The 216,523-nt window shown below is 35.5% G+C and overlaps 8 protein-coding genes across 11 annotated transcripts; 2 read left to right on the top strand and 6 right to left on the bottom strand.

Annotated features, from left to right (window-relative positions):
- Positions 1-9,798: 9,798 nt before the first annotated feature.
- Positions 9,799-89,756, bottom strand: LOC123564525 (uncharacterized). 2 transcript variants are annotated; one of them, XM_045358176.2, is made up of 3 exons: positions 89,626-89,756; positions 35,855-36,058; positions 9,799-23,675 (listed from the first exon to the last, which is right to left on the bottom strand). In XM_045358176.2, exons 2-3 carry the CDS (start codon positions 36,006-36,008, stop codon positions 22,576-22,578), a joined length of 1,254 nt encoding a protein of 417 aa, XP_045214111.1. In that variant the 5' UTR covers positions 36,009-36,058; positions 89,626-89,756; the 3' UTR covers positions 9,799-22,575. The 2 variants fall into 2 exon arrangements, with proteins under 2 accessions (XP_045214111.1, XP_045214112.1); XM_045358177.2 differs by lacking the exon at positions 89,626-89,756 and adding an exon at positions 50,855-51,001.
- LOC128549721 (uncharacterized) lies at positions 36,023-43,475 on the bottom strand. The gene is made up of 2 exons (XM_053527127.1): positions 42,693-43,475; positions 36,023-36,058 (listed from the first exon to the last, which is right to left on the bottom strand). The coding sequence occupies exons 1-2, from the start codon at positions 43,473-43,475 to the stop codon at positions 36,023-36,025; spliced, it is 819 nt and encodes a 272-aa protein (XP_053383102.1).
- Positions 65,915-66,913, top strand: LOC123566281 (ATP-dependent DNA helicase RecQ-like). The gene is made up of 2 exons (XM_045360230.2): positions 65,915-66,384; positions 66,847-66,913. Exons 1-2 carry the CDS (start codon positions 65,915-65,917, stop codon positions 66,911-66,913), a joined length of 537 nt encoding a protein of 178 aa, XP_045216165.2.
- On the bottom strand, positions 67,947-72,943 carry LOC123560778 (uncharacterized). The gene is made up of 5 exons (XM_053537153.1): positions 72,034-72,943; positions 70,490-71,506; positions 70,181-70,265; positions 69,716-69,891; positions 67,947-69,372 (listed from the first exon to the last, which is right to left on the bottom strand). The coding sequence occupies exons 1-5, from the start codon at positions 72,442-72,444 to the stop codon at positions 68,245-68,247; spliced, it is 2,817 nt and encodes a 938-aa protein (XP_053393128.1). The 5' UTR covers positions 72,445-72,943; the 3' UTR covers positions 67,947-68,244.
- Positions 76,466-77,980, bottom strand: LOC128549717 (uncharacterized). Its single transcript, XM_053527114.1, has one exon. It carries the CDS (start codon positions 77,978-77,980, stop codon positions 76,466-76,468), a length of 1,515 nt encoding a protein of 504 aa, XP_053383089.1.
- Positions 89,757-89,872: 116 nt separating the features above from the next.
- LOC123564526 (5-demethoxyubiquinone hydroxylase, mitochondrial-like) lies at positions 89,873-128,107 on the top strand. 2 transcript variants are annotated; one of them, XM_045358178.2, is made up of 7 exons: positions 89,873-90,012; positions 101,299-101,520; positions 104,592-104,706; positions 107,009-107,093; positions 113,949-114,003; positions 119,404-119,472; positions 127,738-128,107. In XM_045358178.2, the coding sequence occupies exons 2-7, from the start codon at positions 101,302-101,304 to the stop codon at positions 127,813-127,815; spliced, it is 621 nt and encodes a 206-aa protein (XP_045214113.1). In that variant the 5' UTR covers positions 89,873-90,012; positions 101,299-101,301; the 3' UTR covers positions 127,816-128,107. The 2 variants fall into 2 exon arrangements, with proteins under 2 accessions (XP_045214113.1, XP_045214114.1); XM_045358179.2 differs by having other exon boundaries at positions 89,894-90,012; positions 101,302-101,520.
- A 2,042-nt stretch (positions 128,108-130,149) lies between these two features.
- Positions 130,150-136,305, bottom strand: LOC123564524 (sarcoplasmic calcium-binding protein-like). Its single transcript, XM_045358175.2, has 3 exons — positions 136,183-136,305; positions 131,270-131,379; positions 130,150-130,843 (listed from the first exon to the last, which is right to left on the bottom strand). The coding sequence occupies exons 2-3, from the start codon at positions 131,368-131,370 to the stop codon at positions 130,396-130,398; spliced, it is 549 nt and encodes a 182-aa protein (XP_045214110.2). The 5' UTR covers positions 131,371-131,379; positions 136,183-136,305; the 3' UTR covers positions 130,150-130,395.
- Positions 136,306-152,991: 16,686 nt separating this feature from the next.
- LOC123564523 (ethanolamine-phosphate cytidylyltransferase-like) lies at positions 152,992-212,128 on the bottom strand. Of its 2 annotated transcripts, XM_045358173.2 has the most exons (15): positions 211,991-212,128; positions 201,266-201,308; positions 198,745-198,790; positions 197,290-197,375; positions 195,514-195,589; positions 194,776-194,842; positions 194,019-194,066; positions 193,222-193,300; positions 180,622-180,687; positions 165,910-166,048; positions 163,346-163,422; positions 161,529-161,606; positions 159,286-159,417; positions 158,572-158,660; positions 152,992-158,066 (listed from the first exon to the last, which is right to left on the bottom strand). In XM_045358173.2, the coding sequence occupies exons 1-15, from the start codon at positions 212,077-212,079 to the stop codon at positions 157,967-157,969; spliced, it is 1,215 nt and encodes a 404-aa protein (XP_045214108.2). In that variant the 5' UTR covers positions 212,080-212,128; the 3' UTR covers positions 152,992-157,966. The 2 variants fall into 2 exon arrangements, with proteins under 2 accessions (XP_045214108.2, XP_045214109.2); XM_045358174.2 differs by lacking the exon at positions 180,622-180,687 and having other exon boundaries at positions 211,991-212,119.
- Between the last annotated feature and the right edge of the window lie 4,395 nt (positions 212,129-216,523).

Here is a 216,523-nt window from a genome sequence, read left to right as displayed (position 1 = left end):
ATTTTTTGCAAATCAACAAATTTTGTTTCCATGAAGCTTGGAGGGAGGCACGGCTGCCACTGCCATTCACTTACTCAGTACTACTTATCATTATACAATTATATCAAGATTTTTTGTCTACGAAAACTTATATAAAATGGCATTGTTCCTGACTTAGAGCAAGTCATTAATCAATTTTTATATAGAATAAGAAGTGATTCTATAGATTAGTATACTAATGAAGTTACTGTATCAATTTGATATTTTTTTAATTTACGATTTTGAAATTTAGAAACAAATTATAAGCATTACTTTTAGTTTACGAAAACAAATGGAAAATAATGCAAAGTTGTTCTCAGGGGTTTTGTATCAGAGTATGTAAAATAAACTGTTAAACTGACTACTGGTATTTTCCGGAACAACATGTATAAGTTTGTTTTAGACAAAGCTGACGTGCAAATCGTAATAAATTTTAAGTTCAGGAAAAGTTGTCTAGCAAATTGGACTGTAGGAACAATTTACGGCGATTTTCAGTTTAGCTGTCAGTTTTAAATTATACAAAATTAGATTACATTTCCTGTCTTGACTGAAAACTTTCATCCATCTACTTATATTTGGAAACCTACCAGACAGCAACCTTTATATTTTAAATTAAAATATGATTTTACTGTTGTAATAGGTGAAACAGTATTTTAATTCTGTTTACTCCTATAGAATGCAAACTGAGTTGACAAATCTTTTGCACAAGCCAGCATGTCTAATTTTAGTTCTGAATTATGAGTACATGTAAAAGATACGGATATTACAGGATGTGTATATTTGAAGCCTACTTGATTTATCAATTGAATGATAGTGAAACTGATTTAGATATCAATTCCACCAATATCTCTCTCTCTCTGTGTGTGTGTCTCTCTCTCTCTCTCTCTTACAAAAATATAAAAACTTCAGTATAATAATGTTTGTTAGTGCTAATACTATCAGTAAAGGATGATTATCCTTAAACAATGACACTTATGAACTAACTCAGTCAAACCGAGTCTGCTATTATTTTTACTTGCTTGCGTTCTTTGCTTCCAAAGTATCTTCTTATAATTCCTACAGATTTTGTTTGAAAGCAGGTGCTACGAAAGTTATACATCCTAATAAAACATGAATTGTTTACAAAATAATGTGAAAATTACCCACTGTGACATTAGTTCGAGATAAACAAACTTACGCCGTGTCGTGACAGAGAGATAAATATTTAACAATAATATGCTATCAGTCCGTGCAATATAACCATTATGCTTCAGATACAATCTGATACAAATTTTACGTCGTGTCTGCTATAATTATTTATGTACAACATGTTCTATTATTTTATAATAACAGATAAGTCTGTGCAAAATACTACCAATGAACTTTAACATTTGCAGTGAATAAAGATAACCTGCAAATAAAGACCAACTTTTGACTCTCCAAAATGTTGTCTATATAGATAGGTTTGAAAGTAATTTCATCATCTCATGCTGTGGCGAACCAGCATCACGTTTTGGATAGGATATATGTTTTTGCGAGATGGATTGTCTAGTAATTCGATTGCTTTTCCTGTATCGTATTTCCATATGAGCTTTTTTTCATTTCTGCATACCAACTTAAATTGCGCTTTCTGACGTTTTCACATTTAATTATCTTCCTGCTAGTCTCTTTTCAGTGCTATTTTCATTCATTCTACCGATGTTACCAAACATACATAGGGCACGAAAATGAAATTTAGCTTCAATCAGGAGATGTATGGTGTGGGATCAGCTGTGTTCTGGGGTATTGACAAGGCCTGCTTCATTGTTTGCTTTTGAAATAACTCAAGTTGTTGAATGTTTTTATTGTTTGGGATGATCACTTCCAGTCTATATAGTAATATTGGCAGTAGATACACCTTTAAGATATGCAGTGATGTTTTTGGTCTAATCCTGTCTCTCAATGAAGACTAGCTGACAGTAAACTGTATAAAGTCCTTAGTGCTCTCTTTAAATTTTCATCAACTTTGATTGTCATAGTGGCGTTTATCTTTGTCGCTCTTTGTATACCAAGATGTATACCTTCTTCTTTGAGATTTGGTTTGTCATTAATGTTGTATTGAGTTTCAGTATTATTTTTTTGTTTTTTGTTCAGTTACCATACGTGTGACTGGTTGTATTTCATGTCTTTGTTTTTGGCTGTAGTCATATGCCATGTTTACAAGAATTTGCATTTCATTTGTTTTTGTACAGACTGAAGTCACATCGTCCGCATATGCAGTTGTCTACATTTAAAGTCACCAATTTGCATGCCTAGATTTGGGCATTCTTTCCTGCGAAGACATTCCGCATATACCTTTTATAGATCTGCACTCAATATTCCTCCCTTACGGATCCCTTGTTCTATATCGAAGGTTTGGGATACGTTGTTTCCCCATTCCGTTGATGTTTTAGCGTTGGTGTGTAAACTATCTATCAGGGACCAGTGTTTATTATTCAATCCAATGTGATAAAGTCTTCTCATTAGGTTTTTATGGTTCACCGCGCCGAATGCTGCTTTTGCGCATGTACTACAAGAATCATCAAGTCTTTTTCATCTTTACAATTCTCTGGTACATTCCTCAACAAACAGTGCTGCGTTTAATGGAGATGCTATGCTTAGTAACGGCCGTAAATCTTCTTTGTATTTTACTTTGTGTTTGTGTGTTTTATACATTTGGTTTGATCCTTTCTTTCAAAATACTGTCTGTAACTTTACAAATTTCTGGAAGTACTATTATCCTTATATAATATTTTGATTCATTTTTGATCCTTTTCATAAAAAAATAAAACAGGTGATAAAGCCCTATTTTCAGGTTATCATGCATGCAGGAACAAAACATCATATTAATGAGCTATTGTAGTAAGGTCAAAATCTGTTTACCTCCGTAATAAATTTGTTCAATCATTATTCCGTACACGTCTGTGCAGATTTTCCTTTGTTCATTGATTTAATGACTTTTTTCAATTTTGTGAATAGTTACGGGTGGGCATTCATTATTAAACAGCATGTTCTTAATGTGTTGTACTTCTTCTTGAACTATTGAGTGATATTCATTGTCATATTCTGGATCTTCTTATATGCATGCAAGGTTTTCAAAATGTTTCCTGAAGCCATCCAGGATTATATCACTTTCCGAGTATATTTCGTCTTCAATTTCAGTTCAGTGATTTTTCGATTAATTTTTCAGTAACTTATAAATATTTAGTATCTCGTTACATACATACAGTTTTATATATAATTATTTCATGGTCACGTTATAAACTCATACAATCTTTAAGTAAAGAAAAAAAGAAAAGGAACATATAGCAAATTGTATTCACATTTTGTGAATGGAGAATAGACGTTCACACATTTAACAGATGTTGTTATGACTGAACGGTATGATATCATACGTTGTACATATTTTACAAGTTATACAGTACAATGTGACACCCTGACAAACTTTGTACAAATATATTATACATGCATTAAGAGTACCCATTAAAGTGAATTGCACTAAGGATGAATCAAACATAAATAACAATATTGGTCGAAATGCATAATTGACATATGAATTGAGTAAAATCTAAAACGAACCGTATGTACCACCATATACAGAGGTGCCAAGCCGCCAGGAGAGGGTCGCTTTCCGACCATCTTCATGACTGTATATCCTGTGTTGCGTAGTGAGCAACACATGAGTGTCCCCTACCCCACGGCGGTGTCCACCGCAGGTGTAGGTTAGAGATGTTTTTCTTTGTTTACTTACAAGCTTGTGAAACAAATCAGTGTCGTGTTGTTGCGCAGCAATTATTTCTTCTTTCGCGTATTGTGATATTTTGCCTGTGCAGTTCTAATATGGCGACGCAGGTTCTTCTTTGCAATTTTTCTTTCACTGACCGTTGGATTATCGGAATAATTTGGGTTTCCTTTACCTTACCATTCCTTATTGATGTCTTCAACTAGTTTTAACGATTGTGATATGTCCTTGAGCTTTAGTTTTGCATTAATTTGCTGCGTTTTCAAGCATTTCAAAATTTTGTTCTACACTATCTTCCCAGTGTCATATTCTTGTTCATTAAACATTTCCATGACTTTCAGTTTATGAAACATGCAGACTACTCTAAAGACCCCATTCTAATAGATTTAACAGATGACTTTTTAAGAATGCCACAGAACAATTTTGATGAAGATCAATTAAGCGCTCCATAAGAAGCTGTGTTGAGTTAATTCTATCTTAAGATCTAGTAACTCCCAAAAGTTGTTTAACCTTTAGCCTGCTGGTGGCAAGTGGCTCTGCCTTAGCGACCAGTGCAGACCATGGTCCGCCTGCAGGGATGTGCAGGCTGATCATGGTCTACATAGTTCGCTATTCAATCAGAAAATTTTCAGTGAACACCCCTTTGAATAATAAGTGGTACTGCCCACCCAAATTGAATGTTGGACCAGTCCATTTTAGAAATTTAGCAGGGTAAAAGTTAAGTCTTTTTTATATTTTTAGCTCTAGTGGACCCTAAAAGAGGTCAAGTGCCCCCATTTTTTTAATAACCTTGAGAGAGGACCTTATTACGATGCTACAGACGAAGTTTGTTGAAGATCCACGAGCGGTTCATAATGTCATATAAAAGTTCACTATTTTAGCACTAGTGCACCATAAAAGTGGTCAACTGCCCTCAATAGTTCAGTGGTACTGTGTCCACCTTTAGTGCTGGACGTCGGGGTTTTGATCCCTAGCTGCGTTATACCAAAGACGTACAAAATGGTACTGGTAGCTCCCCTGCATGACATTCAGTATTTAAAGGGTTGTTCCAGAGGTAAGTATCTGGTACTGAATATCAAGTTTGTCGTACAAAAGCTTTGAAGTTCATGTTGTATGTTGTCTATATACGACATTAAATAAAGCTTACCTTCAACTTCAGCAATCCATGAAAAAAACAATTTAAAGATATTTCTATTTTTATCACTTGTGGCCCCTAAAAGGGGCCAAGCGCACCCAATGAAGGACAATTGGGAGAGGATCTTATTATAATGCTACAAGTTTGATGAAGATCCATCAAGCAGTTTATGAGTTGTATGAATGTTTTCCAAGTCTCAACAAGAGCTGTCGGAGGGCAGCAACGATCGACTATTCAACTGCCTTGTCGAAAAAGGGGCATAATATAGTAAACAAGAGCTGTCCGTAAGACAGCCAAGCTCGACTATTCGAAATATTGTCCCAGAAGCAGGAAAATATTACCCAAAAAGGTTGAATATCAAAAGAGTTTTAAGTTCAAAAGTGAGCATAATTTGACCAAAATGCATATCAGTTATGGGACTTGCTGCTGTCAACTAGTTTTATAACCCCGAAGGCACATGTGAAGTTTCAATTCAATATCTGCATTAGTTTTGGAGATGGAAACTCGCATGTAAAACTTTAACCAGAATTTTCAAAGTCCAAAAGGGGGCATAATTTGCTCAAAATACATGCCAGAGTTATGGGACTTGACCCAGTGAGGTTGGTAATTGATCTAGAAAAAGAAAAAAAAAAGTTTCAAATCTATAATTATGCCTTTTAGTAATTGCTGTATGTACTTGCACGCAAAACTTTAACCAGGATTTTCTAAGTCCAAAAAGGGGAATAATTTTCTGAAAATACATGTAACAGTTATATGGACTTGATCCAGTGAGGTTAGTAATTGATCTAGAAAAAGAAAAAATAAGTTTCAAATCTATATGCCTTTTAGTAATTGCTGTATGTACTTGCACGCAAAACTTTAACCAGAATTTTCTAAGTCCAAAAGAGGGCATAATTTGGCCAAAATGAAGGTCAGAGTTATGGGACTTGCTTCTATCAACTAGTTTTATAACCCCGAAGACACATGTGAAGTTTCAAATCAATATCTGCATTAGTTTTGGAGATAGTAACTTGCATGTAAAACTTTAACCAAAATTTTCTAAGTCCAAAAGGGGGCATAATTTGCTCAAAATACATGGGACTTGACCCAGTGAGGTTGGTAATTGATCTAGAAAAAGAAAAAATAAGTTTAAAATCTATATGCCTTTTAGAAATAGCTGTATGTACTTGCACGCAAAACTTTAACCAGAATTTTCTAAGTCCAAAAGAGGGCATAATTTGGCCAAAATGAAGGTCAGAGTTATGGGACTTGCTGCTATCAACTAGTTTTATAATCCCGAAGACACATGTGAAGTTTCAAATCAATATCTGCATTAGTTTTGGAAATAGTAACTTGCATGTAAAACTTTAACCAAAATTTTCTAAGTCCAGAAGGGGGCATAATTTGCTCAAAATACATGTCAGAGTTATGGGACTTGACCCAGAGAGGTTGGTAATTGACCTAGAAAAAGAAAAAATAAGTTTCAAAGCTATATGCCTTTAATTGATGTCTGTATGTACTTGCATGCAAAAACTTAACCAAGGTGTGACGCCGACGCCAGGGTGAGTAGAATAGCTAGACTATTCTTCGAAAAGTCGAGCTAAAAAGCAAAATAGGGTTATGGAACCTGCATAGTGCTTATCAGCTCATGACAGTGGACAAGTGTGTGAAGTTTCAATCCATTCCCATTAGTGGGTACTGAGATACCAGCTTACATATAAGAATTTAACCCAAAACTCTTAAGCTGAAAAAGGGGCATAATTTTGTAAAATGCGAAGTTGAGTTAATGACCCTTTGCACTGCATGTCATATCATGACAGTGAACAAGTATGTGAAGTTTCCGTCCTTTCACATTAGTGGATACTGAGATACCAGCTTACATACAAAAACTTAACCAAAAACTTCTATGTTGAAAAAGGGGCATAATTTTGTAAAAAAGCAAAATAAAGTTATGGGACCTGCTTTGTGCATGTCAGATCATGACAGTGAACAAGTGTGTGAAGTTTCAATCCATTCCAATTGGTGAGTACTAAGATACCAGCTTACATACAAAACCTTAACCAAACAATTCTAAGTCGAAAAAGGGGCATAATTTTGTAAAAAAAAGCAAAATAGAGTTATGGAACCTGTGCAATGTAAGTCAGTTTATCACAGTAAATAAGTGTGTGAAGTTTCAATCCATTCCCACAAGTGGTTACTGAGATACCAGCTTACATACAAAAGCTTAACCAAAAATTTCTAAGTCAAAAAAGGGGCATAATTTTGTAAAAAAGCAAAACAGAGTTATGGAACCTGTGCAATGTAAGTCAGTTAATCACAGTGAATAAGTGTGTGAAGTTTCAATCCATTCCCACAAGTGATTGCTGAGATACCAGCATACATACAAAAACTTAACCAAACGGGACGCGGACGCCGACGCCGACGCATGGGCGAGTCCAATAGCTCTACTATTCTATGAATAGTCGAGCTTAAAAGGGACCAAGCGCCCCATTTTCAACAAATTTGGGAGATGACCTTTTGGTGATCCCACAGACCAAGTTTGATGATGATCAATCAAGCAGTTCATTAGAAGTTGTTTGAAGCTTTTTTTTCTATTTTTAGCTCATGTGGTCCATAAAACTGGCCAATTACTCCTACTTGAAGAATCCTGGGAGAGAGAACTTTATAACGATGCTACCTAACAGGCTTGATGGAGATCCATCAAGCAGTTCATGAGAAGTTGTTTATATGGTTTTCTATATTAAAGTCTAGCAGACACTAAAAGATGCCAAGCACTAATTTAGAGAGGACCTTGCAAGGATGCTAAGTTTGGTGTAGTTTTGACCAGTAGTTTTCAGAAAAGATGTTTAAATAAATTGTGGACAACGGACGGTGGACGCCGGACCATCCACTTATACTAATAGCTCACCCTGAAACTTCCGTTCAGGTGAGCTAAAAATTAAGATTGCTTCTCTTCATATTTTAGAATGGTTCTAAATAATGAAACATATTGGCATCTGTGATTCTCTAAATAATGTTTTCCTAAACTCCTTTGACAGCACAAACATCTTTGCAAGCGTATTACGCCCCAATAGTCAACTCGTTTTTTGTAAAAATTTAAGAATGTTTATAACTGGAAATAGACATGGATACCCCACATAAAAGAAGTTTAACCATTAACAGGTTGTTGCAAATGCTCAAATCTGATTATTAACAGTCCATTCAGAATCAATTAGCAATTAAATTTAAACATCATGGATAGCTTGTTAAATCAAAGGCCTGAATGGCCTGAGTCGGCTAATGATTGATGTACTGACAGAATAGTCTACCAGTTTCAGTTTGTTTTTAGTTTTTTTCTTAAAATTTCATAACACAGCTCGATATTTACCCGAAATATTATATCCGGATACGATTACACTTTTCTCCAGTTTGAACAATATATTTTACAAATTGTGATGATACGAAGACATTTAGCAGCAATTGGCAGTATCTGACATTGAAGTTTACGGTTAAATTACCTCTTATTTAAATCTTTTCATTAAAAAGTTGTTTCGTTTCGCCAAACATAGACGATCTACTTTCGATTTCAAAAACTACAAGAAAATACAATTTAATGTTTCGCCGATTTGTTTATTTCTCGAAAAATAAGAATTAAAATCATTTTTAATATCAGTAGTAACTAAACAAACCAGTAACAGCTTCTTCTTCCGATAATTTATCCGTTTACTGACTGCAAAATTCAACCCACGCAAAGTTTATAGAAATCATACGATGCGTGTTTACATTCAATGTGGGAGAATTAAGGCTGATCGGCTATGTTACCTAACGCATCCAGACGATTCAGATTTTGTTTTTAAAAAAGCATTGTGTGCGTTTCTGTAATTTTATATACGTTTTTATACGCTTTGAAATTATTAGACATGCGTATTTGCATTATTTCTATACGTAATTTACGCTAATACGCATCTTATCTGGAGCCCTGCTGGAACTATTTTTTGTCTTTCGCTGGATGTTACCCAAGCTTTGTAAGCCTGCGCAATTCTTAAAATGCACATTTATGCTTAATGAGTTACATTCGAGAATTGCACAATTACAAGTCATAAATATGACAGATTACATCGTATATTGGTCATAGCAAAGGGAATTGACACAACTTAACTTCATTCATGCAGTGAACTGTTTGAAATTCGAGAAATCTAATGGAACTACATCCCTTCACATGTGATTCGGTCCATTTAGAGAATCGTTGGATAGCAAGGACTCGTCAAAAGGCTTTCAGCCTTTAGCCGACTCAAAAAATGGAACAAATTGGAAGATGCCTTGTTTTTGTTGGATTTAACGTCACGCCGACACAATTATTGATCATAAGGCGACTTTCCAGAGTTTGATGGTGGAGGAAGACCCCAGGTGCCCCTCCGTGCTACATTTCTTCAAGGGCCGGCACGTGGGTATAGAACCACTGACCTTCCATAAGCCAGCTGGATGGCCATTTATTTATTTGGGTTTTACTGCGCACCAACACAGTATAGGTTATATGGCGCCAAACACGACTACAAATTTTAGTTTCACATCTCATTTACATCGAAATAAAAACATGAGGTATGGAATCAAAATTTGCATACCTGCTGGAATCACAGAGTTACAGCAAAACCAAGTGTTAAGACCCTATTAATCGCCTCTTACGATCATGCAAAGGTAAGGCAGTGGTTCCAATTCTTTTCATACATAGATCATCCCTGAACCACATGGGGCAGCTAGATAGCCAGCTCATATGACTAGTTCAAAGCCCCCAGCAAGGCTTGAACCCACATCGGTGAGAGGCGAGTGAGTCAAAGTCGGCGAACTTAACAACACGGCCACGGAGGTCCCGTGATTAGAATATGTACTAACAAGGCAAGAGATACAATTATAACACTAAAGGCACTAGGCCAAAGAAATAAGACATATGTATCGATAATATCCATGTTTATTTTAGCAAAATATTGCAGCACATGTAATGACTAAATGTAGGATATCTATCCCTTGACAAGTACATATGAATATTGCAGAAAAACAACATTCAATCTTCCCCATGCATTACCTAAAATATATAGATATGTATCACATATGTGAAACAATTAAACTCAATCAAGTACAGACACATAAACTGAATTACTTCCACTATCACTACTATGAACATACTAATATTTTGTGCTATCAATTAAATGTTCTAAATTATATTCCAGTAACTGTGTCTCTCAGTAAATAAAATGTATTTTCCTATAAACAGTTGGTTCTTAAATATCAAGGGTGCATGACCTTTTCCGTGAGACTAAATGTGCGATATCTGATATCGTTCACAAAAACTAAACAAAATGGCCTTGTTCCAAAAACAATCCTTAAAAATTGGCAATCATTTTGTTTTATAAAATGACTTTCAATGACAGCTAAAACTCTTTTCCTGAGGGTGAAGGTCACTACTACAGAATGTTTCCTTGAATTTAAGGCCATCTTTAAATTAAATCAGGAACCATGTTTTTATCAAAGGGCATTTAAACTGAAACTAAAAATGAAGGTATTTACATGGTTGTTATGTCTATTTATTGTAAAGATCCATAGTGAAAAATACATTAAATGGTTTTCTTAAATTTATTGAAAGGAATTTTGTAGTAAGCTACTGCAAAAAGTAAATATAAGGGCTGAATGTTATTTACTGTTTGTTTAAACAGGTACAAAGTACTTAGGCATTTCTGGCAAATCATCTAAGAAATGCAAGCCATGATTTATGGATTTGCCAGGGAAAATACATTTTAACTGCACAAGAACCAATATCCAATCCTTGAGTAACACAATTAAGTAATAATGTTCATAGAACGGAACAAACAATATCTTTATTTCGTTTTTATACCCTAGTGTTAAAATGTGGTATATTACATTATTCTTACAATAACTCATAAAAATGACAATGAAATTTACTACGCATGGAAGCAAAAAGCTGGAAGCCAAAAATGGTATCTGATCAATACAAGATGTAAACTACAAAACCTATGTTTCTACAAATCTAGATTCATCACATTCAAAGATTTTATATAAAGTGAAAATGATTGTCATAAATATATGAAGCATCTGCTTCTCATATATCTGTTTCAGTTTTATAAAAATACAATGCATCTGACAGAATTCATTCATTAAATATTTATCAATAATTGCTTTGCTTTCATTTTAATATAAAAGCAGATCCCCACAGATGGATGACATCTCTAAATACTTTGCTTTGTAATGAGCTAAATCAAACATGATAAAGATATCATTGTTATTTCATCTAATGACATTAACATTGAGGTGTTAGTCATTTCAAACCTATCTTTAAACAGAACTTATCTTTTAAAGAGAACATGCTGGGAAAACATTACGTTTCCTTCTCCATCAACCACCAGACATAGTTCTTTGTAATGCTTTGCTAAGATTATAGGCATATATCTATGAAAACAATAAACTGTCAACAGTTACTGATTGGAAACCATTTTCTGGCTGAGGATCTGACCATTAAACCTCTGACCCTGAAAGTGACAGGGTAAATTTATACTGGCCCTAAAAGTGACAGGATAATTTTGCTGACCCTAAAAGTAAAAAGATTATTTCATCAGCCCTAAAAGTGACAGGATAATTTCAATGGTTCTGAAATGACAAGGTACTTTCACTGACACTAAGTGTGACGGGGTAATTTCACTGATGCTAAAAGTGACAGGGTTATTTCCCTGATGTTAAAAGTGACAGGGTAATTTCACTGACCCCTAAACTGAAACAGTAATTTCACTGACTCTAAAAGTGACAGGGTAATTTCACTGACCCTTGAAGTGACAGGGTAATTTCACTGACCTTTAAAGTGACAGGGTAATTTCACTGACCCTTACAGTAAAAGGGTAATTTCAATGACTTAAAAACGACAAGGTTATTTCACTGACCCTTAAAGTAACATGGTAATTTCACTGACCTTTAAAGTGACAGGCTAATTTCACCGACACTTAAAGTGACAGTGTAATTTCACCAACCCTAAAAGTGACAGGATAATTTCTCTGACCATGAAGTAACAGGAAAATTTCACTAACCCTAAAAGGGACAAGTAAATTTCACTAACCCTTAAAGTGACGGTAATTTTACTTACCCTAAATGTGAAAGATTAAATTCACTGACCCCAAGAAGTGACAGGGTAATTTAAATGAGACCAAAAATACCAGTCTATAAACAATGAAGTCTGGGCCCCACAAATTTCCAAAATCAAAATAATTATCATTCTACAAACCACCCAACAAACTGGCATATTTAAGGTCTGTTTGTATATGCTCCTTAAATCAGGATGTGCATCATACTAAAACATTAGTACGTAAGTATAATGACTTTTTCAAATTTATTTGACTGAAATGACATATACATGAATTCTAAGAAAAACATTTGTACGGCCTTATCTATGGCTAAATGTATATGGGATATATAAATCAAAAGGCACATTAATGATTCTGAAGTACCACTGTAAATTACCTCGATGTTAATATTGAAACAAGCCTTTAAATCACTAAAATGCCCTGCTGAGCTGTAATTTAACTTGAAAATGTTTATATTATTCAAATAATGATCTGATTTGCAGAATTTCTAAGAGAAGACATTAATAACAATTCTAAAATTTACATAAATAGTAGCTCAGTAGTTAGATACAAACATTTAAAGAAAGAAAATGCATTACATTATAGATGGAACATTTCTGCTTAACTTTGTAATAAATACTACTTATCAATACTACAATGTTTTGTGAGGGTAATTGTAGTTTTGACCCTTCACACTATATATTGGTATGAGAAAAAGGCATAAACAAATGCATGATGTGATTGATGGCACAGTATTACAATGAAAAACATGAAAACATGATGTGAAGACAGATGATATCAATATCACACTTTTTGTATTGTGTTTCAACATTTTTGCACTGTGTTACAGCAATATTGCCCCCTTGACTTGATGGGGAAGGTTTGATACTAACATTGAACTATTGTACCTTCTTAATATCAACCTCAGTTCAACAGGGCTATGGCACATTAACACAGTGGCAAAATATGGTGCAGAAGTGTGATATTAACATCACATTATAATTGTACTTTTATAAATTCAACCTTAGGCCAAAAAGACAATAATGCGATGATAATACAATGTGGAAGTCATCCTTTCCAATCTCAGTGCAAAGGGGTAAAACAATGATGGCCCTTAATGGAACACCATAATGATTCAATGTTAAAACATGAAACCAATATATTTTAGCATCTCCATGCTTTATAAAGAATCACTGTTGATAAAGAGTTTTCATATTTATCTTTATTATTTTGTAGTCAAGTTTCAGCACAATTTCTGCTTAATCTGCGAAACAAATTCAACAGAAAACCTAAGAATTTTATCGATGAATTTTGAATTCTTATGAAGAATATTGATAAAATGAAGTCAATGATGAAAAAAGATGAAACTCAGCACTAAATGATCGACTATAAACTCTTACAGCACTCAGAAAAAAGCACAGTCTTCAGCACAAACTGACAAAAACCTTCATAACAAAGTCTAGCACCATACAATTATCATTCAACAAACAAATACAGATATCATCCAATTTTCTGAGACAGGTTTACCACTGTATCAGAGGCGGGTGCCGTCTGGTACAGTGCATACAACACACTAGCTGGTGGTATGGTGTAAAAACAATAAACTGACTGGTGTGACAGTGTGAAACCAATACATTTACCAGTGGTACAGTATAAAAGTAAAACACTAGACTGTAGTGCAGTGTAAAAGCAATACACAAACCGGTGGGGCAGTGTAAAAGCAATACACTAACCGGTGGAGCAGTGTAAAAGCAATACATTAACTGGTGGTGCAGTGTAAGGCCATACACTAACCTGCATAGCAGTGTAAAGGTCGAGCAATACACTAGCCAGCTGTGCATTGTAAAAGAAAAACATTAGACCATGGTGTAGTGCAAAAGCAATACACTAACAGCTGGTGCCGTGTAAACGCAATACACCAGTGGTACATTTACAGAAAATTTAACTGCTTAACAATTCTAAAAGATTTGATCTTTGTCTTAAAATTTTTCTAAAACATTACCACATAAAACAATTACACTATTAGCATCCTAATAACTTCTTTTTTTCTTGTAAGTCAACAAATTTTATTTCCCTAGAACCTGAACAGAGATACACATGATGCTATCTGTCTAAATCAGATACACTTATCATTACACAAGATCAGTATTTTTGTCTACAAAAAAAATCATATAAAAATAACATGCTTCCTGACTTAGAGCAAAATATCAAACCTCATAAATCGTTATCATTTTTTAAGAGTAAGAAATCATGTATAGGTAAACTACTTCTATATATTTCAAATATTTACTGAATAACTACTGCAGTATACAGCTTTAAACTATATAGGTATTCCTTTGAATCTAGAAATCAATGAATCACATTGCATTTGTATCAAATTATAACTACTTCCAACTAAAAGCTAAATTTTGAAAAGTTTGAAAATCTTGAGGCCTGACCAAAAATTTAATGTTTGGTTTACTCAGAAAAACAAAGACAGGTATCTGCAAACTCATGTTTAGGAGTTTAAAAATGAATCATAAGTGCTCTTGTAAGTAAACTGAAAGTTTGTATCGGAAACAGTCTAAACTTAAATCAGAAGAATTGTAGTTAGAGAAAATCTGAAATTACAGTAGTTTTGGAATTAGCTGTCAGTTTTAAAGTACCCACAATTAGATTATCATACCTGACTTGACTTTTATTCCTGATATCACAAGTAAACTTATTAAATACTCATCTATTTGTTTAAATTAGGAAACTTAATAGACAGTAATGTTAACTTTATGGTCTTTACACTAATACAATGTTAGCTAACAGCATTGTAACACACTGTGAAGAAGAGAAAAAAAAGAGTTCACAAATTGCCAAGTTTTAATTTAGCCTACCTAAGCATTATGAATACAGGGGAAACATGCAGGTAAAAGATATAAAATTCTTTTATGATTTCTTGGGTATGTCTAATGACTGAAAATGTGTATTATACAGTGTATTTGATTTAACTGTAGAATGCTTAGAAAGTGAAACTGTAGCAAACCAAATCCATCAACATTTAAAAGTCAGAAACTTTTTAAGTGCAGAATTTCCTTTTTTTCTCTTTCACTGTTAAATTAGCATAGACTGGAATGAAACGTTGCATTAATATGCATTCTTCAGAAAATTCAACAAAATTAATTTTGATCAGTATGAATATGTAAAAAGCCAAGATAAGATAAGTGGAACATCTGCTGTTTTCAAGTCTGGGTTTCTGACTTAAATCAATCGGTGATGAATATGGATCTAGGCTGGCTAACAATTCTATGTATATTTCAGTTTTATCAAAACCAGTCTATTCTTTCCAATCATTTCTCTCTTTCAGTCCTACATCATATAAAGCACAAATTCGGTCTTATAATATAGCGATAGGTGATAAAAATCCTAGAACAATGAACTGTGATGAAAGGCGCTACATATGTTATTTACCTCCTTGTTAAACATGAATTTTTAATGTGATAATGTCAAAGTTTCCCACTGAGAAAGACAATGTATTTTTCTAATGAACACTGTCTGTCAGCATTAATAAATGAATGTGATAGTACAGTTACAGCATATCACTTTATTCACACAAATGCAGGACTAAATTTAATGAATGAATTTCATTAAACACAGATAAAATTAACTGAACACCACTGACCATTGAATATAAACCCAAACTGGTACAAAATAATTCCTTTCAAGGTTATTAAACCCAAGACACTTTTATAATCCAATTTAACCTTTGATATCTTTAATATCTTTAATAAATATATATTCAAGTTGGCAAATTCTAGGTTATTCAACCCATGACATTTTTATAATCCAATTCAACCCCTGATACTTTTATAGTTAATTACACAAAATCTTTTTAATATTATTAAGTCTCTTCAAACGTACCACAAGTCTTATAGACCTGCCAACCGGGTTCGTCAGTAATCATGGGGTGCTTACATATAGGTATGGGATACTTGAACAATATAATTTCCCCAGTCTTAAAAAAAAATCTACACAAAACAGGAGCTGTTTGTAAAATACAAATGCTCCCCATGTTGACTGGTTATGTAATTTTCAGTCTTAAGTATGCTGTGGCCTTCATCTTTGACCAAACTGATCCAAGAAACAATAGGGATCAACTAGATGCCCATGGGCAACATGTCTAGCCTACCCTTTGACCCCTGTGACTTTGACCTTTGAGATCTGTCTCATTGCGTTAAACATTCATGCCAAATATAAACAAGATTCCTCAATGCATGACAAAGTTATGGGCCGGACAAGAACTGACATGACCTTTGACCTCCAGCTGTGGCCCTGACCTTTGAGATAGGAACCTGGGGTTTGCGCAGGACACTCTGTCTCACTGGGGTTAACATTCAGGCCAAATACAAACAAGAGTTCTAAATGCATGTCAAAGTTATGGGCCGGAAAAGATCTGAAATGACCTTTGAGCTCCACCTGTGACCTTGACCTTTGAGTTAGGAACCTGGGGTTTGCATATGACACTCCACCTCACTGAGGTTAAAATTCATGCCAAATATAAACAAGATTGCTCCATGCATGTCAAAGTTATAGTCTGTACAACTAAATCCAGACAGATGGACACACGCACATACACCGAACCGCCATTTGGACAACTATGTCTTCGCATCCGCAAGCCGGATCGACAAAAATAGGCTCCATTCCCAGACCACAGACAATCACCTGATGCAATTGGACAGATGTAGATAAAAGCTTTGATAAGAAGCCAAACAGTCTACAGGGAGAACCACCAAGAGATGAACAAGACAAGTTATCCCCTCTTCTCAGATGGAGGGCTTTGTAACAGAATTTGGGTCTGAATCATGTGAGCTAAACAATGTATGAATGATTATTACATTTTTGGCATTCTTGTAAGCATGGGCAGGTACCTGGATAAAATTAAAACCCCTGGCCTTCTGTATGCCAATTAAATCTATTTCGTTGAAACAGGTGGCAATATATCGATGACAGAATGACAAACTTAAAAACTTTTCTTGAAAAGCAAACAGTTACTTTCTCAACTTGATACAGACAAATTTTGAATGGTGACCAATAAAACATGATCACTTTTTAAGATACACATTTTATGCTAAATTGTTAGTATATAGGAGCATCCTAAAACAAGAGCTGTCCTGTATTACTTTGATTTCGATAAGTGCACTAAATGGCAATATATGAGCCAATTTCAAAGTCCAAAAAGGGCCATAATTCAGATTCAAAATAGTTATGTACTCTTGCCTACAGATGGAAATCATAATGATAAACAAGTGTTCAAAGTTTAAAAGCCATATGTCAAATAGTTTTGACAAAATATGGACTTGTATGAAAACAGAGCCAATTTCAAAGTCCAAAAAGGGCCATAATTCAGCCAAAATAGATGACAGAGTTGTGTTCTCTTTCCTACAGATAGAGACTATTATACTAAACAAGTAATAAAAGTTTCAAAGCCATATGTCAAACACTTTACAAAAAATATGAACTGGTACGAAAAACTTAACCAAGATTTCTAAGTCAAAAGGGGCCATAATTCAGCCAAAATCCTTGATGAAGTTATGTGCTCTTGCCTATAACTGAACATGGTGATGGTAAACAGGTGTTGAAAGTTTCAAAGCTTTATCTCAAAAGACTTTGTCAAAATATGAACTGGTACGAAACATTAACCCAGATTTCTAAGTCAAAAAGGGCCATAATTCAGCCAAAATCCTTGATGGAGTTATGTGCTCTTGCCTATAACTGGATATGGTGATGGTAAACAAGTGTTGAAAGTTTCAAAGCTTTATCTCAAAAGACTGTCAAAATATGAACTGGTACGAAACATTAACCCAGATTTCTAAGTCAAAAAGGGCCATAATTCAGCCAAAATCCTTGATGGAGTTATGTGCTCTTGCCTATAACTGGATATGGTGATGGTAAACAAGTGTTGAAAGTTTCAAAGCTTTATCTCAAAAGACTGTCTAAATATGAACTGGTACGAAAAACTTAACCATGATTTCTAAGTCAAAAGGGGCCATAATTCAGCCAAAATCCTTGATGGAGTTATGTGCTCTTGCCTATAACTGGCCATGATGATGGTAAACAAGTGTTGAAAGTTTCAAAGCTTTATCTCAAAAGACTTTGTCAAAATGTGGACTGGTACGAAAAAACTTAACCCAAGGTGTGACGCCGACGCCGTGGTGAGTAGGATAGCTCTACTTATTCTTCGAATAGTTGAGCTAAAAATCACTTCAGCTTTAAGCAAGGTACAACTGAAAATATATATTACATCTAGTAGTTAAGTGAATTATGTAGTTACAACAACAATAACAAATATATAAACATGTTTACAACAACAACTTACCACTGTTATAACAGACGGTATGACTAGAAAACAACTAATGTATGTAGCCAGCTACATGTATGACATCTAAGATACAATATGTGCTATAACATTCTTAACAATGCAAAATATTTAACAATTTATAAACCATATCTCCTCAAAAATAGTGGAGCACAACCTCAACATTACTGGTACAGATGCTGCAGGAAATCCCCAATCTGAGCTCATTCATTTAGCAAATCAAATCTGATCAAATATTATTCATTGTAGGAATAATACTGTGATAAATCACACATTGTTTGTTTGTTTGTTTGTTCTGGGTTTAATGCCATTTTTCAACAGTATTTCAGTTATGGTGGGCATTTAAAAACATAACCAGGGTTCCTGGATTCTGTACCGGCACAAACCTGTTCTCTGCAAGTAACTGCCAACTTCCCCACATGAATCAGAGGTGGAGGATGAATGATATCAGACACAATGTCTTTTATCAAATGGTCAGGGAGAACATACGCCCCACCTGGGGATCGAACTCACGACCCAGCCATCCATAGATCTGCACTCTCCCTAATGAGCTAAGCGAGTGGGCTTAACATTATAAACTGGTTTATGGAAAAGATGTTACTACGCTTTAGCTAACTTCAGAATAGAATGTTGATATCCATGTCTATTAAAATGTACATAGTTTTTATGATGAAAACATATGACCCCTCCATTTCATAATTTCAAACATATTAAAATCTCATATTTTTATCACCTATTAAAACATTGGCTATACACCATAAAAATTACAATAACTGCCTTAGCCTTTATTAGTCAAGATTGTGGTAAGCAATTATCAGAGGCACAGATTTTGCCACCTTTACAAATGATCAGCTAGTATTTATATCAAAACTGGAGTAACTGGGGAACATGAAAACCATCTAAAAGAACAACTGTAGAGGGAGAGGTATTGACATTCTGTGTCAGTTATGTGGAGTAAGACAGGAAAAAAACAACAGTTTATTCAAATTCATCTAACAAATTGTTGTCTACAGAACAAGTAGGTTTAACTTCAAATCATAGGCTGGTATATGAAAAAGGGTCACAATATTATGAATATAGCTGGCTGACTTTAGAAAAAAAATAATTTCACATCCGTTTTTTCCATTAAAATCCAAGATGGGAAGTTATTACAGTGAGTGTTAATTACTTGGAATATTTACAGAAATCTAGTATAATTTCAATTTCTAAAGAATGGTAAATACTAAAACTACATAGCTCTTGTCAGACTATATCGTAGACTTTCTTATACGGAATATACAGTAATAAGTAATCAACTGTACTGCTTTATTGGAAACTTGCAAAACTATCATACAATATTTGAGAATAAAGAAGCTTACATGGTTTGTTTTGATATATGTCTTTTGATTGATCAATAGCAAAATTTAATTTAATGATGCAGTAAAACAAGGCTTAACCCTTATCACCCTGGACACAATTGATTCTGCCTTTGTGACCAGTGTAGATCATGATCAGCCTGCAAATCCATGCAGTCTGATCATGATCTGCACTGTTCACCATTCAGTCAGTATATTTTTGTAAAGCACCCCTTTTAACAGTTAATGGTAATGTCCAAATTGAAAGATGGACAAGTTCGTTATAGAAATTAAGCAGGATAAGGGTTAATTATCACTAATTTATATGATTACCTCAATATTTCCTAAATTATACCCACATCATCTTCTACTGTCCTGTCAGCAATATCATATATCATGGTACCCTTTAACAAGAGACTGTCACATTAATTAAAACCACCCAACTGTGTTAGCATACTGGTGTACACCATTCAGTATATAAAATATGTAACAGTACGCTTGTCTCTGAACTGTCAAAACTTTTGTCATCTGCAAGTAGTTTTAGTACTGACTGGCATCTTTCAATAAGTGTGCTATTATAAGACTTAAGAAATAATTTTTTCTGTCAGTTACTTTAGTCTAGCAAATTTTTGTTGAACTACAGACTTGTCAGTAGCATAAACTATGGAGCAGACATGAAATTCAAACTCATAAGTATCACATTTCCTACTAATATTTTTCTGTTTTCAAACAATGTATAGGACTAGATTTATTACTGGTAGACACAAATATTAAAAAGAATGTTAACTTTTATGGACTATATACAATTAATGATCCTTATACATAAAATAATCAAATTTTGTTTTGGAAACAATTTTGGTAAGGCAAACAAAAATTTGAAAATTCAGCCAAGGCTTTTGCAAAAAAATGTAAAAACAAGATATTTGTAAAACAAATATGCCACTAATGATGGATTGTCAAAGGTCTACAGGCAACCATCCTATGAAGACTGACAGGTAAAGAGTTCTTCGAATATTGAGCAGAAACTGTTATCTTTCTAAAGGTCCCTTCAACCTTGATTTCTGACCTACTGATCCAGAAAACAGTAGTAGTAATCTACTGACAACAAGCAATCACCCTATAGTAGTTGGATGAATATAGGCCGAAGCATTTTTTAATTGTTGTGCAGACCCTGTTTTTCAGTCCCATGTTCACTGTGACCTTCACCTTTGACCTACCAACCCCTAAGTAAAATGGATAATCTACCGACCACAGGAAATCATCCTATGAAGTTTAAGTACTGTAGGCCACAGTCTTCTTTAGTAAGTGAGCAGAAACCATTCTCAATTTCAAGGTCACTGTTTCCTTGACCTTTGACCTACTGACCCTCCCTGAACATTAGAATTCATTTACTGAACATAGGCAACCATTCTATGAACTTTGAAAACTATAGACAAGAGTTTTCTGCTGTTATTGAGCAGAAACTGTTTTCAGTCTCAAGGCCACCGTGACCTTGACATTTAACCTACTTACCCACACTAGGACTGCAGACCAAACTGTTCTTTAGTTAATGAGCAGACACTATTTTAGGTCTAAAGGTCACTGTTAACTTGATCTATAACCTACCAACCCCAAAAACTAAAGTGGTCATCTACTGACCACAGACAATCATCCTGTGAAGTCTGATCAATTAGAGGTCAAGCATTCACTAGTTACTGATTGGAAACCAAATAGGCTACCAATGGAAAGACAAATCAACACAGCAAAACAATACACCCTCTCTTTTTTCTAAAGGGATGCAAAATATATATGTTGAATATCCTTAACAAGAAAATAACAAAGAAGTAATTTTGATAGATCCAGCCATTTTTATGATGCATGTAATTTGACTGTAACTATTTACTTTAACTATAAAGTTAAAGCTAAATAAAAACAAGAGCACCGCCTTGCGGGTGCTGACGCTCATCTGATTTTTTTTGTGTAATAGAAATATCGTCCTACCCATGATTTTCTAAGTCTAAAAAGGGCCATCATTCTTGCAAAAAGCAGGATAGAGTTATGTTTCTTGATGTACAGTGTCCACTTATGATGGTGAAAAACTGTTGCAAGTTTTAAAGCAACAGCTTTGATAGTTTATGAGAAAAGTTGAAAAATCAGATGAGCTAAAAATGATATTATCTAATTTTTGTAACATAAACCCTTAAATGCCAATACTATCTTTTCTCACAAACCTTGAAAATAAATGCGTTCGCTTCATTATAATTTCTTTTCGGATAATATCATACAGTATTCAAATATTGCCTATTAATGTATATGCATTTTACAACAATGAAGTTTATCATTTTATAACATAGGAATTCCAAGTGTGTTTCAAATACAACATCATAGAGCTGAGCGTGTCTAAGCTGACATCTGTATCAAGCAGCCACTTGCCTTTGGCAGCCAGTCAACTATCTTCCCATCTATTTTCAAATTATCTTAGGAAGCAACCTGCCTTAAACAGCTAGGCTGTGTCACACCCTTGGCTGGCTGCTTATATAGGTTGACTGTACTAAAATTCATTAACAGTAATAAAAACATAACAAAGGATGCATTATCATTTAATGCAAACAGCAGTGAAAAAACTGGGTCATCTTGTTTGTTTAGTCTGACAAGTAAAAGCTCATTAACAATATAATTCAAAAACATATTCAGTTTGGAAAAATAATTTTGTCCACTTAACAGCATGGATTTCATACCAGCACCAGTTGAGCATCTATAACTAACAAATCCTCCACATAGGTGGAAAATAATTGACTTGATGTAAATGTCTTCAGTCAACTTAAGGAGGAGCAAGCCTTGCCCAATGGATACAATGTTTTGACAATCGGAGGCTCTTCCCATCAAGCTAGCCTTACTGGCTAAATACAAGTACCATCTACTATTCATTCTTTAAATTATGAACTGGGCTATTCATATTCAGGGTGGAACTTCAGGAACTGTATCATCCTGTTGGGAAGTGGAAGCTGATGGAGCATTTCTGGCGGAAACTGTTGCAGGATTCGAACTCGACATCTGCTCTGCAAACTCATCGTGTTTGGCAGTTTATAAATCTGTACATGATCCAATGTATCTTCCATATCATTTAAAACAATCGCCATACGACTTCCACAGTGTGAGAATGTTGGCATGTAGTTGACTGGACACAGATGAAGACTGCAAGTGTACCGATGATACTGAATACAGTGTATTGTATCCGTGGTATCAGCGTTGAACACATAAATACTCACGTCTATCGGATTTGTCCTCCTTGACTTACGTTCACGACAATGACACCCACCTGTAACCATTACTGCAAAGATGAGAAACCCATCCTTTGAGTACAGAATGTCCTTTAATTCAGGATTTTGACTAGGTCTCATATCATCAAGTCTGGGGTTTGAGGCTATTACCTCCCAGGTTTTAACTCGTACAATACTAAGGCTATTATCACTTCCCTGTTGGAAGCTAGTCGCCGCAAGCCGGGTCCAATTGAACCTTGGGTCAAAGGCAAACGCTGTATCGAGATATGGCAGTGTATACTCACTAAGCATTGTCTTGCTCTTGAGATCATATAACCGTAAGATAAACACATTGGTGGCTCCAGCTTGTAGCTGGGGAACTTTGATAAGGCAAACAGAACAATCAGGACTTATCTTGCCCCGCAGAACTTCATTGTTAAAACTGGCAAACTGGTTTCCGAACACACCGAGAAACTTGTCTTGAGACAGATCAACTATTCCAAACTGGGTGGTCATATTGCGAATTAAATGAAGAATCACGGTGTTTCCTTGGAAACATAAAACACTTTTCACTTGAAAGTTCTGAATACATGACATCTGAGCTGGAACAACCTTGTACTCGAAATGCTCAGCCATTTTTGTGAATTTTCGCCGCCGCCGAAAACGGAATATTCTAGAAGGCTTGGGTATGTTAATGATGCTTTGCCTACTTGTACAGAATGCTGGGCTACAGTCTTTGAACACAACATTGTTACAGCACATCACTGTTTCACTGAATCCAGCTGCCTCTGAAATACATGTAAATACCATGTAAGTTCTGTGCAAAAAAAAAAAAAGAACTTATTTAACATGTAACTAACTACATAAATTAAGACCACTTACAAATGTCAGTAGCATCTGATACATGTGATATTAACGTTTCTGATTTCCCCTTGGTCTTCCGATGCAGCAGCTGCTACTGATGTTTGTGAGTGGTCTTAATTTACGTATTTAGTTATACTTGTTAGTAATGGCTAGTAAATATGACCCATGCTCAGCAGGCAACCATATTTTAGTTGATGTTTTCATACTGTTTTGTTGTGCCATATTTTTAACTACCTGGGGCTCTCGTTTCCTGATAGATACTTAACGGGCTAGAGACTTGCGGTTGGTCTCATTCTGTAACTAAATGCATACATGAACTAGAGCTGCCTTTGAGAAAAGCTCATGTCTCCCACAACTGCCTAATCATCTGAATAGTTACTTATCTGTGTCAACCATGCACCAATGTCTTAAGAGTGTGGATACTGGCACCTGTGTACAGAGTGATTTTCAGTAATTCAAGGGCCATAATTCTGAAGTGCCTGGGTCGATTTGGCTAGTTATTGAACTTGGCTGAGGACTTATTGGCGAACACATTTTGTTCAAGTCTGGTGAAGATCAGATGAGAAATGTTCGACTTGGAGTGCGGACAAGATCTGTGACAGACAGACAACACACACGGACACACACACAGACAGGAGTAAATCAATATGTCTCCTGACATAAATAGTGGTAGATACTTCGTGTAATTGTCTGGCAAATTTGTTTCACCACTGAATGGGAAGTGAACCCATTGCTCGTAGGCTTGAACCTCTGGTTTATAGTGTTTATCATTTGAAAGGGGCTCATATTTTCACTATATATTTTTGATTTTGGATTTAGGATGAAAACAGGGGGTTTTATCTGTCTGGTCATGTTTTTTTCATTCCAGGTCCAATACTCATGCCTGTGGTAATGTGTATGTGTGTCTAGAGGAAATGTACTAAAAGGCAGTCAATTAGAGGCCCTGTACTTGAACATCAGCTATTTGTATCTGCTTGACTAAGGACCTTTGATTGAACATTAGTCAAAACTGGTGGGCACATGTCTGATTTTGTTTTGTTTTGGGTTTAACGCCGTTTTTCAACAGTATTTCAGTCATGTAACGGCGGGCAGTTAACCTAACCAGTGTTCCTGGGTTCTGTACCAGTACAAACCTGTTCTCCGCAAGTAACTGCCAACTTCCCCACATGAATTATCAGAGGTGGAGGACTAATGATTTCAGACACAATGTCGTTTATCAAATAGTCACGGAGAACATACGCCCCGCCCGGGCACATGTCTGAATACCAGTGTATCTGAAGTGGCCGTATGACTGGAGGACCTGTAAATGAATACCAGTCAAGTGTTTCTGTGCGATGGAAGGACCTGTAATTGAATACCAGTCAAGTGTATCTGTATGACTGGAGGACCTGTAACTGAATACCAGTCAAGTGTTTCTGTGTGACTGGACCTGTAATTGAATACCAGTCAAGTGTATCTGTATGACTGGAGGACCTTTAACTGAATACCAGTCAAGTATATCTGTGTGACTGGAGGACATGTAACTGAATACCAGTGAAGTGTTTCTGGAGGACCTTTAACTGAATACAAGTCAAGTGTATCTGTGTGACTGGAGGACCTTTAACTGAATACAAGTCAAGTGTATCTGTGTGACTGGAGGACCTGTAACTGAATACAAGTCAAGTGTATCTGTGTGACTGGAGGACCTCTAACTGAATACCAGTCAAGTGTATCTGTGTGACTGGAGGACCTGTAACTGAATACCAGTGAGTCATGTGTTTCTGTGTGACTGGAGGACATGTAACTGAATACAAGTCAAGTGTATCTGTGTGACTGGAGGACCTTTAACTGAATACAAATCAAGTGTATCTGTGACTGGAGGACCTGTAATTGAATACCAGTCAAGTGTATCTGTGTGACTGGAGGACCTGTAACTGAATACCAGTGAGTCAAGTGTTTCTGTGTGACTGGACCTGTAACAGAATATCAGTCAAGTGTATCTGTGTGACTGGAGGACCTGTAATTGAATATAAGTCAACTGTATCTGTGTGACTGGAGAACCTGTAACTGAATATAAGTCAACTGTATCTGTGTGACTGGAGAACCTGTTATTGAATACAGGTCAAGTGCGTCTGTGTGACTTGTGACCTTTATATATTGGAATACTAGTCAAGTGTATCTATGTAAAATTCACATTCCATAGTAATTTTCAAGATCTCAGCAGGTATATAGGCATTTTTGATTATAGTAGAATCACTGGTATAGACAGGTAATTATTTATTTTCATAATGCTGATAATATCTTACAAGCTGAATTGCAGGTATAAATAAAACTTTACATGCCCCACAGCATGCATCTATAGAATATTATCTTCATATCAAATGTACTAGTCAATTATCAGTCAATAGTTGGGATTGTCTTGATTATTGTACTTTAGTTTATATTTTAAGATCTCGCCATTGTTTTGGGTTTAAATTTACTTAATCAGTATAAGATGTGGGTTGGTGGAGGGGACAGACAGACTTTTTAATATTACATACTGTATGACTGACTAGCAGGACATACACTTCTTATACAGAACAAGAGGACCTTGAAGGCCCTGTATCGCTCACCTGACTTACTGACCTAAAGATCATTAAGATCAACATTCTGACCAAGTTTCATTAAGATATGGTCATAAATGTAGCCTCTAAAGTGTTAGCTAACTTTTCCTTTGATCTGAGATGGTGACCTAGTTTTTGCCTCCACATGACCCAGATTCAAATCTGAACTAAAGATCATCAAGATTAACATTCTGATTAAGTTTCATGAAGATACAGTCATAAATGTGGCCTCTAGAGTGTTAACAAGCTTTTCCTTTGATTTGTCCTAGTGACCTAGTTTTTAAACCCACCTGACCCAGATTTAATATAGATCATCAAGATTAACATTCTGACCAAGTTTCATTAAGATACGGTCATAAATGTGGCCACTACAGTGTTAACAAGCTTTCCCTTTGATTTGACCTGGTGACCTAGTTTTTGACCCCAGATGACCCAATATTAAACTCTTCCAAGATTTTATTGAGGGTAACATTCTGACCAAGTTTCATTAAGATTGGGTCAAAATTGTGACCTCTAGAATGTTAACAAGCTTTTCCTTTGATTTAACCTGGTGACCTAGTTTTTGACCCCACCTGACCCAGATTTGAACTTGACCTATAGATCATCAAGATTAACATTCTGACCAAGTTTCATTAAGATATGATCATAAATGTGGCCTCTAGAGTGTTAATTTTCCTTTGATTTGACCTAGTGACCTAGTTTTTGACCCTACATGACCCAGATTCAAACTGGACATTGAGGTCATCAAGATTAACATTCTGACCAAGTTTCATGAAGATACAGTCATAAATATAACCACTACAGTGTTAACAAGCTTTTCGTTTGATTTGACCTGGTGACCAAGTTTTTGATCCCAGATGACCTAATATCAAATTCATCCAAGATTTTATTGAGGATAACATTCTGTCCTAGTTTCATTAAGATTGGGCCAAAATTGTGACCTCTAGAGTGTTAACAAGCTTTTCCTTTGATTTGACCTGGTGACCTAGTTTTTGACCCCATATGACCCAATATCAAACACGTCCAAGATTTTATTGAGGGTAACATTCTGACCAAGCTTCATTAAGATTGGGCCAAAATTGTGACCTCTAGAGTGTTAACAAGCTTTTCATTTGATATGACCTGGTGACCTAGTTTTTGACCCCAGATGACCCAATACCAAACTCGTCCAAGATTTTATTGAGGGTAACATTCTGACCAAGTTTCATTAAGATTGGGCCTAAATTGTGACCTCTAGAGTGTTAACAAGCTTTTCCTTTGATTTGACCTGGTGACCTAGTTTTTGACCCCAGATGACCCAATATCGAACTCGTCTAAGATTTTATTGAGGGTAACCTTCTGACCAAGCTTCATTAAGATTGGGCCAAAATTGTGACCTCTAGAGTGTTAACAAGCTTTTCATTTGATATGACCTGGTGACCCAGTTTTTGACCCCAGATGACCCAATATTGAACTCGTCCAAGATTTTATTGAGGGTAACATTCTGATCAAGTTTCATTAAGATTGGACCAAAATTGTGACCTCTAGAGTGTTAACAAGCTTTTCCTTTGATTTGACCTGGTGACCTAGTTTTTGACCCCAGATGACCCAATATCGAACTTGTCCAAGATTTTATTAAGGGTAACATTCTGACCAAGTTCCATTAAGACTGGGCCAAAATTGTGACCTCTAGTGTTAACAGTCGAATTGTTGATGACGGACGACGGACACAGGGCAATCACAAAAGCTCACCTTTGAGCACTTTGGGCTCAGGTGAGCTCAAAATGACAATGTTGCGGGTTTGGGGAAACAAATGTTCATACACAGAATTAAACTCTTCAGAAATCGAGAATCACTATTACCATGATTGCTGTTGCAAATGAACTTATATGAGGAGGTTCAAAACATTCTGATACAGACATCATAACTTCCATACTATTTGACACATAAATTTGACATTTATTTTACATTATATGCAAAAACTGAAAACAATTATTGCCATTTAAATAGACATTTCATTTGCAAGTTAAAACTTTTTGCATTTTGTATGTACAGACAGGAAGCTTAACCCGTTTGGCACTGTACAGTACATCTTTCTTTAAACAAGAGCAATTAATAACCTGTTTATTTTACCAGTACATTTATTTTACATTACTTCCACATTTGAAATAACACAATGATAAGGTCTAAATTAAAATTAAGTTTGTTTGACCTTTACCGACCCAGTATATTTACAGTGGGTAGGTAGGTAGGTAAATAATTTTATTATATTTTAGTTTTTTTAAATGATTGTTGTCTCAGTAATAAAGTCTATTTATTAATACCTATTGCTTGTAGATAATCTCTGAAGATGCTCTGTTAAATGTATGCTTGTAATAAACCCCTAGCCCTATTCATGCACACACAATATGGGCACAGACTTAATTTGCACATAAGGCAAAGTTCACCAAGTCTTTAAGTATCTTTCATGTCTATACTTTTTCTTTATATATATATCAAAAGTGTTTTCACTACATGTGCCCTTAAAAGTACAAAACAATATAGTCGTGAAAATACGCGATATTTGGCGTCTAAACACACTATTGAATTACAGCTTATTTTCAACAAGTGTTTGATGCTTAATTCAACAGATAATAACTTTTTATTAGTTTTAGAAGGCTTTTACAACGGTTATAGCAGTATGCAAGCAAAAGTAATGATTTTTGTAGCTTCAAGCTACTTGCACGTATTGGTCATGTTACTAAAAACAGAAACAAGATTGGGTTTCCCCGACATCAGACATTTATTATATCCATTATGCCACTGTCCTGGCAAAAGAAGTATAAGAGTTTTATAGCTCTTTGTTCTGGCATAACAAAATTAAAATATTAAAACTATCTAGACTGTAATATTTCAACACATTTAGGTTCTTGTCAAATTCTTGAAATTCGAAAACTGAGATTTTCTCACTTCGAACAAATGCATTTCAAAACGATCTCTGATTAAAGACATTTTGAAATCAACAATTAAGTCAGTTTATAATATATTTTCACAGATAATTAAATTTCCCACCACTCGCCTGTCAATTGCCGTAATACTGTCACTGTTATGAAAGCAGTATTATGTACAAGCAAATTTCAAATATAACACATAGTAGACAAATATTATTCTCATTTACACTACGTTTCCTTTGTAATCAATCATCTTTGTTCTTCTTAAATTTCCTTTTCACAGCAGACATTTTTTTTTCCACTGTATTTTTGTAATCTCCACCACCTAGTTGCTCTCCATAATAACTGCATCGATAGTATTAATAATCACAGTCTAGCCCCTACCGTATTTTCCAAAAGTGTTAGGACTAGTTATTTTCACTTTCTCAAGACTTATTTCCCGAAAAATGATTATTTTGTAAAATGTCCCAAGAATATGGACACAATAATCATAATCCATCCTATGTTGAAAGCGAAATAAAAAGCGTAAACGATTATCGGTAATTATTCTGTTGATAAACTTAGTCATTGTCCTTATTTTCATCATCAATAAACACATCCCTCAAAGAGCTAAAAGAAGTGTGTCGATATCATGGCATCTGAAGTGGAGATCAAAGCGGTATAGTTGCCCGAGATTGTCATGGAATTACGTCATGTTTACGCGCCATATGACACATCACTGTTTTATCGTACCGCCTCGGCTCTTTAAATTAATCAATAAAAAGCGGATTCAATATCCTGTATAAACTGACAGGTAAATGTGTCAAACGATAATTGTGGATATCCTACCTCTGTGAGCTATTTTGCCACACTTATATAAATCTGTTTGCCAAAAGTCGTTTTACGCCATGTATTTTAATTGCTGACGCTTTTTCATTTTTTAAGTTTTTTTATTCGGTTTTTTTTTTTTGTACTTTCTGGTCAAAAGTCTGAACTGTATGCCCATAGAGTTTATCATTTATTTACTCTTAGAAAGAAATAAGTAATTAAGATCGCACTGTTTGAAATTTTACAAAGAACTAAATTTAAATTTGACCGTTTTTATAGAATTTTGCCTACATTCTTGTCGATATCTTATTAAAATCGTTACAGAATTCAAACTATATTAGTTCTTAAGCGGTGCTAAAAATATTGATGCAATAATAACAAAAAATGAATGCACTACGCGCATTTTTTGTGTATGTGTAAACAAAAGTAACGTCGAGCGATGGAAATTAGATATTACGATAGGTCGCACGTGCTCGTGGAATGGAAAATTACCGGCATGACGTTTTGGTATCTTTACGTTTCGCGGGTAAATTAGATACAAGATTTTTAAAATTATGTCCTTTTGTCAGATTGCCTTCCGGTTATAAGCGGTTTGATTGTCGTCTGCATCCTATGGCCTTAGGCAACGTTATCGGCATAGTTGACACGTTTTCGGAATACACGAGATAATAAACAGTCCGCTTTATCGATTTTCTACTAGCTGACTGCGGGTTACTTTCTCACTTGCTGTTATTATTTATATATGCATTTATTAAAAAAAATAATCGCCAGTTTCAAGCACCAAAATAAGTTTTTCCCTCTGATAAGAAAATAAATTTTTTTTTTTTTCTCTGGAATGCAATAAAATTATTTGAGTCGGGGCAATTTTATCGGGTCGGTAGGTAAAGGTCAAACAAACTTAATTTTATTTTAAGCCTAACATTATATATACAAATTTAAAAAGATTTGATTTTTAAAACTATATAGCTATGTACAGGGGTTAGGCTGTACGGTGGTATGCTGTGTGGAATGTTGGACTGTAACAAAAATGGCCTTATTTTAAACCAAAAGTACAAGTGCTTATGGATTTTTTGACTGGTGAGAGGGTCTTTGCTTTTCATTTCACAAATATATGTGCCAGTGCTGTGGCACAAAGTCTATTCTTGAGCAACATAATGCCTTTAATTTTGACATCATTTTGCCCCTTTTCCTTGTAAATATAACACTTTTTGTTATGCTATAGTAGTTCTGTTCTTCATGTAGATATGCCTATTCACCAAAACAGATGGTTTTACTTAATATGCACGTGACGGACGAACGGACAGTGCAAAAACAATATGTCTGCCCCCACTATGGAGGAAGACATAAATATATGCAAACCGCCGGTGTTTAGTAAATGAGCACGCTTCATTTAGTCTTTCTTTCAATATTCAGTTTTGTAATAAAACCACTGGAAGACCCCACAAATTTGTTATAGGTCTGTCTGGTGCTGAAAATTATTTGCCTGGCATTTTATTTCTCCACATTATTAAAGTGGCATTATGCACATCTTACTGCACATAGTGTGTTGGATTTTTACTTGAAAAATGCATATAATTGCACTTTAAGCCCTCAAATTTATAATCTAAATAATAAAATGTAGTAATATTTTAGTATAAGTAGAAACATTTGTTGAATATTTGATGTAAATTAAGTAAAAACCCATTTTTGTGCAAGATTTATTTCTACTTGGATCCTTTACTTTCCAGTCTTTCCTACCATGTTTTGTAAATGTTACTGAGATTCGAAAAATCATTTTCATATGTTTTGTTGTGTTTTTATGTGTATGATATGATAAAAACAGATTTTTGTGATTCAGGTTCAAATCTGATAAATGTTCATGGATTCATTTCTTGGCCCATATTTTCAGAATTTCCAAGTGTATCAGTACTGTAGCCATATAAACTTACCATATTTAAAAAGATACAAACATGAAAATATGTTACAATGTATTTGTAAGTCACAGAATAATTAATCTTCTTTTTCTGACTGAAATTTGACACCCTTTATAGTTTGGACAGGAAAAGATAAAAATTCTTTCAGATAAATATATTCATCCTTGTAATATTCTACTTATATAAATTATTATGTGCATTTTAAAGAGGATGAAATTTTATCAGTTTCAACAGTATTCCATGATATTAAATGGTTACATTTATCATATCTATTTTTGTATGGTAAAGATCAATAGAGCACAATTATATACCAATCCTGCAGAAACAATACAATAAAACAGTCAGATTCTTGATAGAGAAAACAATTCTTGATTTTCCTGCTAACTTATGAAATGTGTGTCTGTGTTTTATCTATTTTTATAAACAGGTGGCTATAACTGGAACTAGAGCTATCACTAATGGTGATTCATATCCAGACTAAAAGGCATGTTGTAAGTCATTTGTCAGTACTTCAAGTTCTCATTTTTCTCTACAAGGAATGATGTCACAAGCTTTCTGAAAATCCTGATAGAATAAAATATAGCCAAAAAGGGGCCAATTGCCAAATGAATCTGACATGAAATTCCAGACAATATGTGCATGTCAAGTGGATGACAAGTTCCATTTAAACTGGATGGAAATTGTCGGAGTGAAGTACACAAGCTACAGAGGTAGTTGTTATATGGTTTAGGCCAAAAAAGGGGCATAACTCAAAAAATAATAATCAGATAAAACCTCTTAAAACTGGATGAAAACTGTAATACCGTTAAAACTCGAATATATCATGCTAGCATGTATATGACGCACCCCCAATCTTGTATCAAAATCTTGGGGAAAATGCTTACATTGGAATATATCACGCACCGAAAAATCAGTCGAAAACATTGTTTACAAAGTTGAAATCGGCCATTAGCAGCATGCGTAAAAACAATTTCTCGTGAAAATCACAATTGCTGCATAATCGGTTACAGACAACAGTGACAATAACTGACAGACAAATTCTTTCTAAACAAGTGAATGAAGTATTGCCATGCAATACAAAGTCCCCTACTGGAAGGCACCTAATTTTTTCTACTGCAGTATAACATAATGAACTGATATCTGTCAATGATGTATAAACAATATTGTACTACATATACAATATGTTATAACATTATAACAACACACTTGGATTAAAATGTGCATATATAAAAACCCACAGTTGTTTTCATATTGAATTTTTTGGCTGATTATAAAAATGTTATCATGTAAGTTATTTATAGTAACAACAAAGGGAAATTAATCTTTAAAAAAAAAAAAAAAAAAAAAAAAAATTAATAATATAAGTCCACAAGAAACTCTTTACCAGGTAGAGATAGGTCAAAATACACCTAAAAATTGGATGTAACATGCATGCTGTACCACAGAAAAGTGGTCTCGATTTTTCTCTACTGCCAGTAATAAAAAAGTTACAATAAAATCTATTTATAGTAACAACAAAGGGATGTAATTCTAAAAACAAGGGTGCCTCATGGTGGTGAACATTTGGTCCAAGTTACATCAAAATCCCTCCATGCATGAAGAAGAAATGTTCCATACAAAGTCATTCTTGAATTTGACCTTTGACTTCTAAATATGACCTTGACCTTAGACCTAGGGACCTGGTTCTTGCGCATGACATGTTGTCTCATCCAGGGGAATATTTGTTGCCAACTGATATCTAAATCCTGCTTTGCATGACAAAGTTATAGACCGGACAGGAAAAAAATCCTCTTGACCTTTGATCTCAAAGTGTGACCTTGACCTTTAAGCTAGGGTACTGGGTGTTGCGCATGACATGTCGTCTCATCATGGGAAACATTTGTGCCAAGTAATATTAAAATCCCTTCATGGATGGCAGAGTTATGGACGGGACAGGAAAAAAACTCTGTTGACCTTTGACCCCCAATTGTGACCTTGACCTTTGAGCTAGGGGTCCGGGATTTGCGCATGACACGTCGTCTCATCATGGGGAACACTTGAGCTAAGTAATATTAAAATCCCTTAATGAATGTCAGAGTTATGGACCGGACACGAAACAGACCCTGTTCATGCTATGTTAACATTTGACTGCTAAGTGTGACCTTGACCTTTGAGCTAGGGGTCTGAAAGTTGTGCATGACATATCGTCTTATTATGAGGTACATTTGTGCCAAGTAATATCAAAATCCCTTCATAGATGGGAGAGTTATGGACCGGACAGGAAAAAAACCTTGTTGACCTTTGACCTCCAATTGTGACCTTGACCTTTAAGCTAGGGGTCCAGGTTTTGCGCATGACACGTCGTCTCCTCATGGGGAACATTTGTGCCAAGTAATATTAAAATCTCTTCATGGATGGGAGAGTTATGGACCGGACAGAAAAAAAGCCCTGTTGACCTTTGACCTCCAATTGTGACCTTGACCTTTGAGCTAGGGGTCCGGGATTTGCGCACGACACATCATCTCATCATGGGGAACATTTGTGCCAAGTAATACTAAAATCCCTTCAAGGATGGGAGAGTTGTGGACCGGACAGGAAAAAAGCCCTGTTGACCTTTGACCTCCTATTGTGGCCTTGACCTTTGAGCTAGGGGTCTGGGTTTTGCGCATGACACGTCGTCTCATCATGGGGAACATTTGTGCCAAGTAATATTAAAATCCCTTCATGGATGACAGAGTTATGGACCGGACACGAAATTGCGGACGGACGGAATGACGGAATGACGGAAAGACGGAATGACGGAATGACGGAAAAGAGCATTCCTATAGTCCCCAAAACTGGTTTTCAACCAGTAGGGGACTAATAATCTGAGAACTTTCTCAAGCTGTCTACACCTTAGCACTTTAACAGACGTGCGAACAAATATCTCATAATTATGGGCACATCAAACCAGAAAATCGCGGCTAATTAGCGTGTTTGTTTAACAATGTACGAGCTGCTATATTGATCAGTAATAATTTGCTGGAAATAAAGAAATAACAAACGATCTGTTTTAATTGCAATTTATTTGAGCATCCTTGAAAGATAATGATTTTAACGATCAAACACCAACAATCCAGAACCGCGAAATTTTGTATTTTGCCTAATTATTAAACTAACACATTATCAGGTGCTCTGGATATGTACGATACTTATTAATTAAATTTACAAATACAAAAAATCTAAACTCACAAATAAAATCAACTTTACCGTATATCATCAGAGGTTCTGTTCCGTACGTGTTCTGAGACCCGCCCAATAAAACGCAATAAAAAGAGGAGGTTAAAAAAGCACGGCCCAAAATGTAAACACATGACAGTTGACAAAATTGTCCGATTTTCGCTGATATTTTCGGGTTTTCAAGCTTGAAAAAAATGTTTGAAGCTCTACCTTGGTATATATTACGCATCCCTATAAGAAAATGAAAAAATCGTAAAAAAACTGCATCATATATTCAAGTTTTTAAGGTAGTTGAGTACACAAGGAACAAAGGTAATTCTGGACGTACATGAAAGTCCCAAAATCATGTGCATGTCCACTTCATGATAATGATATGTACCAAGTTTCATTCCAATGTATGTAGCAGTTGAGTACACAGGAAAGTGTGATGGATAGACTGATGGACAGACAATTGAAACACTATATACCTCCTGAATCTTTGAGACTGGGGGCATAATCATTTCAATCACAGAAAAAGGGAGATAAGAGAATATTAAATATACATTTATGGCTCTTGTGCTCTTTACTTCCTCTCTTGCAATACAGTTGCAGGAATATAAAACAAAAATATTCCAATATAGCCCCCAACTGATCTGGATGAGACACAACAATGACCTAATATGCAACATGTAGACAAACTTAATACTTGACCTACCTCCATGACCAAGTTTCCATTGCTCTAATGAACACTGGTGTAGTAGTGCCCAGGCTCTGGCTAACTGGGCCTGTCTGTTCATGTTGCTAACAACAGATGAAGGGCCCATCAGCCCGTAACAAGGGGCACCAACCTTACTCTCCTCAGCCCCCATCACTGGCACCAGTGTCAGGGTCTGTCTCTAACTCCTTCCATCTTCATATCCTGAAAGGGCAAACATCATATCATTAAATAGCAATAATAAAGGCACTCCTACATATACAGTCTTCATATCTTGAAAATAAATTATTATATCCTGAAACAGAAATAATATATATCAAAAATCAGCAATCATATCATTGCAGTTGTCATATCCTGAAGCATCAATATTTATATCCTGAAACAGCAACACAATAACACCCCTTGGTAACAATAATCATATCCTTAAACAGCAATAATCAAATCCAGAACCAGAAATATCAGATCATGAAACAGCACTAATCCCATTCGGAACCAGCAATACCATATCCTGAAACAGCAATCATCATGTGCAAAATCCAATTATCATATCTTCCACTATACAATAAAGATAAGCCTGGGTTAGTATCACATTGGCCAGGTCCATAAACTTGGATATTCACCTCATCAGCATGCAATAGTGTTTAATATATCATAATGAGTGACAGCTAAGTTGAACAGCACAAACTTATCCTTACTGTGGTGAATATTTCTCTCCATATTAAATTTCCATGCAGATTGTTTCAAGTGAATTTAATGTAAATGCTGATAATAAACCATTATTATGCAGTATATAAGTATGTGTAACTACATAAAGGACAGCAGTAAAGACAATTTTCATACATATATTGTATGTTTATTCACAAATATATACAGAAGATTTATTTTGTTGTATGAACTCAATTTGTATAGTACTATGTATATTGAATAGTATATGAGCCGGGCCATGAGAAAACCAACATAGTGGCTTTGCAACCAGCATTGATCCAGACCAGCCTGAGCATCCACAAAGTCTGGTCAGGATCCATGCTGTTCGCTAACGGTTTCTCAATTGCAATAGGCTTTGAAAGCGAACAGCATGGATCCTGACCAGACTGCGCAGATGCGCAGGCTGGTCTTGGTCCATGCTGGTCGCAAAGCCACTATGTTGGTTTTCTCACGGCGCGGCTCATATAAAAGTCAGTACTTGGCCACCCAAGCGCTACATGGAATTTAACTTGAATTTCTGAAATTAATAATAATTAATTGAATTTAATTAAAATTAATTCAAGCGTTGTGTTCTTATTCATTAGGTTTAAGGAGATCGCAGCATAAGGTTTTGGGGAAATAAAATTTCAATAAAAATGAATAACTAAGTGTCATTAAAAGCTAGTCACTGATGAATGTATATACACTGAAAAACCTGTAATTACTATTTTAATCCCTTAATCTAGGTGGTTCTCTACATGGCTGACAGGCATGCCATCTGTTTCTATGCAGTACATAGATAAATCAGTCAAAAATTTCATTATGTACGCATCAGTAAATATAACTGTATATACAGTGAAACACTGCTAACTTGAGCATCAACGGACCAAGTACCGAGGTTCATTTGAGCCATTCACATGATCCTGCTCCTTAAAAAATTTCCTTAACAGTTTTTGTATGAAATTACCTTGGCTGGGTTAAGCATCAATAACCCAATCTCTCAAGCATGACACCCTGGGTCCCAGTAAATTAATTTATTGATTTTACTGGCAAACTAAGACTGTTATTCAGAGTCAAAATTGTTCGCACATTTGATGGTAAGTTAATTCACTAAAATAAATTGTTCACACTCAGGCCCGGATCCAGGTCCCAGCCGAGGGGGCAAGTGCCCACCCCAATTGGCCGAGAAGTGACTTATACTCATCAAAGATGCACCTCAAAATTTAGACCTAGAAATGTACCAGAGGCCACCATTTCATACCTGTATTTCAAAATTTTCCAGGGGGAGATCCCCCTGACCCCCCCCCCCCCCACCCCCCTCCAATCAAGAGGGGAGTATCGTACCCCTCCAATACCTCAAAATTTAGATCTAAAATGCACCAGAGGCCACCATTTTATGTCTGTATTTCAAAAAAATCCAGGGAAGTCAACCTGATCCAACCCTGACCCCTGAACCCCTACTTAAAATCGGCAATGGGGCCCCCTCTAAAACCTTGCACCTCGGCATTAATGTCTTCTTTCAAGGCTGGTGCCCACCCAGTCAAAAATTTCTAGATCCGGCTCGACACTTTATGAAAATCACAAGATATTCTCTCTGATTAAGCCATTGTTTGTTTGCTTCACATAATATGAGCTCATAATGAGACTATTTATTGATGTACGGTTAAAGAAAATGTATTTTTTGTTGAATTAAAGAAACTCTTAAAGAGTTATAAAATTGAGGTAAAAAATAATGCCATCTTTACTAATTTTGGAAAAAATATGCGAGTTAGAATAGGTCTTAAGACCAAGCGTTGAAAGTTCTTTAATCAAAACTTGTTTGGAATAAATTAGAAACATTCATAATTACTGATTACAGTAGAAAACCAAGACAATAATTATAAGGAGATGTTTATAATACATTAAAATTGTATCGTGATATAGTAGTCTTAACTTGACCGCGATGGTTGACCTTAGGCAGATTATTCATATCGGTTGTTTCATTGTAGAAATATGGGGTGCTTAGTGTAGCTGTAAATTCTAAATTTATGAGTGCAAAGAGCTGAAGCGTTTACGTACATCCCTTTTCTATAATAAGTTGTATCTAATTATGTATTATAATACAAAGGTCAACCATCGGGGTCAAGTTGCGTCCACTATATATCAAAGTTCCTTCCTATTGCAATGTGTATGATAAGAAACATCTGAACTTAAATTTCCAATGATAGTAGGCCTACATGCATGTTTTGGATGGTAAAACAGTCCTGAAACTCTGTTTAACTGCAGTATTTTTTTCAATCCTTTGTGACATGGAGCAATCAGTATTTCACTGTATGTGTCATCATATATTTTGATTAGAATAAAGGTTGAATAAATTATAAATGTTGAATAAATTATAATTAACATATTACAAGTAGGTAAGTCAAGTGTTAAAGCATCATATTGCAATATCTGATACAAAAAAGCTGATACATTTCAATAATTAGAGTGAAGAAAATATAAAGGTATCAAGTACATTAAGGACTGATTGAAATTCCGAACTGAATTCAACAAGCAGTATCAAAATTAGGGCTGGGACGGATCCGAATCGATTACTAGGTGAAACCGATTTCAATTTTGCAGAACCGCTAATCGCTCTCAAACAATAAACATCCTACTATCTCAATAAAATTTATATTAATGCATGTATACACTTCTTTGACCAGCATGTAGGTTCGCAGTATATTTCCGCTAAGAAAACATCAACATCATCAATAGATTTGCTTGTCGTGATAATTATTTTAAATAAAATACATCAAAATATGACTTATCAACACATTGCATGCGAACGTTAAAGTCCGTAAGTTCCTGATGAAGTATCTTGATACGGTCGTCAGGAAAGAAACAAGAGCTGTCGGATGACAGCGCGCTCAACTATTCGAAGAATTGATTGAAGAATGGGGTCAAAATATTTCCATAGATTTTCAGACAAAAGAAAAAAATGGATTAAACAAAAAATGTTCCACTATTTGTGGATTTCGATTAGTCTTGCACTAAATGGCAATGTGTGACCACAGGGCTTTTTCTGGGGGGGTTGGGAAAAAGGCCCCTGGTCAGATTGGGAATTTTTAACGCGGTAAATTGTCACTTGAGAATGGAAAATATATCTACAAATCAAGTGATTTTTTAACATATTATTATCAAGTTTTACTGGAAAACATTCAAATCAATTACAAATATAAAGTGTCCCCTTGTGAAATTTTGAGAATTTATTTTTTTAGGATAATTGTTTTCTAATATTGCCAAAAAAATACAGTAACTCTTCATTTATCATCTTTAAAAATTTTGTTTACAGTTTGTTTTCACCACAATTATAACTGAATTTTCCAAAAAGTAGAGTGGCAGTAGGTGTATGTTTGAGTGAAAAAAAAACTGGGTCGCGGAAATACGAGACATTTGATTTAAATGGTATGAGAACTATTAAACTGTCAAAATGTTTTGGGTACTTTATTCAATTAATATTGATCTTTTCATATATTTTGAGAGTTTTTTGCATACAAATCATACATTTATTAAGCAAAATCTTCTATTTAATTTTTGCCTAGACTGCAGACGTTGTGTTACTATAAATAGAAACAAGTTGGTTTTTCCAACATTTTGTTTGATTTCCTTGGCAAACAAAACTTACTATGCAAGAATGATCTTTGAACAACAAAAAATAATTGATTTCAGTTGGGAATTCTTTCTTTGGATTGGGAATTTTTAGCTCCCGATTGGGAAAAATGGAATATATTTGGCATTGGGAATGGGGCTGCATGAATATCAGATCCGTCGGACAGGTTGAAAAAGCCCTGGACCATGATGGCAAATATGTTAAGTTATATGTTAGGCAAAATATGGACTTGTATGAAAAATTTAACTAATTTCCAAGTCCAAAAAGGGCCATAATTCAGTCAAAATAGTTGACAGAGTTATGTACTCTTGCCTACAGATGGAAATCATGTTGATAAACTAGTGTTAAAAGTTTCAAAGCCACAGTTCAAAATAGTTTTGACAAAACGCTGACTTGTAACAAAACTGAACAAATTTCAAAGTCCAAAAAGGGTCATAATTCAGCCAAAATAGTTGTCAGAGTTATGTACTCTTGCCTACAGATGGAAATCATAACGATAAACAAGTATTTAAAGTTTAAAAGCCATATGTCAAATAGTCTTGACCAAACATGGACATATACGAAAACAGAACCAATTTCCAAGTTCAAAAAGGGCCATAATTCTGCCAACGAAGATGACAGAGCTATGTACTCTTGCCTATTGATAGAGACTATTATACTGAACAAGTTATAAAAGTTTCAAAGCCATATGTCAAACACTTTACACAAAATATATACTGGTACGAAAACCTTAACCAAGATTTCTAAGTCAAAAGGGGCCATAATTCAGCCAAAATGCTTGATGGAGTTAGGTACTCTTGCCTACAACTGGACATGGCGATGGTAAACAAGTGTTGAAAGTTTCAAAGCTTTATCTCAAAAGACTTTGTCAAAATATGAACTGGTACAAAAAACTTAACCAAGATTTCTTAGACAAAAGGGGCCATAATTCAGTCAAAATGCTTGACAGAGTTATGTACTCTTGCCTATAACTGGATATGGTGATGGTAAACAAGTGTTGAAAATTTCAAAACTTTATCTCAAAAGACTTTGTCAAAATGTGGACTGGTACGAAAAACTTAACCAAGGTGTGACGCCAACACCGACGCCGTGGTGAGTAGGATAGCTCTACTTATTCTTCGAATAGTCGAGCTAAAAAGCATTTTCAATATGGCAGCCGATTAACCGGTTCGATTCAATTTCATACAAATGATTAACTGGTTTTAAATTTTTAAAATCTGACCAAATTTCATGAAGACCAATTGAAAAATACAGTCTCTATCGCATCCACAATTTTTTTTTATTTGATTTGACCTAGTGAACAATTTTTTTTTACCTCAGATGACCCATATTCAAACTCGACCTAGTTTTCATCAAGGCAATTATTCCAAAATAATTCCATGAAGATCAATTGAAAAATACAGCCTCTATTGCATACAAAAAGTTTTTCTTTTATTTGACCTAGTGACCTAGTTACTGACCCCAGATGGCCCACATTCAAACTTGACCTAGATTTTATAAAAGCAATCATTCTGACCAAATTTCATGAAGATCATTAAAAAATACAGCTTCTATCGCATACACAAGGTTTTTCTTTGATTTGACCTAGTGACTTAGTTTTTGACCCCAGATGACCCATATTCGAACTTTATCTAGATTACATAAAGGCAATCATTCTGACCAAAATTCATGAAGATCAATTCAAAAATACAGCCTGTATCGCATACACAAGGTTTTTCTTTGATTTGACCTAGTGACCTACTTTTTCACCCCAGATGACCCATATTCAAAATCGACCTCGATTTCATCAAGGCAATCATTCTGACCAAATTTCATGAAAATCAATTGAAAAATACAGTCGCATACACAAGATTTTTCAATAATTTGACCTAGTGACCTACTTTTTGACCTCAGATGACCCATATTCAAACGCTACCTAGATTTCATCAAGGCAATCATTCCGACCTAGTTTTTGACCCCAGATCACCCATATTCGAACTTTATCTAGATAACATAAAGGCAATCATTCTTACCAAATTTCATGAAGATCAATTGAAAAGTACAGTCTTTATCATATACACAAGGTTTTTCTTTGATTTGACCTAGTGACCTAGTTTTTGAACCCAGATGACCCAATTTCGACCTTGGCCTAGATTTCATCAAGGCAATCAATCTGACCAAAATTCATGAAGATCAATTGAAAAATACAGCCTCTATCGCATACACAAGGTTTTTCTTTGATTTGACCTAGTGACCTAGTTTTTGAGCCCAGATGACCCATTTTCGAACTCAGCCTAGATTTTATCAAGGTAATCATTCTGACCAAATTTCATGAAGATCAATTGAAAAATACAGCCTCTATCGCATACACAAGCTAAATGTTGACAGACGACAGACAAAAGACAGATGCCGGACGCCGGACATTGAGCGATCACAAAAACTCACCTGAGCAGTGCTCAGGTGAGCTAAAAAGTAACACAAATTGCTTGGAGTTTTACACCAGTATAACAAACAGCACACAAACTGAACACCATCAACACAAACAGTATGGAGCTGTACACTAGCAACACAAACAGCATATGGAACTGAACACCAGCAACAAACAGCATGGAACTGAACACCAGTAACACAAACAGCATGGAGATGTACACTAGTAACACAAACAGCATGGAACTGAACACCAGCAACAAACAGCATGGAACTGAACACCAGTAACACAAATAGCATAAAGATGTACACCACCAACACAAACAGCATGGAACTGAACACCAGTAAAACAAACAGCACTGAACTGAACACCAGCAACACAAACAGCGTGGAACTGAACACCAGTAACACAAACAGCATGGAACTGAACACCAGTAACACAAACAGCACTGAACTGAACACCAGCAACACAAACAGCATGGAACTGAACACCAGTAACACAAACGGCACTGAACTGAACACCAGCAATGCAAACAGCATGGCAATGTACACCAGCAACACAAACAGCACTGAACTGAACACCAGTAACACAAACAGTATGGAAATGTACACCAGTAACACAAACAGCACTGAACTTAACACAAGCAACACAAACAGCATGGAAATGTACACCAGTAACACAAACAGCACTGAACTGAACACCAGCAACGCAAACAGCATGGAAATGTACACCAGCAAAACAAACAGCACTGAACTGAACACCAGTAACACAAACAGCATGGAAATGTACACCAGCAACACAAACAGCACTGAACTGAACACCAGTAACACAAACAGTATGGAAATGTACACCAGTAACACAAACAGCACTGAACTGAACACCAGTAACACAAACAGCATGGAAATGTACACCAGCAACACAAACAGCATGGAAATGTACACCAGCAACTCAAACAGCATGGAACTTGAACACCAGTAACACAAACAGCACTGAACTGAACACCAGCAATGTAAACAGCATGGAAATGTACACCAGCAACACAAACAGCACTGAACTGAACACCAGTAACACAAACAGCATGGAAATGTACACCAGCAACACAAACAGCACTGAACTGAACACCAGCAACACAAACAGCATGGAAATGTACACCAGCAACACAAACAGCACTGAACTGAACACCAGCAACACAAACAACATGGAACTGAACAACAGTAACACAAACAGCACTGAACTGAACACCAGCAACACAAACAGCATGGAAATGTACACCAGCAACACAAACAATATGGAACAGCACTGAAGTGAACACCAGCAACAAACAGCATGGAACTGAACACCAGTAACACAAACAGCACAGAGATGTACACCAGCAACACAAACAGCACTGAACTGAACACCAGTAACACAAACAGTATGGAAATGTACACCAGCAATACAAACAACACTGAACTGAACACCAGTAACACAAACAGCACTAAACTGAACACCAGTAACACAAACAGCACTGAACTGAACACCAGCAACACAAACAGCATGGAAATGTACACCAGCAACACAAACAGCATGGAACTGAACACCAGTAACACAAACAACATGGAACTGAACACCAGCAACAAACAGCACTGTACTGAACACTAGCAACTCAAATAGCATGGAAATATACACTAGTAACATAAACAACATGGAACTGAACAACAGGAACATAAACAGCATGGAGATGTACACTAGCAACACAAACAACACTGAACTGAACACCAGCAACAAACAGCATGGAACTGAACACCAGTAACACAAACTGCATGGAGATGTACACAAGTAACACAAACAGGATGGAGAAGTACACAAGTAACACAAACAGCACAGAGATGTACATTGTACACTAGTTACACAAACAGCACTGAGATCATGTACACCAGCAACACAAACAGCATTTAACTTCAACGCCAGAAACATAAACAGCATGGAGATGAATACTAGTAACACAAAAGGTACATAACTGCACACAATTAATTCATAACAATACCTGTAGTATCTTAATTCTGGTTTGCAAAATTTTCTGAAATTGCCCCAATATCCTTTCTATATTTATTCCAATAATATACACCAATATTACTGCCTTATTTTTTTTATTTTCTAACCACAATCATTAGCTTCGATTGCAATAGCTGTAAATTTTAACTAAAACATTCAGAATCAGATACCCGAAAAACATCGAAAAGAAACTGTGTCTATCCCACTAATTTCTTCATTCACACTTGAACTAATTTAAGCCAGTGTTCAAATACTGTTATTTTCCTGGTGTTTCCATTAGCTGGAGAAATGAAGAAAATTCCCAGGCTGCTCCAGATAGTTTTCCAATAGTGAATGAACAACATGTACTCATGTTTACATATGGTGCAAATCGACCATTCTCAATATCATGGCCATGCTATCATAGCATAAGATTTCATTAATAAAGCTAAAGGAATTAAAATAAGAACAAGAGCTCGTAGAACACGGAATGCCCCCCTTGATGCATTCAGTAATTGCACAAGGAACATAAATTATTTGGTCACTGTACACAAAAGTTCTACTGTTCTGGGTCAATATGAACTTGACCTCTGACCTACTGACCTCAAAATCAGCAGGGGTTATCTGCTGGTCATGATCAACCTCCCTATTAAGTTTCATGATCCTAGGCCCAAGCATTCTCAAGTTATCGTCCGGAAACAGTTTAACTGTTCTGAGTCATTGTGACCTTGACCTTTGACCTACTGATCATGATCAACCTCCCTATCAACTTTCATGATCCTGGGCCAAAACTGTCTTGAGTTAACATCCGGAAACCCTTTAACAGTTCTGGGTCACTGTGACCTTGACCTTTGACCTACTTGTCTAAAACTCGATAGGGGTCATCTGCTGGTCATGAGCAACTTCCCTATCAAGTTTGATGATCCTAGACCCAAGCGTTCTTGAGTTATCGTGGAAATGGTTTAACTGTTCTGGGTCACTGTGACCCTGACCTTTGACCTACTGACCTCAAAATCAATAGGGGTCATCTGCTGGTCATGATTAACCTCCCTATCAATTTTCTTGATCCTAGGCCTAAGCCTTCTTGAGTTATCATCCAGAAAACGTTAAACTGTTTAGGGTCACTGTGACCTTGACCTCTGACCTCAAAATCATAGGGGTCATCTGCTGCTCATGACCAAACTCCCTGTCAACTTTCATGATCCTAGGCCCAATTCTTCTCAAGTTATCATCCAGATAAGGTTTAATTGTTCTGGGTCACTGTGACCTTGACCTTTGGCCTATTGATCTCAAAATGAATAGGGGTCATTTGCTGGTCGTGATTGACCTCTGTATCAAATTTCATGATCCTAGTCCAAAGCATTCTCAAGTTACCATCCGGAAATGTTTTAACTGTTCTGAGTCACTGTGACCTTAACCTTTGACCTACTGATCTCAAAATCAACAGGAGCCATCGGCTGGTCATGATTAACCTACTTACCAACTTTCATGATCCTATGCCCAAGCAATCTTAAGTTATCATCCGGAAACGGTTTAACTGTTCCGGGTCACTGTGACCTACTCTCAAAAATTTATAGGGGTCATCTGCTTGTCATAACCAACCTCCCTATCAACTTTCATGATCCTAGGCCAAAGTGTTCTTGAGTTATCGTCCGGAAACCGTTTAACTGTTCTGGGTCACTGTGACCTTGACCTTTGACCTACTGATATCAAAATCAATAGGGATCATCTGCTGGTTATGACCAACCTCCCTATCAACTTTCATGATCATAGGCCCAAGTGTTCTTGAGTTACATCCGGAAACGGATTGGTCTACATACCGACCGACAGACCGACCAACCTACCGACAAACATCTGCAAAACATTGTATACCCCTCCTTATTCGAAGGGGGCATAAAACATAATTGTAGAAATGACAGCCTGATGGCCCTTCTTCCATTTTTGGCAAGGGGCTGAATTTCAATCTGATTCTCTTATCAAGAGACAATATATTTTCCTCCTAATTTTTTTTTATCCTTAGCCAGTTGGAGATCTCAAAATAAAATTTTAAGTAGTTTCATCTATAATAAGACCTAAGACCAGAAAAAAGTAACCTGGGCAAGATTTTCAGGGGGAATATACAACAGTACATGATTGTATTGTGCAATTTTCCCAAACTGCATGTCGCTCTGACTGAAAATTACTTTTGTGACATTTAAGTTTCCCCTAAAATTTTACAGGAAAGTGCTTGTAAAATCAATCTGACTGAAGTACTTGATCTTCTAAACGAAGATCTGAGAACGACCCATTCACATTCGTCTTCTGTATATTTTGGATTTCCAGTATTGCTATTTTTATTTTATCCAATCAGACGACTTGTTTGAATGTCAAAGAGTAAGAAAAATGCGCAGTCATTCCAGGGCTCGAACCCAGGACCCCTCGCTTACGAAGCAAGTAGCCTATCGACTGAGCTAGCCAGCTATCTGATACTTTACGACATAAGAATTGTAAATATCAAAAGTCAAGGCTACATGTAGATTTGCAAGATGTTGTAAGTTAGGCTCTGATTGGCTAGCGAAAGGGTCGTCAGAACGAGGCTATGAATAGGTCGTTCTCAGATCCTATGCGTAGCGTTATAGGAGATGTATTTTAGTCAGATTGTTGTAAAATTAAACAGCCAGTCAAAGTGTCCAGGTCCTGGATTTCCAAAGAACACAGTCATGCATAATTAATTAACAAAGCACAAAATGTTTTGAAGGTGGGTTCCTTCCAAGACACCTGTCAAAACATACTTAGCCAATACTACCAAGGCTTTCGATCTAAACATAGCTGCGAAACTCAATTATTATCAGCTTTGTCAAAAGGACTTTCGACAACCTTGAAACACGGGTGGTAAACGCGCAATCCAATTCCCGCCGGGAATACGCTTAAAATGGATTGCGCAACGTCCGGTGCTGTGTTGCGCGTAAAAAAAGACGAAATTGAGGTATGTGAAGTTATAATTTTGCTTAGTATGAGACAAGAATAAATTTTCTTGAAAAAAGCAAAATGCTATTCGACACAGATATGATAATACATCATATGTGTAAAATATCTGGTTTGTAATTTATGATTCGGATCTATTATCACAAAAACTCTGGCGACACGAAACGTGAAAAAAGTATGAAATCAACAAAAATGGCAGTTTCTGACCTCATATGCCTAATCTGAGGACATCTGATGCTTTTTATGATAACTCAACTGTTATAAAGTAACGAATATCAAAATTATTTGTTTCAAATCCTGCTTACGAGGACATAATTGACAAAATAATCACCGGGAATGGGGTTGCGCACCGGGAATGGAGTTGCTCATATACATCATAATGTGTATAATGTATACGCGCAACTCTATTCCCGGGAAGCAACCCCATTCCCGATTATTTTTTTGCCAATCTTTCCCCCAAAAGCAACATTTCATTCAAGTGTATGTAATATTCATGACTGTTTTACATGTGTTTGATCATTCGAAGCGTCACATTTCCAGAAAGAAGGCACAAGAGTTAGAAAATTTGCATTTTTCATGATTCCATGCTTTTTTGACAGCTCGAGCCATCAGAGTTTTCGTGATAACAGAGCCGATTCTTAAATTAATAAGTTGGTATTTCATACATATGATCCTTATTCATTTTTGTGTCGAATAGCATTTTGCTTTTTTTCGAAAGCACTCGTAAAGTGTAATTATTTACAAAAACAAAAACCCACCTACCTCGATTTTGTATATATTGATGCGCAACACCAGCACCGGAAGTCGCGCAACCCATTTTTAGCGTATTCCCAGTGGGAATTGGACTGCGCGTTTACCACCCGTGTGAAAGTGGTGAAGAACAGACTGATGATATTGTAACAGACCTTTCATAATTGTTAAAGATTTTAAAAAAGCATTTGACAAGAATGATCACTACAAAACTAATACACAAACTTGAACACTCTGGCATTATGGTGGATTAAGTCACTCCTAAAAGACAGCACTAAAGCTGTAGTAGATGGCTGTACTATAGATATTCTACCTGTACTACCTTGGGTTCCCTTAGGCTCCATTCTCGGCCCTTGTATCCTTGTATCTTTCTTTCCTACAGAAAAAATCTTCTTGACTCCATAAAAAACAAAGCCAGACAGCAGATGATACTACAGACTATCTTCATCAGACTTCCAAACCTTACAAAATGATGCGCATATATACTCTTGAACAGTGGGAACAGGACTGGTGTTGATGAGGTGTTGTGAATAACTTGGAAAATGAACCTTTATATTTTCCCTTTATACATTCAACATGGCACGAAATTAAAAAGCACCAATGATGCTGAATATCTACGGTGATCTAAACTTGTCAGCCCACTTCAACAAAATTTACATCCAAAATAAAAGTCTCTCAGTTACATCTGAAGAAAATGGCAAAACAAACAATACGGGCTTATAATACAGTATGCCCACCACCAGTTATAATATTGTTCGACTGTTTGGCAACAGTGGCAAAAGTCCCTAACTAACAAAACTGAAATGATTAACATGGCAGCAGCAATGTCTGTAATAACTAAACAACACAAGCACTGTTTCCCACATGATAAATACCCTAAATTGGCAAACTCTAGAACAATGCCCTCATCAAACTTTTCTGACCGTAATTTACAAAATCAAACATAATCTAGTACATGTAAATCACTATTACCTCACATCTACCAGGAACCTAAACTACCTAATTCCACATTCACACACACAATACTAAATCAAAATGCTTTTTCCCCCAAGAACAATTCAATTGTGGCCTGCCCTTCCAAGCAATGTACAATCCGGCCACAGCCTTAAACTATTTACTGAGCAGCTGACTTAACTGTATTCCTTACTCAATGTATTTCTTTTGTTTTTAATCACAGTACTATAGTCTTTTTTTCTTATTTTAACCTTGCATTTCATGAGATCTTTCTCATTTTCAACAACAGTGACTGTTTACATGACTTGCGCCTCTGCCATATAATTGTCCACTGACCCTACCAAGTATTCTGTAGAAGTAGATATTACAGAAAAAGAGTCATTACGTCATGATTAACATGTCACATTACAGAAATTATCTCACTCAAAGTTGTCAGGTCATTTTCATAAACCTAATTTTGCAGTTATATTGATTTCCCTGAAAAGTTTCATAATGTCAAGATTAACAATTGTCATATTAGAAAAGATATCTTCCAGGGAAGCTTCATAATGTCATGACTATCATTACAATGTCATATTAGAAAGGTCATCTCCCTGGAAAGTTTCATGTCAAGATTAGAATGATCATCTCCCTGAAAGGTGTTATAATGTCATGATAACTATGCCATACACAACACCGCCTCAGTAGCCTAGTGGTAGAGCGTCTACTTCGAGAGTGGGAGGTCGTGGGTTCAATCCCCGGCCGCGTCATACCAAAGACGTAAAAAATGGTACTAGTAGCTTCCTCGCTTGGCGCTCAGCATTAAGAGGGTAATGCTAGGACTGGTCAGCCCGGTGTCAATATAATGTGACTGGGTGGGGTATCATGTCACAAGTCTACGGCGTGATATTCCAGTGAGGCAGCACTATAAAGTTGGGCATTGTGCTCACTGCTGTAAGTAGACACCATCGTTTCTATGACCGAAAAATTGTTGAAAAAAGACAGTAAACCCGAACACACACACATACACACACACACATGCCATACACAAAGTTTATCTCCTAGAAAAGTTTCATAATGTCATGATTACAACGCCATATTAGAAAGGTTATCTCCTTGAAAAAGTTTCATAGTGTCACAATTTACCCTATCACAGTAGAAAGGTTATCTCCCTGAAAAGTTCCATTATAAATGTCGAGATTAAAATGCCATATTAGAAAGGTTATCTCCCTTAAAAGTTTCATAATGTCATGATTACCATGGCATATTAGATTGGAAAATTGCATAATGTCAACATTACCATCCAATTTAGAAAGGTTATATACCTAAATTTTCATAATGCCATGATTTATTTGTGTTATCCCTTTAAAAAAGTGATATTAATGTCACTACCTAAACATTATGTCATAACAGAGTTAGTAGTACCCTTCCTTGATTTTTTTCTTTTATTTTTTAAATTAACTAGACCTAGTACATATTTTCCATCAATTTTTACATTGAGTGGGAAAAGCTTTAAAAATAGTTACAAAAATTAGTAAAAACTCTTCTCACGGGAATATCAGTTGGTTGATGGTATCAATTTAATCACTGAATGAAAAATTAAATTAATATTACTTACAATACACCTCAATTCTTACGTGACTTTCCACATGTAATACCTTAAACTGAAAACTTGTAATGTGCTATTAATCCAATGTCACCCAAATATTTATATTAATATCTCATTTGAATACATAAACCTTGAAATAGCCTGTAAAATTGCATAATGCCGACATCATCAATCTTAACCTTGCTACAATTTCACTACATTATGAATTTAGACAAATAACAGTTATCCAATTATGTGAGGAATGCAGGCTTATCAGCTGTATGTCAATTTAATACAAACCACCTTGTTTAACAATTACTATTAATATCATAAAGCCGCCAAGTAAAAGGTGAATTACATAAATCACAAAAAAGAAAATTTTTTTAAAGGTAGCAGAACCACCATAGGTGACTTTAATTTATACTAATAAATGTAACAGTTAGTGTTAAAGGTAAAACATTTTAAGACATTTTTGCTCTGTTAAAGATTTATTTAATGAAAAATCCATGTTGTTTCGGGTATCCTGACCTACCCTAAATTTCTGGCCCGATCCTAAATGTTTTTATGGCCTTGGAGAATATTTTTTCAACTTTTTTAACAAAAAGTTGCAAAACTTCACTTTCTATGCTTTAAACACCAGGTCTAAAGGCATAACGCCCTTATTTGTATTCATTTTTTGACACAAATACTATTATTTCCATAAAGTCTCAATAAAAAAAAAATTCCCCCAAAAAAAATTTTTTCCAACCTACCAGTACCTACCCCAATTTTTTTAGCATGTTACTGGAAACAAAGATTTTTTTTTTAGGCCTTATAAATTTTAGGCTAAATATAATATTGTTAATGCAAACATTTCACAAATGTAATGCAACTGTTCTTATATTCTTATCAAACCACTTGCCCCTCATCGATGTGGGTTCGAAACCTCATTTGGGGCGTAGAATTCTTCATGTGAGGAAGCCATCCAGCTGGCTTACGGAAGGTCGGTGGTTCTACCCAGGTGCCCGCTCGTGATGAAATTGTGCACGGAGGGGCACCTGGGGTCTTCCTCCACCACTAAAGCTGGAAAGTCGCCATATGACCTAAAATTGTGTCGGTGCGACGTTAAACCCAACCAAATAAAATAAATAAAATAAATATATTCTTATCACTCCTTACATAAAGTATGTCTTTCAAATTTATATTACTGCTGAACAACTTTTCATGTAACTAGGATAGGAGAATTAAATTTTAAAAATACCTCCAGTGAAAATCTAATATATACTTTGATAACATGATTCCCACCCAAAAGTGATGATGTGTCCAACTCATGATAATTGATATAAAAATTCCTTCTAAAAAGAAATGACTTTGCTTAGTTGCATAAATAAGAGTGCAGAGATTTTAGGCAATTGTTTCAGGCTGGTTGTAAAGTATTTGCTCATGTTGTATAAAGATTTTTGTTTGTTAATTAACATTACCCCTTTACACACCAATGGGATCGGCAACAACATAACCAGAAAAATTTTCGGCAAAATTCAGGTGATTTATTTTCCTAAAATACTTTTTGAATTTTGAGAAATTTCAATTTCTGACAGACTGACTGACACACACACTGATGGACAGACAAACAGGCAGACAATGCCAAATCTTCGCCAGGGGATAATAAGGTCTGGCATTCTTTATGGTCTTATTTCATTAACTTATATGTTGTTTGAATGTTCTTTATGGTCACATTTCTTAAACTTGTGTGGTTTGGACCATTCTTTATGGTCATATTTCTTAAAGTTGTGTGGTTTGGACCATTCTTTATGGTCATATTTCTTAAACTTGTGTGGTTTGGACCATTCTTTATGGTTATATTTCTTTAACTTGTGTGGTTTAAATGTTCTTAATGGTCATATTTCTTTAACTTGTGAGGTTTGAACCTTTCTTTACGGTCAAATACATTTTGTATCTTTACCTTATGTGGTCTGAACCATTCTTTAGGGTCACATTTCTTTTACTTGTATGGTTTGAATTGTTCTGTTTAACTTGGTCAATATTTTTTTCAACAGATAGCATGTGATATTACAATACATTTTTACAAAAGTAACTTGTGTGGTTTGAACAGTTTTTTATGGTCATATTTTTTTAACTCATGCGGTTTTAAATTCTGTTATTTGAACCATTCTTTATGGACACATTTCCTTGTGTGGTTTGAACTGTTCTTTATGGTCACATTTCCTTGTGTGGTTTGAACTGTTCTTTATGGTCACATTTCCTTGTGTGGTTTGAACTGTTCTTTATGGACACATTTCCTTGTGTGGTTTGAACTGTTCTTTATGGTCACATTTCCTTGTGTGGTTTGAACTGTTCTTTATGGTCACATTTCTTTTCTTTCTTTCATTTTGTGTGGTTTGAACTGTTCTTATGACACATTTCCTTGTTGGTTTGACTGTCTTTATGGTCATTAACTTGTGTGGTTTGAATGACAGCATTCCAAAGCTCATTTCAGTAAACTGAAGTCCATAAGGCAGACATCCACAGAGAGAAATGTATAACTGGAACATTAGGCAGGTCCTGGATTTTTGGTAAGTTTGGTACTTTCAAAGTATATTTTCAGGAACTTTATACTGAAATTTTACCCCTTGTTGTATAAATACTAAATGAAGACAGGTAAGTAAATGGAGCTGAAAATTACATACTATTAGAATAAACTTTCCATTACATAGTAATATAATCCCATGAATTATGATTATGTTATGTAAGCAGAAGTTTTACTTATTGCCTATATGAATATAACTTAAGGGGATTGTAATATCTGCAAGAAGATCATGCAAAATTTTTTGTATGTTTTACCTTTTAATTTCATAGGAATATAATCATAATAATGCCACCATGGTATTCCTAATACTAAATGATGATAATTATGTGAACAGGTAATGCACCTTCCTGTCATATAAATAACACTTATACTGTGTTCACACTAGCAGATCAGTTTTAATTTTATCAGGCACTAATTGGCTATAATTGGTATTTGACATTCAAAACCCATCAAAATATAATCTAGTTTGCATCCACACTAGGCAAAGAAATGTGGTTTAAATATATACATGCAATGTTGGAAGTTAACAAATATCTTGCAATAAGCAAAAAAGGTTACAAAGAATTGAGGCTGACTGAAACAAGAAGGGGTCATCAATGTTTAAACTTCTGTGTTCATCTAAGAATTTCTGTTCATTCCATCTATTGTCCATTTTGAGCGTCAGCATGACTCCATATGGCAATTTAATGTTTTTGTTTCATCAACAGTCCAATTACTTTTGCCAGCCACAGCATCAATTGTTTGATACAAAAGAGAAACACATGGTATTCTTCCGCCAAAGGATAAGATCTGTGGATTAGGGATTGTAAAACCAGTTATAACTCACATTTGCGTTCACATTTGTAAAATAATGTAGTATTACTTTTTAATGTAGCATTAAAACCACCTCCCGAGGTAGTTTTAATGCTACATTACAGAAACCACTTGACCTTTACAAAATTCACGTTTAACACCACATATAGTGTGGACGCAAACGAGTTTAACTAGAACTGTCACAGGAGTGACTCATACCCCCACCATACGGTCTTGTCACAGAAGAATGGCAACCATAAGGAATCTTAAAAATACTTTGGAGTACTTCATCCTGGGCTTCCACATATAAGTAATACTAGTATAATACTAGTATAGTAATACTAGTAAATATATTAAATCTCTAATATTAGAGATACACTAAAAGTGAATACAAAGAAGTGTCTTACCGACCCATGTTACCACGGAAAAATGTTTTTACTTTTTACATAGGACTTAAAATAAAAAAGATTGAAAATCTAAAAATAGGATTTCTAAAAATAGACTAATTCCTGGAATTTAAGGGGAAGAAACTCTGTACAAAGGTTAAAAAAGGTTACTTCCCTTTGGCTCTAAGCCAATCAGAATGAGATATAGTGAAAATACATCAAAATTAACATTAAATTCTAGGTAAAAGGGGACACAATTCAAGAAAAATAGTGTCAGAGTTATGCACCTTGTGTCACATGATGTGGGTGATGAGGTGGAACATCTATTTTAAGTCTGAATCAAATCCATTCAGTAGTAATTGAGATATAGTGAAAATACATCAAAATTAACCTTAAATTCTAAGTAAAAAGGGGCATAATTCATGAAAAATTGGTGTCAGAGTTATGCACCTTGTGTCACATGATGTGGGTGATGAGGTGGAACATCTATTTTAAGTTTGAATCAAATCCATTTTGTAATAATTGAGATATAGTGAAAATACATCAAAATCAACCTTAAATTTAAAGTAAAAGGGGACATAATTCATAAAAAATTTATTTCAGAGTTAAGCACCTTATGTCACATCATCTGGGTGATGAGGTGGAACAACTATTTTAAGTTTGAATCAAATCCATTTAGTAATAACTGAGATATAGTGAAAATACAACAAAATTAGCCTTAAATTCTAAGTAAAAGGGGACATAATTCATGAAAGCTTGGTGTCAGAGTTATGCACCTTGTGTCACATGATGTGGGCACATGATGTGGGTGATGAGGTGGAACATCTATTTTAAGTTTGAATAAAATCCATTCAGTAGTAACTGAGATAAAGTGAAAATACATCAAAATCAACCTTAAATTCTAAGTAAAAAGGGGCATAATTCATAAAAAAAATTGTGTCAGAGGTATGCACCTTATGTCACATGATGTGGGTGATGAGGTGGAACATCTATTTTAAGTTTGAATCAAATCCATTTAGTAATAACTGAGATATAGTGAAAATACAACAAAATTAACCTTAAATTCTAAGTAAAAGGGGACATAATTCATGAAAACTTGGTGTCAAGAGTTATGCACCTTGTGTCACATGATGTGGGTGATAAGGTGGAACATGTATTTTAAGTTTGAATCAAATCCATTTGGTAATAACTGAGATAATAGATTTCGGGACGCGACGGGACGGGACGCGACGCGACAAACGTGACAAAACTGACTCCTATATACCCCCCTCAAACATGTTTGGTGGGGGTATAAAAAATAAACCCAAGTTAATGTAGGATTAAAAACATAGTCTGAACACGGTATAATAAGCAATTATGTATACCAGTGCCACAAGGAAAATTATTCCAATATGCAGAGGAATATTGCATTAAAAAATACTTATTATTGATAAGCAAGCAAGGTGAGCAGACAAAAAAATTCTTGCCTTTAAATTTAGCTTTTAATTGCACATGAAATTCAAAAAAAAAATTATGCCTGACATATTTTAGGGGAATGCAATTGTGTAAAAGTAATCAATGTTTCATATAGCAATAATATCTTTTTAATGGCAATTTAATGATCTGCTTATAAATATACAAAAACAAAATTATACATGTTGAAGCATTAGTCCTATTTTTGTTTTCTGCAAATTGTTTTGTTATATTATATAAAATCACACCAGCAGACTACTGTAGGTTTATAATATGGTGAGTTTTCCTACTTTAGACGTAGGTGGAAGACCCCAGGTAGAACTACCAACCTTCCATTAGTCCTCACATGAATAAGTCAACACCCCAATCGAGGTTTCAAACCAGCATTGCTGAGGGCTGGTTTGAAAATACCTGAGTACACCATGTTGTGTAGATAGAATTACCCGAATTCAAAGAAATAACAGCATTTCCGTCACTGCATAAATACTTTAAATACCTCAAAAAGCATCAAACATCAAAAATGTCATCCATCACTCTTCACATCCTACAATATAACATTTTGAGAGATTTAAAAAATTTGTTTTAACAGCTTTATGGTGCCAAGAAATTCCAGAGCAGCTGGCTAATTATGGAGTAAGTGTAACAAGTTATGCTGATATACTGCTGAAGCTGGAAGAAACACAAACACACACCACCAGGAGAATAGATTGCACACTGCAGGAAATCATTAACCTGTCACTTTTCTAACCAAAATATATACAGAAATTTCTTATAGTGCATTCTCACCTTCAGCAAATATATACAAAAGGTCAAACCAGGTAAAATATGACCATAAGTAGAATTTCAACAACATTTTGTATATTTTGTACTTTAGTAAGATATAACACATTTAAGAACTGTTGGTTAAAGACAATTCATAATGCAATTTTCTGTTTTCCCGGTGTTGAATCAAAACAATTTAACTTCAATTTAGGAAGAAAATAATGAGAAAAAAATGTGTTTTAATCAATTTTTTAGTAATAATTATTGTTTTCAGTCAAGTGTTATATGACTATTTCTGTCACCTCTCAACTATATTGCTACATCTTTCTAGTCTTGGTAACCAAAAGACAGATAAAAGGGAGATAATAACACCTTCTGAAACTTGTTTTTTACTGAACTGCTGTAAAGGTAATATATTCATAGAAAAATCATTAAAACTCCCTCATATTCCTGAAATTAAGTATTTAATATGTAACTGTATAAAAGTTTATATACTATTAACATGGAAATCTTCTTGCTCAAGCACCAACTGTAAGAACAATTAAGAGCTGTCACAGAAGACAGTGGGCTTGACTATTTCAATGCTGGACAGTGAAATTGGGAACATCTGAGGAAGCTACAGAAATCACTGGAGTTTTTAACAGAACAGTACAGAACATATATTTATTAGTCTTAAGCATATAACAGCTTATCGACTCCACTGTGAATGAAGATATTTGACAATAGTTTAAGTGTGTCATCATATGATGAAGATGATGCTGTGGATGAACTATTTTAAGTCTGAATCAAATACATTAAATTATAACAAAGGTATAGTGAAAATGCACCAAAATTAACCTGAAATTCTAAGTAAAAAGGCAGGGATCATCCTAGGTCAAAATTTTAGGGAGAAGTGAATTTAGGGAGAAATCGAGGAATTTAAGGAGAAGATTCGACATAGTATTCAGTTTCCTGCCTATAATTATATATTTCCACTTTCTGTGGGTCTTGCTATAACTTATAAACAGTAATTGTTTAAGGAAATTGATTATTGCATTATTATTTTCATGAATTTCTAAATAAAGTATTAACTTAACTATGAAAAAGTCGCCTTAAAATTTTTATCTGAAATTTACACGTCCGAAACTCATAATTTTATCAGGTGCACGGTCGAAACGCCAATGCATGAAAATTTCCATTCATGTTTCGATTCTCGTGCTTTAATAATGCCCGATTCTTGCATCAACTTGTTCAGATTTATACATCTAATTGATATATATTTATTAATTTTTATCAAAATATTGCCAAACTCGTAGATATTGGCGATCTTCTTACAATAATTTTGTACGGCAGTTGAGACGTCCGCGGAATCGTTTTTTTTTTTTTATCAACAGCGCCCGGACAATTCATTAACAGAAATTGGCCGTATTTGAAATATTTTTTGAAGTAAGTTTAAATAAAATCAATAAATAATATACAACTGATGCATAAGATCATGCACTCGTTAAGTTTATCGGCTTTTTACACGCCGATTGAAGATTTTCAAAATGGCGGCGGCTTACAATATTATTGATTAACACTGTGGGATATTAACAATACGAATAGCTGAAGTTTGACAGGCGAGTAGGCGGGGTTGACTATGGATTTATTGGTAATTTAATCTAGAATATGCATTAAGTTTTACAACTTTAAATAAACAGATTACAACACTCAGACAAACTCGGCGATTCAGATTTCGCCTGGAAGCGTGGCCGACTTTACAGCGACGATATCGCTCAAATTGCCTTGTAGGATGATCCCTGAAAAGGCCCGGCATAATTCATGAAAAACTAGTGCCAGAGTTATAGACCTTGGATCATATGATGTTGGTGATGATGTGGAACAACTATTTTAAGTTTGAATCATGTCCGTTCAGTAATAATTGATATAGAGGGAAAGTGCACCAAAACTGTAACCGGAAATTCTAAGTAAAATGGAGGATAATTCATGAAATATTGGTGCAAGAGTTATGGCCCTTGTGCCATATGATGTGGGTGATGATGAGGAATAACTATTTTTAGTCTGAAGCAAATATATCAAGAAATTACAGAGGTAAGGGGAAAGTGCATCAAAATTTTAACCAAGTTGTGTATGCAGAGGGACAAAGACACCGGGTCAAGTAGAATAGCTCTCCAAATACTCTGTATTTATAATCGAGCTAAAAAGCAAAATTTAATATACTTTTAAATGATATCTTACAATACTGCTATTCTGTGAATTTGCTTTTGACAAAGTAGTGATACATATAATACTTGTGTTAATCTAGTTGACAGCATTCCAGGGTTAGGAATAAAATTAGAGATAGCAGAGTTAAAATCCAGTATAAGCAGGATTTTAAGAATGAACATATTACAACATGTCATGGGAGTTATATTTCCCTCGGCTCTTTTCTCCACGCCATTGAATTATCTGGGACTCTCTTCTTACATAGACAATTACATCTTGCAAAATCAATACAACAATTGAAGGAAAAGTATCTGTAATGGCCTTTCCTTAACCTTGTAATCTGGGACTTATTTGATCATGTCACTTTTAGTAATAGTGGTAACATATCTAAAATCCCAAGGGATTTTATTCCATCTAAAAATGAGGAGCTTTTACAAGATTGTTCCTAAATTGAAGTATCCACTTTGTAAAGAACTGGACAATCATGGGACAACCTCTTAAAAGCCCCTTGACAAATGATGATGGCTTCTTGCAGTGTTACAATAAAACCATGTAAATTGCTCAATCTAATTAACCAGTTATTACTTCCAGCAGGTAACAGCATGTTCTTTCAAAATTATAGCTGTGTCTGCTGGATATAAAGCTTTGAAAAACATTACACCATATTTAAAGCAAAACAACATATTTCGTTCAGTAGTGAAAATTAAAAGTTAGAACTAAATTAACTAACTTGAGAGGTCTTGGTTGAATCTTATAGAACATGTTTTTTTGTATAATAGAAAAATTGTCCTACCCATGATTTTCTAAGTCCAAAAAGGGCCATAAGTCTTGCAAAAAACAGGATAGAGTTATGTTTCTTGCTGTACATGGTCTGCTTATGATGGTGAACAAGTGTTCCAAGTTTTAAAGCAATAGCTTTGATAGTTTATGAGAAAAGCTGACTTAAACATATTACTCAACCAAGAAAACTGATTTTCTAAGTCCAAAAGGGGCAATAATTCTTGAAAAAAGCAGGATGGAGTTATGTTTCTTGATGTACAGGGTCAGCTTAAGATGGTGAACAAGTGTCGCAAGTTTCAAAGAAATAGCTTTGATAGTTTAAGAGAAAAAAGTTGACCTAAACATAAAACTTAACCAAGAAATCTGATATTTTCTAAGTCCAAAAGGGGCAATAATTCTTGCAAAAAGCAGGATGGAGTTACGTTTCTTAATGTACATGGTCAGCTTATGATGGTGAATAAGTGTTGCACGTTTCAAAGCAATGGCTTTGATAGTTTAGGAGAAAAGTTGACCTAAACATAAAACTTAACCAAGAAATCTGATATTTTCTAAGTACAAAAGGGGCCATAAATCTTGCAAAAAGCAGGATGGAGTTATGTTTCTTGCTGTACAGGGTCAGCTTATGATGGTGAACAAGTGTTCCAAGTTTCAAAGCAATAGCTTTGATAGTTTAGGAGAAGCGCTGACCTAAACTTAAAACTTAACCAGGCGACGCCGACGCCGATCAAGTGATGACAATAACTCATTTTTTTTTTTCAAAAAATCAGATGAGCTAAAAATGAGAAATTAAAGTGGCATGGCCAAAAAAAGTAGGGTCGGTAGGTTGGTTTTTTGTTGGTTTTTTTGAAGCAGTGTTTGCTGAATAGAAATTATCTAATCATTAATAATGACATATTTTAACACCACATAACAGTTCTTTTAGTATTTGTTTGTGATTGGTTCTGCTATGTCTTCAGTAACTGCTATTGTAGTTTACTACATGTCCTAGGCATAATATGGTGTATTGTCAATTCTGCTTGCAGATAGATCTTCTATTAGCCCAAGGCCAAATACAATTTCATTAATTTATAATGCTCTGTACAAATAGGCTTCAGACATACAACCTTTTAAGACAAAGAAAGTACCATGAATAAATCTAAGAATTGTTAATGTACGTAGGATCCAATTTGTAAGTAAATAGGGAGTTGGGGTGGGGAAGGGGATGCTAATATATTTGTTTGCTAGGTAAAAATCATGCTGAAAACAGTGGTAACTTTTTATTATTAAAATACTAACTAATAAGAGCTGTCTAATGACAGCAACACTCAACTATTCAACAGCCTTGTCACTAAAGAAAGTGGAATTTTGCATGTCAGATGATCATCACAGTGAACAAGTGTGTGAAGTTTCAATCCATTCCCAAAAGTGGTTACTGAGATTACTAGCTGACATACAAAAACTTAACAGTAAATTGGGACACCAAAGAATGGACTAGTGTTTTTCTGCAAATAGTCGACCTAAAAACACGATACAGCACATACACAAACAATTTATAACTCCCAGAAAATTTAAATTATATCGAACTTGTCCTATAGATATTTACATGAAAATGTTTTCTCTGTTTAGCAATATCTTTGTTAAATACACTGCAAACTGGTTCAGAAATAATGGCAGATAACTGAAGAACCTTAAAACACAGAGAAACACTCAAAATTTGCTGATAATAGTATCATATTGCTATTAAAATGTAAAAATTGATGTTTCCAAATCGCAGAAATGACACTTGTCAAATGGAATAGGTGTACAGAGAGTGGCCTATATTATTATAGCAATGTTAGTGACCTTCTTGGGTAAACACCTTTAATAATGTGTGAAAAGTGTAACAGGAGGATAAAACTGAAATTTTAAGCCGAGTAAAAGACATACAGGCTTAATAGACTACCGGTTCTCTAGAATGGTTTTCTGATTTAAAGGACAGACAATTTAATCACCTTTAATCAGCTAGGTGTTTCAGGTTGCTTACAAATAAATCAAAAGATAATTTGTTTCTATGGAAGCAGCAGAAAGGTAATGGTTTTGAGAAGGAGAAAAGCTGAATGGGTAAAACAGGCATTAAATCACTCATAAATCCGAGACTTTCAACATAAACAAAATGATCCTCGGATGTTAGTGATATTTTATATGCTACAAAATATTATCTCAAACACAAAGTCTTCAACAGGTAACTAATGAACTTATTCTTATACATGTATTAATGGTAAAAGCCCAGAAGCCAACTGGATTGTTTTACCTATTTATTGAATCAGAACAATTTGGTCCATTGTTGAAATACAAACTTTAACATTCCCTCTAAGATAGTATATTTTAGACCAGATATTTCTTTCTAGTTTCAAGTACAGAATGTTTTCCAAAAAAATGTAGAGCATGAATTAGTACGGATAAAAAATAAACAAAATAAAATGTAACAAGAGACGCTATAGTTTGATTTTGATGTTTTAGAGTTCAATTTATAGGCTCGTCTGCCAATTAGGGAATCGACATGATTTTCTTTGCCATATTTAGGTAAGAACCACTATCGTACTGAATAACATTACCTAAGTAACGGACCGTTCCATTGTTAAAAGTATGAAAACATCACTGACCTCAAAACGGAACTATATCATCCAAATGTAAGCCAGAACAGCCCTTTAAACAAAACCAGTTTAATTACTTTTTAAATATTTTTTGTGAGGAACACATACTAATGGGCTCTGATGAGTGGCTGTTTTGTCAAAAGAGAGCACTTCTACATGACCCCATGGAATTATACCTACTAATATACCCGCTGCCCCTACATATTGTACACTAACATGTATATTTATCAACAAGTGTGTAATATTGTCTTGAATGGTCACTGTTATAACTTACTTTTCTATTCCCAAGACATAAACAATCAACATACTGATACAGTACTGATGGAAGGTGATTTATGTTAGTATGTGTAAATCCATTCCAAAAATGGCACAAGCCTTAACAGTAGTTTGATGGTTAGAAACATATCGGATTTGATTCGGCTAACCATATCATCAATATGATACTGCAATTTAGTGATATATACAGTTATGCCATCAATTAAACCCCTTGTAAAGTAAAAAGATGTTTTAAGTAAAGGTATGCAGCCGATAGTTATTCATAGTAAATTACTGAGCCATTGGTATATATACTATTTTTTACTGGGCATGCATACTTGAAAGTTTGAGATCAAGTCCACAGCTGCCTCAAAGGTGGTGATACAGTAGGCCAAATTGTCTGATCAGTAACGATAATGATGTCAGAGGTGGTAAGTTATTCTGCATTGAACTACTTTGTACAGCGGATAGATACAGAAATAGTTGTGAGACTGTAAGTCTATTCCTGATAAAATTCTGTGCGGTTACATAAAGAAGATAAATCACCTTCCAATAATTTTACTGACTATACAAAATATTACAAGTACCTATGTACTGCATTATATGAGATTCAATGACTGACCATTCAATTCATCTGAAGAATTTGAAAAATAGACTGGAAACAGTAGTGATGGGCAAATCGGTTAGATTTGCCAACCGATTAATCGGCATAATTGGACAAGCCAACCGATTCGATTAATCGGATATAATCGGTTGCTCTAGTTGTGCATTTGTAAGTTTACCTCACAGTGTATGTTTTATGTCATTACTTAAAAAAATGAACCACACATATATCAAATATCCTTTTTCTTTTGTGTCCCTTCATAAACACGAGTAAGTTAACAGCATATTAAAAAGTGAAGTATTTGTGAAGATAGTAAACTTCAAAACAGGTACTGGTCTTAATTATACAAGGGACTTTTCCAGTGATATTGTGTTATTAAATTAAACTTATTTATTAATCCTTAGTTAACGACTGGAATGATTTCAATCCCACAAAAGCAAAAAATGAAAATTCCTTTGCTAATATGCTTTCGTAAGTCTTACGGCATGCAATGCATACTGCCATACTAGTTTAGGTTGTTGGTTTTTCCGACTTAATTTTGTAAAAGCCATATATCTTCCAAAATCTGGGTGATCACAGATGACTTCAGTTTCTTTCGAGACTTTGGAGGAAGCCATTTTACGTAGAGTAGTTTCCCTTGGCGTAACTGCCCCAAAGAACCGTAAATACCAGAAAGAAAAAGGTCAGAAACAACTAAATTATCCGTTTAGGGTGCCGAGTAATTAATCGGTCAGGGAAAAAGTGAAGTAGGCGATCGCGCTCATGAATGCAACGCCGACGATTATTCGATTGTCGCCGATTGTCGGCCCATCACTAGGAAACAGACTGGATCAATGTCAGTCTGTTAATAGATTTAGTCATGAAACATGACAGTAGAAAAAATGATTGTGTCTGCAAGAATGTGATTACTATTGATGAACCAATTTACTCTCAAGATTATACAATGTACTGTAACAGGCCCGGTACAAACATTTATCTTTTAGACTTCAACTGTGTAAATGACCTGCACGGATGACATACTTATTTTATATTACACCGGTTAATGTTCTATTATTTGACTTCTAGTAAATGTCGTCTGCTGATACGAGCCATTTGATTGGAAAGCGCACCGCTAATTACCAATCATTATCACTTGTATGTCATCTTGTGCATGGTTGGTCAATTGCACTTACGAAAACTTACGAAGTTTTGTTTTGTAATGTGTTGCTTAGATACTATTGCTGTGACCAATGAAACAATTGTTAGATCTTTTTGCGCGGTAAAATGTGCATAAAATGTGTAAACGATGATTGTTTAAGAGGGTTCTTTCTCTCGCTGCACAAGCGTCGAGTTCCCTCACTTGCTAACATGTAGGATTTATACATTGTTAATATGTACATTGTAAATTAGTTGGGATAAGACACAGGTTGAATATTAAATGTGATATCTACTTTTTGAACTGTTGATTCACTTCAAGGTCTGAACTTTATTCCCGAGTCGGATTCGAACCCCGTACTCGTATTTCTTTCACCAACTGATCTTGTCCCCTAAACCCCGGCTTAGGATGGCGGTGCCTGTTACATTACATTATCTTGTTCTTCATGTGACTTCTAGAGCAAAGTGTTACATTTTTATGTTTCATGGGATTACACTCATATTTGAGAACATTCTTGTCATTATTTTTATACCATTTTTTTGCAGCAACCGCAAAAACACAGACATTGCTAGCATGACTTTCTAAAACAGGAAAACTTTTATCTGCAAGTGATTTAATTTCTGTTCTCTGTCTGTGAGAGTAAGTTAATGGTCCCAGTTGACAGACTGTGCCTTGTCTATAGACATGTTATTGTTCCCCTGCGTCGTGTCTTCCTACAGTCACAATTGTCTATTACCCTCATATAGAATCTATCGCACTGATGTCAGTACTGTACCACCAGCAGCAACATCGTCTTTTATTGATTCTAATAGGGACGAGACACTTTCATTCTATAGAAATGTTATCTCAATCTTTGATTCTCAATTAACTGAAGAAATTGCCATCTGCTGTCCTAGATAGTTGTTTTTAGATTATCCCTCAGGATATATGGTTCAAATGAGCTGCGCCATGAGAAAACCAACATAATGCGTTTGCGACCAGCATGGATCCAGACCAGCCTGCACATCTGCGCAGTCTGGTCGGGATCCATGCTGTTCGCTAATGGTTTCTCTAATTGCAATAGGCTTTGAAAGTGAACAGCATGGATCCTGACCAGACTGCGTGGATGCACAAGCTGGTCTGGATCCATGATGGTCGCAAACGCACTATGTTGGTTTTCTCATGGCGCGGCTCAAATGAACTGTAGTAATGAAACTAGACTGGTCCCAGTCCTTACATTTGCCAGTCATAGTCTCTTCTCATATTTTATGTCAGATTACTTCCCTTCATAGTTATAACATGGTTACCTTTTCTTGCTGCCGAATGTAAGGACTGGTATAAAGCGAAAATTTACTCCTCAGAATTCTGCGGTGTTATCAATCAAGTGTCAAAAGATAGTGGTCAAGTGATAAGTGGCCCGTGCTGCTGTTTATACTGGTTTGCATAACAGAGATGATAACATCTGGATCCCCTCTTTAGAACTACAAGGTATTTTATGAGAATTTACAGTGTAGTAGATATGGAATTACTGACCATTGCATTATGATTTTATGTGATAAATAGATACTGTATTTACCAAAATTATGGATAGATTTGATAGTGCAGTTGCATTTGCTTTACAAAAAAATGGATATAGTGAATTAAGAGAAAATCAAAGGGCAGTAATTGAACAGTATGTGAATGGAAATGATGCATTATTATGTTCTCCCACAGGAAGTGGAAAAAGCTTAATATTTGAGATGGCTCCATTCATGTTTCAATACATGGAGAACAAAGATAAAGAATGCACATGTTTAGTTGTTTCACCATTAACTGCCCTTATGAATGCACAGGTGGAAAAGTTGACAAAGAAAAACATCAAAGCAATCTATTTCAAAGATAATGAACAAAAAGGAAGGCATGTTTATTATGACATTGAGAATGGACAATATGAGCTCATATTTGCAAGTCCTGAGACAATATTGCTACACAGTCGTGCACTGGTCACATCACTTTCTAAAAAGAGGTTTTTGAAAGTCATATTTATTGATGAAGCCCACTGCATCAAGAAGTTGTAAGTACAGTGTAAAATATTGTATTTTAATTTATAATTAATTTACAATGTTGTAAAAATACTTCATCTTTAATTAAATTAATGAATGATATAAAATTATTGAAATTCATGTTAATATAAGCGAATCACTAGAAAAAATATGCCTGTCGGGAAATTTTATAGTACTAGTAAGTCTTAGGGGTTGTTTTAATTAAGCAAAATAGAAGTTTTAGCAATTTTTGGCTGTGAAGTGTAACCTATGTAATATGGCGAAGTTCTACTGGATAATGACTATTCAGTATTATTTATAATCAGATGTAAAGACCATAGATAAGAATTTCTCTTTCAATCAGCTTATTTTATTGACTGCATGCATAAAAGATGATCACTGACAAATGTTCATGTTTGGTTTGTTTAACAAATATTGTTGGATATATAGTATAAAGTCTTATTAATTGATAATGAATTTCATTTCATTTTTAGTGGTAAAGGCGACAAACAAGAAAACAGAATGCTTACAGGCCATTTTATGGCTGTTTGGATGAATTGAGGTCATTGGCCGGGCCAACTGTTCCTGTTGTTGCACTAACTGCCACAGCTTCTAAGACAGTGAAGGATATTATTCTTAAAGATCTCTGCATGAGCGACAAGACATTTCAGTTGACAGTGACCCCAAATAAGCCAAATATTAAATATTGGGTATTTGAAACTACCAGAACACGGAGTGACATAAATAAAGACTTTGATTGGTTGGTTCATATACTTAGATTTGAGGGACCTAAAACTCCACGAATGATAATATTTTTTAGGAAGATTGAGCATATCTCCGATGTTTTCGAACATTTAGCAACCTCACTTGGAAGAGACGGGTATGTAAATTACGATGAAACCAAGAGCAATGATGATCGAAATCGACTTTTTGACATGTACCATTTAAAAAACTGATGAGGAGGTGAAAGAGTCCATTGCTGAATCTTATCAGAACCCAGACGGACATATCAGAATTGTGTTATGTAGTACATCATTTAGTATGGGCTTAGATGTGAAAGGGGTCAGTACAGTCATCCATTATGGGGCCTGCAATGATTTAGATGACTATTTGCAAGAGTCTGGCAGAGCGGGCAGACAAGAAAATGAGCAATGTCATGCCATCATTATGAACTATAAAAGGTGTCTTTCAAGTAAAAACATCAGTCAGGACATGAAAGAATATGTGAAAGCGAAAGTATGCAGAAGGAAAACATTGTTACAGCCATTTGAAGACAAATATCAGACAACACAGATAATTAAACATGACTGCTGTGACATATGCGCCTTGCAATGCATCTGTATGTGCTCATGTGATAATGCAGACATTTGTAGCTGTGAACTTAAATGCCCAATGAATAGTTCTAATGTTTACGATAAAATGATGTACTTTCTAGACAATGATATTGAAACTGAAAATCTACAATGTTTAAGTGAAGGATATAGTAGTGACAGTGACATTGAAGAACATCGCTTACGAAAACCGCAATTGCTCGAATATTCATCTGATGAAGGTTAATGGTAATAATGAGCTAATAAGGACATAACAACTGAAACATATCTTTTTAATGACAGTTAGCAAACTGAACTTGAAAGAATAATGAAACAACAAAATAAATTCATGCAATAACAAAAATGTTCAATGAAATGAAATGTATTTCAAGAACTTAATACATCCACAGGTTTAATTAAATAATTGTTAATTTTCATTTTTGCCTTCCCCAATATCCCACAACAATTGCATTATCAGCGGTATTTACAAGTTGCATCTGCCTATTGAAAACTTATCTCTGGAAAGTGATTTTATCAGCTTAAAGAAGCTTTATCTCTTTAATTCTGATTTATGTCTAAATCTCAATATTGATAGAAATGTTTTTTAGCTATTTTTCTCATACTTCTAGAAAGCCAGTCTCTAAAGTCATGCATTTCTAATGCCAACTGATCAGAGCTGAAGTTCTGAAATGCACTGTGCTTCCTTCCAGAAATTTTACTGAATAAGTTTCTATCAGAAAACTGGACAACTAAAGACAATATATCATCTTCCACATCCCCTGGTGTATGTTTTCCTGATGGTCTAACTACACCTGAAATTTTGTCAAAGTTCTTCAATACTTCATCTGTTTTTAATGCACTCCTACTTACTCGAGAAACAACCTTTTCTGTAAAAGTTCCACGATAACTATGGGCTTCATCTTTAAACACCTTATTGCAATGCTCAATGTCTAGATCATTTGGCAAATTTGTGTCAATTTCACCAGCGTTATTGACTGTCCTGTTCCATACCAGGCGTTGTGCATGCCTTTCACTCAGCAAGACCTTAGTTTGCAACAAAGTTTCCAACATGCCATATGCATATTTAGTGCAATTGAAAGCCTTGTAGAACAAATAGAAAATTTTGTCCAGTCTTATTATGCGCTCACCGTCACCCATCCTTATTGCATTATCATGATTTAGTTTTAAAAGGCCTAAGGTCATGCTTACTTTTGTGTAATTAAATACACAATCATCGTCTGCTCCTACTTTTGGTTTTGTCACTGTGGTATCCTCACGATCACGACTATGCACTTCCAGTTCATGCTTTCTGAGCGACTCTATTTGCAGATATTTTTTACCACAGTCGGGGCACTTTATATTGTTACTTTGATACCCAGTCGGTGGTATTTTTGGAAAATCCAAATTTGTAAATGTTTCCACTACAACTTTTGCATTACTTAGAATGAAATTTTTCATTTCTTCTTCATTACCAATCCTGCCAAGATACTCATTTTTCTTTGGGTGTGACTCAAGGTTATCCATCTCGAAATGATGGAGTGCAGCACATATTATATATGCTTTTGTATATTTATCAATCAATTCTGAACTGCCATAGTAGTTTGCTGCAGGATCCTTTGACACGTTTTTAGCATTGATCGAATTTCTTGCAGCATAGAGTGTACCAGTGTCCTTTGATGAGGCAGTGGAGTATAGTATTTTCCATATTACCTGTTAAAACAAAATACGAAATCTCTTACATGCGTTTTTTAAAAATAAATTAACAGTGTTATTTATCTTTCTACTCTTACTGAAATAAATGAAGGCTTGTTGTGTTACAAATTAAAATTCAGTAGACTTAACAGAATTTAGATTGATAAAAATTACTGATAATATTGAATTCAGCCTTAACATTTCCATGAATTCGGCCATAACTTCACCATGAATTCGGCCATAACATTACCATGAATTTTACCGTAACATTACAATGAATTCCGCGATAATATTATTATGAGCATTGAGAAAATAAAATGTTCATGTATTAGATAAATACAGAAAACTACATGTACGTTACCTGTAAGAACTCAGCCTGGTTATGGAACTCTTCCATTTTTGGCACAAGGCCTTCCATTCTTTTCATAGGTGTACGTCCATTTCGCTTTGCTGATTGAGCCTGTTTATGACGTTCGAATGTCAGGTAATCACCTCCGCTGAGGATTTTTTCTGGTTTTTCTGTCGAGTCATCATCACCTGCTCATTAATGAAAGGAATAGTCTGTGTAACATATAAATATTACTTATGATATTGCTTAAAATACATAATTATTTCATGACTCCTTATATATATTGTGGGTCAATAGTTGTTGCTATATGACACATATTCAGGTATTTGCTTGCTGTAGTTTTTGACAGTATTTTATATGTAATCTAAGCTACAGTCAAATCATGTATTTCTTTTAAATATGTTTGTTTGTTTGTTTTGTTTGTTTAACGCCGTTTTTCAACAGTATTTCAAAAAAAAAATAAAAAATAACACATACCTGGTACAAACTGGTTCACGAAAGTACAGATGTCTGTCATATCTTCATTATATTGTTCATTCTTCATCAGAACTCCCATGTTTATCTTAAATGTGAAAAAATGCTTATTTTAATGATATATTGAATCAGCGGAATTAAATAAATACGGACATTTTCTACTAAAGTTCAAATTGAGATTTTTTTGATAGATATAGTAAATATATATGTAATAGCAGAAATATTAAGTATAGAATCAAATCACTTGGGACAGGGCCTGGGAATGCAAAATACTTCTTTCATTATTTTAATTATGCAAACGGCAATACTCACTTTTTCTGTTTTCTTGCATGTCTGCTGAATGTACGGATGATTAATGTATTTCGGCAGTACAGCTTGATATGGCTTAAAAACTGGTATACTCTGTGTCCACTGCCATGCTATAAAAAGAGACAGTTCATCTTTCAACTTCACTTTGTCACTGTCATCTGGAAGAAATCTTTCGAACTTTACATTCTCGATATCATCAATGGGTTTTGTATTATCAAGATCATTTCCAGAAATTCTGTTTTTGTAGGCACATACTTGATACATATGATGATCTTTGTTCTGGTTTGTAAGAGTCATTTGTCTAACTTTGGTTTTCATGTCGACATTATCTCCTACAAAATAATATCCACTGTGCATTGTGGATCTCAAATTTGACATTTCAGCCTTTAGGTTTTCTGCCATAAAAAGAGTGTGGACCGACTCAACTGGATCATCAAATTCTATGAACATTGAATCTTCTTCAAGGCTGGTTATTCTGTTCAGCAGTCTGGCTTCTTTCTTTCGATCAGAGTCCACTTGCTTCACCCACTTTTTTAAGTCACTTTCCCACCTTAAACCAAATTGGTCAGCCATTAGAAGTGTTGATTGGTATCCCAGACAATCATTGGTTGCATTAAGTCGTCTGAATGCCGACTTCTTAGCACCTCCTCGCAGAAGACAAAGGCTGTTCATCCTTTGCACAGCATTTAATTCTCTATTGTATAAGGACACCAGTTTGCAAGCTACACTGCCTATCCCTGGTATATTATATGTTTCTGTTTTTGTTTTGTTTAACAGAGACTGCCTTGGATTGTATGCAGATTTTTGCAATATTTGCCAAAATACTGGTGCAGTTTTGTTCATTTCCTCACTAAGTAATGACCATGAAAATGCTGATAATTCATCCTCAGTTTTTGAGCGCAGAATTGTCTTGTTTTCTTTGGAACACAAGCATTTCATTTCCTGTTGAATCGTTGTTACAACAATGTTGATAGCCTTTTGCAACTGCTTTTCGGAATCACATTGAGACAGAAGGTCTTCCTGTAAGTGATATAAATCTGGTATAATAATAATAATAATAATAATAATAATAATAATAATAATAATAATAATACAAAAATAGTAATCTGATTATGTAAGTAACTTAAATTGTCTTGTCTCTCTTTCGTAATCATTTTATGACTTTAGAAAAGTAATTTTAATGTTTTTCATTTAAAAATAAAATACTTTCTTAAATGCTTCCTGGTAAACAGTAAAACTTATCGCCCAACGTCGGAATTACAGACCGGCAAGCTATACAATAATTAAGTGTTTTACTGCATGTCATCAGAAATTAATTTTCATTTTATTTCATTTTTAATTTTTTACCCAGTTGTCCCTTTAACATGTATTGAGTAATGATTGGTAAAGGTAACCATGTTATAACTATGAGGGAAGTAATATGAGAAGAGACTATGACTAGCAAATGTAAGGACCGAGACCAGTCTACAGCAACTACTATAGAGTGAAGTAATACAACGAGTATTTTAATAAAGTAAAACATTAAATACATGTAAAAATATACTTACATTTGAGGCTTGAGAATCCTTACTATCTGTGTTTGGCTTTTTAGTGTTTGTCACCGGCTGAACATTCTCAAAGGGAAGTCTTTTTTTACTAACTCTTCCATGCGTTTTTTGAAGCTTCAAAATAGTTTGTTCATAGTTTTCCTTGTGTGTTTGTAGTTTAACTTTCAAAGTTGATATGCTTCTAAAGCAGTTTTGGCATACACTATTTACACATTGATCTTCAGAAATTGATATATCCAAAAGCCGTTCAATCAATGAACATGCCTCTGATTTTCTACTACTCTTAAACAATTTCACACGATACTTATCATTTACTTCCTTCTTGCCACATATTAAACAAATTAATTTTTTAGTAGTCGGTGTAAATTGAATTGACACATAAGTTTTAGATGGTGTAGTTCCAGAAGCCATAATGCAAAAAATGCAACATTATAAACATAAAAAGATTATACTCCAATTATAAACATCAAAATATTATACTCCAATTATAAACATCCAATTATAAACATCAAAATATTATACTCCAATTATAAACATCCAACATTATACTCCAATCAAGAATCTAAGAAAATCTAAGAAAAAAATCTTTCTTTTATCATGAATGAATGAAACATTTCAAACATCTGCTATGTATAAAGTGGGGGTTGTGGATAAGCCGTTATGTCAATAAATTACTGACCAGCAGTGCTATCAGTGAATTCCATCAATTTGGCATGGGCAGTTAAAATGTTATAAACGTCAATCAAAGCCAAGAGAGAAATTCGCTTTTTACTAGTCTGATAATACAGCCAGATATTCAAAAGGGAGCAGTCTATAAACAGGGAGCTATCTATAAATGAAAGATATCTGACAAGGAAATACATTAGTATATAAAAAAAACTTATTATCAGACTAGTAGCTAGTCTATAATGAAACTTGAATACCAGAGTGTGATGAGAGTGGGCTGGTTGTCTGTTGTCCTCAATGAGCATTGATACAAGTGATTTGCAACAGATGTCCTTGTTGCCACTGATGTAGCAGTAGACCCAGACCTGCACATATAAACTTGCAAGTAAAACTTTGCTGATTACACTTGTGCTCTTTAGTATTTGTGCCCATATGCCTCTATCCCACTGTCATTGATAATTATTGTACAATTTGAAAAAGGAGCACATGTTAAATTTTTTGTCAAGATTTTAGGAAGGTTTCATGTCCCACAAAACGTATACCATAATACTATCAAATCATTATTATTAATGGTAGACAATATTTCACAGATTTCGTACATAAACATACAATTCCCATACAAGTAGTTTTGAGATGCACAAATTGATGACAATCTCCTGCCACAATGCCAACACAAGAGCACCACCTTGCTGGTGCAGATGCTCATCTGATTTTTTTGTCTCTGTATAATAGACTTTCTGTGTCCAAAAGGGGCCATAATTCTTGCAAAAAGCAATGTAGAGTTACTGTACTTGCTGTGCACAGTCAGCTTTTAATGGTGAATAACTGCTTCAAGTTTTAAAGCAATAACGTTGAGAGTTAAGGAGAAAAGTTGAGCTAAACACAAAACTTAACCAAGAAATCTGATATTTTCTAAGTCTAAAACGGGGCCATAATTCTTGCAAAAAGCAGGATGGAGTTACGTTTCTTGCTGTACAGAGTCAGCTATTGATTTTGAACAAGTGTTGCAAGTTTTAAAGCAATAGCTTTGATAGTTTAGGAGAAAAGCTGACCTAAACATAAAACTTAACCAGACAACGCCAATGCCAATCAAGTGCTGACAATAAGTCATCATTTTTTTCCCCAAAAATCAGATGAGCTAAAAATAAGATTTTACAGTACATGAAATTGGGTGAGTTTTCTGCTTGAGAACATTGTATGCCAACATGATCAATGTCTGTAGAATTGCCTTAAGTTTTAATGGCAAAAACAGCCATAGGATTATAGTCCAGTTATTGCCTCATTGCATCATTGTAAACCATTGATTGGTTGTTCCATGGATGGTAATTTTCCTGATATATAGACTAGCTGGTGTCTAGCTCTGTACTTCATTCATATCAAAAATAAGTTGCGGCTGCAGATTCTCCTCTACCTTGAAATGAGGTGAGGTCAAGCATCCTGAACTCCTCAAAAACATTTTTTCATACATATAATAAATATATGGATATGGCCATTTTTCTTGTCTCCTTCAATGGGGATAGATGTGGGAGATCAACTTAGCGTTATACAGTTAGACCATATGTCACAAGGGTTTTTTGTCCATGTAGGTACACTGTTAAATAACTTACAGCAATGTTTAAAACTGATACCCTCGATTTCAGAAGCTTAGTAACCCACCAAGTTTTTTTGACGATTAATTTGCTCACTCATGAATAAGTTCTTTGAAAGGGCTTTCCCCTTTTAAAACTTCAGTGGTCTGTGTGCAGCACAATGGAGCTATTTTATTGAATTTATAACAGTTTTAACTAGAACAAAGCAAGAAGAGTAAACACTAAAATACAACAAATCAAGGGCCAAAACCCTGTTGAAAATCACTGAACCAGAACATGCCAATGACATGCATAACTAAGGCTTGGCATTGATAACTCCTGCAATCTACGCAATGGTGTATGAAAAGTTGCCAAAACATCATAAAATTTGATGAATAAAGAGCCTTAACTCCACTGAAAATTACTGAACCAGAATATCTACAGGATATGCACAACTAAGCTACAGGATATGCACAACTAAGCCAGGCAATGATCACTTTAATGAACTTTGATATAATTCATCCTTATGGCATTGCAGCAATTGCGCAGACCAGGCAAAATAATACAAATCAATGGCCAGAACTCCACTGAAAATCACTAAACAGGAAAAAATGTGCAAAATTAGGCTTGGCATTGATCATTCCTGATATATTTGGTGGTAATCCATGCAATAATGCAAGAGAAATGGTCAAATTATCATAAAATTCAAGGAATCATGGGCCATAACTCTTCTGAAAATCAATGGACCAGAACATGCAGACAACACGCCCCACAACCTCAGGCTTGACAATGATCATTTTTGTTAAGTTTGGTGTACATCCTTTGTGGTGTCAGAAAAGTTGACAAACTTTGCAACATACAGACAGACAAACAGACACACAACAGATGGCCGCACAAAATCAATATGTCTCCACACCAGTGATGGAAGACGTAAGATGCCAGGATGTTACGGAACAAGTCTGATGCGGAATACACAATCTTTCTCATATCTCATTAAAGGTCCAATACTAAGGAAAGTGAACATTTTAATTTCTTTTAAAAAGCACAGAAACTATTTCATTTTATTGGAAAATGAAAGTTGGTATGTAGAAATTCGAAATAAATCGCAGTATATGTACAATTATTTTTCTATGAAGTATGAAGAAAGTTAAAAAGACCTGGGGGGTCATTCTGTCGATTCATTGAAATTTCAACATAATACACATACATTCCCTTGAGTTCCAAAGACCTTCTGTAAATTTTGACCTGCCAATCTTCATTATTTAGTGTCTTGCAGAAGTCTATGCACTGGCTATGAAAAAAATTGCCAACTCACTTTCCCTTAGTAATGGACCTTTAAAGAGTTAATACCTCACTATTAATTCATTTATGTGTATTGATCCCCAACATATTCTATTGTTATAATAAATAAAAATCAGTAATCAAGTTTTACAGCCGACATTTATTCAGTTGTTTATGAGACAGTATATCACTATAACAATCCAATTATTTTGTTATTCCCAGCATAATTGTCAGTACTAGTTACAATGAATTTACTGTAGTCATAGAAACTAAAAGAAGCAAGCAACAAATTCTAACAGAAAATCCTATTATTATTTTAAATCATATTCCTAGACTTACAGAAGACTGGGCTTGCTATGAAACAGTTTAATCTCCTTCTAATACTACATACCAGTTACAACCATTTAGCACTTAGCCCTCAAATTTTTATGGGTTTTTGCTTTTATCCCTATTTATTCTATTATCATTATTTCTTTTACTGTTAACTAACATGCAGTATTTATTTCTTCCTTAATAATTATGCCATAACTTAGTAAAAAACAGAAATAGGAAAAAACAATGATATACTCAGCATTACATATCTATATATGTAGATCAATACAATTAGTTAATTGGTCAATTAATATCAAATAAAACTTTAGAATTTAAACCATCTGGATAGAGCGTTTTCAGTTTATGTATCCACACTGTTTCTTTGCAGAGACGATCAATGTCATTTCTTACAACATCAATAGGCATAAAAGAAAAGTCCTTTAAGCAATGATCTCGTAAATTGAAATGTGATGCAACCATTGAGGAAAAAGTAGGGTCAGTAAAACTATTAATATCAAATCGGTGACTGTTCATGCGTTTTGATACAGGTTGCTTAGTTTGTCCCACATACTGTTTGTCACAGCTTTTGCAAGTAATCAAATAAATTACACAGTAAAAATGTTACTTTTACAGTTTACGTTATGATGTAAACTGTATGCTTGACCAGTCATTTGACTGGTAAATTCTGAACCTGTTTCGATCTTGGTACAATGCGAACATCGGCTACCATTACATCTCTGTGAGAGATAAAGTTTATCACTTTGCTTATTGAACTCTGAACTTATCAAATAGTCTTGTAAATTTTTCGGACGTCTATAGGCAACAACAGGTTTAAAGTTCTCATAAACGGATTTAGTTGTAAAGCTTTTTGATAGGTTCAAAATACTCCAGTATTTATTAATAGTGTTACCAATACGTGGAAGCGCTGGATCATACACAATAGTAAAAGGAATTACACTATTTTTGTCCCCAACTTGAGTCTGTAAAGCTTCTTGCTGAGATATATTGACTACTTTTTGAAAGGCACGGTCTAACACATCATGCGGGTAACCTCTGTCAAGGAAGAATTCACGAAGCTGTGATAATGAATGTTTGAACTTGTCATCATCTGATATTATACGTCTATAGCGTTTTGCTTGACTATACGGAATACCGTTCTTACATTGTTTGGGATGACATGATGTATAGTCCAAGTACTGGTGGTCATTTGTTTCTTTCACATATATGTTAGTTTCGACACATAAATTCTCTCCCTTGGATATATTTACATCCAGAAACGAGAGCGAATCTTGTGAAATAGTATGCGTAAACTTTATGTCAGGATGAAAACTGTTTAACTCTCTGATGAAAAGTTCTAGTTCTTCCAAGGAATGATCCCACACCATAAAAATATCATCCAGGAAACGCAGCCAAAGTGTCGGTTGTATATCTCGATTTCTAAGGAAGTCTTGTTCAAATTTTCCCATAAATAACGATCCGTATGATGGTGCCATTGAGCTGCCCATCGATGTACCCATTTTTTGGAGATAAAAATTTTCATCAAATTTGAAATAATTATTTTGCAGAACAAGTTTAATGAGTTTTGCGACATCGTCACTTTTCAATCTTCCATGGCAATGCTCGTCCAAAAAATATTTACATGCGTCTATTCCGTCGCTGTGCGGTATGTTTGTGTATAGAGAAGAAACATCTAGTGTCACTAAATAAGTAGCCTCACTCTTGAATTTGAAACTTTTAATCTTTTCAATAAAGTCAGTTGTGTCTTTAATATAAGACGGTAAGTTTATCATGTGCGGTTTGAGTATATAATCAAGATATTTTGAAATGTTCTCCGTGGGCGAGCTGCATGCCGACACATTGGGTCGCCCGGGATAATTTAGCGGTAGATTGCTGTCGGGAGCCTTATGTATTTTCGGCAGCACGTAAAATACTGGAGTTCTAACAGACTCTGGAAACACGTCAAATTCCTTAGTTACATTACTATTTGTTTCTTCTATACTTTCAATACATGTAGATATATTCTTAAGAACATTATCTTTAGGATCTTGTTTATGTTTTTCATAATATTTACCATCACTAAGTTGCCTCAGAATCTCTTTCTTGTAATCCTCCGTATTCATTATAACAATTGTATTAGATTTGTCAGCTTTCTTGATAACAATCGATTCATCTTGAGATAATTTTCTGGGCGAATCTAGTTCAGTTTTTGAAATATTACTATATCGTCTTTTCTTGTTACAATTCTGTAATATTTCTTCAGTAACAGCTGTTATATAAAAGTCTAAGTACATATCGCGACCAGCTGGAGGAGTAAAAGATGACTGAGATTTATTGTAGAATGGAAGACCATGATAATTATCTGTTTCTGCATTGTTATCATCGCTCTCGCATTCGCTGTCATTTATTATTTTTGAAGCAAAATATTCCTTTAGTCGAAGCCTGCGATTGAATTTAAAAATGTTTTCTGCTAATTTAAGCTTATCATGCGAGTTAGTTTTCGGGCAAAATTTTAACCCCTTACCTAGAAGTATGTAGTCATCGTCTGTAAGTTTTTTACTCGATAAGTTTAATACTGTCTCCTTTCCTTTCCGTATTTTCTGTAACCGCCGTTTCGTTTTTCTCCAGGATTTTTTGTCCGGGGCCCGGATGAAGCGCCTTTGTCGTTTTCTGCCTTGTCGGCCCTTCCCTCCAGCAGTGCTGCCACACTCGTAACTGCCTTCACTAGGTTCTGCACTGTCTCCTGCAGTGTTGTCCCAGTCTTCACGTCCTCCTGCAGTGTTGCCCCGGTTTTCACGGCCTCTGCGTAGGTTTTCTGTGGGCCCGGGGTTTTCATGTTTTTTGACATTTGATGAGTAGATTCATCCTTAGCTTTCGAAATCTGCTTGCTAGTTCTTCTGCCGAAAGTATTTTTGTTGGTTTTTGTTGATTTTGTTTCGGTCTTCTTTCCATTGCGTCTCCGTTTTGATGTGTTATTAGATTGTAGTTCAACACGAATCTCATCTTTATCGTTATTAGACGTGCGATTTTTGTTTCTATTGTCAATAAAATGAGACAGCTTCTTTTCATGTTGACTGACGATAACGTGTTTTTTCTGTTCTATCCGGTGGTGGATTTTTTCATCAACGTTAAAAAGTTTATCATTGCTCATCTTATTTTTTAACTCACTTCTCAGAGTTTCCATCTGCCTGCCAATCTCCTGAGCTCGCTGTTGTTGACAGTCACGTACCCTGTCACAAATTTCTCCGCTTACCTTCACCAAGAGGCTGTTAATTGCTTCTTGAAGCTCGGCACTATATCTATCGTTTCCCACATTCACTTTCAGCTTCAGGCGTAGACCTTTAGGTATGACATTCTCCGCCCTGCAGTTTTCCAAAAAACGTGCGTGTAAAACGCTCTTCATTTGCTTTTCCGCCAGTTGTTCTATCTGTTGTACACGTGGATCTCCAGATGCCATGTTGTTGTATGTAGAAAATTATTAACAAATAAGAAAAATCAACAACAACACGTGTAGCGTTTGTTCATAGATGATTATTAACTTCCAACGTTTCGGCGTTAAGCCTTCCTCTCCCCCTGAGGAAGGCTTAACGCCGAAACGTTGGAAGTTAATAATCATCTATGAACAAACGCTACACGTGTTGTTGTTGATTTTTTCTTATTTGCCATAACTTAGTATAATAAAACCAGAATAAGTCTGTAGGACACAGGTCGTGCCCCCACTAGAACATTTGTCACAAATAAGGGGCAATAATTCGAATGTTTTCAGACTCTTAAGGGGATATAGCCTCAACAAACATTTTATATAAAGGATTCATTATTCTAGGCCAAATACTTTTTGAGCTATGAGCATCACAAACAAAAAATCCACTTTTTTGGCTATTTCAAGGGCTATAACTCTGTAATTAGCTCTAAAATCTCAAGAAGAATATCATGTGTGCAGGGTCACATCATGATAAAGACTCATGCAAGGTTTCATGAATTTACATCAAATAGTTAACTAGAAGATGCTTTTGTAGAAAAGCGCTTGCCTCTCCCCCAATGCATAGTAGTAATAGGCAAGAAGTCAATAGGGTACAGGAGTGAACGTCAAAGAGACACTGATTTTTGGCTGCAATAGGGATCATCTACTCGGCATGTCAAATTATCCTACAGAGTTTCAACATTCTGGGCCTAGTGGTTCTCAAGTTTTATGGATTGGAAACAGTTTTCAGGGGTCTAGCTAGGTCCAAATATTTGGGAGAAGTCACTTCTCCCTCAAGCTGATTTAGGGAGAAGTGGGGAGACTTTAGGGAGAGTGTGTGTGTTCGGGTTTAACGTCTTTTTTCAACTATTTTTCAGTCATATAAACGACGGTGTCTACTTGTAGCAGTGAGCACAATGCCCAACTTTATAGTGCTGCCTCACTGGAATATCACGCCGTAGACACGTGGCAGGTTCCCCACCCAGTCACATTATACTGACACTGGGATGACCAGTCCTATCACTATCCCCTTAATGCTGAGCGCCAAGCGAGGAAGCTGCTAGTACCATTTTTTACATCTTTGGTATGACGCGGCCGGGGATCGAACCCACGACCTCCCGCACTCGAAGCGGACGCTCTACCACTAGGCTACCGAGGCGGTTACTTTAGGGAGAAGTGGGAAGACTTTTTCTACCGCAATGATGTTGAGTGATTCGATAGGTGGCTGAAATTTTCTTGTTTCTTGATAAAAAACATTGATGTGACCATTCATTTTCTTAGTTAGATCATTTCCCATACAGTGGTTATGGTTTTGTTACAAAATTCTGAAAAACGTCGTTTTCAAAATTCAAGCGGATGCTATAAATGTAACACGCCGAATTTTGGTTATATCTTGTACATGTATGAAGTGTAAAGAAGCAAAGAAGTAGAAGTGTATTTATTTTTTATAGCCCTTTGCACAGAGTCATTCACTGAAGAATGTCAGTATCTCAATCGAAATATAAAACTGAAAGTAAAATGTGTACAGTAATCTAGAAATACATATTCAAATAAATTCATCGATGGAAGTCGTTAATACATTACATGTCTTGGTTTAACCAAATAAATTACTATATAAACAATATCAGAGAAAACAAAACACAATGACAATAAACAAATCTGAAATTAAATGGAATAGTGTTTATGAAAATTTAAATTGGAGAATGATATATAGTGCGACTTTTTCTAGTTGTATAGACTCAAAATAAAGGGTTTTCCAATATAAATATCTTAAAAGGATTATAGCAACTAATCAGTTTCTGCATAAGTGCAAAATAATCGAATCTAGTTTATGCGATTTTTGTAACATGGAGATAGAATCTTTGAACCATCTCTTTTGGGAATGCCAAATCGTACAAGACTTTTGGTCATGTATCAAACAATTCTTAAATAACAAAGGTATAGATTATACATTAAACTTCCAAAATGTTTCATTTGGTTCTCAAACAAAATCTCCAACTCAACAGATAATAAATTACATCATAATCTTAGCAAAATACTTCATATATAAATGCAAATTAGGAAATCATAATCCAAGGATTGAATCGTTTATTAATTATCTCAAAACAAAGAAAGAAATTGAAAAGCACATAGCATTAAAAAAGAATAAAATAACCAGCTATAACAAAAAATGGGATCGGCTGCCGCTATAAATTGCGACATCCCAACATTTAGGAGGTCTAAGTGAAGGATACTGTTACTTTCTTCGGACCATTTTAGTTACCTTTTCTCCTTGAATTATCTCTTTCCAACTCATACTCTAACTCTCTGACGCCTTTAGACTCTTATCTCATAACAAAACATCATACTTTACACGCCCACATTCGTATCATCATACAATCATAATATATTGAACTACATACTGATGTATATTTGAATGTTCTTATAGTTTTTTTTCTGTCTATAATCATATTATACATATTATATTGAATTACGTACTGATGTATATTTGAATGATTTTTCTCTGTTCACTGATCTGTTCAGAAGTATGTATCTATATATGTATGTGTGTGTAAAGTTTTGAATAAACGGGCTATATTCTTTGTAGCTAAAAAAAAAAAAAAAAAAAAAAAAAAAAAAAAAAAAAAAAAAAAAAAAATACATTACATGTCGTTCTTTTATCATAGATAACAAATAATTGTGTGCCATATTCCAATTAATCGCATGGTTAATCAGCAGTTTCTTTAATTAAATATTGTTGTTGTTTTTTGCACTAGAACATGTTGACAATAAACGCGAAGTGTCAAAGACGTAAACACGGTGCTGATTGGCTTAATACAATAGACTGGTGTATCGGATAATTTGATTCGCTTTCACACTTCTCAGGATAATCTCGCAAGTACCTGAGGTAGGCGGAGCTTAAATTATGCTGCCGGCGTGTGTTTGTGTATTCCACACTCATTATGACACTGTGCAAATTGTCAACAGCCTGGGTAGCAGTAATTAGCGAGTGCGGAAATCAAAGAAAATCTGGCGACTTGCATTTTCGCTTTGAGGTTAGCGAAGTTTGAAGTTCTAGAGCGCCTATTTCGCTCAAGTCGCCCAGTCGCGAGAGCCCTGGTTTTCCATGTTCTGGTCCCTTACCTTGACCTCTGATCGAGTGATCCCAAAATCAATAGGGGTCACCTACACTGCATGTCCAATCATCCTATGAAGTTTCAACATTCTGGGTTAAGTGGTTCTCAATTTATTGATGGGAAAGTGTTTTCCATGTTCAGGCCCCTGTGACCTTGATCTTTTCTCAAGTGATCCCAAAAACAATAAGGGTCATCTACTCTGTAAGTCCTATCATTCTATTAAGTTTCAAGGTTCTGGGTCAAATGATTCTCAATTTATCAGAAACCGTTTTCCATGTTCTAGTCCCTGTGATCTTGAACTTTGATCAAGTGACCCAAAAATCATTAGCAGTCATCTGCTCTACATGTCCAATCACAGGGGTTTTTTTACCAGGAGGGGAAGGGGCCCAGTCAATTTTTGGGGAAAACTGCATGATTCAAAAGAAATTTTCGGAGGGGAAGGGGCCTATTAACGGCCCCTCGCTATTATGAAAGAAAAAAATTCCTGAATCATCCTATGAAGTTTCAACATTTTGGGCCAAGTGGTTATTAAGTTATTGATTAGAAGCAGTTTTCCATGTTCAGGCCCCTGTGACCTTGACCTTTGATCTATTAACCTCAAAAATAATAGGGGTCATCTACTCTGTAAGCCCTATCAGCTATGAAGTTTGAAGGTTCTAGGTCAAATGGTTCTCTAGTTACTGACTGAAAATGAAGTGTGACAGACAGATGGCCCCTGTTACCTTGACCTTTGATGGAGTGACCCCTAAAAACAATACGGGTCATCTACTCTGTAAGTCCTATCACCCTATGAAGTTTGAAGGTTCTAGGTCAAATGGTTCTCAAGTAACTGATCGGAAATGGATATCCATGTTCAGGCCCCTGTGACCTTGACCTTTGCTCAAGTGACCCCAAAAACAATAAGGGTCATCTACTCTGTAAATCCTACCAAAATCAATAGGGGTCTAAATTGAGATATAGTGAAAATGCATTAAAATTAACATTAAATTCTAAGTAAAAAGGGGACATAATTCATGACATATTGGTGTCAGAGTTATGGCCCTTGTGTCATAATGATGTGGGTGATGATGTGGAACAAATACTTCAAGTCTGAATCAAATCCATTTAGTAATAACTGAAACAGAGTAAAAGTGCATCAAAACTTTAACCTGAAATTCTAAGTAAAAAGGGGGGCTAATTCATGAGATATTGGTGCAAGAGTTATGGCCCTTATGCCATATGATGTGGGTGATGATGAAAAATAAATATTTTAAGACTGAAACAAATCCATCAAGTAATTACAGAGATAAAAAGAAAGTGCAACGAAACTTTAACCGAACGAGGATGATACTGGGTCAAGTAGGACAGCTCTCCATACTTCATATAGTCAAGTTAAAAATGACATGGCAAAGTTGGACTTAAACCAGTACTAAATATAAAATGATCACTGGCATCCGTTACCACTGGGATTTTCCCCATTTACAACTAAGGCAGCAAATCTAATCCTTTGTATTTAAATCTATAATTTTCTGGTTCAACAACTTGTTAGAGAGTACATGTACATTATATCAAAAACCCTTCTCACCCTCATAAATGGACTGAGCTGATCTTTGATTGTTTCACTGAAGCTCTCTTATAACAATATAAACATGATAAACCAAGAGAATAATACAATATATGTTATAACTGTCACGCACCATTCATTGAGCTTTGCTAATGAAGCACCCTTCTACCATTCATGAATTAAGTGTCATTGACAGATCTATAATCTTGATTGCTGGTTATATAATGTAGCGTGAAATTCAGGTAGATTGTGTTAAATTGTAACACTACTATATTTGGGTCTTGACTTATACTCCACACAGAAAAAATTTAAACTTAATAAAGCCAAAAGAATATTCATGTAATCAGTATGTACATACCACATGGTACGTGTCATCATTTTCGGGTATTACGGCAAGAAAATTAATAAACATCGATTCAGAACTTAAAAACACTGTAAGTATTTCATTTTTTCACCGATTTGAATAAATCTTTTACGAGGCTCAAGATAGTGGGCTATAAACACAAGGAAGATTCCTGCTCAAGAAGTTTGACTAAAATTGGCATTATAGTTTAAGAGGACAAGTTTTTAAAAGAAAATTTAAAAATGAAAGCTCACATACTCGCAAAATCAACACGAGACCTAAATGGGCCTAGGACTCTCACCTTGCTAAATCTTACCAAGTTTGGTGAACATCCTTTAAGAATTTCATTAAAAGTTGTTCTAAAAGTTTTTTTCTGTATATTTTGCTGTGAAGGAAAATGTATATAACCTATTCAAAACATTCAGATTTTAATAGAATTTCAAGTGATATTTCTCCCCTTGCTATTAATTATGCGCTGATTTCATCAGTTCAGTTTAGGATAGCTTTGTGCATTTTTCAATACTACATCTTTACAGACATTCATGGAAATCTTATCACAATCGCAAGAATAAGATATCCAATTTTAAAAACAGCCAGCTTATCAAATGCTAGCCTGGGAATCCAGTCTGACAATTTCTAACTTTTAAAATACCTGCAAATTGACAGCCTGGGGAAACATGTTTTCCGACCGCAGCGCCACCTATATTACACCCGAAATATGTGGGTGTTTGATAAAGAATGATAACTTCTGAAAGCAATATACCATGGCTAAAAATAGAAACGGAATTCTCACGGAAAAGACAGATCGGAATTGTGTACTTCCGAAGGTTTCCGAACATTTCCGGGCCATACACAAATACCAGTTCTTACCTCCCATAGCTTTTCCAGCAAGTTGTAACAACTTTTAAATATATCAGTATAAACTTAAATTTGCGTCATAGCTATCAAGAAGTTATATTAATGCAGACCTAGTGATCTGCGGAAATTGCCGAATTTTCGGCATCACTGCCTCGTTTCCATTTCAAACAAGCGCAAATCTGATCACATGTTAATTAGGCAAATTATAGAAAATCGATAATCAGTAGTAACATGGAAACTCCTTCAGATTTCCCCAGGCGTTGATAATATCAGAAACTCGATGAATGCCAATTAACACTAATTAGCGCAAATTAAGTGATCTTTAATGCGTAGGTATTAGGTATGATTTCTTCTGACAAAGCACAAATATTATCAACGGCTTCCCAGGCTAATCAAATGCATTTAACTCTGACACTCTTGTTATTTTACATACATACAATACAGGACACCTCTCATACATGTGAAGAATACCAAAACTTAGTCCAAATAATAGAACGTTTTGGGACAGCATGATAACTTTTGACTGTCGCTGTCCCTTCACGTCCAAACTTATTCTGCATATTTCTGTTAGGAAATCCCCAATGAAATCCATTGGGAATGTTTTCTGGTACATGTACAATTCATTTGTAAATCTCTGATGATTAATTTATGTTGACATTAAAGCATAAAATTGCCTTGCTGACATTTTTTTAATGTATATTTTGTGTTTTCTTTCTGCAAATTAGTGTCATCGGCAGTCCACTGTGTATTGAAACTGGTGTCAGGGTAGATAGCTCCTCGCACCTGTCTCCACATATTTCCAAAGATTTAAGTCTCTTTTTTAGAATAATGATCAAGTTATATTCAACCCATTTGAAGTTTTTACAGGAATATTAATGTTTAATTTATTGGAGCAAGTAAGTTTGACCAGTATTTTATGACTTTTTTGGATTTTTTAATGTTTTCGTTTTTCCAACAGTAAAATGCAGATTCGGGTAAGGTTTAGAGGGATGACAACAATAAAATAACAGATCATAAAAAAATAAGTCATCCCAATAAGGCCTAAAAAAAAAAGTTGTTTGTTTCCAGTGACATGGCAAAAAAAAAATAGGGTAGGTAGGTAGGCATTTTTTTTTTTTTTTTTTTTTTTTTTTTTTTAACCTGCATGTAACACTACAGTAGTTTCAAACAGGGAGATTATAAACCTTATAAACATGCATCCTATTGTTATGTTTGATTTACACCCGGATGTACAATGACTTTGATGATGTTTTAGCAATATAAAATGCCGTTTGATTGTGTATTTAAATATTATGAAATAAATATTTGCTTTACATGTTTGCATTTTGTTGTTGTTGTTTTTTCATTTCCAGATTTATAAGCCCATCCAATTAGCTCAAGGTAGAGCAGTCGATCTATGGATCAAGTGGTCATAGGATCATTGTGTCCTATATCATTCATTCTACGCCGCTAATTCATGTGGAGAAGTTGGCAATTACTTGCGGAGAACATGGTTTATATTTAATTAAACGTGAAACTTAAATGAAATCTTGCTGTGGATTCTCTCTTTAAATAATATAATTTTAATATTGAATATTATTCAACAACCAACATTTATATTTCAAACTAAAACCAAGTAAAAGCACACTGGCCAGGAATATGATTTGAACCTTTGATCTGCATTGAGATTAATACCATCAGCCCCTACCCCAATCTAAAATTCTGGATTAACTGGAAATGCCAGACAATGAAGTTTTGACTGGTATGCCCAAATTGTGAATTATTAAAGCTGCAAGTGGTTGTTTAACGTCTTACTACTACTATAAATCCCATCTAAAACCTGACTTTTCAAGCCTCTGCAGGCCTCGACCTTAACTTTTTTCAGCAGGTCCACCAACTGTTGAAATCTAGTAGACCTGCTCAGACTTTAGTGGACCTCCAAACGTCATAACTTCAATTGACTCAAAGAAACGGCTTATTTCTAAAATAATTAAAAAAGGAAGACTAGCAATCTGTTATCCAGAACAATAATTTTTTTGTAAAGTGTCCCAAAATATGGACATAATAATCATCATCCACCCGACGTCGACCCGTGTTGAAAGTGAAAAAAATAATTAACAATTATCGGTAATTATTCTGATGATAAACTAAGTAATTAGCCTTGTTTTCCTCATCAATTAACACCCCCTCAAAGAGCTAAAAGAAGTGTATCGGTTATTATGGCATCTGAAGTGGAGATCAAAGCGGTATAGTTGCCCGAGATTGTCATGGCATTACGTCATGTTTTCGCGCCATGTGACACATCACTGTCTAATTGTACTTTCTCGATTCCTTAAATTGTTGAGAAGAAACAAAGAAGTATAAAATATTTTTATAGCTCTTTGGAAGAAATCAATAAAAAAGTTTTTTCTTTATCTTTTTTTAAAGCGAATGTGCAATATCCCGAATAAACTGACATGTAAATGTGTCAAACCGTGAACGATGATAGTGGATAGCCTACCTCTGTGACATATTTGCCCTCAAGGAATTTTACATTATTGTTTGAAAAGAATATCTAACAAAGTGTTGTGTCAAAAAATACATGTACAATGAATAATTTAAAATTTACTAAAATCAGCAACAACATCATACTGCTTTATTTTAAAACCACATTTCTATTTACGTTCACGAGGTCACGTAACCTATTCTGCCGTGCTAACAGAAATCTGTTTGCCAAAAATCGTTTTACTCCATGTATTTAAATTGCTGCCGCTTTTTCATTATTTAAGATTTTTTAATTGTGTTTTTTGTACATTCTGGTCAAAAGTCTGAATTTTATTACCATAGTAAGTACCGTTTATTTACTTTAAGAAAGAAGTAAATAATCAAGATCGCGCTGTTAGAAATTTTACAAAACATTATATGAAAATTTGATCGTTTTTAAAGAATTTTGCCTACACTCCTGTGGATATCTTATTAAAATTGTTATAGAACTCAAACTGTATTAGTTCTCAAGCGGTGTTGAAAATTTGAAGCGATTATATTAAAAAATGAATGCACTATGCGCGTTTTTTGTGTCAAAAGTAACCACAATGTAAATTAGATATTACGATAGGGCGCAAGTGATTGTGGAATGGAAAATTACCAGCACGACGTTTTGATATTTTTACGATTCGCGGGTAAATTCCAGTCAATCCAGGTAATTTTGCCTGATGTAATTTCTCAATTTGGTAAAGTTACCACGAAAAAACCACTCGCCCGATCGGTGGAGTAGTCCATTCGTGCAAAGAGCTATAAAAATAATAATATACTTATTTGCAAAAATATGCGGCCCGATTTTACCGCTAAAAAAGTTTAGGGTCGGCGGTAAAAAAATAGGGTAGGTCGGGTCACTGGAAACAAACAACTTTTTTTTTACACCTAAGTCAAGTACGTAAATAAGACAAATATTTACAAGTATATGTCAGTCTACCAGCAACAAATCAATGCAATGACATTTTCTATAGCCTGTCCACCACCTTCTGACAAAAAAATTGGGGATATATTTAAGGCCGTTTTATGCAAAAATTAGGGCTAAAATTTGGAATTTGTTACAATTTCTTTGCTATTTTTGGGCTAGAATTAAGTATTTTTACTAAAATATAAACATTTTAGAATTCATGCAACATTGCTTCAAATGTATTTCAACATTTCTTTACTATCCGAGAATACAGAACTGAAAGTAGTGTCTGTGATCATATAACTTACATTTGTATGCTGCTTTCTCCTTGATTCGAGCCTCTTAAATCTTTTAGAGGTGTGCAAATTTTTGTAAACCTGTTCAATTAAATAACTTTTGTTTTTTGTTACAAAAATATTTGCATTTAACAATGGGCAATAAGAATTACAATGTTATCATCTTTTATATGTACTTTTTTGCACAAGACTGAAGGAGGTGAAACTCCACATCAGTTTATAACTTTCTCATCCATTCGAGCCCTCTGTTTGGAAGGTCATTAAATGTTTATGTTTGCATATTCTATTTCCATAAAGCAAATTTCTATCAAGATTGACTTCTTGTGCACTCGTTACAACAGTCGAAATATGCTCAGGGTGCTTTTAATTTGAAATTTGGGCTCACAATATTACCCACTATGTAATTTCCTTTTGAAATAAGTAATTTTTGATGCAAAAATTTAAAATAGGTATATAATCAATTTTTCAGTGGTTTCATGACTAATATTTTCCAAGGCATTTTAAAATGTAAATGACACAAGTTTCTGATGGAAGAACATGCTACATGAGCATGAATTTTACTAAAACACAAGGGCTCGAATCGATGAGAAAGCTCGAATCGACGAGAAACAGGCATATATATATAGCTATTTAAAACAATTGAAACAGCTGATCTGGTTGTTGATTGATGGATGCTCGAAAAATATAAATAATAAAGTCAGCACTGACATTTACATGCACCAACGTTTATTACTTTAAATATCGAATATTCTTACCATGACTGAATAATTATGCTAAACATAAGAATCTATATCCATTCACTGATTACTGCATTCAGTTTCCCACCATCTGTCAAAATCATGAAAATTGGAAAACAAGCTGAAGTAGAAGAACGCTGATTGGTTAAAATTAGAAACGAATAAAAAGCCTTATGATTTTCAAAATATCAAACATGAAAATATAAAAGTAAAAAATACTTAAATTTGACAATATTTTTTAAATCGAAATTAATTCTTTGAAAAAAATACATTCCTTTTATTTTCACCGCGTTCCTGCAATATGGCAGCCTCCAGTCAAAAAATTGTTACGAAACAATAACATTAGTTATTTCGGTGCAAATTACTCAGTTGCAGGTTTTTGACTTGTAGAATTTTGTTGAACAGGTAAAGTAAATGTTATCCGTTCTAATATCACCACAAATTCAAGAAAACAACCATAACTTCATTGTATAAATTACCACCAGCTTCACACAACCTTGTAAATGTAACGTTATTAAAGTGAAAGTATAAATGTTAAGCGCAATTAACCAATATGCGCTATTTAACAGACACGCAGAGCATAGAACAAATTTTGTCTGTTGGTTATCTTCACGATGATTTAACAGTCGTGCACATTATTCATTTCCTTAACTTGAAAGAGTGAAAAAAAGGAAGAGACAAGAAACTGAAAGGCTTTTTGTCATTTTTTTACAATTAATATGAACTAAGGCAAAGCTTCAAAGCGAGGTCAAAGAAATCGGATTTATCTAAAAATATTATGCATCATTTATTTGTCACAAAGAAACTATTCACTAGTCACAAGAATGCAGGAGAACCTATTCACTTGAAAAAGTCTACATTTAGTGTCACCATGCCTATAACAGTGAATATCATACGTTGCAAAATTTATGGGAAGCCGGTGTCACGGTGACGTCATTACCGCGTTCCTGTTTCTTTCTGCTTATTAATGACATTTTTTTCCATTTTCTGGCCGATGCTTTATCTTTTAAATGCAAATACTATTTTTTTCAAACAACTGGGAATCATTCGTTAATTATTGTTGAGTGATGAATAATTTTTAGCAATTGAATGAAGTTCTGTATTCACTGCGGAAAGAAGTACTTCCTGTGAGCACCAGTCCGCTAGGGTGCGCTTTTTTTAAAACTTCCGACGAAACTTTTCAAATCCATCACCAAGTGTGAAAGTATACTTGCGTTACCGTAAAGCTCGATTCTCGAGCAGGCCCTTCGGGCCAGCTCTTCGAGCTCGCTATAATGTTTAAAAAAAAATTTCCTAAGAAAACATTACAATTGTAATAAATTCAAGTGCATATGGTGCATGGACCCATACTGTATCTTAGGTAGGTAACTGCCACCTGTGGCATCAACAAGAAAACCAGGGTACTTTACCTGGCCTGCAAGGAAGGATGCATACAGAGAGTGTCAAAGGAATTTATAATGAAACATGGCTTTGTTCCAGAGTGCAAAAATTCTGGATGTTAGACAAAACAGAAGTTCATAAATGGAAAAAACATGCAAAAATATATAAAGTATCCAAGTTTCATCAATATATCTCAAAATTTAAAAAAGTTACAGCAATTTTGCTAAAATAGTGAGCGCTTTTGGTGCCATCGGATCACCTAGAACCCATGACAATCTTGGATTCTGTGATGTCCGTGATGACATAAATACGTGACATACACCTAATATCTATGACACATTGAATTTTCTGTGATGGACTACTTAAGGTACTAAACCCTGTGACGCTATCTACATGTAATCTTAGAAGTTAGAAATACGATCGTATTCGGCAAACTACGGAATGCTCCATATAACAATGGACGGACAGGACTCTGTGATTTACGGAATGTTTCGTAGGTTTCCGATGATTGTTTTTTAGCTCAACTGTCACAAAGTGACAAGGTGAGCTTTTGTGATCACGCGGCGTCCGTCCGTCCGTGCGTGCGTGCGTAAACTTTTGCTTGTGACCACTCTAGAGGTCACATTTTTCATGGGATCTTTATGAAAGTTGGTCAGAATGTTCACCTTGATGATATCTAGGTCAAGTTCGAAACTGGGTCACGTGCCATCAAAAACTAGGTCAGTAGGTCTAAAAATAGAAAAACCTTGTGACCTCTCTAGAGGCCATATATTTCACAAGATCTTCATGAAAATTGGTCAGAATGTTCAACTTGATGATATCTAGGTCAAGTTCGAAACTGGGTCACGTGGGGTCAAAAACTAGGTCAGTAGATCTAAAAATAGAAAAACCTTGTGACCTCTCTAGAGGCCATATTTTTCATGAGATCTTCATGAATATTGGTCAGAATGTTCACCTTGATGATATCTAGGTCAAGTTCGAAACTGGGTCACGTGGGGTCAAAAACTAGGTCATTAGGTCTAAAAATAGAAAAACCTTGTGACCTCTCTAGAGGCCATATTTCTCAATGGATCTTCATGAAAATTGGTCAGAATGTTCACCTTGATGATATCTAGGTCAAGTTCGAAACTGGGTCACGTGGGGGTAAAAACTAGGTCAGTAGATCTAAAAATAGAAAAACCGTGTGACCTCTCTAGAGGCCATATTTTTCATGAGATCTTCATGAATATTGGTCAGAATGTTCACCTTGATGATATCTAGGTCAAGTTCAATACTGGGTCATGTTGGATCAAAAACTAGGTCAGTAGGTCTAAAAATAGAAAAACTTTGTGACCTCTCTAGAGGCCATATTTCTCAATGGATCTTCATGAAAATTGGTCAGAATGTTCACCTTGATGATATCTAGGTCAAGTTTGAAACTGGGTCACGTGCGGTCAAAAACTAGGTCAGTAGGTCTAAAAATAGAAAAACCTTGTGACCTCTCTAGAGGCCATATTTTTCAATGGATCTTCAGGAAAATTGGTCAGAATATTTACCTTGATGATATCTAGATCAAGTTCGAAACTGGGTCACGTGGGGTTAAAAACTAGGTCAGTAGATCTAAAAATAGAAAAACCTTGTGACCTCTCTAGAGGCCATATTTATCATGAGATCTTCATGAATATCGGTCAGAATGTTCACCTTGATGATATCTAGGTCAGGTTCGAAACTGGGTCATGTGGGATCAAAAACTAGGTCAGTAGGTCTAAAAATAGAAAAACCTTGTGACCTCTCTAGAGGCCATATTTCTCAATGGATCTTCATGAAAACTGGTGAGAATGTTCAGCTTGATGATATCTAGGTCAGGTTCGTAACTGGGTCATGTGCGGTCAAAAACTAGGTCAGTAGATCAAATAATAGAAAAAGCTTGTGACCTCTCTAGAGGCCATATTTTTCACGAGATCTTCATGAAAATTGGTGAGAATGTTCACCTTGATGATATCTAGGTCAAGTTTAAAAGTAGGTCACGTGCCTTCAAAAACTAGGTCATTAGGTCAAATAATAGAAAAAGCTTGTGACCTCTCTAGAGGCCATATTTTTCAATGGATCTTCATGAAAATTGGTCAGAATTTTTTATCTTGATGATATCTAGGTCACATGTGCTCAAAAACTAGGTCACTATGTCAAATAATAGAAATAATGACGTCATACTCAGTTCAACACTGGGTGATGTGGGGATAGGTGAGCGATTCAGGACCATCATGGTCCTCTTGTTTATATTTGGTAAACTCCCTAGGGCTGAAATGCGACTATAGGCATTATATTTGCTACCCCTGTAGCGTCGATATGCGACTATACGCGCATTATCAGGACTCCCCAGGACAGCGATTGACGAGTATAGCCACGGCACCAAGATCATGCTAATTGTGTCACACACTTTAATTTTTGATAATCCTGACAAAAGCAAAATTATTTTGCATACTGGTTATTATTTCTTAGATGTTATCATTACTAATTGTGCTAATAATTAGTTTCCTTGTTAAAATAAATGTTTATAATTCATGCGGTCATGTAAAGGAAATAAAAAAGACGAACTCCGCAGTGTTTCGTTCATACTGTATTTCAAAAAAGTAAAATAATGCCGTCGGCCAGAGATCTTTCTTATTAAAAATGAAGAAAATATTCATTATCATGCTGATTCTTACATATCAGTTTCGTCGGGTGATGATTCCGACGATGAAATTCCATTATCAGAGAAATGAATGGTCGGAAAATGTTAAGTTTTAGAAGGCTGAAATATTCGTACACTTATATCGCATACGATACAAATGGATAAAAATAACACAAAAAAACATGTTTCATAAAATACAAAAAAAAATGTATGCAAATAAACGCATGTTTGTAAATTTAATAATTATTTAAAGATGGCTGTAAATATTGCAATTTAACTGTCTCAGCATGTGTCACAAAACATTGTGTACATGTTTAGAAATAGATGATACATCAAAATAACCCATCGATATTCACACAAAAATGGGTGTAAATTTTAAGTAATGCTTATGTAAATATTCTGTGTTAAAAATGTATCTCTGTTTATTGGAATTTAATGTGTTTACATGTGAAAAAAAAGTAAGAAAATCAGAAATGTTCAAATATTTATTAAAAGCAGTAGTTGTGTTAAAATTGTGAATATTTCGAGGTGAAAATATTATTCTATTTGGATATAAGCTACGGACGAAATTGGATATAAAGACATTTGTTTAAACTTAAAAGATTTTGTAAGTTTATTTTAATTTACACCCAAGTTAATAATGTTTCCCTGAATGATTTCAATTGACTGTATGCGAGTATGTTCTTCAACGTCAAGTGGTAATTCTTATCTCACCCCAGCAGGTATGTTACGATATCGGCCTCAGGGAGTTAAACATTGACCACAAAATCGTGATTCTTGACATTTTTATTAACAGTAACAAATCTTAAAATATACAATCATTTTCTTTTCGTGCGTTTTCTGTTTTGCTTTTTGGGGTTTGTGCTTTTTTTACAATAGTTAGGGAACATCATCTACTGGTATGTCGTCTTTTTGTAGTCCCTCGCATTCAGGGTGGTACCATATTTTACATTTATCACAAACAACATACATTCTATCTTCAGGTATTCTACATGAACAAAATACTTTTAGGTAAGTGGTGTATCTAACACCACTTACATGCTCAAGAGTCCTAGACCCAGCAGGAAATGGTGTTAGTTTACCTTTTTCCAAACAATGAATTAAATGACCACGTAAAAGTTCCACATTATACCTTTAAGTGCATGGGTCTATTCCGTAAGCTTCTGCAGTGGCATTTGCAATTGCATACAGACCGCAGTCGTTTCTGTTTTCCTGAAAAGCACAGTCCATGAATTTTAACAAAATTTTGTCAGACTTCTTTGGTGGGGTATCCTTCCTAAGTGAATTACACACCACTTGTTAACTGGAAAACTTAGAGATGTAAAGCTGGAATTGTATATTTTTATTTCCAATTTATTGTTCGCTTTCATGGTTGACAAAGTAAGCAAGTGGGATCCACCGTGCTCTGGAGTTCTGTTAACAATTTGGTTGAAATTACCATACGCACGGGGAAACGTCAGATTGACTGCGTTTAAACAACTGTCCAAACCCCATATATGTGGAAATTGTCTCTTCAGGAGAATCATTGCTGTGTCTATAATCCGATCATTAAGCCACTCAGTTGGTGAATAAAGAATATTTTTTTTCTTCGACCTTAAGTTTAAGGATTCCAATATCTAACCAATCAAGTCCACTGACAGACGTGTTTGACCCAACTGGCTGTCCAGGTTCTATGTTTTCTTCAATCTGTAATATTATAGTGTACGAAGGTTCCGTCACAGAAGAATCTAATATCCATGACGCCTCTTTTGTCATGGATTTTTCATGTTCAGTAATGACTGGTTCCGTCACAGAAGAATCTAATTTCCGTGACGCCTCTTTTGTCACGGGTTTTTTGTCCGGGAAGCTCTCATAGTCGTAGTCTCCTACCCTCAGCCGTTTCCTTCCGGCCTTTTTCTTTTCATCAAGACCACGTAGGATAGTCAGGTTTGGCTTCGCTTTTGAGTTTAAGTCCATGCCCAAAGACTTCTTCACAGCTATTAAATGATAGCATTTTGTGCATCTGCATGAACATGACTGGGAATATTTTGACTACTCGAGCCTTGTCATCTTGACCGAGTATTGTAAATGTTCCTAGTGTCAGAGCAAAAGCTATTTTTGCCTACCTAGCGGGGAAAGTATACATTTGTCCCGAGCACACGCTGGGGATAGATATTCCTGTCTTTCACTAGGGAAAAACCTTGTCTAAAATAGCGTGCACTAAGGTGATGTCATATAGTACTGGCACTATTGTGACGTCATAAATTTTATAAATAATGTCAGAAAATATCCAAATCTGTTTGTCTCCACGATCTATTTTGAACGTGATAGGCAAGAAAAATGATCAAACATGTCTGCCTGTGTAAGACAGCTGTTTTCCCAACCCCGGGACAGCGCGGATAAAAAACTTGCTAACGCTCAGTCTTCCATTCCACACTGTCCCTCGGGTAGGGAAAACCCCGTCTTACACAGGCAGGCATGTAAGATCCTTATATTCTATCATTCTTTATGAGTTCATCGGCTCGAGAAATGTTAATGTCAACCCTTAGGGTATGGGCTTCTGGTAGCATTTGTTCTTCTGCTTTCGATAAAAACTGTTTTTCGCGAATGCCATTTACAATATCTTCAGGCTGGGAAACTGCAAATTGAATTATTTCAGAAAAATCTATTTTTGCTGATATGTACTGAGGTTTTAAAGTGTACATACCAATTCCTGCACGACTTCGAGAAATTTCCTTCAGATAATATTGATGAAGGCATAGAAATGACAGTACTACTACGTCAGCTGGGGCTTCTTTCCATTTGTTGAGTTGTTATAACACTTTGTTCATACTTTCGCTCTGGTTCTGGGTTATGCCACTGTATGGGTCATACCTCGTCATTTTTTTGTAACCCATTTTGAAACTTTTCCCAACTGAGGTAAAATTCTTTCTTCAAAATATTCTTGGAAATGCGCATTCCAGGCTTTATTCAATTCCATAAATGCCGCCATACTTTCCTCTCTTGAATCTCTCCCAAATATGAAACGGATGTGGTCTTTGTATGCATTTACTTCCACATTTGAGAACCCTTGCTCCATCAGCCACCTTCCGGTATCATTCAAAATATGATTCCTGCACCTCACATCGACTAGAGTTGGAACACATGACATAGCATTCATAATTCCTTGTTCACCGTCAGTCACACAAGCAAAAAGTGTTTTGGGAAGTCGTATATTTTCTTTGAAAAAGGTGAACAATTATTCGTGATGTTTTTGAATTATACGTTCGTGCAGCATAAAGAGTGCTGGCATGCAAGGCATTTCTTTAACCCTTAGCCTGCTGTAGGCGAATTTCACAGCCTTTGCAAACAGCTTGGAACCAGATCAGACGCCGATTAAATCGGCGTCTGATCAGGTTCCAAGCTGTTTGCTACTCTGACAATATTTCTTCCAATTTTGGAGCAAATTGAATGAACTTTACAATTTTAGCAGACGACATTTCCAGCAGATGACAATTTATCTAGCATGCTAAAGGTTAAAAAGAATATGTCTAAATATCAACGTAGATACGTAAAAGTCTCCGAGCTGAAACATTGTGTCATAGTTGAGACACTAATTTTCATTGTCGAGATAAAGTACCCTTTCCAGTTCTTCAAACATTAACTTGTGTCCACAGATAACAACTAAATTTGGGAAAGTATTTATTACCTGAATGAATTGATTACTTGTATCTCTGGCCAGCGCATGAAGGTTTCATAAGGCATCACAAGATATTCTAAGTTCAGTATTGCCTTTATGTCTCGGGTTTTGTATTTGCTTCAAGTCTTGGGGTTGCTCCTCGTCGTCATGGATTTCACTCTTATACACAAGATTTGGGTCTTCTGACTTTGTCTGTTTCAGCCATTTTTCTAAACTACTTGGTTTAGCTCTCAAGAAAGGATGATCCTGATTTTTAGCTCACCTGAGCAATGCTTAGTTGAGTTTTTCTGATCACTTGAATTCAGGCGTCTGTCTGTCTGTCTGTCGTCTGTCAACATTTAGCTTGTGTATGCGATAGAGGCTGTATTTTTCAACTGATCTTCATGAAATTTGGTCAGAATAATTACCTTGATGAAATCTAGGCCGAGTTTGAAAATGGGTCATCTGGGTTCAAAAACTAGGTCACTAGGTCAGATCAAAGAGAAACCTTGTGTATGCGATAGAGGCTGTATTTTTCCATTAATCTTCATGAATTTTGGTCAGAATGATTACTTTGATAAAATCTAGGCCGAGTTCGAAAAGGGGTCATCTGGGGTCAAAAACTAGGTCACTAGGTCAAATCAAAGAAAAACCTTGTGTATGCGATAGAGGCTGTATTTTTCCATTAATCTTCATGAATTTTGGTCAGAATGATTGCCTTGATGAAATCTAGGTCAGTTCAAATATGGGTTATCTGGGTTCAAAAAGTAGGTCACTAGGTCAGATCAAAGAAAAACCTTGTGTATGCGATAGAGGCTGTATTTTTCAACTGATCTTCATGAAATTTTGTCAGAATGATAGCCTTGATGAAATCTAGGTCAAGTTTGAATAAGGGTCATCTGGGTTTGAAAACTAGGTCACTAGGTCAAATCAAGGAAAAACCTTGTGTATACAGTAGGGGCTGCATTTTACACTGGATTTTCATAAAATCTGGTCAAAATGGTTGCCTTGATGAAATCTAATTAAAGTTCAAATATGGGTAGTCTGGGGTCAAAAACTAGGTCACTAGGTAAAGTCAAAGAAAAACCTTGTGTATGCGATAGAGGCTGTTTTTTTCAATTGATCTTCATGAAATTTGGTCAGAATGATAGCCTTGATGAAATCTAGGTCAAATACGAATATGGGTCATCTGGGGTCAAAAACTAGGTCAAATCAAAGAAAATACTTATTTATATTTTTTGCTCCAATTGTAATGATAATTGGTCAGAATATTTTTTTTCCATGAAATCACTAGGTCAAACATGTTTACACTGTTATGGTGTGTTTCTCAGGTGAGCGGCCTAGGGCCATCTTGGCCCTCTTGTTTGCATTTCCGTGTGACATTGGCTGTAAAACTTGTTCATTTCCGATATACTGAATTACAAATGGACCGTCGGTACAATCCGGCTCGTGATAAACAAATTTCACAAATTCTTAGAAGCTCCATTCTCTGTATGGATATAGAAACATTTTTTCTTCAATCTTGGATTTCGGCGAGGTAGGCCCACAGTTCCTTGGTTCACCCAACGATGTCCATCGGCTCTCCAATCCTGTCTTTTTAAGCCTTCCCCTTTGAAAATCCATGTTTCCCCACCTTTTGGCCTGAACGGTAGCGCGATATCGGCTGTTCGGAATGTATTAAATGGAGAATTTGTTCCGTAGATAACGACATCTATTTTTCATCTATTTTAGCTGACCACGTAACTAAGACAATCATGTGACGTTATTGTCATTAAATTTGATGTCGTCAAGTAATGACATCGTTAGAACTGGCATATGTCGTGATATGAATTGCCCATGAGTTTAAGAGGCAAAAAACAATACAAACATCAAAACCCGTGACAAACCCCGTGACAGAAAATATATTTTCCGTGATGACATCATCACGGTCGTCATGGGTTTTAGTAGATCTGTGGTGCTATCATTTTTCTGAAAATTTTGTCGTAGAATCGGCAAAAATGTCGAAAAAGCGGTTGAAAATTGGTCGGAAATCCACAAGTAATAAAAATCCCATAACTTTTTTTCTAACAGAGATATTTAAAACAAGTCAAACTGTTCTGAGCTTGTATTTACAAGCTGTTTGTTTTGGGTTTATTAACTTGAAAAGTTTAAGCTGGGGTTGCTACCTAAATGCCCAGCACAAATAACAAAATTAATGTAACTACTTAAACTACAGTGTAATATGAAATTAGGTGCACTTAAAAGGCAGAGCTCCCTTGAAAAATTCTAATACCAGTGTTAGTAATTTTTTGTTGGAGGAGCCGAGGCTCGAACTCATAACCCCTAGTTTCGTAGTCAGATAGCGTTTCCACTTGACCTCTGCATCCACTCTTTATACTGGCATACTACCGTATATGAGCTAGCACCTTTATGCTATTCCCTACTACACTTAAGTGATCAGACTCCAGGGCACTCGTTTTTGCCGTTTTTGGGGCCGAATATCAGGGCCCCATTCCTCTTGTAAAATAATATGTTTTTTTCCCCTTTATCAGAAGAAAATTCCCCTGATAATAGGTTATTTGACACAACTAGATATGAACTCTCTTTCAAGTTATATTATAGTGCCTCTAAGGAAGGTTACTGCTGCAATATAGTTACATTAGTTAGAAATGATTGAAAACAGTATTAGTAAGTGTGAAGAGTAGTAACATATATATGGCTAAAAACTTCCCCTTTTTGTCTTAAAACGACGACAAATTCCCCTTCCTGAGGGTATGGGTACCTGTCCCCAAAAGTTGTCTAGTGCCCTGGACTCCATGAAAATTTGCAGTGATACACCATCATCTCTCAGGTAATAACACAAGGTTACAGCATCAAGTCTCATATCTGTAACATGAATTCTAAAATTACTGCCCCCCTCCCACCTCCAGCCCTCTTCTTTGACTTGTAAAGTCTAGGTTTAAGTTTTGAATACAAATTGCTATGTCCAAATTCAATGCAGATATTGAATTGAAATTTTATACAGTTTATTGAGAGTAAAACATGGTGAAAAAGTGAATGTCCTGTCACTCTGAATTGTATTTTGGCAAAGCTACGCCTTTTTGGACTTGGAAAATGCGGGTTATAGTTTTGCATGAACATTATTATCTTGAAAACTAATGCAGATACTTGGTTGAAACTTCACACACACGTCTGTTGCAATTGAACAAGATCACAGCATACACTCCCATAAGTCTTATATGCATTTGGACAGTATACCTATTCTTACAGAAAATCTATTTTACTGACAAGCATTTGAGTACCCCAGTAGTGTAGCTTACTGTCATGAGACAGATCATGTTATGTATAACAGTCATAAAATCTTTTGCTTTTGAACAAATGGATATGAAAACTTGTTTTTATGACATTTTGGCTTCTATTTGTGTGACCATAACTTTTGTGATATGAACCTGGATTTGCATGCAACACACAATCTCATTAAGGAAAGCATTGCCGTGTCTTTTCTATGAAGAGCATTGTCTTTATTAAGAGGCTGACCTATTTACTGCTGCATACACAAAAATATAAAAAAAAAACTCCAATAGAGGCTATTGATATGTCTGTTTCTCCATTGCCACAGTTTCCACAATGAAATAGTTAAGCATGACGTTGTGAACATGATTGGGTATGCCTTTACAAATATTTTATGATAGGTTTCTCTCTCTCTGGGAACATCATTCTTTAAAGAAATGCCAATTTTAAATGGCTGCAAAATCGTTTGTGCACTAAAATCATCCCCAGGACAGAAGAACCTGACTGGACCTGAAAGCAAACATCTTTTTTTGGAAAAGACATATTTTTTGGTCTGTAGTTTGTGTACGGTATTTTATCTAAACTTGATTTATAGACCAACTAATTCTAATGCTCAACTCAGTGAGATTGTTATGTAAGATATGTACATGTAGTGACTAAAGGACAAAACTCAATATACCACAGGTATTTTCAGAGAAATCTCATTTATTGGAAGTGTTTACTGTTTCATTGTCAGTAATTGTGATTATTTCAGAAGATGGCAATGAAGGCACAGTTGATTGCTAGGACATATGTGAGATGTCACATGTACAGAACACTGTCACGATACATCAGTGATAGAGCGAAAGATGAACAGACAAAGGCTTTACTAGATAAGATCATCAGGATAGATCATGCAGGGGAGTTTGGGGCTAAGAGAATTTACCAGGGTCAGCTGGCTGTGCTTGCTGACACACCCACAGGACCTTTAATACAGGTAAGATTTCTGAGGAAATATGTCTGGAACACTTGATAGCATTCTAAGGGCTTTAATAGTGTGAAGCAGTTGTAGCTCAGTATGAAATAATGCGCGCAGTCTGGTCTGGATCTATGCTGGTCACAAATACTCTATGTTGGTTTTCTCATGGTGCGGCTCAAATAAGGAAAAATGTCTGTTTTGCACCAGTAATTTGCAGTAAAAGATTATTGTAATTTAATGTTCAATGTAATTATCCCTGATAAACTATTTGCTGAGATTGTAGCTAGTTGGGATGCTTTGACTCAAACAAAACTGGGAGTTGTGAGTTAGATCCCCCACTCCTTCTACTAAAATAACTAACATTAGGATAAGAGTCACATGTATAGGTGCTTTACACCTGGCAGGAAGTTTCTAGAACCAGAGCATCTGTATGTCAGTATCGTGCATTATCCTCTCATTAAAATTACAATCTTCTGGTGGAGTTGGTCATATAGGTATAATAAGCTAAAATTCAATTAACTGTGAAAGATCATGAGAACTAATTTTACTGCATATTATTATGACTGTTTTGCACTAATGTATGTAAAGGAAGTATAACTTGCACAAGGTACAACTCAAACCTTTTACAGTAAAACATCTATTGTTACAGTCACAAGGGGCTGAGATAAATGGATTATCCCATCGTTCGAGCAATCCAAAAACATAGAAAATATAAGGAAAATGGCCACGGATAAAGTAAATTGCACGAGTTAGCTGTGGTACTTGTACCGTTGATACTTAAGTAGCTCTGACTGTGTTTCACTGTATATCTTTAAATTAAAAGTATTTTAGAGATCAACCTTGCCTTCATTACAGAATTTTAACTGAATCATAACACAGGCATATATTTGGACTGGGATGATTTCACATGTAACACAGACTCAGGGGTATATCTGGCATCACAACTGATGAAGTTTAAGCATATGTTCATGTGATATAACTTGATGCAGTTATAAATGACAAACAAGCAAATTCGATGAATTGGTATCCCCCGCCGAAAGGGTTTGTGGTGAGGAATGGCAAAAAGATATATCCGGCAAAAAGTTTAGGATGTTAATAAGAAGCAAATAATTTCATTAGTCAAAATCAATTTAACAGAAAACAAATGTTTAATTAAAGAGTACACAATAAATGTATGATACTCTGATCCGGACTAAAGAATTTATTTTGAATGGGATATGCTTACTGTAATAAGCTTAGCTTTTAAAATTAAATGCAGTTAATTGAAATGTGAGCTTGAAGTTTAACTGGAATGAAATATTGTCTTTGAGTGGTTTGGCACCAGGTGTTGCTGTTTTACATGTACATTTGAACTTAAAAGATCAGATGTCCTTAAGAGAACACAGATAAGATATCTTGAACATGGCCGAGGGCAAGGTTTGTGCAGTCACAACTTAACATGTTGAAGGTTTGAACATTTAAAAAAAAAAAAAAGGATGGAAATATATATATCTATGTATAGTTATATGTATATATTTAATTTTTTAGGGGGTGGGGGTGCGGGGGAACGGGAGAGGAAACAAAATTTCACATGCTGATTATAAATATTGATCGAAAATTAAAAATGAAAAAAAAAAAAAGGTAAAAGGGTGAAGTTTGGGGGGGGGGGCAGAGGATGCATGATCAGTGGTGGGCATGACTGGGTGGAGAAGTGAGGTGGGGGAATAGTACAACTTGGAAGGTTTGAAAAAAATCTAAAATAAATGAAAAAAAAAAAAAAATTAGGAGAGGGGGGGGGGAGGGGGGTTGGGGGGGGGGGGGGGGGGGGGGTGGGGTTGGGGGGGGGGGGGGGGTGTGACCAAGGCAAGTGGGTGACCAGGTGTGGGTGCGCAACTTAGAAAAGAATGAAAGAAATTTAATGAAATTCTGCCAAATGGTAAGTTTGTTATGTACAGGGCAATAACTCTGAAGTTACAAAAAGAAATCCGTACAAAATTGTCTGTGCACAACCACATTATAGTGCTCTAAATTCTGTTAAAGTTTCATAGTTGCTAGGTCAAATATATCAAAAGTTATGATGCAGAAATTGGCATATCAATAGATCTATAGTACCCTATATAGTTAACACTAGAAACTTCTAAGGGCCATAACCCTGGTGTTACTTGGGCAATCTGTCTGAAACTTGATCGGCCCCATAACCTCATAGTGGTGAACATGTATATGAAGTTTGTTTGAAAAAAATCTAAAATAAGGAATTAATTTTTTTTTTTTTTTTGGGGGGGGGGGGGGGGAGGGGTGTCGGGGGATAGGGGGGGGGTGTGTGATCAAGGTAAGGGGCGACCAGGTGTGGTACACAACTTCACATGTTTACAATAAATGTTCATGGAAAAGAATGAAAGAAATTTAATGAAATTCTACAAAATGGTAAGTTTGTTATGTACAAATATGTGGATTTTTATACAATTAAAGGGCAATAACTCTTAATTTACAAATAAATCCAAATGAAATTGTGTGTACACAACCACATTATGGTGATCTAAATTCTGTTTAAGTTTCATAGTTCTAGGTCAAATATATCAAAAGTTATGATGCAGAAATTGCCATATTTATAGTACCCTATATAGTTAACACTAGAAACTTCTAAGGGCCATAACTCTGGTGTTACTTGGGCAATCTGACTGAAACTTGACGGGCCTCAAGAACTCATTGTGGTGAACATGTATATGAAGTTTTTAATAAATATTCCCAACCATTTCCTAGATATGGCTCCGGATGGACGGACGGAAGGACGGACGGACGGAAAGACGGACGAAAGGACGGACGGACGGACAACACCAAAACTATATCCCTCCGACTTTCGTCGGGGGATAACTAGGAGATGAAACTTGCTTTAGTTATTACTGGAAAACTGTTTAAGACTAGCTTCAATAGCATATAGAACTGGAATTTTTGATGACAAAATTTTATTTTTTTGGTGCAGATTGATCTAGTTTGTTGAGGACATACAATTGGGCAAAGATATATTTAACTGACAAACTTTAGATGACATGTATGATTTTGAGGTGCAACTTGATTAGTATATAAAAGACAAAGTTTACATGTATGTTCAGGAGATGCAGGAAGAAGAGGAGAAACACTTGGCTGAGTTTGAGAAACTGATGCGAGATCACCGTGCTAGACCAACTGTACTCTTACCTCTCTGGAATATTGCAGGATTTGCACTTGGTAAAACTTTTGCTATCTATATGATCGTTCTATAACCTTATATCCCTGATATGATTGTGTCACATTGATTTTTAGGTCATCTAATTTTTTGAAAAAAAATGATGAGTTATTGTCATCACTTGGTCAGCGTTGGCATTGCCTGGTTAAGTATTGTGTTTAGGTCAGCTTTTCTACTAAACTATCAAAGTTATTGCTTTGAAATTTGCAACATTTGTTCACCATCAATTGCTGACTCTGTACAGCAAGAAACATAACTCTATCCTGCTTTTTGCAAAAATTATGGCCATTTTTGGACTTAGAAAATATCAGATTTCCTGGTTTAATTTTGCATTAAGGTCAACTTTCCTCCTTACCAGTCAAAGCTATTGCTTTAAGACTTGGAGCAGTTATTCACCATTAAAAGCTGACTCTGCACAGAGAGTACCATAACTCTACATTGCTTTTTGCAAGAATTATGGCCCGTTTTGGATATAAAAAATATCATTTCTTGGTTAAGTTTTGCATTTAGGTCAACTTTTCTCCTTGCCAGTCAAAGCTATTGCTTTAAAACTTTGAGCAGCTTTTCGCCATTAAAAGCTGACTCTGCACAGCAAGTACCATAAATCTGCATTGCTTTTTGCAAGAACTATAGCCCCTTTTGGACTTAGAAAATCATGGGTTGGACAATATTTCTACAGAGACAAAAAATCAGATGAGAGTCTGCACCCGCAAGGCGGTGCTCTTGTTTTTAGTAGAGATGGGAAGGAATAGCAGTTGTGATAATCAGATAAATGATAAAATTTTTGCACTTTGAGTCATTGTTTTCATCATTTGTTCGCCTACATCAAGAATTAATTCTGACTGTCATTTTGTGTAAGATGATCAGTTTTGTTTCTAACATGAAAATAATGATAGCTAGGTAAAAGTGACTAAAACACAAATTTATTACATGTATCTGACATGTGTTTAAAACAGTTGGGTATAATTCTTCCACGTGGAGTTTTAAATGAGTTATGCTAAAGGGAGGTAATTACAACATTTCATACAACATTTCATAAGAAATAATATAACAGTATTTCCTTTAGGGGTCTTACTCTATATAATTGATCTTTTTGTTCTATATTAAATCTTGGACAGAATAAACAAAAACTGTAGAAGTCACTTATAGTGACTTAAATGTGAATGACCACCTTTAAGAATATTGCTTTGTTGTGAATACTGAGCATGAAATTAAAATGTTAACCATGCAATATGCATTTAATTTATGCATTTTGAACAAGTACTGGACAGTCATATTGTTGATCAAATTATATGATTTAATTGCATGTCTTGCACTGTATTTTTGCACTCTTCTTTTCTCAGTTACAAGCTAATTTTATGGTCTTATAATGCATATCATCAAAGTAAAGGCAAGTGTTTTCATGAACAGCTTTGCGCAATTTAAATGTAAAGACGATAATGAAACTATTAATATTTTACCCATTTGTATTACTTTGAGAGAATTGACCAGTTAACTTTTCAATTAGTGGCAAACTGTCATCAATGTACATTAATTGGCAAGTGAATATACACATTGTTAGATCTAACAACTACAAAAGCCATATTCATGCATAATTTATAACACAAAATGGAATTGCAAGATATCATATCAACAGTGACTTTGATATTTCATTAAACTTCTCGTATCATTTCATTTGAAGAGTGAGTAGGGCTATTGTATTCATCGTTGTGTTGGTGCACTACCGGCATCATCATCTTGCTTTCAGGCTACAGTTTTATGACAAGCTTCTAAATTTCACTACATCTTCTTAACTATTGTACATATTATCATCAAACCTCACATGGTTTTGAACCCACAGCATTGATGAGCAAGTAATTCAGTTTGTGACCTTAACCACTCGGCAACAAAAATTCTAGTCAATTAGACTTAAAATAATTGGAAGTAAAACACAAGTCATGTACTAGTACAGTTTACTAGATACAAGTTAAAATGAGCCGCGCCATGAGAAAACCAACATAGTGGCTTTGCGACCAGCATGGATCCAGACCAGCCTGCGCATCCGCGCAGTCTGGTCAGGATCCATGCTGTTCGCTAACAGTTTCTCCAATTCCAATAGGCTTTAAAAGCGAACAGCATGGAGCCTGACCAGACTGCGCGGATGCGCAGGCTGGTCTGGATGCATGCTGGTCGCAAAGCCACTATGTTGGTTTTCCCATGGCGCGGCTCATATTACTATACTTTACTTTATATGATTCAACAGTAGGTTTATTTGTTGATTGGGTTAGATATATTTAATGTTCCATGTCTGTGTTTCTACTTCAGGAGCTGGGTCAGCATTGTTGGGTAAGGAAGGGGCCATGGCATGTACAGTGGCAGTGGAATCTGTCATAGGCCAACACTATAATGAGTAAGTACTTAGCCAAACAAGCTTTTATATGCTTCATTCTGCAAGTAAATGTCTTGATGACAGTGGTAGTTTTAATCTTACATTGTTTAGTCAGGAATAATTTATTGTCTTCTGGTGAACAAAACAAATCTTCAGATAACAAGGAAGGTGTTTTATCAACATTCACTTACCCTACAGTAAATGTTAAGAGACTATTTCAGTATTGCATAATTGATTATTCTATACCATTGTTTCTTTGTTTTCTCTAACCAGCTAGAAAGTAGGTTTTGCCTGGATTTATTTGACTGTAGATTTGAGTGTAGTTAACTTAATCAGCCAGCCACTACATGATTTATGTGTCTGACTCTGATATAAAATTCCTGCCGTTACCACTACCTAGGACTGCACTGATGGCGTTAGCTGTAAAACATATCTGTTTTGTTAATGGTCCCAGCTGAATGCATTTATAATGCAGCAAAACAAATTTGAGTATAGCACAATACATTTATCATTCCCTTGATAGTGCATTATTTCTGTTCAGTCAGAGTTACTGTGAGGTTTTATGAAAGTGTCTCTCGTATGAGATAATGAGTGTCCTGTATCTTTATGTTTATTGAATTACTGTTATCTCATTGCTGGCCATCAAACAATGCCTATATTCCTACATTGTCGTATACTTTTATAGTGAGCTTATATTTATGGGAATCTTCTATATTTTTCTTTTATGTTTGAAATTTTTTCCCGGAAAGACCATGTTTTAAGTTTTCCTATGTTTTTAGAAAGATTGCTAATATTTCTGGAAACCTATAGTGTCCTCTGTTTAAACTGTTCTGTATTTTTGAAAGCATGCTTAAATTACTAGGATCCTGCAATATCTTGTATCATATGTCTGAGAGAGGTTTTATTGATGAGATAAAACTACAATGAACTTGTGTCAGTATTTCAGTGACCACTTCTCTGTCTTAGTATTTCAGTGACCACTTCTGTCTTAGAATTTCGGTGACCACTTCTCTGTCTTAGTATTTCGGTGACCACTTCTCTGTCTTAGTATTTCAGTGACCACTTCTCTGTCTTAGTATTTCAGTGACCACTTCTCTGTCTTAGTATTTCAGTGACCACTTCTCTGTCTTAGTATTTCGGTGACCACTTCTCTGTCTTAGTTTTTCGGTGACCACTTCTCTGTCTTAGTTTTTCGGTGACCACTTCTCTGTCTTAGTATTTCGGTGACCACTTCTCTGTCTTAGTATTTCGGTGACCACTTCTCTGTCTTAGTATTTCAGTGACCACTTCTCTGTCTTGACAAAGTCCACTGAGATTCATCAGTTCTTAGCCAACACTACTTTCACACTTTGATAAATTCAGCATCTAAGGACATTCTAAGCCATGGCAGGGAACTTTGCTTTAACCTTCTAGATTTCTAAAATGAACTGGTCCATCATTCTTTTTGGGCAGTACCATTTATTATTTGAAGGGGTATTCACTGAAAATTTATTGACTGAATAGTGAACAGTGCAGACCATGAACTGCCAAAGTGTGTTATGATTTTTCTTGAATTATTTGAAAAGAAAAATTCATGCAAGAAATTATTCTTAGATATCTGTTTCCTTCCCTTTTATAATTCACCCTCATGGCTCACAATGTTCTATTATCACCATTGCGATAATTTTATCTGCATGGTGATTACTTTTTAGCCCACCATCATCAGATGGTGGGCTATTAAAATCACTCTGCGTCCGTGGTCCGTCCGTCCGTCATTCCGTCTGTCATTCCGTCCGTTAACAATTTCTCGTTATCGCATCTCCTCAGAAACTACTGGGGGGATTTTGACCAAACTTTGTCAGAATGATGTATTGGTACCCTAGTTGTGTCCCCCTGAAAATCAGACTGGTTCAACAATTTATGAGTGAGTTATGGCCCTTTGTTTATTTCTATAATTTATATAGATTTATATAGGGAAAAACTTTGAAAACCTTCTTGTCCAAAACCACAGAGCCTAGGGCTTTGATATTTGGTATGAAGCATCATCTAGTGGTCCTCTACCAAGATGATTCAAATTATTTCTCTGGGGTCAAATATGGCCGCGCCCTGGGGGTCACATGTTTTATATAGACTTATATAGGGAAAAACTTTTAAAATGTTCTTGTCAGTAACTACAACATTCAAACTTGGACCACATGTATATTTTTGAGTGGCAAGATGAACCTTGACCTGAGTTGACCTTGATTTTGACCTAGTGACCTACTTTCACATTTCTGTAGCTACAGCCTTCAAATTTGGACCACATGCATAATTTTGTGCACTGGAAAAAACTTTGACCTTTATTTTGACCTAGTGACCTACTTTCACATTTTTGAAGGTACAGGCATCAAATTTGGACCATATGCATAGTTTCGTGTTTCAAAATGAAATTTGACATTGATTTTGACCTAGTGACCTACTTTCACATTTCTCAAGCTACAGCCTTCAAATTTGGACTACATGCATAGTTTTGTGTACCGAAAAAAACTTTGACCTTGACATTGACCTAGTCACCTACTTTCACATTTTTGAAGGTACAGGCTTCAAATTTGGACCACATGCATAGTTTTGTATTCTGAAATAAAATTTGACCTTGATTTTGATCTAGTGACCTACTTTTACATTTCTCAAGCTACAGCCTTCAAATTTGGACCACTTGCATAGTTATGTGTACCGAAATGAACTTTGACCTTAAGATTGACCTAGTGACCTACTTTCACATTTCTGTAGCTACAGGCTTCAAATTTAGGACCACATGCATAGTTTTGTGTACCGAAACAAACTTTGACCCTGACATTGACCTAGTGACCTACTTTCACATTTTTAAAGGTACAGGCTTCAAATTTGGACCACATGCATAGATTTGTGTTGTGTACGGAAATGAAATTTGACCTTGAGCTAGTCAATAAGTCTTGAAATTTGGAACACTCAAAAATGGCACATTGGTGGGCGCCAAGATCACTCTGTGATCTCTTGTTCTTTAATTTGGTGACAGAAACTGGTACTTACATAATTCAGCAGCTGCATAATTAATTATGCCAAGTAACAAAGTAACCGGCATACGGCTAGTGTTTTCAGCAAAGTGTAGAAAAATCATGACAGACTGTTTATTACCCTGCGTATTCAAAATATATGTCAACTATCCCAAATGAGATTGCTTACAGCATGAATGCTGCAGAAGACAGTTAAACAAATTATAACCAACAGGCTGCTTTTGAAAATGTCTTCATTCGCCATGTCACTAGCACAAAGTTTCTTCGATTTTGTACAGTATTCTGCAGACAACAATTAAACCAATTTGTACCGGTAGTTTCCTGACGAAAACCTTAATTGCTGTCTTCTATTATTATTGCTAATTTTTAATTGTCTTTAGGCTGCTCAATTAACTGTCTTCTTGTTTAAACCTCAAGGACTATAGCTTAGATATTTGGCATATAGCATTGTGTAGAGCTCCTCTACCAAGAAATCATGTATTCAGTCTAGTCAGGTGAGCAAGAAAGGGTCATTATGGCCCTCTTGTTTGTATTTTTTTTTTTGCAGTTATGGTCAAGTCAAGGTCACAGAGGTCAAAAGTCAGATGGTTTTTCTTTGCGTCCACTTCATGTGTTCTAAACTGACAGGAAGATTATCACAAATCTACCATCAGATACCGAGCCAGCCCACTTAGTTCAATAGGGAAAGCGCAGATCTACGGATCTCAGGGTCATGAGTTCTCCGTGACGATTTGATAAAAGACATTATGTCTGAAATTATTCGTCCCCCACCTCTGATTCATGTGGAGAAGTTGGCATTTACTGGCGGAGAACAGGTTTGTACTGGTACAGAATCCAGGAACACTGGTTAGGTTAACTGCCCGCCATTACATAGCTGAAATACTGTTGAAAAACAGCGTTAAACCCAAAACAAAAACAAAACCATCATATAGCCTACTTATCTCATCAAGATGACTTGAAGAGTGCATAATCCATGTCACTAGTTCCACAGAGTTGCTGTCACACTCAGAGGTCAAAGGCCAAATAGCGAAACTTTGTGTCCTCTTCATATCTTCTAAACTGCATGGAAGATATTCATAAAACTAACATCACATATTTACCTTATCAAGACAATGTGCAGAGCACACAAACCCAGGTCACTAGGTCCAAAGTCACACTTGGAGATCAAAGATGAAATATCTCAAATTTGTGTCCTCCATATCTTCGTTATTACTGAAAGGATCTTCATTAAACTGGCATCAGTTATTAACTGCCTGAAGACAACATGAAGAATGCACAACCCAGGTCATTTGGCCGGAGATGAAGGTCACACTAACAGATCAAAGATTATATAGTTCAAATTTGTGTATGCTCCATCTTGTTAACCTCATCAAGACGACATGCATAGTACATAATCAAGGTCACTAGGTCAAGGTCATACTTAGAGGTTAAAGATCATATAGCTGAAATTTGTGTTCGCTCAATATCTTTTTTAAGGGACCAGATTTCAGATTTTGGCTAAAATGAACTTTCTTTAAAATTGAAGTTTGGTCATATTTTGAACAATTGAACAGGAGTTTTTATTTCTAAACTATTGTTTTAAATGTTAAATCAATGTCTGAGGCATGAATCACGCCCAATTTGCAATGGCCGTAAAAACTTCCCCGTTATATTGACCAATACACACGGTGGAATAAGTATTTAATGACCATTTAATATAAAGCTTCTTATTAAAGACAGTGTACCTTCAGTACCCCATGACAAACCTTCTCAATTTTGAAGGAAAATTTAATTTAGTAAAAACAACCAATTTTCATGTGTGGAAGGTATGACAAATTTGTATAAAATGAAAAGAAAAATTGACCAAATATTGCCAGCTCACTTCTTACATTGTCCTTAACCCTTATCATGCATGACACGACTGATGCTGTCTTTGCAGCCAGTGTAGATCATAATTAGCCTGCACATGTGCAGTCTGATCATGATCTGCACTGTTTGCCATTCAGTCAGTATCTTTTTGGTATGCAGCCATTTTAACAGTTAATGGTTCTGTCCAAACTGAAAGAAGGACAAGTTCATTATAGAAATTTAGTAGGGAAAGGGTTAATTCAAGGATGGTGCCATTTCTGGAAGTATAATTGCAGAATAGAAGAAGACACCATATAAGAGACTGAATATTGACCAATAAGACCATACTATGCCTTACTCTGTATCTATTTCTTCTAGTCTTGGTGTACAATTGTCTGTCTTTCTCTTTCTTATGAATATTTTATTTAGAAGGCAGTTAATTTACAGAAATGTTAAACTTATATGTTGTGAAAGTATATGAGAAGACAAGGCATGAAATTATAAAAGCAACAGTAGACAATATGGAATCTCAGCTTAGTAGAACTGATAATGTCCAGTCATTTCATCTTTATTGATTGGATCTCAGGTAGTTTAGTCTGTATCAAGACCCTGCTTGCTTATAAGTTGTGCTGACTGTCCAGTCATATCACTGTCGGTGTTTATTGTGATGTGAGAGGCACCTCTCTTACAAATCCCCAGTGATAATGTGATTCCTGTGCAAACGTGAGGATGCGTCCATTACGTAATTAATAAAATGAGCCGCGCCATGAGAAAACCAACATAGTGGCTTTGCGACCAGCATGGATCCAGACCAGCCTGCGCATCCGCGCAGTCTGGTCAGGATCCATACTGTTCGCTAACAGTTTCTCTGATTGCAATAGGCTTTGAAAGTGAACAGCATGGATCCTGACCAGACTGCGTGGATGCGCAGGCTGGTCTGGATCCATGCTGGTCGCAAAGCCACTATGTTGGTTTTCTCATGGCACGGCTCAAATAACAACTAATACTTGACAAGTAAATTCTGAAAATGCTAGTATAATACAGCTATTCTACAAGATGACAGGTGGACAATTCAGGCCCTCCTTGAATTAATGTGTTTCACAGCTTAATCTGCAAACTTATTCAATCTCTTAAGAAATATAGATAAATAGCTAACTTACACTGACTGTAGATGCTATACATCAAATACTAAACATACTGCTACATTCATTCAATAAACTGGTTAGACACCAAACACATTGTATTGGGCTGATATATGTCATTGTCATATTGTAACTAGATATTTGTATTTTCTTAATTTTTGCATGCAAATCATATGTGATTACCGTCATGGAAATGCAAAAGAATAAAGTGATTTTTTGTGTGTTGGTTAAGGCAAGTATTATGCAGTATTGATACAATAGGACATGATTCCAGACACACACTTAGAGCTTTCATAGGATGAAGCCATCTGACTTACAAAAAATGAGAAAGTGGGTGGTTTTATCCAGATGTTAACATTGCCCTCTGGCAGCATGGTTATTTTTCATAAATACTGCAAACATTTTATGTGTAAATTTGAAAGCCTTAAAATGGCACATAATATTATTTATCTGATGAGGGGCTCAAAACAAACAGGGACAGGAGCCAGTCTATCCAGAAGTCTCTTATACTTGAAACCATATTTAGAGGGGTACCTAGGGTCTTCCTCCACCATTCAGAAGTTGCACTGAAATAACATTTACAGAGTGCATAAAAGAACATTAATGTCAGTGTTCGGCAGATCGTAAGTGATAAAAATAAGCATGAAACGACTTGTTTTACCAAGAGAATGCTAGAACAGAAATTACTTGAATTTAGGTAATTGCATGCTGAGCAATATAAATATGGTATTAAGGCTCAATGAAGTACTCTGTAGTGTTTACATAGTTCAATATAAAGGAAACAATTAGAACATTTCCTACAAATTAATCCCAGGATGAAACTTGAGCAGTATTAAATTGTCTAGATCGAATCTAATAAATAGATTTGATGAATGTTTTTTTTGTGTTGTTTGCAGTCAGATAAGAGAACTAATGGAAGATGATCCGGAGAAACACAGAGAACTACTCAAGGTAGGAGATAGAATACAACATTCTGTAAACGCTACCTTTGTTTGCTTAATTTGTTGTTTCTAAACAGTTTCTATAGACATTTGATAGCTGCAATATGGATTTTCCTAAGTTAGGTTTAAAATGAAATGTCTTGAAGGCCATAAAATTTAGTTGATGTAGTGTCAGTGTCATTGATTGTTGTTCTGGAAAGAAGGTATTTTTTTCGTTTCTGTATGGATTTCTAGTTAAAATCATTTTCTACTGAATTCACCAAATCTATAATGTCCTCATACTGTGGGAAAGCAAATGCATTTGAATAAAATTGGCCCCTATTAAATAATTTCTTAAATTATTTATAAAACCTTTTCAAAGTTTGCATTTTTAGCTCACCTGTCACTTTGTGACAAGGTGAGCTTTTGTGATCGCGCAGCATCCGTCGTCCGTCCGTGCGTAAACTTTTGCTTGTGACCGCTCTAGAGGTCACATTTTTCATGGGATCTTTATGAAAGTTGGTCATAATGTTCATCTTGATGATATCTAGGGCAAGTTCGAAACTGGGTCATGTGCGGTCCAAAACTAGGTCAGTAGGTCTAAAAATAGAAAAACCTTGTGACCTCTCTATAGGCCATATTTTTCAATGGATCTTCATGAAAGTTAGTCAGAATATTCATCTTCTTGATATCTAGGTCAGATTCGAAACTGGGTCACATGCCATCAAAAACTAGGTCAGTAGGTCAAATAATAAAAAATCCTTGTGACCTCTCTAGAGGCCATATTTTTTCATGGGATCTGTATGAAAGTTGGTCAGAATGTTCATCTTGATGATATCTAGGTCAGGTTTGAAACTGGTTTACGTGCGTTCCAAAACTAGGTCACTAGGTCTAAAAATAGAAAAACTTTGTGACCTCTCTAGAGGCCATACTTTTCAATGGATCTTCATGAAAGTTAGTCAGAATGTTCACCTTGATGATATCTAGGTCAGGTTCGAAACTGGGTCACGTGCCTTCAAAAACTAGGTCAGTAGGTCAAATAGTAAAAAAAAACTTTTGACCTCTAGATGCCATATTTTTCATAGGATCTGTTGGTCTGAATATCCATCTTGATGTTATCTAGGTCAAGTTTGAAACTGGGTCAACTGCGTTCAAAAACTAGGTCAGTAGGTCTAAAAAAATTAAAAAACCTTGTGACCTCTCTAGAGGCCATACTTTTGAATGGATCTTCATGAAAATTGGTCAGAATGTTCACCTTGATGATATCTAGGTCAAGTTTGAAACTAATAAAAAAACCTTGTGACCTCTCTTAGAGGCCATATTTTTCATGGGATCTGTATGAAAGTTCGTCTGAATGTTCATCTTGATGATATCTAGGTCAAGTTCAAAACTGGGTCAACTGTGGTCAAAAACTAGGTCAGTAGATCTTAAAATAGAAAAACCTTTTGACCTCTCTAGAGGCCATATCTTTCAATGGATCTTCATGAAAATTGGTCTGAATGTTCACCCTGATGAGACTAGGTAAAATTTGAAACTGGGTCATGTGCGGTCAAAAACTAGGTCATGAGGTCAAATAATAGAAAAACCTTGTGACCTCTCTAGAGGCCATATTTTTCATGAGATCTTCATGAAAATTGGTGAGAATGTTTACCTTTATGATATCTAGGTCAAGTTCAAAACTGGGTCTTGTGCTTTCAAAAACTAGGTCATTAGGTCAAATAATAGAATAACCTTGTGACCTCTCTAGAGGCCATATTTTTCAATGGATCTTCATGAAAATTGGTCAGAATTTTTATCTTTATGATATCTAGGTCAAGTTCAAAATTGGGTCACATGAGCTCAAAAACTGTCACTCTGTCAAATAATAGAAAAAACGACTTCATACTCAGTTCAAAACTGGGTCACGTGGGGACAGGTGAGCAATTCAGGACCATCATGGTCCTCTTGTTTTTTGCAGTGACATGCAGACTTTAAGCCAACAGTTAGAGTTGTTATTTCTTTTGAATTTTTTTGCCCAAAATTGCTTAAATTTACAATGGAATATATTATACTCTATTAAAGTTATGTTTATGATAAATTGAGAACTTTGAGTTGTTTGGTATAATTTCACTTGTATGACGTGATACTGAAAAAGTAATTAGTGAAAAAGAATAGATGAATCATGAATAACAAGTAGTAAAATGCATTTAAGGTTTCAACAAAACTTGATTGGAGTGATCAGGTTTTGTTTTGGATATTTTTGTCAAATGCTTAGAATTTTTTTAGACTTAAAACTGATTGAATAAGACATGTCCAGTTTAGTTAGTGCATTTCATTAATTTGAATCTTTCTAAGAGTAAATGAACAAATAAGCTTATGATCAGTATAAAGCCTTATTTTATTGCTGAATTCCTAATATGAGAGGTCTAGTAGGATAATTGGTTAAGGTTATTTACTTCAAATCACTTGACCATCACCACTGTAGATTTAAAAACTCTCTTGTACATGGCATAGAATTCTTCCATATGAGAAAGCTATCCAGCTGGTTTATGGAAGGTGTGTGGTTCTACCCAGGTGTCTGCCTATGCCTGAAATAATAGCCCAAGGGGCACTTAGGGTCTTCCTCTACCCTTGAAATGTGAAAAGTCACTATATGACCAATAATTATTTCTACCAGCATAAACGAAAACACAGTTCTCAACATGGGATTCTGTTATCAGAGATACAACCATTCGAAACTTGCCTTTACAAGTCTATATAAAACAGAAAATCTGAGCTAATACCCTAATTGAACCACATCTTCATGAATTGTGATTTTAAGCTCAGCAATATGAAGTTTTTCCAGTAATGGAGCTGTTTATATATGGTAACCATACTTTCATCAAAGTCCATTTCCATGTCACAAATGATCAGGTTAAAGTTTTGCATGTAAGCAGGTTTCTCACAAGTGACTTGACCAAATGCCTGTGAACTTCACACATGTCTTCGGCATCATGAGTTGACCACCAAGGACAAGTTACGTAATTCCAGCATTTATTTTGTCAAAATTATGCCCCTTTGTAACTTAAAATTTCAGGTTTAAGTTTTGCATATAAGTACTACTTGGCCAAATGTTTTCAAACTTCACAAATGTCTTTGGCATCATGAGCTTACATTCAAGGACAAGGTTCATAATTGTCAAAATTACACCCATTTTTAACATAAAAAAAAGAGACTTGTTAACAAGTTTTTAATATCCAAATATGTCATGGAGCTGCTTTCGTTGTAATATATTGTAGTGCAGCAAAATAGTTGATACATCAGCCTTGAAGTTATATTATTGACTCTAAGGTGCAACATTTGTTTCTCCAGCTTTACCTCACTGGTTTTCAGTGCATGTTTGTGATCTTTATAGATTCTTTTAAGTGCTAACAAAACTAGTGTATTTTACAACTTTTTAAAAAATGACACTTTTTCATAGCAATAAATTTAGTGAATTAAATTATTGCCTGTGGGCAGTAGACGACCTCTATTGTTTTTTTTTTGGGGGGGGGGGGGTGGGTGGGGGGGGGCAGTAAGTAAAAGGTCAAGGTAATAAAGATATCAGAACTAAAAGTTGTGTTTTACAAACAGCTCTTGTTTCCTTATTTTTTATACGCCCGTTTGAAAAACGGGACGTATTATGGGAACGCCCCTGGCGGGCGGATGGGCGGGCGGGCGGGGCGGCGTCCACAGACCTTGTCCGGAGCATATCTTCTACATGCATTGAGGGATTTTGATGAAACTTGGCACAGTTGTTCACCATCATGAGACGGAGTGTCATGCGCAAGAACCAGGTCCCTAGGTCTAAGGTCAAGGTCACACTTAGAGGTCAAAGGTCAAATTCAAGAATGACTTTGTCCGGAACATATCTTCTTCATGTATGGAGGGATTTTGATGAAAGTTGGCACAATTGTTCATCATCATGAGACGGAGTGTCATGCGCAAAAACCAGGTCCCTAGGTCTAAGGTCAAGGTCACACTTAGAGGTCAAAGGATACAAGAATGAAAAATTCAAGAATGACTTTGTCCGGAGCATATCTTCTTCATGCATGGAATGATTTTGATGTAGCTTGGCACAGTTGTTCACCATAATGAGAGGGAGTGTCGTGCGCAAGAACCAGGTTCCTAGGTCTAAGGTCAAGGTCACACTTAGAGGTCAAAGGATACAAGAATGAAAACTTTGTCCGGAGCATATCTTCTTCATGCATGAAAGGACTTTGATGTAGCTTGGCAAAATTGTTCACCATCATGAGACGGAGTGTCATGCGCAAGAACCAGGTCCCTAGGGGTAAGGTCAAGGTCACACTTAGAGGTCAAAGGATACAAGAATGAAAACTTTGTCGGAGCATTTCTTCTTCATGCATTGAGGGATTTGATACAACTTGGCACAAATGTTCACAGCATGAGACGGAGTGTCATGCGCAAGAACCAGGTCCCTCGGTCTAAGGTCAAGGTCACACTTAAAGGTCAAAGGTCAGATACAAGAATGACTTTGTCTGGAGCATTTCTTCTTCATGCATGTAGGGATTTTGATGCAACTTGGCACAATTGTACACCATCATGAGACGGAGTGTCATGCACTGGTCCCTTCTTTAAAATTACTTCCTTTGCTGTTACTATAAATAGCTTATATTGTAACTTTTTCATTACAAGTCGTAGGGAAAAATCGAGACCACTTTTCTGTAGTACAACATGCATGTTACATCCAATTCTGAGGTGTATTTTGAGCTATCTCTACCTGGTAAGGATTTTTGTGTGGACTTGTAATTTTTTTTTTTCGATTTTTTTTTTTTTTTTTTTTTTTTCTCTTTAAAGATTAACTTCCCTTAGTTGTTACTATAAATAACTTACGTTGTAACTTTTTTATAATTGACCGTAGGGAAAAACCAAGACCACTTTTCTGTGGTACAACATTGATATTACTTTCAAATTTTGGGTGTATTTTAAGGTATCTCTACCTGGTAAGGATTTTTTTTGTGGACTTAGAAAAATAAAAGAATTACAATAATTTCTAAAAAAAACAACATTGTAAACAACTAGAAAATTAAAATTCCATTTGCAAATACAGGTGCTAGTGTAAACAAATTTGCTGTGACGGGCGTATATTGTGACATTCTGCACCCTTGTTTCATTTTATTTTCAGGCAATTTGTGTAAAACATATTCACTCTTTAATGAGGAAAAGAAATAAGGAAGAAAATTGCTTTCTTACACATTTTTACTGGGTTTTGCTGCCTTCCAGTTACTTGAGATAAACTGAACATTTTTCCAGATGTCACCAGTTTAAAACCTCAGGGAATTAAGGCTTTTGATTAACTCAATGGAAATTGATTACATGCTAGTGTGAAATTACTTCATAGGTTAGAAAATTTCATTTAGAATTTACACCTAGGAATGAGTTCATCATTTAATTTAACGTCCATATTTTTCAGACATTAAAAGAATTTCGAGACGATGAATTACATCACCATGATACAGGGTTAGAACATGATGCAGAAAAGGTGAGTGAACTTCAAAATTGACTGGCCTCATGAATCAGTACTATACTGTTATACCTGAATATAAAAAAAAAGCACTTGGTGGAGTCCAACATCAGTCTTACTTTTGGTGGTCTCACGGATGGTGTTTAAAGGGACTTGCCCACACATTTTAGGGGGAAAATGATTTTTCTCAAAATTCCATAAAATGTGAGTACCCTGAAAGTGACTAGTGGGACGAACTTTTTGACATAACTTATTAAGATTTTTGCAAGATATTCTTATAAATAACCAAAAATATTATGAAGAATGTAGTCTTTTGAAAAAATGTAGAAATTTTATATTCTTCTTGCGTATCTTACTTTTTTCACCCACTTTATCATTTTTCAGTGACATTTATGCATTCTGTGCCAAACTTGGTGGAAATGAACATGTTTAAAAATTTAACCCAAACTGTGGGCCACCTATTATGTTTGTTCAAATGGTCCTATTTGAACCCTTCCTTTTAGGTGCCGCAAGAATTAAATTAGAAAAACCTTTAATCAACTTCTTATGAAGGGGCTAAAAGAATTTTGCTAAACTTGGCTTGTAGTCTCTTTGGAATGACTTTTCTCTGAAATGTTTCTGCTTGACAAAAGATACGAGCTGCTAAACATGAAATAGAAATATCTTTAAATAACTTCTTTTCATGAACTTGATAGACGAAACTTCTGTAGCACCCAAATGTTCAGGACTCTCAAAAGTTTGCTGTAATGGTTATGTATTTTTGGGCCATCACAGCAAAAAAAAGTATAAAAAAGTTTTATATAAATTTTAATGAACTCCTTAATGGATCAACATTGATCAGAAGAAATGTCGTCTTGTAACTTTTCAAACATAAAAACAGATAAATATATTTTTCTCTTGTATATACCAGTTTTTCCATTTTTATGATGTCCGTGCCACTAGTGACAACATTGCATTTGGTTTTCATGAGGGGAAAGATATTTCAGTCTTATACAGAATAAAAAAAAAATATCATCTATATTTGTCATCAATAAAGATGAAAAAATATGTCTCTAAAAATCAGGGGTTCAGTTTTTCTTCTCAGATATTTAATTGTTATCTTACTTCAATATCAATCTGACTAAAGTGCTTGATCTTCTAAAAGAAGATCTGAGAACGACCCATTCACATTCGTCTTCTGTATATTTTGGATTTCCATTATTGCTATTTTTATGTTACCCAATCAGACGACTTGTTCGATTGTCAAAGAGTAAGAAAAATATGCAGTTATTCCAGGACTCGAACCCGGGACCCCTCACTTACAAAGCAAGTGGCCTACCGACTGAGCTAACCGGCTATTTGATACATTACGACATAAGAATTGTAAATATCAAAAGTCAAAGCTACAGGTAGATTTGCAAGATGTTGTAAGCTAGGCTCTGATTGGCTAGTGAAAGGGCCGTCAGAACGAGGCAATGAATAGGTCGTTTTCAGATCCTATGCGTAGCGTAATAGGAGATGTACTTTAGTCAGATTGCTTCAATATAGTATTAACAAGATTTAAAATCAAACCACTTAAATTATGCCCACACCAAATTCTTTATTTTGAGCCAAGCAGCTGTTATTAAGAGATATTAATATGTAGATTAAAATTTCAGAAATAAAATGAATAAGGTGAAATGAGAAGGCATATTGTTTGTCTATATGACCCCATTTCACTTCTCTGCACTTATTCTCAGAAAACCATGGCTGGATTTTATTGGATCAGGAGTGATTGGTGGCATTGTTGTGCATATCTTCAGTACATCTCCCATGGGTTATTTTATCCCCAGATACAATGCATATGGGGGCTAAATTGAGGTCGGGCATATTTGCCCATTATTTGTGTCCACTCCATTTGAGCCGCGCCATGAGAAAATCAACATAGTGGCTTTGCGACCAGCATGGATCCAGACCAGCCTGCGCATCCGCGCAGTCTGGTCAGGATCCATGCTGTTCGCTAACAGTTTCTCCAATTCCAATAGGCTTTAAAAGCGAACAGCATGGAGCCTGACCAGACTGCGCGGATGCGCAGGCTGGTCTGGATCCATGCTGGTCGCAAAGCCACTATGTTGGTTTTCCCATGGCACGGCTCATTTCTTCTAAACCACCAGGAAGATTTTCATAAAACTAGCACCATTTATTTACCTCATCAAGACAATGAATGTGCTGACGGCACAACGAAGGCCATTAGTTCTACAACTTGGAGGTCAAAGGTCAAATAGCTTAACTTATGTCTGCTCCTGTACTTGTACCATCATGTTATACAAACACACTTAAAGATTTTCATAAAAGTAGCACTAGTTGTTTACAGTATCAAGACGATGTCCAAAGATCTAAGTCCAAGGTCAATGTTACACTTGAAGATCAAAGGTCAGATAGCTTCTCTTCCTGTTGGCTGCATACTAATATGATCTAAACCACACTGAAAATTTTGTAAAAATTGGTTACCTCACCAAGACTCAATGCTGAGCACATGACCCAGGTTATTAAGTCCAAGGTCAAGGTCACACTTTTTCTGTTGCTCCAGAGTCATATCTCAGGACATGATTTAATGGATTTCAATAACATATGGTAAAAATGTTAAATGTTCTAGGGAAATGCAGCCCTGCAAGTTTCAGACAGAATGCTTGAAGAAAACGAGATTTATGGCCCTTTGTTCTGAAATCTGTTTTTACATGAGTAGTGTTTTTATTCCATTTTCTGTCCATTCAAAGTCATCTCTCAGACACGGTTTGAAGGATTACAATAAAACATCTTGATAATGTTAATGATAGTTGGGAAATGTTGCTCTGCAAGATTCAGTGAAATTGCTTCAAAAAACACAAGTTATGGCTCTTAGTACTTATACAGAGCAATTCTTAATGTCATTTTAAGGTAAATTTTTGGTATGGAATATTGTGACCAAGCATGTAACATACTTTTATAGCTTTCCTGGAAACTTGTGTACAGTATGCGTTCTTGGTAAAGGTTAACGTTGCTGTTACTAGAAATAGAAAATTGTTTTTGATCAATAACTTTCCTAAGGAAAAGGGTGTTGCGTCCAAACTTAAAATTTAGGAAGCTTTCACGCCAGAGATAAAAACAGAAAAAAAAAATCAAACGATATCTCCTTCTAAAACGCTGGTCCGAATATGAAATTATTCTATACCTATTTTATCTATCCAATAACAAACGTTCATTTGCAACACGTGACCGTACAATATATTACAGTATTTGGATGCACGTGCGTACAAAAATCCTGTATTTTCTGTATTTGGATGCACGCGCGTACAAAATATCCTGTATTTTCTGTATTTGGACAGTTCAACAGTCCCATGTTAAACATACGATAAAGCCCGAAACGCGTGAAAATGTTCCGAATGTAAATCGGATGAAGTAGGCGACCTATGTACAAAGTTTGATTTTGCGTCTTGAAATCTGGATTTAATTTCAGTTGTTTTTTTTTTTTGTTTACAACACACAAAAATGATTCAAGGGATAACAATGCTATCTGATTTAGATATTAAACGTTCATTAATAATCAAAAACTTCAAAATACAGTAAAAAGGATCATCAGATGTCGGAAAATTTGAAAAGTCGCTTAAAGAAGCCGTTCCGGACGAACCTAGAAATTGGTATTAGCCCTGACTGTCTGAATAGCTACCTCAGCAGTTTTTATTTAACGGTTAAGAAACAAAATGGAGAAGATTATTAATGGCAACGGACGGGCGGTCAGCATCCAAAACATGTCTGCTCTATAATTCAGTTTTCGTCGGATCTTCACCAACTTTGTGACAGTGTTTGTGGGCATTACATCTTGGCCAATTTCGATAACCAGTCAAATTGTACCAGGCACTCTTTGATTATAGACTTTGAATTACTCGAAAAACGGGGAATTTAGCCTTGTCCGCTCTTTTAAGTTGAACAGTTTTCATCCGATCTTCACCAAACTTGCTGACAATGTTTCTGGGCATAATATCTCAGCCAAGTATTATTACCACCCAAATTGCCAAATGGCTGTTGTAGGGAGGTTGCACCATATACTTTTTTTAATGATGATACGCAGAAAAAACAACATTCAAAAACTAGAAAAGGCAGGAATACAATATTCAGTGAAACATTTTTAATTTAAACTATTACATGTATTTTGGTAAGATAAAATAGATATAGAATAAAAACGTTATTTAACATTGTACTGTACAATACGAGATATATTTGGACTCATACCCAGCTGAGAAAACCATATTGAACTCGCCTAGCAGCTTGTCCAATATGGTTTTCTCAGCTGGGTACTCGTCCAAATATATCTCCGTATTGTACAGAACAATGTTAAATAACCTAATATTATTTCACACTAATGGTCCTTGTGTGACCCTGTACAAAGATTGTTCAAATTATTCTGATTCATTTAAAAACATGACTGCCATAGGGCGTGATCACCTTCCCTATATGTATATAGTGGAAACTTTAAAAAATTGTGTGAAACTGCTGGCCCGATTTTAAAATAATTTCACACAAATGGTCCTTGTGTGACCTTCTGCCAAGATTGTTCAAATTATTTTGTTTAGTCATAAAACATGGCTGCCCTTTTTCCCTATATTTTTTTTCTGTATATATTGGTAACAAATGTTCTTGTCAGAAACAGTAGGCCCTATTTTAAAACAATTTTACACAATATGTATCTTGAATATTTGGTGTGTGATATCAGGGTTTGACTGTCTACTGTAATTGTTCATATTATTGCCCTAGATTCAAAAATGACCATACCCATGTGTGTGACATGTATATAATTTAGGCTAATATAAAAGAAACTTTGAATATCTTCTTCTCTGAATCCATAATAGCTAGAGCCTTGATATTTATATTTATTCTATATCTATTTTATATATCCAGTTGTTAACGTTTATTTGCAACACGTGACCGTACAATATATTACAGTATTGGATGCACGTGCTTACAAAAAAGACTGTATTTTTTCTGTATTTGGACAGTTCAGCAGTCCCGTGTTGAACATAGGATAAAGCGTGAAATGCGTGAAAATGTTCCGAATGTAAATCGAGTGAAGTAGGCGCTGTATGTAATGAGTGTGATTATGCATCTCGAAAATACAGAAAAGGCAGAAATACAATATTCAGTGAATCTTTTTTAACTTAAACTAAAATAAAAATGATATAGAATAAAATGGTTATTTAACATTGTACTGTACAATGTGAGATATATTTGGACTTGTACCCAGCTGGGGAAACCATATTGGACTCGCTTAGCGGCTCATCCAATATGGCTTTCTCAGCTGGATACTCGTCCAAATATATCTCTTTTTTGTACAGAACAATGTTAAATAACGTAATAAAACCTAACACTGTACTTGTACCATCATGTTATACAAACACACTTAAAGCCTTTCACACAGGTGAGCTCGTCAAGGTCATTGTTACTATATATAGAAAAGTTGTTTTTGTCCAATAATTTTAAATGAGTAGCTTTCAAAAAGACTGAAATCTAGTTGCATCTAATTGCTTTTTGTAGGCAGAGAATGTTTCTTCAACGGATAAACCTTTAGGGATAAAGCTTTATCCTGTTCTGCAGGGGATACCAATTCACTGAAATTGCTTGTTTGATTTTATTTTTAGCTCACCTGAGCAATGAATGCTCAGGTGAGTTTTTCTGATCGCTCGATGTCTGTCGTCTGTCAACATTTAGCTTGTGTATGCGATAGAGGCTGTATTTTTCAACTGATCTTCATGAAATTTGGTCAGAATGATAACCTTGATGAAGTCTAGGCCGAGTTCGAAAATGGGTCATCTGGGGTTAAAAACTTGGTCACTAGGTCAAATCAAAGAAAAACCTTGTGTATGTGCTAGAGGCTGTATTTTTCAATTAATCTTCATGAATTTTGGTCAGAATGATTACCTTGATAAAATCTAGGCCGAGTTTGAAAATAGGTTGTCTGGGGTCAAAAACTAGGTCACTAGGTCAAATCAAAGAAAAACCTTGTGTATGCGATAGAGGCTGTATTTTTCAATTAATCTTCATGAATTTTGGTCAGAATGATTGCCTTGATGAAATCTAGGTCAGGTTTGAATATGGGTCATCTGGGGTCAAAAGCTAGGGCACTAGGTCAAATCAAAGGAAAAGCTTGTATATATGATAGAGGCTGTATTTTCCAATTGATCTTCCTGATATTAAGTCAAAATGATAACCTTAATGAAACCTAGGCTGATTTTGAAAATGGGTCATCTTGGGTCAAAAAGTAGGTCACTAGGTCAAATCAAAGAAAAACATTGTTTATGCGATAGAGGCTGTATTTTTCAACTGATCTTCATGAAATTTGGTCAGAATGATTACATTGATAAAATCTAGGTCAAGTTTGAAAATGGGTCATCTGGGGTTAAAAACTAGGTCACTAGGTCAAATAAAAGAAAAACCTTGTGTATGCGATAGAGGCTGTATTTTTCAATTAATCTTCATGAATTTTGGTCAGAATGATAACCTTGATGAAATCTAGGACTAGTTTGAATATGGGTCATCTGGGTTTAAAAACTAGGTCACTAGATCAAATCAAAGAAAAACCTTGTGTATGCGATAGAGGCTGTATTTTTCAAATAATCTTCATGAATTTTGGTCAGAATGATTGCCTTTATGAAATCTAGGTTAAGTTTGAATATGGGTTATCTGGGGTCAAAAAGTAGGTCACTAGGTCAAATCAAAGGAAAAGCTTGTATATACGATAGAGGCTGTATTTTCCAATTGATCTTCCTGAATTAATTCAAAATGATAACCTTAATAAAACCTAGGCCGATTTTGAAAATGGGTCATCTGGGATCAAAAAGTAGGTCACTAGGTCAAATCAAAGAAAAACCTTGTGTATGCGATAGAGGCTGTATTTTTCAATTGAACTTCATGAAATTTGGTCAGAATGATTACATTGACAAAATCTAGGTCAAGTTTGAATATGGGTCATCTGGGGTCAAAAATTAGGTCACTAGGTCAAATCAAAGAAAAACTGTGTCTGCGATAGAGGCTATATTTTTCAATTGATCTTCCTGAAATTAAGTCAGAATGATTGCCTTGATAAAATCTAGGTCAAACTTGAATATGGGTCATCTTGGGTCTAAAAGTAGGTCACTAGGTCAAATCAAAGAAAAGCCTTGTGTATGCGATAGAGGCTGTATTTTTCAATTGAACTTCATGAAATTTGGTCAGAATGATTGCCTTTATAAAGTCTATGTTAAGTTTGATTATGGGTCATCTGGGTCAAAAAGTAGATCACTAGGTCAAATCAAAGAAAATCCTTCTGTATGCAATAGAGGCTGTATTTTTCGATTGATCTTCATGAAATTTGGCCAGAATGATTGCCTTGATGAAATCTAGGTCAAGTTTGAATATGGGTCATCTGGGTCAAAAAGTAGGTCACTAGGTTAAACCAAAGGAAAACGTTGTGTATGCGATAGAGGCTAAATTTTTTCAGCTGATCTTCATGAAATTTTGTCAGAATGATAGCCTTGATGAAAGCTTGGTTAAGTACGAATATGGGTCATCTGGGTTTAAAAACTAGGTCACTAAGTCAAATCAAGGAAAAACCTTCTGTATGCAATAGGGGCTGCATTTTACACTGGATTTTCATAAAATCTAGTCAGAATGTTTGCCTTGATGAAATCTAGGTCAAGTTGGAATATGGGTAGTCTGGGGTCAAAAACTAAGTCAATAGGTCAAATAAAAAAAACCTTGTGTATGCTTAAGAGGCTGTATTTTTCAATTGATCTTCATAAAATTTGGCCAGAATGATAGCCTTGATGAAATCTAGGTCAAGTTCGAATATGGGTCATCTGGGTTCAAAAACTAGGTCACTAGGTCAGATCAAAGAAAATACTTATTTATACTCAAGATTTTTGCTGCAATTGTAATGATAATTGGTCAGAATATTTTTTTCCATGAAATTACTAGGTCAAACATGTTTACACTGTTATGGTGTGTTATGGTGTGTTTCATAGGTGAGCGACCTAGGGCCATCTTGGCCCTCTTGTTAGTATTATTTGTCGAAATGGCATGCAAGACAAAAAATCAATCTCTGGCTGTAGGTGCAGATAGAAATATCTATTTTCCAGTGACTGTTAATGCAGTAACTGGGCAGTGACATTTCCACCTAAACAGTAACCCTCGAGCTGGATATTGCCATCTGCACTTACAACCAGTGAAAGAGTCTTATATGTTTCACAGTGTTGTGTAATATAAAAATTTATTCAATGTAGATAATTTGTATTTTTCTGTCATTATATTTTTCAGGCCCCATTTTACAATGTCCTATCGGAAGCAATCAAGATCGGCTGTAAAGGAGCAATATGGATCTCAGAGAAAATATGACAGCACTGTGTAGTGACATTCCATAGCATGATAAACTGCTTACAGAAAATCTGCAGTTACTTGCTGTTCTTTAGCTGATACCTTTTTTGTGGGACATGTGGATATAATGCATTAAGCCATTTAGTTGTTAATGAAAAACTGCAGTATTGTTGACCATGGTATTTCAGGCTAGATATAAACTCTTGCAGAGGTTTTTCATTTGTTTAAACTTTGTAAATGGGCAAAGAATACTGCATTTAACTGCCTTTTTGTGTTGAAAATTGTTATGTATTAATAAAATTATGATCAATCATTCTGCTTTATCTTTTATTTTTATTAGCTCGACTGTACGAAGTATATGGAAAGTTATCTTTCTCTCCCAGGCATTTGTTTCGCCTCCACACCTTGGTTAAGGTTTTGATGCACATTCACTTTATCTTTGTAATTACTTGGGGGATTTGCTTAAGATTTAAAACAGTTATTCCTCATCATCACCCACATATTATGACACAATGCCATATATCTTGCACCAATATTTCATGAATCATTCCCCCCTTTTCACTTAAAATTTCAAGTTAAAGTTTTGGTGCACTTTCACTCTGCCTCTCGTATTTCTACATGGATTTAATGCTGTCTTGAAATAGTTGTTCAACATCATCACTCACAACATGTGACACAAGGTCCATATCTCCGACACCAATTTTATATGACTTATGCAAACTTTTATATAAAATTTTAGTTAATTTCTGACGCATTTTCACTATATTTCTGTTATTAGAAAAGGGATATGATTCAGATTTAAAATAATTTTTCCACATCATCACCTACATCATATGACGTAAGGGACATAACTCTCACCAATATTTCATGTGTTATCCCCATTTTTACATAAAATTTTAAGTTTTGATACACACTGTCTCAGTTGTTACAAAATGGATTTTATTCAAACTTTATGATGTTGTTCCACATCATCACCCACATATATGAGGCAAGGTTCATAACTATTGACACAAATTTTTCATGAATTATATGAAAAATAGGCTTAAAAATGGCTTTAATTTATATCGCATGTATCTCAAAACGTATATGACTCGGGATGATGAAACATTACAGGATTATTATTATTCAGCATGTCGGGTTGTTTACCTGAGATTTTGTTAGAGATATCATTCGGTCAGAACAGAGTTATGGCCCTTGACTTAGTCTAAAACATGCATAAAAGGGCATATGTCACTCATATCTCAAAAAGTATTTGACCTGGGGTCATAAAACATTATAGAAATTATATTAAGCATGTGAAGTTGTGCACTTAAGATTTTGTTACAGATTTCTATCAGTAAGACCAGAATTATGGCCCTTGATTGTCAAAAATATACTTAAAGGGCATACAAGTTTGTGTTGCATATATCTCAAAAAGTATTTGACTTAGAGTCATAAAACATAGGGGATTGTATATAACATGTTAAGTTATGCACCTGGTGTTTCGTTACGGATTTCACTAAGCCAGACAAGGTTATGGTCCTTGACTTAGTGAAAAATACATATAAAGTGCTTAAACGTTTGTGTTGCATATATCTTCAGAAATATTCCATCTAGTCATGAAACCATGTTGGAGTATTATATCCAGCATAAGTCAAAACTTAGGCCTCCAGTGTTAGCTCAGACCATAGAAATTCCTTGCAAACATTCTAGTTAGCAATATTGTTCAGGTTGTATGATTTGTAAAAGTGACCCTTGTTTGCAGGGCTAGTCTCCATTTGTATCTACATTATGTTCCGTAATGGTCATTTTGTTTTAGATAAAACTGTGGATGCCAAATATACACTGTAAGATACATCTTGGACCGTATACCTATAAGCAGTCTGATATTGATCCCAATGTTGTTGTTTAACCTTAACCTGCTGGGGGCTAGTGATTCAGTCAGTAAATTTTCAGTGAACACCCCTTCCAGTACTGCCCAAATTGAAAGATGGACAAGTTTACTATACAAATTTAGCAGGATAAGGGTTAATATACTGGTTTCTTTGAAGTGCATTTACAGTCACATTTTTAATGAAACACACATATTGCATACTGTCTACCTACACATGCATAGTTAAACTGATGCACTTGATCAGTTTATGTGCAAAATATGTTTAGAGTTATATTCAGTGAAACACTCTTGAACTCTTTCCAACTTTGTGGACCCAGATGAGAGATGGAGAGCTTGTAGTCAGATGGCTGAGGAAAAAGAAACAGACATTAGACCCACTGTACTACTGGAAGCATCAGGAATACCGAGACATATAAGCTCTGTGTACCCAGATGAGAGATGGAGAGCTTGTTGTCCAATGGCTAAGGAACGAGAAACGTGCATTAGTCAATAACCATTTTACTACTTAAAACATCAGAATATAGAGACATATAAACACAGAGGTTTTACTTGACATGTGAATTTGAAACCTTTGTGATAAAATTGACTTTTGTCAAACCGTTGAATATAGAATAGACTACTATACGTCATTGAATTTTTTTTGTTTATAAAATGTAACTGTCTGATGAAGTTTTGTAATAGTTCTAAGTATTACTTTATGTATGGGGTTGTGGGGCAAGGTTTAATCTTTACAGATCTGGAAACTTCTCGAACGCATCCAGCACAACATCTTTCTTTGAACTATCTTCACTGACTAAAAAATCTGCCCACGCATCACAAAGTACAGCATTTGGAACTTTGCCATCTTTAGGATTGAAGGAATTGAAGTACATCTTATTCCAGGCCTCGTCTTCCAGTCCCAAGGACTTGTCGGCTGTGATAAACTCTTCCTCTGTTATGAAACCTTTTCCATCGTGATCAATAACTTTTATATCTGCATCACATGCCTTTCTAATGTCCTCGATAAATGCTTTCTTATTTGCCTTGTAGTCGTCGTTGGTCAGTTTGATGAACTGTTCTTCAGTTACCGGACCTGATTTACCGTGGAACACAAACTTGTCCCAGAAGGAATGGAACGTTTTTATTGCCTCGGTTTTGCGTTCTCCTTCAAGATGGGCTAGTTTTACATAAGCGTTCCTGGAATATTAAATCATACAATAATATGTGTTATTTCTGTTTAATTAAGCAGCACAAATTCAGATAATATTGCCATTTAAGATTTAAAAGCATTATTTTTCAAAATAAGTAACCCATTATTTGATTTGATGTGTTTTGGGTTTTACGGCGCACAAGCATGATACAGTTTATATGGCGCCAAATAGGACACGCGTTATAGTTTCACAACTCATTACATTGAATTCTTGTCCCAGAACCACATGGAACACGTAATTACGAAGTAAGACCACATGGATATAGACAAATGTTCTTTTCCAAGTACGGTCTAAAGAAGGATGATGTGTTCTACAAATGTCAATAATACAACATGATTTTTATGAAGGTTTTCCTTTACAAATAATTTCATGAAATTGTCTAGTAGGTGATTATATTTAAAGAGAGCTTTACTCGTCTCGCTGTTCATCGGCTTGTGTAAGTTGTCCAGCATGTTTCCTATCAAGGGCCTTGAACCACATTCTCCATTTCTTGATAAGGTACTCGTTAGCCATTGCTATAACCTGAAATAGTAACTCGGTATACAATGAACAAATCGGTGTCAGCGTACACACGGATTAGAAAGTTATAAAATCATGCAGAAAAACTCTCAATAGCTTGACCTGCATTCTTACCTCAAGTTCTTAGTTAAGAAAATGTGGACTCTAAAACAATCTTGGCTGACCCCTGGGATTAAACAAGACTGCATTTGTCACAGTATGCATGGTGCCCGTGACGTAACAATTGAAATCTCTCATTAGAACGAAAAGCCCGTTTTTTTAGCATCCCAGATAAACTGCAAATGTTAAACAACTATTTATTTATATGTCATTTTGTCTCCCGTCAATTTTGTCATAGAAGACAGCTAATGGGCAGACTAATGCATTACAGTTTCATACAAGTTAATAGTACACAATAACACAAAACATAAATGCCGTGACAATAAAGTACATACTAAACTTAACATACGAGAGATGTTCAGCTCAAAATTGACCACTGTGAAAATTAAATCTCTGAAAACATGCACCATGCGCATGCCAATTTCGAAAGTTGGTCAAGGTTCATCAGCTCAGCACTACTTTTAAATCAACATGGACAAGTTGCAAGTTGGCTATTAGGAAGGGATACTAATCTGGAATCCTTTTTAGGCGTAAAGGGACGGTGTTAACCGGAAAAGCCAAAAGTAGGTCATTTTGCGAAACGTGTTTTAGTCGACACGGTAAATTCCTTCTTTGTCGACGTGATATTTAGCGCCATGTATATGTACCGAGAAATAGCGCTTTCAAATTTGATCAAATATTTTACTTAAAACATGATTAAAACGAAATGTCACATATCACAACTGTCTTAATTAACTGATACACACACTGAGTTTGTTATTCGCGATACAGAATAATTCGACATCATTTGCGCTCTAAAGGAACTGTTCCGCAAGACGTATTACCATTTCTGGTCCTGTTTGTCTGGTACCGAGACATATAAGCTCTGTGGACCCATATGAGAGATGGAGAGCTTCTTGTCCAATTGCTTAGGAAAGGATAAACATGCATTAGTCAATAACCATTTTACTACTAAAAATATCAGAATATTGACAAGAACATACTAAACTTAACATACGAGAGATGTTCAGCTCAAAATTGACCACTGTGAAAATTAAATCTCTGAAAGCATGCACCATGCGCATGCCAATTTCAAAAGTTGCGCATTGCATTATTATATAATCGGTATAAATTATGTACTTTGATTCTAAATAGTTCAAGTAATTTTGCATGCGAAATAGGCCGTTGAAGACTTAACCATTCGCGTTGGAGTATTGGTATAGTGGTAAATGAACTTAGATGTAACATTTCTGTAAGATGATTATCTTGAATATTCGTTATAAAATCGGGTTACAATGCAACGAAATAGTATTGGTGCAAATGTTCCAAAAGTGACATACTGAGGCAATACCTACGGTCAATAATACAAGTAGTCCTACCGACAAAACATTTTCTCTCGGAACATTCAACCATGTTTTATCTCGAATTAGAGGGCAAAGTCATGGCAATAAAGACAAGGTCTTCTTAAATCAACATGGACAAGTTGCAAGAGGTTGTAGAAGAAACTGCAATTGGATATAGAAAAACACTTTACTTCTGATGGGGTAATGTTCTGTTCAGCATGGGCATTGGCAGTTTTGAAGGTAAATTGACAATGATTTTCTTTAAGCGTGATTTGCTTGAGCTTTGCTTGAGCTGGAATATCCTTTTATGCAATACTGAGATTCGAGATTTTAGAAAATGCCCTAAAGCCAACACTAAATTAGATATAGAAAACGACTTTAACCACTTTTTCGGAAAAAATCTGTAAAACATGGCCCTATTGTCTTTTGCAGATTCACCTAAGCTTTGGTGTTCCATCAAGCGTATCCAGCCATTAAATCTAAAATCATGGACTATCGTCAAACTAGAAACATCAATATTATAACGTCTGAGGAATGAGTACCCAGCCCCGACAGTATATGGTAGAGGGCTATATGAAGAATACGGAAAACGCACTATATAAAGACCCTAAAGGGCCCGCTTAAAATTGATCTTAAGAGATGTTGATACGACTTTGCCGTCTTTGGCTCAGAGTTGCAGAGAGGTGAACATTTGCAAAAACGACATACAAATAACTGCAAATGTCCAGTTGAATAATGTTCAATTCTAATACGACCAACAATGCTTAAAACATCACAACAAAAACTTTGACGTCACCGCACGTTAACGTGACGTCATTCTAGCGTAAGAGTGTTTTAACAGAGACAAGCATATTAGAATTAAGTGTTTTAACAGAGGCAAGCATATTGGAATTAAGAAGAAATTCTAATATGCTTGTCTCTGTTAAAACACTCTTACTCTAGAATGATGTCACGTTAACGTGCGGTGACGTCAAAGTTTTTGTTGCGACCAAGAAAGAACGCTTCTATATTTTATCTACTGTTAAGATTAAGGGCATATTAGAATCGAAATATTTTATAGCAAAATAGTGTTTTAACACTGTTTATACACTCGGGCGGTAATACGTCGTACAAATAATTTCACTCGGGCTGCGCCCTCGTGCAATTATTACGCCCGACGTACAATAGTGTTAAAGCACTCTTTTGCTATAAATTATTTCTTAATATAAGCTGACCACATCTCGTATGAATGTAAGCAAGTAAATTTTATCATAGCGACATTGTATAAAATCAACTGAAACAATTTACAACACCCGGTCACGTTGGGCCAATAAGTCACTTTAAGGATATAACTTAATTATACAACAAATCATCGTATTTTTACCATATGTAATTATGTTCGACTTGATCTAAATTGATTATTTCATGCTGGAACATTGAATTCTACCAATCACGTGAAATGACTGGTTTTACAAGAAAAGACAACGTAAATATATTTATAGGTTATTAACTTTGTATCAGGAAATATGCACGAGTTCTTCAGTGGAAATAAAAAGTCGCGCAATATTCTTCCGCTGAAGAACGAGTGCATATTTCCCGATGCAAAGATAATAACCTTTTTATTATCTCCCGCCGATGAAATCGGGAGGGGGTATTGAAATAGCGTTGTCCGTCCGTCCTTCCGCAGCCACTTCTCAGTAACTAGCTGGTAGAATTTTATGAAACTTGAAATAAACATGAACCAACATACTGGGATGATGCCCGTCAAGTTTTTTTGGATTGGTCAATTTCCCTTAGAGTTATTGCTCTTGATTTAATGAAAAATGTCCGTCCACAGCCATTTCTCAGTAACTATCAGGTAGAATTGCATAAAACTTGAAATAAACATGCACCAACATACTGCAATGATGCTCGTCAAGTTTTTTTTTGGATTGGCCAATTTCCCTTAGAGTTATTGCCCTTGATTTAATGAAAAATCTACGTCTGTAGCCACTTCTCAGTAATAAGCTGGTAGAATTTCATGAAACTTGACATAAATATGGATCAACATACTTCGATGATGCCTGTCTTTTTTTTTTCAATTGGTCAATTTTCCTTGGAGTTATTGCCCTTTAATTGTTTAAAAATCTACAGATTTGTACATAACAAACCAACCAATTGGTAGAATTTCATTAAACCTCTTTCAGTCTTTTCCATGAAAATTTATTATAAACATGTGAAGTTTTGTACCCGCCCCCCCCCCCCCCCCCCCCCCACACACACACACAAAAAAAAATAAAAATTCATTCCTTTTCATTATTTTTTCTTTTCAAACCTTCCGTGAATATTTATCAGCATGCAAAGTTATACCGTTCCCCCACCTCACTCTCTACTCAGTCTTGCCCACCACCCCGATCATGCATCCCCATCCCCCACCCATTTTTTTTTCATCATTTTTAATTTCCCATCAATATTTATAAACAACATGTGAGACTTTGTACCCTCACCTGGTCACACCCCCCCCCCCCCCCCCCCCCCCCCCCCCCCCCCCCAAAAAAAAATAAATAAATAAAAAAATAAAACATTCAGTTTCTGTTAAAATGATTTTGACTAAAAAAAATTTTTGCTTCTTAGTAACATCCTTAACTTTTTGCCGGATATATTTTTTGCCATTCCTCACCACAAGTCCTTTCGGTGGGGGATACCGATTCATCGAATTATCTTGTTACATACGCATCTATACGTATAAATATAATGTAAATATCATGAATTTGTTCAATAGCCTGATTAGGATTGACAATACTGAACTAAATTTAAAAAATAGTGCAACAACACACTAAATTGCGTTACGCACCCGATACGAAATTCGGGCGTCAGTGTACGGAAAAATATGGACGTTTCCGGTACGGGGAATAGAAACGAGTATGTAATCAATAAAAGTATTAGATCTAATATATCATCTTCAAAAATATATCTGACAAATGATCATCGTAAAAATATAGCTGACAAATAATCATTTTCAAAAGAAAACAATACTTATAGGTTATATGCACGAATTCTTCAGCGGAAATACTGCGCGACTTTAGGAGCGCAATATTCTTCCGCTGAAGAACGAGTATATATTTCCCGAAGCAAAGATAATAACACTTTTATTAATACGCATCTACATGTATAAATATAATGTAAATATTATAAATTTGTTCAATAGGTTGAATAGGATTGACAATACCGAACTAAATAAAAAAAGTAGCGCAACAACACATTCGGGCGTCAGTGTATGGAAAAATATATTAACGTTTCCGGTACCAGTGTAAAGGAATAGAAGCGAGTATGTAATGATATAGAATATCATTTTAAAAATATATTTTGCGAAAAGAATGCATCTTAACATATGACAGTAAACCAAGCGAAACAAAGACACACATACCTCTTAATCCTTCAACTAGCACAGTTTAACTTTGCGTCAAAACAACACACTATATATACGGTTTTCAAGATGCAACCTTTGCCTGTCTTCAGCTTGATGAATTAATTGCAATTGTCCTGAAACGAACTCAAGGCTACAACTGAAACGTGATTTATTATATCTTATAACTAAAACATGCGGTTTCCTCCGTTTTATACAAAAATAAATAAATAAAAACGAAAGCAGAATACCTGATATTTATGCTTTTTGTTTTCACAAAGGATATAACTATGTTCCATTGGGGATTAACAGTAATAAAGAAATTAATTATTCTTTCATTTCTAGTCTTCCCTACATCACCCCCCCCCCCCCCATCCACACACACACACACACACACACACACACACACACACACACACACGCGGACAGTTTAGAAGTAAAGTTTTTACTAGAACCTATTTCAGTAAAAGTTTAACTGGTGTAAGCTGACTTTAAAAATATTCATAGGATGGCACTTAATATGGCATAGACTTATGATACATAATTCCGTCCTTGATTGAAGACACAACGTCCTTGACCTAGAGGGAAAAAAGGAATGTCTTACAATGTCGGTGACTAATCTAATTACTCATGCTCATGTCCGTGATTTTGGACAAGCTGCAGCCTTGTGAACAGGTAATGAGCCGGGTTTTATTCTGTTAACCATTCCATCTTTTTTTCAATATCTACTGCACTCAGATTATGCAAAAGAAAAACAAACACGATGCCATTAAGTAATAATGGAGTTACAATTCAGGAGGTTAAGAGGAAACAAATTGCCTGACCCTCTTGTTTCATGAATTATCACTCACATCATATGCCACAAGGTCCATAACTCCGGCATCAATTTTATATGAATTATGTGCACTTTTAATTAAAATGTTAGCTTATTTTTATGCATTTTCACTTTATTTCTATAAGAGAAGGGATATGATTCAGATTTAAAATAGTTGTTCCACATCATAACTCACATCATATGAAACAAGGGACAAAACTATCGCCAGTATTTCATGAGCTATCCCCCTTTTTTGCATAAAAAATTAGGTTGATTCTCTCTCAGTTGTTTCCAAATGGATTTTTTTCAAACATTATAAGATGTTGTTCTACAGATAGCATTCAGTCAGAATAGAATTATGGCCCTTGACTTGCATAAAAGGGCATAACAGTTTGTGTTGCACATTTGACCTAGGGTCATAAAACATCATAGTAATAATATTCAGCATGTGGAGTTGTGCACTTAGGATTTTGTTACAGATTTCTGTCAGTCAAACCAGACGTATGGCCCTTTATTGTCAAGAATATGCTTAAAGGGCATACAAGTTTGTGTCGCATGTATCTCAAAAAGTATTTGACTTAGAGTCATAAAACATTAGGGGATTGTTATATAGCATATGTAGTTGTGCGCCTGGTGTTTTGTTTGGGATTTCACTCAACCAGACTAGATTATGGTCCTTGACTTAGTGAAAAATACATATAAAGTGCTTAAAAGTTTGTGTTGCATATATCTTCATAAATGTTTCACCTAGTCATGAAACCATGTTGGAGAATTATCCGGCATAAGTCAAAACTTAGGCCACAAATGTTAGCTCAGATCATAGAAATTCCTCGCAAACACTCTAGTTAGCAATATTGTTCAGGTTATATGATTTGTAAAAAGTGACCTTTGTTGGCAGGCCTAGTCTCCATATGTATCTATGTAAGTATGAGCCATAATGGCTATTTTGTTTTAGAGAAGAAAACTGTGGATGCCAAATATACACTGTGAGATACATATTGGACCATATACCCATAAGCAGCCTGATATTGATCCCAATTTTGCTGTTTAACCTTTAACCTGCTGGGGGCAAGTGATTCTGCCTTCGCGACCAGTGCAGACCAAGATCAGCCTGCACATCTGTGCAGGCTGATCATGGTCTGCACTGTTCGCTATTCAGTCAGTAAATTTTCAGTGAACACCCCTTCCAATAGTGAATGGTACTGCCCAAATTGAAAGATGGATCAGTTTACTATAGAAATTTAGCAGGATACGGGTTAATAAACTGGTTTCTTTGAAGTGTATTTACAGACACATTTTTAATGCAACACACAAATTACATACTGTCTGGCTACAAATGCATAATTAAACTGATGCACTTAATCAGTTTATGTGCAAAATATATTCAGAGTTATATTCAGTGAAACGCTCTTGAACTCTTTCCAGCTTTGTAGACCCACATGAGAGATGGAAAACTTGTAGTCAGATTGCTATGGAAACAGAGACAGGCATTAGACTCATTGTAATACTTGAAGCATCAGGAATACCGAGACATATAAGCTCTGTGGACCCTCATGAGTGATGGAGAGCTTGTTGTCCAATTTCTTAGGAACGATAAACATGCATTAGTCAATAAACATTTTACTACTTAAAATATCAGAATATCGAGACATATAAGCGTGCAGGCTGATCATGGTCTGCACTGTTCGCTATTCAGTCAGTGAATTTTCAGTGAATACCTCTTCCAATAGTGAATCATCAGAATGGTACTGCCCAAACTGAAAGAAGGACAAGTCCATTATAGAAATTTAGCAGGTTAAGGGTTAATATACTGGTTTCTTTGAAGTGTATTTACAGTCACATTTTTTAAAGCAACATACATAGTGCATACTGTCTGGCTACAAATGCATAGTTAAACTGATGCACTTGATCAGTTTATGTGCAAAATATGTTTAGAGTTATATTCAGTGAAATGCTCTTGAACTCTTACCAGCTTAGTAGACCTAGAAGAGAAATGGAGAACTTGTAGTCAGATTGCTAAGGAAAAAGAAACAGGCATTAGACCCATTGTACTATTTGAAGCATAGGAATACCGAGACATATAAGCTCTATGGACCCTGCTGAGAGATGGAGGCTTGTTGTCCGATTGTTAAGAAAAAAGAAACAGGCATTAGACTCATTGGACTACTTGAAGCATCAAAATACCGAGACATATAAGCTCTGTGGACCCTGATGAGTGATGGAGAGCTTGTTGTCCGATGGCTAAGGAACGAGAAACATGCATTAGTTAATAACCATTTTACTACTTAAAATATCAGACTATATCGAGACATATAAGCATAGAGTTTTTATTTGACATGTGAATTTGAAAACTTTGTGATAAAATTGACATTTATCAAACCGTTGAATATAGAATAGACTACTATATGTAATTGAAAGTTTTTGTTTATACAATGTAACTGTCTGGTGAAGTTTGTAATAGTTTTAAGTATGGCAAGTTTTGATCTTTACAGATCTGGAAACTTCTCAAACGCATCCAACACAATATCTCTCTTTGAACTATCTTCACTCACTAAAAAATCTGCTCATGCATCACTAACTACAGCAGTTGAAATTTTGCCATCTTTAGGATTGAAGGAATTGAAATACATCTTACTCCATGCCTCGTCTTCCAGTCCCAAGGACTTGTCGGCAGTGATAAACTCTTCCTGTTATGAAACCTTTTCCATCGTGATCAATAACTTTTATATCTGCATAACACGCCTTTCTAATGTCCTCGATAAATGCTTTCTTATTTGCCTTGTAGTCGTCGTTGGTCAGTTTGATGACCTGTTCTTCAGTTACCGGGCCTGATTTACCGAGGAACACAAACTTGTCCCAGAAGGAATGGAACGTTTTTGCGGTCTCCTTCAAGATGGGCTAGTTTTACATAAGCGTTCCTGGAATATTAAATCATACAATAACACGTGTTATTTCTGTTTAAGCAGCATAAATTCAGATAATATTGCCATTTAAGATTCAAAAGCATTATTTTACAAAATAAGTAACCCATTATTTGATTTGATGTGTTTTGGGTTTTACGGTACACAAGCATGATGCAGGTTATATGGCGCCAAACAGGACACGCGTTATATAGTTTCACAACTCATTACATTGAATTCTTGTCCCAGAACCACATGGAACACGTAATTACGAAGTAAGACCACATGCATATAGACAAATGTCCTTTTCCAAGTACGGTCTAAAGAAGGATGGAGTGTTCTACAAATGTCAATAATACAACATGATTTTTATGAAGGTTTTCCTTTACAAATAATTTCATGAAATTGTCTAGTAGGTGATTATATTTAAAGAAAGCTTTACTCGTCTCGCTGTTCATCGGCTTGTGCAAGTTGTCCAGCATGTTTCCTATCAAGGACCTTGAACCACACTCTCCATTTCTTGATAAGGTACTCGTTAGCCATTGCTATAACCTGAAAGGGGAAATGGTACATAATGAAGAAATCTCCCCCATCGGTGTCAGCGTACGCACAGAATAGAATCGTGCAGAAAAACTCTCAACAGCTTAACCTGCATACGTATCTCTAGTTCTTAATTAAGAAAATGTGGACTCTAAAACAATGCTGGCTGAACTCTGGGCTAAAGTGTGGACTCTAAAACAATGCTGGCTGAACTCTGGGCTAAAGTGTGGACTCTAAAACAATGCTGGCTGAACTCTGGGCTAAAGTGTGGACTCTAAAACAATGCTGGCTGAACTCTGGGCTAAAGCAAAACAAGACTAATTTGTATGTGTGGACTCTGAAACATGCCGACTCTGCTTAAAGTGTGGATCTTACAAATGCAGGCTGAAACTCTGGTAATATTTGATTAAAACATCGCAAATCTGTGTAAGAGTGTGGACTCTAAACAACCTGTGAACTTGGTAAAGTGTGGACCTAAACAATCTGCTGAACTCTGGCAAAGTGTGGACTCTAAAAAATCGCTGAACTGGCTAAAGTGGGACTCAAAACAATGCTGGCGAACTCTGGGCTAAAGTGTGGACCTAAAACAATCGGCGACCCTGGGATAAGTTGGACTAAACAATGCTGGCGAACTCGGATAAGGTGACCTAAAACATGCTGGCTGACCCCTGGGCTAAAGTGTGGCTCTAAACATGCGCTGAACCTGGCTAAATGTGACTCAAAAAATGCGGCTGCCTGGATAAAGTGTGGCTCAAACAATCGGCGAACTCTGGCAAAGCAAACAACTTATTGTTAATGCATGGCCATCTCTAAAGCATGCCCATGCACATGCCAATTTCCGAATTTTGCAGTCGTGCATTTTTTTCATTATAGCAATATATAACGGTATATATATACTTTGATTCGAAATACTTTAAGTAGTTTTACATGCGAAATAGGCCTTTGAAGACTTGGTGCAAATGTTCCAAATGCAACATACTGAGGCAATACCTATGGTTAATAACGCTAAAAGTAGTCCTACCGGCTCGGAACTTAACTCGGATTAGGGAGCAAAGTCACGGCAGCGCAAGGTTCTTATAAGCTCAACACTGCTCAAATCAACATGGACAAGTTGCAAGAGGTTGTATAAGAAACTGTGCAATGGGATTACTTCTGATGGGGTTATATATTCTATTTAGTTGAAACAAATGGGCATTGGAAGTTGTTGTAAGGTAATTGACAATGATTGTCTTTAAGCGGGATTGGTTTGAGCTGGAATATCTTTTAATACAATACTGAGATTCGAACTTTCAGAAAATACCCTAAAGCCAAATTATGTTATAAACTAAATTATATATCGAAACGATTTTAAGCCCTTTTTCGGACAAAACCTGCAAAAAATGCCCCCAATCTGTTTTTTGAAGATTCACTTTAACCGTCAAGCGTATCCAGTCATTAAATCTAAAAAGCATGGACTATCCTCAAACTAGAAACGTCAATGTTATAACGTCTGAGGAACGAGTGCCCAGCCCCGACAGTATATGGTATATGAAGAATGCGGAAAACTCGCTATAAAGACCCTAAATTTTATTAATGGAGCTTAAAATTGATCTTAAGATGCTGGACCAATTAACTGTTGATACGTCTTTGGCTAAGAGTTGCAGAGAGGTGAATAGCCATAACGAATCTCAAATGGAACATTTGCAACAATGAAATACAAGTAACTGCACATGTCCGGTTGCATTATATTTAGGCCGTGAGCTGGACAAAAAATTGGTACCATTTTTCTGGCAAATTCTCTATGTCACTTTTTGAAAGATATATATGTGCACTTCTAAAATAATTCAGGGGGGCCTGTCTACGGCACAGCTTAAGGTCTGAAATCAAGCGATTTCAAAATGGCTTCCAAAATGGCGGCCATTTATTTGAAAATGTCAATTATTCTTATATTTTACCTACCTATTACGTCTTAATGTCTAAAAAACATATTCTTGATAGTTTTAAGCACTTACTGATGTGTTACATACATAAGTACAAAGAAAACAACATCTTGACTTTAAAAAATTAAATTTCTGTGGCAATAAATTAATACAAGAACAACAACAACATATTTTTTCATCAAAATAGTATATATTTTCAATTTAGATATGCTGATAATGGTATTTATCTTGATATTTTAACTGAAAATTTCAATTAGGATTACATCTGGTGAAAAACACCACTTATTTTAGCTGATGAGGTCTTATTTTTAGTGAATCATGCGAAATAAATGTGGGTGGGGTAATCACATTTAAACACTATTTTTACTGATAGTATATATAATTCAGGTGTATTCATATGGCTAACATTTTATTTCCATTTAATTAGATTAATTAAGTCCATAAATAAGAAAAAATGATTTTTGAAATATGAAGATGAAGTGTAAAAAGACTAAAAAGGAAAGTGTAACAGTCTTCGGATAGTCACTATTATCCGGATTTTCATGATTGATTGGGCCATGTTCTTAAATAAGTCACTTAATTACAGTAAACATTGTATACTCAGTTGAACTAGCATCTACCGGACGACCTTTTCTTATCTATTTAAGACTTTATGTAGTGAATATTAGTGAAAACAGATCAGCAAATACCAGACTTTTCAGGACAAAAAGGTACAAAATGTATATCATAATTCATTACAACTGCACTTTATGAAAACTGTATTTGCAATTGTTGAGAAAAAAATCTAAGATTGGTATCTGGTGGAAAAATATAATTTTTGCTTAAATTCCAAGTCCAGAAATCCACCACTAGTTACAGAAAATGGAGGCCAGTCAGCAAAAATATGCTATTATGAATTGAACAAATTAGCACTTCATTGTTTGAAAGTAACTCATAACTACACATATTCTAAACAACTTAATATCAAGATGATAATTGTATTTACTATAATGTCTTCAAACACAACAAAATAAAATAGTTAATATAGTGAGTATATTCAGAATGTCTCCCTAAAGCAATCTTGAAATTAACTTAAAACTCATATGTTCACGTAAATGTACAATTTCCACCTATACAAATTAAAAAATGTAGAGCAATGAAGGAATATATCTTTAATTGAATTGTAATTCAACAAACCTTTAGACGAAAAATGTTGAAACACTGTAACAAAATCACTCCAAAATTCTATAATATATGTTTGGTCACGTAAATTACAAAAAATGTGTAACATTTTGACTCTACTAGACATGTTTACTTTGCAAGAGCTTTTTGCATCTAAGTAAGTGATATATGATAATATATATACCTAATCTTTACAAAATTATATAGAATTTTTACATCCAAAATATGATAAATATTTTTCTCAATATTTTAACAAATTTATGGTTGTCATAGAAAGACATAAAACTCGGCCAATAAGCTGTGCCATAGATAGGCCCCCCAAACTTTTTCAAAGACTACAGACATGTATCTATCCAAAAAACACTAAAACTTTTTGCCAGTCTGATTGGTACCAATTTCTTAAATTTGGGGTCTTGGCTCACGGCCTAATTCAATTCTAAGCTTGAATCATCACAACGATATTATGTTGACGTCAGGTCGACGTGATATTTAGTACCTTGTTTGCAACGAGAAATAGCGCTTTCAAATTTGATCAAATACTTTACTTAAAACATGTTTAAAACGAAAGACTCACACACGCACACGCACGCACGCACGCACACATACACGCACACTGACTTTGTTATTCGCTGTACAGAATAATTCGACAACGGAAATATTCAGCAAGACGTATTACCATTTCCGAGGGTGACTATACCTACCATTTTGGCGTCATACATGCGCGAAGAATCTGTCATATTTTATCTAAATTTTGCTATAAAAAGAAACAAATCAGAATTGAAATAATGTATAGCAAAACCGTCATTGAACACTCTTTATACACTCTGGCGGTTATACGTTGTACAACATAATTTCACTCGGACTACGCCCTCGTGAAATTATTACGCTCGATGTATAACAGCCCATCGTGTAAAAATAGTGTTGAAACACTGTTTTGCTATAAATTATTTCTTAAATATAAGCTGACCACATCTCGTATGAATGTACAACTTATTCAATAATTCGTTGTTTACAACTGGTTTCTACCACAGTTATGTGTAAATATATAAGTAAGTATGTAAGTAAGTAAGTAATTAAATTTTAATTTTATCATAACGACGTTCTGTATAGCATATGTACAAAATCAACTGAAACAATTTACAACACACGGCTACGTTGGACTTTAAGTCTCTTTAAGGATATAACTTAATTATCGATTTCTTGATATCAGGAATTCAATTTTTTGATATCAGAAAATCATTTCTTGATATCAAAAATTAGTCATATTTTTTGATATCAGGAAATCGAATTTTTGATATCAAGAAATCATTTCTTGATATCTAGAAATACGGATGATTTTTTTATATCAAGAATTCGATTTCTGGATATCAAGAAATCATTTTTTTGATATCAAAATATTGATTTCTTGATATCAAAAAATGGCCAGTATTTCTTGATATAAAAAATTCCCGCTGTTCTAAAAATAGACATGCAATTAGGGATAACCCCTAATTAATTCAGTCAGTGCGGGGTATGGAACGCCTATACTGTCTTGACATAATGATTATCAGTTTGTCATGAGCTTTTTCCAATATATTCGGTATAAATTATAATCTTTCTTGTAAATAAAGCAGTTTGTTATGTAGATTTACTAGTTTGTCCGGTGCATTTTTTAGTTTATGTTGTGCATTCACTAGTTTGTGCTGTACAATTAATAGTTCGTCGCGTTCATTTTCCAATATATTTGGTAGACAAAACTGTTATGTACAGTTACTAGTTTGTCCGGTACATTTATTAGTTTGTGATGTCCATACATTAGTTTGTGCTGTCCAATTAATAGTTCGTTATGTGCTTTTCCCAATATGTTCGGTACAAATAATAATTTGTTATGTAGATAAAACAGTTTGTTATGTAAATTTACTATTTGTCCGGTACTTTTCTTAATTTGTGTTGTGCATTCGCAAGTTTGTGCTGTCCAATTGATTGCTTAAAAATATCCGATTTCATGTTAAATTACACAACGTGTACCCTTACAATTTTTGTCTTTACAAGTGGATTCTCATACATACAACAAATATACTCTTATGTTAAATAAGTTCTTTTCGGCAATTATCTATTTTCGGAAACTTTTGAAAAGATAATTAATACATATCTGTTTATTAAAACATAACAAACTGCTTTATCTACAAGACAAGTTATGATTTGTACCGAAAATATTGGGAAAAGCACATAACAAACTATTGATTGGACAGTACAAACTAGTGAATGCACAACACAAACTAAGAAATGTACCGGACAAACTAGTTAATGTACATAACAAACTGTTTTATCTACATAACAAATTATGATTTGTACTAAACATATTAAGAAAAGCACATGACGAACTATTGATTGGACAGCACAAACTAGTAAATGCACAACACAAACTAAGAAACGTACCGGACAAACTAGTAAATGTACATAACAAATTGTTAAATCTACAAGACAAATTATAATTTGTACCGAATATATTGGAAAATGCACATGACGAACTATCAATAATACAGCACAAACTGGTGAATGCACAACACAAACTAAGAAATGTACAGGACAAACTAGTAAATGTACATAACAAACTGTTTTATCTACAAGAAAGATTATAATTTGTACCGAATATATTTGGAAATGCACATGGTGAAGTAATAATCATCATGTCAAGACAGTCTAGGCGTTCCATAGCAGGAATTATACAATTCTATATGATCCTGTTCAATCCACCTATATTTAGATCGGGAAGTGCTGAATTTTTGATATCAAAAAATAGGCTTGATTTTTTTATATCAAAATTTGATTTCTTGATATCAAGAAGTCGATTTTTTGATATCAGAAAATCATTTATTGATATCAAAAATTCATTTCCTGATATCAAAAATTATATTTTTTATATCAGAAAATAGACACCATTTCTTGATACCAGAAAATGAATTCCTGATATAAAAAATCGAATGTTTGATATCAGAAAAATCGATTTTTTGATATCAAAAAAATGAATTCTTGATATCAAGAAATCGATTTTCTGATATCAAGAAATGTGACTGATTTTTTGATATCAAGAAATGATTTTCTGATATCAAGAAATGGAATTCCTGATATCAAGAAATCGAATTTTTGATATCAAGAAATGATTTTTTGATATCAAAAAATGCCTATAAAATAGTGAAACGGCGCCCCATATTGATATACAGTTTTCGAGATGCAACCTTTGACTGTCATCAGCTTGATGAATTAATTGCATTTAATTGTCCTTGGACAAACTCAGGGTTGTTGTGTTTAAATAAAGGAAACGTGATCTGTAATGTATTAAAACTAAAACATGCGGTTTTATAATCCGTTTTATATAAATATAAATAAGTAAAAACGAACGCAGCCTACCTGATATTTATGCTTTTTGTTTTCGCAAAGGTTATAACTAAGTTCCATTGGGGATTAACAGTAACAAAGAAATTAATCATTCTTTCATTTCTTGTCTGTTCACTACAGTATACCTACGACACTGTTGGTAATCAAAGCCTTGAAATGTCTGATGGTTGCGGGTTTTTGGTAGATTTATTTCTGTTTAAATGCCAGTTTATGAATATACATGAATGAGAAACAAATACAAAAACGTGCCTCATATCTAAGATGAACTCTGCCTGACCCAGCTTGTGATGTAACCATGGGCTGGAATACCTTATCATTGATAGATCTTATATAATCTGAATGGTCAGTGTGAGTGGATACAGGTTGAATAAGAACTGCTTGTTCATTGATAATTCATCCGCATTGTTCATGAATGGGACTATTTTGTGTAGCACATGAACATCCTTTGGGTGTGATTCGGAATAAAATGAAGATGCTATGATTGTCAGAAATACACTTTAACTTTGGTAGCGGGATAAACCCGCAACCAGTAAAAATAAAAGGCTTTACACCTAGGTTTAGCCAGGACCCTCCCCTCACCACACATACCCGCGCACCCTCCACATCCTCCTCTCCTTTGTTACTGCTAGTTTAGGAGTAAAGTTCACTTAGAACCTATTCAGGACACATTTTAACTAGGTTAAGCTGACTTAAATAAAATATTCATAGGACGACACTAAATATGGCGCCCACTTATGATACATAATACCACAACGTCCTTGATAGAGAAAAAAAGAAATGTCGATGACTAATCTGATTATTCATGCCCATGATTTTGGACAAGCTGCAGCCTTGTGAATAGGTAATGAGCCGGGTTTTATTCCGTTTACCATTCCATCTTTTTGTCAATATCTCTACTGCACTCCGATTATGCAACGGGGACATAAAGTAATAATGGAGTTATGATTCGGGGGTTAAGAGGAAAAGCATTGCAAATTACAAATAATACAATTTTTACGGGAGTGCAAATAGTGCAGCGGATTTCTGAACAAGAGAGACGATAAGAAATGAAATACAAAATGTATGATACTTCATCTCAGTTTCTTTAAAGGCTCAAAATGCATTCTATTATTGTTTTCTTAAATATTTGCAAAATCTATGAATATTCATAGAAAATATTATTGAATCCATTGCCTATGATTACCTTCCTTTAACTGTAGAAGTTTATGTGTAATATTGAAAGCAGTGTATTTCTTTCTATATAATCATGCATAACGTCTAAATGGACAGCTGTTTTATGAGTTCTTTAACATAAAACTAAAAGCCTTTTGGAACTTTAACAAAGAGAACCACTTTTTTTTCAATATATATAATTCTGGAAAATGGATAGGGTCCACGAGTCTGAGCTATATATGTTGAATGTCTTTATAAAAGCTTCCGATGTAAATAACATTTACGGTAGCGTGCAACGCAAGAACATACAAACATGCATTAATCGACCTCTCATAGATTGTACAAATACATCAGTTCAGTGGACTGTCGTTCCGCTGCCAGTTCCAAGAGTTATGATTTAATTCAATAACTTACAGTTTTCACAAGATATTTTCCGAAACCAAATTTACGCTTGACATTACTTTTAATACTGCACATGAGCTTTTACATTTGAAGTCATAAAGAAAGGTAATAAAAACAATACATTAACTTTAAAGTTGATTGTTCTACAGTAGAATACCATTCGTTCACAAATAAATCTAACTATTTCTGTTTTACTGACATTGCCAACATCTCATGGTTAGGAATTAGATTGATGGTACACACCATTCACAGTGACATTTAAAGTTCCATAGGGCTTCAACATTCATCGAAACAGTTGTCCCACACTAACATTACTTTCAATACTACACATGAGCTTTTACAATTAGAGTCATAAAGAAAGGTTATAAAAAGAATAAATTTAATAAAACCTTTGACTAAAATTAGGGGAAAAAACTGTCTGAAATAGGATTCAACAAGAAATAAATATATTTTATGTTCATAACGAAAAATGTGGCAGCCACATGAAATTTTTGGCAACTCTTGGTTATTTGTATCCTCTTGGTAAAGCTAAAATACTAATTCTGTATTCAATATCTATTGACAATGTGTTCAGCCGTGTTACAGTTGGTCACTACGCTTTCCTCATGCATTGTGCGATGACGGGACAGATGGGGAGCTCCTCGGTAGTTAACTGTTAATCCCCCTCCAGCACCTGTCCTACTTCTTCGTGCCGTATCTGCAAAGTAATTGAGTACATACGTTTAGATATTTATGTTCCACAGTATGTTCCTATAATTGCTGGTCATAACATGTGTAAGGGATTCACCTTGCGCGAAGTATATTGTTTTCCACTGTCATGGTAGGGCTTAATTAAAATCCCAAAGCGGTGTTTTGTCACGTACTGTTTCAAGGCGGTACACTTACTCTGGTCTTTCTTCAAGTGTGGTTTTGTCCATTGTTTTAGCTCACCTGTCACGTAATGACAAGGTGAGCATTTGTGATCGCCATTCATCTGTCGTCCGTCCGTCCGTCCACAATATCTTGTGCACATTTTGCAATCGATTTTAATCATACTTGCACACAACTTGAACTGGCATATATCGATTACTTTCGAAAACTGGACAGATCCCATCATGGGTTTCAGAGTTATGACCCCTTAATGAGCCAAAATTTGCTATTTTGGCTTGTGAACACGATAGAGACCATATTTTGCAATCGATTTTAAAAAAACCTGCACACAACTTGTATTGGCATCATATCTCGATTCCTTTCAAAAACTGGCCAGATTCAATCATGGGTTCCAGAGTCAAGGCCCTTTAAAGGGCCAAAATTGGCTATTTTGGCTTTGCAGCCATATAGAGACTTCATTTATGGTTTGGTTTTGATACAAACTTGCAAAATATCTTTGATTTCGTGATGAATTCGCCAGATCCAATCATGGGTTCCGGAGTTACGGCCCCTGGTTGACCCCTGAAAAGGCCAAAATTTATTAATTTTTATCTTGTGAACACGATAGAAGTGACATTTTACATTCGATTTAAACCACACTTAAATACAACTTAAGTCACAGTAAGATCTCTGCTCCTTTTAACAAGGGGCTGCATTCAATAAACGCTTGATGCCCCCGGTGGCATCCTTGTCGATACAAAGCAACCTAAGTCCAAAACGAGGTCAAGTTCAAGGTCAAGGTCAAACTGAGGTCAGGTGATGTCTGAAGATGAGGAATGGTCACAGATTACATCTGCATTAGTATCAAGTCATTCTAGTAAGGGGTATTGATTCTAGATGAAACGGTCCCATTTGGTTAACCTCGTACGGACGGACAGGACAATCACTACGGACGGACGTCCGAACGAACGGACGGACAGGACAACCACTATATGCCTCCCGGATCAGTAGATGCCGGGGGCATAAAAACTGGCTAGATTATATCATTGGTTCTAGAGTTACTACCCTTGAAAGGAGCAAACTTTTCTATTTTTGCACTTTCAGCCATATAGAGGTTTCATTTATGCTTTGATTTGATTCAAACTTGCACAGAGTGTTTATTTTGATCATTTCTAGGCCAACTTCGAAACTGGATTAAGAGGTCACCAGGTCAATGAAAGGGAGTTTGTAAACACCATAGAGGCCACATATATGATTCTATCTTCATGAAACTTGGTCAGAATATTTATCTTGATGATTCCTATGCCAAGTTTACAACTGGGCCATATGGGATCAAAAACTAGGTCACCCGGTCAAATCAAAGGAAAATCTTGTTAACACTCTAGAGGCCATATTTATGACCCTATCTTCATGAAACTTGGTTAGAATGTTTATCTTGATGATTCCTAGGTCAAGTTTGAAACATGGTAATGTGGGGGTCAAAAACTAGGTCACCACTGAAATCAAAGAAAGGCTTGTTAACACTGTAGAGGCCACATTTACGACCCATTCTTCATGAAACTTGGTCAGAATGTTTATCTTGATGATTCCAAGGCTAAGTTTAACAGGTGAGCGATATAGGGTCATCAGGACCCTCTTGTTTTAACTTATGTTATTGTTATTGCATGTATATGTGTTAATGTGTAAATTTGCTCAGCGGCTGAGTACGTGCATACATTTACATGCTGTATGTTCGGCTGCTTTCGTTTAATGTAGGTTTCCCTTTGAAAATTTTTTCTTTTTTTTTCTTGACACAGGTTTCACAGTTTTAATAGATAGAGATGAGAGTACTAACATTATTAGCCCATCTGATTTTTGAAAAAAATATCTACGAGGTTTTGTTGTCACGTGATCATCTGTGTCTGCGTCAGCGTTGGTTAAAATTTTTGTTTAGGTCTACCTTTTCTCAAAAACCATAAGAACTACAGCTTTGAAACTTTTCACACTTGTTTGTCATCATTAAGTGACTGTGTAGGCCAAGAATGATAACTCTTTATGTATTTTGTCAGAATGATGGCCCTTTTTGAACTTAAAAATTCTTAACTATAACTCTTTTCTTACATATTGACTAGCACATGCAGACGGTGCTCTTGTTAAACATTATATTAAACCTATTATAAGGTAAATTGAACTCTTACTGCACATTTAATAGTTCTATACCTCCATATTTTATTGTCATACACCAGTGCTGTTTTGTATAAATGGATCTAAACATATGCTTCTAACATGCTACATTTTCAATAAGGCTATACATATCTTTAGCAATTAAAAACAGACCAAATCTGCTGAAAATAGGCCCTAATATTCTAACTCGTCTACAGTTTCTAAAGAGTCATTTTCATAGATTAAAATGAGTGGCAGGCGTCGACCATTTTAAACACCTCGCATGTTCCAGCTAGCATTACAGTATCATCAGTATACAATAAGAAAAAATGTTAAATGCAGTATTATCTAATTCATGCTGGTAAATATATTTATAATATAACGAGAACAAAAAAGGTGAAGATTTTCACCTCGACGTACTCCAGAATCACAAACTAAATAATGTGACCTATTTTCTTCCGAAAATAAATATGATTTTGCATTTTCATATGTTTACCGTTGATATTGTTACAATTTGTATGGTAACAACTTTGACTGTAAAACTGATATCAAACCTTTATCAGTCGCTTCTTATTAAATTCAATGAAACCAAATCTGCTATTATTTAGCTTGTTTGCATTTATTATCACCTGGTGAAGGCGGAGGGATATAAATTTGGCGCTGTCCGTCCGTGCGAGCGCCTGTCCGTCAGAAAATGCTTAGAATAAAAAAAATACTTTAGCTAGAATCACCAAGCCTCACACAATTATCAATTAACACATAACCTTTGCTCACATTCCCTTGATCCAATAGGGAAGGGTTTCCCCCTTGATTATGTCAAAAAATAGGGATTTTAGACTAGTATCTTCATGAAACTTTACAATACAGATCTATATAAGGCGGTGATGCATGTGTATCTTTCATCAGGATCGGTAACTGTATTTACTGTCCTTTGTTTTTCAATCAATAAATTCCCACGTCCTTGTCTAATACTAACAGAGGATTCATCTACCTACAAAATAAGGTATGGTGGGATCTACCCCATTATCTTATGGGTTTAAGTAAGCATAAATTTAGCTTTCCTATTGCTGAAATCAAGACAAGTAGAAACGTGGCTCCTGTCGAGCTTTCACTGGAGTTGTATTACTGCAGTGCAAGAAAACCTCAACAGTTCAAGTCTGGTGTTGAGACAGTTGTTTAAAATTGAGGGAAAATCTACTGCTAGTGGTGTCTAATTTTCCAAGACTGTATACCAGCAGTGGTTTTAGGAGTGATTGTTGTGTGGACACTGATTGTTGAGTGGACACTATCAGTAGTTGCGGAGTGGAAACCAACAGTGTTGTTGAGTGGGAACAAGCAGTGATTGTTGTGTGGACACCAGTAGTGATTGTTGAGTGGACACCAGCCGTAGTAGCTGAGTGGGAACCAGCAGTAGTTGATGAGTGGGAACCAGCAGTGGTTGCTTCGTAAGAGCTCTAGACAAAGAATCGAATAGTTGTAGACAAGTGTTCTTTACCAAAACAAAAGGTCCTATACTAGAAACCAGTTAATCAGCCAACTTTTTATTACCGGTATAACAAATATTAAAACATAGTTTGATTCAGGTATATTTATTATATACTTTCCAATAAACATTAAAGAATCTCAAATTAATAAAATATGGTTTTGTTCATTAATACAATTAAGACAGTCACTAATATCAGGAAGGTCTAATACGGGGAGTAGAAACTCCGTATAAATCAATACTATTTATCTGTATTATGCTGTCGTCCATACCTGTAAATATCGACCAATCGTTAGCGATCGATATTTTGTTTTCGCCACTATCGATTAGCGTGTAATTAGCATATTACCTCATGTTAATCATGGAGCTATAACACTTATTGTTCAAAGGGTTTACCAGTCACATGTTAAGTGGCAATAATTAGATGATCAGAGATTGATCTAAAGGGATTCTGAAGCAAAAACAGCATGCAACTGCATGTGGTGATATGCTTAATTATTATGAATTAACTCGAGCTCACTTCCCTGAAGAAATATTTTACCACGTAACTTCAAACCTTTATCAAAGGGCCGATTTTTGTTGGATTTGAATAAAAAAAAAAATGAAAAATAACAGAAAGCTGACACTTTTCTTAATCTTGTAGAGCCATAATTATAATTATTGTTTATAATGTCAGATTTCTACATACAGAAACAAACATTTTTCTTGAACGTAGGGAATGTGTCAAACGAAATTGTTGTTTAAACTCCAAAAATTAGTTTAAAAAATTTAATCTTAAAACTGATGTGTGAAAAATACAATGTATTTAAATTAAAATAATATTTTTTTAAAAAGAAAGGCCGACAACAAAGTAACATTTAGTATTCCGAACTTTTAGATAAAACTGCAGAAAATCATCTAGGTTTAACACGCATTTAAATGGTGAAGAACAGAGCAATATCATAAACAAATATTTTCAGGCAACAGTTTACAGTTTTGACTTGCTATTTTCATTAAAATATGTCCTAATTTTTTTGTTCTAAATACTCTGAATCAACAAGGCAAATATCATGTAAAAAAAACGACATCTTTCTCTCTGGGTAAGCCAAGTCTAGATTTAGCCATTTTCACAGGGCGAAAAGTAACATTAATGTAGATATTTTCCATTTAAAAACAGATGCAGGCAATAATTTCATGGCAGAACTTTTGTTTTCAACAAAAAATTCAACAAATGCTTTCCCAGATTTTCACTGAAAGGACGAGTTAAACTGTAAGGCGTAAGTGTTTGAGTAATAGCAGAATAACCTACGGCATACGCTTTGATTGGACGACAGCATAATCTAAGGTAAATGCCGGTTTCCAGTCCCCGTATCAGTTGTTCCAGCTAATATGTATACATTAACAATAAATTAAAATACATTTAACAAGCACTTTGAACATGTATAGAGTATACTATTTAATAAAAAAGAACATATTTGTTCACACATGTTAATGATGTGAGAGTAAAACTATTCAGTATAATCTGACAGGAAACACTTACTGGTAAATGTGTGACACACTTGAATGCATTACACTTTAAATTATTACACTATAGCTGTGTTACACTTGGATGCATTAAACTTAAAGGAATAACACTTGATTGTATAACACCTAGATGTATTACACTTAAATGTGTTACACTCAGATTTGTTTCCTTGTCAATAGTAACAATGTTTTAAGTTCAGACAATCCAATTTTCTATGTCATCAGATAAAACTCAGTAGTAACATGTACTAACTTTCTGTATCCTTTAAAACACTGGTATGTGTCAGCCACATAGTGTGTATATGCAGATACTATGTAACAGAAAAAATGGATCAAGAGCATAAATTACACACATAAAATTAGACTGACAAGCATGTAGACAAGAGGGACAGGAAAGTTGTTATACAAAAGGAAGGTGTCATACAGAAGGAAGTTTTGATTAGATGTATAGTGGTATGCAGAAATGACAAAAACCAGTCTAGGACAAACAAGTTTTACATTAAATTGAGCTGTGCCATGAGAAAACAAACATAGTGGCTTTGAGACCTGCATGTCTGGCATCCGCGTAGTCTGGTCAGGCTCCATGCTGTTCGCTAACAGTTTCTCTAATTGCAATAGGCTTTGAAAGGGAACAGCATGGATCCAGACCAGACTGCGCGAATGCGCAGGCTGGTCTGGATCCATGCTGGTAGCAAAGCCACTATGTTGGTTTTCTCATGGTGCGGCTCAATTCACAGCACACAAAACATATAGGATTTCTTTGATCACAGATCATGAGCAGAACACAATATTCTCTGAACCAATCAAGTGGTATTATATGATGTATCAATTAAATGAAAAATGCTTATCTCCATGGTAACCCAGAGGTATTCATATGACATCATGAATCTCAACATGCTCATCTAATTCAATAACATGAAATATTGCTGAATAACCCACTGTTGACAAAGTTACATTAAACGTAGTTTTATTTTCACTTACGTTTGCAAACAGTGAGTGCACGAGTTTCACATGGGCACAAACATTACCATTATGTTAAATAATAAATCAGTTCCTGTAAAATCATAAATTTTCGTGCAGTATTTATTTTCACTACATTTGCTGACTAAATTTGTGAAAATACTTGTGAGAGTTATTGTTATACATACTGCTATATAATACACAAGTTAGACGAACATGGCAAATATTCTACCTCACAAACTAGTTCTAATTTTAAAAATAAATTTTTTTTATTGTCATGAAAATATAAGATTTTTCCATATGTGTTGCTAATTCTTAACAAAGTAAAAAAAAAAAGCTGAATATTAAATCCTAAAACGAAAATAATGTTGAAATTACCCAATCTATGGTAGTAAGCAAAACAACAGCACTTGACCTGTGTCAGGGTGACATCAACATAGAAGTTTAAAACTGCACACACACCAGTAACCAAAAAGTAGCCACAGTTACTGTATATAACTGGATCAAAGTATCCTAGCTTTAACATAAAATGTACTGTCAATGACAAAAATCATACTGTAGCATATTTTTCAACTAAAACTTCTTTAACAAATGCCTACACAACACTTACTGTTAAAATTACAAAGTAACAACACATTTGTACTAAAATCAAACTGTATTAAAGATGGTTTGATCAGGCAAAAGTTTGAGTATAAAACATCATTAATATATTAACATGCATAAAAGAACATTTACATAATTTGTTCACATTTGCTTTTCGGGTTTTTTAAAACACACGTAACTTCTGTTTTCTTCAATCCACTCTATTTTCTCATATTAAATTATTTATGATTTTGTTACTTAAAAATCGAACTGTTTCTTACTTTACAATTTATGAACAGGGCATATACCACTAAATTTATCATGAGTATTATCAACATCATTCTTTGATAATCCAAAATTACTTATTATGAGAGCAGGTGTATCTATAAACGTCTACAGAAATTACAATTGCATATACTTAACATATTATATTATCTTAAGAAACTAGATGTGTGTCCATAGGACACAGGCCCCCCACCCACTCCCCACCAACTCCTGTCACTGTACATGGTCTCTAGCTGAAGCTGTTTTTAACAGGGTTCATACAGCCAGACTGACAAAAAATTCAAGAGGTTTTCAAGGAGTTTTCAAGGACTTCTTTACGTTTTCAAGGATAAGCAAAAAATTGAACAAGCACTTTCTACACACGAAATGACTGGCTTACAATTGGTGAACACTTCTTACATCCAAAATGACTATCACGTGATATAAGTTTTTCTATAAAGTTCCAATTTGCAATTGATCAACACTTTATCACATACAAAATGACTGGCAAACAATTGATCAACACTTCTTACATCAACAGCGACTTATCATGTCATATAAGATCAAGTTTTAGGTGCCTCTGGCTGCTGGGAGCGAAGGTGGAATAGTAAACACATCAAGAGTGGCCGTGGGTGACTCTCGATCATCATCAGGTACATTTTTCTTGTGCTTCTCATACTTGATGTGTGATTTCAGCGCCGATTCACCCATTGAATTAATGTCAATAACTTTGTTACAATATTTGCACATGGCTTTCCGTTTGTTTTCGTGCTCGACCAGCCATGGATAGGATACAAACCACTTTTTGTTGAAAATACACAACATTTTCTTCAATATCGGTAACGGAAATGGTGTGCGTAATTTTTACACGTTGTAATTTTCCTAGTCCCAGTCTGTTTAAAACCCGTATCGTACGTTACACATAGGTTATGTAGACATAAAACATGGCGATGTGTACATATAACAAAGCGTCTGTTACAATCTATTTTTATTAAGCTGACCAAAATTTCTGAAGAAGGAAATTCAAGGACTTTTATCATAAAATCAAGCACTTTTCAAGCAGTTTTCAAGGCAAGAAACAAATTCAAGGAGTTTTAAGGAGGTTTTTGCAAATTCAAGCACTTTTCATCTAGCAGCTTGAAATTCAAGCAGTTTTCAAGTCTGTATGAACCCTGTTTAAAGATATATGCAACACAACTTTTTTAAGCACTTTATATGTATTTTTCACTCGGTCAAGAACCATAACTCTGGTCCAGTAGAGTGCAATCCCAAAGAGAATACCAGGTGCACAACTTCACAAGCTGTTTAACTATCCTCTAATGTTTTATGACACTAGATCAAGTACATTTTGAGATACATGGGACACAAACTTATTTTTTGACTAAGTCAAGGGCCAGAACTCTGGTCTGGCTGTGTGAGATCCCAACTGGAACACCAGGTGCACAACTTCACATGCTGAATAATAATCTTAATGAGGTTTTATTACTCTCAGTTAAACACTTTTTGAGACATGCACAACACAAATTCCGACGTATGGACAGATGGATGGACAAAGGCAACTCTTAAGTGCCCCCACACCCCACAAAAGAATTTTTGGGGGCACAAAAATATTTTTAAACACATTAAAGCTAATCATATTGTTTTTTTCATTTAAAGGTCAACTAAAAAGAATAAATATCCCGTATGTTACAAGTGGTAGTGAAAATGTAATGTCCTCTGCCACTATCAAAATAAATGTTACACTAATTAGCAGTTGTTAACTGTTTACACCATTCTTCTCTTTCTGCCTCTGAAGACTTTCATATATTTTGTTTTCTTTATCTGCTTTGGCTTTATTTCTTTCTTCATACTGCAACCTGTAATGAAGAAACAAGAATATGGTGACAAAAGTCATTGGATAAACCTAAGATATATCAATCGATGAATAGTGCCAAATACATGTAAAACCAGAAATGTAAGGGGTATAGGCCATTTAATGATACTAAACATTGAGCTCTCCTCTTCTACATAAAATCATGTCAGAAGGAGCATGTATCTTGCCTGATAAAGTCCCTGTCACACTAGGTGACCCCTAGATATCTGGTTGTGGAGTCTCTCATTTTCCATATAAATGACCTCCTCATCTCAGTCTCAGACAGAATTGTCTCTTTTCTGATTTTGCCAAAACTGCTGTCTTTTTAAACTGTGAAGCTCAGATGAGAGACTTTGTGCTATAATAATGCTGTCACAGCCCTCTTGTTTCTATAGCTTTAGATTAGTGGGATTTTATTTTAAATAACAGACCCTGCTGTCCTTATTAATTCTGCAAAGCATCTTTAATCCTTTAACTTGTACATTTACAAATGTAAGTAGTGTACTCACCTATGATTAATTATTCTTTCTATGATATCACTGGTTGTTAACTGATTACCACTGTCTATCATCACAAACTTCCCACATGCCTTAGGGTACTGAAACACAAAACTTATTTTTTAAATCATCAAAAATTTCCTATGTGCCTTGGGGTACTGAAATATTCAAGACTTCACAAACTCCCCATGTATCTGGCTGTTAAATCATCAAAAATTGGGAGTAATGAAATACACAGTTTTAACTGTTAAATCATCACAAAATTCCCACATGCTTTAGGTTATTGAAACACATAAGTTAACTGTTAACTTAATTCATCACAAACTTCCTATGCTTTGGGGTACTGAAATAGACAAGTTAACTGTCTATTCCATACAACTTTGGTTACTGAAATATTCAAGTTTACAACTATTAAATCGTCACAAAAAAACTAGAAGGTGCTTTGTTGAAAATGCATAGTAGTAAACGGCAAGAAGTCACTAGGGGACATGAGCGAATATATAATAGACACAAATATGGTGACATGTTGTGTAAAGGAGAATACAAGAATGTGGTGACATGATGTATAAAGGAAGAAACAAGAATATGGCAACAAGACGTGTACATCAAGAAACAATAATATGATGGCCTGCTGTGTAAAGGAAGAAACAAGACTACAGTGGCATGTGTAAGGACAGAAACGACAGGATGGTAACATGTTGTGTAAAAGGTGAAAAAAATTCCTACCGCATATGGATCTTGGTCATCCAGATCATTCATGATTGGTGTCTGACCATGACATACAACATCTACTTTAAAATGTTCCATCAAGTCTTTGGTAACCTCATAGGGAGCTCCAATAACTACCTCCGATACAAACTGTAAATGAAACAATGTATGCAAATTAAGCATTAATTCACTAAAAGAAATCAAGACATTTAATAATACTTGCCTAAAGGAAAATTGCAATATATTCCAGCAAAATTATCTCCCTTCTACAAATTTCTTGAATTTCTATTTGTCACGAAACATCACACAGTGTATATGCATATCGGATCCCTCTCTCCGGAAAATGAGAAAACGGATCCCTCTCTGTTTGTGCACAGGACACTGTGGCAAACAATGAACTCCAATGTCAGTGAGCTCGGAAAATCGAAATTTTCGTCCTAAACACATTTTTGTGCATAAAAACATATGAACCACAGAATGACGTAGCTATATACCATTGCTTTTTTATCGTTACATTTGTTTTAATCAGTTGACACAAGTCCAAACGAAGATAGAATGTAGCCGGAGGTACTGGCTTGGATGAACATCGTGCGATGTTTATGAAACTTAAATACGTCTTTCCTTGAATATAGCAAGTATCTAATACCTTAGATGTGAAACCGTTGATCCCATCTTACTTGTAAAAACACTTTATATGGTTATTTTCATCATGTTTCCTTATGAGAGGTTTTGCGGAGATTTTATTGAATTCATGTTTATAAGCTGAATCATTGTAAAGCACAAGATTTAACCTATTCTTAACTCAGTTTGTTGTAGGATCATTTACTCTATATGCTAGATAAAAGATCTAACAAGAAATAGGATCAAAGTGGAAGTTTCAGGACATTTCTTATATCGTAAAATCTGATGATTTTCAAAATGATAGAACATAAAGTTTTCAGTGTTTCTGAACAGAGCAATTCATAACCTGTTTAAATGAGCAGTGTTTCTCATTCAGTCAAAATACAGTTCATTGTGGATTTTATGGCAATAAATACAAGAGGACCATGATGGTCCTGAATCGCTCACCTGTCCTCACATGACCAAGTTTTGAACTGAGTATGACGTCGTTTTTTCTATTATTTGACATAGTGACCTAGTTTTTAAGCACATGTGACCTAGTTTTGAACTTGACCTAGATATCATCAAGGTAAAAATTCTGACCAATTTTCATGAAGATCCATTGAAAAATATTACCTCTAGACAGGTCACAAGGTTTTTCTATTATTTGACCTAATGACCTAGTTTTTGAAGGCACAGGACACACTTTTGATACTGACCTAGATATCACAAGGTGAACAATTTTCATGAAGATCCATTGAAAAATATGGCCTCTAGAGAGGTCACAAGGTTTTTCTATTTTTAGACCTACTGACCTAGTTTTTGACCGCACATGACCCAGTTTCAAATCTGACCTAGATATCATCAAGGTGAACATTCTCACCAATTTTCATGAAGATCCACTGATAAGTATGGCCTCTAGGGAGGTCACAAGGTTTTTCTATTTTGAGACTTACTGACCTAGTTTTTGACCGCATGTAACCCAGTTTCAAACTTGACCTAGATATCATCAAGGTGAACACTCTCACCAATTTTCATGAGCATCCATTGAGAAATATGGCCTCTAGAGAGGTTGAAAGTTTTTTCTATTTTTTGACCTACTGACCTAGTTTTTGATCGCACGTGACCCAGTTTCAAACTTGACCTAGATATCATCAAGGTGAACATTCTGATCAATTTTCATGAAGATCTCATGAAATATATGGCCTCTAGAGAGGTCACAAGGTTTTTCTATTTTTAGACCTACTGACCTAGTTATTGACCGCAGGTGACCTACTTTCGAACTTGATCTAGATATCATCAAGATGAACGTTCTGACTAATTTTCATAAAGACCCCATGAAAAATATGGCCTCTAGAGAGGTCACAAGGTTTTTCTATTTTTAGACCTACTAACCTAGTTTTTGACAGCACGTGACCCAGTTTCGAATCTAACTTAGATATCATCAAGATGAACATTCTGACCAATTTTCATGAAGATGTCTAGGGTGAGTAGAATAACTAGACTATTCTTTGAATAGTCAAGCTAAAAACACATGTGTGACAAACTACCTATCACATATACTTCCTGGGAAATAAATCACTCTCAGGTCACATTGGCTAGCTGTAAACACCAGGGTTTACAAAGGATTATCTATTCTGTGCAACATATAATACATGTACCTTGCATGCCAAAACACTCAGTGTTCTTTCATGTAGATTCATAATTGGATAATTAGCTCCCTTGTATCTGTTTACAACCTGAAAGGATAAACAACTGTTGTTAACACTGTAAGTCTTAATAAACAATCAAACATAAAGTATTCTTTCAATTAACAAGAGCTGTCCGTAAGACAGCCAATGCTCGACTATTCGAATTATTGTCCCAGAAGCAGGAAAATATTACCCTAAATGTTAAAATATCTATAGAGTTTCAGTCCAGTATCTGCATTAGTTTTGGGGATAGTAACTTGCATGCAAAACTTTAACCAGAAGTTTTAAGTTCAAAAGGGGACATAATTTGACCAAAATGCATGTCAGAGTAATGGGACTTGATGCAATCAACTAGTTTTATAACCCCAAAGGCACATGTGACGTTTCAATTTAATATCTGCATTTGTTCTGCAGATAGTAACTTGCACACAAAACTTTAACCAGAATTTTCTAAATCCAAAAGGGGGCATAATTTGCCCAAAATACATGTCAGAGTTATGGGACTCGAGCCAGTGAGGTTGGTAATTGATCTAGAAAAAGAAAAAATAAGTTTTAAATCTATATGCCATTTAGTAATAACTGTATGTACTTGCACGCAACACTTCATCCAGGATTTTCTAAGTCCAAAAGAGGGCATAATTTGGCCAAAATGCAGGTCAGAGTTATGGGACTTGAAGTTATTAACTAGTTTTATAACCCCGAAGACACGTGAAGTTTCAATTCAATACCTGCATTAGTTTTGGAGATAGTAACTTGCAAGTAAAACTTTAACTAGAATTTTCTAAATCCAAAAGGGGGCATAATTTGCCCAAAATACATGTCCCGAGTTATGGGACTTGAGCCAGTGAGGTTGGTAATTGATCTAGAAAAAGAAAAAATAAGTTTTAAATCTATATGCCATTTAGTAATAACTGTATGTACTTGCACGCAACACTTCATCCAGGATTTTCTAAGTCCAAAAGAGGGCATAATTTGGCCAAAATGCAGGTCAGAGTTATGGGACTTGAAGTTATTAACTAGTTTTATAACCCCGAAGACACGTGAAGTTTCAATTCAATATCTGCATTAGTTTTGGAGATAGTAACTTGCAAGTAAAACTTTAACCAGGATTTTCTAAGTCCAAAAAGGGGGCATAATTTGCTCAAAATACAAGTCAAGGTTATGGGACTTAAACCAGTGAGGTTGGTAATTGACCTAGAAAAAGAAACAATAAGTTTCAAAGCTAAATGATAGCAATATGTACTTGCATGCAAAACTTTAACCAAGGTGTGACGCCGACGCCGACGCCAGGGTGAGTAGAAATAGCTAGACTATTCTTCGAATTGTCGAGCTAGAAACTGGAAAGAACCAGCTTATCACTATGTAGGAAAATTGTAGAAATGAATATGCTTATTTACTTATTTATTTATGGTCTGAAACGTTACGTGTGAGGGACAAAGTTCTTGATAATAGCATGAGCAGAATCACCTGGTTTTTGTGACCTAACATAACTGCTTATATCTAACTCTCAGGAAGCTCTTAAGAAGCTTAGACAGGATGTGCTAAATGACTAAGTGAGCCAGATTTTAACATCTTCTACATGGCATTCCCTTGTATTGCAAAAAGTACATTTCTAAAAGCATGGCTGAATTTTTTTCTTGCAGGATCATTTTTAGAGTATAACCATCAAACTTACCAGGCAAAATAAAAGGCAAACTAGGTGTTTCATATCTAATAGATCACAGTAACTGCTAAAGTAGACACTAGCTAGTAGATAAATGTATTGGGCATAAGCAGAAATAACTCACTGAATCAGTGTGAAGACCAACAATGAGGAAGTCACCATGTTCTGCAGCCTTCTCCAGGAAGTCAAGGTGTCCAACATCTGTTATAACATGAAGGAATATAAAATCTATGCAACGAAAATAACTCGTGTACCTATGAAATTTCTGTCCGTAATACAGCTTGTATACTACCATCGAATTCATAAAAGTAACCAGAGCGCTTGCACAACTGAAGTCCATTTAATAATAGTAGTTTAAAATGAATTAAATCCTTTTATGTAGCACTTAGTTCACTATTACAGAATTAAATCCTTTCATGTAACATTTAGTTCACCAATGCTACAGACTTTAATCCTTTTATGAAGCATTTAGTTCAATGAGGCTATAGATTTAATCCTTTTAAGAAGCATTTAATTAAATGAGGCTAAAGAATTTAATTGTTTTATAAAGCATTTAGTTCACTGAGGCTACAAAATTGTAATCTTTTTATGAAGCATTAAGTTCACAAGAATTAATCTTTTTATGAAGTATTTACAGTCAAACTCTGTTTGTTTGAACTCGGATAATTTGTACACTACCCTTCACTTGAAGTCACTGGCAGGTCCCATCAAAATCCCTTTTGAATAAGTTTTGTTCGATGCCTCAAACTACAGATAACTCAAACAAATGTTGATAGTTTTGATAGTTCATTGATTCTACAGAATTTAATCCTTTTATGAAGCATTTAGTTCAGTGACACAAGGCTTTCCATCCTTATATAACCAAGGCCTATATTAGGCCACTTCCCAATCCAAAAATATACTATTTTTTCCTAACTGTGTTAGAGATATTTCCAAAAATGCAAGGTAAGATTAACCAAATTATGACAAAAGATGGTTGAGATTTTGTTTACATTTTAGTATTTCCAGAGGAAGCGTTTGTCTGGAATCGATTTTTTGTCTCACTATTAGTCCTGACGAGGAAAGCTGGTTTCTTGCTGGACCTTGTTTTGGGGTAGATAGAAAATGTTTTGATGGTTTTCAGTTGTTGTGGTGTTGTAGAAGTTGAATCCATTTGATGACACCCTGTCATCATTGGGCAAAATTTTTTATGGAGGATTAAAGATGGCAGTCAAAATGGTGCCTTAAGCAAATGATAAGTTTATGCAACATTCAGATAACATATATTTAATCAAACAATACTGCCATCAGATAATTCCATTTATAAGTAGATATTCTCCAGAATGATGTGGTCAACAAATGCAACACATATTTTCATAAATGAAGTCTATGTTACAATACGTTACCAATTTGTTACCAATAAATTTAAAAAAGTCTAACAGTAAGTCTTCAATTAGATATTATGTGCATTTTCAATGCTTGTGACAAATATATTAAACTGAACAGCAACTTTGAGAGAAAATGCATATCATAAGAGTTCAAGTTTAATCCTATTATGAATCATTTAGTTCAATGAGGCTAGAGACTTTTATCCTACCTTCATGCAAAATAAAGGCAAAAATCAAGGGGTCAGATAAATTTTGCTTTATCTGGTCAGTGACTAGATAAAGTTTGGCGGACTACTTTTTGGATTTTCATTTTAAAACGATGCCATCTTGTTTTTGAGAATAACTGCTAAAAGACATATTTATGCAATTATTTTCAAAAACGTGCTTTTATTAGGTACGTGAGACCATGTCAAAAATGTATAGTGTATGCATACCGTATTTGCAATTACTACAAAAAGTTTTTATAACGGAAACGTTCGAGAAAACGGAAAGTGACTCATGTATAGCGTTTGTTCAGAATTTTAGCTTTCTACCCCTTCAAACTAGGAATATATGCATCTGGAATGGAGTGTTATTGAATAAAATCATCGAGGAAACGGTTTGCCTATTTGTTCTGTCAAGCGGCGATATGGCGTGTATGTAAGTCTCGTCAATCGTTTGCTTGGTGAGGATGGGCAAACCGGCATTCAACTGAACTTCGCCTTCGGACAAAAACTTCACTTGGCAGCAAATTAAAATTATTCTTTAATGTTCACCAGAACAGAGAAGTCGGACAAAGCAAAACAAGGTTAGCGTTTTTTTTTTGTCTATTTTATAATATTTTATTTTAAAGACCTGTTTGTGTAATGGTGGGGCGTATTAATTTCTGTGCAAGACAGACTCAGATCTAGTTGATGGTAAATTTTGAATTTCAATTAAAGAATGATTTTAGATCAGAAGGTAGGATAAATAGAACATTAGGTTACTGTCTTATAAATTTAAATTTATTAAGTTCGTCTTTGAAAAAATAAGTCTCGGCAGAGCCTCGACTTTTATATTTTCTCCGACTCACTTAATAAATTTATATTTTTAAGACAGTAACCTAATATTCTCTATTAATCCTTATATATAGCTATGAAGACTACAGAATTTAATCCTATTAGGTATGAAACATTAACATTACTGTGGCTACAGAAGTTAATCAACTAATGCAGCATTTAGTTCCTTTCAAAGATTGACCCAGAAATTATTTATATCCTACCTGGTTTATATGCTGATACAATTGTTTCATCATCAACTCATTTAAAGGCTAAATAATATTATGTGAAATTTCAAAGGATACGAAAGAGATCAAAAGCACCAGCCACGTAAACAATTCTGTCACCAGGTCTCGGGTCCTTACCCTCAGCAAATTGTATAATCTTGTTTGTGGTTGGTAGAAACTGTGACACACCTGTCCATGGACTGTGAGAATCGTGACCCTGTACAATATAAAATACATTGCTGAATGCAGCATATAAACCTAACAAATCTAAATATCAAACAGTTTACCAGAGTTTATATTAAGCAGTACATGTACTTGTGTAAAAATGAATAAATATTTATAAAGCACAATATTAGAACATGATGCAAAATAAGGTAACTATGTGAACATGAATTATGTTAACATGAATAAAAACATGAGGTAAAATCACAACATTCAGCTAGCCAGTGAACTAATCAAGCAGGGAAACAGTAGGGCCATCACAACCCATTATCACTCACCTGGTTGATTGCAGGTTCTGAATGGTATTGTCTTATAAAATTATTTTATGTTGCCATACTAAGAGGAAACTAAATCTTCATGAAAGCCGTAATTTTTAGGCTCATGTGGGTTTTTATAAAAGAGCATTTAGGTGAAATCAATTTAAATTCTGTTAGCTTTCTGAAATTAAGATTATTGAATTTTCATTTGAGGCTGACATGGAAAACGCCACCTTCTAGCATGCATGTTTTTTAAGGAATAAAGCTAAAATTAATTAATGACTATTATCTAGTAATTACTGCTTTATAGCCATTTTGACAAGGCAGTCTGAAAGACAGCTAAATGCCCCGCCACTGCCATGGATAGTGAACGGGTAAAACCTTTGATTTTAGCTGTGACCTTGACCTTGAACTGACATGGCTGACTCATGAATTCTGCACAACCTCTTGATGAGGTGATCATTTGACCAAAGTTTCATGAAAATCCTTCAAGGGGTTTAGGAGATACAGAGTGGACACCAAATGGAAGGCTCAAACCTTCGACCCTTAGTTGTGACCTTGACCTTGAGCTGGCATGGTTGACTCATAATTTCTGCACATCGTTCTGATGAGGTAATCATTAGACCCAAGTTTTATAAAATTCCTTCAAGGGGTTTAGGAGATACAGAGCGGACAGGAAAGGGAAGGCTCAAACCTTTGACCTTCAGTTGTGACCTTGACCTTGAGCCGACATGGCTGACTCATAAGTTCTGCACATCGCCTTGATGAGGTGATCGTTTGACCCAAGTTTGATGAAAATCCTTCAAAGGGTTTAGGAAATATAGAGCGGACACAAAATGGAAGGTTCAAACATTTGACCCTAAGCTGTGACCTTGACCTTGAGCCGGCATGACTGACTCATGGGTTCTGCACATCGTCTTGATGAGGTGATCATTTGACCCAAGTTTTATAAAATTCCTTCAAGGGGTTTAGGAGATATAGAGTGGACACAAAATGGCAGGCTCAAACCTTTGACCTTGAGTTGTGACCTTGACCTTGAACCGACAAGGCTGACTCATGGGTTCTGCACATCCTCTTGATGAGGTGATCATTTGATCCAAGTTTCATGAAAATCCTTCAAGGGGTTTAGGAGATATGGACCGGACACGATTTTGTTACGGACGGAAGGACGGACAGAAGGACGGACGGAAAGACGGACGGAAGGACAGAAGGACGGAGGCAGACCATTCCTATAATCCCTCCGCCACGGCGGGGGATTAAAAAGTAGTTATTAGCTGGTAGTATAATATTCCTCTTATCTACAGGAGAGTTTACTTGAAGCAATTGACCATACGCCAGGCTCCGCCTACAGGTCACGTGGTACCATAAAATACTAAACCTCCGACATTTAGATCGATAATGGCTGCTGCTGCTACTTTACGCGATATTTTTGAAGAGACTGGCAAGAAATTTCTGTCATATTATGTGTCTTTAAAACATTTAGATGAATTGCGAGAAAGTACTGTTAGGAGTCATACTTTGATAGTTTTAGGATTTTCCGATGTTCGGGGACGGAATTAGTTGAGAAAGCATGTATATTCAGAAGTCAAAAGAAGACGTAAGAAGGTTACACGACGACAATCACTGATGATATTTATTGTTGAGAATTTTGTGTTGCTTCTTTAATAAATCACTAACAAGTGTATGCGTATTTTTATCATTATAAAAATATTTGTTTATCATTCAGTTTGATATTTTCTTAGTATTTTCTTGACTTGTATTCTATCAGTACTAATGCCCCATGTGCAAAACTTGAAAAAGTGCATTGAAGGATAATGACACATTTACATTTTAGGTATAAATAGTCCTTCCTCATCCTAATAATAATTCACATCACCGATGCCTTTCCACGTACATGTTGATTGAGGTAACTGAAAAGTTTGGGCACGAATAATGTAGCATTTTTAGTTTATATTTTTGCTACTTGAACATTTTGGCACTCTCTCTTCAGTTTCTCGTTATGTAAATGCCCAATAAGAAGCGTTATGGCTTAGAAATAAAACAACAATGCCTAGTTTACCTTTGGCCTACGATGTGTCTGCGGAGCCCATACACTGCCCATATCCTCCTTTCTGTGTGGCTTCCATGTGGAGGCTGGTGGGGGATGGGGGGGGGGGGGGGGGGTGACAGTGCGATTTTCGTACGGATTCACGGGTTTTGCAGCCTCTACAATTTTGTTTAGCGAAAAGTTATACATATCTGAATTAATCGAGAGCCCGTAGACATGTCGCAGGTGGCATTGCACAATTTCCGCACGGGCATCGTTAGGAGGCTATGCGCTGATCGTGAAGCCAACGCACGATATTCTGTGGACATAGTGCCTAAAAGAAATCGTACGGAGGTTGTGGACACCTGAGACCTTCACATGGCCCTCGCACAGCTGCCACAAGGTTCCTGCTTACTGCAGTACCGAATGAAAAACGCACGGATATTGAGCAATCATCGCGCGGCAACCCTACATCGGCTACATATTTCCGTGCGGCAACACTGATATGGCATTACATTTTTCAGATGCTTATATATATTGGTCATCTCCAGCACGTAAGATTTCTGTTGGAACCTTGCGGTGACTGCACTGAAACTGCACGATTTCTGTATAATCTCTGCGCAGCGTCTGTAAGAATTTCTCCTGGCTTACAAGAACACAAAAAAACAAAAACAAAAAAGAACAACAAACAAGAGGCACATGATGGTCCTGAATCGCTCACCTGTCCTCACATGACCCAGTTTTGAGTATTACGTCATTTTTTCTATTATTTGACATAGTGACCTAGTTTTTTGAGCTCATGTGACCCAGTTTTGAACTTGACCTAGATATCATCAAGATAAAAATTCTGACCAATTTTCATGAAGATCCATTGAAAAATATGGCCTCTAGAGAGGTCACAAGGTTTTTCTATTATTTGACCTATTGACCTAGTTTTCGAAGGTACGTGACCCTGTTTTGAACTTGACCTAGATATCATCAAGGTGAACATTCTCACCAATTTTCATGAAGATCTCATGAAAAATATGGCCTCTAGAGAGGTCACAAGGTTTTTCTATTTTTAAACCTACTGGCCTAGTTTTTGACCGCACGTGACCCAGTTTCAAACTTGACCTAGATACCACCAAGATGAACATTCAGACCAACCTTCATACAGATCCCATGAAAAGTATGGCCTCTAGAGAGGTCTAAAGGTTTTTTTATTATTTGACCTACTGACCTAGTTTTTGAAGGCACGTGACCCAGTTTCAACCTTGATCTAGATACAATCAAGGTAAACATTCTGACCAATTTTCATGAAGATCCATTCAAGGGTATGGCTTCTAGAGAGGTCACAAGGTTTTTCTATTTTAAGACCTACTGACCTAGTTTTTGATCGCAGTTGACCCAGTTTCAATCTTGACCTATATATCATCAAGATAAACACTCAGATCAACTTTCATACAGATCCCATGAAAAATATGGCCTCTAGAGAGGTCACAAGGTTTTTTCATTATTTGACCTACTGACCTACTTTTTGAAGGCACGTGACCCACTTTCTAATTTGAACTAGATATCATCAAGATGAAAATTCTGACAAATTTTTATGAAGATCCATTCACAAGTAGGGTCTCTAGAGAAGTTACAAGGTTTTTCAATTTTTAGACCTACTGACCTAGTTTTTGACCGCACGTGACCCAGTTTCGAACTTGGCCTAGACATCATCAAGATGAACATTCAAACCAACTTTCATACAGATCCCATGAAAAATATGACTTTTAGAGAGGTCACAAGGTTTTTCTATTATTTGACCTACTGACCTAATTTCTGAGGGCACGTGACCCAGTTTCGAACTTGATCTAGATATCATCAAGGTGAACATTCTGACCAATTTTCATGAAGATCTTGTGAAATATATGGCCTCTAGAGAGGTCACAAGGTTTTTCTATTTTTAGACCTACTGACCTAGTTTTTGACCGCATGTGACCCAGTTTCGAACTTGACCTAGATATCAAGGTGAACATTCTTATCAATTTTCATAAAGACCCCATGAAAAATGTGACCTCTAGAGTGGTCACAAGCAAAAGTTTACACACGGACACATGCACGGACGACGGACGCTGCGTGATCACAAAAGCTCACCTTGTCACCTTGTGACAGGTGAGCTAAAAAATGGCACGATGCCCGTATTTAATGTGAACACATACACAGTAGCCCGCAGCCACCTACGATGCCAAATTTAGTCTAATTTATCGCACAGCGTCCAGGTGGTCAAATGTGAATTAGGTGAAAGCTAGATATATTAATACCATTGTATATACAAATATTTAGTAGATTCCGTCAATTTTATCCACTTTCAATTGTCTGTGAGGACGTCCACAAGTCTTAATCCAGCGAAAACACTTCTCAAAACTTTAATTAGGTTTTAGAAAAGGGATAATCTAGGTGTTCTGGGAAGCAACTATCGGACTTGCAAAGTCCCCACTGACACCTTTTTACCATTTCTAATAAGTTTTACTTGTATATATAATCATTTTCAAAAGGCATTTATCAGTTGTTTTTATCACTGTCGAGATCGCAATGTCGGAGGGTAATATTTATATTAACACCGTCTCGGGATGTGCATCGAATCAAGCCCATTGATTGGTTGATCGCTTATCGATTTATTGGTTTGACTGACAGCTGGCATTTGGTCAATTGTTTATTTATAAGAGACAGACTGATGATGGACAAAGACTGATCACATTACCTCACCTTAAGTTGACAGCCTCAGGTGAGCTAAATACACTGTGCAAATGTAAACAGAGAAATATAACTAAATCAGCAAATCAAACCAGCTTATTCTCTATAAAACAGCTTATTTTAAATTCCTTTTCATTATACAATCGTAGCAATTTCAGATCTGTTTTTTTTTGCAACCATAAAATTCTTTAAAATTCTTTAAATTAAAGTTGAGTCATCCAAGGAAAAATATTAAAATGCAAGCTCTACACAGAAGTCACAGAAAATTTACACCCCACTAGCACCCATGCCTAGCATACAACAAATAGTCTCAACACAGCACAAAACTACAAAGTTATTCATAACCACAGCGTTAAATTTTGAGCAGTAATAACTGAATTAAATACAACAAGAGCTCGCCGAACACGAAATGCCCCCCTTGATGTATTCAGTAATTGCACAAGGAAGAGAAATTATATGCTCACTGTAAAAGTTCTACCATTCTGGTTTAATCTGACCTTGACCTTTAACCTATTAACCTAACAAGAGATTACAAAGAGATCTTGGCACCATCCACTGAGCCATTTTTGAATGTTCCAAATTTCAAGACTAACTCAAGGTCAAAATCAAGGTCAAATTTCATTTCGGTACAAAACAATGTGTATGTGGTCCAAATTTGAAAGCTGTGGCTTGAGAAATGTGAAAGCAGGTCACTAGATCAATTTCAAGGTCAAAGTTCATTTCGGTAGACAGAACTATGCATGTGCTTCAAATTTGGAGGCTGTAGCTTGAGAAATGTGAAAGTAGGTAATAAGTAAAAATCAATGTCAAATTTCAATTCAGAACACAAAAATATGCATGCGGTCCAAATTTGAAGGCTGTAGTTTGAGAAATGTGAAAGTAGGTCACTAGGTTAAAATCAAGGTCAAATTTTATTTCGGAACATAAAACTATGCATGTGGTCCAAATCTGAAGCCTGTACTTTCAGAAATGTGAAAGTAGGTCACTAGGTCTATCTCAAGATCAAAGTTCATTTCAGTACACAAAACTATGCTTGTGGTTCAAATTTGAAGGCTGTAGCTTGAGAAATGTGAAAGTAGGCACTAGGTCCAAATTTGAAGCCTGTACTTTCAGAAATGTGAAAGTAGGTCACTAGGTCTATCTCAAGATCAAAGTTCATTTCAGTACACAAAACTATGCTTGTGGTTCAAATTTGAAGGCTGTAGCTTGAGAAATGTGAAAGTAGGCACTAGGTCAAAATCAAGGTCAAATTTTATTTTGGAACAAAAAACTATGCATGTGGTCCAAATTTGAAGCCTGTACCTTCAAAAATGTGAAAGTAGGTCACTAGGTCAATAACAAGGTCAAAGTTTTTTTCAGTACACAAACCTGTGCATGTGGTCCAAATTTGAAGGCTGTAGCTACAGAAATGTGAAAATAGGTCACTAGGTCAAGATCAAGGTCAACTCATGTCAAGGTTCACCTTGCCACTCAAAACTATACATGTGGTCCAAATTTGAATGATGTAAGTTATGGACATGAAGATTCTAAGTTTTTCCCTATATAAGTCTATATGAACCATATGACCCCTGGGGCGGGGCCATATTTGACCCTAGAGGGATAATTTGAACAAACTTGGTAGAGAACCACTAAATGATGCTACATTACAAAATATCAAAGCCATAGTCTTTGTGGTTTGGACAAGAAGATTTTTAAAGTTTTTCTCTATATAAGTCTATGTAAAACATGTGACCCCCAGGGCGGAGCCATATTTGACTCTAGGGGAATAATTTGAACAATCTTAGTAGAGGACCACTAAATGATGTCATATACAAAATATCAAAGCCCCCCTAGGCCCTGTGGTTTTGGACAAGAGGTTTTTCAAAGTTTTTTTCCTATATAAGTCTATATAAACCATGTGACCCCCAGAGTGGGGCAATATTTGACCCCAGGGAAATAATCTGAACAATCTTGGTAGAGGATCACTAGATTTTGCTACATACCAAATATCAAAGCCCTAGGCCCTATGGTTTTGGACAAGAAGATCAGAAACCGTTTAACTGTTCCTGGCCAATGCAACCTTGACCTTTGACCTAATGACCTCAAAATCAATAGGGGTCATCTGCTGGTCATGGCCAACCTAACTATCAATTTTCCTGACACTAGGCCCAAGCGTTCTTGAGTTATTGCCTGGAAACCATTTTACTGTTCCTGGTCACTGTGTCCTTGACCTTTGACATACTGACCTCAAAATCAATAGAGGTCAACTGCTGGTCATGACAAACCTCCCTATCAACTTTCTTGATCCTAGGCCTAAGCGTTCTTGAGTTATCATCCGAAAACCGTTTTACTGTTCAGGGTCACTGTGACCTTGACCTTTAACATACTGATCTCAAAATCAATAGAGGTCATCTGCTGGTCATTACCAACCTCTCTATCAACTTTCATGATCCTAGGCCCAAGTGTTCTTGAGTTATCATCCGGAAACAGTTTTACTATTCAGGGTCACTGTGACCTTGACCTTTGACATACAGACCTCAAAATCAATAGGGGTCATCTGCTGGTGATGATCAACCTCCCTATCAACTTTCATGATCCTACGCCCAAGCGTTCTTGAGTTATCATCCGGAAACGGATTGGTCTACATTCAGACCGACCGACCTACCGACCGACATCTGCAAAACAATATACCCCTCCTTCTTCGTAGGGGGGCATAATAAAATTATGTTTTGAGACCCTCCTCAAATTGCATTTTACAAGAACAAGCTTAAGCAACTAATCAGATGCTGGACTGACCTTAAACAATCAGTCAGATGGCAGATGCTGGAATGAGGAATGAGCTCAGACAACTGATCAGATGCTGGATGAGCTCAAACAACCAAACTGATATTGGACTGAGTTCAGACAACCCACCAGATGCTGGAATGAGCTCTGACAACTGATCAGATGTTGGACTGAGCTCAAACAACAAAAATGATGCTGGAATGAGCTCAGACAACAGACCAAATGCTGGAATGAGCTCAGATAACTGACCAGATGCTGGACAGAGCTCAGACAACAGACCAGATGCTGGAATGAGCTCAGACAACTGGTCAGATGCTGGAATGAGCTCAGATAACTGACTAGATGCTGGACTGAGCTCAGACAACAGACCAGATGCTGGAATGAGCTCAGACAACTGATCAGATGCTGGACTGAGCTCAAACAACAAAACTCGCTCTGGAATGAGTTCATCAGTGGGTGGTCTAGTGGTAACACGCTTGACTGTCAATCCAGCGGTCCAGGGTTCAAATCCTGGTCCAAGCACTGAAATTTCTGAGATGCTCTTGAGTGTCTCCCACCTAACTAAGAGGCCTGTACTGGTTCTTCCCAGGAAAGACAGCTTCGCATGTATCGGTGCTATACAGCGGGCATGTTAAAGAACCAGACTGTCTATTCGCAAAGAGCTAGGCTAAGTTAGCCGGACAGGCCTGTATCTAAAAAGGATTTCTCTCTATCTGTTCTGGGGGATCTTACTCTGTCCCTCTAGTCAGATTGCTCTGTGTCTGTACTAGTAGAGGATGAATTTCGCGCCCTGTGTGGCTGCGTTTGTACTATGTAAGGCACCTTTGAACGTGTTTATCATGAAAAGGGCACTATATAAATCTGGTATAATAATAATAATAATAATAATAATACAACCAATCAGATGCTGGACTGAGCTCAGACAACCAACCAGATGCTTCACTAAGCTCAGACAACCAAACATATGGAATGAGCTCAGACAACTGATAAAATACAGGACTGAGCTCAGACAACCAAACTGCTGATGAACTGAGCTCAAACAACATAGCAGATGCTGCACTGAGCTCAGACAACAGACCAGATGATGCACTGAGCTCAAAAACCAACCAGATGATGGACTGAGCTCAGAAAACTGTTCAGATCCTGGACCGAGCACAGATAACTAACCAGATGCTGGACCGAGCTCAGACAACAGACCAGATGCTGGACTGAGCTAAGACAATAGACCAGATGCTGGACTGGGCTCAGACAAACGATCTGATGCTTGACTGAGTAACTGCCCTCCAAACAGGACAGACAACTGATCTACAGAAAATCAGAGAAGAGAACTGACTTAAAAAACAAGAGGACCATGATGGTCCTGAATCGCTCACCTCTTTCCACATGACCCAGTTTTGAGTATGACGTCGTTTTTTCTATTATTTGACATAGTGACCTAGTTTTTGAGCTCATGTGACCCAGTTTTGAATTTGACCTAGATATTATCAAGATAAAAATTCTGACCAATTTTCATGAAGATCCATTGAAAAATATGGTCTCTAGAGAGGTCAAAAGATTTTAATAATTTTAGACCTACTGACCTAGTTTTTGACCGCAGTTGACCCAGTTTCAAACTTGACCTAAATATCATCAAGGTGAACATTCAGACCAACTTTCATACAGATCCCATGAAAAGTATGGCCTCTAGAGAGGTCATAAGGTTTTTTTATTATTTGACCTACTGACCTAGTTTTTACGGCACGTGACCCAGTTTCAAACTTGACCTAGATATCATCAAGGTGAACATTCTGACTAATTTTTATGGAGATCCAGTCACAAGTATGGTCTCTAGAGAGGTCACAAGGTTTTTCTATTTTCAGACCTAATGACCTAGTTTTTGACCGCACATGACCCTGTTTCGAACTTGACCTAGATATCATCAAGCTGAACATTCAGACCAATTTTCATACAGATCCCATGAAAAATATGGCCTTTAGAGAGGTCACAAGGTTTTTCTATTATTTGACCTACTGACCTAGTTTTTGATGGCACGTGACCCACTTTAAAATTTGACCTAGATATCATCAAGATGAACATTCTGACCAATTTTCATACAGATCCCATGAAAAATATGGCCTCTAGAGAGGTCACAAGGTTTTTCTATTATTTGACCTACTGACCTAGTTTTTGACCGCACGTGACCCACTTTCGAACTTGATCTAGATATCATCAAGGTGAACATTCTGACCAATTTTCATGAAGATCTCATGAAATATATGGCCTCTAGAGAGGTCACAAGGTTTTTCTATTTTTAGACCTACTGACCTATTTTTGACCGCACATGACCCAGTTTCGAACTTGACCTAGATATCATCAAGATGAACATTCAAACCAACTTTCATACAGATCCCATGAAAAATATGGCCTCTAGAGAGGTCACAAGGTTTTTCTATTATTTGACCTACTGACCTAGTTTTTGAAGGCACGTGACCCAGTTTCGAACTTGACCTAGATATTATCAAGGTGAACATTCTGACCAATTTTCATGAAGATCTTGTGAAATATATGGCCTCTAGAGAGGTCACAAGGTTTTTCTATTTTTAGACCTACTGACCTAGTTTTTGACGGCACGCAGGGGTGTAAAATTCTTTTTCACACCACTCGCCCTGCAGGACTAGTAGCTAGTAAAATCTACTCGCCCTTAGTGGACAGTCACTCGCCCTAATAATTGACATTTTTAATACTGTCACGTTTTATGGAAGGAGTATTATGTACAAGACAACAAGCAAATTCCAGATATAACACATAGCTCGTACACTACGTTTCCTTTTGATTATTCATTTTTGTTTCTTTTTAATTTTTTATTTTTAACCCCTACGTAGTTTCCTAAAGTGTCAGGAAAGTATTAAACATCAGTTATTTTCATTTTCTCAAAACTTATTTCCCGAAAAATAAGTGCCCTAAAAATATGGACACAATAATCATCATCCACCTACCCGTCTTGAAAGCGAAAAAAAATGTTGACGATCATCGGTAATTATTCTGTTGATAAACTACGTAATTGACCTGTTTTTCATCAATTAACATCCTCTCAAAGAGCTAGAAGAAGTGTGTCGGTATCATGACCTATGAAGCGGAGATCAAAGCGGTATTGTTGCACGAGATTGTCATGGCATTACGTCATATTACAGTTTTCGCGTCATGTGACCTATTTGCCCTCAAAGAATTTACATTATCGTTTAAGAAGAATATTTAAAAAAAATACATGTACAAAGATTCATTTCAAACTTATTAAAAACTGCAACAACATCATTTTGTTTTATTTTAAAACCACATTTCTATTTACGTCCACGAGGTCACGTAACGTATTCCGCCGCACTAACAGAAACCTTTTTACCAAAAGAAATCGTTTAACTCGATGTATTTAAATTACTGCCGCTTTTTCATTATTTAAGATTTTTTAATTCTGTTTTTTGTTCTTTCTGGTCAAAAGTCCTAACTTTATGCCCATAGTATGTATCACTTATTTTCTCTTAGAAAGAAATCAGTAATTAAGATCGCGCCGTTTGAAATTTAACAAATGATTATATGAAAATTCGACCGTTTTCATACAAATTTGCTTACATTTCCGTCGATATTTTATTAAAATCTTAGTAGAATTCAAATTGTATTACTTCTCAAGCGATGTTGAAAAACTGAAGCGATAATGTTAAAAAATGAATGCACTACGCGCGTTTTTTTTTGTGTACGTGTCGATAAACAAAAGTAACGGAGATGTAAATTTGATATTACGATAGGTCGCACGTGCTCTCGGAATGGAAAATTACCATGACGTTTTGATATCTTTACGATTCGCGGGTAAATTCCAGTCAATCAAAGTAGCAACTGAACTATCTCAAAGTTTGTTGACGTTTTCAAGATGTAATTTCTGAATTTCATTAAAGCTACGACGTAAAAACCACTCGCCCGATCGGTCGAGTATACAGCGAGATCCACTCATCCTACCAAGACTTTAACTCGCCAATGCGAGCAGGCGAGTGGAATTTTACACCCCTGGGCACGTGACCCAGTTTCAAACTTGACCTAGATATCATCAAGGTGAACATTCTGACCAAGTTTCATGAAGATCTTGTGAAATATATGGCCTCTAGAGAGGTCACAAGGTTTTTCTATTTTTAGACCTACTGACCTAGTTTTTGACGGCACGTGACCCAGTTTCGAACTTGACCTAGATATCATCAAGATGAACATTCTGACCAATTTTCATAAAGATCCCATGAAAAATGTGACCTCTAGAGTGGTCACAAGCAAAAGTTTACGGACGGACGCACGCACGCACGCACGGACGACGGACACCGCGCGATCACAAAAGCTCACCTTGTCACTTTGTGACAGGTGAGCTAAAAACTAGGCAGACAGAGCAACCTATACTTTCTTGTATTCTGAGTAAAAAGATGTCAGCTAAATTCTTCCTCTGAATACCATTTTTCTCATGTGGTTATTAAAACTAGCTGTTATGTGTACAATAAAATGAATGCAGATTGTGTAAGCTTGTGTGCACTACTGTGAAATAATTTACTATTGTTGGCTCACATTTTCATGGTTTCAGCCAAAAACCAGCTATATCCTGACATAAATTTATAATTTTGAAACTGCAAAGATCAGAGGAATTTTATTTTAATTATTTTTTTTTTTTTTTTGCATGGGTGCAATCGCAAACTCCACAAATATTAGTGTCCCACAAATGCAAATACTTCAAAGTATGTAGCAATTTGCTGTGTATATAGTGCAGATAGGCTGTAATAAGATGCTTGTGTGATCAAAATGGAATAAAACAGCTATTATCATTGAGGATCTTTATTTATACAAAATTATTTTAATGACTCAAATTAAATACAATCACATCTTTCCAACTAGAGCCGTCACAGGGGTGACGATTTATACCCCCACAATACAGCCTTGTCACAGAAGTAAGCCAATGTCAAAGTCGAACCTCAAAATCAATATGGGTCATCTGCTGGTCATGATCTAACTGCCTATTAAGTTTCGTGATCCTAGGCCCAAGCGTTCTTAAGTTATTGTCTGAAAATGGTTTAACTGTCCCGGGTCACTGTGACCATGACCTTTGCCCTATTGACTCAAAATCATTTGGTGTCATCTGCTGGTCATGACCATAATTCCTGTCAACTTTCATGATCCTAGGCCCAAGCGTTATCAAGTTATCATCCGGAAATGGTTTAACTGTTCTGAGTCACTGTGACCTTGACCTACTGACCTCAAAATCAATAGGGGTCATCTGCTGGTCATGACCAACCTCTCTATCAACTTTCATCATCCTAGGCCCAAGCATTCTCAAGTTATCATCCGGAAACCCTTTAACTGTTCCGTGTCATTGTAACCTTGACCTTTTACCTACTGACCTCAAAGTCCATTTTGACCTGTATTCATGATGTTACACCTGTGTACCAAAAATCATTTAAATCTGTCTAGCCTTTCATGAGTTATTGTCTGGAAACCATGAAAACCAACAATCCGACCGACCGACAGACAGACCAACAAGCTCACTCCTATATACCCCCTCAAACTTCGTTTGTGAAGGTATATCAAAGTCAATAATACAATCAATATGGCATTAAAAATGATACAAACATTTAACCTAGAAGTTAACCTCTATATCTCTTTTCTTAAATCTGTACAAATTTAACTAGTGCTGTCACAGGAGTGACGAATTATACCCCCACAATACGACCTTGTCACAGAAGTAAGCCAATGTCAAAGTCGAACCTCACAATCAATAGGGATCATCTGATGGTCATGATCAACCTCCCTATTAAGTTTCGTGATCCTTGGCCAACACATTCTCAAGTTAGCATCCGGAAATGGTATATCTGTTCTGGGTCACTGTGACCTTGACCTTTGACCTACTTACCTCAAAATCAATAGGTGTTATCTGCTGGTCATGACCAACCTTCCTATCAACTTTCATGATCCTAGGACTAAGCATTCTCAAGTTATCGTCCGAAAATGGTTTAATTGTTCGGGGTCAATGTGACCTTGACTTTTGACCTACTTATCTCAAAATTAATAGGGGTCATCTGCTGGTCATGGCTAACCTCCCTATCAACTTTCTTGATCCTAGGTCCAAGCATTCTCAAGTTATCATCTAGAAACCATTTAACTGTTCTGGGTCATTGTGACCTTGACCCTTGACCTACTGACCTCAAAGTTGAACTTGACCTGCATTTTATAATGTTACACCTGTGTACCAAAATTTATTATCCTAGGCCCAAGCATTCTCAAGTTATCATTCCGAAACCATTTAACTGTTCCCAATCATTGTGACCTTGACCTTTGACCTACTGACCTCAAAGTCAAGATTGACCTGTACTTTATGATGTTACATCTGTGTACCAAAATTTATGACCCTTGGCCCAAGCGTTTTCAAGTTAATATCTGGAAACCCTTTAACTGTTCTGGTTCACTGTGACCTTGACCTTTGACCTACTGACCTCAAAGTCGAACTTGACCTGTATTTATGATGTTACACCTGTGTACCAAAAATTATTTAAATCTGTCTAGCCTTTCATGAGTTATTGTCCGGAAACCATGAAAACTAACCAACCGACCGACAAGCTCACTCCTATATACCACCATCCACCCCCAAACTTCGTTTTGTGGGGGTATAATTATAATGCTTAAATATCTGATCAAATCCTGTAACACTGGGGCCATGAATAAGAATGTTAGTAAATCTAATAATTTAATCATTTCAATTCAGAAGTTTTAAGTTTAAGAAGAAGAAAATAGCAACTTGATTTTTACCATAATATCAAGATGTGGAGGGAAATGCGAGGCAACTCGAAGTTTGTCTACCTGTAGTGCACAACACTAAATAAACAAAAATAATTCACGCTTAATAAAAATTTATTTTACTGAGATATAAAATCTAGCAATAACCTTAATGTTATAATTTAGGAATATAAGCAGCAAAAGCTGTATTTTCTTCATGTGGTCTCTATATAAAGAACAATTCCCCATTGCAATAATAGCACCAATTTTGTCATGTGTGTCTTTGACCTTCAGGCTACAGCTATTGGTCTGTAACTTGTTATACACTTCCATTCTGTGAAGAATATGTGATTGTATCAAATTAACAGGATTCAAACAGAACATCCCAGTGAAAATTCAAGTACTTCTCGAGGACTTTATTATTTTTTCAAGAAGTGTTTTATTTTTCTCAAAACCAAACCTTGAAATCTTAGTCCTAACAACTTTAATCAATTACTTCCATAAGTGACCAAATACCACATTTTCTTTCAAATTATCTTCACTCTTTTTTCTGTTTCTTAATTACATTAAGGCATGTTCTTTAAAGGTGGTGAATCACATTTAAGCAGCATCTTGATGACATTTTTTACTTTTAATTTATTCTGTTAGAAATCTATCTAGGTTAATGAGGTAATAATAATTTTTGAACTTGTATTTCCAATGTATTTCACTCAAATATACAATTTTTAATACAAATCTTTTAACAATTTTAACCCAAAATAATCTTATGTTTATATCATTCCTTAGGCAATGTAATAAAACTATGTTTATCAAATTAAATACTATGCTAAAATAACTCTATTTTGGTTGGGCAACCAGGTTAGGAAAATCAAATTTTAGAAAATGTGTCCATGGAAAATCTAACTTGAATCAAGGCACACAAATAAGTGTTAATTTCCGATATTTAAGTTTCAAACAAATTCGTTACTTGACCTCATTGTGATTAACTACCTTTAAGGTCCATAAGAAACATTTTTCAATTTATTTATTTATTTATTTGGGTTTTACGGCGCACCAACACAGTATAGGTTATATGGCGCCAAACAGGACTATAAATTTTGGTTCCACATCTCATTTACAAGGAGTTTGGGTGAAATTCTAGCAGTCCTCTTCAAAATTCAAGATCCCTTTTATAATTTTTCATTGTTTAGATCATTTTAAGAAGCTTTCAAGGACTAGAATCAAAGTCAAGGACTTTTCAAGGTCTGTGCAAAACCGTATGCAACTAAGGACTGAAGGCCACAAGACGAAGTCTTTGGAAGTTTTTGTATGATGGCATACTTTTGTTTACCATTGTAAAAGCAAGAACTAATATTGAGACCCAACAGATATTTTATAACAAGAGCTGTTCGTAAGACAGCGTGCTCCACTATTCGGCGATTTGACAGTAAAATGAATATATGTCTCAATAACAGACCTCTACTTTAAAAGGAATATACACCAAGGGGCAAAATTCTGTCAAGAACACAAACTAGAGTTATTGGGATTGTTACCAAACATGCAGATGATGATGGTAAAAGTATATTTTGAGTTTCAAGTCATAACCTTATATAGTATCAAAGTTAAGTCCAGAAAACGAAGATTGTCAAAAAAATTTAAGTATGACAGGGACATAATTTGGTCAAAAATACAAATTAGAGTTATGGGGATTGTTACCACTCATACAGATGATGATGATAAAGATACATTTCAAGTTTCAAGTCTTTATCTTATATTGTACTAAAGTAACATCAAGAAAGCGAAGATTGCCAAACAAATTTAAGTATGAAAGGGGCATAATTCTGTCAAAAATCTGGGTATAATGGGCCCAGCCCCTGCACATACTTTGTTTGTATGCTGGACAATGTTTATGTGAACTTACTACTAGGTAATCAGATATACAATAACTCTGGAACCTACGACTGGATCTGATCCATCATGGAATCCAAGATTTATTGTTGCTGAAGATATTTTGGAAGTTTGTATCAAATCAAACCATAAATGAAGTCTCTATATGGCTGCAAAAGCCAAAATAGCACATTTTGGACCTTTAAGGGGCCATAACTCTGGAACCCATGATGGAATCTGGCCAGTTCAATGAAGGAACCAAGGTCTTGTGGTAAAACATGCTGTTTGCAAGTTTGGTTAAAATCAAATCATAAATGAAGCTGCTATTGTGCAGACAAGGTCAAAATAGCTAATTCTGGCCCTTTCAGGGGCCATAACTCTGGAACCCATTATGGGATCTTGCAACTTTAAGAAAGGAACCGAGATCTTATGGTGACACAAGTTTTGTGCAATTTGATTATTAAAATTCAAATCATAAATGAAGCTGCGATTGTGCAGACAAGGTCAAAAAATAACTAATTCGGGCCCTTTCAGGGGCCATCACTCTGGAACCCATGATGGAATCTGGCCAGTTCAAGAAAGGAGCCAAGATCTTATGGTGATACAAGTTGCGTGCAAGTTTGGTTAAAATAAAATCATAAATGAAGCTGCTATTGTGCAGACAAGGTCAAAATAGCTAATTCTGGCCCTTTCAGGGGCCATAACTCTGGAACCCATAATGGAATCTGACCAGCTCAAAAAAGGAACCAAGATCTTATGGTGATACAAGTTGCGTGCCAGTTTGATAAAAATCAAATCATAAATAAAGCTGCTATTGTGCAGACAATGTCAAAATAGCTAATTTTGGCCCTTTCAGGGGCCATAACTCTGGAACCCATAATGGGATCTGGCCAGTTCAAGAAAGGAACCGAGATCTTATAGTGATACAAGTTGTGTGCAAGTTTGAGAAAAGCACATGTCTCCCACAACTGCCCCTATGAAAAATGTTAGTTTCTCTAGAGGTTTTAGACGAGTTGATCCAATTAGATGGTCTGGATGAGTGAATCCAATCAGTAATTCCAGGGCCATAAATCAAAAGTGCCTGGGCAGATTTGGCTAGTTGAACTTGGGTAAGGTCTTATGGCCAAACACATTTTGTTCAAGTTTGGTGAAGATCGGATGAGAAATGTTCGGCTTAGAGTGCGGACAAGAGTAAAAAGGCCGATTTTTTTATAATTCAAGGGCCGTAACTCTAAAATGCCTGGACTGATTTGGCTAGTTATCAAACTTGGCCGAGGTCTCATGGTCAAACACATTTTTTTTAAGTTTGGTGAAGATCGGATGAGAAATGTTTGATTAGGAGTGCAGTCTGAGTAAAAAGGCCAATTTTTTCGATAATTCAAGGGCCGCAATTCCATAATGCCTGGACCAATTTGGCTAGTTATCGAACCTGGCCGAGGTCTCATGGTCAAACACATTTCTGTTTAAGTCTGGTGAAGATTGGATGAGAAATATTCGAATTAGAGTGCGGACAAGAGTAAAAAGACCGATTTTTGGTAATTCAAGGGCCATAACTCCAAGATGCCTGGACCGATTTGGCTAGTTATCGAACTTGGCTGAGTCTTATGGTCAAACACATTTTGTTCAAGTTTGGTGAAAATCGGATGAGAAATGTTCGACTTAGAGTGCGACAAGCTTTGTGACAGACACACACACACACACAGACTGGAGCAAATCAATATGTCTCCAACACCACTGTGTGGTGGGAGACATAATAAAATCATAAATGAAACCACTATCGTGCAGACAAGAAATTGCTGATGCATGGACGGACGACCGACAAAGGGTGATCACAAAAGCTCACCTTGTCACTATGTGATAGGTGAGCTAAAAATAACCTAAGTATAACACCTTGATGACCTTGACCGTGGGTATAATGGACCCAGCCCCTGCACATACTTTGTTTGCATGCTGGACAATGTTTATGTGAAGTTACAGTAAGATATAAGCAATAGTAACAAAGATATTACAGAAAAACAAAGGTTGCCGAAAAACTTTAACCTTAAAAATAACCTAAGTATAACACCTTGGTGACCTTGACCTTTGGTATAATGGACCCAGCCCCTGCACATACTTTGTTTGTATGCTGGACAATGTTTTTGTTAACTTACAGTAAGATATAAGCAATAGTAACAAAGATATGACACAAAAACAAAGGTTGCAGAAAAACTTTAACCTTAAAAATAACCTAAGTGTAACGCCTTGGTGACCTTGACCTTGGTTATAATGGGCCCAGCCCCTGCATATATTTCGTTTGTATGCTGGACAATGTTTATGTAAAGTTACAGTAAGATATAAGCAATAGTAACAAAGATATGAGAGAAAAACAAAGGTTGCCGAAAAACTTTAACCAAGAAAGCTCACACCGATGCTGACGCGAGTAGAATAGCCCCCCTATTCTCAGAATAGTGGAGCTAAAAAATGACAATTTTTAAGACAAATATAACACAGATGACAAGCAAGTACAGACACTTAAATGACAGTAATGAATTGTAAGTCATATAATTGTAATTTAAGTTAACTGTTCACATTTTGTTCAATAAAAATCAGGACAGTTAAAAGGCCCATGTCACATCCCACTGCAAATAGTTGTTAAGTGCTTCTTCATGTCAAAGTAGTTATCCACTTTTTGTGTAAGGTAACACTTTGTCGAATTAACCACCAGATGACATAAGGTTATATTTCTATTGACAAGCAAGCAAATGCCATCTTTAGATATCAATTAATGCAGTGTTTGTGTTTTAATTGCTCATATATATATTGGTAGTTCTTAGCACCAGAGTATGCATTATACTGCTTCAAAGCTTTTTCTGCATATAAACAGATAAATGTGTAATACAATGAAGATTTATCAAGAGGAAATATTTCAACTGGCCAGTTTTTCAACTCTGGCACTAACCAAGGTTTAAAACAGTAATAGTTAAGTCATTACTAAACCTTGCATAATCTAATGGATTTTTACTAAATACTAGACGTATATAATTGCCAAAGTATTACCACAGCCTTCGTACCAGTTAATGCAATCAGGGAAACATCTTACCGCTATGTTACATGTACATACAACTTGATATTTTTCTTAAATCATATCTACCTGTCAAACATTTTAAGCCACTATGCGGAACAGTGGTGTATATAATAATGTAATTGCCCCTCTTGTTCAAACTGATGACTGAAGAATGCTTTGACACTGGAACCTCAAACATGGTTGGTCATGACCAGCAGATAACCTTTTGGTTTTTAAAGTGAGTTGCTCAAAGATCAAAGTCGCGGCAAAATTAAGCTGAAAGTTTTCGGTTGATAACTGAAGAGTGCTTTGGCCTATAGAGTCATCAAACTTTATCGGATAATGAACTGCGAACAGTAGATGACCCTAATAGTGTTGGGGTCAGTAAGTCCAAGGACAATGTCATAGTGAAATCAGAACTGAAAACTAGACAGGCCATCATGGGGGTATTCATGTTTTACAAACTGGTACTGCTGACTAATAGCATGTGACCAGAAATCCACTTTTCTTTTTCATTTAAAAGTGTTAATTAACTATAGTTCTTATCCCCTATATCCACAACCTCCTTTCTCATAACGTTTAACCATTTTGCACCATAATGACGTTTTTGCACTATAATTAATAATGAAGAATAATCTTAAAACTGACAGTAAATAAAACAAGAGCTGTCAGAGGACAGCAACGCTCGACTATTCAACAGCCTTGTCAATTGATTGAATACGAAAGTCCATAAAAGGGGCATAATTTTGTAAAAATGGGGAAAAGGGTTATGGAACCTTCACAGAGCTTATCAGCTCATAAAGTGAACAAGTGTGTTAAGTTTCAATCCTTTCCCATAAGTGGATACTGAAATACCAGCTTACATACAAAAACTTAACCAAAAACTGCTAAGACAAAAAAGGGGCATAATTTTGAAAAAATTGCAAAGTAGAGTTATGGGACCTACAGAGTGCATGTCAGATCATGACAGTGAACAAGTGTGTGAAGTTTCAATCCATTCCCATTAGTGGGTACTGAGATACCAGCTTACATACAAAACCTTAACCAAGAATTTCTAAGTTGAAAAAGGGGCATAAATTTGACAAAATGCAAAGTAGAGTTATGGGATCTACACAGGGCATGTCAGATCATGACAGTGAACAAGTGCGTGAAGTATCAATCCATTCCCATTAGTGGGTACTGAGATACCAGCTTACATACAAAACCTTAACCAAGAATTTCTAAGTCAAAAAGGGGACATTATTTTGTAAAAAAGCAAAATAGAGTTATGGAACCTGTCCAATGTAGGTCAGTTTATCACAGTGAATAAGTGTGTGAAGTTTCAATCCATTCCCACAAGTGGTTACTGAGATACCAGCTTACATACAAAACCTTAACCAAGAATTTCTAAGTCGAAAAGGGGACATAATTTTGTAAAAATTCAAAATAGAGTTATGGATACTGTGCAATGTAGGTCAGTTTATCACAGTGAATAAGTGTGTGAAGTTTCAATCCATTCCCACAAGTGGTTACTGAGATACCAGCTTACATACAAAACCTTAACCAAGAATTTCTAAGTCGAAAAAGGGGCATAATTTTGTAAAAAAAGCAAAATAGAGTTATGGAACCTGTGCAATGTAGGTCAGTTTATCATTGTGAATAAGTGTGTGAAGTTTCAATCCATTCCCACAAGTGGTTACTGAGATACCAGCTTACATACAAAACCTTAACCAAATCGGGACGCCAACGCCGACGCCGACGCATGGTAAGTCCAATAGCTCTACTATTCTTTGAATAGTCGAGCTAATGAAGGGTACGGCTCATTATCTTTTCTATAGAGATTATTCTGTCAAATTATTAATTAAAACTACATTGTATATCAAAATGACACTAGTTTACTGATGCTACTTCACCATAATTATGCAACTTTCAACATAATGTCAACAATGAAATATTTATGAAAACCTTTTTTGAAAGCTCTTTTATACCACTATATATAAAATATTCCCAGTGCTGGTCATGACACATCCATGGTGCCCACCTGTATATTTATCCCAGCTAATCTAAGGCAACTAAATATCTTTAACTAAAGTTTATTTGTTGTATGCGCGCATCTCTCAACATTTTTCTAGCGACTTCATGTTTAACATGTTAATCTATATCTAAATATTCAGCCTCAGTATTTTCTTAAACCACCCTACCCCCAAGTTTTAAATAACAGTAGAAAGATCATTCATTGCTTACAGCGCTTAAAGTTGAAAAATCCAAATGGAAGTTTAAGTTTTTCATGCTAACTAAGTTGTTGTAAATATATATAATATGGCTCAGAGGTCAAGGCACATCTGAACAGTTAAAAAACTGGCCTAATGTATGGTTAATCAGTTGTGTTTCAGTTAGTACAAAGTTGTTAACTGTTTCTGAAAATTCAAGGGATTATCACATCCCTACTTGTGACTCATTTTATTCTCACTGTGTATTCTTAAAAGATAAAGTTCATTACTTTTTGAACACTCACTTATTTCAAAACTGGTATAACCTAACAATCAAACTCAGTCTGCTTTTCATTATGAAAGTAAGTATCCTTCTAAAATAGAATAGGAATAAAATAAAACATATATGGCTAACTGCAGCTATCTTTTCTATGACATTAAAAATTTTGGCAAAATTTGTTGCATTTTAAGATCTAGTTTAAAACAAAAAGTTCAGACAAGTTTTATGTTTGAAAGACTTGAAAGAAATTTATTAAAAAAATGTTGTACTTGTTATACCTAGAGGGATTTTGTTAAAATTCACATCATGCAAAAAAAGCGATGGTTAGTATTAATCCAGTCTAAAATGTTATATTACAACCCATGCTATTGTGACAGTGAAATTACAAATGAAATATAAGTGTTTCCACTTCAATACCTAGAGACAGGTTTGGGTTAAACAACTTGTATAAAATAACATGCAGGTATTACAATAAAAAACAATAAAACTTTAGCATTATCAAAAACTGATTCAGTTCAGGTAATATTAAATTTGAAACTGAAAATATCTGATGTATGTAATAAAAAAATGAAGTGAAAATCTAGTTTTTTCTTAAAGAACCTTTAATCAAAAGCAAAACCTTAAGAACTGAAGTCTGGTTCAGAAGACATCTTAACATATAAGTTAAGAGCATGATTAACGTCTGTCCAATGCATAGTAGTAATAGGCAAGAAGCCAATAAGGGACAGAAGTGAAAGTCAAAGAGACACTGATGGTGGGCTGCAATAGGGATCATCTACTCGGCATGTCCAATTATCCCAGGAAGTTTCAACATTCTGGGCCTAGTGGTTCTCAAAGTTATGGATTTGAAACGGTTTTCAATGTTCTGGCCCCTGTGACCTTGACCTTTGATATAGTAACCTCAAAAATAATAGGGGTCATGTACTCTGTAAGCCCTATCACCCTTTGAAGTTCGAAGGTTCTAGGTCAAATGGTTCTCCAGTTATTGACCAAAAATGAAGTGTGACAGACAGATGGCCCCTGTGACCTTGACCTTTGATGGAGTGATCCCAAAAACAATATGGGTCATCTACTCTGTAAGTTCTATTATCCTTGAAGGTTATAGGTCAAATGGTTCTCAAGTTACTGATCGGAAATGGATTTCCATGTTCTGACCCCTGTGACCTTGACCTTTAATAGAGTGAACATAAAATCAATAGTGGTCATCTACTCTGCATGTCCAATCATCCTATGAAGTTTCAACATTCTGGGTCAACCGGTTCTCAAGTTAATGATCAGAAATGGTTTTCCATGTTCTGGCCCCTGTGACCTTGACCTTTAGCAAAGTGACCCCAAAATCAATAGGAGTCATCCACTCTACATGTCAATTCATCCTATAAAGTTTCAATATTCTGGGTCAAGTGGTTCTCAAGTTATTGATTGGAAATGGTTTTCCATGTTCAGGACCCTGTGACCTTTGATGGAGTGACCCAAAAAACAATAGGGGTCGTCTATTCCATAAGCCTTGCAACCCTGTGAAGTTTGAAGGTTCTAGGTCAAATGGTTCTCCAGTTATTGATTGGAAATGAAGCATGATGAACGGACGGGCTGACAGACAGACTGGGCAAAAACAAGATGTCTCCCCCAGTGGGGGTAGGGAGACATTAATATATCAAATTAATAATTATTTCAATTGCACATATTCAATAAATGTAGCCAATTCCCTGCTATACATTACAACACTAAATTGAAGAAACACCTAGCTAGCACCTGTGTATAAACTTTTATAAATACAATTTTTTCACCTTTTTCCCAACCCCTTGACCACATTCTGTATATAGACAGTTCCTAACTAACTTCATCATAGTTACAGTCTTAGGAATTTTGCCAGAATAGAGCACAATTTTGTGCTCTCTGTTATCTCCTAAGTACTGTTATATTCTCAGCATGAATTGGCCATAACTAATTGCTGACCACTGCTGGTGAAAGGTAATACTACTTGATAAACTGCTCCTGGACCAGATGTATTATGCTGGTGCATGTGAGATTTCATTGTAGTATGTAGAAAATTTAGTCTTCAGTGAAATAATCAGTCACAATTAATTTTTTAGCATGTACATTTATTCAGAGAAACTTCAGAATTTTTTTTTCAATAAAACACAAAATAAAATTTAAAATCATTAAATTTCAATTGCAGGGTCTATCACTGGTTTTGTTACAAACTATATTTATTAGTATTTAATGTAACAAATACTTGAACAACCCAAAAATCTATTCTCTAATAGATGTTTTCAGTTACATGTACAGTCAAAATTGAAATTGAATTTAAGACAGTACATGCATACTTGTGATACTGTAAAAAGAGAAACAGGTGAAAATAATAACAGGATCTTCACAGAATAAGAAGTATTGTTACAAACTGACGAATTAAAGATTAACAAAAGCATTACGAAACGATTATTAATCTGACTGTTTTGAGTCAGTGAATTTGATTAAACAAATTTCTAAAACATAAATTTATATATCTTATCTACCGTTTTAGATTAATGGCATATTAGAAACGAGATAATCTATTGCAAAAGAGTGATTTAACACTATTTATACATTCGGGCGGTAATACGTATACGTCGTACAGCCCTCGTGAAGTTATTACACCCGACGCATAACCGCCCATCATGCATAAATAGTTAAAACACTCTTTTGTTGTTAATCATTTCTTAAATAATATCAGAGAGAATATGTCACATTATCTTGAAAGGTCGACTTATGATCTTGAGAGATTGACTTATCATCCAAACAATAGAATCTGATGTAATATCTCAATTTTAACTTTGATTATCCAAGAGTAGGACATATTGCTTAAGCACTCACTGCAACTTGAACATTAGAAGTCAAGAGCTCGATTTGCCATATGCTTGATGTAATGATTCAATACATTTCTGCCACACTCGGGGTGATAGGCCAAGCCGGAAACTAACTGTACTGGTTTCATAATTAAGGAATTCCCCACACCGTATATATTCTACATCTTTTGTTCTTCTATTTTTCAACTGCATCTCGAATGTAATTATCTATTCATAAAAATAAGTGTGTGATAATGACATACTGTTAAAGGCACTGACATCCAGATTTGGCTATAAATAATCTTTCTTTCAAATTGAAGTTTGGTCATACCATGAACATTAGAATATGAAATTTATTTTCTAAAATATTTGAAAAATTCCAAATCAAGAAAAAAAGATGACCACGTTGGGAATCGAACCTTGCACCGCCTCGACAATAAAGACGTTTTCCCGTTGTTGTAACAAGTAGCGCTATAGCTAAAGTAGTGACTAATGACTGCAAAATATAAATATTTATGATCGAGACAGTTTACCTAATAGCGTGGTAAACGCTTTCTGATTTTCATCGTTAAAAGTAGTAAAAACAGCAAATTCTTATGTGTTTCCATAACATAAAGTTTGTCAGTAATTAAGTTTTAAAGCCTTCTTAAGAAATACAGCACTTATTTCAAGATATCTAAAAAAAATTCTTTTTTTTAGTTGTCAAACGGTCTGGAGGCATGCCGCTTTAAAGTTCTAACATAAAATTTGACACTTGTTGAAATATATCAGATTTTTAACCATTGCATCCTAAATATGTTTGAAGAGAAGGCAATCATGGGGAAAATGAAAATTAAGAAATTATTAAAATTTAATGCCTCAAAAAAGAAAAGAGATAAACTTGCAGAAACTTATCATCTCTGTAAGATGTGGAACATTCTTTCCTCTCAAAGAACAATGAAAACAGTTGGAGTAAACAAATCAAGATATTACAATATGCATGTGGAATATGTATTTTGAAAAAATCCTGGGCATGTGATACATGGTTGTCCTTATCTAAGGAGAAAATCTGCAACAGGTCTGTAATTGATATGTGCTATAAATTATTGACCAGTGTAGGGGCCACGACATTATCAATTACATTAATTACCTGAAAATAGATAGCATGCTGATAGCAGAGGAACAGAAAATTGTGGATATCTTGGCAAAATTCCTAAGACTGGTTACCATTTATTATTACCTACCCAACAAAAACATAATTTGTACCTGTCTCTAACCTTCAAAATTCAACGGTTAAAAAAGATAAACAACTTTAAAACAATTTTAACTTGTGGGAAATATAGAATATAATTCTGCTAACAGTGTTGGAACTCACAGTAGGTCTCCCTGTCAAAACTTCTGCCTAAAACGTACACAGTGTTCTATCAAACTGCTTTCAAAGTTTAATAAATTTATGAAAGCAAGATGAATTTCAAAGGTGGGACTGAGGACCCATTAATCCAGTAAATGAATGAATGTAACAATGTAAAGCAAAGGTTAACTTCATAAAAGCAGTTATTAACAGCAAGTAACCTGAAATGTTTGATGACTTAAAGAAAACTTATTCTCAATCATTTGAGAGAAATGTTTTCAATGCCCAGAATAGTTAAAGTACTTAAGTTATTGATTATAACCATTTCCGTCTTACTGTGAGAACAGCAGCTTTGAATTCCTTAATCCTTATTCTTAAAGTTTTTACAGCATTTTTCCCACAACATAAAACAAGCAAGTTATATTAGTGCAGTACTAACTATAGCCTTTAGAGCTAGCAGCTATTTAGAAACTCTGCTATTATTATATGTACATAAAATTTATAATTAAAATACTGCTTCATCACAAGTGTATACTGATAAGTTCTATTTAAATAAATCAAAATTGATACTGCAAGATATTACCACATTTAATGGTAGATAAAAATAAGAACATTAAAATAATTTCCAAAATTTACTTCAATTTCAAGTTTAATAAAGCTGTTATTTAGTTTAGCAATCTTATAAGATAGTCAGGTTTATCAGTCTTGTAGTGTGTACTGGCCACTTTCAAGCCTACAGATGTACAAAATTTGTATCAATTTATCAAATGAATATCCAGTAAACACTAGTGAAATCTATACTACCTTAGCATTTAGTGCACCTAAACTCTAGAATTGCCATTAACACTGTTCTTAATGGGCCGTTCTTAATAAGTACTGCCCTAGTAAGTCAAAAATTACAGATTTTCATTCTAATGCTATATCAGTGCTGCACTAATATAACGTTTACAAATGATTTTGCTTACTACAGAATGCATATAAAGTGTTCTTCTGCCATACTATTTAGCAGATACCAAGCTTATAATCCAGTAAGACATAAAAGCACCCTCCTGGCCTATTAATTACCATCAAAGAAGACAGAGATTAAAGAAGCAACAGTTTACCTGCCCGATCTGGCCTGCCTGTCTCGGATCTACTGCATCCTCTCCCCGTTGATGGTGACACTTTGTTACCAGTAACATTCTGTCAATATATAATTACATGGCTGCATTGAAGTCTTTACCTTTAACCTGCTGGCAGCAGAAGATTTTGCCTTTGCGACCAGTGCAGACCAAGATCATTGTTTGCACTGTTTGCTATTCAGTCAGTAAATTTTCAGTAAACACCCCTTCAAATGAAAAATGGTATTTCCCATATTGAATGATGGACCAGTCCATTGTAAAAATTTAGTGGGCTACAGGTTAAATAGCATTTCTGGTTATAACATACAGAGCTTCTGCCTTTCATAGCCTATTCTAATTATGACTTCGGTTTCTATTGCCACTAGACAAAACAAGAAGCTCTTGATGTGGAAAATTTTATTGTATCATTCATTTATATAACCTGATTGTCCCTAAAAAAATTTATACATAAAATACAAACTTCTAGCACAGCTCATCACAGATTTTAACATGAAAATTGTTAGAGAAAAAAGTTACCTACAAATTCTGTCTCAAGTTATTTGCAAATACTGGGTTATATCCACTTTTGTACAAGAGCACAAAACCTTAAGATTATAACAATATGGGTTAAACTCAACAAAAACGTTTTTCAGATCTAAAGTTGTACAATTGCATGTAGCAACCTGCTTGATTTATTTATCAGACAATTTTCTGTAGCAGCTTATTAGAAAATCTTACTGAAGTCTACATAATATACACTTACTATAATCTCAACTTGTAATGCAACTAGAATTACCAACCTGCCTACAATATCTGATGTAGAAACTCCCTGAGTACGATTACACTCCCTGAAAGTTAAACAAATACACATTTTTTTTATATTGTAGTTAATTATTTTTAGCATTATCAATATCATATCAAAAACATAGCTGGTAAATCTTACCATGTACATGGTTATCTAGTTGACCTATTTAGCGTATCATTCCAAGTTATTTGCTTCCGAGTTTTCCTCAAAACATTTACCATAGTTTAGTTTACAAACCTAAACAAAACCATTTAAGTAAGTACCAACTTACATGCACTGTTAACCTTTAGCCAGCTGGTGGCAAGTGGTTTTGCTTTCGCGACCAGTGCAGACCTGGCTGATCATGGTCTGCACTGTTTGCTATTCAGTCAGTAAATTTTCAGTGAACATACATTTGAATAATAAGTGGTACTGCCCAAATTGAATGATGGGCCGGTCCATTTTAGAAATTTAGCAGACTAACAGTTACATGACCTTTGTATTTAGTTGTTAGCTTCCATGTGTATTAAAATTGTAACCATGAAGAAGACTATACAGAGGGCAAAAACTTTCTGACAAATACCAGTAAATAAACCAACAAATGCTTGCACAATCAAACTTTGAAGTTACATCACCATGTGGTTTATGTGAACTCACAATTAATAGTTTCCTGATTGAAAATCTTGGTAGCTGGGCCACTGTAATATTTACAGATTGCAATAATGTACAAACATTAAACCTTACACAATGTGTATAAACTAGAATGTATATACTTGTATCTGCCAGCATCTTTCACCAGCTGGTACGTGTCATGACCATCTGCTGTGGTTGTTATATCATCTGTAACACAAACATGTACATTGTTAATGCATGTAAAAGTAACAACAGCAGTATTTCGTTTTATTGTTTTTGTTGAGGTTAATGTCACACCAACAATACCAAAATGAGACAAATGGCAAAATTTGCCATTATCAATTTTGACTGAGGAGGACACCAGGTGACCCTTCAGCCAGTATTTCAAACATGGGCAGGCAACTTGGTAGAACCAATGACCCTCCATAAGCCAGCTGGATAACTTCCAGAAGTTTCAAAGATCTAGCGCTGACATGAAATAAAGCTATTTAAAATTGTGCCTTTAAATAAGACCTTGACCTTAGACCTACAAACCTTGGTCATGCTGTGTGTTTTTTTGCTGACATAAGCAATTTATTCCAGTTTAATGAAAACCTTTTAGTACTTTATAGGACATGGAGTGGACAAAGATATTTAACCTATGACCTCTGTGACCTTGACCTTGAACCTAGTAACCTGGGTCATGCATGTACCTCATTGTATTATCATAGCGGAAAACTACCTGTTGTAATTTGAAAACAATTGGATGGTTTTGGATATACGCCTTAAGACTGACGAATGAACAAATGTGTGTTACTTCAATCTGTATCTGGAAGGTATTATTAAGACTGCATACCAGTAACTATATATCCTCTATATGTATGAAAACATTAGCTTACCTCCATGAACACAGAAATCTATATTATATTCATCTAAAGTTTCCACTGTTGTCACATAAGGAGCATCTTCTATAACCTGTAATACAGTTATATCAATAGTTCAATCAAATTACAGTACAGTGGAACACCACTTGTTTAAGCATTAGTATCTTGAGCAAGCAATTCATATGGTTCCCAAAGTCATTTTCTTTTCTGATTGCACAAAGTCCTGGATATCTCAAGCATTTTTCTTACCCCTTACAGCCTCAAGCAATCTGTGCTACACTGTATATGTAAAAATTTGATGTTTTCGACAAGAAGCATGCCTAATGTTCAATATTAATTCTCTACTTATGCTTTAACTTAGCCATGGCCTTATTATTACTGACATCTTATTGTCACTCTGTTTCTGAAAAAAGCTGCCAACACTGAATGTGGCTAGCAAACATGAACTGTTGCTGCCCAATTTTCTCAGCACAAATAAATATGTATATCATTTCTTTGATTCAAACTAATTTGGGCAGTTTAATTAAGATCATATTCAATTTTACAGTAAATATGCTGAAACTCAATAATATATTCAATTAAATGTCAGTCACAGTTAAAAGTTTTGCTGGCTACGTGTTTTGTTGCAGTAATTTTTGGGTCTTGTCCATTTTTGATTTCCAAATTATCACAAGCTGTCCATAAGACAGCACAACTGACTATTCAACAACTTCTAAGCCAAACAAACTTTCGTAACCGAGTTATTTTATTACAATTACTATAAATGTAAATTTCTGATGGCAATGATAATAACTTGCATGCAAAACTTAAAGCAAATTTTCTAAGTCAAACAAGGGCAATAATTTGAATTGATTTCAAAATAAAGAGTTCTCTGACTTGGGTATACAAGTATGTTTGATAAAAGGATGATTTGTGTTGAGCTTCAATCCATATGGCTGAAGAAATTCTATTATAGGGAAAAATTCTGCCCCGAATTCTAGCGTACGCCGTTTAGGTAGTTCTGCACGTTCAGAATTCAAAATTATTTCTACAATATAAAATTTGATTAAACTCTGATTTTTCAAAAACTTCAGAATATAATTAGAAAATCTGGCAAATAAAAATGATAAGGTCATGTACTTGATTACTTGCTAGAGATTTGAAAAGGTTACACAAATTTTCATAATGGGCATGTATGGGAAAATCACAATTCTGATAGCATTTATGGTTTATCAAACATGCAGAACAACTTCAATATTTGTAAAATAATTCTCATCAATTTATCACATAGCCTTCTGATTGTTTCTGACAGATCAAATGTAAAATAGATGTCTTGATTCTAATCACTACTTTTGTTTGCCTGAAATAATCTATTACTAATGTGACCGGTCACACTTTTACTAGTATATCTGGCATAAACGCAATATGTTTGCTATCATTGTGAAATAACAAAACACTGGTTACAACACTTACAATTGCTAAAAACTTATTTTTAAAAGTCAGAGAGTATGGTCAACAGCATATCTGGCTTTGTTTGTATTGGGTTTAGTGCTGTTTTTGAACTGTAGCTTGCCTGAAAGTAACTGACAAAATTCTTGACAATAACTAGCAACAGTTTGGCAAGCTCATGCAAGAGAATGTATGCTGAGACAGAGGTTGGCCCATTAATAGTTGGCCCATTAATGGTTGGCCCATTAATAGTTGGCCATAATGGACCAACCTCTGCTGTAATATGTGCATCATTCTATTCTTAGGCAACTATGCAGTCAGCTGCTCAGATGGAGGTTCTAGGTTTCAAGGTTTGTCACTTACCTCATCCACCCATTTGATTGCACGCACCATTCTATATCTCTCCTTCTCATTAAATACTGGAGGGCCTTTATGCTTCATAATTTCCTCTGAAATACAAGTTGATAATTGGTCATGGTTGTTGAAATATTGCAAAAATATTACTCCTTATAATCTCTTTATGAACCAGTACAAAACTAACAGTTACAGTAACTGCTTGGTATCATCTACGAAATTGGTGAAAGATTGTCAGTATAAACTATTAAATTTTGTATACTAAAGAATATTATGCGCAAATACAATATTGTGCATACATAGTATCAAAACAGTTGCTTCCTATTAAACATTGTTTAACAAGTACTGACAAATGGTTTTGCACACCAGTCGTGGGCTGAGTGCGAAACTATTGTAACTGTATATAAATAAAGAACAAGATACAATAGTTTCGCGCTCAGCCCTCGACCTGCCCTTCATGGGATGTGAATGAAATTTCATTTGAATCCATTCAAAATTTTACAAGCACACTATTATCAATTATGCTAGTGAACATGTGTTTTCTAAGTCTATGGGCCATTATCTCACCAATGCTACAACTGACCCTGAACGAGATATCACACACATCTACAATTCATGGTAATCATATGTACTCAGTAGATTTTATTTTGAACTGGAAGAAGTTTGTGCCAACGTGAATTTTTTTGTCTTTATCAAAGACCCTTTACTCTACAATGCTTTCAGCAGCCCTGAAAAACCAACAGCCAAATGAGACTAAGAATAATTTGCCCGGAAAATTTCACAGATTTCAATTGAGGTCTGCCACATTTAAACCACCTGTTCACACAATTTATGCACATTTTTTTTCAAATGTGGGTCCTGTGACCAGTTGCACAAACTTATTGACATGAATTTTGCAAGAAATCCTAATATATTACCAACAAGAGCAGAGAACCAAAGTCATAACATAATACGTCCCTTCGGGCATATAAAAATATTGTGCAGAAGGTAGTAAACCTTTGTATCAATTCTGAAATAATTCTTTATACAAGTATGTTTATCAAATTTATATTTATGGTATGCTGAAAAAGTCTCGGATAGGCAATCAAGATAGAAAATATAACAATTTAAAAGTACTTCCATGACAAGTATTTAGCACTCGACAATGAATATACATTTGTGTAAATAAGTAGATATAAGTTTCAAATCAAATATCATTACTTGACAAAAATCTGTATGACCATCTTTTACCTTTAGCCTGCTTGCAGCAAGTGATTTTGCCTTTGCGACCACTGTGCAGACCAAGATCAGCCTGAACATCCATGCATGCTGATCATTGTCTGAACTGCTGGCTATACAGTCAAGGAATTTTCTGTGAGCACCCCTTTGAATAATAAGTGCCAAAATTGAATGATAGACCAGTCCATTTAAGAAATGTAGCAGGGTAAGGTTAATAACAAAATGTATTAATGATATTATATTTACCATCTGAATGTACTCCAACAAACAATTTGTCTCCCATCCTCTTTCCCTGAAATAAACAGTTTTTATTACATTAAAACCCATACATTGCTAATTATTAAATATAATTATCATTACATGATAAATACATCTGATAAAGAAATGTAGAAAAATCTTTTTATATAGACATAGAATTCTTTTTACTCTGTACTAATCAGGCAAGGCATGAATCACTTGATACACACATCTATTCTATAATATGATACGATAATATAAAAAGCAATTATATTCACACAAAACCAGAATTTTCTTTGTATGTGACTTTTTGCGTTTTAAATTTCTCTTCCATTACATGAAGAAGTATAATTATGAAACAATACCATGAAAAACTATCTGCAGATGACATTTTTTAGTTTATAAATCTTATAGTGTTGAGCATTCTTTTGAATACCAAACATTAATTAACTACAATTTGCTCTGGAATGCAAAACTGTTTTCAATTTATTGAAATTATATTAAGACACAAATTCTATTGAAATGAGAAAGCAGTTTCTGGAGAGAAGAGTTTTGATGTTTTTTCACACTTTAAGGAAAATACATCACAGCCTCTGGCAGCTTATAAAGTTCTTTAAATTGACAGAACAATAATGATTGGAGGGTCACATAAAGATTTTGAAAGAGGACCAGCAGATTCTAAAATGCACTTTTTAATTCCCACTATATACATGTAGGGAAAAGTGACTGCATCAACTAGTGGCCATGTGTTTGCTGCATCTAATTTCTAAATAATCTTTAACAATCTAGGTAGAGAGGAATTAGATCAAAATCAGACCACAGGTTTAGGAGAATGTATTCTGAAGATTTTTTTATTTTCTGTGATGGTGTGCAGCAGATAGTAACAACTGCAAGACTTTTAGAAATTCCTATTGAAGGAACATCCAATTGTCAAGTCTCAGCAACTTCAATCATACGATTAAAGAGGTGAATCCAAAGTTGTTATGGAGAACAGACATATGTGGATGGTGGATGGTTAACAATAAAATTAATCACAATAGCTTGTCTTAAACACATTGTGCACTAGAAAAATCCACACCTGCATGAAACGGTCACAGGCCCCCACCTATCTAAAGCAGCCACTGTGACCGTTTCCCTTAACTGGTTATATTGTATATTTGTTGAAAAAGAGGACTATTTATGCAGCAAAGGTATAAATGAGACATAAATATATCTAAAATATATAAATATAGTCAATTACAATACTGGTTTTTTTATACATTAATAATATATAACAAACGTAATGCCAAGCAATAAAAGTCCCTAACCACAAGGGACATTTGTCATATTTGCTGCAATAGTAACCCACATTTTTCATACTAAAACTTAATTGGAGAGCCTGCATATATTCCAAATAGCCTACCATCTATAAGTCAGGTTTCATGAAAAACAAACTGTACTTTGAAAGCTTACAAAGGATCAATCTTTTTTAACAGACAGACCGGAAAACAGACAGGTATGACAAAACAAGATAATCAATAATATTACATACTGCTTTTTATCTATGTCTCAAGTTTCATGAAAAAAATATTTTGTACTTCTAGAGAAATGACAGAAACCACCATTTGTGAGTAATAGGAGATAGATTGATAAATGGACAGACAAACAGAAAATAAAATAGTCTGCATGTTCTCCACACTGTCTCCTACCGATTTACCAAATTATATTTTTGCACTATTTGTTGCCATAGCAACTTGTTACCAAGGTAATAAAAGAAAATATGCATATTCTCCATACTGCCATCTATTCATGTAGCAAGCTTTATCGCAGAATCCCACTATGACACTATTTTTTTATCATTTGTTGCCATAGCAACCAGATGCTTTTCCAGAAAAAAGTAAATAGATGTGTATATTTTTCATATTGCCATCTATCCATGTACCATAAGTCTAATGGAAAAAAAAATTCCTGTACCATTCACAGTTATTGCAGTGAAACTGCAATAGAGGACTAATAAAACAGATCCCTACCATAGGATGATAATGTATCAGTCAATGGTAGCAGGTTATAATTATGTTCAAGTAATAATCATAAGTTATTAAATGGCATAAATAGATCTTCTGAAGACACAACCCAGGCTCAAGTGACAGTGGAGGACCACGTGGAAGTTTGGTAAAAATTTAACAGTCAACTTGGCATCCTCCATGACAAAAGGTTAGGGTTAGGTTTGACATAGATTTAATAGTGTACATCCAATGCATGCATACACTCAATGTGAGAGAATTAATGCCAACCTAAGTTCTGAAGCTGCCAGGACTAATGTTCAAATTGTTTTATTTCATACATAAAAATAAAACATGATCTAATGAATCTTAAGAGTTGAATTATGTCCTTATTGACACACTCATTTTTTTTTTCGACTGGATTATCAAAAAAAAAAAACTAACTGGGGAAGTGGGGGATGGGGATGGATGTTAAATCAGTACTTTTTAGGGGAAGCATTTATATAGGTATATCACTGAATAACCTATTATCTGTATTGATATCTTACCTGTCTTAAAGCATTGGCATGTCCAAAGTGAACAATGTCGAAACTGAAAAATGAAAGAAAAAAACATGTCAGCACTAAATAATACAAAAAAATTCAGGGAACTGGTACACACTGTCATTCAGGATAAATGTTTCACCCTTAACCTGTTGCCTGCTGGTAGCAAGTGATTTTGCCTTTGCGACAAGTAGAGACCAAGATCAGCCTGCACATCTTTTATGATACCGCAATTAGAATTAAAAGTGAGGGCCTCCATGGCGGAGTGGTTAAGGTTCGCTGACTTCAAATTAAACAAGAGCTGTCGGAGGACAGCAACGCTCATCTATTCAACAGTCTTGTCAATTGAATGAATACAAAAGTTGAAAAAGGGGCATAATTTTGAAAAATGCAAAGTAGAGTTACTGAACCTCTGTACTTCATGTAATATCATGACAGTGAACAAGTGTGTGAAGTTTCAATCCTTTCCCATTAGTGGATACTAAGATACCAGCTTACATACAAAAACTTAACCAAAAACTGCTAAGTCGAAAAAGGGCATAATTTTGTAAAAATTTGAAGTAGAGTTATGGAACTTTCACAGTGCATGTTAGATCATGACAGTGAACAAGTGTGTGAAGTTTCAATCCATTCCAATTAGTGGATACTGAGATATCAGATTACATACAAAAATTTAACCAAAACTGCTAAGTCGAAGAAGGGGCATACCGTAGATACCCGTGTATAATGCGCACCCGTGTATAATGCGCACCCCCGATCTTAGTCCAAAATCCTGGGAAAAAAAAAAAAAAAAATTTTTGGTCAATTTTGAGGTGAATGGAAAACGAAAGTAGAGTTTACATCGACACCGGTAATAAATTTTATCTCCACGGCGGAGAGCAGCATCGGTCTCACGGTACTATCGATTTTTGTTTTCTCGAAAATAAAACCAGTAAATTATTGTTATATTTGTTGTTTTACCTTTTTTAATTCACTATTTTGAATAAATAAATAGCAGCTGATTCAATATTTCGGAATGGTATCTTTCAAAATGACATGAGCTTCTCAATTTAAACTGATAACAAAAGGTGTGATAGTCTTTTTGTCACGATCATAAAGCCAGTAATTACTGGCAATCAACGTATCACCTCGTGTCAATTATGTTGTTCACAGTTTGATCTCGGTTAAAGATAATTCTCGATCTTTAATTAGTAACATAATTTTTGTGATTTATAAACATTTCTTTCGTCAAAATACTTTTAAATTTATATGAAATTAATTTTGTTTGAAAGAAAAATAAACAATTCGATCTTTTACGGAACGTAACGGCAATCTTAGATTTTAGTGAAGACAGTAAGCGCGGGGAGTAGTTTCCCTTTACCAAAATGGCGAACATCGGTAACAAACTTGTCTTGAAGTTGGAAAATTGTCTATACCTGTGTATTATGCGCACCCACGATTCGGGGGTGGTCCCGGGGGTCAAAAAACTGCGCATTATACATGGGTATCTACGGTAATTTTGAAAAAAAAAAAGAGTAGAGTTATGGGACTTGCTTAGTGCATGTCAGATCATGACAGTGAACAAGTATGTGAAGTTTCAATCCCTTCCCACAAGTGGTTACTGAGATACCAGCTAAGTACATACAAAACTTTAACCAACAAGAGCTGTCTCCATAGGATGACATATGCCCCCGATGGCACTTTGAATGAGTAGTTATGGCCGATGTTAGAGTTTAGGACCTTTGACCTACGGAGCTAGGTCTTGCGCGCGACACGTCGTCTTACTGTGTCACACATTCATGCGTAGTTATTTTAAAATCCATGCATGAATGACAAAGATATGGACCGGACACGCCCATCAATGCACTATCATGAAAAATGACCTTTAACGTCTAAGTGTGACCTTGACCTTTGAGCTACGGACCTGGGTCTTGCGCGCCACACGTCGTCTTACTGTGGTACACATTCATGCCAAGTTATTTGAAAATCTATCCACCGATGACAAAGATATGGACCGGACACGCCCATCAATGCACTATCCTTTAATGTCTAAGTGTGACCTTGACCTTTGAGCTACGAACCTGGGTCTTGCGCGCGACACGTCGTCTTACTGTGTTTCACATTCATGCCAAGTTATTTGAAAATCCATCCATCAATGACAAAGATATGGACCGGACACGCCCATCAATGCACTATCCTTTAATGTCTAAGTGTGACCTTGACCTTTGAGCTACGGACCTGGGTCTTGCGCGCGACATGTCGTCTTACTGTGGTCCACATTCATGCCAAGTTATTTGAAAATCCATCCATCGATGACAAAGATATGGACCGGACACGAAAATTGCGGACAGACCGACAGACCGACAGACTGACAGACCGTTCAAAAACTATATGCCTCCCTTCGGGGGCATAAAAATTTCTAAGTGGAAAAAGGGGCATAATTTTGTAAAAAAGCAAAATAGAGTAATGGAACCTGTGCAATGTAAGTCACTTCATCACAGTTTCAATCCACAAGTGGTTACTGAGATACCAGCGTACATACAAAACCTTAACCAAATCGGGACGCGGACGCGGACGCATGGGCGTGTCCAATAGCTCTACTATTCCTTGAATAGTCGAGCTAAAAAGCTGATTTTCAGTAATTCAAGGGCTATAATTCCGAAGTGCCTGGGCTAATTTGGCTAGTTATCGAACTTGGCCGTGGACTTATGGTCAAACACAATTTGTTTAAGTTTGGTGAAGATCGGATGAGAAATGTTCGACTTAGAGCATGGACAAGATTTGTGACAGACAGACACACACACACACACATGGACACACAGACAGGAGTAGATCAATATGACTCCCACACCACTGTGTGGTGGTGGGAGACATAATAATTACTGTTTAGGTCAGCAACTGATAAATTTAAATATATTATATCTTCAATGCTTAAAATGACTGCTTTTACCACCTTAAATAAGTGTTTTCTATATATGCATATTAAGTGCATCAAATCTAATCTAATCTTTCATTTAGTGTTAACAATTACTGATAATTGATTAAATCATATTATGTAAACATAATATCAGTGTATTCATTACATAAAATTATTACCTACAATCAATAATATCTGTCTTGAATCAGCCCTTACCCTGCTAAATTTCTATAATGAACTTGACCATCTTTCAATTTGGACAGTACCATTAACTGTTAAAAGGGGTCTTACCAAAAAGATACTGACTGAATGGCGAACAGTGCAGATCTTGATCAGACTGCATGGATGTGCAGGCTGATCAAGATCTACACTGGGCGCGAAGGCAGAACCAATCGTGTCCAGCATGATGAGGGTTAAAGACTTTTATGAGGTTCAGTACCATTTTTTGAAATATTTTTGGTTAATATGATTTCAGTACACCTTAAAGAATATCAATGAAAATTCTTGTCACTGTTCACTGGTCTTCCAGCTTAGAACACATATCAACAAACTCTACGCCTTTCAGCCTTTAAGCAGACTAAATGATAACCCTGTAACTCTGCATTCCTGTAGGAACTAAAGTCCTGTTAAAGCTGTTAGTAAAGAATCTTATTTTCAGAATAACATGACAGTGTAAAAAGTTTACTAGGATATAATAAATCCAATCCATTCATCTGTTAAAGAGTTAGAAAACAGAAAACCAAATTTTAGGGCCACAACTCTGCCAAAAATGGTGGATTGTAACTCGAATTGAACTTGGTCTGTATCTTATAACCATAATACCTTTGCACCAAAAATGAATTCAACAAGTTTGTACTTTCAGAAGTTATTGAATGGACAATCATAAGCTTCATTAGAAATTGTTTTAAAGTATTTTGTTTTTAGCCCTAGCAGCCCCTGAAGTGGCCAAGCACCCCACTTGAATACATTTTTGGGAGGACCTTATAATGATCATACAGACCAAGGCTGATGAAGATCTATCAAGCAATTTATAAAAGGAAGATGTTAAAGATATTCCTATTTTTAGCTCTAGTGGACCTTAAAAGGGACCAAGCTCCCCTATTGTAACAAATTTGAGAAAGGAATTTTGAATAATGCTATAGATCAAGTCTAATAAAGATAAAAAAAATTCTATTTTTAGCTCTGAAGAGAAGATCAATTCAGCCATTCATGAGAACGAGGCTGTTAAAAGTTTTTTCTATTTTTAGCTCTAGCAGCCCCATAATGGTGCCAAATGCCCCAAAATGAACATATTTGGGACAGAACTTTATCATAATGCTACAGACTATGTCTGATGAAGATCCATCACACTATTTATGCAAAGAAATTAATGGTAAAGTCAAACCTGTGTTAAAGACCACCTCTGAACAGAGACCACCTGGCTCTATATACCACATGTTTTGTTTCCCATTTTAATATCTACAGTTTATTTTACCCTGTGAATAAAGACCACCTCCCAATAAAGACCACATTTTGGCTCTCCCAAGGGTGGTTTAACTCTTTATAGAAAGGTTTGAAAGTATTTCAATTTTTGGCTCCAGTGGCCACCTTTAAAAAGGACCAAGCCCCAAAATTTGAATAAGTTTTAGTTTGGGAGTAGACCTTATAAGGATACTCCACAACAAGTTAGATGAAGATCCATCACACTATTCGTCAGAAGATTTTTAGTCACTTAAAGGTATTTCCGTACTAACCTTTAGCTGCCCTTAAAAGCGGTACAGTGTCCCCATTTCAAAACAAGAGGACCATGATGGTCCTGAATCGCTCACCGGTCCCCACATGACCCCATTTTGAACTGTGTATGACGTCGTTTTTTCTATTATTTGACATACTGACCTAGTTTTTGAGCTCATGTGACCCAGTTTTGAACTTGACCTAGATATCATCAAGATAAAAATTCTGACCAATTTTCATGAAGATCCATTGAAAAATATGGCCTCTAGAGAGGTCACCAGGTTTTTCTATTATTTGACCTAATGACCTAGTTTTTGAAGGCATGTGACCCAGTTTTGAACTTGACCTAGATATCATCAAGATGAACATTCTCAACAATTTTCATGAAGATCTCATGAAAAATATGGCTTTTAGAGAGGTCACAAGGTTTTTCTATTTTTAGACCTACTGACCTAGTTTTTGACCGTATGTGACCCAGTTTCGAACTTGAACTAGATATCATCAAGATGAACATTCTGACCAATTTTCATGAAGATCCATTGAAAAATATGGCCTCTAGAGAGGTCAAAAGTTTTTTCTATTTTTAGACCTACTGACCTAGTTTTTGACCGCAGTTGACCCAGTTTCAAACTTGATCTAGATATCATCAAGATGAACATTCAGACCAACTTTCACACAGATCCCATGAAAAATGTGACCTCTAGAGAGGTCACAACGTCTTTTTATTATTTGACCTACTGACCTAGTTTTTGAGCTCATGTGACCCAGTTTCGAAGCTGAACTAGATATCATCAAGGTGAACATTCTGACCAATTTTCATGAAGATCCATTGAAAAGTATGGCCTCTAGAGAGGTCACAAGGTTTTTCTATTTTTAGACCTACTGACCTAGTTTTTGACTGCAGTTGACCCGGTTTTGAATCTGACCTAGATATCATCAAGATGAACATTCAGACCAACTTTCATACAGATCTCATGAAAAATACCACTTCTAGAGAGGTCACCAGGTTTTTCTATTATTTGACCTACTGACCTAGTTTTTGAAGGCACGTGACCCAGTTTCAAACTTGACCTAGATATCATCAAGGTGAACATTCTGACTAATTTTCATGAAGATCCATTAAAAAGTATGGCCTCTAGAGAGGTCACAAGGTTTTTCTATTTTTAGACCTACTGACCTAGTTTTTGACGCAGTTGACCCAGTTTCGAACTTGATCTAGATATCATCAAGATGAACATTCTGACCAACTTTCATACAGATCCCATGAAAAATATGGCCTCTAGAGAGGTCACAAGGTTTTTTTTATTATTTGACCTACTGACCTAGTTTTTGAAATCATGTGAACCAGTTTCGAACTTGACCTAGATATCATCAAGGTGAACATTCTGACCAATTTTCATGAAGATCTGTTGAAAAGTATGGCCTTTACAGAGGTCACAAGGTTTTTCTATTTTTAGACCTACTGACCCAGTTTTGGATCGCACTTGACCCAGTTTCGAACTTGACCTAGATATCATCAAGACATTCTGACCAACTTTCATAAAGATCCCATGAAAAATGTGACCTCTAGAGTGGTCACAAGCAAAAGTTTACGGACGCACGCACGGACGACGGACGCCACGCGATCACAAAAGCTCATCTTGTCACTTTGTGACAGGTGAGCTAAAAAGTGGAAGACTTATAATAATAATGATACTATAGGTCAATTTAATGAAGACTCATCTATCTGTTCATTAACTAGAATGTGTCTGTAGGACACAGGGTGTGCCCCCCACTGGTACATTTGTCACAAATAAGGGGCAATAATTCAAATGTTTGCAGTCTTAAGGAGGTATAGCCTCAACAAACATTTTATGAAAAGGATTCATTATTCTAGGCCATATACTTTTTGAGCTATGAACATCACAAACAACAAGAGCTGTCAGTGGACAGCGCGCTCAACTATTCTAAAATGTGCATTTTTGACTATTTCAGGGGCCATAACTCTGGAAATAGGGGCGGACCTAGATAAAAAAAGTAGAAGGTGCGCTAGTTCATATCATGATAAAGACTTGTGCAAGGTTTAATAAAATACTTTTTGAGCTAGGTGACACAAGCTGAAAATGTGCATTTTTGGCTACTTCAGGGGCCATAACTCTGGAAATAGGGGGCGGACCCAGATGAAAAATAGGAGGTGCTCAAGTTCATATCATGATTAAGACTCATGCAAGGTTTCATGAATCTATATCAAATATTTTTTGAGCTAGGCGTGTCATAATGTGAAAATGTGCATTTTTGACTATTTCAGGGGCCATAACTCTGGAAATAGGTGCCAGAGCTAGATGAAAAATATACTTTTTGAGCTAGGCTTGTCACAAGGTGAAAATGTGCATTATTTACTATTTCAGGGACCATAACTCTTGAATTAGGGGGCGGAGCCAGACAAAAAATAGGAGGTGCACAAGTTCATATCATGATAAAGACATGATGCAAGGTTTCATCAATTTATATCAAATACTCTTTGAGCTAGGCGCGTCACGAACTTCGGACGGACAGACAAGACCAAATCTATATGCTCCCGCCACTCATGGGGTGGGGTGGGGTGGGATGGGGTTGGGGGGAGGGGCACAACAAAAAGATTTTTGTAACTTTAGCCGTAGAGGTACCTGAAAGGGGTCATGCAGAACCATTTAAAACAAACTTTAGAGAGAACCTATACTGGATGCTACAAACTAAGTTTGGAGATTATGCTGACCAGTAATTTCAGAGAAATGTTCATGTTAATTGTGGACCATGGTTGCTTGACTACCCACCTATACCAGTAGCTCACCCTAACTTTAAAGATGGGAATGAAAATTCAGTAAATATCTACATGATTTACAAAGAAAAGCATGGTCTTATTTTCATCTTTATGTTTGTTCGTTTTGGGTTTAACACCATTTTTCGACAGTAATTCAGTTATGTAACAGTGGGCAGTTAACCTAACCACTGTTCCTGGATTCTGTACCAGAACAAACTTGTTCTCAACAATTAACTGCCAACTTCCCCACATGAATCAGACTTGGAGGATGAATGGACGCAGATACAATGTCTTTTATCAAACTGTTACGTAGAACATACACTAGACAGTCGACAAGGGATCAAATTCACAATCCACAGATCTGCACTCTCCATATTCTGCTTAGCGGGTGAGCTTTATCTTCATCTTTAATGTGTATTATTATTTTCTTTCATTGACTAGGATAACAGAAGTTCAGCCATGCTTTGATCACCTAAACTGATGATGCTGTCAAGCTATCTAAAGGAAAGGTAGCATACTTAAAATGAAATCTAAAGAAAAGGCAACAAGCCTCAAATAAAAGTCTATCACCAACAAGAGCTGTCTCATGACAGCGCACTTGACTTTTCTCAGTGCTTGACTCTGAATTAGAGCTTTGCCAGTAAAAACATTATAAAATTTTAACCAAAAAAAATCTAAGATAAAAAGGGGCATAACTCTGTCAAAATTCAAATCAAGAGTTAAGGGGATTGTTTCTCCTGGTGTAGACTCTGATAGTAAATAACTATATTAAGTTTCAAGCCAAAAACATTGGTAGTAACAGAGATAATTGATTTTATCAAAAAATTTACCAAAACAATCTTAGTCAAAAAGGGGCAATTTCACCATTCAAATCATTGTTTCTCCTGTTAGAAAGGGGCATAACTCAATATTTTAAGTTTCAAGCCAATAGTTTTGATAGTAACAGAGATATTTGACTTTATCAAAGACTTGAACCAATGGCGACGCCGATGCTGATGCCTTCGCTGGGGAGAGTGCAATAGCTCTACTTTTTCTTCAAAAAGTCAAGCTAAAAACAGGTCCATCAGCAAATCAGCCAATTATCCATTATAGCTGCAATTTGAGGACAACTACATTTCAGCAGCTTTCATTCACTCTGTAAATTTACAGATGACAAAAATCTGTAAATTTACAATCTGGAGAATTATATGGTTCTTCTTTAGTGTTAGACTTAGCTTTTTCTGGAAAATTTTACCATTTGGTTAAAGGTAAAGGTAAACCACCTCAGTGGTGGAGTGTCCGCTTTAAGTGCGGGAGGTCTTGGGTTTGATCCCCTGCCATGTCATACCAAAGACGTGAAAAATGGTACTGGCAGCTACCTTGCTCAAGCACTCAGCATTTAAAGGGAATACCTGGAGGTAAAATAAGCACAGGTAAGTATCTGTTACTGGATACCTAGCTTGTCGCACAAGAGCTTTGTAGCTGATGTTATATTTTGATTATGTGTGACGTTAAATAAAGCTTACCTTTACCTTACCTTAAAGTTTAAATCACCAGACAATCTGTAATTTTGGAAATGATTTATCATTTTTACATAAATCAATGAGGTATTGAATCCCCTTTTGATACATGTAAGTTTTATTTGAATTTATGGCCGCTTCATGACATCTGGAACAACTGATACGGGGACTGGAAACCGGGCATTTATCTTATCTTATGCTGTCGTCCAATCGAAGCGTATGCCGTAGGTTTTTCTGCTATTACTCAAACACTTACGCCTTACAGTTTAACTCGTCCTTTCAGTGAAAATCTGGGAAAGCATTTGTTGAATTTTTTGTTGAAAACAGAAGTTCTGCCATGAAATTATTGCCTGCATCTGTTTTTAAATGGAAAATATCTACATTACCGGTAATATTACTTTTCGTCCTGTGAAAATGGCTAAATCTAGACTTGTCTTACCCAGAGAGAAAGATGTCGTTTTTTACATGATATTTGCCTTGTTGATTCAGAGTATTTAGAACAAAACAATTAGGACAAATTTTAATGGAAATAGCAACTCAAAACTGTAAACTGTTGCCTGAAAATATTTGTTTATGATATTGCTCTGTTCTTCACCATTTAAATGGGTGTTAAACCTAGATGATTTTCTGCAGTTTTATCTAAAAGTTCGGAATACTAAATTTGTAACTTCGTTGTCAGCCTTTTAAAACAAAAAAATTGTTATTTTAATTTAGATACATTGTATTTTTCACACATCAGTTTTAAGATTAAATTTATTAAACTAATTTTTGGAGTTTAAACAACAATTTTGTTTGAAACATTCCCTACGTTCAAGAAAAATGTTTGTTTCTGTATGTAGAAATCTGACATTATAAACAATAATTATAATTATGGCTCTACAAGATTAAGAAAAGTGTCAGCTTTCTGTTATTTTCCATTTTTTTTTATTCAAATCCAACAAAAATCGGCCCTTTGATAAGGGTTTGAAGTTACGTGGCAAAATATTTCTTCAGGGAAGTGAGCTCGAGTTAATTCATAGTAATTAAGCATATCACCACATGCAGTCACATGCTGTTTTTGCTTCAGAATCCCTTTAGATCAATCACTGATCATCTAATTAATGCCACTTTACATGTGACTGGTAAACCCTTTGAACAATTAGTGTTATAGCTCCATGATTAACATGAGGTAATATGCTAATTACACGCTAATCGATAGTGGCGAAAACAAAATATCGATCGCTTACGACTGGTCGATATTTACAGGTATGGATGACAGCATAATACAGATAAATGTATTGATTTATACGGAGTTTCTACTCCCCATATTAGACCTTCCTGATGACATGATCATCAATTAAACTTGTAGCATGTAAAGTGTTGGCAGCGATGAAAATTTCATGAGAAATTTCCTCCGCTATTTTAGTCTTTCGAGTGTTTGATGCCAGTGGAGATATTGCCCATATGAAAAAATTATCTAAATATTTTATATGATTGCGCGAAATTTGTTGGACTAACCAGACCTCATGCACAGACAATTGGGGTCAGGGCCCTCCCACACTCCCCATTGTCCTCCACCCCTGCCATGATGTCTTGGCGCCCCTGCAAACTCGACATGAAGAAACAAAACAATATCTTAATTTTCCATTAACTTTAAATCACACATATGTTAATGTGAAAGAATCGAGTAACACACTTTGAAGTTCTCTGTGCAAACAACAGTGAATAAAGGCCCGGGATCGAAACTGTCAGAGAACGAATCACTAGCTGTCAAAACATGATTGGACATGCAACCAAGATGCAATCAAAAATTGTTACCAGCAATTATTCATAAATTAGAAAATAAATGATAGTAATGAAAATACCATCCATCCATCCAAACTCTAACTTCTTTTTTCCTTTTGGTGTCATTTTGTTCCCCTGTCGTCGTAACTTCCCTTTTCGTCGCCATCATGAAAAGTAGAGACTAAATGCCGTAACACAGAAGTAGATACCGGGCGGCCTGCCTAATTCATTATTGGATATGATGTTATTATTAGCAGATGCAAAAGAAAATAAACAATGGAAGGAAAAATCAGTTTTAGAATTTTTATAAGGAATTATTTTCGAAATATGCGTCAGTGCATAAAACACGCTGATAAAGAAAATATATATTACAAACTTGACTGATAAATTATTCATTTAAGATTACATCGATGATGTTCATAAAATAATTGATGCAAGTTCGATCTCAGTGTACTTTTTCGTAAAATAACTGATTTCTGTATTCATTTAGATGCGTATTCAGGAAAAGGACAGAAAACGTAAGTTATTACAGTATGGAATATTCGAAAAGCTATTTTCAGTTTCATTTCGCCTGTCATTAAAATCAGAAATCCTATCTGCCATTTATCTGCCATTTAGTCAAACCCCTGCTGGGGACCTAGACTTTGCGCGTCAACAAGCGAGAATATAAAAAAAGTAAAAGTAAAGGTAAAAAGCAAGAAAAAGAATGATTAAAAAACAGGTTAAAAACAGGGCAGGTTGTTTAAGGTGAGATGTGCTCAATCTGGCTTATGTAAACAGCCTGACTGAACACTGGCCCAGACGAGTTGACAACATCTGAAGGCAAGGGAAGAATGAAAAGTTGTGATAGTTAGATGAGGGTGATACTTGAACGAATGCCTGGGAATGAGTGGTTCTGGCTCTGGAAGATGTAGTATTGGGTGTTAGGTAGTCCGGTAGTGGTTACATTCTACCAATTCAATTCCTTATTTATTTCATATTAATAACAAAACATTCAGACCCCATTTTCAGCACTTTATATGGTCATTTAGTAAAACATGTCTTCTTATCAAAAATAGAAAAATATTGACATGTTATGTTGTATATAAGAAAAATAATCTGTTCTGAGAAACATCACCCTCTAAAAATGCCCCCATGTAAACAGCCGTTTAGCAATTACGCGTAGGTAGACATTTTTAACAAAGAATAAAACTTATTCCAGGAAATTCACAGTGAAAATGGTCTAGATCTTTTCTCAATACAATAAGCAATAAAAATAAGCCAAAAGTTTAACTGTCACCTCCTCATTTCACTCATCATACTAGATTTCATCCATAGCATGGAACTACATTTTGGACTACTTCACATGTCACACTGAGTAGTCACTTCCGCTTTGGTGTAATCCGTCCTAGTGGGATGGCGACCTGGTTATGCAAGATGTTAGGCCTAAAAAAATAATCTTTGTTTCCGGTATCATGCTCAAAAAAATTAGGGTAGATAGGTCGAAATTTTTTTTTTTTTTAGAATTTTTTTTTTATTAAGGGAGACTTTTCGGAAATTATTTTTTTGTCAAAAAAATGATTACAAATAAGGGGGTTATGCCTTTAGAGCATCAGTAAGTTGATTTCTAACATCACTGGCCATGTTTAAAGCATAAAAAGTGCAGTTTTGCATCTTTTTGTTAAAAAGTTGGAAAAAATATTCTCCAAGGCCATAAAAACATTTAGGGCCGGGCCGAAAATTTAGGGTAGGTCGGGATACCAGAAATAAACAAATTTTTTTACGCCTTATAGAACATAACCAGGCGCTGGTCAAAGCGACGTAGTGCAAGGCGCCGCCAATTTAGGGAGGTCAACATGTTGTCTACACTGGAAGTACGGACGTAATCACGCTTGGCCTAGCGTGCAGCCTTGCGCTGCACAGACGTAAGCTGATCAATGAGAGTATCAGTGTCGGGGGACCACACAGTTTCTAGATTTTCACTCCGTCGTAGACCTATTTTCCACAAGATATCCATATATTTGCTCAAAGAAAACAAAAAGAAAAGCGGTGTTGAATAGTATGCAGTGAATTGCAAGTCAACTGAAGTTAGGTACCCTCATGTGGCCGCATTTCAGAAAGCGGTCCGCAGAATAAACACTCTACTTTCGTTTTCAAGTAAACAACTCGAAAACATGTGAATATAAGCATGAAAAGTGTCCTATTTTATGTAAAATTCATTCCACGAGTGAAATAATGCCCATTTGGCCTCCGATTTACGCGCAAATGCGCGAAAAATGGAGAGAAAAATAGGATCTATTTATTAGGGACTTCTTTCTTTCTATACCATGGAAGCACATTTATGACCGAATTACTGCAATATAATCTACAAAATAAATAAATAAATAACCTGCAGCTGTTTATCAGTATTTGTGATGGAACCTTCTAAATAATCATAGAATACAGCCAACTTATTGACATACATGATGTCTTAAAACTAGGACAGATTTTACAATAAATTGTCAATATAAATAAAACAATAAAGTGAAGCAAAATGGGGAACAACTTGTCTTGTACATAACAGTTTATTGTTCCTCAAGAGAAGGAACACTTATGGTGAACATGTCACACTTGACTGAGCAGGTAATGGATACAAGGGTATCATCAAAGGCATCCGAATTCCAGTAGGCGCCGCCATTTGTACTCATGCATATTCATTACAAATAGCCTCTTTGCCAGTGTGTGTTTACGCATCTTTAAGTCAATATTTAGACTAAAGTTTAGTGAAATACAATTACAAAATGTACTTAATAACAGACCTTCAAGAAATAATAACATAGTTTAAATCATATTACTCCAAATCTAACTTGTAATAATGAAGAATCGAGATTATTTAAATGAATATGCATCATCTACAAATAGACTCCCGCCCAAAAATATCATCTGCTATTATTCTACTTGGTTTCATTCTCTTCTAGCTTAACTTTTACGGACCCAGACGGTCATATTTCGTTCTGGAGGTGGAAGTATCGATCATGCTATGCAATTAAGGGCGTTTGGCAGCAGTTTTCTGTCCATGTATTGCTATGTGAAACTTTCAATTTACAAAGAGGCTAACATATGGCCAAATTCCGATCTGTGACACTAGGGAAGGTTCCGACAGAGGATTCCCGAAATTTTGATAGAATGATGGTCTTTATTATTTATTGTCCGCTGATAGAGCTATAATATTTAGGTAGAAGGTGTTTGATTATTATAATAAGTTAAATAAATGTGTGAAATAACTTAAATGCTTTTAAATAGATAAGAATGCACGTGAACTAACAAAACACATTTTTCAGAATTGTTTTATTAAACATCTGTATCAGGATGCTAGAAACAGATCCTTTAAAAAGAATATTTAATATGCGCTAGAAGGAACCTTTTGGTAAGCTAAATCTTGTCGTCGTAATGTTATGGTTAATTGAGTTTCCCTGGATTTATGGTCCTTAATTTATGACATTTTCAATTTCTGTGTGGATAGTAGTTGGAAACATATATGTTTTTCTGTTTTTCTCTAGTTTTGGGTTGTTTTTTGTTTACATTTTTTTCAGTTTGAATTATACAGGTAAATAACTTATTATAATCATTATCGGAGTATTCGCCTAGAAGTCATATTCAACATATTCAAACGTTGGTGGCCAACAGAGGCGGTTGGTAGGGTGGGCAGGGAAATGCTAAAAAGAAGTTTTCTGAAACATGATAGAACAGCAAGAAAATGTGCTTTTCACGTTGCAATATGTTTCATACTTAGTTCAAGCACATTTTTAGGGTGGCTGATACAGGACTGAAATTCGTTGTGTCATCCTGGTTCGAGTATCAACGCGCCATAACGAAATGTTGAAAGATTTATGTGTCGTTTTGACACGCGACATTTTCTCATTAAAAATGTATTAAATCTAAGTGTGTCTGTAATGGATCTGATTTCACTAGACCAATTACTAGTATTGATGCAGCTATTATAGTCCGAAATAAAAAAAATCTCTTTGGCAATCTATCCTTATTCATTGTAATAAGTTTCGTTCTGTCGCGTTTTTTTGTTTCGTCAAAACGACGCCAAAAACGTTCAACATTTCTTCATGTCGAGTTTGCAGGCGCGCCAAGACAACATAATTAAATGGAATGTGTTACAAAAGTCGCACGCACTCCAATGCGACATAACAAAACTCATCATATAGTTTACCTGAATTGTCATAGCTGGAACTGTTTCTGCGACTATGTGAGTTACGCTTAAAAACATAAACTTTCATCATCGTTCAAAAGATCTCTCTTATAGAATACAGCGGTTCTGTTTTGTCGTTCACATGCTCAGTGGTTCTGTTTTGTCGTTCAATTGCTCAGTGGTTCTGTTTTGTCGTTCACATGCTCAGTGGTTCTGTTCTGTCGTTCACATGCTCAGTGGTTTTGTTTTGTCGTTCACATGCTCAGTGGTTCTGTTCTGACGTTCACATGCTCAGTGGCTCTGTTCTGTCGTTCACATGCTCAGTGGTTCACATGCTCAGTGGTTCTGTTCTGTCGTTCACATGCTCAGTAGTTCTGTTCACATGCTCAGTGGTTCTGTTCTGTCGTTCACATGCTCAGTGGTTCTGTTTTGTCGTTCACATGCTCAGTGGTTC

The sequence above is a fragment of the Mercenaria mercenaria genome, chromosome 2, assembly GCF_021730395.1.
Source record: "Mercenaria mercenaria strain notata chromosome 2, MADL_Memer_1, whole genome shotgun sequence".
Lineage (NCBI taxonomy): Eukaryota > Metazoa > Mollusca > Bivalvia > Venerida > Veneridae > Mercenaria > Mercenaria mercenaria.
The sequence above is the reverse complement of the archived record's forward strand: the minus strand, read 5'-3'. Positions and strand labels throughout refer to the sequence as shown.

Coding starts and splice junctions, on each gene's coding strand:
- LOC123564524 (XM_045358175.2), bottom strand. CDS start 131,370: ATGGCTAACGAGTACCTTATCAAGAAATGGAGAATGTGGTTCAAGGCC. Junction 130,844..131,269: donor GCCGATGAACAGCGAGACGA/GTAAAGCTCTCT, acceptor TTAATATTCCAG/GAACGCTTATGTAAAACTAG.
- LOC123566281 (XM_045360230.2), top strand. CDS start 65,915: ATGGATAGATTTGATAGTGCAGTTGCATTTGCTTTACAAAAAAATGGA. Junction 66,385..66,846: donor GCCCACTGCATCAAGAAGTT/GTAAGTACAGTG, acceptor TTTCATTTTTAG/TGGTAAAGGCGACAAACAAG.
- LOC123564525 (XM_045358176.2), bottom strand. CDS start 36,008: ATGGGGGCTGAGGAGAGTAAGGTTGGTGCCCCTTGTTACGGGCTGATG. Junction 23,676..35,854: donor ATGGAAACTTGGTCATGGAG/GTAGGTCAAGTA, acceptor CATGTATTTCAG/AGGCAGCTGGATTCAGTGAA.
- LOC123564523 (XM_045358173.2), bottom strand. CDS start 212,079: ATGATGGCGACGAAAAGGGAAGTTACGACGACAGGGGAACAAAATGAC. Junction 194,067..194,775: donor AAAGATGCTGGCAGATACAA/GTATATACATTC, acceptor TTTAACTTTCAG/GGAGTGTAATCGTACTCAGG. Junction 161,607..163,345: donor TTGGTCTTCACACTGATTCA/GTGAGTTATTTC, acceptor TTATCCTTTCAG/GTTGTAAACAGATACAAGGG.
- LOC128549721 (XM_053527127.1), bottom strand. CDS start 43,475: ATGCTGTTTGTGTTACTGGTGTTCAGTTCAGTGCTGTTTGTGTTACTG. Junction 36,059..42,692: donor CTAGTGTACAGCTCCATACT/GTTTGTGTTGAT, acceptor TTGCCCTTTCAG/GATATGAAGATGGAAGGAGT.
- LOC123560778 (XM_053537153.1), bottom strand. CDS start 72,444: ATGGCTTCTGGAACTACACCATCTAAAACTTATGTGTCAATTCAATTT. Junction 69,892..70,180: donor CGTGAACCAGTTTGTACCAG/GTATGTGTTATT, acceptor ATTAATGAGCAG/GTGATGATGACTCGACAGAA. Junction 69,373..69,715: donor ACCAGGCTGAGTTCTTACAG/GTAACGTACATG, acceptor TTGTTTTAACAG/GTAATATGGAAAATACTATA.
- LOC123564526 (XM_045358178.2), top strand. CDS start 101,302: ATGGCAATGAAGGCACAGTTGATTGCTAGGACATATGTGAGATGTCAC. Junction 104,707..107,008: donor TATTGCAGGATTTGCACTTG/GTAAAACTTTTG, acceptor TTTCTACTTCAG/GAGCTGGGTCAGCATTGTTG. Junction 119,473..127,737: donor TAGAACATGATGCAGAAAAG/GTGAGTGAACTT, acceptor TATATTTTTCAG/GCCCCATTTTACAATGTCCT.
- LOC128549717 (XM_053527114.1), bottom strand. CDS start 77,980: ATGAATACGGAGGATTACAAGAAAGAGATTCTGAGGCAACTTAGTGAT.